Below are 288,358 nucleotides of genomic sequence, written 5' to 3'. Positions count from 1 at the left end.
TTCCGGAACCTTGGCACCTCTATTCATATATGATGTATAGGCTGCTTCCCTGCACAGCTTTGTTGTTGTTGTTGTTGTTGTTGTGATTTAGACATTTTGTCTGTAATGAAAGGCCATCTGATGCCCAGTCACTTGTTCCATTAGCACGGAGATGGAAGATCGAAGCTTCTGTTTGATGTGATAGGATGTGTTAGTGGGCTATATTTGACAGGGACCGTATACGAGGAGAGGTGGAGTACAGCGTTGAATTTAGTGAATGTAGAGAGTCAAAGAAAAAAAAAAACCTAATATGAAAAATTCAAGGATTAGAGTTGAAAAATGTGGCTACACAATAAATACACATGTCTATCTGATAATGAGCTGCTAATGCAGGTTTTTCTTTTATTATGTGACTGTAAATGTAAGAAAGTTTTTAGGTTGCCTCACTTATGAATTTGACAATCCCAACACATGTTTGAAAATAGATAATATAGAAAATGATATAATGATATAGACAATTTGGAAATAGTGAAAACACAATAAATAATTTTTGCCACCAAATCCTCACTGTCAGGAATCCTGATGATATTATGTGTGTGTTGGACAGTTTTTCAAGAACCAATTATGAATATTTGCAGTTATTAGAAAAATGCCCCGAAAGTAAAAGCTATATATATTTAATGGCTGTATTGCTGGCGGCAGGTAAAAAGGCTTTGGATGATGAATGCAGGACCAACTATAAAGAACTGGATAGATGTGACAACATATTTATAAGATGGATAGAGTTACTTTTTCTGTGAACCTAAATATGGACATCTTCATACAACACTGGGAACACTAGGTGCAATATGTCAAACCCCTAAGATCAGATTTTATTAAGATACTGAATTGAATGAAATGTTTACTGATTTGTCAGTTACTGTATCCCTGCCAATTGTCTGAATACTTAACTGTAACATTTATGATGTACACAGTAATGTTTCTTTGTTCATTCATTGGAATTAAAAGGGCTGTGACTCAAACACCATAAGGATGAGAAACTTTTTTTCTTTTCTATTTTGGAATTAGAAAGGGTATCATATATGTAACATGTATACAAATATATATGCATCATTTTTGTTCTGCTTTTCTTGGTACTACATACACATCTGTATGATTGTACCTGTAGGTGTATTGATATCTGTGACTAAAAAGAACATTTGAAAAAATGTAAAAAAATAAAAATAAAAATGCCATCGATGCCTCAATAAGCAAGTTAATGCTGTATTATAATTCTTCATGAACACATTTACATTCTGCTAATCCCTCACTTGCTCATACACCACATAGAACACAATATTGAATCAACCTGCAGTTCATGAAAATGTGTCCAACTTTTCATTTGCAACACTCAGTTCACATTCAATGGTCATATTTAGTCCAATCTCTCTCATTAAACCTATACCAGCTTTAAATCTGTGGTAAACTGTTTGTCTCCTTTGAATCTGAAATTAAAAAATCATTACTTAGTATTTGTGTCTGTTTCTCTGGTTGTTTTTAGAATATGTCCTGCTCAGTTTTGACAAAATGCTTTAAAATAAGTAGAAATACTCCAAAAAAATGGTCTGTCCTTAAGCAGCACAGCCTTTAATCATCTAACTATTAAAGCGAGTCTGAATGAGACACAGCTTTAGGACAGCTAACTAAATGAAGACAAAAAGCGGCGTGACAGTGTGTGGATCATATCGCTTTAGAAAGCAGGTGCACAGGAGTGAGACCATGTGCAGGAGGATTTCAGACATGCCTGAGCTTAGTGACTTTACAATGCAGGCACGCTGGGCCACACACTTTTTGTAATTACTCTCGTCACATTACCTCTCCGAATGCTGCGTGAGCTCCTTACCCACCGATGATGCCACATAAATGTAGACTTTCCATAACAAAATTAATCTCTCAAAAGCTGGATGGATTCAAGAAAACATGGATTTGCTCTTCTGTCACAGAAGGCATATTGTCCACTTTGATGGTGCATGGGAGGATATCAAATGCCCTCCTGGCTGCCACACTCCAGATGGAAGAAAATAGGCTGTGGTCTATAAAAATGAAGTTAGATGTAAGTACAGCACTCAAATCTCTGGGAGAAAAAATGCTTTTTCTGGGCATTTTGTTGTTGTCAATTGGTCTGAGCAACTTGCTGTAATGCAGGTAATGGAGCTACTCTTCTCCTTTCATCTTCGGGGTTTGTGCATGTGTGTGTGTGTGCGTTTGTGTGTGTGTCAAAGCAAAGGGAGGCCTGGCTGGATATGGGAAAGAGGCACAACAGGAGGAAATACAGACAGATGATGGTCAGAATGAAGGAAACATCAAGTCAGAGCACAGTGAAGGGATCTGGACTAGTGAGCTGCTTCTACAAATATCTGACAACCATTCTGAAAGTTGATTTTCAGGAGAATGTTGTCGTATACGCAGCATTGCAACAACTAAATGAAAATGAATGGTCTATGTTCCTGAGTTATCACTGACAAAGGATCAGTGCCATTCTTTACACCTGACACCTGACAGACATCTGGATTCTATCTACTTAGTATGGTGGCCTTAAGGGTCAAAATACAACATTTTACAAAACACAATGATATTTCAGCAGAATGACAGAATGAATACACAAACACAGACACAAAAATATGTGATTTGTCAGTGTTGTGCTGTTGTGTTTTGACCCTCAGGGCCACCGTAACGTAGATTAACTTCATTATTACCCCAGAGAGAAAGTGGTTTGCAGTGTGTGCATAACATTTAACACGCTCAATAAAAGCACACTAAGAGAGAAAGAGAAACCATCAGCAGCACATGGCATATGTCCTATAGGTAAAAGTACACAAAACTACACCACTGCAGTGCTTATGAATATTCAATGTGAGCAAAAAAAGATAGCTTTAATAGCTTATGATGTTTACAGTTGACTACACTTAAAATATAGTATCATTTCTCTTGTCCTCACCAAAACAACAAACTGTCACAAACACCCCTTCATATTTAGAATAGCTCTGCTCACTGTCTGCACATATTCAAAATTGTCCTTTTTAAAGCTGCATGAATTCTTTTTTGGCCACTGTGTAACTGGTGAGCATGCCAGACTTTTGTTTGTTATTAACCAGACAATTCACTTGACCAACTAAGAGCAGTCATGCACCACAACCCACAAAATCAAGAAAGAGCTATAAATCAGTCAACCCTTCCTGTATCCAGGCCTGGTGAGGTTTCCTGTGTCGATTCAGATGAAACCACATGCTCCTCTGACACCAGACTGCAGCCACTAATTGACTGCAAATGACTTATCACCAAACATTGAACCTGATTATCACAGTTTATATTAACTTAAGTCAGTGTCTTACTACTTGTTTCAAACAGTACAAACTCTCACTTACTACACAGACTGCTAAATACACAGTATTTTGTAGTACTCATAAATGCAGAAGAAATATCAAAGGTAAGTGATAGTTTACTAAACGCAATTCAGATATAACTATACATGGTCTCATTTGGCCTGCAGCTCAGAAAACATGGCAGCAGATTTACAGACAGGTGTTATTTAGATCAAGTGATTATTATATTACTATTGAGAACCTACACGGTTACTTTCTCACCATAAAAATGAATAAAGCTTAATAAAGCAACATACTAACAGTCCTAGAGCAAAAATGATAACAGTGTGGATCAAAATGTTCACCTGATGTCATTGCTCTCAGATATCTTCATATCAAACCGCGAGGCATACTGGGTAATGTAGGCCTAACAAAGGCCCTCCTCTCTACACCAAAACAAGTTGAAATTGAAAAACCGAAAGTTGAAACTGAAAACTAGTGACACTGAAATAAAAAAACTGAAAATAAGACATGAAGAACAAATTTGAATATGCTGATACTGATTAAAAACATCATATTGTAAACATATTTAAATAACATGAGATAATAACATTGTAAACTTGTAATGTTTTAATGCCTGTTTTATTCTTCAGTGGAACTTGTTTCATTGCCAAAACAACTTTTTACAATACAAGTGTTTCAATCAAAATGTTTCCTTTTACAGTTCTGCTTTTGTTTTCTATGCCAAATTTGATTTTCTATGTCAAATTTGTTTGAAAATGTGTTTTGTCAAACTGTTCTAGTTTGATAAGTTTATAGCTGTCACAACAGTCAGTGTATCTAAATATTTATTCACACAGTGTATGTGGTAATATTACTTTACTGCAAATGTAATTAAAATTCACTGGTACAATTTGTGAAAAGTGATATATTTTCAAACTAAATAAGTACATAATACTTTTTCAACAGTGTAACAATGTTTGCTTTTGAAATGAGACAGAAATCAGAAGCGGTGCAGCTAAAGACTCTGATTTAATGCCTGGCTTGCCCTCCACTAAAGCCAGTTCAGCCCTCTACTTTCAATCAAAACCATGCAGTCATCACTATTGCTTCAGCTTGCCAAGCTTTCGCCATTTCTGTTTTTTCAGCAGATTCCCAAACCACAAAACTGGTGGGTTCTGATTGGCCGGCAGTCGGCCTGGCCTATTGTCTCAGTGCCGTGTTTGTTGTAGCCCCAGTTTCCCCCTATTCACCCCGTCAAACGCTAGTGCTATTAGCCTGCTGGAAATCTGCCTGTCTTGGCATTATAGGATCTTGTTGTATTTTGTCAGGCAAGCCTGTCTTCATAAACGCCTTCAAAAAAGGGATTGATTAAGGTAAGATAATATTGAATTTTGCGCAATAACTGTTGGTGTACGTTTAGTTATTTGGGTTTTTATTTGTTTTTTTACTTCTTTGTGCTTTTTTATTCCCCCATGTGGAGTCAGAGCTCTGCAGGGAATGTTGCAAATATTAGCTCTCAACTCATCAGAAAATGTACAGACAAGCTTTTATCTCCGTTTATCGTCTTTTAGAACATTTTCACACAGCAGTCTGATTCATTTCAAGAGGCACAAACATTTTCACTCTGCAGCCAATTAGGTACAAATGCACATATATAAATATGTGTCAATGTCAGTGTAGTGCAGTGAATAAATAGAGATAAAACTCCTCTCCTCTAGAGGTTTCCTCCCTCTGTCTAACAAAGAAAGACAGATAGAGATGGAGGAATGTAAGCCTGATTCTAAACTGATCACCACACATGTGTTGTAGTGCAAAGGGAAAGGATTTGTATCATTGATGAAATGATTGACAGTAAATATACACAGTATTTCTTTGAGAGTTGAAGAATTTCTGGGGGGAAAAAAAGGTTGAGTGATGTGACTGAGAGGAAACAGTCAGGGAACAGAGGCTCACAAGGTCAGTGCAGCCTCCACCAAGGCCTGAGAGCATGAAAAGAAAATGAACTGCTTGTTTCACAAGTTTCTATCCTGGCTTGGAAGAAAATGACTACATAGAAGAATATTAAATCCATCAGAAATCAGATTAGTACAGTTTTCTATATGGCACATAACAATAACATTCTGAGATAGTTGATTTGTTTTACATGCTGGGGGTCAAATGGATTTTTTTTTTTTAAAGGTGCTTTGGTTTGGATTGAGACAGCTGCTGGAACTTGCCAGAGAGGATGCTCAGGCAGAAATGCGATTTAGCGGAAATACAGAGCTCTTCAATGAATACACAGAGCTCTTCAACGAGCATCCCATTCAGGCTTCAGACATAATAAAATATATCTATCTAGTATCTAGTATCTAATAAAAAAAAATCCCTGAAAACTCTCCATGAGAAGGAGAGGGTGGCTGCAGGATATTGCATCCAGGTGGAACAATGAGCAATAGATGTATCAAGTATCAAAGCATCGCTCCACTCGGCAGAGGCTGGGTGCATGTGTGTGCATTGGGGGTGGAGGGATAGGGGTGAGGGGAGGGGGTGTATGTAAAGCCCATCTTCAGGGACTGATCTCCTAGAGAACAAAGTGGAGCATACACACACAGGCAACCCCACAGCTCAATCTAGTGGAAATAATATGTTCATTACAACGCAATTACTGACACTTAGACCCTCTCTGCCTGAAGAGTGTGTGTGTGTGTGCGCATGTGTGCGTGCGTGTGTGTGTGAAGTGGAGAGGAAGGGTCCCCCGCTACTGACCACTGATGCTAAATGACCTTATGTTCCTCTGTGTGTGTGTGTTTGTGTCTCTGCAGGTGCAGGATGTACAGCTTTATGGGTGGAGGGTTGTTCTGTGCAGGCGTGGGGAACATCCTCCTGATCGTTTCCACAGCAACCGATTACTGGATGCAGTATCGGCAGTCCGGCAACTACATGCACCAGGGCCTGTGGCGCTACTGTATGCCGGGGAAATGCTTCCCACACAACATCAGCATTGGTGAGTGAAGCCAGCCAATGAGAGTTTTTATGTTTTTTGTTAGTTGCATAAACAGGAGGAGCTGGCCCAGGTGTATTCTGACTCAACAAGCACTATAAACTCATAATAAAATCTGGATTGCAAATAATGAAGCCTGTATGAATGTTTGTATGACTGGTCTGAACATGGAGGGGAAGCTGGACTATCCATACAGTTTAGAAGTGATAGCAGTGGAAGCAGTATGAGAAGTATTACAAATCACAGCATTATATAGGCTTGATCATGTGAGGTTATTTCACTGGATTTTAGTATAATGTTACTTTTACTGACACGTTGTCACAGAAATCTGTCATATCTACACATTTTTATATAACATTCTACAAAAATGGGACTTTTATTTCACAGAGAATGTGAATTTAAATCTGAAATAAAATGTTGCCATACCTGATTTTTCAGTTTGAATGAATTTCAGGTTGATTAAATGGTTCTGGTGGTATTTTGGTCATGTTTACTCTTCATTTATTGTTCATATAGTCTGTTCCTTTTTATCCACAATAGAATAAAAAATTATTATTTTTGCATCAACTTATGTCTAGAAGATAAAGCTGTACTGAGGACTCCTCTCATCGAGTTTTAACTCAACCTTTGGGATTGATTGAAATGAGTAATTGAGTCTTTTTCCCCCCTTTTTCTCTAAAGATACTTTCTATTTACTCTTCTTCATCATACTGGCTTGTTATTATGGCCTGATGTGAACAGGGTCACGTCTCAGATCATTAACCTCTGCTGACTTGCAGTGACCCCACCAGTGACTTCCATTGACCTTTGATCTTGTCCACAGCCCACTTAGACGCCACCCGCGCCCTCATGATCCTCTCTCTTTTGGCCTGTTTCATTGGCATCATCATTGGAATTATGGCCTTCATCCATTACTCCTCCTTCGACAGGTTTGACAAAACCTTTGCTGCAGGCATATTGTTTTTCATCTCATGTAAGTCCAACTTTATTTTTTTTATACTTTGTGGGTTTGCATTTGTTATGACCTTAATTGATTGTAACCAACTAAACATTTAGACTCAAAGCAGGTTTTTAACATATAATAGTAATAATAATAACAATAACAATAATAATAATGTGCTCATCATGAACTAATGGCTTTTTAATTATTCCATTATCAGCGCACTTTCACAACAAAGCACAGCCGCTTGTTACTTTTATGAAAAGCCTCGTTCATGACAGAGAGGGCTCATTATGCTCCTGTTTTAAATGCTTTGTTTTGCATAATTTGTAGTGGCCTCTATTCAGTGAAGTGAGGTAATTAGGTGTTATTCTATAACAAAAGGTGAATCCATGGTCACAAATGAAATGCCTAAAAAAAGCATCATTTCAGTTGTTTAACTGACAGTAGTAATGTTGGCCTTGTACAGTCTTTCAGATACACTTTCTTTATATGTTCCTTTTTCTCCTGTCCAGGCTTTTTAGTGTTTCTAGCAATGGCAGTGTACACTGGTGTGACGATTAACTACTACGGAAAACGCTATGGAAACTGGAGGTTCTCCTGGTCCTATATCATTGGCTGGGTTTCAGTGGTGCTCACCTTCTTTTCAGGTAAACATGCAGCCAAACAAACTAAACTGTAATAGCTGTAATTAACTTGAAAAGTTTGAAATTCTGTGATATTTATATTTATCATTTTCTGCTAAATATGAAGCTTTAACATTGAATGAATACATGAATAAGCCACATTATGATGCACTCAGTGAAGTGTTCTTTCGTCAAATGTTGCTTGGAGATGTCATGGCTAACAACAGGCTCAAACTACTTTATATATATATATATATATATATATATATATATATATATGTGATTAAATGAACAATATATCATGTAGGACCTTTTGAAAATGTAGTATAGCAAGTAAAATTGTATTCAGCTCTACATATTGTTATACATGCCTAGCTAATGGTGTTTATATTGCATGCGTGTTATGTGTAATAAAAAAATAAAAAAAGTGCAGAGCATGTGTGATATTACACATTGCAATGACTCACTTCCTCAGCGTCAAACCGTACATGGGTCAACTCATAGCCAAGCCTCAGAATCAATGATGTGACATTATCAGTAAGTGATGCTTTTAGTAAGTGCTCATCTCTGAATCCTCCACCATGCTGTGCAGTACCTGCTGATCAGCAGGCTTTTCACTATACTGAATATGAAAATGGTTTCATGGGAAAAAGCATCCATATGCTGAAAATACCATGAAGTTAAACTGTTCTACAGAGACTGTAGATAGCGGCAAAATTACAAAGTAGAGACATGAATATGACACACATTCAATTATTATTATTATGGGAAGTCAGTACTGTATGGATATGTATAAAAAAAACCATTATTTTACATGTTAGAAGACCTCACATATGTGTCCTATTCAGTCAGTGTGGTTACTGTGATGTGAAAAAGCTTCACTGGACTGAAACAAACAGAAACTAAATGTTCCATCATCTCACATGCTAAGAATAAAAAGAGAAAGACAATTTTTTATGTCTCAAATATGTTCTGTATGATGAATAAAAAACGGATATGGGAGGGGATCAAAAAGACTCCAATTAGGAATTTATCATCACTCTTTTCTATTTAATGCTATTAATTAAAATGACACAAATTACACTAAGGGTGAAAATTGTGTCAAGTTACATTATAAATAATAAATGTAAAATGTTATGTATTGTAAGTTTAAACATAAGCATACACGTTTTCACAAATGTACTAAACTACACACAAGGCTTTTAGTTTTATTTAATGTGTTAATAATCCATCTGATGATGTAGGCTGCATATAAGTGCAGTCATAATGAATATGATAATAATCATAACGTCTCTGTCTTTTCAGGTATATTCTATCTGTGTGCCTATCGGATGCATGAATGCCCCAGAAGCGCTAACTCTCATTAGAAGACTTTAACCATCATCCAGAAATAAGCCATGGATTCTGATCCTGAGAGCTGCATCAAGGCTGTGTGTAGATTTTCACCACCAACATGGACCTAGAGTTTACCTCTGGAACATGAATGATCAAAGTTGAAATGATTTCAATAAAAAGATTGAGGAAAATGTGACTCTTTGTTTTCATTCACAAACACATATTTTGTTCCATTGTCTGTTTCTTTAAAGTTGTTTAATTAAATAAACTGCTGTTTATTGTGCTCAATTACAGTTATGTAATAATGCTTGTGGAACTATCCAGGTTATTTTGTTTCTATAGATGAGTGAGCCACACAGTGCATCAGCCGCTCCTTAGCTTTATGACAATGCATTGGAAAGCATAGTGTCTACACAGCGGTATAGTTATCAATATATCTTTAAAATTAAACTCAAATCTGCCTGCATAGAAAAGTTCAGATTACAAAATAATAACTCTGAATGCTTGTAAGTACAGAGTGTGTGGAAAAATACAAACAAATGCACACAAAAAAGGCATGCAATATACTTTTTGGAAACTATAATCATCTATTGCATTGTAAAATAAAATAAAATGTACCAACATTCTGGAGATTCTATAGAAAAAAATATGTTTAAAGTTGATGGATGCATTTTATCATTATTATTATTAGTAGTAGTAGTATTATTATTATGTTACCATACTGTAAATAAAATAAAATAAAAAGGACCATAAGGATTATTTCTATGATATAATGGAAATGTTGTAAAATAAATAAATAAATAAATAATTACAAAAGATCTATAATGTGGTAGGTAGGCCTATATATGTATAAAGTTTTACATCATTATATATGTAAGACCAAAAAATGTTGATATACTATTTCTTCATATACATTTAGGTACATCCCTTTATTCATTTGCTCTATCGATCGGCAGCCCGGCTGCTCTGACTATAAGCCCAGTATTACCCGCTGCACTGCTGCAAACCTCTTATCCAAACGTGCCACTTAACGGAGTGACGCACTGCCTGCTCAAAATTTTTACTTAATGAAATGGCCACAGAAAGCTGCTTAACTGAGCCTTAAGAACGGGCCCTAAAGGCGATTTCATCACCATTTGTTTCATTTACTTTCTAATTTTCCCCTAAAAGCAACTTGTTATCCCGGAGCGCTCCATAAAAGGGATTGACGCACAGCCAGGTGCAGCAGGGTTACGTCCATCTGCTCTCGCCATGTCTTTAAAGGATCTTTTCTTTTCTGCTGCTGCTCTTTAACTTCACCTTACTCTTGTTTTCTTTACAAAAAAAAAAAAACGTCTAAGAATTTTCTAATGTAGTGTTGACTCGTGGAATCTTGTTTTTCTTAAAAATTTGCCAGAAAAAAAAAAGATTTTATTTGGTTCCATAATTACTTTTCAGATGGAAAGCGACAGTGACACAATATGAATGTAATGACTTTTTAGGAGCACTTTTTTGCAGCAGTTTAGATCATAGATAGGAGTTCTATCTGAATCGAATTATTATGACTTATTATATGTATTAACCATCCAACAGTGATCATTTACATTTACAACGCACGTGTCCGTTTAACACAAACCTATGTAAACTAATGTAAGCAGAACGGCGCTTTTCCAGCCTAACTGATTGCCAGCGATTCATTTGTTCTCCCTCCATGTCATCAAATGGAAATCCTGTCCTCCAGCCCAAGGATTACAACTTCCGCTCTAACATCTCCCTTAATTGCCTAATAGCATTGCAGCGTGAATTCTGCCTACATTAAGACACTTTCACATTAAGCGGCCTGATTGGAAATGTGATGACAACACCATATCAACAAATTACAGCGCACCGCTTTCTTTCACAAATGGGCACAGGAGCGGCACTTGTACTCTCCCAGATTTTAATACCAACAATTACAGCCAATTTGGGCGGAATTACTTGACAGACCTGTAGCAGCTTAATCCTCTAGTGACACAGGCTACATCACTTGATTCTAAACCTACTAACATGGAAGGAAGTGCAGAAGTTATTCAAAAGAATTTCCCGAACAATTAAAAGCGCTGAATGTGGTCGCATGTTCAAGTTCCATGCCAACCAATCTAAAGTTTAGTGTCAAAGTCTCTTTATCTGCACGGATGACTTAAAGGAAGTCATTAAAGAAACATACTAATTATCAAAGAGTTACATACAATTAATGAATTCCATGCATCAAGTCATTATAGAAATATCACAGCCATGCCAAAAGAAATAATTTTCACAAATACATATGCAGGAGATGTGTGACATACACTCTCTATGTGTTGTATGTGTTTTACCAGCAGCTCACACACATATAAAAAGAGAACTATATTTTTTCTATAGGACAAAGTCAATATTATTCCACTACTGCATGTAACCAATGCAGTGTTTGACTTCTGTCAGCACAACCGTAATAGGTAAAGAGTTGAGTTATGAAGCGCATTTCTAGGTAAAGATGATCTATAAACTGGTGTAGAAATATCCAAATATGTCACGCAGGGATGCTAGAAATCCTCAATCGCAATGTCCAAACATTGTGTTTACATCTTGCATGTGCCATACAATTATGTAAACAGAAAAAGTATCACAGAGACTGAACGGGAATATTTCAGCACCATGGCGAGCGCCCCGCTGCAGCACCTGATGCTGATGAGCACTAACTGTGATCCATAGAGTCCATCCTTTGTCATCCTAATTCATTACATTTAACATTTGGTTTAAAACTTTATTTTTACAAAGTCCCATTTAGACTTAATAATAAAAAACAGTTCTTCACGAGGCCATGCAGGCTACTGCTCGAGAATCCGGCTAAAACGGCGTGGTTGCTAGGCGACCACATAAGCACCGTTAAGAGTGGTGATGCTCGGTTGGGTTTTCAGTTGCTATTCAAATGAACGGTGATGCGGTCACAGGTGCGCTGCTTATCTGGAATCTCTTTGCTTTTTTCAGCAGCTTCGAACGCGTCTCAGCCAATCAGAATAAAGAACCGGCCCCTCACGTCTCCAACTCCCTCCGCCCATCCCGCGATCTAATTGGCTGATGCGCAAATCAATTTCCCCCAATCCGCTACTCCGTCCGAATAAATAGTTGTTGGGAATCTGCCCTCCTACTGACATGAATGTGATGCTGGGCGTTGTGCCATTCACAGAACACACACAGGGGCTGCATTTAAGCCTGGGAGACTTGTAGAAAAGGAGCAGATGCTGGTGCAGGTTTAAGACAGGAGAATAACACCCAAACTAACTAAAAACATCAATATGAACAACTACGCGTCTGCGGCTCCCACGCAGAGGTCCACGTCGTTTTTTATTGAGGACATCTTATTGCACAAACCTAAGCCGCTGAGAGAGGTCATCCCCTCGCCGTTCTGCACCTCGCTGGCCTCCCGGATGCCCATCCTGGAGTATGGATACCCACTGATGCCAACGCCAATACTGGCACCACATCCGCACCATCCTCTCCACAAGCCAGAGCATCACCAGTACTTCTTCACATCTGGTAAGCACAACTGTGAGGCCTTCAATGATAAGGCAACTTGTAGCAGAGCTGATAAAAGACTGGAAATACTGGATCTGAGCCTTCAGACACTCAGGCAGTAACTCAGAAGCTGTAAACACTTTATTATAAAAATAAATGCTTCATCTGTTTAAACTATAGGACCATTGTCAATATTACTTTATATGAAGTTTAATACTCACGAGTTTGGAAATATATATAAAATATTTTACAGTGGTTGAAATTAATATTACATACAAAATGCGTAAATGAACATTTGTTGAGCATCTCATAACTATATTCAGCCGGGCCTATTTTTTATTTATTTTTAAAACTTTATGTATTTATCTTTCACTTCATTACAATGTTTATTATTTATCACGGTATTTATTGTCCACCTTTAAAAATATATAGACCTTTTTTAAAATTTTACTATCTTGTAAAAATGAGTCATTTTTTATAAGCATCATGTTATCAAAACAAAAATCATGAGTTGAACTGATATGTGGAGAAAGCTGACAGTTTCCTCTCACCTGTAGGGATGCAGATGCCGGCCTTGTTCCAGCACCACGCAGAGTTACCAGGGAAGCACTGCAGACGCAGGAAGGCCAGGACGGTTTTCTCTGATTCTCAGCTATCAGGCCTGGAGAAGAGGTTTGAAATCCAGCGGTACCTTTCCACACCGGAGAGAGTGGAGCTGGCCACGGCGCTCAGCCTGTCCGAGACACAGGTACACACACACACACACACACACACACACACACACGCACACACGCACTACAGTTGGAGCATGACATTTAGGAATGCCAGGCAGTGTGCTGAGGGGAGTGTGTGTTTCTGGAAGTTGTGTATTTACTGATCATTTACAGTAAAGAAACCAGTGAGTAAACAAACAGTCGGAACATAAATCCATAAACAAAAAGATGAAGAATGAACGCGCAGTATAAGAGCACAGTCTATGTGTAATGTAACTAATTCACAACTGAAGAATGTATGTGCTCAATTCAAAAAAGTTTGATCCTCTTCTTTAATTTAAAAAAAACAAAAAAAACATGCAAGGAATATTTCGAATATCAACCTATACAAATTCTTCTAGAGTACAAAATGTAATATATATATAAGCTGTCTTACTGCATCAAAAATGATATTTAAATGGCCACAATTAAATTACAGGCCTCCTTGTAATCCACATGTTTCTTACCTCGCCCGTGCACCACCTTGCAGGTAAAAACGTGGTTTCAGAACCGGCGGATGAAACACAAGAAGCAGCTGAGGAAAGCGCAGGATGACAGGAAGACACCCGGAGAGACGGAGAGGTCCGCGGATAACTCCAGCGAGAGTGAACTAAACGACAAGAGCGCAGAGGAGCTGAAACACGGACTGCAGCCAGACTCATACCTGCTGGAGGAAAACGATGACGACGTGGACATCGAGGATGATATTTGCTCTCCGGATCATCTACTATAGTAGGCTGCAGAGCTGTTTTACAAGCACTGTAAATGTACTGTAGATAACAATTTTTCTCCTTCCATTACAAATATATAAGTTACTGTTTTAAATAATACAATACGATGCTGATATTTATTCGAACATGCAAAGTGGGCCTGTTGGTTTTTTATAATTGCCCCATATCATTTATGAACATTTCCATGTCTGACGAAACGCTATCATCATCATTATTTTTATTGTTATTATTATCATTATTATCTCAATATTACTATTATTATTCTTATTGTTTTAAATAGTCAAGACATTATTTTTTTTAAATGTTCCACTTGTGTTGTTTCCTTTGTGTACAGTACAGATGATGATAAATATGTAACATAGACGCATGCTACCCCATCCTTTTGCACTTTTATCCCAATGAAAACATTTTCCAAGCTACTCTTTTTTTAAATTTCAATTTGCCTACTTTTGATATTTTATCTGCAGTTTGTTCATGTTGTTGGACGTTTTATAAATCATTTTTTGGTCTATTTCACTGTTTTTCAGTGACTGGCATTTGTTTTTTTCTGTGAATATATATATACATATATATAGTATATAAATAATGAATCGGAACTCGGCTCCGTTTGTTTTGTTTCACCTTTTTCTATTTTTATTCTTACCGGAAAGTCGGTTTGATTTTGTTCGTTTACGTTTCCAGCTGGGCGGCAATGATTTACAGAATAAAATAAGAACGTTAATTGACATTAATGGAGGATTATGATTTAAGCTGCACATGCGCATGGGGTCAGGTGTTGAAGTGAGTTCAAACGGCTCTCTCCTGTGCTGTTGTGAGCGCTTGCATTAGGAGCCTGTCTCCTCAGCATGGAGCTCAGTAGTGAATGGGGGGGCAGCGTGTTCTTTACTGGGTTTCCTGCGTGGTGGCCTGCAGCCTGCTGAGCTTTAAGCCAACAAACACTAACGCAAGAGACTGAGAAGAAGACTGGCAAGAAACGACTGATAGTCAGCAGCTCCTCACCCTGAAAACGCTTATTCATGTCGGAATGTTTTGTGTTTTCTACACAGGCTTAGTATTAAACATCCTCCAAAAGTTTTCAGTGTTCTATGTTCATTTCTAAAATGACATGATCCGTTAGAAAAAAGAAAATATCTGCGGATATTAAATCTATGCTGAGCAAGAAGAGAGAAAAAGGGTGAATATATTCTTCTTGTGGCGCAATGAATCCTATTTACGGCTCATGCAGGCACTAATGGAGCATCTTCACAGTGGTAAAGGCTTGATGGGTTTACTGCTCATGACAGCAGTCAGATGGAAATATCTACAGTTTGTTCTGACCATAAAAAGAAATGTGGAATGTTACACAATCAAACGGCTATAAACAAATGAATGGTAGTAATTTGTTTCTGACCGTTAATTGTCTGCAGATAATTACATTTTTACAGCATCTTCTCTGAATTTTCACTCAAAGTTTGTCAACTATTTTGGTACTGCAGGCACCTGCTGACATAACTGATTCTATTTTTGTCATTTGTTTTGAGTCAGTGAATGAAGTCTATTCGACCTATAAATATTATTTTCATAAAAAAAGCATGAGAATCTAATATGCCAAGAAATGAAATAAAATGTATTTTAGCCTCCTCTGTGCCAACAAAAAAAGGATCTGTGGATCTGTGCTCAGGGCAGAATATCACCATGGAAATATTTTAAACAAAATCAGCAGTAGTCCAAATATGATGTTGCAGGAATAAACACATATTTATTATTACACATTGATTTTGCTACTGTTAAGAGACAGCTTTTTGAGCAGTGTTTGTGGGAAAGCAAACAGGGGAAAAAAATCAATTTCAGATAAAAATTTCACATCATTTTTACAGTATATTTTTGGCATTTTATCCTAAATGAACACTTTAATGAATTTAAGCCAATCATCTTCTCCTGTGTGTTTGTGTCATTTGGGAAGTTTATCATTAGGAAGTGGAATTTACTGCAGCAGTGATACTTGTGTCGATATGGTGTGGAAAGCATACAGGATCTCATTCAAATAATCTTTCCAAATGTCCAGATGCTGACGGACATAAAATCCACTGTGTCCAATGGTCTGCAGACAAAGCAAAGACTGTGGATTCATAAGACTGTGGAAGTTATGTATGTTCTAAAACAGAAATAACATAGGGAGATAGGTTCATTAATCATTTGTTGTCTAATTATCAGTTGGATAACACTTTTTTTTTGGTGTATTTGCAAAATAACAAGCATCCTCTCTTGTCCTTCGCACTGGGTTCGCTGTGCCTTTTAAACAGCAATTCATGTCATCTTCAAAATGTGATTCTGATTAACAGGCAGGAGGGGAAAAAACTATGTGGAGAATAGGCCATGCAGAAGGTGATCAATTAAAAGATTAAGCGTTTTGCAACACATGGACGCATCTGCATTTGGGCTTAATAGCAGGGCCATCAGCTCATTTGCAGGAAGCCTGCCGCCTACTGAAAGCGTGCTTCTCACATCAAAGCATCCACGTCTGCCTTAGCTTCCCAATGGGCAGAAAGGGATGCTAATTTGGCCCCCTTCATGTATAGCGGTGAAAGACTCCTTCAATTAACTGGATTTCAATGGCAAAAAACGAGTAGGTGGGACCAAAAAAAGATGCAAAGAGACTCAGTCTGGATAGGCAGCGTTTCTCATTAAATTAAAAAGGCCTCCGTCATTTGTTTCCAACCGCGCATCTGAGGACTTAACACTAAAAACACAGAGCTTCAAAGAGTCCATGATGGGTTAAATAGAGACTATAATCTAATTAAAATATTGCACAGAGGTAAATAGTGCTTTGATAATGATCTGAGGGTTCAATTAGTAAAATGAGCTGCTTGAGAGTGTTTCGTGTTAGGGAGGAGTAACTATTTAGAACATGGCTATCAAAAAGTAGGATTGGGATCAGATCAGGTGAGCTTCAAAGTGTCATCCTGTGTGTGAGGAGGATTTTCTTCACTAAACCAAAAAATAAAAATACATTTAAAAAAATAAAGGAAGGAAAAAAAAAAAGCTGCACTTCCTTGAACAGCCAATAAATGATGCCTCCGAAAATCTGATGTAGCAGACCTTGTCTTTTTAGGCTCAGTTCCACTCAGGCATCGCACAAACAGATGTTTTCTCAAACCTAAGCTTCAAAAAGACCAATGTAAACCTACAGGTGACATCACAGAGGGTACACATGGATTAGAAAAAAAACAAAAAACAAAACTGGCCCATTCCAGGAAACCAGATGCAATTTGATGTTTGTAATGTTGCCAGCATCTGTCTTTGGATGTTCTGAATGCGGCTTTATTCTGAATGTAGAATTTTCTGATTGAGACTTGTGGGATATGACGTTAACATTCAGGTTTTGTGAGCATTCTTTGGACATGTAAACAGTACATTTGGAATATGTTTGTGACACACGGCCTCTTGCCTGTTTACCCCTACGCAGGCAAAATGACAACAAGAAAGCAAACAGAGGAGAGGAATGAGAGGAGAGTGAAGAACTGTTCAGGGTTGGCTGGGAAAACAGAGCGCTCTTTCTCTACGATGGGGACACAAGGGATTGGTTATTATGCTGGCATGCAGACAACAGTGTAGTAAACACCATGGGACTACCTTGGTACTGGATGTGCCTGTAACTATACATTTATATTATCAGTCATATCCATATCACTCACTAATGTTTTTCACCTCGCTGGTATACTTCACTGCCTGTGGAGACCTTGTGATTCCTGTTTCCACTGGAGCAGAGGGTAACCCTGAAAACGCTCTGCATGTAAATGTGAATATTAATGGAATACTCTATTTCATTAGCCATGTAAATAGCTTAGTAGGAATATTGTCTTTTTCAGGATATGGGCAAAAAACAGAATATTTTGTGATAATCAATTTCCAATGGCTAATCCGAGTTTTGTTAAAGTGCGACATCAGATATGGCCTGCTACCTGCTATAATCATGCTTAGGCACTGAAAATACAGTAAGCAGCACACAAAAGGAAATCAAACTGTTTTCTTTGATTTGAGGTGCTCACAAGCTAATATCTCTACAAAGGCATGACACAATAACAACACTGGTACAAAAACCCAGTGACAAAAAAAGAAATAATAATAATTACATTTATATCTTGTAATAAGTGGCATTGATCCATAGTGATTAGTAGTTGCTATCTCAACTCAGCTGTTACTGCTGAGCTACTGCTGGTGTTCTTTAAAGCTAAAACTACATTTCCTTTAAACAATGTTATAACTTCCTGTTGTAGAATACACCTTTTGTTTTTTGTTTTTGTCTCTTTCCACCATCTGCCATGAACAGGAAGTTTGCAGGTTCTTAAGTTCAGCAGTGAGCATCAGTGTACCAATCAAATTCATCTCTTGTGAAATCATATCTGATGACACACGAAAAGCAAAGCAGACACTGTTTGAAGATGCCAATCTTCTCATATGCCAGAAGGAGTTTTTGATGTGACCCTAAGCATGGCAAATTTAATGAGGCAGCATGTTGTGTCTCACATTTTGGAGAGTTGATACCTGGGATATCATGGGGTCCATGGATTTCTTATGTGAAGTGCACCTTGCCTCATACAGCATGCACTTTTCTGAAGAGCGCAACAGCCTGCTTTTCTTCTTCGTGCCTTTTTCTAAGGAGCTCCAGCGTGGCAAGCTGGGACACGTCCAGGCCCTCCATGTGAGGAGTGTGCTCAGTGAAGCCCTCAGACTGGTGTTTCTGTCTCAGCTTGGGTTGAGACTGTACAGGGGGTCTGGATATGGTCTTAGCATACTCCAAGGCCTATAGAAGGAGAAAGAGAGAGATCGATGTATGTTGATGTACTCACTAATTACTGTATACAATCTGCATTCAAAAAATATTCAAATACATTTCTGACAGCATAACTTTCATTTTGTGATACATTTAAAAACATTGGTTCTGTTTCATAAAGTGAGATTAGTAGACTAGCGAGTGAACAGGATTCATAGATTTTGTATTAAGGTGGGTCACCATGGTAACCTACAGCGCCTGGCTAAACCTGCACTAAAGCTGCTGAAGTTAAGTCCATTGAATCAAAATGAGCAAACAGTCGACCTCCTAACCAATCAACTGTCTGGAAAGATGACATCACTTCCACATGACCCTGACATGAATATAAAATAGGACTTCTAACAAGTAACAGGTGGAAGGTTAGTTGACCACAGCTGACCAAGATGATGTGGGTATTGATGATGAGCATTATGTTTTATATTAATGGTGGTGAAATGATTACACTGTATTCCTGACAGTGACTGTTAAGTGCATTGCTATTCAATTCAATCAAATTATGAGGCAATCTTATGAATAAACAGTGACTGTATGAATACAAATTCACACTTGATGACATATTTTTAACTGTTGTAATGCTTCATGTTGCTCAAATTCATTCATAATGCTAGTTTATTATAAAATACACATACAGTTAGAGCATAAATGGCACTAATATTTTTGTTTTTGTCATTATTGCACATTTTTTACCCCAATTTTCTATCATGGTTTTCTTAACAGCAGTGTGAGAGCAGTTACTCAGGATCAACTGTGTTCTGCTCTGGTAAAGGCAGTGTGTGTGTCACAGGTACCAGGCTGGAACCATGCAGTGACTTTCTCCTTAATCTCATACTCATTCTTTGTCAGTATTTGCTCACAACTTGTGTCTGTCAAACAACCACAATCACACATGGCTGTTCTGAAAGAGACATGTGTTTGGGTTCACACTTGTGTACACACACACACACACACACACACCTTCATCCTGGGAACTTTCTTGCCATTGCCTTCCGGGTCCTTGGCCAGTAGAAAGGGAATCCTACTTATCTTTTTGTTCTGCTCGCGGATCACATTTGAATACAGCTTCTGTTGTTTCATTTTCTCAGCATGATGATGGTGAAAGAGTGAGAGAGAGGGAGAGAAAGAGAGGGAGAAAGGGAGAAGAGAAGTAGAGGGAGAGAGAAACAGAAGCAGATTATGAAAGGGGCTTTAATTAACTGAGCCATTTCTCCCTTAAGGCTCTTGTCTTTGTGTGTCCCCTCGGCAGAGCCTCTCCACGCAGCCCCAACAAAACCAAAAACACTGAGCCATTCACTGGGCCTATCAACATTTACACATATCATTCACTAATAGGCTTGGCCCTAGAGATGCACAGGGCTCAATCTAGGCTAAATTGGCCAAACATGCTCACTTTTTACAACGAAGGGATTAACAAAAGATATATCAAAGTACAAAGAGCACTTAACTTCTTAGAGGTACTCTCATTTGCTTTGTAAATGTAATATTATCTGTGGAACAGCATGGGAGCCTTTGAACTGGGACAATTACAAGAGGGTCACACCATGACACTAGTGGACATCAGGATTTAGGCACAGGAGACCGACTGAAAGACAGCTAATAATGTTGCCAAAACCCATAATAATGGCTTTTTTTTCTCATATGAGTTGTTCCTTACAACTGATATTACCCATCAACAGATTAATACAACATCCTGGTATGTAGGGCAGCTTTTATACTGTGTTCCTAATCATCTTTTCTCTTTTGGCTGGAAAAATAATATTAAAGGCCAGAGAGGCTCTCAGATATTGAGAGCAGAAGAATCTGGATGTTACATACTGTAATTAACAGATTGATTTCTACCTCATATTGGTGAAAAGCTCTGTCATTCTTTATAAGATAAATGCATGTAGAATGGAAGCTGCAGGCTCAGATGTGAGTCTCATTAGCTTCTCTCTGCTCAGAGGGAACAGAGAGTGACTCCACTTTGTTCCATTTCTCTCGTTCTCTCTCTGGCTCTCTCTTTCTCTCTCTCTCTTTATCAATACGTCAGATTGTTTTAGCTTTCTATTTCGTTCTAATTTAATGTTTGTCGAGAGAAACATTTTCTAAAGGGGAAATTTGATCTACACCTTTCTACACATGATAGGAATAAGAAGAGAGTCACTTAATGTTTATGGGAAACCCCTGAATTGCTTAGGATCTTAGTGCGAGTTGAACGACGAGAATGCAATTTCAGGGAAAACATGTCTGAGTTATCAGTAATTATACTAAAGAAAACGGTATCATGCTCCATGAGCAGTATAACCAAGTTGTATTCACCAATACAATTCATTTGTTAATCTATTGTGGAACTACGGTACAGAGGCCAAAACAAAGACGGGGAAAATAAGGTATTAAATACACGGTCGCCCATAAAGTTGGAATAAAAAGGACTGGCCTGCAGGTGCATTATTCAACAACAACTGAATTCATCTGTATATAGTCTGTGGATAAATAAATTGGTGTAGATATGCAGTTGAGGGTTGACACTTACTGTTTTTTCAGTGGCTGTGTAGTCAGGACCCAGGCCTTGCAAAGTCACTACTGGCTTCAACTGCTTGTAGTCTTTCAGACTATATGCCTGAGAGAGAGAGAGAGAGAGAGAGAGAGAGAGAGAGAGAGAGAGAGAGAGAGAGAGAGAGAGAGAGAGAGAGAGAGAGAGAGAGAGAGAGAGAGAGAGAGAGAGAGAGATTGATGTTTTGAAAGTTGACAATAGCTGGACCCTATCTGTGCAATCAAACATCAAGTGACATTTTTGATTAGTTAATTTGAAATGCACTTCTGTTGAACTGAACTCAATTTGTTGTGATGGATGTTGATAGCACCATGGCAAAACAATAAATTGGAAACTGCAATTTTGATCCATTTTGTCTCTCATTAAATTGCCTAAACACAGACAAATGCCTGACAGAAGACACAGCGAGACGGAGCCTGACACTGTCTGCACCGTCTTTACCATACAAAAACTCCCATAAATCTAACATTTTGTGGACTCTGCAGAGAGAGTAGCACAAACGCCTCAACACTTTTAACTTTAACACAGATTTACTGATATGTTATACATGACATCCAACAAAAAAAAGTCTCAGGTGGCATTCCTTGGGACAAAATAAGCAGATCACATTGGGCACAGTGACCTCATGTGAATCTATTTGGGGCGTTCTTGACATGATAAAACCTGATTCTTCTTCATGCTCAGTGACACACAAAGACACAACCTGTGACTGTTTTCATGTTTTTTGCCATGCTGGCAATGTAGCAGTGTTGGTCGGTCCACCGTTTTGGTCCAAACGGACATATCTCAACTATTGGCTATATCGCCATGACTTTGACATGTCCCTAGATGATGAAGTCTACTGACTCTGATGATGCCCTGACATCATGAGGGTGACATTTTTAGTGAAACGTCTCATCACCTATTTGATGGATTTCCAATTCAATTTGATGCAGACATTCATGGTTCCCAGAGGATGAATCCTAATGATTTCGCTGATCCCCTCACATATTCAACAGCTATCAGATGGATTGCCGTGAAGTTTGCTGCAGGCACTCATGTTCCCTTCAGGATGAACTGTAATAACTTTGTGATCACTTACCTTCCTATTTAAGGTCACACTTTGGGTATTGACCACTTTATTAAACGATCAGCTGTTCTTTGTATTTGGTGCTAATTAGTTAATCTTATTGTTAATAGGCTAACCCTTACACACTGTTAAGGGTCAAATTTGACCCATTCTAACATTTGAGAGCTGTAAAAAAAAAAAAAAAAAGTTACACATTTCTTGTAGGTGGACTTTTACTGATGTGACCTTGAATGTACAAAAATGGAAATAAAATTCATTATTTTATTTTTGTGCATATTTGTGATATATATTTTTGTAAATGCAAGACCTGTGTTTATTAAAAGAAATCAAAAATCACCATTCAAACATGTTCATATTGTATAAAATGTCCTCCTGGATCATAAAATAGTGATGGTGAATGTCTTTTTTTCCATAAATAGAATACAATCTGCTTGCTCTCTTACAGCTTCATTAAGGATTAATCAAACATCTGTGAATGACCGATGGTGAATTTATGAATGTGAATTGGTGTAGAGACTAATTATGAGTTAGAATATGAACAGTATGTAAGTGCTAAACTAGGACGGTGAATGCGGTAAACCTGCTAAATAGCCTGCTAGTATTTTCACTGTGAGTATGTTAGTTTTTTTTCTCAAAGCTCCACAGTGCCCAGAGAGACTAAACATGACTGAAGTGATAATACACATCATCCTCGTTTTTGTTGATGTGTGTCTGTCAAACATTATGTATATATTCTAGTCAATCTGTGTCTCTATGTGATGCTCTTGTTGTCTGCTAAGCCATAGTGACTGTCAATCATCCAACCAGCATACTAACTACCCAATGTATTCCGAATGAACCAGAAGCTTAATACTACTTTATGTTGGTTTGTGAGCACTTATGGATTTTTCCCGTATGATTCAGGAACACGACAGTAACTGTAGAAACAGTATGTAAGCTGACACCATACAGTGTGTAACATAAATAGTGCTCTTCTCAGGGATGTTGATAGTGAGCTAAAGTTGAGACACGAGTGATATGGGCAAACACAGAAAGAGATTGTACCTGTTCCTTTGCAGGTACTGGTGATGACAATGATGATGATTGTGTGTGATTGTGTGTGTGTGTGTGTGTGTGTGTGTGTGTGTGTGTGTGTGTGTGTGTGTGTGTGTGTGTGTACATGGGTGCATGCAATCCACAGACAAGATGCCTTAGACAAAAGGGAGCTAATCATTCCAGATTGTACTGGCTGCTTTTTGGAAGGAGGATTTTAGTTTGCTTTAGCCATCACGCATGAACACAACAGGGTACTTTTCTTCTCAAGCCCTCTCTCCCCTACCCCGAAGACACACTCATCTGCTTTTATGCCCAGGCACTGCAGCCAGACTGCTTTACAAATTGAGCCTGTAATCTCGTCAGACATGATGGCTAACATGGTGGGAGAGACATGAGGTCAAAGGGTGACGAGTGGTGGGCACCACAGGAGGACTATGTGAAGGCTCCAGTAAGAATATAACTCTAAGCACTTAATCATACTTTCTAGCCTTTTTGGGTCCTCGTCACTTAATTGTTAGTTGTTAGCTGATATTAAAAGTGTACTGTATTTTGTACAGTTACCAATTAAATCAATGTTTTTAATTTTCACATGAATGTAACAATAGATATGATCTCAAGAGTCTCAGTACACAGAGGTTACACCATTTTCCTGTATTATGGCACATATATCCAGGCCATATGTTACATGTTGCATACTATACTTACTAAAATATGAGCAGGTATAACTACGGTAAGTACTCATTTCAGAATAAATGAATTAGACAGAGCTGTGTTAAAAACATCTCGATTTTTAAGTTTGTTTGTACTCTGTTTTAACTTGTTGGCTGAGTCACTTTCTACTCAGGACCCACCTGCACAGCTCAGCCTGACAAACCAAAGCAGAGAGGGGAGAAGAAAAAAAAACAACAGCAGCCAAATCATTAAATGCAAATGCATCTTTAGTGGCCCTGCGCTTCACAGACTCTCTCCCATCTAATCACCTTATCCTCTAACACATCTTCAAATGGCTTTTCAGAGCCTGCAGCTCTGTGGTTTATATAGTCATCATCTTATAGCAATTAAGTGTATCTTAGCAGAGCTACACAATTAACCTGATGTTTTGTGCCCTTAGTCACCAGAACACTCCTGCTGGATTAAGCAGCCCTGCATGGAGACAGCTGAGGGGATTATTTAGGACTTCAAAGGGGCATTTATTTGTGTAACCTCTTGTGTATGTGGGGATTAAAGGGGAATGCCACTCAATTTAAGAATTCATGTGTCACTTTTGTTAGGTGAAACTGCATAATGTGATCTTATTTTTCTAACTTGAACATGATCCCTTAGTATGTGTTGAGTGAATTGTGTGACCCTTGAACCCCGTTTAAACTTGTATGCATACATAGTTAGCATCTAGACGCAATGCTCAATTATTGAGCACTGTGATATGACATCAAAATATCTGTCACTATTTAGGACTACAACTACCAGGAGGGGATGCATAATGACAATACTTGTTCATGGTGGGAGTACTGTGTTTCATCAAATAGTGGCTGGGGCCTTCATTTACCTGAACTACAAAGGTACCAGGCCTTTATTGGAAGCAGGCCAGAACATTTTGACAGTGTACCACTCAGCTGTAGCATGCAGGCAGCATGCTCATGAAAGTATGCTCACCAGTTTAGCCAAGTTACTCGGGTTACCCTGGTTACCAATGCTCCTGCAGTGTTGTTGCTGTCATTATTATTAAAATATGAGCTATTAACCCGTGTATTTAAACAGTACTGTGTCTCCTCTGTCCCAATCCCCTCTCTGTGACAGTCAGTTAGGACTGGAATTACATACAGGTGACTACTATTAATGCTCAACAGGCACATGGAGTTTATCCACCTTTGTTTTTTCCCTGGCCTGTTTTTGGGGCCAGCCTTTATTTGTTCATATGACCACACCCCCGGCCATTATCAGAGAGCTCAGCAACTATTAGAGTAAATACAGTTTTTTTAAACACCATGTTTTAATGGTGATTTGGGACCACGTCTTTTCATTAAGATCAATGCCAGCCACTCTGTAGACAATGTATCACATGTACACTAATTGTAAGCTCATCTAATGCATCAATAACACCAGGTGTGATCACAGTGTCTATCATTCCAAACAAGTACCAAGTGGAGGTTGTTTTTTTATCTATGTATCCCAGATTAGATGACTATTTTATTTAATTTCTATTTTTTTATCACTTAAGAATACTGTTGTGTCAATTTTGAATTTCCCCCTAGGGGGATCAATGAAGTTTCCTACTTACCTACCTATAGACTATTTCAGAAATACAATACTACACTGATGAAAGCTCGCCAACCTTGTATGTGACTCTCTCCCTCAGCTGCTTCTGTTTCTCCATCTGCACCAGGTAGCCACCAGAGCTGTGTGTATAGATAGGATAGGTTGTGTTCACACTCTGAGGAGGGCACAGCTCAGGCTCTTTAACCATCACTTGCTTTCCTATAGGGGGCAGCACTGTGTAAGAGCCTGAGCCCTGTGACCAGGTGCTGGTGGGAGTCCTGGAGAGGTTTTGTCGAAATGGCTTATCTGGGCTCCACTTCTGGTCCTCCTCTTCACAGTATAATGGCCACTTTAATGCAGTTGTGCTGAAACACATAATTATTGGTGGATTAATAGTGAGAGGGATCATGATAATAGATTACAAAAGAAAGAAAAAAAAAAAATATATATATATATAGATATTATTTTACACATTACTTTAGACTATATGTTCATTTATTTTTTAGATTGTGTATCATTTTTCAGCATATTTGACTGCTATCATGGTACACTGACCACAAACATGCAGGCATATTATTTCACTGCTGTGTTCGATTGCTGTGGTGTGTCCATTATTTTGTTGTTCATTTTTCTAGCTCTATTTGCTTTTTTTGCTATTAGCTGATACAGTGATTACATGTTTGTAATGAGATCCTTCATATGTAATATATTTCTTCTCTTTGGTCATTAAAAAAACTGGATGAATGGTTCACCTTTGCCATTGTTCAGGTCTATTCTCCTGGTGTCTGTGGTGAAATTCTGTATGTAGTCCTTCTGGGCACATGTAGGTGGATTTTCCAGGCTTTCTTTGTTGATATAAAGGGGACATGGCATACTGAAATTGAGATTCATGAAGAGATGCTAAATTCATGATGGCATCATCACTGTTCTGCTGGAGGAAGGGAACAGTGTTCAGGTTGATGTTGAACTGAATGGTTGGAGGCAAAGGCTGTGATGAGGTCGTCTTCTGAGGTTTTGGCTGTGTTACAGCGGCTGGACTTGCTAATGGGGAGCTCAGACAGTCTCCCCACTCAGCTTCGACCCCCGGGGCAGGGGGTTGCTGCTGCCGTGAGGGGCTGGAGGTTTCCTTCCGCTGGGCTTTCTTCCCTTTGCTGATCTTGGTGACCTGGGGTGACAGTCGGATTAACAGTTTGAGGATAACGTTTTGTCATTGATGAAGAATGTCAGAGCAATAAAACAGCACTGATGGATTGATTCATAGGAAATATATATCAGTGTTAATTCATATGAGAATATAAAATCTTTTTCCACAAAACATTCATACATAAAAAGACACCAGGCCCAATCATACATCTCATCATACTGAAATACAGTGTTTTAATGCCAGCAAACAACCTTTAAATGTGGGTCTATTTTTTTTCCAGTGGTGGAAAGTAATTAAGTACATTAACTCAAGTACTCAACTTAAATATCATTTTCAGATACTTGTACTTTACTTGGATATTTTCATCCTCACTGGAAAACTACAAATCAAAACTCTTCTTGTGTAATAATATGACCATGGGCCTTAAATTCTTTCAATTGTTTACATATGGCCTACTGTTATAACAAGCATTGTTGCTGTTTGCTGTGTTTGCACCTTTTTAAATTGCATATTGCACTTTATTGCCTTTATATATTATCAATGTTTTTTATGGCTTAAATTAATTTTAATTGCCTTTAATGTTCTTGTGGTTCAGTGAGTGCTATCTAAATTTCATTATATAGTCTAACCCTCAATATAATGACAATAAAGTTACTACTACCTATATACTTCCACTCCACCACATTTCAGAGGGAAATAATGTACTTTAACAAACCACTACTTTTACTACATCACTCATAATACGTATGAGTACTTTTACTGTAATACTTTAACTACATCAAGATGATAATACTAATTTTATCTACAGTAAGTAGGAATTTTCATGTTTGTCATTTTTCATTCACTTGTAATTGAGTATTTTTACATTGATGTATTCATACCTTTACTTAAGTTTAAGATCTGAATACTTCTTCAACAACTATTTTTTCATTGGTATATATGTTTACGTCCTCTGCATTTCTGTGAGATAAGCTAACCTATATCTGATGGCAAATGATCACCTCTAAATCTACCCATTTGTTCTAAAAAAACATCGACAGACAAACATGAGCTCTGAGTAAAAGGCACAATTCTTTCCCAAGTGTAAGAAGGACTGGTGCTCATCTTTGTATGATTTGAATGAATTATTAAGCAGGGGGTCTATGAGTGTGTGTGTTATGCATCTAATGTTGCTGGTTTAGAAAACCCCAGCTTTGCTCATTCCAGTGGGAAAACATTCATACTCCTCTGCTTGGCAGCGTTAAGGTGGTCGCTCAAGTGCTCAAAATAATAATGCTTGTCCAATCCTGTCCTTTTTCACTCCAACACTCGCTCTCTGGCAAAGTGCTGCTGCAACAACGCCATCAGCGCTTGTGTCTACATTCCCAACAGACTATTAAAAGTCAGGGTGACCGTGTCCCTACTGTGCAGTGAGCTTCCACACATATAGTACTGCAAAACAAACTAAATTTTAATAGATTTTCACCATCTATTGTTTGTGCTGTCAGTGTCAACCAAGTGAAAAGAACACCCCTGTGTTCCTACCCTCAACTGCCGTGTTTTCTTGAGCCACCTCTGCTCTGGGTCTGAACTGTCCTCTTGACTCTCTGCAGTGGTCGCCTCCTTACGAGTTTCATGCACCTTTAGACAGTACAAGACAAAGAGACATGCTTATACAGAGGAATGTTGAAACATTTAAAGTTTTCCTGTCTTTACATCTTTACTAAAGCTCACTGAAACCCACACACACCTACACCTACTCTGGTGTATCAATACTGCATCCATTACTATCAATGTCTGTCTTCTTCAACCATGTCGTATTACATCAATTTACTGTTTCACTTGTTCCTAATGCACCCGTTGGTGGCATGGAACTATGTTCTGTTAATGCTGTAATGAAAATCATTTGGTTAACTTCAGGACTCCCCGCAGCATCAGAGGACCATCTGAGTGGATCGATGATATTGACGGGCTGAAGACTTGTTCACTGAATGCCACTAATTCTGCGGGCTTGAATAGGTGAAGGTCACAAGGAATGAGTGGATCCAGATGTAACATATCCATCAATAAGTGTGTTTGTGATTGCATCTAATAGGCTGAGACGCTGTTGTTATGGCTGAGAGAACATTGTCACAGACCTAATGCTCTTTCTTTGTTAAGTTCAAGCCATTTTGATCTTGATAATTAACTGAACCAGCTCCTACATAAACTCACAAACCCATTATGGGAATCTTTTTTTAAGCGACAGAGACTTTTAGACATTTAGGTGCTGTTACCGATGAGCAACGAGCACAGCGCTGCCGGAGCAGTTGTTTGAAGATCAGGAGCAGGTGTGTATGACTACTGTATTGCTGGCAGTGTACAGACTCACACACACACACACACACACACCTCACCTTTACCCATTCCCCCTGCCGTAGCCTTTTGTCACCCATTATAAAAATCCCAATCAGTTGGAGCAAATGATCAAGCCTGTATTGCATTTTGAGCATGGTAAGCTGTGTAATATCTTTTCTACTAAATTGGGAGGTACCGTAATTGCTTCTCTGCAAGACGATGTCACAACAAAGTCTAGCAATTGCAGCTTGCTGTATTACCTCCTGTACCCGGGAAACATCTGCTTTTCGCAATGAAGACTTCAAAGGAGGCTGTGGATCTTGAATTGCATTTAGCTGCTATTGTGGCTGGCCCAGGTAATCTTGATTAGGTGTTTAGACTGAGGCAGGGTATACAGTGGCAGAGAGCTCCCCAGAGCTTTGGTCTAAAGCTATTAAAAGATTGTACATTATGTTCCCCTGGCTTTGAAGTGAGGGCCTGCAAGAGGAGAAGGGACTCTGAGGGCTGAGTGCAATAGCAGAAGATTGATCTGCTACTTCTGTCTTTATCAAAGGAGGCCCGAGCCCCGATGAAGCCAATCATTGCTACCGCCACTCTGCCACTTGGCCGGGCTAAACATTTGCTGCATTAGGATATTGTGTACATTTAATAACACGTCTAATTATAACAAGTTGCCCTTAGATGGCCGCTCTCTTCAAAAGACCAAATGGGGTCTTTTAAAACGAGCCCTGTAACAACTGGTCTTTCTGGATTCATATTGATTGGTGAAACTGATGCGATTTGTACATGGAGTGTTGCTATCTTCTGCAAGGAGTGAGGATCAGGAAGGGTAAGAAGCAGCAGAGCGAGCTGATTGATAAAAGATGCGCGATCATTCTAATTATGAAAACTTGCTTTAGGCTTTTAAAGATGTCTTTCTCTGTAACCTTCAATATTACATTTCGTAAAATCTAAAATGAAGATAGAAGATTAAACAAAAATCTCATGTTATTTCTTTGATGTTCAATATTTCATTAAGTTTTTGTGAAAATAGCCAACTCTGTTCCAAAACAATAGACCAAAGAACAAAAGTCCAATCTGAGCAGGAGACATAAGCAGTTAATATGACTCTGTACACACAGTACAATGTTGGTGCATTTAATTAATTAATAATTACTTAAGTCACTTAACTCGATAAGTTAAGTCACTTAACTTGATAATTATTCAATGATGCAAGTCAAACATTAGATCCTGTACAGATTTCTTCTAAACAGTTCTGGATCTTTAGTTTCTGAGAAAGCTGCTCATGTTCACATGTCAATAAATCAGGAATGAACTCTTCAGGTTCATACAAAATTCATATGTTAATCTAGTGTGTAAGCATGTTGATCACAACTGACCTGCTCTATATGAAAAGAGCCTTGAAATAACTTTTGTTGTGATTTGGCGCAATATAAATAAAGATTAAATTGAACTGCTGCAATGAACTGCAGTTAACAATTCACTGAGCCTATTTCTAAAATATGGTTTACGCTTGTCTCTGAATGGCTTTGTTGATATGTTATAATGTTTCCATTAATCCTATGATGAGACAGGAAATCGACTGCATGCAAATTGTCCCTCCTTCTTTTATGCCCTATGTCCCCCATTAAGTAAGACACGTCTTTGGGGAGACGGGCCAATGGAAAACTAATAAGCGAATTCAGAGGGAAAATGACAAAACACAAGGGTCAGGAGAGGGAAAGGCTCTGGCTCTGTTTACCATTGCACAAAGCTAACGGCTCTTGACTATGTAAATGGTGATGATATGAGACATTGTAGAGGGCTGGGGCTCAGATGGGTGAACAAGGTTGGGGGTATTATAGCCAGCGAACAGTCTTGTGGCCCGACAAATGGAGAATGCGGGCCATCCCGACCAATTATGCCACTGTGCCAGGTGCAGGGATATCTAAGAGCCTATTGGTAACCATGCGTCTCTGATGTTCTTGTTGTACACATCAAGTCATAATAAGCACTGCATAGCCAGACATGGCTCTTTTCATATGTTGGAGGAGAAGGCAGATGAAAACAGCCATGCTCCTCTTGCCAAATTAATTTCCCAGACTGGGTCAGAGCAAGCATCATAGGATATTCTCTTGGTTTTTGAGCAAGATGACAATAAAAAGCATATAGATACAAATAATACCAGTAAATGAGCATAAGCTTGGCTGATGCTGGTGGAGAAAAAAGGCAAATAATCTTGGCCTCATGAGAAAAGCTGCATTCAAGCTACTGCACATTAATAGAGTCTCCAAGATTAGACTGAGCCTTCAAAAGTAAATATACTGACACTTGGCTACTTTTCCTGTCAACTGGGTGCACAACAAATACAGATATCTAAAATATAAACAAACATGAGTATCACATGTTGTGCATGTGCACTAAAAAGCCCTAGAACTGACACCCTAACACTGTTAGTGAATATATAAATCTCCAAGGTTTACTTGAGTCATTGCAAAACATACCACAGCACTGCTATCACTATTGTCACATACTAATACTACAAAAGCTAGATTTAGATAAATACGTAACACCACAAAGGTGTCAGTTGCTGTTTGGGCATAGAGTAAAACCTCTCAGTTATACCTACAACCAGAATCTACAGTACTTTGTTCATTTAAAAGAAAAATTGCTTTAACTATAAAATAAGAGAAGATCATTCATAGAGGTCAGTGGAAATAGTAATAGTCAGTAATAAATCTGTCCATCACCAAACAATGTAAGTAAGGTCACAGGGTGTTACCAAACAATCCATAATAAACAGTGACACAGTTTAGATTGGAATTCTAAAAAAATCTACATAACCTAATCTGACATTTTAGTGGATCTTGCCATGTAAATCCAAGAAAGTGTGTAACAATAGCTGGGAGGCCCATGAGTCATTATCAGTGCTAGTGCAGCTCCTGGTGTCAGTTTTTGTAACTGCAGCCTGTTTTTGTTTAAAGAGAGAACAGACAGTTACAGTTTCAAATTTCAAACTCATTCAGTGATATTCATCATAAGCAGATGCTACATGCTGCTGTACATACCTTATTCAAATTCTGAGGCATCTCCTGCTTAACTGCGTGCACCCTCGCATAGGAGCCATATTTGGATGCGTGGCGCCCCAGGGTGATTTTGTTGCGTTCCACTATGTCTTCGTTCAGTCTTTCTTGTTTTTTATTTGATAAAACCTTTGAACTCTTCAGTGTGGATGAGCTCGTTTGCTGTGTTTGAATGGATTCTCCTTGTGTGCGTCTCAGTTCATGGTGGTAGTCGCTTTGAAATTCTTGGATGTACACAGCATTTATATCCTCTGAGTTCTCTGTCAGCTCAGGAGATCTGCTAATATCTACTCCAGCTTTGTCACAACTGTTCTGATGCTTCCCTTCAAATCCCCCTCTGTCATTTTTTGTAGAAATGTTGGTCGGCCTTGAAAGGTCAACTTCTGGTGATCTCAGCTGTACAGCGTGCTTGTGACGGTGGGGAGATTGTATGAAGCTATTCTGACCATCTTGTGGGTGTAGGCGGTACGGCTGGTCACACTCATTACCAGTCATATGAGGGGTCGCCACAACAGCTGGACTCGTGTTGCAGATGTATCTGTATCCTCTTTTTATGACCACTTCCTGTCTGTCTCCACCTAACCGGCTTGATTTCTCTTTAGGGATTTGGTAATACTCATCAAAGGAGCTCTGCGGACTGTCGTTGAAGCAGTCAGCTCCTATCAGGTTGGTCCTCCAGTTGGGGTCGTAGCGCAGGTCTGAATAGCCATCATCAGAAAGCAGCTGGCTGTGTGGTTAAAGACAGACAACAGCAACAATAAATTATAGCTTTATTGTTCAAATAAGAAACATAGTACATTTTAATTATACTATTATTCAAATTAGATTTAATTGTTGGTAGGCAAGGTTATCTATGATATTTCCATATCCAACGTTTGACAGACGCCTGAATCCCACACAGGCCTGTACTGAGAGGTCAAAGGAACAAGAGGCATTACACCATTATTAGAATGATGATGTCCTCAAACAAAGACAGCAAGGCCTTATCAGAGACTCCTGAAATTGAAATAGATGAGGGGGATTATGAGCCTGTATTTACAGATAATTTTCATATTTTCACCTCCAGGCTCACTAATGAGAGTGTATTTGAGAGCTACTAGCGGGGGAATGGTTCACAAACGGCAATTTTCAGCTTATGAAATGGCTTGAAAATTGCAGGCTAAAATGCTCTTTCTGATGGTGATGAAAAGATCTCATTAAAATAAATAGCAGAGAGCCTCTTTGTTGTGCTTACTGGGAGGACGAGGGGAGCCTAATTCTCTTGCCGTGATGTTGTGCGTCGAGGGGGGGTGGGAGTAAAGGGGGGGGGGGGGGTTGCCTAGGTGTAGGGCCCTTCACTTCAATGAGGCCAAAAGGGTAAGGGATGTCTCTCTAATGACTCAGACTCAAACAAGTTAGAGAATGCATTATAGACAACATGCAGCTGGGCGTGATGCCTCCAACACTGGCAAAGCACCACAGCCTATTATTTTCCTGCCAGGATTACAGACACCAAAATACAAAAGCCAGTGAAATACTGTGACAAACACTAACTGGGAAAATAAAGAAAACAAACAAACAAAAAACAGACATACGGAATCTACTCAAATATCCTTTGGCAATATTTGGAGCGAGATGGGTGCAAAAAATAGTGCCGAGGGATGAATGGAGTTGCTTAAATAGGAATCTTTTGCTTGAATGAGGAATGCCCATTGGGTTTGTAAACTATGCAAAGGCATTGTGTGAAAAGGCTTTACCCACTTTGAGGAGGCAGTGGAGAGGACTATGAGAACATGATGGGAATGGGACTGTGTCCACTGCCTCGCCTCTATGAAATGGAGCCTTTTGTGAGAATATGTCATGGTCATTTTCCTCTGAAACAATGTACTTTGGAAGCGGACCCACACTTGGCAGGCATCAATCTCCGCAGGTTAATGACAGGAAAATGAACAATGCCCCTTTTCTATTTTGGAGGGAAATTACTATCCGGCAGTGTGTGAAGGAAAACAACAGTACGAGTCTACAAGAGTGCAGACACAGATGTGGCGTGTTGTCCTCACCGTAGACGCCTACCTCCGCTCGCTCAAAGGAGAGAAAGAGAGATCTCCTTTACAGCAACAATGATCCTTGTTAATGGACCACGAGTGACCACTTATTGTGATCCACCCTAACAAAACAAAAATCTCCTTTCCCTCAAATGAAAGCTGTTATTCTGGAAGCACCTGAATTAGGCTGTTCTCACTACAATGTACCATCGATTCATGCATCTCATTACATGACTGACACTGTTTCATTGTTGAGTGATGAATGAAGGCTATTTATCTTTTATCATCAATGTGCTGTTTAAAAGTAAAAGGTTTAATTGTTGCTGCCGTTCTCCCTGTTGTATTCCATCTAAGCAGTACCATTATCTGCTTAATTTTCATTAATTTGTCACAGACTGTTAAAGTGACAGTTCAGTTCAATAGGTAAATTGAACAAGGTCAGGTACACATCTCAGTAGTTTATATAGTGGCACATTCATAGAATTATTGTGATACACAAGGCTACATAACCAACTGAGTAGTCAGATTTTTTCACAACAATGTTTATACCATTATAAACCTAAATAAACACCTAATATCAAATATTATTTTATATAAAAATGTAACAAATAGTTGTTTTTAATACTATTTACACCATAATATAAAGTCTACAGGTTATGTTTTAACAGTCATTAACAATCATCAATGACTGCCATCTCCTGGCCAGACTGAATAACTACATAAGAATAGTCCTAAGCAGACATTTTATACTGTCACTAGAGGAAAAGCACAGATGTTACTAATAAGAAGCCTTGATAGTGTGACAGTGAGCTAGCATATATAATACTATGTCTTCAATCAGAAAGGTCTGTCAGTCAAATTAACTGTAGAGTAATTTAAGGTATAATTGTAGCAATACTCTTTTCTACTTTTCTCATAAACAACAAATATAAATCCTGTAAACAGCCAAACAGTAACCAAAACCAGATGATCCTATACCAAGTACCTGATATAGCTTTTTACAAAACATTATTGAACCACACTATTGTACTGGATCACATGTTCCTTCATGACAGTGAACATGCATAGGAACTGTAGTTTATTTTGAGTCAGTCCCACATAAACCATCCTGCTGCCTTAAATACCTGCTGGGGCAACAATTCTGCTGCTGAGACCACAGTGTCCAGCTGTTTTAGTGAAAAAAAGAAACTTCTTCTAAACTTTTCAAAACTAAAAGAATATATCTGTGAGCTGATTTTAAAGATTTAAGAAACGACTCAAACTGAAACGCTGTCTATTAGAATGCCAACTGTGGCTTTGAGCTGTGTAGTAGAAGTAGAAGTAGAAGTGTATGGAGGTAACTTCATTCCTATTGGCACTATTTTAACTGTCTTGCAACTTTACAATGTGCATTTAACTGCACCCCTTCAATAATGAAGTTTTAACATTGCAACATTATATACAAGCGTAATCAGTGTGTGTTCATTACTGCCTGAAATCACGATTAGGTGTAGTTTAGTGTGCAACAGAAGAAATCTCTGACCACAACTAAGTGAAGCTGTGTGTGTACAGTATATGCAATCATTTACACTATACAGTTTTACAGCATTATTCCATTTTAACCATAAAATGCTATAAAATTTAAATAGTGTGACTTACCTTATCTCCTCTCTTTCATCTCTTTGTGTATCCAGGTATTCAGTCTGTAAAAAAGTGGGATTCTTCTTGATACGGGAATGTGCTGCTACTTCCAGGCTATCATAAACCAAACGATCCTTACTTTCATCATCACTTACATCGTCATCCTCCCCATCTCCCTGCTGTAACATGTTAGTATTTTCCTTTTGTGGGAGTATGTATTTGTTTGGATCATGGTGGCCAATACGCATTTGTAGCTGCTGTTGGTAGGCTCTCTCCTGGGCCAAGCTCTCTGTGTCCAACTCCACAGAATCCCACCGGGGGTTCGGAGCTGCTCGTCTCTGATTCTCAGGAGGCTTCTCTTTCTCAATCTTCAGCATTCGATACATTGTTGTATGTTTGAGTCTTTTATCCATGCTTCACAAAGACCTGACCATCTATGCAGGTGTTGAATGTTAGGAGGAGAGGGTTGCAGCAGGGTGGTAACTTACAAACAGAAAGGTTTATGTTACAAGAGACAGCAGGATGTAATAGCAAATAAAATGTAAGATTTATGTATTTTGTATGCTTTGAACCACATATATTTGTCTGGGTGATGAGTAGAAAAAGACACAGAGCATCAAATCTGCTACTATACATGCTTTGATATCCGGTAGGTCCTAGACCCTCAAAAGGTGCTTCTGATAAGTTTTTGGGTTTTTTAAAGTCAAAAAGCAGTGGGTTGTACACTATACTTTGTATGATGTTCAGATTGCTTGTTTAACCAGCTTCATTTCTGCAGCTGTTCCAGAGTAATTGGTTCTATAGTCACCGCTTACCCTGCTCTCTAGTCAGCATTCTAACAAATGAGTCTAATCAGAGGCTGGAAAACCACAGAGAAAATGTTTGGATGATCTAAATGCTTGTGTGACCGATTAAAAGTTAACAAAGATTAAAACGGTGAATGAGTGGGGGCATGAAGAGACCCTTTATCACAGCTGACATGTGGACTTGTGCACAATGATGACTCAGGTTCATGTAGGTGAAGTGTCTCGGTCAGACCAGTGAGGCAGCATGTAGCCCAGGATCTGACTGACACACCTCAATGGACTGCAGCCATCATTCATGTTATATATTACACCTGCTTTCACAAGCTCTAACAGCTAAAAGACGTTTAAAGGAAACTGATTTCCCCTCGTCTAGTATATTTTCTATAGCTTAACTACCAGTAATGTTACTTTAAAAGCTGGCAGCTAGCTTTGCAGCTATATTTTAGCCAAACGACGCCTGCCAAGAAGTAAACGTACAAAATAAACCCAACCACATACAATATCTACTGTATGTCTTGTATTTAAGGTAACAATAGAAAATAGGGCTCAGCCATGTAAATTCGTCGTTCATACTTATAGTAAGGCTGAGAGAAGTCGGTGAGACACTCACCTGTTTTTCCTCTGTCTGTGAGCTCCTGCTCTGTAACCATAGAAACGGCGACGCACACATGCTGCCTTCATGGGTCCTCATATAAGCTCCGACTTTCAACTACTGAGATCGCAGCAGACATTTTGTTTCAACGTGCAGAAAAACAATCAGTGAAAGGTTTGGACACGCTTGAGAAAGTGTAAAAACTATCGACTGGTCCTGTAGGCGAATCTAAAATATAATGGCTCAGCGGGATTGTTCTAGCAATCACACACTACCAGAAACAAGGACCTGGAAATTAAACACCCAAATGCGACAGGGCCATCATATGACTTCCCTTATTAAATGTATTCCTGTTGATGTAACACCTATTGTGCGCAAACATCCCAGTCAATCGGAGACCACCTACACTACTCCATACAATAGAGAGCAGTTCAGGAAGTCCTTTGATCTCTAGTCATCGGACTTCACAATATCACAAGATAGTGACGGGGCACTACAACAATATGAACTATTTTTCGTCATCACAATTCTTACTTATTTAAGGTTTATTATATTTGTTCTTATATGTATACATTAATTTCCCCAATGGTAATGAATGGTGTGCATATATATATATATATATATATAATCTCTAAATACTAGTCTACTAGACACACCTGACAGTTCATTTCCCCCAATTGTAGTACTGTCTTTGAGTTACATTGTCATTAACTCCTATCATTTAGTTTAAACTCTTTTCTATAATACAGGCTTATACATTGTTTCTCCTTCCTGGAGATTCCTCCAGGAGAAGCATTCAAAACAGTTTCATGAACAAGTTAAAATTTTACTAAAGCCAATAAGCTAGAGCATGACATCCACAACATAAAACTTGATCTGATTTCACAGCTACTGGGGTGACCATTTTCAGATTGAGGTGGAGTTCCACAGAGCAAAAAATAAGACTTGTCAGAGGGTCACAAGATTTTTTATTGTCAAGTAAGTGACATCTCAGTATACAAAATACTTTAACATAAGTCACAGCTCAGTTGTGCCAACTACCGAGGTTGTTCCCAGTTGTGTCGCAAACAATGCAATATAAGTGATCCCTGAACCCAGTTTTTATTTTAAATTACGCTCTTTAGCTTGTTGTCACTTGTGCTATAAGAGGGTTTCTTTCTTGGAAAACATCTCTTGGAAGTAGCGGCTGAGAAGATGGAATGTTTAGTCGACCTCCTCGATGGTAGGGCCGGAGGATCCACCGCCACCGGGAGCTGCACCGCCAGCGCCGGGGAAGCCGCCGGGCATGCCCTCAGGCATACCTCCAGGCATGCCACCAGCACTCTGGTACAGCTTTGTGATGATGGGGTTGCACACCTTCTCAAGCTCCTTCTGTTGATGCTCATATTCATCCCTCTCAGCAGTCTGCAAAACATAGATTATAGTGTTCAGAAAAGCTTGTGAATGTGACCTACAAAGGTTGTAGAATGCTTTGAAGAATATGCTAATCATGCTTATCTCAATCGATAAACTGCCTTCATAGAATCAATTCTTACCTGGTTCTTGTCGAGCCAGCTGATAACCTCGTTGCACTTGTCCAAAATCTTCTGCTTGTCGTCGTCACTGATTTTGCCAGCGAGCTTCTCGTCCTCCACTGTGGACTTCATGTTGAAAGCATAAGACTCCAGGCCGTTCTTAGTAGACACTTTGTCACGCTGGACGTCATCCTCTGCCTTGTACTTCTCGGCTTCCTGAACCATGCGTTCAATATCCTCCTTGCTGAGACGACCTATCATAAAAACGACGAAACTAGTATTTAGTCATCTGTTTCAATAAAACTGTTGCTGTGTTTGAGTTGGGCAGCATTTTTTATTCATTTTCATACCCTTGTCATTGGTGATGGTGATCTTGTTCTCCTTGCCAGTGCTCTTGTCAACAGCAGAGACATTCATGATACCGTTGGCATCGATATCAAATGTGACCTCAATCTGGGGAACGCCACGAGGAGCAGGAGGGATGCCTGTCAGCTCGAACTTTCCCAGCAGGTTGTTGTCCTTTGTCATGGCACGCTCACCTTCATAAACCTGTTGGAAGAAAGTAGTGTTAGAACATTTTTGCACTGTGCATCTACAGGTCTGCTAACTTGATATCGCTCAGACATCCAAGGAAGGTCAGGGCCATCTTTGGTCTTGCGACCTCTGGTGGAAACTACGAATGGCTGGAATAAACTTCATCACTGCGAAACAATAGGAGGTGGGTATAAATGATGTTGCACGTACCTGGATAAGCACACCAGGCTGGTTGTCAGAGTAGGTGGTGAAGGTCTGGGTCTGCTTGGTAGGAATGGTGGTGTTACGCTTGATCAGGACAGTCATGACACCTCCAGCTGTCTCGATACCCAGGGACAGAGGGGTGACATCCAGAAGCAGCAAGTCCTGGACATTCTCAGACTTGTCACCAGAGAGGATGGCAGCCTGCACAGCTGTAAATACAAGCAACTGGTTAGACCGACTGTTTTCATTATTAAGAAATTAATTGATGTGTGCATCTTTTTAAGACACCTACCAGCTCCGTAGGCGACAGCCTCATCGGGGTTGATGCTCTTGTTGAGCTCCTTGCCGTTGAAGAAGTCCTGCAGCAGCTTCTGGATCTTTGGGATACGGGTGGAGCCACCGACCAAGACGATGTCATGGATCTGCCCTTTGTCCATCTTGGCATCACGGAGTGACTTCTCTACTGGGTCGAGGGTGCCACGGAAGAGGTCAGCGTTGAGCTCCTCAAAGCGAGCCCTGGTGATGGAGGTGTAGAAGTCAACTCCCTCATACAGAGAGTCGATTTCGATGCTGGCCTGGGTGCTGGAAGACAGCGTGCGCTTTGCCCTCTCACAGGCGGTGCGCAGACGACGGACAGCTCTCTTGTTGTCGCTGATGTCCTTCTTGTACTTGCGCTTGAACTCTGCGATGAAGTGGTTGACCATGCGGTTGTCGAAATCTTCTCCACCAAGATGAGTATCACCAGCAGTGGACTTGACCTCAAAGATACCATCCTCAATGGTCAAAATGGACACATCGAAGGTGCCACCACCCAGATCAAAGATCAGCACGTTCCTCTCAGCTCCAACCTGTTATGTTACAGACATTTTTGTTAGACATTTAAAACGGCATATAATTTACTATGAGTTTAATCATACTTTGGACTTTATTCAAGTATAATTGGAATTGTTTTACGTACCTTCTTGTCCAACCCATAGGCAATGGCAGCAGCAGTTGGCTCATTGATGATACGCAGGACATTGAGGCCAGAGATGGTTCCAGCATCCTTAGTGGCCTGGCGCTGAGAGTCGTTGAAGTAGGCGGGTACAGTAATTACAGCGTTGTTGACAGTCTGTAAGAAAGAACAAGTCAAACATTAGCATCCATTCACCTCAAAAGCTCACTTCATGTTTAGAGTGTTGTCATGAAAGACCTTACTTTTCCGAGGTAGGCTTCAGCAATCTCCTTCATCTTGGTCAGCACCATGGACGAGACTTCCTCTGGGTAGAAGGATTTGGACTCGCCCTTGTACTCAACTTGAAGCTTGGGGCGGGTGTTGTCGTTGATGACGTTGAATGGCCAGTGCTTCATGTCGGACTGCACAACTGCGTCGTCAAACCTGCGGCCAATCAATCGCTTGGCATCTGCAAGAGACATGGTTTTATTTTTTAATCAATTGTAACCGGCTCCATTTTGGGTTTTCATTAAGAAAAAAAATCACTCAGACATCCAAGGAAGGTTTGAGCCATCTTTGGTCTTTCGACCTCTGGTGGAAACTACGAATGGCAGGAAAATCGTCATCACAGTGATGTGTGCAGGGTCTCTTGGGACCATTTAATTATGGTTGCTTGTCTTTCATTCTAGCCACAAGTTCAAAAGGACTGCTAGACCTTAATGTTTGACAACGGTGCCAGACAATTTATAAAAAGCCTGTCTGGCTGCACTTTGAGGTGCTTGATTGTGATAAACTCAGTAAAAACATCTTCAATTTCCCAGTTAGTGTGACAAGAATGATAAGACCACAGCATAACCATTGCTCTAAGCTGAAAACCTACCGAAAACTGTGTTGCAGGGGTTCATGGCGACCTGGTTCTTGGCTGCGTCTCCGATCAGCCTCTCAGAATCTGTGAAGGCCACATAGCTGGGTGTGGTCCTGTTGCCCTGGTCGTTGGCAATAATTTCAACTTTGCCATGCTGGAACACACCAACACAGGAGTAGGTGGTCCCGAGATCAATACCAACTGCTGGTCCCTTTGACATGTTTCCTGGAGAGAGAAAAAACAAGGGGGGGGGGTGTTAGTTACTTTTGTTTAAAGCTTGTGCCAGTCAGATACTTAAATTATATTTTAGTCCAAGAACCACGGTTCAGCAATATAAACTCATTCACTAAACTCAATTACAATTATTATGCTGTTTCATTATTTTAAGCCATTTCACCTCAGAATTGTCACCTAATAAAAAGGCAGCAGCAGCAGTACTGAGGAGCATTATCACTAACCGTCTCCAGATCTTATCAAGCTTTATTGTATTTAAGAAATATTCACATCCATTATTTAAGTAAAAGCTCCCATACAGCAATACTCCATAACAAGAAACGCCCTGCACTTGAGTAAAAGTAAATTTCCATGAAAAGGAAAGTGAAAGTTTAGCTCCTACTGATATGGGATGTCTAATTGCACCCACATGATCTCTGGACAGAGATCACATTTACACACTTGTTTTTCAATTTTTCAAATTTGCCCTGGTTGTGACCATTATCAGGAGGAATCCCTAACCATATGAAAATGTTAATACATTTGTAGTTTATGTAGTTTTCTTGTTTTGCCCAGTAAATGTGTACATTTAGAAAAGTATTGTTTTTTATGTCTGCATCTGCCAATGTGCAATAAGGATATGGCATCATTAATATATTATTCATATTTTAATTCCACTACAGGACAGGCTGGATGTCTGCAGTTAAGAGGGAAAAGGTGCAGCATATACCAGAATCGGCAATCAGCCAAAATGAGGATATCTCAGCATAGTGGCAGAGGTCCAGTATCCTGCATTGCTACTAATTAATCTATGGAACCACCATGTAGCATTTTTCATATGTTACAAATCCATTTTATTTTGTTATCCAATTCAAAGCTGTATTTCTTTAACATATATATTTGTCTCAGAGGAGTGATTCTCCCCTTTTATCCTTGTTTTTCCTCCATTAAAAGGGTTTTTTTGAGAATAGATTTTACTCATTTGAATCCAGGGTGTAAGGACACAGGACGTTCAGTTACAGTACAAACTGCCCCCTCAGGCTAATTTGTGACATTGGGTTCAACAAATATTGACTTCAATCTTGGGCAGTTGAAGGTATGGGCTGACCATGTGACCATGAGGCGGCAACTTTACCACAATACTGCAGTTAGTCATTAAATCGACTACGGTAACTTCTTTTTTTTACCATACAAGCGCTAAAACCTTTCAAACTAGCCTAAAACTGCTCAATCATACAGCAGTTGAGCACAAGGCAGGCAGCTGAGCAGCAGTGACTAATACAGCAGCATACCGCATGGCGACAAGACAGCTCTTGTTCTGAAGACCGGAAGTCCGTTTCACAATAAAAGCAGAACATTCTGGAACATTCCCCTCCCCCACCCACACCACTCTGCTAGCTTAGTGGCTAACGTTAGCTAATGCGGCCACTCGGTTGGTGATTACAGCCCAGTTACAAACCAACAGATATTCACATTCAGCACCATCAATGTAAAATCAATTATATGTTTTGACGTCGTTTGCGAATCAAGACAATAAGCGAGTAAAAATACTGCCGGCTTTTATCGCTATTGAAACAAACCAGGAGGATGTGGAGAATTTTATATTTTCAAATAAATCTCTTTGTTTGTGATCCGATGAAGAATAACTTACCGAATTGATGATTGAACCGAGGATGACTTGAGGTGTCGGCAGAGATGACCTTGCCGGTGTGAGAAGGGAAAGGAAGACGGACCGTTGACGGAACTTTATATATAACCGGCAAAACAGCCAATCAGACCTCGAGTCTTTGACGTAACCTCAGCCGTCTGCCAATGACGGTTAGTATCTCTGATGACGCTTACAGCCGTCAACCCTACTTCCTTTTCCGTTATCTGTATTTCATAATGTCTTTGAATGGCCGCATGGCTTAGACGTTAGCTTTGTCTGGCGATAGAAGCTGTACTCCTTAGCTCTATTCAATATCACGCGTATAGTTTGACAGTTGAATGAGTTTATGTTTGTATTACACTGACCTTACGAAAGGAAGCTATATCATTGTTCCAGTATGGATATAAAGTATATAACAGAGCTATGCTATTGAATTACTGAACACATGTAGTGGTTACAAAGACTGAAGCACAATTCCCTCGTTCCTCTTGTTCTATACTGTAGTTCCTCTTGTTCTATACTGTAGTTCCCCTTGTTTTATACTGTAGTTCATGTTGTTCTATACTGTATTTCCTCTTGTTCTATACTGTAGTACTAGTTCCCCTTGTTTTATACTGTAGTTCCTCTTGTTCTATACTGTAGTTCACGGTGTTCTATACTGTAGTTCTTCTTGTTTTATACTGTAGTTCCCCTGGTTTTATACTGTAGTTCCTCTTGTTCTATACTGTAGTTCATGTTGTTCTGTACTGTAGTTCCACTTGTTCTATACTGTAGTTCCTCTTGTAGTTCCCCTTGTTCTATACTGTGGTTCCTCTTGTTCTATACTGTAGTTCATGTTGTTCTATACTGTAGTTCCCCTTGTCTATACTGTAGTTCATGTTGTTCTATACTGTAGTTCATGTTGTTCTATACTGTAGTTCCCCTTGTCTATACTGTAGTTCCTCTTGTAGTTCCCCTTGTTCTATACTGTAGTTCATGTTGTTCTATACTGTAGTTCCCCTTGTTCTATACTGTAGTTCATGTTGTTCTATACTGTAGTTCCCCTTGTTCTATACTGTAGTTCATGTTGTTCTATACTGTAGTTCCTCTTGTTTTATACTGTAGTTCATGTTGTTCTATATGGTAGTTCCTCTTGTTTTATACTGTAGTTCATGTTGTTCTATGCTGTAGTTCCTCTTGTTTTATACTGTAGTTCCTCTTGTTTTATACTGTAGTTCATGTTGTTCTACATGGTAGTTCCTCTTGTTTTATACTGTAGTTCCTCTTGTTTTATACTGTAGTTCCTCTTGTTTTATACTGTAGTTCATGTTGTTCTACATGGTAGTTCCTCTTGTTTTATACTGTAGTTCATCTTGTTCTATACTGTAGTCCATGTTGTTCTATAGACTACTGTAGTTCCTGTTGTTCTATACTGTAGTTCATGTTCTATACTGTAATTCATGTTGTTCTATACTGTAGTTCCTCTTGTTCTATACTGTAGTTCATGTTGTTCCACACTGTAGTTCCTCTTGTTCTATACTGTAGTTCATGTTGTTCTATACTGTAGTTCCTCTTTTTATATACTGTAGTTTTCAACACCTTTGCTCCCAATCTGGGTCAAGTAATTTAAATTGGTGACTGTCTATCTAAAGTGACAGTATTTGTAACCAAAAGGCTATAGCCTAATGGTGCAGCTTGAGACTATATTATAGTTCATCACCATGTATATTTATTCAGTCCATGTTCTCCATTAGCTAATTGTGTAAACCATTAACCCACTAGCATTCTTTAGCTCACCATTTTGACCTAGCTAGCTTGCTATCAAGGGTTCATGCACCTTCAATGCATTTCAAGTGTTAGAGGTTTGTACTCATGGATTTATTATTAGTGTAGATTAGGGTAATGGTGGACACTTTTTGCAATTCTGACTTGTTTGCCATATTTAAATATGAATCCAACACCTTATATCATTATGAAATCCTTGACATGTTTCCTTGTTTAATCAGAAGACAGATTTTAGATATTGTACTGAAAAGGAAAATGGCCCATATATGTTCCTTGTGTCAAAGCGTTTCAGAATTTGTATAATTTGTAATCTGGGACACTATTTTTTAGGCATAGAAATACTTTGATTTATGGGTCAATGACGTATAAGGATTTGCAACAACTCAATTTTAGAATAATAAAAACAAGCATATCTAATGCAGTAGTTCAAACATTCAGAATGTTGTGTACCTGAAGATCCATATTATAAATTTGAAATTAAGTGATTTTAGTGGGGGGTTTTCAAGATTAATTGGCACTGGCCTTTAAAAAAGTAATGTGGTGCGACCATGATTCACCTTATACAAAGAAGCCTTATCTGCCAACATTTTCTGATTTTGAACTTTCTGTGGTATGTTGTTGTTTTTTTGCTTTCTCATCAGAAAAGGTTAAAAAACTAGTAGCCTGTATGTTCACATGTGTAATGTTACACAATATAACTTACACAGTTTGAATATACTAGTTAGCTTTAAAATAACTGAATAGAAAAAGTGATAAATGCACTGGAGTCTAGTTGTCCCACATTACCTTAATCCACCCTATAAGATCCTATATAGTAGTACATGTGTGTACTATACAGTCAGCCCATTGTAGCCGGTAGCTTACTGGTTATTGCAACAATACATTCACTAACCATCTGCATCATATCTATTCTAATACTAATATACTAATACTATATGTTGTTTTTCTCTTCAAAGGATGGGCTCACTGTTTTTTTAAGTTTGTCCAATATAAATAGTGAAAGAGGTTTTCCTCTCTGTAATCATTCCTCCTGTTCATACTGACAATTAAAAGATCTCCTTCAAATGTGCTTTCAATGGAAGTGATGGAGGAAAAAAATCCACATTGTGTCCACACAGTCATTTCAAAGTAAATGTTAAGCTTCTATTCAGCTTCATCAGTGTGAGTTAGTCATATCAAGTGATATCTGACACATTTACAGTCTTTTTTAGCATCAAATTCCCTCTTACTGTTTCCCTGTTGAGCTGTGGTGGAAGTATAGTAACAAAAAGACTTTGCTACTAAAAAAAACTGTAACGTTGAAACATAGAAGATGAAGATTTGACTCATTTGGACGCTGAAGCTTCATATTAGCTTCAGATCAACTTTTAAATACATTTTTACACAGAAGGACTCTGGATTTAGTCCTCCATCACTTCCATTATAAATGCAAGGGATCTTGTAGTGGTCAGTATGAACAGGAGGAATAGCAAGAAAATTATATTTCAGTGTCTATGTAGGCATGTGGTCGCTGTGTTAAGACAAACTTCAAACATTTTGAACCTAACCTTTTTTAAATCAATTAATAATTTATATCTTTTCAAATTAGTTGAGCTAACTCCACAATCCTTTCACATACCTCCTGCATAAGTTCCCCTTGGAGTACTAGTGTCTTGGTTTGGAATTACTGTTGTAGGCATGATACTTGACATTTGACATTACGTATGATGATTACACAGTGGCACAGGGCACAAAAGATACAGATAATATTCACAAACATAACTAATACTTTCCTTAAATCATTATTCATCCACATTCAAACAAAGAATGCTGTTATTTTCTTGAAAAACATAATTTATTGCTACTTGCATACACACATTTTTTACAGTATTCACAGTATTTATACAATACAGTACTACAGTTACAGTTAAGCAATATGCTAACACATTTTTTTCCATGTAAATGTACATTCTATGTCATAAGTGCAATAAAACAACCTAATCAGCATATTCTGAGAGCAAGATAATGTTGCAAATGGTGTTGCTGACATTAGAGAATCTGTATGGGACTTCTACAGTTCTGTCTCCTTGATGTTACTTATGGTTGGAGTTTGTGCCTGGGTTTGAGGCTGAAAAGTTTGCCCTATATTTGTCCTCTCTGCTGCCGTCATCGCTCCTGTATTTATCACTGAAGTTATCCCTTTTGGCTCTTCAGAGACGTACTGTGTGAATGCCCTGTTGGAGAGTCCTGTGTGAGAGAGAACATTTCACAGTCAGTCATTACATTATTAGTCATTAGTTCTGTTTCTGTGGAATAAGAAGTGTGTCACAAGAGTCTGTGCTTGAACTGCATACAATTCTGTCATACTGATGTTGCAGTGAAATCAAAGAGGACATTTTTTAAGAAATTGATTTAGTAGGCTTCGAATGAACTTTTTAATATAGTTCAAAGTTTGAATCTATAAAATACTATTGAGACAATTCAATTACTGACAAGTGTTGAATTAAACTAAAAATTAAAAAGAATTTCTGATCATTTTTTCCTTGTTTGACAAATGGAAGGCAGCCACCTCTTCCCAATAATGCTATCAATCAATACTATCCACATAGGTGTTACTGAGCTTTCTTCCCTTCCTAAAGCTAGTTAAGCCTAAAGCCTAAAGTTAAATTCAATAATAATTGCATTCAATTTTAGACCATGACTCAACATTTTTCAATGTGTTCCTGAAAACTACACCCATGTCAATTTGTAAATGATCTATGTTTTAATTAACAAAGCGTGTCATGAGAGAAAGAGGAAATCAAATCTCTGCTGCTGCTCATATTTTTCAGTGCACTTCCTCATTTCTTTTGGTTAGAAGCCATGAAAGAAGTGCTGAATCATCTACATACCTCTCCACCTCTGTCCTTGGGAGTTCTTCTCTTCGTGGCTTGATTTTGATTTGTTGCTGTCCTCTGAAGGAACAGAGTCTTCATTCTCTGTAACAATAAACACTGTCATATGTTTTGTTTAAAACTTACATATCAAAAAGTAAGTACTTGACTTTTTGTGTTGTAACTACAGCCCACAATTAGATAGGCATGCTATACAGCAGACATAAGTAGGACGATATTTCTGGACACACATCAAGCAGAAGCCTGAATGAAACCAGCACAAAGGAGTTGCTTCATACATTTATGGCCACTGACTGAAGTTCAAAATAACAACAGCTGCAGCCTTGATGCTATTAGATGCTCTGAAGTACTAATGTTCTTACCTCTCTTCCAGGTGATGTGTGCTCTTCTTAACTTGATGCCAAAAAAAATGACCACAATCAGCAGAGCGAAGATCAGGCATGTCACCAGGAAGACCAGTAATGAGGAGTTTCCTTTATTAGCTGTCTGCTTCTCTCGGTCGTTAGAGCCCACTGGAAAGAGACAGAATGGTGGCGGTTAATTCAACTTTCAGAGACAAAACAGTTACCTCACTATCATTTTCAAACCAGAGTCTCATATGCAGACACTGATGTGTTAACTGTGTATTTACCTGTTTTATTTCCCTCTGTATCATTATAGAATGGGGTCTCCTCTGTTGTCTCATATGTCCAACCTTTAAGGAATTATGGAGAAGAAAGATACATTAATTAAAAGAATCAAGTAAGCTGCTGCGACTCCAGTCAACCTTGTTTTCTGAATGAAATACTCAGTTGTAGTTACTCAGAATCGCCACTAGATGGCAACATACAGACAACAATTATTTTGCACATGAGGATAAGATATAGTGCAGTGTACTGTACCTGTTGTGCTTGTTGCATTACTGCTACTTTCATTTCCAGTCTTTGTTGTGTTAGAAAATACAGAAGTTCTTGAGACCTCTACAATAAATAAAGACATTGTGATTAATACAATAATAGAAAACAGTGTGATTTTTTATGTCAAAACTGATTTATCCATATTGATTTTGTTTAAGAAATTCTTGTTTAGTGTTTAAAGTTAAGAACCTTTGGATTCAAATATTTAAGAAAGTCTTTATTTAAGCTAGAGTGTCAGATCTTTGAAGATGCTCTTTATGTCAGAACTGCACTTCCCCCACATGGAGTATCAATGTGCCATCTTGAGAATTTATGAATACATTTAACCTAGCTGAGTTTCATACTGCGCTGTGAGATTTCCGTCACAGGAAACAGATCTAGCGCTACTACAACTACAGTGGTTTGAGCGAGTGATATAAATGTGAAAGGTGAGATATCTGTTGTTTCCATCCCACATACAGTACTGACAGTTTATGTGATATAGTACACAATTAAGTCTCCTTTTGTTGAATTCATTGTAAACATTGTTATATGCAATATGTGGTCTAAATGTTGAGTCTTTTAGGCTTGTCATAATTTACTATTTGAACTTATATGACATTTGTACTGTCATGTGACATTAAAAGAACATTTTTATGCTGTTTCATGGTGACATCTTTGCATCTGATGTGGAATGTTTGGTCATTCAGAACCTGTGCACCATAAATATCTTATAAAGGAAAAACACTCACCACCAGTACTGGTGACATGTGTGGGTTCTGTAACTGTCTCATTGGAAGGAATAGTTGATAACGTTGCAGAACTCTCTGATGAAGGCCCATGCTCATCTCTGGTTGTGAGATATGCTGTTGTTCCCCCATGTGAGATCCAGCGGGTCGTTGTAATTGACCCTTGAGAGTGAGGTGTGGGTGGACTTGTCATGGTCGTGGGCTTTTTTGCTGTGACAGAGAGGGTTTTTTTTACATTATTTTCACATTAACAACCCTAAATTCACAGAAAAACAAAGTGAAAATTCATGCTGACATTTGAACAATTTGCAAATCTCACATCTGTTTTTTTATAACTAGACTAAATGAAACCAGACTATTTACGACACACAAAAAGAGGAAATTGCATAGAGCTGTTTGGTTGGTCAAGTTTCACAGTGTGATGCTTTGGACAGTGTCATGGAGAAATTCATGAGAAAAAACCCAGTGCTTTCCCTGTTCTGTGACGACACAGCTACGCTTTCACTGTTCCTCAAACATCACGCTTTATGCAGAAGTACTTTAAAGTAAACATTTTCTGTTTAATACAAATATATTTTTACCTATTTTTTCTGTTGCTGAATATGTGGTAGGCAGTGTTGATACTATACATACTAAAATATGAGCAGGTATAGCTATGGTAAGTACTCATTTCATAATAAATGAATTATACTCACGTCCAATTTTGACATAGTTCTTCAGAGGTGAGGACAGAGCTGGATGCCGAACAATGCATTTCACGGTGGCTCTGTTCTTCGAAGACACGACATGTAACATATCTATGGTGACATACTTTTTACCTTCATGTACAGTTTGGGGATGATGAGCTGTGGAAAGAGACAGATATCATTAGTTTCCATTTATTACTAGGTGTACCAGCTACCAACTACTAATCTATGAATCTAATCTAAAATTAATAGTTTGACATGTTTGTATAAATGAGCACTGTCTTTAACAGACAGTTGAAAAGGAAATTTAAAGGTTACAGCTGTCAGCAAACCCACCAAATATGGGTTCAATTTACGGTAACTGTGCCAGACAGTGACATCAGGAGAAGATGAGCCCACTCAGTGGTCTCTGATTAAATTTGTCAAACCCACACAAGAGCAGCTGGAATAACCAGTTCAAAGTACTGGGTATTAGAAGAAAAGCCTACCTGCTATTCTGTTCATACATGAGCACAAAACTATTGGGTGAAATGAAATATAAATTGCAGGTTTTGTTTCATATCTCTCATAATGCTGTGCCATGATAAACAGATCACATCAAATAGAGAACAGAGTGTATTCCAGCTCCTGTCATTTGGAAGATTTTTGGCTTAGAGGTTCAGAATAGCAGTGGAAGCAGCTAAAGAAGGCAGGTGATGTGCCTTTGTGTCTTAAATTCATGTTGTGGCTCGCTTTGCTCCACTTCTTAATACAAATGTAGTTTACTATTTATTGTAGGTAGTTACTTTGTTTTGTTTGCTTGTTTGTCTGAGTTCATAACTAATTAACCAACTTACCATGAATTTCAGGCCCGTTATCTATTTGCCAGTAGATCTGGGGAAATTTGCAGCTCTCTTCAGCAGTGCATTTTATGATAACTTTCCCATCATGATTTGATTTTGACATTTTGGGGGACCCTTTAAAAGAATCAACAGCAGAGCAAATGTTATAGCATTATGACATAATCATCCAAACAGCTAAAGTTGTTTTCATGGTGAGTCTTGTTGCTGAATTGCTTTGAAGTCAATTTTATAATCTCACTGTTTGAATGCAGTGCAAATATAGTTAGTTTAATTATACTCACCAAACACTGTCACCTCTACTTTCTTCTCTATTGTTTGGTGGTCGTACTCAAAGCATGTGTAGTTGCCTCCATCTCTGAAGGTGACATCGGAAACACTGATGCTGAATTCAGTCTGGGAAAGTTTGTCGATGCTGTACCGCTTGTCCCTCAAAGCTGGAGATGAGTGAGGGCAAATAAAACAATGAGGTTAAATCTCCCTGATTTAAAAGTCTGAGACTGTGCTGCTGTTATATATTTGATTGTGTGATTAAAACATTAAGATATGACATTCACCTTCACCTTCAATCAGGTTGAAAAACATTATCTCTCCTTCAGGGTTCTTCCATTCCACAGTGTTCTTGTGAGCGTTTCTAATGGGGCAGTTTAAGTGGAGTGTCTGACCTTTTATCACAGTCATACGCTGCCACACCGCAAGTGAACCTGCAATCACATTAAATAGGAACAATGTTTTTGTTGAAAATTCACACTGAGGGCAAAAAGTCATTTCCACACATTTTGATAAATACATGTATTTTTCATATATTGACACCAATTGCAGGAAGCTACCTCACTACTCTTCACAAACACATAAAAAAGTCAAGAGCAATGACAGTATGTCTCCCTCCCTCACACACAGAGCTGTCCAAAGTTAAAACCCTGTTTGACACAATTTGACTCAGCTATTCCTGTTGGTACCCCCGACTCGGGACTGTGTGTGTGCGCGCGTGTGTGTGCGTGTGTGTGTGTGCATGGAGGTGGTGTGTGTGAAAGGGAAAAAAACACACTCTCTTCATTGTACTGCACCTACAAAATAAGCAGCCCCCTCCCCCTCGGTGCACATCTAATGCATTTCTGTTCTGGCAGGATGTAATGTGGTCAGTCCTGTCTTGGTGAAAGAGAAAGTATGGGCGGATGTAAAGGCAAATTATGAATTTGTGGTGGGTTGCTTATGGGGGCTTCAGGTGCTTTTTTTTCCTATGGGGTGAGAATGACGAACTGTTTGGAAATTACATTTGTGGGGGCATATTGCTGCCAGTAGTGAGGACAGTGGGCTTAAAGGAACATAGGTCAACAAGTGGTTTTCACACGAGTGGGTCATTTGCGCAATATGACATTAACATACACATTAACTACAGAACAATATAACCACAGAATTTTTTTTTTTACTAAGCGTCGGCATGATTTTGATCTGTTTTCTGTCTGTCTTCTGTTTTCTCTAGACATTAGTCATACAGTATGACACCCTTTTCATTTTTTAAATGATGACTTATAAAGTACATGTCAGCCCACAGGATATTCTACATGCAATTTATACAGTTTATCATATGCTTCAAATAAAAGCAAAGTCAGTCAAAAGCATACATACTACTGTACAGACACATGATGCATATGTTTGTACATAATGTGCAGTATACAGTATGTTATTTCTACTTGTAATCAAAAAACGACAAAGAAAACAAATGTGATCAAATTCACAGCATGAAGGGAACATACTGTATCTGTGTGTATTAAATATTAGCATTGAAGCACTGTTAATGGGATAATGTGGCAGAATAAAAATGCAAAAGTGTTGAATTTAATATAATAAGATTAAATAAAATATATGAATCCAAATGGGGACACAGTTCATCAAAACCTTAACACACACACACACACACAAAAAATCAAACACACACACAGCTGGTCTCAGCAATGTAATACACAACCTAATGCCTAAAAAACAAACTCAGGAAATCATCTGATTTGTCAGAAGCTTCTAAATTTCCCCAACGAAGCATTCGATTTCAAAACATCACATGCTGCCACAGAAAGACCAATATTATAACGTATGTTAAGAATTCATAATCAAAGCCTGTGTGTTTCTTAATCATATCCAGTGTATCATCTCATTTCAGCATCATCTTCTTGTCATAACAGTGAACCAGTCAACAAGTACAGAAGGGATAGGTACTCACCCTGTATGAATAACACGAAGACGACGAGCTGCAGCTTCAGTTCCATGTTTGTCACTCACTCACAGTCACACAATACTTCAACTCTGCAGCGTTTCCTCATCATGAGCTTTATTTGTACAGTAGAGAGGGACCTTCCGTGACATCACAGCCCTGTGGTTTCCACAGTGTTTTTTGATTCATGGGATTGTCATGTGATTGATACTTAACTCAAAAGTAAGAGAATAGTTATGGACTCCTATAGATTGGTACAGAAGCGTATTGCATTCACTTGAATTTTTTGTTTTATTTTTTAAGCTGTGAGTATATTGTGAAAGTCATAGTTGGTCTCAAGCAGAGGCCTCCCCCGTCATGTAGCCTACTCCTACACTTTCATGTACCACGGAGTCATTGAAATGATCTGCAGCTGGTTTGTAGAGGATTATTTTACTTCAGCTGTTAGAAGTGAGGCTTCATGTTTGTGTTGAGACATGACGAGATTCTGCTGTTATTGATAACAGTGGATGATACTGTGATAAGTATGTTTACACTGAGGAGGATTTAAAATGCATGGGGCTGTATACGGAGGACTCATTCATGGCACCTACAGAAAGATGAATGAGTCTGACCCTCTTAAGGTATGTTCATTCATTGATCTGACGTAGAAGGAGCCACCACAGTCACAAGCACTAACACACATGTTAAGGAGCACACAGGTTGTGATGTGACTTCTTTAAGGGTGCACAAAGACAGATCTCTCCTCATAGCCTTCATGGTAGGATGAAATGACCGCAGCATGTTTTAGCCACAGATAGGGCCTCACTTCTACCAGCTGAAGGTGAATAATGACATCAGATAGAGGGCATGATGTGTGCCCGTCTCCACACACCAGCAGCAAACCATTTCATGACGCTTTGGTGTAAGTGTAGGAGTTCATCACAGAGTCCACCTCTGAGAGCAACTGTGACTGTGACTAAGTTTCATGTTATAATGTCATTACTTTCACGTTGTAACGTGATAAGATGTGTATGTCCTATGCTTTTTTTCTTTTTCTGGCATGACAGTAGGTTAACGTTACTTGCAGGTGGGAGCTTCTCGCAGGATTTTGAAGTATATCGTTAATTCAGTAAAAAATGACTCCGTAAAACAGAAGAAAGAATTACTCAGAAAAACAAGGAAAAGCGTTACTCAGAAAAACAGAAAAAGAAAGATAATTACTTAGAAAAACAGAAAAAGAACAATATTTTTTTTCAAGTGAATGCAGATGCTTCGGTAAATGTCCTATAAACTGTTTCTGAAATTAAAGTATTTTGTGCCAGTATTTATCACCCAACCATCCTTCATAATGATTTAATAAAAACAATTTTATATTAAATTTAAATTGAATTTAATATTAACAAGCTTAATATTCCATATTTTTATTTAGCAATTTTGAAGAAAAAAATCCCCGGAAATACATAAGTGGTATTCCACTCAGAATTGTACTTTTTAGGAGCAAAGCTGTTGTCATTCCAGCTATGCTCTTTCTATCTATCATAGATTAAAAATGTTCTTTATGAGAAAGGTCTGATAAGTGAAAATAAGATAGTAAAATAGGATAATGCTTCAGTACAGATCAGAGAGACTAAAGGTCTCAAATCAGCTCTTTGGTGGGTTTATGGTACAGGTCAACTGAGGTCAACCAATTCTTAATTTTTATAAGAACTATAAGTTTGTCATAGTGGAATTTCAATTCATCAACTTCAGGTTGGGGGGCTGTAATTCTAACCACCAAGCCACCATGTCACAGGTCTCTGGTTTCCTGTGGAGCGATCTGCTCATCAAAACATTACGTGCGTGAGCGGCATTGTGTCAAAGCAGAGAGGTGTGAAGGCAGATATGTAAAGGAACAAACTTCATTCAGACAGTAATGGCTCAAAATTAAAGTGGCGCTCTTAGATTTTTCTCAATGTGAGCTGTAGGATGAATATTCAACATCCATCCATCCGTCAGTTATAGATACTCATCAGAGTCCCGGAGACTATCTCAGCTGATACTGGGCAAAAAAAGGCACGGGTACCTAACACACTAGACATGGAACATTAACACACAAGCACACACACACACACACACGCAAAGTAGAGAACATAAAACAGCGTAAAACAATGAAAATATAGAATAATGATGACCCTGAATAGCATAACAATACTGTACCTCTACTCATTAAAATAAAATAAAAATAACAATCAATTAATTAATTAAAAAAACATGTCCGCACGTTACCCCACCACAATGAATTTATTAGAAGAAATATCTGAAAACTTGGTAGTACGTGGTACAAGTATTCTTGCTGTACTCCTGAAAGGAGACCCAGACATTAATAAATGCTTTCTATGTTGAGATTTGATCTTGTCTTATAAACCACAGCCCACAGTCTACTGATATATTCTAATCTTGCCTTCCCATTAAACATACACTGAACCAAAGAAACCAACATTAAACCAACTTTAATATTTGAAGTATTCACCATGTTTGAAAAAGTGAACATTTGTGGCACTAATTAAAGGAGATTAACGCACAAGGACGCTGAACTGTTCACCTGAAGCTGACTGAAATTACAGTTTCCTCAAACATATCAAAGTGCATCAGATACAGACAAAGACACAGACGCGTCACTGTTGACTCTGTAACGTAAAGTCAATGGAAAATGCTTTTTGACTCATTTGGGTTTTTATCTCTACACACTTGAACACAGACAGATATTCAGACAGGTATCAAAAACATTAATTAGTAACGTACATATTTAACACGTGTGGCCCTACATTTTTCCCAGTCTGTACTTCTTTGAGCTTTTCAAGTTGGACTGGGGGATCAGGCTCTATCATTAACTTCCAGTAATATTTTCTTTGAGGGTTAGTTTCAAGTTGTATTTTGGTTTGGCTATGTAACGTAGAAGACAACCTAGAAAACTACATTTATTATCTGAACTTTGGTATCATCATATTGTATAGTAAGGTTAACACGTGTCTCTCTGTCAGTTAAAATTCAGAGTTTTGTCATCAGATCAAATCATATGTACATGCGTATATTGAAAAAGACTACATATGCAATGCTGTGAATGTAGCAGCACTGTGCAGCAGTAGTTTCATATGTGAAGGTGGGGTCATGTTCACACGTTATGTGACTCACACTTATTATAAGGCCCTACATAATGGATTAACCTGACTAACAGTGGCTAACAAGCTCTTGTTGTATTAAAAGAACGCCAAATGTGACTTACTTACCAGAATTATCAAACGATCAAATTTTATGGAATTCCCCAGATTTAGAGTTCCAGCTCTTTATTTGTGAAGTAAACCTTCACTATTTCTATGCTAATCTTATCATTACATCACATGATGTCGACAATAAAAGCACATGGTCAATAATGATTTTGTGACTATATGATGATGATGTTTGTTTATATTGGTCAAACTGTGCCTAATGATCAGTGCTGGAGAAACATGTTAGAACTTAACACTGTAACATGTTCATTTGACAGTTCAAATAATCTGTTATTAAGTTACATTTTTAAATAAGCAATCTGTTACTGTTAAGGTATTGAAGCAAGCTTGGGGTTTGCTGTGGTAGGAACTTAAGCAGAAAGACGATGTCAGAAGCAGGCAGAGACGTTTCACTGCAGATATTTAGAAAAGAAGGTGAATTTGACTTATTACGTTTTATTGCTTTAAATAATACATTTAAGTAAAATGGATTAAGGAAAGTTGTAAAGCCTCAAATTCTATTTGGTATTTCATTCCAAGTAATATCTTTAGAAAACTGGTTAGTCTTTTTTTCTACTTACTTGTAAGTTTAACACTACCATCTTGCCTATACAATTATTTAAATGTTATCAACAGGACCTCCAAGCTTAGAAATGATGTTACATAAATAACTTTTTCCCACACAAAACGATTAAATAGAATAACAGAGACATTGGGTTGATAAAGGTATTATGTATGCCAGTGGTTTATTGTTTAGTTATGATAAGAAGATCATTTAGATTATGTAATCAAAGCTCCTTCCTAATGGCCTTATTACATCTAATGAAAAGTCCTCCTCACTTTCAAGCAGTACTGAGGATAGATGGTAAATAATAAGGATAGATGATAAATGATAAGGACAGACGATAAATGATGAGGATAGATGATAAATGATGAGGATAGATGATAAATAATGAGGATAGATGATAAATGAAAAGGACAGATGATAAATGATAAGGATAGATGATAAATAATAAGGATAGATGATACATGATAAGGATAGATGATAAATGATGAAGACAGATGATAAATGATGAGAATAGATGATACATGATAAGGATAGATGATAAATGATGAGGATAGATGATAAATGATGAGGATAGATGATAAATGATAAGGACAGATGATAAGTGATGAAGAAAGATTATAAATGATGAGGATAGATGATAAATGATAAGGATAGATGATAAATGATAAGGACAGATTATACATGATAAGGATAGATGATAAATGATGAGGATAGGCGACAAATGATGAGGATAGATGACAAATGATGAGGATAGATGATAAATGATGAGGATAGATGACAAATGATGAGGATAGATGATAAATGATGAGGATAGATGATAAATGATAAGGATAGATGATAAATGATGAAGACAGATGATAAATGATGAGGATAGATGATAAATGATAAGGATAGATGATAAATGATGAAGACAGATGATAAATGATGAGGATAGATGATAAATGATAAGGATAGATGACATATGATGAGGATAGATGACAAATGATGAGGATAGATGACATATGATGAGTATAGATGATAAATGATGAGGACAGATGGTAAATGATGAGGATAGATGATAAGTGATGAAGAAAGATGATACATGATAAGGACAGATGATAAATGATAAGGATAGATGATAAATGATGAGGATAGATGATAAATGATGAGGATAGATGATAAGTGATGAAGAAAGATTATAAATGATGAGGATAGATGATAAATGATAAGGATAGATGATAAATGATAAGGACAGATTATACATGATAAGGCTAGATGATAAATGATGAGGATAGGCGACAAATGATGAGGATAGATGACAAATGATGAGGATAGATGATAAATGATGAGGATAGATGACAAATGATGAGGATAGATGATAAATGATGAGGATAGATGATAAATGATAAGGATAGATGATAAATGATGAAGACAGATGATAAATGATGAGGATAGATGATAAATGATAAGGATAGATGATAAATGATGAAGACAGATGATAAATGATGAGGATAGATGATAAATGATAAGGATAGATGACATATGATGAGGATAGATGACAAATGATGAGGATAGATGACATATGATGAGTATAGATGATAAATGATGAGGACAGATGGTAAATGATGAGGATAGATGATAAGTGATGAAGAAAGATGATACATGATAAGGACAGATGATAAATGATAAGGATAGATGATAAATGATGAGGATAGATGATAAATGATGAGGATAGATGATAAGTGATGAAGAAAGATTATAAATGATGAGGATAGATGATAAATGATAAGGATAGATGATAAATGATAAGGACAGATTATACATGATAAGGATAGATGATAAATGATGAGGATAGGCGACAAATGATGAGGATAGATGACAAATGATGAGGATAGATGATAAATGATGAGGATAGATGACAAATGATGAGGATAGATGATAAATGATGAGGATAGATGATAAATGATAAGGATAGATGATAAATGATGAAGACAGATGATAAATGATGAGGATAGATGATAAATGATAAGGATAGATGATAAATGATGAAGACAGATGATAAATGATGAGGATAAATGATAAATGATAAGGATAGATGACATATGATGAGGATAGATGACAAATGATGAGGATAGATGACATATGATGAGTATAGATGATAAATGATGAGGACAGATGGTAAATGATGAGGATAGATGATAAGTGATGAAGAAAGATGATACATGATAAGGACAGATGATAAATGATAAGGATAGATGATAAATGATGAGGATAGATGATAAATGATGAGGATAGATGATAAGTGATGAAGAAAGATTATAAATGATGAGGATAGATTATCAATGATAAGGATAGATGATAAATGATGAGGATAGATGATAAATGATGAGGATAGATGATAAGTGATGAAGAAAGATTATAAATGATGAGGATAGATTATAAATGATAAGGATAGATGATAAATGATAAGGACAGATTATACATGATAAGGATAGATGATAAATGATGAGGATAGATGACAAATGATGGGGATAGATGACAAATGATGAGGATAGATGATAAATGATGAAGACAGATGATAAATGATGAGGATAGATGATAAATGATGAGGATAGATGATAAATGATGAAGACAGATGATAAATGATGAGGATAGATGATAAATGATGAGGATAGATGACATATGATGAGGATAGATGACAAATGATGAGGATAGATGACATATGATGAGGATAGATGACATATGATGAGGATAGATGATAAATGATGAGGACAGATGGTAAATGATGAGGATAGATGACAAATGATGAGGATAGATGACATATGATGAGGATAGATGATAAATGATGAGGACAGATGGTAAATGATGAGGATAGATGATAAGTGATGAAGAAAGATGATAAATGATAAGGATATATGATAAATGATAAGGATAGATGATAAATGATGAGGATAGATGATAAATGGTAAGGACACATGATAAATGATGAAGATAGATGATAAGTGATGAAGAAAGATGATAAATGATAAGGATAAGGATTTATTCCTTATTGTTTTAATTGGCTTAATCAGTGGTACAGTGGTGCAGCGGTTAGTACTGTTGCCTCACAGCAAGAGGGTTCTGGACTCGACCTATCAGCCAGCTAAGGCCTTTCTGTGTGGAGTTTGGGTTCTCTCTGGGTACTACTTCCTCCCACAGACCAAAGCATGCAGGTTAGGTTAACTGGTGACTCTTAATTGTCTGTAGGTGTGAATGGTTGCCTGTCTCTATATATGTTTACCATATGATTGACTGGCAATCTGTCCAGGGTGTACCCCGCCTCTCACCCAATGTCAGTAAAGATTGGCTCTACCTTTCCACATGACCCTCTAGTTTAGAGGATAAACTGTAAAGAAATGGATGGATGGATTGATGGATGTTTTGTTGGATGTCCAGTTCTCTATATGTATGGTCAATTTTACATATAAAATGCAAAGTTAAATGTTTCCCCCAATGTCACTGGATTTGTATGTGAATTTCAAGAATGTGTTAAGACTCTCAAACAAGTCATTAAACTGTCAAACTGTATGAGAATACCCTGTTATTTAAAAAAAAATTGATTTATCCCAAGATCATTTCTTTTTTAACTGTTCTTTCTAATTATGTATGCACTTATAAATAATTTTTTTTACATTCCTTACCATATTTGGAATACATATCTGTCAGTGTTTATTGGTCACAATGACAGAAATGAAAAGGTGGAAGTAGTCAACACATCTTCAACACTGCAGCGCCCTCTAGTAACCACACTGGCCTGACTGCACTGAACTTGACTGATGGTACTAAACTTAATACATTCTTTCACAACAGCAAACTGTGAACTGTTGAAACAACGAGGAGGCCAGTTACATTATTAATGTGTATTAATTAACATGTGTGATGATTTAAAACACAATGTAACCTAAATTTATGGATTAAAAACACAAAGCCTCACAGCACAGAAACATCCACCCACCTGTCCTCAGACAGCCTTACTGTATTTTCTGTTGTAACCCTGCTCTATGGCGGGTATACTGTACTGTAGCCTCCTATTGGAAGCGTTTTCATTCTGCAGTTGTGTCAGTGCGCGTATGTAGGTCAGCTAGTGAGATGGTAGAAAGGACAGCCTTTATACGGACAAATGTTGGTGTTATTTCGGCATGGAAACACAAAAGGCGTTTTTCATTTTTGGTGACACTAAAGTAACCTAATGAGTTACTATTCTCAGTATTTAATGCTGTAACATAACAAGTTACTTTTTAAAAATATTTATTTTGGGCTTTTTTTTGCCTTTATTTTTACAGTAACCGACAGAGATACCGACAGGAAACAGGGAGAGAGAGAGAGAGAGAGAGAGAGAGAGAGAGAGAGAGAGAGAGAGAGAGAGAGAGAGAGGGGGGGGGGGGAATGACCTGCAGCATAGGTCCCTGGCTGGATTCAAACCAGGGACTTTTTAATGTCAGTAATGTTGTAATGTAACAAGTTACTTTAAAAAATAACGTTACCTAACACTAGTAATGATAATGTTCACATTGAGTTTACCAGTCCTGGTACTCTGCATCACTGTTTAATATACAGTCAATTTGATAAGAAGCAAACCTGTTTTTATCTCTAATTAATGAGTCAAGCAAAAATCAACCTCCACTTCTTATCTAAACTCCACCTGTACACCGACAAAAGCCCTCGAAGTTTCTTTGGCTATTTCCGACTCTTATCTCTTTTATTCTGAGAGTTGTTGTTGTTACAACACTTATCAAGTTTTGACCAATCAGAGGAGCCCCGGTCCAGAATGTGCTGGAAACTCACTGCTGTTCTGCCAGCTGATTGGCTCATATGTCAGTGAGAGGCTTAAACGGAAGCAGTGCAGCCAGCATCATCCGCCTGTATTTCTATGTTAGAGGAGAGAGTCATCCTGCAGCAGCCCCGTAGGCCACAGCATCATCTCCAGGTAAGATGAGGATATTTATCAAATGTCTTATAGCCTACATTGTTGCCAGTTAAGTCTTCCATGTGCAGCCATATTGCAAAACACTGGACACATTTTATGTCTGTCTGTGGTACCAAATAGTACGTTTATGGTGATGGTAGTGATGTTTTTACTTCCATAGTATTACTACAGTATTTCCTATGGTCTGTATTTATTAGTCTTTCTTATGTAGTGTTTATGTTCATGTCCTTATCACAGTATTGAATTTAAAAGTAGATCTTTGCTATGTAAGATTTTCATACCTGCAATGGCATTACTTTTGAGAGTACTAGGCTCAGGGTGTCAGTCTTACCAAAGTATGTACCTGCTCATAGATGCGGGAGCAGCTGGATACTGTCAGACTGTCAGTAACAGGCAGTGTTGGGGTGGGGCCTGTCTCACCCAGATGGTCCAGAGATCAGCAGCTTGACTAGCACTTTTCAGCCTGATGCTGCAAAACGTGGTGTGGTGCCAGATCCTGCAGGGTGCGCCATCCTGCAGCTGTACAACAAATACAGTGTATTAAAAGTATTCAGCAAACAAATGCAGAATATGTGATGCATGTAGAATGAATTATCTATGTAACTTTTTAAAACAGTTGCCCAGACTCATTCCCTACATTTTTTTCAGTTCAGACTATATTTTGTTTGTGTATCTTAACATGACTGCTGCCCACTGACACATGATCTGTGGAAGACATTTGTTTATCCTGTGAAAATCTACACCTGAAAGCTGGCACAGGCCATCACAGTTAGAGAGGAAGAAAATGCAGGCTCTCTAAAATTATAAATTATAAAGTATTTAACAATGACACTCCTACTATAATAATGTTCATACTGATATTGATATTTGACACATTGTAAGATTAAGATATGATTAAACCTAAAACTATCTGATTAACATATGCAGACAGTACAGGCCTGTTTATGTTGGTGATTATTGCCCCCTGCTGGAATAATATTAATTTAGAATTGTTTTACTTTCTCAGAGAAATCATGTCAAAGGGACCAGCAGTTGGTATTGATCTCGGGACCACCTACTCCTGTGTTGGTGTGTTCCAGCATGGCAAAGTTGAAATTATTGCCAACGACCAGGGCAACAGGACCACACCCAGCTATGTGGCCTTCACAGATTCTGAGAGGCTGATCGGAGACGCAGCCAAGAACCAGGTTGCCATGAACCCCTGCAACACAGTATTTGGTAAGGTTACAACAACATGTCATGTGATATTTGTCATGAATATTCATTTATCCACATGGTCTTATGCTGTCTCTGGCAGTCATCTGACAGAAAAAATGAATTTGTGTCACATGTTATTATGATGGGAAAATGAACTTGGACCTGAACAAACAGCAGTTACAAATATTTATTTTGTCCTTTCCTGGTGATTGCAGATGCTAAACGTTTGATTGGCAGACGATTTGAGGACACAGTAGTTCAGTCTGACATGAAGCACTGGCCATTCAATGTAATCAGTGATAGTGGGCGCCCCAAAGTGGAAGTTGAATACAAAGGCGAAACCAAAACCTTTTACCCAGAGGAGATCTCCTCCATGGTGTTGACAAAGATGAAGGAGATTGCTGAAGCTTACCTCGGGAAGGTAAGTTCACTTAACAACATTTTGACTAACTACAGAATTATACAGTACAATGTACTTAAAACTCCTCTTTTCATGTTTTTTAGTCTGTGTCCAACGCTGTTATCACTGTACCAGCATACTTCAATGACTCACAACGTCAAGCAACCAAGGATTCTGGAACTATCTCTGGTCTAAATGTGTTGAGAATAATTAATGAGCCCACTGCAGCAGCTATTGCTTATGGCCTGGACAAGAAGGTGAGATGCAAGTCAGTCGTGGTTGTATCATATTTTAAACCCACCAGTACAACTGTGCTCAAACCTTTCTTGTTTCCAGGTTGGAGCTGAGAGGAACGTGCTGATCTTTGATCTGGGTGGTGGCACCTTCGACGTGTCCATTTTGACCATTGAGGATGGTATCTTTGAGGTCAAGTCCACTGCTGGTGATACTCATCTTGGTGGAGAAGATTTCGACAACCGCATGGTCAACCACTTCATCGCAGAGTTCAAGCGCAAGTACAAGAAGGACATCAGCGACAACAAGAGAGCTGTCCGTCGTCTGCGCACCGCCTGTGAGAGGGCAAAGCGCACCCTGTCTTCCAGCACCCAGGCCAGCATCGAAATCGACTCTCTGTATGAGGGAGTTGACTTCTACACCTCCATCACCAGGGCTCGCTTTGAGGAGCTCAACGCTGACCTCTTCCGTGGCACCCTCGACCCAGTAGAGAAGTCACTCCGTGATGCCAAGATGGACAAGGGGCAGATCCATGACATCGTCTTGGTCGGTGGCTCCACCCGTATCCCAAAGATCCAGAAGCTGCTTCAGGACTTCTTCAACGGCAAGGAGCTCAACAAGAGCATCAACCCCGATGAGGCTGTCGCCTACGGAGCTGGTAGGTGTTTAGTTTCTCAACCAAGCATATCTCCCTGCTAGATATAATTTTTTACTGAGAATGCTTTTTTGTTAAATGGCTAAAATTACAAATGTCCACTGTCTGTCCCATTCAAAGTCTAGCCCTTTGAATGAGAAAGTGTGTCCAAACTTTTGACTGCTACTGTATTTACAGCTGTGCAGGCTGCCATCCTGTGTGGTGACAAGTCTGAGAATGTCCAGGACTTGCTGCTTCTGGACGTCACCCCTCTGTCCCTGGGTATCGAGACAGCTGGAGGTGTCATGACTGTCCTGATCAAGCGTAACACCACCATTCCTACCAAGCAGACCCAGACCTTCACCACCTACTCTGACAACCAGCCTGGTGTGCTTATCCAGGTACGGGCAACATCATTTATACCCACCTCCTAATGTATCACAGTGATGAAGTTTATTCCAGCCATTCGTAGTTTCCACCAGAGGTCGCAAGACCGAAGATGGCCCTGACCTTCCTTGGATGTCTGAGCGATATCAAGTTAGCAGACCTGTAGATGCACAGTGCAAAAATGTTCTAACACTACTTTCTTCCAACAGGTTTATGAAGGTGAGCGTGCCATGACAAAGGACAACAACCTGCTGGGAAAGTTCGAGCTGACAGGCATCCCTCCTGCTCCTCGTGGCGTTCCCCAGATCGAGGTGACATTTGATATCGATGCCAACGGTATCATGAATGTCTCTGCTGTTGACAAGAGCACTGGCAAGGAGAACAAGATCACCATCACCAATGACAAGGGTATGAAAATGAATAAAAAATGCTGCTCAACTCAAACACAGCAACAGTTTTATTGAAACAGATGACTAAATACTAATTTCGTCGTTTTTATGATAGGTCGTCTCAGCAAGGAGGATATTGAACGCATGGTTCAGGAAGCCGAGAATTACAAGGCAGAGGATGACGTCCAGCGCGACAAGGTGTCTGCTAAGAACGGCCTGGAGTCTTATGCTTTCAACATGAAGTCCACAGTGGAGGACGAGAAGCTCGCTGGCAAAATCAGTGACGACGACAAGCAGAAGATTTTGGACAAGTGCAACGAGGTTATCAGCTGGCTCGACAAGAACCAGGTAAGAATTAATGTTCTATGAAAGCAGTTTATTTATAGAGAAAAGTATGATTAGCATGTTTCCCTTCCACTTTCCTGTTATTAAACATATGTATTGGTGGTCCGTGCATAAATACGTTTCTGTGAAAGAGGATTTTGTTGATTTGTTGCCAGTATTTGCTTTAAAATGCAGTCATTAACTTAATTTCTTCAATCACTGAACTGGTTTACTGTTGTTAAGTGTAAGTATATAATTAAGCAAGACATAAGCACACATAAGCACTACAGATTGTATTTACATCTGACTGTCTGTGACAGAGATCTGATTATAGTAAAAGTAAGACATCCATAGATGATCCAGCAGATGTGATCACATTCAGACTGCAGTATGAGGGTGTGTTATCACACTCCTTTACATTACATACAGTCTGATTTGTATTTCCAAATATTAGTAGGTTTGGGGTATTGTAGGATTACACATCAGCTAAACAATAGGGATATTTCATTCATGTCATCAGAGAATGATGATTTAATTTGTAAACATTATGGTTTCATCTGGCTGTATTATCCTCACCTGTGTTGCAACACTAACAGATGAAAATGAATTTATATAACATTTAAACTGTCAAATAATTCCTACAGAATATGAAAATACATGATTTAATTTCTTTGTACTAGACTGCAGAGAAGGATGAATATGAGCATCAGCAACATGAGCTGGAGAAGGTGTGCAACCCCATCATCACCAAACTGTACCAGAGTACTGGTGGCATGCCTGGTGGGATGCCAGGTGGGATGCCTGGTGGGATGCCAGGTGGGATGCCAGGCGGCTTCCCTGGAGCTGGCGGAGCTCCTGGCGGCGGAGGATCCTCCGGACCAACCATCGAGGAAGTGGATTAATCACTTTGTTTGTGGCCCCTTCATATCCCTGAATAATAACCCAGCATGAACATTTCCAGAGACTTAACATTTAATATAAACACTGTACGTGTGTTCTATGTCAAGTCTGAACCCAGAATAATAAATCATATCTGAACCATGAATCGTGGCAAAGTCTCCTGCTTTCTTGAGCTCATGTTGTGAACACACATAGATGTCAGATGGATTTTAGTTCACTGTGAACATCTTTGGATCAGGAAAAAACATTTTGAGGTGATACGTGTTCAGAATTTGAATCTAGAAATGTGAATATTTTACTGTAGTATCTATGAGTTTAAATCTTGCTGCAGTATCACATGACTGAGGTTCTTGGCAACAACATATTCATAAATAAACTAAAGAAACATACAGCATACTCTATCAGTATCATACTGTTTCACAACAAATGATCTATTTTTGCATCTCATATTTACATACAGAATTACCATTAACACATATCACCACAATGTATCTACTAGTAAGTGAATAACTTTTAACTACAGAATGTATGAGTGATTCACTTATTTTCTATAATAACATTTTAAATTGAGGTTAATAACTTGATGAATTAGTGGATATGTGAATGAGCTTTCTTTACTGCAGAGGTCAGCAAAGAGAGACTGCTGCAACAAATCCAAAGGGATGAAAAGTGTCTTCTGGTATTGCATTTCCCATCAGCACTGAGGGCTGTGCTCTCTTAACTATGAAGCATGAATATGTATCGTGTCTACCTTTCATTGTCAAAATATTGTGTTTATACAGTACCCACTTTAAAGCTCTGAGCCTCATTAAAGTTTTAGTATTTTCATCTACAGGTTTTGGTTTGTCTCAAATTTGAGAAAGGCAAAACAAAGTTAAAATGTGCATGAATATGTAGAGAATTAACAGTGTTGACACTATCACACCCTAGAGGAGCTAGTGAAGAACTATACCAGCACAATACAATGTTTTATGTCATTGGAGAGCAATAAAACATGCAGACACAGGAATTCATTATTTGTTTAGACTGAGGTGACCAAACCACAGTTTAGTTTTAAAATCACGATCCGAATTTCAGACAGTCCTTGTGGAGAAAGGTAAACAAAACAAAAACTCCATCAACTAGCCTGTATAAATCACCATTTAGCCCATATGAAGTGCAGTTAGGGTTATTTTAAAACGAGCTCTACCAGTTTCCAAAGGGCTCCTGACATCTGCTGTAGCTGTCAAACAGAATTGGAATCACAATTAAGGTCAAAAATTATACGACACAAATCTCTAACATCAGTGAAACATTGCACATTGTAAATGAAAGCGCATTCCTCCTCATACAGATTAACTGAATCTGCAAGTGTAAAAATAAGATTAGCTGTTAGTTAAATACTAAACAGCACCACTCCAAATCCCAGACAGGCCGATCATGTGCCTCTGTGCAGTCTATGATCTCACAAAAACCCACTGCCAAACCCCCGGATGTCAACAACACAAATACAGACTGGATGTATTCGCGCTGTGCCAGGAGGCAGCTGCGCATTTATTGAAACAACATAACATAAATACACAAATTTTTGCACGTTAGCAGCGAAAAATAAAATAACCCCCTCCCTCTAGAATTGGTCCGTATTGAGAAGTGATCTTATTTTATCCACGGCCTTCATCATCTCCAGCCTTCAGATAGCGCCTCCATTTTCCAGAGCCAAGAATACAACAGTGGCGACGGAGCAGTCTATGAATAGTCCCGATGAGAAGCGAATGTTTTCATTGTAGAAACAGCAACACCAAACACGGTCCCCTAATTGTTTATCCAAAAAAATGAACACTGGTATGAAAAAGTGGCTGGCTTTGAGGTGAGCCTTTTGTCCCGGATGTTTGAAGGCCTGCAGTCTTTTTACTTGCTCTTGGCCGGTTTCTCCGTCTTCTTGGGCAGCAGCACAGCCTGGATGTTGGGCAGCACTCCTCCCTGCGCGATGGTCACTCCTCCAAGCAGCTTGTTCAGCTCCTCGTCGTTGCGCACAGCCAGCTGCAGGTGCCGGGGGATGATCCTGGTCTTCTTGTTGTCTCTGGCTGCGTTTCCTGCCAGCTCCAGGATCTCAGCGGTCAGATACTCCAGCACGGCCGCCAGATACACCGGGGCCCCGGCCCCGACGCGCTCTGCATAGTTACCTTTGCGCAGTAGCCTGTGGACTCGACCCACCGGGAACTGGAGTCCGGCCCTGGAGGAACGGGACTTGGCCTTAGCTCTGGCTTTGCCTCCGGTTTTCCCTCTGCCAGACATGATCGTTAAATATGAGTTTGAGATAAAGGCAACAGTGCACGAACTGTGTACGAACACGCTTGGAGCTTTACGTAATGTACGTGAGCGTAAAGGAATATAAAGCGCACGGTCTTCTCCGATTGGTCGGATGAAACTGAAACGCACGAACCAATGGCGCACCGCGTCTTCCAGTAATGACTGTCCTCTGGTGGACGGTGCTCCAATCACAGAGAAGGAATGGCACACACTCATTTGCACAGCCACGTTATAAATACGGGACCAATGATGGGTCGGTATGCTGAGCAGTGTGTCTTCTTGCTCTCTCACTGACGTTTGCACGAAAGCAAAAGAATGCCTGATCCTGCGAAATCAGCCCCTGCGCCTAAGAAGGGCTCCAAAAAGGCCGTGACCAAAACCCAGAAGAAAGGAGACAAAAAGCGTCGCAAGACCAGAAAAGAAAGCTACGCCATTTACGTGTACAAGGTGTTGAAGCAGGTGCACCCAGACACTGGGATCTCCTCCAAGGCCATGGGCATCATGAACTCGTTTGTCAACGACATCTTCGAGCGCATCGCAGGAGAAGCGTCTCGCCTGGCGCACTACAACAAACGCTCCACCATCACCTCCAGGGAGATTCAGACCGCTGTCCGCCTGCTACTGCCCGGTGAGCTGGCCAAACACGCCGTGTCCGAGGGCACCAAGGCCGTCACCAAGTACACCAGCTCCAAATAGAGGCGGACAGAGGTTTGGCACAGGGGAGCAACAGTCACTAAATCACCACCAAGACGATTCTTAAACCCCCCCTCCACTGTGTCGGCTGTTAGTGTTTTTGCACCATTGCCTGGTTTTTGGAGGAGATTGAATGCCAATGTAACCCAGGACTTATGTTGAATGTCTCCAGATTCATTGGAACTGTAGCCTGCCATTTTGTTTTAACAGTGTTTGGTTATTTTTCAGCTGTGACATTTTTAACTAATAATTTAATAAATTCAGAAGGAATATAAGTCGGTGTTCTTAAACTGTGGAAGTCTGCTTTGCACAATTTTTAATACAGATTTGTATACATGCACCTTAACATATCCACTAAAGACCCCCAATTGTATGTGATGGCACAACGGAAGCCAATATTGTGAGATTAAAGCTGTGACTTATTATCAGTGAGTATTTACTGTTTACCTGTGGTCGATGATGGATCATGTTTTTCATTAATTAGTGACAGTAGGTGGAAAACGTGCTTGGAAGAGCTGGGATAGGGCGACACCACATGGCAGCTGGAGAGATCAGTTAATATCTCACTTTCACTCAGTTATTGCAGAGCTGGTACTCTGAGCTGTTTGCCAATTAAACTCAAATCCCAGCAGTGAATCTGGACTCAAATAACCTCAGCAGCTCCTGTTGACTGGGAGCTGAAGGTTCTATTTTCTGTAAACATCTTTCAAACTTAATGGGAATAAAAATGACAATTAACTAAATGAGTTGTGGAATTGAATACGTATTCTAACATACTGACCTTTACTGGGTTAAACATTTCAATCTGAACATTAGTGTTCAATGCATTTTATTTTATAACTTAATCATGTTTTGTTCTTACATTGACATCTGCAGAGGAAAAAGTGATATGCATGAAATAATATGGTAGCCTAACACTTTATATTAAGGTACACACAATTGTATGTTACTAAGCAACAAGTGAGGATTGAATCAGGAACTACCTGCTAGTTGGTAAATCATTAAGTTTTTTCCTCCTAATGGAGCACTAAATATGAGTTATTTATTGATATGAGCTACTTATCCATTTATCAATTACCAGGTAGCTCCGGATTCATTCCTCACTTGTTCCTTAGTAACTACACAGCAACCACGTCCCATCTAGTCACTCAACACTCAGTCTTTTGAGAGTATCACTGAACTCATGACACAACACCAACAAGTTCTAAGTCATCAAGCATGAAAAAAGTCCAAGGTCCACATACACAGGACGCTCCATAAATACAACATATCACGAAAACTGCACATAAATCAATACAGACACCAGCCATGTAAAGAGTGAAGTTACTCCATTAAATGACAGGGGCAAAGTAGCACTGTCTTGCAAAGACTTCAGTTTGACTTTAAAAACAATCATTGGATAAGAAGTAGCAAGTGTTCCAGCTGATTGTTCAGCTCCTTCAGATCAGCTGATGATGTCACAACCTATAAACTGTCAGCAGCAACAGGTTGCAACAAGACAGAAACCAAACAATATGCCAATATGACATAGCCATCAGTGTACTGAATGTGTCACTATGTAAAATATGTGGACACAAAAACAGGTACACCTTAACAATGATGCAATTCAATGAAGTAGCCAATACATCCAAAATCACAAGAATATTCTCATTAGTTTTTTACATTGTATCATCACTAAGCTCATATATCTTCTGTATGTTTATGGGAATCTGTGGGTTTTAACATCTTGGTTCACATTCTACAGTTAAGAACATTTTTAGGCTATGTTTAAATTCAGCACCTGTTAAACCAACACAATAAATGAACAACAGATAATGTATTTCTCATTCAAAATGTAATTCCTGTGTTGACAAAGGCTTTGAAATAGTAATTAGTTTATTAAACTAGTAAAAAAGAATAGGTAATGATTTATTTACAGGTCCAACAAAGTTCTGAGACTAATTCAAGTTTATTTAGTTATAAGCATTATTTGCATTCAACAGACACGAGCTATATGATTGAGGACGTGGGTGGCATTAATTGAAGGCTAATCAACATAAGGAGAGTGGCATCTTTGCGATATCATGCAGATCTTGTTACTGCAGTGTAAGAAATGAGCAGCTTCAATCAGGAATTCACTGGATATTAAGGGATGTTTTGTTTTTGGATGGGGGGAAAAAAAACCTTAACTTCTTCCGTCCATACAGTCAATGAATAACACATACTTAGGCAGGTTCAGTATGCAGAAAAAACTCTTTTCTACATCACAATAATGTCGCTTTTCAAAAATGGATCAAATGTTGCAACAGAAAAGTTTGGATTGTTTTACAGCTACAAACATTGAGAGCGATATGAGGTATGAATGTAGCAGCTGCTCCCGTTTTGAGTGAGCCAAACATGATTCACGAGAAAGGAATTTCACATGACATATAAACATCCACCTTAACATGATTTCACCCCATAAGCTTCAGCAGCCAGGACTAAGAAAAAGCAGGTCTAGGAGGTTACAGGTGGCTAATAACCCACTCAGATACACATATGGTGGCTGAATGGGGAAAAGGGCATACGGAACACCTACTGAATGCTAAGCTTCATGTAAGCTCATCTCCAGTCTATTGTTCAGATGTGGTCTGAGGGTTCCTGGAGGGGATATGGGGGGATTCGTGGTTCAGGTGACAGTTGTAGGTTTTGTTTGGCAGGGTGTGCCTCACTCTCCAAATCACACATAGTGTGCAGGAGACCTAATTTCTTGACAAAGGTTGCTCGCCCCCGGCAAAAGTGAGGGGATGTGAAAAAAACCCCATCAATGTAGTGGAGCAGAATTCATAACGTGGGCTTTGACATAAAACAATTAAGTTATGTAACATAAAACAGTTTAGTTATGTAACATCATCAGGAGAAGTTAGTTTTTGCTGACATATGTTTTTGATTTGTTTTTATCAGTTTCCTATGGATGATGTTCTGTATTGTATGTGTATACAGGTGATGATATTGATCAAAATTCTATTTTATCGTGTCTTTGAGCAATTTAGTTCAGAAATATATAAATAATGCTCATCTCCCTCTTTATTGATAGATAATAGTTATTCCAAAAGAAGAAATAAAAGGAGAGCAATTTAAAATATCAAGATTTTGTGTTAACCCAACTGTTTTTCTTAATATTGAATCCATCTGTAGAGATGTGACTGAGACCATATCAGGACACTTAGTTTAAAAATAGAAAAAAACTAATAGCAGTTGACGTCACTGCTAAAATGACAAGTTAAATTTATAGCTACTTGACATAATGTTTCCATTACAGTAAAGATGCTCCATATAGGTTCACCTATTGTTCCATGTTTGTCAGATGATCCGGTTGCATGCGGCCTTACCTTTCCCTTTCTTCTCAGTGGCTTCCTGTGAAAGCTGGAAAGGAGGCCAGTATAAATGGCTGAGAAGTCATGAAGGTACAAGCAAAGACAGAAAAGACAGACTGAGGGAAAGAGGTGTGGCTATCCACACAAGGTAACAACTTTTCTAAACTTTCTAAGTGATATTTCACAATGTGCAAGATTGTTTTTTTTTATTGTTTACAAGATAAGATGATTGTGTTTTGTTTGCCAGCTCTAACAGTAATTGGAATTTGATGGATTACACTGTGATGCCTTTAAAGTCTGCACTGCTGTTGACTACTATCACTATATTTTAGTTTCCTCATCTTAAAAACAACATTTCTGACCAAACATGAAGAATACTGTTTTCACTGAAGGCACACCAGGCTCCTCTGGTGTGCCTTCAGATGATCACTATTTATAATATACAGATGAATAATTAGACGCTCCAGGTTTTTGAGACATTTGGTTAATCTTTAATCACTTGTAAAAGTCATTCAAGTAACTGCAGCTGCTATATTTACTCATCAGACTGAGTCATCTTATGTTTGAGGACTGGCTTAAGGATATATGCAAACATTGCCAATTTATTGTTAGTGTATACATTTCCTATACATTATATCAGTTTGACTTGCTCATGTTTTTAAATCAAGCACTTCTACAATTCTGGCATAATCAATAACAGAGTTTGACGTCAAATTTGTACATGTCTTTGCCCTGTTGTGCTCTTTAACATGATACTTTGTGCTGTAGTGAACAGATCATATGCATTACTGCATTTCTTTGTCTCACCAGCAGTTTGAGGACAATGTGGCTGACTCTTCTTATTCATCAACTTGCCTTGATCCTTCTGGCCCAAGCTCAGAATGCCTGCAATGGACACTCCACATTCAGAAGTCCAGGTCAGTGACACCAGCTGTGCTCCCAACTTTTCACCCCCCCCCCCCCTCTGCTCTGACTCTTAATATGAGGATTCAGCAGTTTCTTAATCCTTTATCAGGCACTGATTGAAATAATTGGAAATTCAAAAATTCAACCCTAGAGAGTAACTGGGGGATACTACATGACTCTTTTGATTTTGTGACTTAAAAAAAAAAAAAAAAAATGTTTATGTTGCAAATCAAGGTCAATGGAGTTACCATATATGGTTCCTCACCGGTCTAGGGTAAAATATTTACCCTAGGATTTTTTAGTCTACAAAAATCCACATGGTTCTAAAACCTCACAGAGAGGCATGGAGAGGCTATTTTGGATGTTTACGGAAGTTGTCAAATGTAGTTATCCGCCACATAAAGATTTAAAAATCAAGGGAATGTCCTCCAAAATGTTCTTTTTAGTATGAAATTATGTATTTTTGTTACCATTTCTCTTCTGCATTTCTCTCCTATCACTTACATAAGGGACACATTAGGAAGGAATCTTTAAATAGCCAGTATGAACAACAAGCTGTCTAGTTCACTGGTTTCTCTTTCTGAATTTCATTTTTGTAAAACAGTGTAACACTGGTATAATTGGTTTCTGCATTTTTAACATTAATATTATAAGTATTAGAAAAACTGTTTAAATGTTCATATGGGCAATTCACTATTGTTTTAAGACTTCTTTGTGAACATCCCCTTTAACAATGTTTTCATATCATGACATAATCAACTGAGAACAAATATAATCGCCTTATATTCAAGCACTTATGCAAATGTAAAGTATGAAACGGCTTTTACAAATAAAAATACAAATGTCATTAAAGGGGAACTCGACTCCATTCAGTGTTGCATGTCTGTAAAGTTGGAGAACTCCACGTCACACAGTTAATAAAACGGAATGGTCCAGTGGAACCAGCAGAAAGCAGATATCCTGATTTATAGTCACGAAAAGTCAAGCTGCAAAAATGGTGGATCCAACATTTTCTCACAATTTCTTCAGACTCTTCCTGCCCACTTTTTTCAAACCCCACCCCTTTTTTATTAAGTCTAGAGGCCAATATGAGAATGTGTCAACTCCCTAATCTCACCACAAACTGAATATGTTTAAAATCTGAACAGTCTGCTCCTCAGAAACAAATGAAGTCATGCTCAGTGTCCTAACTCTGGTCTCACAGCAAACTCAGACATCGAAGTCCTCTGTGGCTCTCAGAGGATGGAAATGCAGATCCTCTTGTGTCCCATCTACTTCAATGGATACAACGAGTCGCTGCTGTCTCTCAACTCACAACACTCCAAACATGAATGTAAAGGAACTCCTGATTGGTCAGCAAACCCGCCTGTTGTCAAATTCAACTTCTCCATCACAGAGGAAGCCATCAATGCCTGTTCCAGCACGATGAAAGTAAGTTATTGAAGCCTGATGCAGCTACAATAGATGTTGTCACATGAGGGGTTCATCTGAAATCAGAGTCAAATTTCTCTAAAATAAATCTATTGATATTTACTCAACTTAATCTCTTGATTTGAAGATAGAACTGATCCCTTTTCCTCAAAGGTCACTCAAGAGGTGGGAACCGGAGTGTTTGCTGACTTCTCCAGCGTCCAGCACATCAACATCTCAGGCATGGTCTGCTCAAAGGACCCCAGTGATGGAGCCATCACCTATCACCAGGAGGTGATGTACAAGTTTTCCTGCCGCTACCCACTGCAGTACCTGGTCAACAATACTGAGATGAGCGTGTAAGTGGCCCTCACAGTGAAAAAGTGCCAGAATGACTGTTATCAGTGAGCCTCTGAGGATTCTTGCTCTCAGACAGGAGATTTTGCTGCTTCTAGAGAAAGACGATATCTAATATGCTGAACATTTGGTTTGATCAAGAGGGTTCAATTTAACTTCCATAATTGTGCTACAGCTTTGAGCAATACATTTCAGACTTGGGCATTTTATTCCTTTCCTTGTTTGGTCAGACAACACTTTAACAGTTTATTATGTGAACCACCTGACAGGCACCAGATCCAGTCAGTCCCTGTGGGAGGCTCAGATGCTCCATTAGTGGGCCCCACCTCACCTTGCATGTCTCAGGGCAATGCATTTGCCAGGTGTACAAAACAAGACCCCAACCCAATAGTGGTTCAGATGATGTGGGAGAAGTATAGCAGAGCGGACGTCAACCTGTTTGCTTTGGAAAACTCAACACACTGTCCACTGTGGTTGTCATGGAACCAACCAGTCCATTGGAGCAGGATTCTCTGGCAACCCTAACCCTGGCCAGACTGCCTCCTTTATGCCTTTTGATTATAATACCCATGCTGATACTACACAGAATTAACATGTGCAACTGTACAGTGCTGCTCATGGCTCCATACAGGCCAGGTAGGATATGGTTTTGTGTGATCTGTCGGCTTCTCCATGAACTGTCTTGGCCTTTCCCAATGAGACAGGACCTTCTGTCACAGTTGGGGAGGCACATTTGGCATTCTCACTTAGATTGCCTTCAGCTACATGTTTGGCCCCTGAAGGTCCAGCCTTGCTACTGAGTTCTTGCGAACAGGTTGTGATCCTGACCATAATCAGTGCTCATGCATCCTTGACTATCTAAGCAGAGGCTCTCAAATTGGGTTGTTGATAACATATTTTAAACATACATGCTCAAGAGCCTCCAGGTCCGCCCCAGTGGGATGTCATTCAAACCAGCAGTGTATCCACTTCTTGGGCCACCTTGACATGTGTTCCATTGAGTGACATCTGTGTGGCAGCACGTTTGCCTACTTCTATAGACTTAACGGAGTTCACTGTCACTTGGACTCTTGATGAGAGGACTCTACAGGAGATGACTGCTGGGTGCCAGGCCCATTTAATCAGTCTGCTTGCATTACTCAGGTCAAATGTGTGACTTTGTTTTTATTATGTCTCAACCTCCTGTACATGGGTCAATGACGTATAAGGATTTTCAACAACTCAATTTTAAATAATAAAAACAAGCATATCTAATGCAGTAGTTCAAACATTCAGAATGTTGTGTACCTGACAATTCATATTACAATTTGAAAGTGATTTTAGTGGGTTTTTCAAGATTAATTGGCACTGGCCTGAAAAAAAAGTCATTTGGTGCGACCATGATTCATCTTGAAATATCTTATCTAAATAAAAGACCATCATTTACAAAGATTTAAAAAAAAATTCAAATACTTTGTTTCCAAACACTTTATATTACTGAAAACGTGTGAAGCATCTTAAGTAAATTAATTTATTTCAAGATGAATCGTGGTCGCACCACATCTCTTTTTAAGGCCAGTGCCAATTAATCTTGAAAAACCCACTAAAATCACTTAATTTCAAATGTATAATATGGATCTTCAGGTACACAACATTCTGAATGTTTGAACTACTGCATTAGATATGTTTGTTTTTTTATTATTCTACAATTGAGTTGTTCTAAATCCTTATACGTCATTGACCCACATGCATGTGATAGATATCCAGGTATCTGACTGGCAGACTGGCAGTTATTCAGAATTCATGAAACTGTAGTTATATCCATAACTGGTTTTCCATATAAAACTGATGGGTCATTATGGAGATATTATTTTAACCATTTTAAGAATGATGATGCCTTAGATGTACTGTGGGTTTTATGGTGTGCTGTCACTTGATTATGTGAGTTTTTAATGGTAGGTTTTAGCACATTTAATATTTTAAATATAAGTTATGTATTATATTACGTTTATTATGTGTTCTGTGTTTCACCTGGCTGCAAGGAATGTTTTAGAAATCCTTTTACACTGGACCATCTGTTTGCAAATCCCTGATGATAGCTTGAATTCTACATTTCAAAAGTGAATTCAACTAATCACAATATGATGACTATAATTTAATGATCATATTAAAACCTGCTTGTGTAAAGCATTTTGAGCAGTTAACTGTGAATGAATGACCCTCAGCTTGACTATATGTAAGAAAGGAAGTATCATATTTGGTTATGCTTCATGGTGTCTCGTTTCAACAGGGTAAGAATCTCACCTTGGTGTGTTGTTCCCTCGTGTATCAAATGAATGATGACCTGGTTCTTGTCAACTTGGGTTTTTCCCATAACGATTTCCAGCTGCTGACGTTTTCCCCCCCCCCCCCCCAACAGGTCTGGGGTCAGTCTGGCAGTCAAAGACAATAACGGCAGTTTTGTCAGCACACTGAGCCTGCGCCTTTTCTCGGTAAGAAGGGAGATGTCAGCAAAAGATCAACAGTGTTTAGGACCAAAGTGGCACCATCTCATCTCTCAGATGTTTTTACACATTTCTTTGAAATCACTCCAGAGCTTTGTTGTTACAGATTTCAGTTAATCCACAATCACCCAAAATCTTCATTGGTACAAAAAACTATTAAGTAACGAACTATAGCAAACATTGTCATCTGGACTGCATGGCACAAAGACACAAACTGTAAGACTCGGTATCAGGTGTCTATTTCTGTCAAAATGGCATTTTGTTTAGAATATATTTTACAGTTTGAATTAATTATCACTGTTTCGGTTCATCTTTAAGCCAAGTTATTTTGTTCTAAATAAACCTAAATCTTTTCTTTGTATCTCAACTACATTTAGTGTTTTGGCCTCCGGTACATTGCCCGACTTCAGAATGTCTGAAAACGAGTCCTCTTCAAATAACCATGGTTATTATTTTCAGGCATGAAATGATATTTCTCTCACACACATAAACAATTCTGATGACTAAACAGAAAGAAAAAATAACCTTAAAAACCAAGAAATGGCTATTTCAAAAAGAATTGATTAGATGACAGTAGCTCAGTTGGCTGAGACTCTTGATATCAATGTTGGCTTGCAGGATTTAAAACTTGAATCTTTACTACAGTGCATGTCATATTCAATCTTTAAACTGGTTAATGATGAACATGACATACAGTAATGCTTGGCTCTGTCTGATGCACAGTAAACATACAGGTGCAGCATGTCATCTTTAAGCATCATCTTCTCTTCTCTTCTGTTATTCTATCTCAAGGATCATGGATACTCCTCCATTCTGCGGATTCCTCAAGGAGGCCTGGAGCTAAAGACAAGGGTCTTTGTAGAAGTGAAGGCATCTAATCTCACCAACAGGTATTTCACACTTTTAACAACTGAGGTTGAGTTATGCTGCTCGTATATCTTTATTGATTTTACATGTTAAATGTTTTTTTTATCCCTGCTTGAATATTACAGTAGGTGTTTGGTACATTTTCTACCTTCAGTCCCAACACATCAAATCTCACCTGAACATTGGAAATAGGATTATCTCTCTCTCTGACACCAAAACTTTGTGTTGCAGATTCAATGTTGTCCTGGACCGATGTTACGCAACAACCTCACCTCTCCACGTCAGCACCGCATCTTATGATCTCTTTGTTGGGTGAGTTATCAGCCTCCAGATATGAAAAGTGAAACAACATGACTAAGTTAATTTACAGACTTTTGACACAGAGTTAATGTTTGGAAATGAAGTTACCCAAACCTTTAAAAGTCACATTGTTAATCTGTGAACCGGGGGCTAAAGTGAATGAAATGGTATCCTGACTGTTGATCAGAATCTTTGAATTTGTGACTGGTCAAAAAAATAGCATCTGTTCTCTTCAAGTTGTAACCAGGATGACCAGACAATAATGGGAGTCAACGGAGAGCAGCAGGAAGCTCGCTTCTCCTTCGAAACTTTCCGCTTCATTGAACACACAGATGATGGTCACTCCACCTACTACGTTCACTGTGCCACCAGGCTCTGTGTGACATCCTTCTGCCCCAGCCTCATTCAGGTCAGACTCCGCCTCAAGGTGCAACACCACACATCACAAATGTGGCCCTATCGCCAGACCAGGACTTTTTTTTTTATGTTCAATGACGACGTTTTAAACTCACTCACTAACTACAACATTTGGGCATGGCAGCTACAGTGTGGTCAAAGTTAGGGAGAGGTTTTGGTCATGGTAAATAAACTATAGTGAAGGTGTGGTTGAGGTTAGGCAACATAACCACTTGGTTGGGCTCCCTATATATTTCCAAGGAAAGTGGTGAAGGCAATTAGGAATGTTCTTTATCTCTATAACCACCTTTCAAATTCTCCATTACACCGAAACAGCTTAGGTTACTTCTGCTTGAAAACTGCTCTAACCAAAATCACAATCATTTAATTGACCTGCAGAACTGCACCACCAACACCAACTCAAGGAGGCGCCGCAGTGTCAGTGACAGCCAGGACACCACAGTGAGTGACATGGCCACTGTCAGTTCAGGCCCCATCACTATCCGGCTAGACAAAGGTGAGAAAGGTCAGAAATCTGAGATACTCAAGCATTCAGTATTACATCAGTTTATTCTAATGCGCAGCATGAAGATAATGAAGCCACAGTAACACATGTTTTGAATCATACCTGTCACATGTCAATAGTGCATGACATTTCTGGAGGTTTCTATTAGTCAAAATTGAACTAAAGGTGTCTATTGCTCTCTCACAGGGCATCTGACAGTACCTGGAGGTAAGCACACACTAATTACAACACAAGTTCATTTCTTGTATTTTTGATCAAGCAAAACAGATGGCAAGAACATTGGGCAACAATGCCAACTGGTTTCTCTGATCAGACACTGTAGACACAAGTGGAACAAGTAGAAAGATGAGTTACTAAAAGGTTTCTAGGGAATACATGTAGTAAAGTGAAATGTGTCCAAAGTGAAGGGCCAGATGAACAGTGCTCACCTGCTAAAAAGAAACAGGGGCCCCTTTTTGCAGCAGGCCCTTGGAAGGGAAGTAGCAGGTGAGCCAGAGAACAGAGGAGATCATCATTCTCTGTGGGCTTGGTGAGGTTAAGCTCTGTCAGCTTTTCTACTTGCGATTTACGAGATTGGATTTCCTGGTGTACGGTTTGTTGTCCAGGACTGCATCACTGCTTTCTGCCACTGTCGTGTTCCTGCTGATTTTTTTCTGGTTGTCTCATGTTCTTGTCCAAAAGAGAGGGTACACTAGAGCCCAAAGTCAAAAGATGGATTGGTATACGGGGTCGCACAAATACAGGTGTTGTATCAGACTTTTGTGGTAAGCAGGACCTTAAGCCCAAAGTGAATCCTTCTGTCATTTTTAGCACAACAAAGGAAAAATTGTTAATACCAGTTCTGAATGGCCACACTCAAACCCGTTTGTTAAGGAAATGCATGACTGGGACATGCCAGTTTTAATAGCTGTCCATTCTGAGCAGCTATAAAGATTTTTGCCTTAGGCCGTTGTGTTGATTCAGGGCTTTTAAACCAAACGAATCACAAGTGTAATCTGACACAAGTATAAGGCTCAAACACAACATAACCTTATGACTTATGGGGAGGGGTTGATGAAATAGGGGTTTAAAGAACTGAAATCTCTGCTGGACCTGGGTTTACTCAGGTAAACAGAAAGGAGAGGAGTGAGGGGGCAGCCACAAATCTGCTCCCTCCTGTTTTCTCAGCACTACAGTGCCCTCAAAACTAACAGTCACTTACCATTTATAACCCAGAACACACTTCCCAGCCTTCTCCCTGTCTGCTCAGTATTGGTCCTTTTTAAGGGAGACTCTCATCCTTGGCAGGCTAATTAGTAACCATCCTCAGGTGTTCTCCTTCCAAGACCTCAGGAGCTGACAGTGGTAAAACTGCTGCATGACCACTATTACCAGCTGGCATCAATGATTAGAGGAGGTTGACCAATGCTTGATAATGAGCTAATACTTAGAATCAGGTGTATTAGAGTGGGGAGATACCTAAACATGCAGGGCAGTAGCTCTGCAGGAGCAGGGTTGGAGACCACTGATATAGGGATTGCTGCTCAACACTCACTCACTTGTCATATTTACTTTTGAGGCGGAGATGTTCACTTTGAACACTGGCACTGACAATGATTTGCTGTTTGGTTTCATCCCTGAAACAGTTGAAGTCAGGCGGTTGCATGAGAGAACAAAGGGAATCATATTTAGCAGCTGATTTTAAGTTTTTTTTTTTATTTTTTTTTTTACCACTGACACTTGTGAAAAAGTAGTAAAAACTGTTGTTTAAACCCACTTTCAGATTTGCAAAACCTTAATTTTGCTTATGTTAACAGAAAAAGGCAGTTGCAATCATGTCAGTTTTTCATAAGTGTAAGTGGTAAAAACAAATATGGAGAAGCAGCTGTCAAATATAATTATTTATGTTTCAATTTATTCTCTCAGGAAGCTGCCTGTATTTGACTGTGTCACTGTCAAACCCAACAGCCAATCACAGGTCATGGTTATTATTCATACCATAGTAGTTACCAGAAATGAATGGACAAGTTGATTATGTTGTCTGTGTACTCCAGTGTGTATGATCAGTGATCCAGTTGTCTTGGCAGTTCAAAACATATATGTTGTATATAAATATTTCCATTCTAGTTATCAGTATAAACTCTAATGCTTTTACATGATCTAATACTTAATGTCATTTTTCTTCCCAGGTGCTCAGAAGACTAATGCGGACAGTACCGTGCTGGCTGTTTCAGTCGTGGCAGCCATTGTTGGAGCTCTCTGCTTTTCTCTGGTGGCTTTCATTGTTTACCACTTTCACTACTCCAACAACAGTTTCAACAACAAAAGTCTCTTCACACAAGAGTGACAGAAGGTCAAGACAGCTTGCAAAGGCTCTGTCCTGTGTCATTTACTCATTCAGTTTGTTTATGATACCATGGAAGCATTGTGATGAAGCATTTTTGCAGATGTTATATATAATGCAGGTTCATTGAAACAAGTGTTTCCAATAAAACGTTCATGTAACCTGGAAGAAGAACAGAGGTAACATATATATATTTATAGTGTTATGTGCATGCTTCAGTGGTTCAGTTAACAGCACTAAACATGCACATGCACTGTACAGTTTAACCCTTGCACACTGCTGCAGGTGTATGTATTCCTTTTATAATGTAATATTTGGTATGGGAATTAAGGGCTGTGATTATTTGTGTTATCAAAGCAAATAGGCAGGTATCTCACATTCAGGGATTTTTTTATATACTTTTGTAATTAATAAAGCTTCAGGAGTTTAAAAAAAAAATTAAATTGTATCTCTAATAAAATAACTGGTAAGGATTATGGTGATTTTTCTGGGTGTTTTTTAATAATCCTTTTACAAAAAGGATAAGGCTGCAGTCCTGTGCTTTTATATCGCTATTTTTAATAAAAGTGGATTTATTATTTTATACCAGCATTATTGGATCTCGCTCTTGCAGCTGCATTTGACATTATAATGATCTGAGAGTTTTTTTTAGTCCTTCAGTGCAGAGAACCTGCTGTACAGAATGCTGAGGATCTCTATAAAGCACACATGAAGTCAAAATCTGGAAGTAGACTTATTTACAAATCCATGATCCACAGATTGTAAAACTGACCACCAAGCCCCTTATTTAAAATGTTTTTAAAAAAGTGTCACAAACCCTCCTGTCATGTGTTTGCCTCTACTGGAAAACTGAGAGCAGTGTAACTACATTTATTCAGCTTTTGTGAAGATTTGCTCTTGATAGTTTCAGGTCAGACTTCTCAGCTTCTGTTTTTAGTAGCAGTTCATCCTTCATTTACTGGTAGTCAATCAGTGACTCATTCTTACATACTGGAGGATCCATGAACACAAACTGGGACAATATAGGTATTAACGGAATAGAGATTTCTATTGAATAATCAAATCCAAACAGATTTTTAACATTGAGAACACAGACTGTATACACTGTATAATACAGTCTGACACTTTCCACAGAAACTTTTCCTTTTCTCTGAATTTTCACTTAGTTGGATGAATCAGTGAATTGAAAAGAGATGACCTAAACCTAGAAACTTTTACACACAGTACAGACCCATATTTTAGCTTTAAGGGTGCAGATACTGTATGAAAAGGTAAAACTCTACAAAACCTAGCACCAAGTTAGCCCCCCACTGAAATGTCCCATGCAAGACTTTGTGTTGACAGGGTGGCATAAACCTCCTGATAACATATCTTACTAAGGTTATTGGAAACTGAGGATAAAGTATGAAAATTATCAAAATCGCACACAAATTAACTATTATATTAGGACAGCAATGGAGGAATATATTGATGTGTGTGAAATACATCTCTAATATATCTAATGACTGCAAATGTATCTGCTAATTATTTCTGGAGCAAAGTGAACCACTGAGAACCCACAGATGATGAACTATTCATATAAAGGGGTCGGGTACCTCTAAGGAACAGCTGCACTTCAATGGGACGGTTTGTCGGTAAAAACTTGATCGTGGGTTTTGTGTCTGCTTCCCTCCACCAACACCAAAGTAAAGTCAGATTATCATGTTAATACATCAAATTAAAAACAAAAAAAGGTTTTTTTTATTAACAGTTTAGAAACACAACATTGTTTGCATCTCCCATTCCTGACTTTTTGTTTTCATCCCCCCCCCCAAAATGATCCAGAGTGCTGCACACACCGAAGCACACAGCTGACACAAAGTCCTGATCCAAATCCCCCCACCCCTCCTCCTGCCCCGGTGGGAAAATAATAGCCCCGAACATCTTAGCGAGAATCTGCACCACAGGGTAAGTGGAGGTAAAGAGCAGTGACCAACACTAACACGCCACCTCTTCTACAACGTTTAGCAGCTTATGAGTCTTTGAAAACATGGAGTATGGAACACATTCAAGCACTTTTCAAAGGATTGAATTGGCATCAGTAGAAAAAAAAAACTAACTCATGAATTACAACTAGTTCATTCAGCCGGGTCAGAGGAGTGGTGAACGATGAAATGTGAAAACTTGGTTTTTAAATGTTTAAACACCACGATTTGGCAGCTGGGTTTTTATAATTCATTCTCAGCGTGCATCTCCAACACTACCTGCCAGATGTTGCACCTGAGCATTTGCTGCTTCTTTGCACTGTAGGGAACAGTAACAATGTTTCCATTAAGTCATTAGAAAGAAACTGTAAATGCTGGTGGTGTGGTATTTACACTTCAGCAGGTTTATAAAGTTTGGGGGATCATCAGTTCCATCAAGTAAACATACCAGAAAAAGAAGTGAAAGTGGTTCCACTTTCCAAACTTTTACATAAGATGTAAGATATCAGTTATTAGTAGAGTTTAGTCTTTCTAATCTGACAGTCACTGTTGAGTTACTGCTACTCTGTAACTGCAGTATGACATAGCAAATTGTACCATGCCACAGCATCAATAGTTACAATGTAGACAGATTTATAGTTGCTTTGATTCACCAGATTAAAGAAGCTTTTCATTCAAATCAACTGTACTTCTGTTTAAGTTTTCAATATTCAGAATGTATGTGTACACTTATTGTCCAATGGCCAAATTCATTTTCAAATGGAGCAACAAAAAAAAAAAATCTTCCAAAGGGCCCTAAATCAGCTCCAAAGCCACCAAACCCCCAACAGGTTGTGCACTTACTCAGCAGCTATGAATTCAGTAAAGAATGCAGGCAACCTGAAAACAACACACTGTTGTCAAAGATTCAGATACATGAATTGTTCATGAATGAGTATAAGAGCACTCCTCTTTTTATCAAGTGTTCCTTTAGCTATTTCAGTGCAGCCGAACACTGCTCACACCTCTCTGTATCAGCACTGACGTCGTCATATGTTGTAGGAGGGAAGTGATTTTGTCTTGACCCAGCATCTATCATGGCATAGACACAGTCTCTGCTTTCTATTTGATAAACTGCTTCTTCTCAGTGTATAACAGTCCATTAAAGACAGAAGGGGAGATGGACAGCACAGGAAGTGAAGGAGGAGAGGTGTGTGTATGTGTGTTAAGGGGGGGGGGGGCAAGATGAGTGGTCTCCAATCCTTATCCAATCAGCTTCCAGCAGTTCAACAAACAGGGGCATAAAGACAAAAAAAAAAAAAAAGGGGAAAAAAACAACAGATAAAAGAGTGAGGGGGAACTTGAACATTTATACACTGTCAATAAATATAGTGATTTTTTTCTCAGTTCCAGCTGTTATAATTCATCCACTTTGTGGTTCTCAGGTTGGGCCTTCTCCGTTGGTCCTGGAAGAGAGGACAGGAAAGGAGAAAATCAATACGGTGTGTGTGTGATGTAAGATTACATCAATGTAAGATTACACCAATTGCATTCATATTTACAGAAAAGCACAAGTTCTGCTGAGTAACTCAATCCTATGTTTACTGATTTAACACAGCCAATCCAGAATCTGTTGCTATGGTGAAGCCTTTTAGCTGAGCCTGAACCAGTGTGACATGTGAAAAGGCTTTGCCCTCTCTGCTGATGTTACACTCATCTCATTGTGACTGTGACAAATACTTTCAAATGCATTAGTATCAGGTTTAGAATTTAATCTATGAAATGAATTGCAACTTTTTATTGTGAAGCCACAGCTGTCATAACAGTGAGAGAAAAATGAGCTTCAGCTTTGTGTTCATCACTTTCTGCACCAAAGTATCGCATGTTTCGTCAGTTCCTGTTTTTATTTCTTGTTTTTTACTATGTAAAGCACTTTGTGTTACTATGATAAGTGCTTTGATGTTATGATGTATTATTTATTACTTTTGAACAGGTTTAACAACAGAAACACAATCTATCGTTTTAATGTTCTGACACTTTGGTTTTTCTTTTTATTCATTATCCACAAGTGATCACATTTCATTTCTCGGATTATAAACTCTAAATTGTGTATTATAATTTCATACCCCTTATTTAAGAAAATCAACAACTTTCATGTGCGGATAGTTACTGCAGTTACTGTGCAGATCAATGTATTCCTATATAACCTATAAATCTCTGGTTCACTCAGCACGTGGTCAGAAACACATGAAAGGCTTTGAAATCTTAGATAAGATTGAAGTCCTGATCATTGTTTCAGATAGCATCTCTTCCAAGGCTCGGTGCTCGGTGTATTGAGTCCCTTTCTTCAGCTGTACAGTCTAATCTTACAAATCTGTTATATTTGATCAGACAATGCACCTCAATGCAACATATCATAAGCCCGTTCATCACATTACTGCAATAACCGTGGCCAGATCCAGCAGCATGACTCATATCACACCCATCTGATCTTTCTTACATTGGCTTCCTATCAGGTTTATAATTCATGTTAAGGTTCTTGTTTTCACATGTAGTTCGGTGCATGGTCAGGCAACTGTGTGCATCTCTGACCTGCTCCCTCCTTACATCATCAGTAGGTCACTGATGATGATGATGATCTTGTGAGCAGGGCTTCCTGATTGCCCCTCACTCTCTAAACCTGATTGTGATTTTAAAGCTGTGGCTCCAACACTGTGGAACTCTTCCTTTAGACATTATCTATGATCTCTGCTGACATCTTTAAAAGATGCAGACTCATTTATTCAACAATTCAATCTTATTGTGCTATTTTTATGGTCCTATTTCTTTGACAGTTTACTCTTGTGAAGCACTTTGTGAGATGCTCTGTGAAAGCTGTTGTATTACATTAACTTCACTTATTGCAGCAGCTGTAGTTTATTATTATTATTATCATGTTAACAAACAAGCATATTCTTTATGAGTTGGCACCCTGAAGGATTAATACAATCACTGACTGGATCTTATTATTATTACTGGATTAAGAAACACATGAGTTCTGAGCCTCTAGTTTAGTATTGTTTTGCATGGCGTTGCGTTTAATGTGTTTCAATTATTTTGTCCATACCCTAAAGTTCTCCAGCATCATCACCTGCTGGTTTGGCAGACCGACCTGTAGTTGTTGTTCCTTCTGTGGGCTGTGATTGGCTATCTGAATCTGTCTGTTTGGGGCTCTCCTCAGTGGGCGGGGCTTCACCTGGCGGCACCTCTGCAGTTTCTGTATTTGAATAAAGAAATATATTAGAAGGGATGTTATGCTTTATTACACTTTATAATAGAACAATAAAGTTCTATGGCACACATGATGACCCACCTTTGTTTTTGTCTGTCTCCTCTGTGGGAGGGATGACTTTCTCCTCAGCTGTGCTGTTGGTCTTGCTGCTTTTCTCAGAGCTCGTGCTGTTCTTGGCTTTGGCTTTAGCCTTTGGCTTGGCAAACTTGGCCTTGTTGAGCAGGTAGTTGACCTCTCGATCCAGCAGGGTCAGCTTGGACTCGAGGTCTTTGGACAGCAGGATGGGACGCTCCTTCGGGGATCGTTTTTCCTGTTCGGCCAAGGTCTCATTCTTCCATGTCTGGAGCAGACAGAGTGTGTGAGGGAGAGTGTGGGTTCATTTGTAGGTTTAAAGGGGCACTCCACCAATTTTATAGATCTGTTACAGGAATACTACTCAGCTCAATAAGTTGTTAGATCTCTTCTACGGTTCAATAGGAGCTTTCTAAGCTAAGAAAATAACCCAGATGGTCCTATAGTGATGTCATCTGGGTTATTTTCTTAGTTATCTCAACTTGAGCATGCAGGCTTCAAATATACAACAGACAACCTGCAGTATGACCTGGAGGTTTGAGACACTATTGAACTGCATTATGGGAAATGTAGAATCCAGTGTTTTTGGAGTTTGACCCATCTTATAGACTGAAAGGTGGGATCTCTCTGCTTCTGCTGCTTCAATTTGAACCATTGTTTTTAATATCTGTCTCACATGACTGAGTTATACTTTATGTTATAGAGAAACAAAAATTGCAAAGTGTGAAAACTTCACCACCTACCGTTGTCTCATTGATCACTTTTTCTAACATATTGAGCTCAACTTCTGTGAAGATTTGGTCGTCTTCTGGAATCATTTTGGCGCTCCTTTGAAAGAAAATAAATACATAAATCAGTCCACAGAAAAAAAAACAACAACCACCACATTACATCCGCCCTCCTCACACATGCTGCTCACCTCAGGAAGAAGCTGGAAGTGTTGAGCATGCTTTCCAGGGCGGCCAGGCGGTCGGGCCACTTGCGCCTCTCCTCCACCCTGAAGAACATGTCCTTGCACAGGCTCCTCAGCTGAGACAGCCTCTCTCTCAGCTGCTTGGTGGTGGCCGTGTAGCCGTCCTCGTCCATCCACTCCGACGCCTCGCGCAGCTTGGTGTAGATCTGCTCCTTGTCCTCCTCCGACACCACCAGCAGGTACTCATCCTGGTACATCTTGTCCTGGAGGAAGAATAAGTGTGGAGGCTTTTGGTGAGGTGCTTGTTCTCTCTTGCTGCCTACGTTCTGATTTTACTGGCTGTATTGTTTTTAACATCTAAGCTTAACCGCAACTTCCTAACTTACAGAAAAATATTCAAAAACAAACAGAAACAGCTTTTGTTGCTCACCTGAGTCTCAAAGATAAAAGCTTCCAGACTGTTGAGCGTCTTTTCTCTTTCATGTTTGGCCAAGTCTCGGTCTGTCAGATCCTGCAGCCTGACAACATACAAAGACTTGTTTACAGCTGATAAGACAGGAAAGAGGCCAGATAAGAGCTGAAAATGGAAAAAAAAGCTGCTTTACTTCTTTTTGGAGGAAGAGAGATCATCAGCGGTGGGGTTGAGGATGTCGTTGATGATGAGTTCCACTGCGATGTCTTCAGAGATCTTGCTCTTCTTCTGAGGTTTTGCCTTCTTCTCTTCGGCTTCCTTCTCTGCCTCAGCATTTGCAGGTTTCTCTCCATCCTTTTCCTCCTTTATCAAAACAGATAAATGCTTACTTTCAATACCTAGTGTCTCTCAAACAAAGGTATAATCAAGTGTACAGCACAGATGATGGGACAGGATCGTACCTTGTCGTCAGTGTTGCTGCCTGCGTCCTCCTTCTTCTCCTCGCTTTTCTCCTCTGGTTCACTTTTCTCTGTTTGTTCCTGCTTCTCTTTGGGAGCCTCGTCCTTCTGGTCCTTGTCCTTGCTGTCCTCGTCCTTGCCTTCACTTCCAGACTCCGGAGGCACTTCCTCTTCATCCTGGAATCGATCAGGGAGCATGTGTTCATTTAGTTGTATTGATAAGTTGGGAAATGGTGACGTAAAAGCTACTGCATGGAAGTACAGCAGTGATAAATATAGTATGGTATGTTTTTTTATAATCTTAGTAAACTTCTCTATGATAAACTGTCGTATCATTTACAGCTCAGCAGTTACCTGGACAGGTTCAGTTCCATTGGAGGCGGGTTCTGAGGATCCTCCTCCAAATAAGGTGGAGATTGTGTTTCCCAGTTCTGAAAGACAACACAGTGTTGGCTCAGTCACACACAGTAATACAGGATGTTGTGTTACAAAGTGTTAGTCCTGCATCTTATCACTGCTGATCATCCAACTTCATCTAGATAAATCAGGTAACAGAAGAATACTGGTTAATCATAGTGGATTAACAGCTGTTCTCTAAGTAATATTGTAATATACTGACAGCTCTCAGCTGCATTCAGTTGATAGTTCAGCTGAAGGCAGATGCTATAATATTTGAACTAAATAACAGAATGATAGTTTGGTGAAGCTGTTTATATAATCACATGAATCTAACAATGTTTATGTTGTAATATTATTGCATTTACCATTATATTACATACTGGGGTTTTTTTTTTTTTTTTTTTTTACATTTTAGAACTGTAAAAAAATACTTTTGTGCAGCTGATACACAGCAGGCTGCAGAATCAGAAACATCAGTCCTGCTGCCTTCACATGCTGCAGAGATTTAATGAACTGATACTGTAAGAATCAATCATGTTCATTTATAGATAACACACACTGCTTTAACCTTATTTATCATTCATTTTCGGTTACACAGCACACATACGGAAAAACAAGCTTCAAAGTCAGGAAATTAGAGAGTTGTCCCACCATGAAAATAAGTCCTGAAATGTCACTGATTCTACATTCTGCACAGCTGATGTTACAGATGTTACATTACAAAACCTACTGGTTAATGTAGACTCCTCTTCCTTCTCCTCCACAATGGTTTCAAAGACAGACTCCACCTGTGGACGAAAATCACAACCATGAAAATATTACTTGACTGATTAATACAACTAAAAATATTAGATTCTGTGAATTAACTCCATACAAAAATAATAATGTTTTATTTCTCCTTTATGTTCCAGCCCAGAGAAGTTGTTGCTGAGAGCATCTGTATAAAGCCTGGCTTCATAGTGCATGACATGTACATGTGCTGTGCCTGTGTTTATTCACTTGTTGATTTATGTGATTATGTACGCATAAATCTTCTGATGTTTGTTTTTTTTTTCTTTATTAATCTACTTTTGAGTTAATCTCATTTCTTGAAGTCAAGTGTTTTTGGCTTTAATTTTAATAAGCCTCACAAACGCCATGGCAACCAGGAGAGACACAGTCCAAGTCTAAACCAATATGTCTGACATGAGAGCTGTTACAGACAAAAGGGAGTTCTGCCCATTATCCATGTACAATGTTGTTCTTTCATACCTGCAGCATGTGATACTTGTTTGACAGATTATGTGCTGTTGTTTAACCACAGAATGCTCAATGTTTTTTTCCCCAGTGGAGCATGTTGTAACTGTTTCTCTCTGACTGTTCAAATGCCAGTTTGCTTGTGTGAATGTTCAACGAGTTGAATGGATCAAAACGTGTCACTGACCCGGTCCAGCAAGAGGACACCACTTTCATCCATGTTGAAATGAGCTTTGATGCCTTTAGACTCAGCGTCTGTGTGCTTCTGAAAGCTGCTTCCCACTCCAGACAGCCTGACTGTGGTCAGGTTCAGAGAGCCGAATACACTGCAACACATGACAGCAACAAGGATTATAATCAAATATACCTAAATCTAATCTTTTTTTATTTTTTTATTATTCTTTTTTTAATTTCCATTTCTAGCCAAAACTGTCCTAAACACAGTTGAAATGATGTAATCTCTGTGCATCTGTCATTCAGGAAGCAAAAAGTGCTGAACAAGCAGCTGTCCAACCTGAGGTCTTCCTGTGAGAGGAAGCTGAGATCGCCGTAATTGATGTCAAAAGCAAAGTCATCGTTGTAGCGGTTGAATGTGATGACCTTGCGCTGAGGGTAGGGCGCCATCCTCTGGAAGAGGATACGCTTGTTGTGTTTCACGGTTTTGGTCCCTTCTTCCTCTGACTCACGGTTAAACTCCACCTGCATTCAGGACATACTTTTACATTCAATTTTGCAACAGTGAACAATGAATAGGATCTGCTTAAAATATGACTAATGGTCACAGTGAGATGAATCCATTTTTGGAAGCTGATGTAATTCACATTGATCATGAAGCAGTGATGACCTGCACTGACCTGAATGGGGAACACGGCTGCTTCTCGGACCAGGAAAGGTTTGACCTTGAAGGCCTTGCTGAGGGCGGCAGCCTGGTACACTGCGCCCATGGCTGCTGCCTCATCTGCATTGATGTTCTTCCCCAGCTCCTCTCTGCACACACACACACACACACACAGCAGTTACAACTACAGCCACGAGGAGGACTGGAGATCTTTATTTACATGGTTTAAAATGTAGTTATTCATATTAGAGCAACGTCTCTGTGGTTAACACTCACTTCCCCACAGCTTTGAGCAGCACTTCCTGAACCTTGGGGACACGGGTGGAGCCGCCTACTAAAATCACCTGCTCGATTTCATCCTGTTGGCAGAAAGAGGAGCTCAGGTTACCTTATATACACATACATTATATACATTTCATCAGTCAACATTTTTAGATGGCAAATAGCCATCATTTGTTTTTTGTGCTACTTATCACTTTGTCACAGTGAGGTTAGATATATTCAGCTGATGGATGGATTTATATTTAAAGACATTCATTAGCATGATTTTAATCACAAATTTCCATTTTCTAGTCATCTAATTTGTTTTCCAATTACTAAAAATATTGCCTAAATATGTTTTTCATGACCAGTTTTTAAATTAAGCAATTGTTGTTGTTGTTTAAAAAAAATAATAATACTGCAAATGAAGAAGCAGGCAGTACATTACATCTCCACCAAACAGGAAACACCTGTAAGTGGCTTTACTGTATATACACATGTGTAGATTACATTGTATATCAACCTCTGAGGATTATAAAAATCATCAGGGGCAATGATGGAAATAGGACCAGTACTTTATCAATCTATCCTGATAAGGTTAGAATGATATATTGTACTGTATAATGTATTAGTTATATATTAATACATCTAAATGAATAGGGAAAAAGCTGTTCCCTCCCAAATACCATCCAACAACATAAAAAAGTTAGCTCTAACATCTGGTAGAAGACCTCATTCTTACAGTGATTCAGGAGTTTAACACTCTTAAAGCCCCCCTCTCATTATGTGTTTTTCTTATATTAAATTTGTTTTCACATTCATCTGCTGAAGGAGCAAAGTTTCTCTGTGCTCACCCTAAATCTGACTTGTGATCTATGACATCACAGCTAGTTTGGAGCGTGTTGTGGTCCCTCATGCAACTAACACAAGTCTGATGTGGAAACTTTAACAGTTTTTTTGTGGTATGAACTATTATTACTGATTATGTCTTAAAACATGTCTGGAGGTGCTTGAACCTAATTTTGTTAGGAAATGGAATGAGGGGGCTTCCACTGGCTGACATATAATAATGAAAAGTTATGACATCCCCCCCATAAACACCATATGTAGAGTATACAGGGTTTATATGTTGATATGACTTTTCTTATTCCATCTACTTCTACTGTGTCTTGTATCTGTCCTCCCTGCAGGGATGATTCAAGTTTCATCTTCTCCTCAGTGTGAGACGACCTGTTACAGACGGACTGTGGTGCATGCAGTGAGAATACTGACCAGCTTCATCTCTGCAGACGTGAGGGCGTCCTGCACCGGTCCAGGCACTCTTTCAAACAGATCTGCACACAGCTTTTCAAACTCCGCTCTGGTCACCTTAGCTTTGAAGTCGATGTCATCCATCAAACCTTCCACCTGAAAACACATTGATTCTTTCACTACAATGATCATCACATCATTTTAAAATCATCAACATGCATCATAGCTCCTCAAACTTGACTTTAAGATCATTTTCCAGGGCTACAAACAACCTGACAGTGAGCAGATGCCTTCACATCACTCGTCTCACCTGAGCCATGAAGTCAACATTTGCACTGAGCACCGTCTTGAGCCTCTGAGCCTCTTTGAGGAGCTTGGCCATGGCTCGGTGGTTCTCTCTCACATCCTTCTTACTCTTCTTCTGCTCGTTGAACAGCTTGGCCAAGTGGTCCCGGAGTCGCAGGTCCATCTCAAAGCCCCCCAACCCACGGTCGAATCTAGAGCCAGAACAAGAGAAATGCTTAAATAGGCGTGGATACTTGTGAAGTTAATTCTGAGAAACTGAATTTCCTCTTTGAAATGTAATTTTGGGAGGTTTGCCTTTACAATCTTTATGTTTAAAGAAGATCCATCTCTAATAATCCCATATGTATGGCTCAGGCAGGCAGCCAGACGCATATCAAGAAATCTCTAACAAAATCCTGATTGTGTCATTTAAAGCTCAGTGTTCCTTTAGAAGAGATTTCTATTATCGCACTGCTACAGCTGCTGCTAGATGTTAAGTCTACCCAAAATGACTGTAACATTATACATACCCTGGTTTATCTACAGTCAGACTTTGAACTGTGTATACGTTTATCACGTATTATGTGTGAGATTTTAAATATTTCGATTTTGAAATGAAAGTTGATTTTTTTTCTTTATCTATCTTATTTATGTACTTTAATTGATATAGGTAGGAAGGTATTATTATTATTATATTATATTATTATATTATTGATCCCCCCCAGGGAAAAATTCAAAATTGACACCAGCATAATGGTGAAAGTAATTTTAAAAAAAGAAAAAAAAAAAGAAAAAAAGATTATTATATACAATAAATAATCTATGTAAAATGATCTAATTCTATAAATCTACAATATACATACATTCCTGATACTATATACAGTGTGCAATGTTCCTGGGATTAAACAGTAAGATTAAACAGTAAGGACAGCCTCAGTCTTATTAGTGGGAGTGGGAATTCATTGTTATTATGTTGCATCACTGGGTGACACCTTATCACATTATTTATGTAGTCATCACTCTGTAGCTTATATTACAAAGATTTGTAATATTTCATGTCATAATAAGTATTATTGAGTTATTGATTGTACTTAGGAACTCTGTCTATTCCACATTGCACCAGTGTGAGCAGAGTGAAGCAGGTAAGCTACAGATACAAACAGCACACTATCTGTGGTTTCATCACTAAAACACATTTGTACTCCTTCCTTTTCTCTGGAACCACTCAAAGGTCTCTCCACAGACCACATGTTAACATCTGCAGTGGACAGAAACATCCTGACACACTGACACAGTCACACAGCACACACTCAGAGTCAGAGCTGTCTGGAGTACAGATCATACTTTTACTGTTGCTACAAGATATCAAGATAATAATCTACAAGATATTGATCTGCAGCTACACTTCAGCTGGAAGTCGATATCTCTGTATGGTATGTGTGTGTGTGTGTGTGTGTGTGTGTGTGTGTGTGTGTGTGTGTGTGTGTGTGTGTGTGTGTGTGTGTGGACTCTTATCTGGATGTGTCTTCCTGTTTTTAAAGTTTCAGAATGGATGAGGAGGCTGAGATAGACTAAAGAATATCATCCTGTAGAGTTCTTATCTTTCCATGCAGCTACTGACTGCTGACTACTCCTGCATTTTCATTTCTCCACACATGGAGCCACAAAGTATTCAATATAAAATAAAAATCACATGAATAAATAACATTAAATATACAGTATAAGTAAGAACTAATGAATTACAACTAAAATTATAATCAGTAAAACTCAGTTCACTGTTATGAAATGATATTTAATAATCGTATAAATCTATTATAATTAATAATTATGAAACGTTTTTTGACCTTTCATATTTTCATAATAACTGACTTATATTATACTTCCTTTATATTTCATTATAGACATTTTATTTAAGACTCTTTTCATCAATGGAAATTCTCTTAAAAATACAATTTCATAAATCACTTTTCATGACAGTGGCGTCTCTAGTCACCGCCCCCCCCTCACCTCTCAGCCAATCACATGCCCCGTCCTATTTCCAGCTAGCTCCTGTTAACTCCAACAACCACAGAGAAAGTGTGCTTTCACTTTTCAGTGCTGTTTGTCTTGTGTGAACATCTGTACTGTGTTAATGTGAAGCAGCCTCGAGCTGTTTGAATGACTTCTTCATTGTTATTGATGTAACTAACAGCAGCTACTGCAGCCACATCTGGCAGCAGGTGAAGGCTGAGAGGATGTGACGGGAAACCTTTTAGAAACATGTCTATTATGTAGATAATGGGGGTAAAAATAACATTGAAGATATGAATGATGAAAAAGCATTTCACAGGAAAAAGCTCAATTTTTAAGAGGTAACTTATAACATCACAAGATTTGTGAAAGAACATTTATTTATTTAATACTGAACATTTCAGAGTTCCTCTTTCACACCAAACTGTTCTGTCTTAAAAAGATGTAAAATCTTCTAGAAGATGAAGAAAGTAGTCCCTTTACTAGTCTCTTTATCCTTTCTTATTGATGCTCTTTTCTTTTATTTTTTTTACTGTTCACTCTGCTGCTGTAATAACACACATTTCCCCATCGTGGGACTAATAAAGGAATATCTTATCTTATGATTTTAAATAAATGTTTACATCACCATCACTTTTCTATATTTCAACCCCTCTTTAATACAACAGGCCTGATTGTCCCTCTGTACATTAGGAACAATCAACACTGTGCTTGTATTAGTGTGGATCAGTGGACTCACCCGACTCCTCGGATCTGCAGCTGCGGCTGGGTGCCAGACTCTTTGGTTTTAACCGTCTGATATGTGACGATGGTTGCTGTGGTGCTGCCTGAGCCCATATCATAGAACATGATATTCTGAAAAAAACAACCACATCAGACTGTCAGACACTGGTAGTCACTTCTCAGTGCAGCTTGTGTTCACACGCTGTTAAACACGGACACATTCATGCCAACATGACCTGGATATAAAGCTGCTGTCAGCAGACTGACACATTCTCATCAAGTACTCATCCTGTAAATGATAAAGCTGGTGAAACTCTATATTATTATATTTGTGAACAAACCCCCAGCCTCAAAACCACAGCTTCCTACTGAATATGTTCATTTTGTAAAACTGTTCACATAATGTATGAATAAACCTTCTCATCCACTTGAGTGACACAGTGTGTCCAACCTGTGACTGCTACTGTATACACTCACTGAGCACTTTATTAGGAACACTAGTGTAATCTAATACAACAGCTCTGCCATTAATTCTGCTTTTATGAAGCTTATACTTTTTTTCCCCTTTTTGTTGACAGTGTCAGAAAGGTAAAAACATCTACTTTGTTTAGTAATAATAATAATAATAGTGTATTTCATATGTATTGCACTTTTCATTCGCAGTGAACCTCAAAGTGCTACAGTGTTAAAAACAAAAAGCAATGAAAATAACAAGAGTTAAGATGAAAAAATGGTTGCTAGTGGTTACTGAAGCTATAGTGGGTGGTGGTGGTGGTGTACTGGAGTGCATTATATTGAAAGGTGTTTGTAATATTTTGTCCCCCTCATGTATGTCAAACAACAACTGAACATTTAGAAGCTTCATAAAAGCAAAATGAATGACAGAGCTGCTGTTGTATTAGAATGCACAGGTGTTCCTAATAAAGTGCTGAGTGAGTGTATAGTTCATTATTTCTTATATTAGCTGTACATTATAGTACATGTTACTCAAACAGGAAGAGACTATTTTGATTTTCATGTAATGATGGAACATGTAGCCCAGTGCAGCTTGGTGTTCTTAATCGTTTTTGGACAATAGTGCAGATGAATACTAGTCTGCATACGCTCATTCATTCATTTGTTGACATTAGGAAAAAAAGTCCTCTACAGTGCGTATTTGGGAGTAACGCTGACTCTGCACCTTGACCGTGTTGTCGATATCTTTCCTCCTGAAAACCCCGTAGTTCAAAGCCACGGCCGCGTTGTCGTTGATGAGCTGGAGGACCTTCAGACCTGCTATCTGTGCAGCCTGCAGGACGGCCCTGCGCTCTGCCTGGTTGAAGAAGGATGGGACGGTGATCACTGCGTCTTTGATCGGTTGTTCTGCAAGTTTGAATCAGGAGGAGTGACGAAAAAAAGACAAATGAATACACTTCATGTCATTTCGTACGGTGATGCTTGTATCCACGAACAAACTGAACTGACCTGCGAAGTCCTGAGCCAGTCCACGAGAGTAATTGAGCATCATCCCGAGAAGCTCCTCAGGTGTGTACTGCAGCTCACTGACAGGAAAAAAGCAGAAAGATTATATTCCTCTCTATAATCTGCTCCTGATGTTTCCATGACAACTTTATTGTAACCCTGACCAGCATCCCCTGATCGGTCTTGTTATTAGAAACATCTGTGATGGTCAGAGGTGAAAACATTACAAATATGGCCTCTGTAGGATAGCACAGTCTGACACAGTCTGACACTACATTACAAATGATAGATAGAACAGTTCATTATCTTCTTCACACGTTTACTGTATGATGTGAGAGCAGGAGACTTACTCTGAGTTTTTAAAGTAGACGGTGTCTCGGACCGGGTCCTCCTGCAGCTGGTGCTCAGGGAAGCGTTTCTGGTAAAGCTCCACCTGCAGGTTGTTGTGCTTCTTGCCCAGGAGGCTTTGCAGGTGTCTGAAGACAGTTTTGGGGTTCTTCACAGACTGAAATACATGCCACACGCAACAATTAATAACATACAAGAAGAAGATTCATATGATTTTGACATGAGTGATCAGATATTTTTTAGGGGGAAATTTGAGAACATGTCATACCCATCCTAATGCAGAATCTCCAAAAAGTCTTTCATTTTCTTTCAGACATACAGCATTGGGTGTTTTCCTCCTCGACTCCCTGAAGAAAAAAAACACAACAAACATATGGTTCAACCCTGAAATGTGATGCTTCATGCTACCTTCATTTTACTTCCTCTGTACATTCATTTAGCTTGCATGTAAGTGAAATTGAAAACGTACATTTCCTTAACAAGCAAACCCAGCTGTGCACACTCACTGCACAGCTGCACAAAGTCATACTCACTTGTTGAGAACGATCTCCATCGGCACACCGGGTTTCACTATCGCCATCTTCATCCACTCGCTGCCCAGGTCGACTGACATGACAGCTACAGTATCTGCAGACACAAATACATGTGTAAGACATCCTGAAGGACAGCAGCAGAGTGGAAGCAATGATCCGGCTTATCTATTTCCAAACACTGATCAATAAAAAGCTTTGTGTATTCACTGCTGTGCCAACACTGTTAAACTGTGCTGTAGCTGAACAGTCGGCACAGTGTGTGATTAGCAGAGAAATCTACCAACAGTGTTTCATGTATGCTGATGGATCAGATTACCTGTGTGTGAAGGCAACATCGCCAGAACAAGGCAGAAGAGAGCAACCAGTGGCAGCTTCCTCCCCGCCATGATGCGCTGTGAAGATGAACAAATCAAACATTCATGTGAGATCAAGTGAGTGGATTTTAACAGATGCTTATTGGTCCACAATTGGCCTTTGTGCTAAAGCTTCAGCTCAGAAACCTCATCACACACCACCTTTCATCTCCTGCTTCTCTCTCTGTTCATCCACATTCTGTCCAGATCTGTCGCTCCATTCATAATGTGTGAGCAGGTGAGGTGGGGGTCAACAACATGACCTCCAACTTGCTCTCCCTCTTTTTACTTGTACATGCAAGTTTGTAGTAAAAAAAAATGGGCCAGTTTCATCATTCATTATTCTGAGAAGTATCCAATCTCTGTGTGTGTTTCCTCACAGATGCTAATGTGGTTAAGATTAACTTTAAGAGAGATCAGTGTGCCACTGCCAAGTAGTGACATGGCCTTTATCCAAGGATATGCAAATCTTCCAATGAACCTGACCTCACCTACAGAGGTGTAGACACTTGGCAAACACGTGGCATTAATGCCATTGTCAGGCTTTAGTGTTGGTTAACGCTTTCATATCTACAAGGAGCCACAGTGTGTCTGCACTCTGCACTCACAGGACAGTGTGTGCTTCAAGTTCAAGGGTGCAGATACGCACTGTAGCCAGAGCTTAACATTAGGGTTGAGTACATCCAAAAAAAGATAGCCGTTTGTGTTTTGGGGAGAGAACAACAGGCAATCTGCACGGAAACTTCTAGCCACCGGTGAGGCTGTGACGCACGAATGCAAAATGGATGCAGGAGTGAAATCCTCCTGATTAAAAAGCAGTAGGAGCATTGTGCCGGTTTCTAGAAAACCAGTGCATACACAGGCTAACCACAGGACAACTTACTGCTCTGTATTATACTGACAGACACAACGATTAGTGTTTAGCTTTACACCATTAACCGTTAACCTTTCTCATTCAGAGAAACTGTGGAGCATCCGCAGACCTCTGCACGCACACACAAGCAGCTGTGTTCAGCTGGAGGAAATATCGAGAAGAGAAGTTGACAGCTACTGTTAGCTAGCTGCATGTCTGACACCATCAATAAGAAAGCATGATTGACACACTGTGCTGTGGGAGGAACTTACCTTCACTCCGCCGGGACAAATGAAAGTGTGACGGGACTACCGACAGCGTGTACTCCTCCAGGCGGCCCGTGAGACTAGTTTCCGTTTTTTTCAGCGCTGCTTGTGAGCCTCTTTGTTGTCACACTTGGTAGTTTTTAGTTCCTCTTATCACCGGCTCGCTCTCAGCAGTCGGGCCCGGAACGCGGCGTCACCTCATTGGATCCACTGAAGCCGCTGCTGGGACGAAAACTATCGTCGAGTTCAACGCAACACGACATACTATTTCCGGTTAGCATTTCAGAGTAAAATACACTATAACCGAGCAGGTGTTTTCGACTAAGATTTATTTTGAGGAAAAAAAGATTCCAGACTGGAAATGAAGAAAAAATGTGAATTGGGAATGACTTATAAATAACAAAATTATTTTTTTTTTATCAAAATAAACTGTTGTTATCATAGACTCCGTTAGCCTTAATCATAATCATAATCAAAGTATTTCACAAGACTATAACTTGAATAAACAGCCTTACAATAAACATTTTGAGGGAAGGCAGGGCGGTAAATAACTACCCAGTGTCTTACATCTTACATCTTACAAAATAATATCAATTCATAATCACAACACACTTATTTTTGGTAGTTCTTGTTCTAGCTGACAAGTTATATGGTCTTGTTTTGAAAGGAAGACCCCTTGCATCCGGTAGTTAAGCCGTGTTCTTTGACGTCAAATGCAACAACCAGCACTGACCCTCCAATCTAAGGCACGCCCACAATGCTCCACGCACTGCCCCATGATTGGTCCACGTGAGGTGAGTGACGTTGTGAAACGATTTTTGGCTGTACCCAATTGGTCCACGTTCAGATAGTAGGCGTAAACCGAATGACGACATTTCCAGGTAAGTCTGAGGAAACCACATGCAAGTTACATTAGAAGTTCATTGATTGCATGGTTAAATTATCAGCTTATTTTAAATGAACTTAATGTAACTTAAGTACACATACAACTTTAGTAACGAAAATGTAATTAGTAACACACTTTTCATTCATAGTGGAACTAAAAGTGATAAGATAATAATAGAAACACGAGTTAAGATGTAAAAGTCTTTCTGAATAAAAAGGTTTTAAGGCCCATTTTAAAAGAGCCTCAGGTGGTTAAGAAGGCTGTTCCACAAGCTTGGTGCAGCAGAGGTTATCTTATCTCATTTTTCTCCAACACATGTAGAAAACAAAGAACTGCACTGACTGTGTTAAACATGTACATTCATGTAAACTCACAGTTGTAAAAATCCACTTTAAAAAGTAAAACTCAGCTCATTTGCAACAATAAGTGTGGCTTTTCCATAATATGGAAAAGAGGATGAAAGAACAAGTTGTGAATCAGGTTTGACGGAGAGAAGGCTGGTTTCCTGTGATCCAAACGTCCTACACAAGTCAGAACCTGAACAACCAGTTTGATTCAGAACAGAGAGCATTACAGCAGTGTACCCAAGGGACAAATGACAAATATGTAATGTCATGCGAACCGATATATGATAATCATATAATGGATGTAATAAACTGAATGATGTCATCATATGACAATTTAGGTGTATTTTTACATCAGATTGAACAAACTGCAAACCCCAGAAGTCTAACAAAGAGACAAGACTGTATGAAGAAAACACACAGAAGGATGAGACTATTCACAATTTTATTCATCAATTTAGTTTGACAGACATTAAATATTTCATTAGTGACAGATGACTGAATGATTTTTCAGTGTTGTGTGCAAGATGACATACAAGCAAACACACCAAAGCAAAACTCTCCAAGATGTGTTTCAGAAAGGTTTTAAGACAGAATTACACGTTTGAACCTAAAGAAGGTTTTTTACTCGCGTCAATAAATCATGACTCACACTAGGAACGCGTTTATGCAAGTTAGTCCATCACAGGTACTAAAAGCAGGCAGCAGCAACTGCTGCTAAATAAAGTGGCATTTCATGCAGCAGAGCATGTGATCAGTGATGTGTAGCTGGACACAAAATGCCTTCTCAGGTATTCACACCATAATCACAAGCTGGAGTTTCTAGCAGTTTCTCTTGGTGTGGATGAGAAGGTCTCTCTGCAGGTTCACCTCTAGACTCCCAACTGTTTTGCTGCCAGGCGGGTCAGTGACCAGAGTCAGTTTATTAAACACCCCTCGACCAAAATAGTCAGCCACCACTGAGAAACCGTCGTTAGAGCTCCGTAACTGAAAAACATAGGAAAGAAACATGAAGTTGCATTTGTTCAAACATTGCCGTGATGTGACAGTAAGCACACTGCACCACAGTCAACTGCTGAAATATAATTACACTATAAACTCATTTCACCCTTGTGTATGAATTTGGTTCCTGGTTCATGTACTGTTACCTGTCTGTTGAAGTGGTCGTGCAGGTCTCGTTTCTGGTCCTGTGCCCGCAGCATGTCCATGACTTTGCGGTTCTCTGGAGTGCACGTTGGGCACTCTGCCTCGCTCTCTGCGTAGCTTTCGAAGCAGTGTTGGTGGAAGGAGTGGCTGCACAGGAAGTGAACGGAGGGCAGCTCCAGCGGGCTGTTGCACATGTTACACTTGGTCTTCTGGAATATCTTGGCACTGTGTGGAAATATTGAGGTTAAGATTTACAGTCGTATTAGGCAACCCATGACTCTTTTTTGATGACATCAGCACAAGATGTTTGGCAACCGTCACCGGTCACCAATCCCACTTCTCTGAGCTACAGTGACTGTAACTGACAACAGTATAGTCACTGCAGTGAGGGTAATAGAACTATTCAGTACCACAGAAAAAAAAACTTGAATAAATAATAAACATTCATCCTTGCAGTACAAAAGTAAGATTCCTGTAAATTCCCTCCTCTACGTGACCCACCTGGTTTTGAGTTCCTGGATCTCGGAGCGGAGGTGAGAGGTCTCCTCGCGGTACTGTCGGATTTTGCGTTCGTCGTCCTCGATCTGCTGGCTTTCTCTCTGCAGCTTGTTGATGAGGTAGTCCTTGATGACGGACAGAGTGGCCGTCGAGTTGTGGGCCAGTGTCTGCACCACTACAGACACACACAAACACACACAGTCATCTCCCATCAAATACCGTACACACACCTTCTTTCAACTGATTCTACTTTGCAAAGTACAGCTGCAACGATTCACTGATTAATTTCCAACTATTTAATTCATCTCCATTTATTCTGATGATTCATTAAAAGACATTTTTAAGAGGAAAATTATTAAATTCTGCTTCCAGCTTCTTAAATGGGAATATTTTCTGGTTTCTTTAGTCGTCTTTGACAGTAAAGTGAATATTTCTGGGTTGTGGACTGTTGGAGGGGGCAGAACAAGACATTTGAGGATGACGCCTTTTACTTTCGGAAAATGATTGATACTTCTCACCATTTTCTGACATGTTATAGAACAAACAGCTGAACAATTATTCAAGAAAATAATCGATCATTTTAACCTGAATTGAATCTAATGTGACTTTTTTTTTTTTTTTTTAAATATTATTTTTGGGCTTTTTGCCTTTATCGGTGGCAGAGAAATGGGTATGACATGCAACAAAGGTCCCTTGCCGGACGTGAACCAGGGACATTGCGAGTATATGGCATGTGCTGTAACTACTCAACAACGAGGGCGCTCCCTAATGTGACATTTTGATCACTATCCAAACAAATATGCATTTAAGTACGAAATCTAATTCTCATCATCTCACCGAGTAACGGAGGCATCAGGTTGTTTTGGTCGATGTGATGCAGGACCTCGCTGATGTAGGCCTTACAGTCTTCTTCTTTTCTAGCAAAGTATCCCAGCGCCTGCTCCCAGAGGCATCCCTCTTGGTCTCCGTAGCGCTTGCAAGCCTCCACCACTTTCCCATACTCCTCATTCTGCATGTGGTAGTGCATAATCTGCTGGTACCTGCACATGAATGCAAATTATATCCAATGTATCATCAGTAAAGTAACAGGCAGAGAAATGTCTAACAAACACAGCTTTGAGAAAAAATGTAATGTATTACTGGCACACCTCTAGGTTTGTCATTCAGTATTAATTGCCACATAGAAGCAGTGAGTAATGAGAGAAGTTAAGAGATGCTATGATGTGCTTCACTAGCACATTAATGGATTCATACATATTCATTCATACACATCCGTTCATGCATATTCAGGTGTTGCTCTGTCTCCTTCACTTACAGCTTGCCCTTCTCATAAAGGTAGAGGACACCTTCTTTGAAGTTGTGCATCTGGCAGAGGACCAGAGCCTTATCGAACACCGTGTTGTCACTCCTCAGCAGCGACACAGCTTCACCCTGCAGGACCTTTTTTCTCTGCCAAAAAATGAGATCATTAGCAACTGAATTATGTTTAGATCCAGCTGTTAAACACCATTTTACATCTTTGTGGCTACTCTGTGTGTGTTGCACTGACATCAGGGTCTTGTTCGTGTGCCCAGTCTTGCAGTCGTAGCTCAAGCAGTGTGTCATAAACACCCTGTGGAGAGCGGGGGTCCACCTCGATCATGTGCTCCAAGAATGCTTTCAGCTCTCGAGGGTTGTTCGCAAAAATCGGTATGAATTCCTCAGAGTTGGCCTGAAGATAAAAGAAACGGACAACACGGTCTTTGTAGAAAACTCAGAGAAATCTCTCACACACACAGTAACTGTATTTATTGTATATCTATATCTATATATAGATATATGTATAGCAGCTTTCATACAGGTGAATGTAGTTCAATGTGCTTCAGTTGATTGACAAGCTGATAACAAGACAGAACAAGTGTAGACCGAGGACTACATTAAGATAAAACATTTAAATAATAAATGTTGAAGGAACAAAAAAAACTAAGAAAAAAGAGACCAATTTGAAACCAATACACACAAGAGAAAAAAGTAAAATAGATAATAAATGCATACTATTTTTATAAAGTGTATAAAGAGTGTGTATATAATTGGGTGGGTGAGGATAATATTATCAAATTTATGTATTTTAATTTCTAGAAGGAATGACAAATACGTTAAAAGGTTATTTGTATTGTGTCCTTGCTCACTTCAATGAAGAATTTAAAAAAACAAAAATTAATAAATAAAAATAAGAGGGAATAAGACAAAAAGTTTATTAAAAGTTAGAGTGAAAACCAGGTTAGAATAGAATAAAAAGACAAAAGTAAAAATGAAATACAAAAGATAAAGTTTAATAAAAGCTAGATTAAATGAAGGTTAAATAAAAAGATAGAAACTTGTAGAATGATCATAATCATAATAAAGTAACAGGAGTTAAATATTAAACACAAAAGACATCAGCAGTACTGCACACAGACCTTATTGACTCGATTCCTGTCCAGGCTTTCTTTCTCAGCAGTGTCTCCACTCGGTTGGTAGTTGGTACATAAACCCTTCAGCAGCAGCGTGGTGCCTTCAGGAACGTGGTGCATCAGAGTCTTACCGTAACGCTTCATGTTGCTCTCAGCTTGTTCAAAAGGTAAACGTCCAATGTAACGCAGGCCTTCATGGTAGTTCTGAGTTTAGGAGGGAAACAGTAAGATAATAAACATATGTACTGCTCTTTTTTTTACCAGTATCAGTCGGACCATAGTTGTAATGAATTTCAGAGATTAATCTGCCTATCCAGCGAGGTTTCAGTTCACTCTCACATGCTCAATATCTGTATAAGAGTCATCAAATCGTTATTCATCACTGTTGCAAAGCTGCATGTTTTTTTTGTAACAATTCATCTTTCAATACATTTATTCTCATCAAGCTAACAGGTTAGGACACCTCTGGAGCTCTCCTAAATATCAACCAGGATAAGAGTGATTCCTGAGCTGAGAAATGCTTTTACTCTTGTTCTTAAAGTTGGACCAAAATAGACTTTCTTGACAGCTAGGAGTAATGTCGCACTCTGTCATACTTGATAAATACAGCCCTTGAAGTTAAACAGACAGAGTACATTTCTTGTATGATTTCTAAATAGATTCATGGATGACCGGCATAAGAGATTCTGCCCACACTGTAGACAGTGAATACTGTTGATTGTAGCAGTGTCTGTGTGATTTGATTTGACTGATGTATGACTCAGAGAATAAGTGGTGTTCTGGCAGCATATCTGGATGCTGTTTACATCTCAACATCTTTATATCGGAGTGAAATATTCGTAGTGATTCCTTATTTATAGAGTAATGGAGAAACAAGGAAGAGCTTCAGCATCACTGGATCAGCCATAGTAACCATAGTAAAAAAGCTGTCACTAATGTCAGCTGGTCACAGAGTGGACAAGAACATCTAAGCATAGACAGGTGAATCTCCATACATTTCTCTAAGGAAGGTTTGTACATCTACTGTCATGGTTTTTACCTTGAGGTCTTCCAGTTGGATCTTCAGGTACCACTCATGGTGCATGTGCTTCTCAGCCAGGAAGACAGCGTGGCTGTGGTAGCTCGCCTGCCGGAGAACCTTGATGGCAATTTCAACATCAAAGTGGACCTCGCTCTCACTGCTCTGTTGAACATACAGTACATATGAAGATGAAGGTGTTAGAATACTGTACGGAAGCCATGAATGATCTGTTCATTAAGAGTATTGGCTTTAAATAAAGTCCAGCAGTTTTTTTTTTAGGTGTGTTTGTCCTCAGCACTCACCTTAATGAACTCTTCCAGTTTGGAGCTGTCCTTCAGCTTGGTGTAACAGTTGAGCAGCAGTGTGGTGTGGTCTGCGTTGGCCAGAGACTGTCTGTGCAGAGCTTGCAGATACGCTGTCAGGTTGTGGATCCTCTGAGCATCCAGAAACTTCCTGATGACGTAAGATGGCTCCAGTTTACCAATAGTGCTGTTGGAAAACAGTGGGAGACCGGTCAGCAACCAGTGCTACATTCAAAATCTATCTCTGACATACTTTGAACACTTTTACATGGTGTACTAGTAAACAACATGTTCAAAGATGGACATCTAAACCCTCAAATATGTCCAGTCAGTGATGACGTAATTACCGGATGTACTGCTGGATGGCACCGTCATGATCTCCCTTCAGGTAGAGGTGGTCACCATACTGTCTGAAGATCTCTGACAGTCCATCACTGTCCAGGTGCTGGCTCTTAGCAAGGTTTATGGCCATCACAAACAGGTTCTTCTTAAACAGCATCTTCAAAAACAAACAGTCACCAGGTTGATTTAGAAGGGATCCAACTCTTTATTACTGTTCATCAACAAGTTATGCATCATCAAAAGGCTTATGACTTTCATGAAATCTAATCCTGTTTTTGAGTCTACAACGTGAGACAACAGTTATTTTCTGCATTTTTTCATCATCCAATCAGTCTTTGTTTTTATAGGGGAATAATGGAACATTCAGGAGCTGCAGGTGACAGGTTGCACACCTCCAACTCTTCAGCAAGGTGACCGACTCTTCACTGTGTGCTGCTGTTGTATGGGAAATGACTCACGTGTGAAAAGATGGAAAAAGATAACTGACTGACTTCTTTATCAAAAGAAACAGACACAACACACACCAGCTGCTCTTGTGTTGTACTTCTGATATAAAATGCTGCCTTTTCCTGTTTCATGTTTCTTTTCAGCAACATACAGGAAAACATCACAGCATGAAAACAGGTGTTTGTAAAAGTATACTGTACGAGGGGCTGTGTTCATGTGGGTGTGATGTTTAAAATGAGACAGGTGACACAATGAAATAACAGATTATTGCATTTAAACAGCAGTTTGTAGTACTAACAGACTGGATTTGACAACTTTGGAAAATGATGACGCTTAAGCTTGCGGACCCCCACTTGCACTATGTATGGAACCACATGAGCATCTGTGGACTTGTATGTGGACCACAGATGCAGTTCCATACATACTACAACACAGAAGGTATGACTTGTGCTTTACAATATAAGTAATGGAGGATACAATCCACAGTCCTCCTTCTGTGTAAACATGGATTTAAAAGTTGATGTGAAGCTAATATGAAGCTTCAGTCGTCCAAATGAGTCAAATCTTCATCTTCTATGTTTCAACGTTAGTGTTTTTAGTAGCAAAGTCTTTTTGTTACTATACTTCCACCACAGCTCAACAGGGAAACACTAAGAGGGAATTTGATGCTAAAAAGACTGTAAATGTGTCAGATATCACTTGATATGACTAACTCAGACTGATGAAGCTCAATAGAAGCTGATCATCTACTTTTAAATGACTGTGTGGACACACATTTAGTCCTCCATCACTTCCATCGAAAGCACATTAGAAGGAGATCTTTTAATAATCAGTATGAACAGGAGGAATGATTACAGACAGGAAAAACATCTTTCACTGTTGGTTTAACACATACAAAAATTGTGAACCTTTTCCTTTCAGATACAGAGCTGGTAGGTTTTACACTCACCTCCAGTTTGGTCTGTGTGTCTTTCTCCTGAAGAACAAACATTTTCCCGTCTCTGGTGAGGATGTAGAAGGATCCCCACTCCGCCACCACATCGATGACATCATCAAAAGAGGCACTGTAGGCGATGAACTTGTTGTCTAGGTCATAGATGGTCAGAAGCTGTTTGTCTGATGGAGAGCTCTCCCTGCTGCCAAACGCTGTCCTGAACACAACATCAACACTGTCAACATGCATCTGTATGTGAGACTTCAGTAGAGCTGCAACAATTAGACTAATAATAATAATAATCTATCAGAAAATTAATCACCAAACATTTTGATGATCAAATAATTGTTGAGTCATTTTTAAAGAACAAATCCAGCTCTTTCAATGTGAATATATTCTGTTTTTCTTAGTTCTCTATGACAGTTAACTGAATATATTTGGGTTGTTTAATGCTGATAAAGACAAAACAACCTTTGAGGACATTACCTTGGGCTTTAGGAAACAGTGACCAACATTTTTTCACCATTTTTTAACACTTTATAGACCGAGCCACAAGCCATAATACTCTTAAATGCATAATACTGCACTTTTGCACATATACACAACAAGCTACCTTTTAAAATTACTTCTAATTTATTAAGATTTTATTAGGCTCTTTATTTTAGTATAGCAATGGTCTTTTTTAACTGCTGCTGCTTTATTATCTTTAATTGTTCTTATGTGTTCCTTTGCTATGTCATGTTATTTATTCTATGTCATTTGCACTTTTGTCCTGAGACACGCAAGTTTGTTCCACTGTATGTATTAAATAGATATGGTGGAATGACAAATACATAAACTTGGACTTAAACTTGAACAAATAACTGAATCAATTAATGAAGAAAAAGGTAATTAAATAATGATACTGAAATGAATCTTTAATTACAGCTCTAGACTGGGAAAGTTGATTATTAATTATTAGTCCTTCAAACCAAGGAGCACCATAACCCTTCACATCATTCTCAATACTGTCAACAAAAGCATGATCATCACTAATGGAACCATGCTCTGTTTGAAACATAGCTGACATTAAATAACATTTTGAGTATAATAATGTACCTATACGTGAGATTCAGCTCACATTACATTATAATAACTGGACATTTCAGAAAAAGACTCATTTGCTCTACTTGTGTTTTGTAACATTATAACACATGGTAACACATGCCTTTTAAACTATATGTTCAAGATGTGTTTTTGTAAGTGTCACTTTGAGCCTGTGACCATCTACAGAGCACAGCTGAACACAGCCTAAGCCCTGTTATTGATCAACCCTGACGTCATACCCATAACAATTGCTGCACCTTCATCTAACCTACTCGGCGCTGTCCTTACTTGTTGGGTGACTTTGCGTCTTTAATCAGTAAGAACAGATATCCTCGATGCCAGTGAGCCAACAGTTTGGTTCCATCAAAGGCAAAGCAGGGCCCTCGTTCATCGGGCTGGTACAGGTACACGCATTCGTCTCCCGCCACAATGAACTGGGAATCCTGGGAGGGATCTGCGAGGGAGGAGCAGCGCAGCCCACAGCCGTGTGTATCCAGCTCTACTTTGGGATACTCCTTGATGGACAGGGTGTAGCACTGAGAGAGGAGAGAACCAAGGCAGAGGAAGCAAGGTCAGAGAATTACAGCCAATAGAATGGAGTCATAAAAAACCTCAGAACTTCAGTCATATTGGTGTATGATGATATTTGTGTTGAGAAAGCCATTACACTCCCTTTAAGACGAGCTAAGTAAACTGTACACTTGAAAGGTTTCTCCATGCATCCCATGTGTTCTTCCACACTTACATGGACTTTCTCCAGAGTGGCAACAAATAGATGTGTGACCTTTGCCACCTGGCGGAAGGCGAGGCCTGTGACGGGGATGGTCCCCTCGTGCAGAGTAAGAGTTTTACTGTGACGATCTCTGGTGATGTCACCTTTAGTCAGAACCACACTGCCGTCTGTGAAGCCTGTTGAGAAATACAGTGTGTTACTGTGATACCTGGAGAAACACACAGAGAGCAAACCTTTCCCTGAGTCTTACCAATAGCCATGAAGTTGAGATTCTCATGCACGCTGAGGCAAGACACTTCAGTCGGTTTGTTGCCAGGAATTGCAGGAAAAATCCTAGTGCAGAGAGGATTCCCACTGTCTCTCTTGTCCAGGTTCCAAACTTTTACCTGTGGAATGAATACAGACTCAGTATAGTGGTAGTGAAAACAACCGCTCTGTGTTTTAGGAGGACTGGAGGACTTCACACTTACTAGAGGGTTTATTCCATGTTCATCCTGCCCCACTGATACCAGGATGCTGTGCTGCTTCAGCTGGTAGAGATGCGTCACCCGTAACTTGTAGGCCTGAAAAGACGCCAACTGCAGGGAGCGTGTCAAAAGCCAGATCTTGCCTTCCATATGTAACATTATGGGAGTTAAGGGCAGTTATATTCAATCAGAGCAAGAGATACTGTAAGCTGCACACATATGCTATGTGTGGAAATTCAACAGTGAACATTGGTATAGTCGGTTAATAGAACATGTTCCATTATTTAATAGTTTGCCTTATTGACTAAGCTAATTTACATATGCAGTCCCTTGGTAGGTCACAAGTAAAACTTAATATAATTACAGAGAGTAGTACATTATACACACACACACACACACACACACACACACACACACACACATATAAACAGTGTCTGTAGATAAAGTGGAATTTACAGTAAATATACATATCATATAATGCTACTTATATTGCTAATGTATTGCTATTATTATTGTATTAAAGAGGAGTGTACAGTTATTAAACTAACTATTCTTCCGTGTATTACATGTGAGCCGAACTGGTAGCAACTATAACAACACAACAAGTCTAACATTAGCCCGTTTGTTCCATATACCAGAACATAGCCTGTCTCTGTCTGCTCATTTACTGTTCATATAAACATTCTTCATTAATAAACGCATTTCTACAGCTGACTTGTTTGTTTTCAGCTTTAAAACACAGACCCAATAAACACATTTCTACAGCTGACTTGTTTGTTTTCGCCTTTGCTGAGTCTGGTTAGCATCAGCTGTCATTAGCAGAGCTAGCTGCTGACTTAAAGGATATCTCCCAGAACAATGTGACCCCGTCCTGAGTCACACGCAGATATTCCGTTAGGAAGAGCAAAGTTTTTCCCATTATCTCCAGGATCCTTCACCGTGTCTTTGTCAAAGAACACGAATTTTCTCCACTGTAGAAACGCTGCCATTGTATTAGCGTTAGCGAGCAGCTAGATCGCTGTCATGTGACACTATGGTCACATGAGCAAACCGGAAGCCTATATCACATTATATTGTACATAACCCATCCATGATCGTACTGGAGTTGTTAAACCTCACATTTCATTAGTAAACAGTTACTTTTACAAACGTATTACTTCTTTTAACTATGTGTTTGCCTCTTATTACTTCTTAATCTGATTGTGCCCATTAAATGTCAGATCAGAGCCAAATGTAATAATACAGGCTATATAATGAAAATGACTGAATGACACTTGATGATGAATGAAAACACATGATTTGAGTTCTTGTCTGTGATATGTAAATATTAACAGATCATTTGGACTATGCTGAGATGAGCCACTAGGTCTGCTGGTCATACCTATAGTTAATTCTACTGAGGAAATTGAGTTTATCCTATTCAGTTATGTTAACGGGAGTCTATTATATTTTTTGTAATGGAGTTTATATTATGTAAAATTATGTAATTCTTGGAAGCTATGTGATATTTACGTTGTAATGTTTTCAGGGATGTATTTTGTATTATAGGCTCTTGTTGTTGTGTCCTTTGTAAAACGCTGGTTTTAATGGTCACGTGACCCATGTGTATTTAAGCCCTATCACACCTGTGGATGCTCTTGCTGCAAGAAGAAGAAGCTGCAGGTGAAACCATAGAAGTCTATGGTTTTCACCTATATATATATATATATATATATATATATATATATATATATATATATATATATAATACATTCACTTCTGACAGTCACAGTAAAGTCAGTTCAGTTCTTTCAGTCAGAGGTGTCAAACTCTTTATATTTAAGGATCACATACAGCCCAATTTAATCTCAAGTGGGCCGAACCAGTAAAACCATTGCATAATATCCTATGTTATATTATATATAACTTTACTATAGTTAACCATCTATTCATAAAACAGATGACAGACGTCTTAAGAAAAATGAATCCAATTTCAACAATCTCAGCCTTCAATCAATCAATCAATCAATCTTTATTTGTATAGCGCCAAATCACAACAAAGTCATCTCAAGGCACTTTACACATAGAGCAGGTTCTAAACCGAACTCTTCAGGAGACCCAACATTCACAAGTGCATCAATATTAGGTGTCAACGAGGCAAATTTGTCTTTTAAATCTGACTCATATTGCAAGTCAGTTATCTCAAGTCAGATGTTCTTGACTATGAATGGTGAGCGAAAATAAGTGAGAATAGCATTAGAGGTGCATTTTGGAAAAATTTGAATTACTTTAATGTAATTTTCATACTCTGCAAAGTTATCCAGTTGGCCGGATTGGACCCCTTAGCAGGCCAGTTCTTTGACGTTACTGCAACCAACCAGCACCTGATCAATAATACTGGCTGTGCATGGGGAATTCTCTTTACTTTAGTAATATCTATCTATCTATCTATCCATCTGTAGATTGTAGCAAAATGAGATCTTGTTGTATGAGCTGATAGTTTTTGTTATTACAACAGCTGATTCAATATATAATCATGTATTACATATCAATAGTATTAATTAACATATAACTTACTTACATTGTGGGAGCTTGTCAGACCATTTGAGGGACCACCCAGAAACTGAGGAAATAATTAGAGATGCATCGATTCCAGTATTATCTGGATCAGTGCACCCCTCGAAATAATGAGCCATGTAGAGTAGAACTGCAGATGCATACAGATGTTCAATGACAGGAACACTGTTTAGCAAATCAACAACAAATCCTTTGACACAGATGCACAGATGTAATAGATGTTATTTTAATAGGTGTTCAAGAAGTAATAGTTGCGTCAGCAGAAAGTGTAAAAGGAATAATAGTTGCATCAGCAAACAGTGTTATGACATAGGAGTTGTGGGAGGGGGAGGGGGTTGGGGGATGGAGCAGGGGAAGGGGGGGGGGGGGGGGTGGCGGCTGAGGGATCCCTCACTAAGCAGGGGTTCCAGTAAGGCAAGGCTGCATTTAACAACTGGGCTGTAACAATCAAAAAACAGATCTGTCATGACGATTACCATGAACATAAATTAGATTAAGCACATGTTGTACAAACTATCAGAGGAAAGAGACTTTAAAAGATCTGGCGTCAACTCTTCTTCACAAAAAAAAAAAAAAAAAAAAACAACCCAAAAGGAAGCCATGATCTACATTCCAGTAAAGGGTAGATATTCTTATACATGTTCATGTATAAATGGATGCATATTCAGTTGTATATTCAGTTTTCTTTATTTGACTAAACCTATAAAAAGGAACAGCAATAAATAAGTTGAAACTCAAGCATTCAATTGTTCTATCTGATTGCAGGAGCGTCCCTGTTTTATAAACTGTCCTGAACAGACTTTCACTTTTACTGCAAAGGGAGAAAAAAAAGAAGAAGAAGAAAAAAAAAAGAAATAGCAGGTTTAGCTATTGTCCCATCACTCAGAATGCAAGAATCTCTCAAGCTCTCAGTCTAATGGATGCTCTATGGTACAGAAAGCCTCCACACGTGTTTCCATTGAGTTCGCAGCTCAGCAGCTATCTTGTTGTGAGAACTGTTGGTTGTTAACGAACTATGCACCTAAGGAACAGTATACCATCATAGCATACATACAGTACAATCAAGACTGAATTAGAAAAATACAGGTACAAAATGATTACATTCAAGAAGACAGTACTAGCACAAAAGGGTATTATAGTCATTTAGGTAACTAATATAGGAATTTCAACTTTATAGAAGCATTTTCTAGATAGAAAAAGTGAGGGGATGGGGAGATGACAGTATTATGGCTGTTTTATAGATGTGTGGATTTGTTATTGACTGGATTCTCGCATATATAATAGTTTAAAATGCATAATTTCCGTAGAGAGGGTAAAAATTATATATTTTCTTCAAAGACCATGATCATTTTGGTTTGGGTCATAAGGTGCAAATACTGTATATTAAAAGAGGCATTGAGTGGTGCCCTTTTGTTGCACATCATTCCAACTCTGGATTCAAACACCGAGGAAATCCCATTAGATACACAGGATGAATTGTGCTGATATTGTTACCTGAAGATTTTACACACCTTGAAAATGCAGTGCAACTGTTATTCTAAGCTGTCCTTCTTTTTTTTTTTTTTTTTTGAGCAGGATTTTCCATTTGAATATATCTTTCCCTTTTCTTTGGCAAATGTCAATAAACTCACTTGCTATAAGCAAATATATTCTGTCTATTTTGGGGGAAGACAATTTCTTTGTCTTTGCAAAGAACTATACTGATGTCCACCGGTGGAAGAACTATACAGTTTACTGCTCGGATGACATCATCCTTTATGTAACTTTCTCTCTTATCTGAAAAAATATATAAATACCGTATATTATCAGGATTATCGTTAAGCATACAGTGGTTCCCTTCAGATTAACGGGGGAAATGTTTGCAGTTGGTTTGTTGGATTGTAAAGGACAAATTTAGAGGAATCATACATTTGTTGCATGTTCTGTACTATTTGCACACAAAGGGCCTCCATTAGCAAAACACTATTACTATGTAACAATGCCGTGATTTAGGAAAAATACTCTATTTCAAGACGCATGAGTTCTTTAAGACCCATTCATTTCTTTTTTTCTGTCCTGTGTGTCTGAAAGCACTCTAAACACAACTTAGCACATAACTAAGAAACAGTGACACTCCAGAGGAGAAAAGACAAGCTCATTGTGTAGAGACGGTGCGTTTGACGTCAGTGCCTGTTTGCTTAGCAGGTTAAGCATTGATGCGTTCATCGTCTATGAGCTTCATCTCTTTTTTTTTTTTCTTTTTTTTTTTAAACAACAGTCTTAATCCAGAAAACTTGACCTCAGGAAAAAAAGTTTATAATGAGGACCTAGTTAAAAAGAGCATCATAAACACACAGCTTTAAAACAGAGAAACAATCAAATAGAAAACAAAGAGTTATAAAAGTTATAGACGTGACTGAATGGAAAATGTGATTGGTTAAGTATTGGTCTACGCAGAGGCAGAAAAAGGCTGCTGGGTAAGGAGGTGAGGGGGTATTGCTGGGGGAGTCTGGCTCTCGGTGAACCTCTGTTAGCCTGTGGCAACTCTTCCAGGTTTCACCAACTCTCAGGAAGACAACAAACCAGCTTTAACCGCTTCCTTCCTTCTTTTTCCTCACGACTACTACAGCTGATTGACTGTAAACAAAAGTATGGCCCGTACAGAGGCGTTGAAATGGAATGATTCTGACCAAATATTTACAAAACAAAATAAAATTAAAAAAAGCTCTAAATATAAATACTTCTAAAAGATCAAAACATTGATTACATGTGACCTCTGAGTAGACCATTACTTGGCAATAAAATCTCAAAAGGCTGATAGGAATAAAAGGGGAAAACATGATGAAATGCCTCATCTCCACTAGCTCTGAAAAGAACCATAGCATAGCTCAACATGTTGTCTCTGCATGAAATATGATAAAATAGAAAATTAAATTTCTCTCTTTTTTTTTTTTAATTTCTCATTTTATGAGACACGTATAAATCCATTTCATAAAACATATAATCCATTTAGAGTTGACAGACTCCTGATCCTTTATGTTGGAGCTGTTGGCTGACTTTAGCCAGGTCCTGAGGACATTAAAGACACCATGGACACAGACAGGCTATGGTGTAAGAACACTGTGACTGATGGAGACGAGGCATTTTATTACCCTCCTAAGAGCAACTCACACTTTAGCTATGAATTAGTGCAGTGTTTACACAATAAACAAATAAAAAATAAAAAAAACACCTATTCAATAAAATAATTTGCACACAAGGAATTAACCTAACCGCTACGCAAACTGCAATAATATCAAGTATTGACAAAAAACTGCATTTCACTATTCAAAAAAAAACAAACTGACTTTCAGGACTGTGATGGCGTCGAGCAAGAAGCTGGTGGTGGCAGAGAGGGTGTGGGTGGTGGGAGGGTTAAGGCTATATATATATATATATTAATCAAATTTCACACCACCTCCCTGTCACAGGAAGCAGTTTTGAAGCTGACCTACTGTCTCTTAAAGCGGACAGGGACTCTCTGAACCTACTAATGAAGGATGGACAGGACAGACAAACATCCTCAGCTATAGTCAAACTCTAGTTCTGATGCAAAGGGATGCACAGGTCTAACTCTTACACATTCAGTCTAACATGATTATTTGTAGCTACCACATACTGTTTTACAGTAGCATCATCTTAACGTACATATCAAATACTCAACCGTGGTTTCTTCATAGTCTGAGTACACCACATTTCGTGTACCACAGGGAAACACTAAGCAGTAAGTTGGTAATGGAAGTATATCCATCATGATCATTTACCCTGGTTAAAGTCATTTTGGGTTGAAGCTGGAAGGAGTGGAAGGGATAAGAGCTATTCAAATACAGAGGTATTCTACCAGAGGTGGAGGGAACTCTTCAGTAGGTGTGTGTGTGAGGTAAAAAGGTGACAGAAAGCTGAGTTTGTCTAGAAAACCAATGCAGTGTTTGGGGTTCTTCCCTACCTAAAATGCTTTTTTTTTTTAATTGCAAGACTTGACCTTAAAAACGGCCTCTATTTGACAAAACGTTGTACGATAAACCCATGACAATCATCTCTAAAGGAACCCATGCACTGGGGGGGACAGCGTGGTTCTTCCACAGGCCTTAACTGAGCATCTAAGAGGGGGGTTGAGAGGAGTTCAGAAAGGCATCCTCCCTCTAACCAAAGGAAGGCTTCAGGGGGAAACACTGAGATAGCGAGGAGCAGGGAGGAGGAGGAGGAGGAGGAGGAGGAGGAGGAGGGGGAGGAGGAGGAGGAGGAGAGGGTCTCTTTCCCCCCACCGTGAACCCGAGCTCAATCAAATTCACCACACAGGGGGAAAAGGTGGAGTCTGTCCAAAGCTTCCTGATCAAGTCTCCCGTCAGAGTGGGCTCCCCCCCGCTGAGGAAAGTAAAGCTCCACTGCCAGTGTCCGTGTTGTGGCTTCTCCTAACAGCAGCAGAGTCTCACTGATCAGCGCAGGAGATGAGGACTTGAGTCTGGGCGAGCTCTTTCTTCTGACTCTCAGCCAGGCCTCTCTGCCCTCTGAAACAGGACAGTACATCACACTCAGACTGGATTCACCTGCTCTTTACAAACAGCCTGTCTTTTTTGAAATCAGAGCATATGAGAAACCAGCACAAGGCTTTTTTTTTTCTAGTAGTGTGTCTGCTGTGTTTTATGGTGCGTTCCATTTGTACTCAGAAGTTGGAATTTCAACTGGAATGACCCCTGAAGTCAGATTTGTGACTTGGAATGTCATAAGAACCTCACCAGCCCCGACCTCAAAATCCAAGATGACTGCCGTGTGTATCATCAGTGTGAAAGTTGTAGTAATATCCTGTTTATTAGCATTTCTATCAACTGGTATTTCTATCAATGGTTAACCTGGCTAGTACTGGTTTTCATCATTACCCAGCTCCCACTTCCAACTTCCGAGGTAAATGGAACGCAGCATTATGTCAGAGTGAACATGCAGACTGTTTACTTAAAAGGCCTCAACACCCTCACAGGTGGTTTCACTTATTTTGGCTGATTAAACTCCACTCAGGTTTGGCAAAACTTTGCAGTGATGTCAATGAGCTCACTGCATTCCTTCAACTAATCAGAATAATGTCATTTGTCCCTCCCTACAGGTGCAAAACAATTTAATAGGTGACACACCCTGTACACACCCACAATTGTGTATAAATTGTGTAGTTGCAGATAATCTGACAGTTAGGAGTTTGTTGGCCACAGTGTGAGCAGTCAGCTGAAATGACAGTGTCGACATATTTCTGGCTGTTTTTTGGAACAAATTAAAGCAGGCGTGAACACTGTCAAAACCATTTCAATCTCATTTCTATTGTATTTGTGTATCTGTGTGTAATATCAGCTTTCATTTGTTGTTTTCTCACATCTGTTTTGCTGACACATGTGGAAGTGTTTCTATTAAGTGAGAGATATCAGCCATGAAATATTCCACGCATCTATCATACCAACCCTGAACTGACATGGACAACTTTTCCCACTCAGCTGCTCATAATTATGTCTAGTTGAACAGTTGACGTGAAAAGCCATGATCAGCCAAAATAAGTGAGATGACCTGTATGGGATGGCCTTTAAGATGATGCTATATAGGGGAGTGCATGATGGGAACTGACACATTTGTGTATTCTTACTTTTTCTGTCAGGTGATCGAGCAACAAGTTATTACAGTGATGGACAATAGAATGCTTTCTATTACAGCTGTTAGCAGGTATTAACTATGCCCTAATGACTGGATCACAAACTCTAACTACGTCAGTTCACACCTGACATTAGAATGCATCTCTAGTGAACACTTGTGATTGGATCTCAGTTATCCGCTCTATATGCAAATAAACACTTCCATCATTTCTGTTCGCAAAGACCACATGCCTTGTTATTTTTAAACAGCAGGAGGCAGCAATGCACCTCCTCTGTCGACTTTTCCCGAAATTAAAAGAAGAAGATGGCAAAGGCTTTGGCACACGGACAAAATCAAAACTGTCTGGCTTGATTGGATTATTTGCACACACACTGCTCAAAGAATGTGGCCAGACCACCTTCGAATCTGAGCGATCAGATCAGACATGAGACATGCATTTTAATGCCAGGTATGAACTGGACCAATGTGACCAAATGTGTTTGTATGTGTGGTTCTTGCATGAGAGCCAGTGTAGAGTATATGAGATGTAACATCACACAGGCAGCTGATGGTTTCTGAATAACAAGTGTTGGATAGTTTCAGGGACAGGTAAGTATCATCAGTCCACATAATAAGATACAGTCTGTGCTTGGGAGAAAAACTGTAAACCTGTAATATCTTCTACTTTTTGTTTAGAAGTCACCTATCATATTGTTAATTGGCACAAAATAAGCACAAACATACCATTTACTATAACAAAGTTAAATCTATGAAACAGTGTGTGTACCTGTGAGCATTCTCCATGGCTGCCACCTCAGCGAGGGCTGCCAGGCTGAAGAAAGCAGGTAGCTCCTGTGGTACGCTGCTCCTCTCTGCCTCCTCTGCTGTGGGATTACTGTAGCACCCTTTTTCATTGCATAAATTCTGTTGGGGTAATGGCTTCTTCTCCTGTTCCTGGTTGAGGTCCCTCATTTTGTCCTCTGTAAAAATAAATAAATAAATAAATAAAAGAAAAAGTCTCAGCAACATGATTAACCTTCTGATAGCAGAGCATTTCATTTGCATTTATTTTTCAGATCAATGAAATGTAAACTTAAAATTTTAATTTCACTGAAAACAACATTTGAACAAATGAATGTGTGCCATGCTGAAGAGATTATTCTACAAAGACTCTACTTTAGTTCTTTCTGTTACTTCTGACCCACACAGGAAAAAGGCTGACAAGCCAATATCAAACATAGTATTAGTTTCTGCTTGTTTTTAATTTTACAACTACATTAACAACTTTCTAAACTAAATTCTAATGTCTTGTAACATTAACAAAACCTGTGGCTTTTATTTTGAAGAGGTCACTCTGTATGATGGGTCTGAGGTATTTCTTCTCAATTCCAGTTCATAAAATACAGCCAAGCTCATAAAGGAAGAGTGAATGCTGAAATGGAGGCAACAATATTTTCTCCTGCGTTTCTCACGTGAGACAAGAAGCTGATCCTTGTAAAGATGTCGAGTTTAGAAGAAGTTTAGGAGAACGGGAAGCTGCACTCACCTTCGGCTGGAGACACGCTGCCATCAGCTGTGCGCACCAAGTGTGTGATCTTGGTCTTCCTAGCCTTCCTCTTCTGGCTACCAACTAGCATCTCCATACTAGTGGTGCCCTGTACATCTGGGCACATTATGGCAATGGGGGCACATGATTTGGCTTTTGAAGCTGAGTCCGGCATGGTGGAATCACTCTGTCCCACTGCTGTGGAGGAAAAGGTTCATCAGAGGAGATTTCAAACAAGGAACGCTACTGTTGAGTCAAATATAGAAAGTAGATCTGAGCCTTGCACAAAAGGCAGAAATGAAAACTAATGGCACAACTATGTTTCAGTCCTCTCAACAAGAAGCTAAGTTACACACACAAAAGTGTATTATATGCACATGGGCCTAAACAGCTCATTCTTAATGAATATTTCTTATGCATACATCATTTCATTTGGATGTGTATATGTGAGTGTAGTCCATATATTAGACTGTCACAATGTCTGTGGCTAAGCTTTGTTTACTCTTAATAATGACATTAAAAAGTTTTATGTTAACGGTAAATGTTGTCATTAAAAATGAGTGAATGTGAGCATTTTCATCTCTTTTGTTCCAGATTTATAACTGCAACATGTTGGTTATGAGAGCACTGGATGTAATCAGGAATGTGTTTAATAGTTGGATTAACAGTTATATAAAAATGTTCACGTCCCTGCTACATAATGCACAAACATCAACATTCTAGTTCACCTTTTTCCACTGCACCTGGTTTCTCCTTTTTGTGTTTGTGCTTCCTAACAATCTTGTGGAATGAAGTCTTTTTCTGAGATGGAGATGGCCCTGATATAGCAAAAAAAGAACAAAGAAAAAAAAGAGCATGGAAATGCTATGTTATGGAGTCCAAAATGTTTTTGGTTTTAACAAGAGAGAACCGATTCTGAACAACACAAGGGCCAACATGCTTCTACAAACAGGTGCAGCGTGGTACCATGGATGAGATGAGAGGATATTAAACAACAGTCATTGTGTTTATTCACTGGAAAAAAAAAAAAAAAGCTCATCGTGTTTTTATTCTCACCTTTGCAGGTTTTGGAGGCGTCCTCTTGAACAGAGGGGCTGTCCGTCTTCTTCTTCTTTGAGACAGCAGTCCCCTTCTTATCAAATGTCATTGGGCTATACTGTGGTAGGCTGTTAAACTTCTTTTCAAACTCTTCCTCCAGTTTCCCTAGGCTGATGAGTGAAGTTCACAGTTTATATAACTGAGCATGAAATCATTTCATCACAAAACAAATCAGATGTGAAAGCAGTTTCAACAGTAGCTCAACAGTAAGACCTGCCTGAGTGTTCATGGCAAGTAAGATGCCATGTGGTGCTAGGAAATCTAACAACAAAAATGATAAAACAAGTGTTTCAATCATATTTCTTCGATCATTGTTGAGCCTCCTCCCCTTGCACACGCTGTTGAATATCGGCACAAGCAGGAAGCCAGTCGAGACTTGAGTAGGCTAGTAGTGTGATGCGTGAAACAAACATCCCTCATTATGATTATGTGTGCTCTGTCAAACAGAGGATTCAGTGGAGGATTGAAGGTTTCACTGCCATAAATACTCTCAGGAACAAGAAACATTAAAGAGAGAACTTGGGAAGCTTGGAGTGGAAGAAATGAGTCTAAAAATGTATTTACCATTAGATCAGGGAGTCTACTCCACTATCAAAAGAATTCAGTGATCAGTGATTGGTCAGGGATCAGTCATACCATGTCTGATATGTAAGAGTATCTGTGTACTTTTTTTCTGTTTCATTTATTTAAATAAAGATTAAACATGATGCTTAACTTTGTTGTAATTTGATAACTTCTAATAAAATAAACTATCTGTAAAGGGCCAAGTGAAAAAAACCTCATTACATTGAACCCTGAACATGGACATTTCCCTACATCCATCAGTAATGCAGCCTGGCCCAGTCCCTCCTCTTCCTCCTCCTCCTCACTCAACACAAACATTATTATTATTATTATTATTATTATTACTGAATGTGTGCAGCATAGTCTGCATTTGTCATTTGACCTGATTTAATCAACAGTAATGATTAAACATTATGATGTCAGCAGCTTCAGGTGTCACTCAAGACAGGACAGATGTTACAGATGCTGCTCAGTAATTAAATCCATCCTTCCAGACAGCATGTTGGCCACTCGTACACTACATGAGCTGAGTCTGTATTCAGGGATATTCTATCAACAGCTGGCTTCTAAAATGATTTCATATAATTATTTATTATTAAAATAACAGGTATAGTATTTGGTATTAGCCCTTTCTGAATACCTGCCATGCCATGTAAGACGTGGACAGGTTTCTGCAGGGTGACACTGTTACTGTAAATAGTCAATCAATCTATTGTATCAAAATAATTGTTGTACTTCCTCATTTGAGCTGAGTGAGCTCAGGACAGGAAACACAGCTCTGTATGCATGAAGACTCATAGTTACACTTCTAAAATACGTGTTTCTCCATACAGGTCTTAAAATGCAGGAGGACCAGTGTGCTGACAACAACTAAGTTATTGTGGTGTAATTATATTTGAATGTGTATAAACATGTGATTTGATTAAAATCCCTGACTAGAACATGAATTAATTAAAGGAAATTCAGTTGTTTTTCAGTCTGGGTCTATCTGTTAGAACTGTGGCCATTCTGACTGTTAGCTGTAGCAACAACAAACAAACTACAGGGTGAAATCCTGCTATATATGAAACATTAGTTATTGTATAAGGTGAACAGGCAGGGTTATGCAGTTTGGTTATCCAGCTGTTTTTCCAAAAGTATATATCTCTGTGAAGTCAGTTCCAGTATGTCATCCTGTGTGTTTACCTTTGTTTTCTGTAATACTCAAGTGTATTTACAAAGCTGTAGTAGGCTGCTTGCCCCAATATAGAGTACTGTGCAAAGGTTTTAGGCCCTTTAGATGTTTAGATTCTTCTCCATTAAGCAACACCATTAGGGAAGCATCTGATTGGTCCCACATTTATTCTGCAGCATGACAACAAGCCCAAACATCCAGCCAGAGTCATTAAGAACTATCAGTCTGATGTCAACATCATGGAGTCAGTCTGAGATCACATGAAGAGACAGAAGCAGCTGAGACGTCTAAATCCACAGAAGAAGAACTGTGGAAACTTCTCCAAGATGCAGGAATAACCGACCTGCTGAGTACCAGAAACACTGTGTGCAGGTGTACTGAGGAGAGGCAAAGCAGCTCACTGATTATACTCATTTCATTTAGCTTTCTGCTGTTTACTCAACTTTGGAACAAGTTGACTGATCAATATAAAAACTGCTCATGGCATTCTGTTTTAAAGACATCTCACTTTACTCTTAGTGGCTAAAATAACACAGTATGGTATGTTGTTTTGCCAAAGTTACATTTCTCAAATCTCTATAATGCAGGTGGTGAGTACAAAGTTACTATGACTAGAGCCCGACAGATATATCAGTCAGTCCATATTTAAAGTTATATAGTCAGTATTTTATGTATATTTGACACTTTTTCTTAATTCAGGTGGCCTCCGTTATATTATCCTTGTCACAAGTGTTGGATAACCGCATTTAAGCGAACAAAACAACATTGATTATGTATCGATATCAGAATTTTTTACCCCAATATTTTTATCAGCATCGGCCCCTAACATTCAGCATCGATCAGGCCCTTATTATGACCCATACTTTAAAAAGCCACAAGTGATTGAAGAACTGGACATGGAGCTTTATAAATCTAAGGAATGTCTGCTAAAAATAACCCATTCTATCATTCCACTGGAAAATGACTTTACTCTATGCTACACAATAATAAGAGGAGATATGACTCACCCCTGTGAAGATTCATCTTTGGACTTGGACTTTTTCAGCTTCTTGGGGTTATTAGGTCCCATCTGAGCCACCGTCCAGCTGTCATCACTCCAGTTTGCATCGTGATCAGAGGCACGGAGAGCACCTCTTTTACCTTCACACACAGCAACAATATCATTCAGATACATTCATTAACTACATAACATGAACTGGATGTGTATTGGTCAGTCTTTGATAGAGGATGATACCTCTGTCAATATTGGCTCTCAGTGATGTCAGCATCCCTTCAGAAACCAGGGTCTTGTACAAGGCGCCTTTGCAGCTCCTCTCTGACTTCCTGGAGCCACGGCTCTCTGTGCTGCACTCCGCTTCGCTCGACCGGTCCTTCCCCTTGTCCTCCTCTCTGAGCTTAGTGGGTGAAGGGCTGCCGGGGGGGGAGTTTTGGGGTTCTGCCATGCTGCCCTGAAGTTCTGTGCTTTCTATACTTGTTTCTTCTATTTCTGTCTTGGGGCTAACGTCAGTCATCTCTTCCTTCATCTCCACCTCAGAGGAGCTGTGCTGCCCACACTGCTCGCTGCTCTCATCCATCGCCTCCTCTTTTTCTTTGACACAGGTCTTGACTTTGGGTTTGCTCTTCTTTTTGGGCAAACCAGAGTTTCCACAGGCAACAGCAGGACTGCTCTGGATCTTCTTCTTGGGCTTCTCCTCCGTGTCCTTCCAGACACCCTTTGCCACAGCCTCAATCGTACTGAAGACACTGTCCATGTTTGATTCGGCGGGGTCACACTTCTTGATGATCTTCTTTGCTGAACAAGGGGTTTCTTCGTTGTCATTTGACTTGCTCGCCTCTTTTTTCTTGCTCTTCTTTTTGACACGTGCATTTTGGCTGCTGAGTTGTGGGGGAATGGCATCAGTGGAGGTAGAAGTGACAGAGGAGAGCGAAGGTAAGAGGGCTGCAGTGTGAGAGGAGGGAGGACAGTCGTCCGTTTCTGTTTTCTCTTTCTCCTCCTTGATCTCAGGCTTGACTGTAGTTTGCTGGAGAGAGGCTGAAGAAGAGCTGTCCTCTGGCTGAGACACCACTGTGTCCATCTTTCCAGCTTCAGATGCTAAACACATCTGAACAAACAACAGAAAAACTGCGGGTGAGTTTATTGTCATATACATATTAAAAAACACAGACGTTCAGACAATGCAATAAAATTCTTACTTTGCTGCTCTCCCTTACACATGACAATATCACATACACACAACAAACACATGACAAAAAGATGCACAAGACATATAGAATTAAAAAAAGACTAATAAGAATAAAATTTAATATAAAAGGTAAATAGGCAAGAGAAGTGGTGAATAGTTAGTCACACTATTACTATGTTTCATTCTGTAAAGATAACTGATGCTACTGTCCAGTCAGGTACAATACATGTTTCCCAGCAGTTATTAGCTGAATGTGAGTTACATAAACATCAGGTTCAGTCTGTGCAGACTCACCTCAGCCAGCTGGAAGAGAGCGGACTGTCTGCATGGTTTTCCTTCAGGTGCCGCAGATACAGACGACTGTCAACATACAACAACATGCTTTATCAACTTCTGCTAACATCATCATATTTACTTTCTACAACAAACATCGCCATGTTTCTTGTTACTCTTTGTAGTGATGCATTGATGCATTTCGCTGTGGTTGGTATTGGCATTGATACCTTATTAAGTGGATTGGGTATCTGCCAATCACATCAAATTCTTTGTCATTTTACGAATTCAGTTTGTTGGCATTCTCATTTTTTAGTGCTACACAAATCTCTAGTCTAATGCAAGTGGATAGTTCCAGGTCTGAAAAGTGAAGCCAATGCCTTCCTGCCTTAAGCCTGCATCCTTTGAACCAACTGTTCATTGAGAGGACGAGGAAGAAAGCGAGGAGCATCGTCGCTGACAGCTCTCATCCTCTCTCTGGCCAATTTGAGCAAACGCACACAGGAACTGAAATGCACTTATATTTGATATATTATTATTAATTAATTAGTGATTTTATGGAGTTTATGGATTCTATGGATCGTATGTAATTTCTGTCTGCTGTATGTCTGTTATTGGTGAACCAAAGACAATGTTCCACCATGGCAAACAATAAAGTTCTATTCTCTTCTATTGGACAACAGGGGGTGACTCCACTGGTATCAAAAACAAGTCTGACTGTAGGGTCCATGAGAAAATGATCCTAATGACTTTATGGTCTCGATCGCTGTTTTTTTATAAGTCTTCTGTGATCGACTACAAAACTCTTTTTCAGCATTTAGTTGTACTAAAAGACCCTCTAAGGAGTCAGATGTGCAGTTTGAATGGTTGTAAGCCTGTTTTCATGAGCAAAAATTAGCATTAGTATTGGCATTTTCACAGCTGCTGACTGCAAATGCACCGTGCAAACCAAACTAGCAGCTAGCGTTAGGGGTCAGCTTCACCTTGTCGTCCAAATATGGTCACTTCTGGCTCCAAAAATTAAAGATGGCGTGGGTCATATCTAGTATAGCAATGGTCAAATCGCCAGATTCCAGACTTCAAAACGGCAGTCCACAAACCAATGGTTGTTGTCACGGTTACTACTTCCAGATGTTTTTGTCTATGGTCTAATATTACCTTGCAAAAAACTGTTCCACTCAGTCAGGTTTTTACCTTAAATTTGTATAAAGAGAATGCTGGTATTGAGGATGGCATTACTAGTGGATATGCAGAATAACCTGTACCATGATAGTATTTTTATAGATATTGGGTAACATATGATAATGGTTTGAAAACAGTTTGAGCCCTGAATATATTGTTGTAGGTTTGATATAATCTTGAAATGTAAACAACTCACTGGTATATCATTCATAAGCATATTATAATAATAATTGAGTCATACCTCTGCCAGTGGGGAAAGGGCAGATGTGACCCTGCTTTCAGTGATGTCAGGCACTCTGTTCAGTGTTGTCCCAGACAAAATCTGTAGATTGAAGAAAAAGGTGAACAAAAACTACTCACTTCTGCAGTCAGGTATTACATAACAAATCAGTGCAAATAGTCAGCCTATCAACATTCAAACCACCAATCCTGGGGAAACTGATGAAAGCACACAAGAATGAAATGGTCATATTTTTATGTTGTTAAGTATCAGGGGAGTTTCATAAAACAAGATTACCAGTTTAACAAGACTTCTTTTCAGGACAATCTGTTTCTTAAAGGAGGTTTAAAAAAGTACTTAAGTGACCATAGCAACCTATCCCTCCAGACTGGCCTGGTCCTGGTTAGGCTAGTTCTCAGCATTAGCTTCAACTCAGGTTTAAACAGTGTTACAATGAATCTGTTGGACTAAAACACAGGGCTTTCTAAAAAAGTTCCTAGTTGAAGGTTCCTCTGTACTGCTGCATTTGTGAACATGACTCAAGTTTGCAGTACAAAAATGTGTCACATTTTATGGAAGTATTCCAGTCAACATATGTTCTTTTAAACACACTGCAATTAAAAATGAGTTTATCTACATATTTCTTATGGCTATAGCCTCATAATAAAACGCCTTTTCATCATTTGTTTTCTTTACATGCCACTTAAATAAACACACTGAAGTAATTTAAACAGGGCTTTGATGTTACTTGTAACATTATCAAACTGATAAAGAATAAGACATGACTTTAAAAAATGCTTCTTATTTTCTTTACTTGCTATAACATAAACTGAGTGAACAAAGTGACCAGTACACATCAACTTGTATCAGAGTCTGAGCTCACAGTTGTTCTACAACATGCTACTAAAAGTTCTCTTATCATTTATTGCAGAGTTTTATTTTAGCTTTGATATGTCGCTCTTGAACCTCACAGTTAAGCCTTTGAATGTCAGTTTTCTTCTGTGCTTGATGTCTGTGTTAAAGTCTAGATATAAAGCAGACATGACTTAGTCTGCTCTACGAAACAGATTCATCCTGGTTCCAGTTTCTCAGGTTAGTAAAGGCAGGCTTTCACAACAAGCTCTGTTTTCTGTGCCTTATTCATCAAACACCCCTCTGGTGTAAAGTATATACAGAACATACCTCTACTTTATCATCTGGAAAGGAGTTCCCTTCACTGGCTGTGTCTGGTAAACTAGGTTTAGTGCTGGAAGGGATCTAGAGAGGTAATAAATACAGGGTTAGTTGAACTGTTTCATCTGAAAAAAAGAAGGAAAATCACCCTAAAAATCACAAGTATTATGTGCTACAGATGAAACTAATATCAGCAAGTAGTCTTCGAGGACACCTGCTGGAGAGCTAGTGCATTACAAGGATGGACCCATGGGTGGCATCCAACCGTGACCTACCTCTCTGTTTGTGAGGGCGTGTTCCCCGGCTAACAGCAGCATGCTAAGGCCTCCCATCTTTGTAGGATCTGACAATGAATGACAGCAGTTACAAAAACAATCCTGCATGCTGCAGAGAACTAACAGTCTGTAACTGTTTCATACACACCTGCCATGGCAAAGTTTAACTGAGGCATGCTGTCACTTTTGGGCACTTTTTTGGCAGTGGTCGAGTCCTTGGATGAGTTGGAAGAGAAGGACCATACTTTTTTGCGGGGGTTGCCGACTGGCTGACATGAAGGGCTCTTCACTGGTTTGCTGGTGGTGGGACACCACTTGTAGCCTGGATTAGCCTTCATAAAGGCATCCTTGTACTGAAAGAACAACCACAATTGATTTGGTCACAAACAAAGCATTAACATGGTCTCATATCTACATTAAATATTACTTGACTAAGCAACAAGGTATCCTTAGGTATTATCTATGAATGCTTCATCTGGACTGTGTGGGTGGGGTTTAAACAGATTTGAATGGCAGTGGCCTGGAAAAAGAAGCAAACAACAACTGTCATCATATTTTGGCCTGTGTGTGAAATCACTCACTTACTCAGTCATTCACTCCCTCTATAACATCTATAACAGACACTTCATAATGTACTCTACAGTGAGCAGTGAATAGAGATTTATGGCTCTTACTAATTATCATCATTTAAAACTGTAGTGTTGCACTCAGAATTTGGGCAGTCAATTAAAATGGCAGTCAGAATATATCCACAGCCTTTGATTGAGACTGAGATCCTGATTGGTGCATGGAGGTTTGTGATGTCACATTTTTTTCCAAACTGAGCCCCACCCACTTCAATCCATTGAGAAAATGTGATATAACCAAATTTGCATGCAGAACCTCCTCACTCACAGTAAGAGGCTGATGAGAAAATAGCTCTCCGAGGCCTTTCAAACTGTTTAAGGATGTTTGATGCAATATTGCTTCTATCCTCATGGTACCTCTTGAACTGTTAAAAGCTTTGTCTTTATAATAAATACAAGCAGCTGAGTACCAAAGAAAATAGGAGTAAGACATTTATCTGTATAGTTAAGATGTCTGCTTGCTGCGAGACCTCATTTACACATGTCATTGAATACCAGTCAGAATGGACCTTTCTTCGGTTTATGGACACATTAAAAAGTGAGCTGCTTTGACATTATAATGACACTGTCTATCTCCTGTACATCATCAGCTGCTTACTAAACAACTGAATATCGCAGTAGGTCCATCAAATCTAATTTCCTCTTGTATGGAAACAAGTAAACAGATTTAGTCTCTAAAAGGCTACATTTCCCTTTTGTTTTGCCTTTTTATTGCTATTAATATGATATCAAGCTGGAATAGTTCTTAAGCTACATTTTACTCTGAACACTAGTAAACTTTTTACAGGTCCCTCCAGACATGTTTTAGTCATATAAAAATACTTTGAATAATCATTTGAGTCTCATATGTTTTTTCCATTTAAAAAAGTACAATTACCTCATTAAAATGTATTTAAATGACATCTAGCCATTCTCTAGGCTTCAAGTTTCCACATCACACTTTTACAAATTGCATACTGGACCATCAGCTGATGAATGTGAAAAGAAACTCTGCACATACATCATTGTGCACAGTGAAGCTCAAACATCACAGTGAAGGAATATTATCCACCAAAGCTGTACCAGACTTTAAAGTGTAGCAAATGTAATGTAAGAGACAACTGGAAATACTGTTAATAAAGGTGCAAGTGTTAATCAGGGAGGTGGGCTTACCTCTTTAGCCATGTCAGTGTATTTCTGCTTCTCCTTGGGCTCCAGCACTGCCCACCAGTCAGCCAGGATCTTAGTGGCCCCGCGGTTGTCCAGACGAGGGTGCTCCTGCCTCACCAGGGAACGGTGGCGTTTGCAGAAAAGGAGGAAGGCGTTCATCGGCCGTCTAGCCCGCTGTTCGTTCGAGTCCTCCTCCGCTTCCTCTGTTGTGCTTCCACACTGCACCTGTGACCCCTGGTCCTGATCACACAGCACCGGCTGCTAATAACAAATGTATACACCCTCAGTGCAATGCAGGAGCATGTTTTATGATCCATGTCTGTGACAAACTGACATGTTTTTCAGTTCATGGCCAGAGGACACACTCACCTTCTCCAGCTCCTCTTCATCCTCTTCCTCTTCCTCCTCAGAGAAATCCAGAGCCTTTTTGGAGAGGAGTGGGTGCCACTGCAGGCATTTGCGTTTGGGGCGCTTGCCAGTGACCTCCCCTGCAACAGACGGTTCCTTACCCCTTCCTCCACCTTTCATGGTACTACCGCACCTAAAAAAAACAACAGATTAAGCACACCATAAGATACTGATACAAAACAAAGAATGCACAGTGAAAACATGCATTCTAACATGTATCATTAGTTATCTGTTGTCTAATGGAACCAAAGAGACCCGACTCCAAAGCAGTTAGTGTGAGTATACTAATATTTACTGAAAGCATGCATGACCTGATCAGAACATATCATGACTCACAGCAGTGTGGGAAATTAATATAATTATTATTAATCGCAGTTTACCAGCTAATTAACTTTTATGCTGTGTGACCTCATTTTTGAAATCCCAGCTTGGGTTTGGATGGTGTCTCCTGTCCACAGATTACCGACATAGTTGTGATATTTGATGAATATTTTGATTATAAATTTAAATCAACATCTACTGTAAGACAGCTGCTTGCACCAACGGTAATGTGAGCATGGCTACAGGCCATTCCTAACATGGCTTTATTAACATAAATACATACAACACCTCCTACTCCAACAGCTGCACTATTTATGAGACCTGATGAAAGCAAACAAATTCACATTTTAAAAACTCATTTTTTTACATTAAAGGTGTAAACACTACTGCATATTCAGAGAAAAAGTTGCGGTTATGCTTTAATGTCTCCAGAGGGAGCTCTATTAAATCTGTTAAATTGCCTCCAGTGATGTCACTTGAGTCAGTGTTGGTTAAGGCTGAAGATTACAAAAAAATGTTGTTAAATCTTGTTTAAAAAGGTGAGAAGCAGCTCCAGACTACATTAACATACTAGCATCCCACTCTATGATCCAGCTGTCGGTGGCCGAGCTGCATTGTGGGTAATATAGGCTCCAGGTTTTGATAAGTAAGAAGAAAGTAATACTAAAAAAAGATGACATCTGTGGGGTTTTAATAACTGTCCATCATGAGTGTGACAGTGTTTTAGGATCGTGGGAGGATGAGCGGAGTCTGGTGTGGTTGGAGGTTTAGTTCCTTCAGTGATTCTATCCTTTTTATTTGACTTGTAATGTAGAGAAGTGTTTTAAAGCTAAGTCTGTATGGTTCCAGCAGTTGGGACTAAGATAACAACATTTTTATAAGTGTTGATCATACTGGAGTCAAATCAAGAATGTTTTACCAAAGTAAAACATGTAAGCAGCAGGAGCATGGGAATTCATGTCCTGCTTTTCTGCTAGTTAAGATCCCCGAAGCTCAATCATGTATATGCACATTAATACTTGTATTCTACTTCTTCCATACTAGATGATAAGTTTTAAAATGCTTATCACTGGATCTTGAGCTCAGCTGATATAAAAACAAAGATCAGTAGGTGTAAACTTAAGACATTCTGCAGTAAGTCAGATGACACTAAAGTTATTTTTTTTTTTAAATTAAAAACCTAAAACTGCAATGTTTCATGTAAGACATTATCTAACATTAGGCCTGTCACAGTAACGTACAATAACGTAATTATCAGCATCATCGTGTCTATATATGGACTTATCGTCTGATACATGGACATGAGCTTGATCTTTTTTTTTTACCTCAGTATTGCCACACTTCACATTAGCAGCTAAGAGGCTATTCATGTCACATTGGCTAAACAAGTAGTGTCCTCCATTAGTGCTGGGCAATACATCGATATTATATCGGTATCGTGAGATTTGATAGAAGTTGTTTTAGATTTTGGATATGGTTTTATTGTGATATGACATACGTGTTGTCTTTTCTTGCTTTTAAAGGCTTCATTTCAGCAAATAATGACAATCGGAATTTTCAGGAAAAAGCTGGGACCTTTAAATACATCCACAACTGTGTGTCTGGACACTGTCATAAAGCAGAACATTAGACCAATTTCAAGGTGAGTCCACTAAGTATGGACTTTCTTTTGTTTTGAACTGAGCAAGTCCAAATGTAGGAACTTATGTAATTAGCTAGACTTTAACACAACAGTACAGCTATTCTGTGACAAAACACCTCAATGTAAAATTACACTAACAGAAATAAACAAACATTGACTGTGAGATGCAGTCAATCATTATATTCACTCTAATACTGTACATGTTACAGGCAGTCCTGCTGTAAAGCTTCATCTCAGATTATTCAGCTATTTAGCACAAACAAATAAAACGTTATCAAATCTGAGAAGAAATTTAGCTTTCCACCTGGAATTAAATGTCCAATGTTTAAAACATTCTTTGAGTAGTCATTACCTTCAATGAATCAACCACATGTTTGAGGTTTATCCCCTGAAACAAAATATCTGAATTTAGTCACACAATAAGAACTGGAGGATAAAAACTACACCAGTTGGGAGGCTGGTTTAAATTTCCCTCCATCTCCACAACTTGATGTGATTGTGTGATATGTAGTGAATATGTAGTGAAAGAGTGAATGGGGGGGGGGGGGGGGGGGGTGATTCTGTGACACAGCTGTGGACTTTGAGGTGGAACAGTACTCGGGCTGTGACTGATGACGTTTTACAAATCTGAAAGAGCACAGACAGTCCAGACAACAACACAGACTGAGAAAGGCCTTCTGTATCTGGAGCTGGTGGTTTCCATATGACCTCACTGAGTGGCAGAGAGTGAAAGTGACTTTTTGAATGCTTATACTGCAAAATACTTTACTTTTTTTTTTGTCTCATCACTGACAGCTATGGAATCTGTCATTTCCACGTCTATCAAAAAAGGAGGCCACAGTGTGGAGCCTCTAGCAAAAAGTAGTGTACTTCACATACTGTAGACGCAACTTTTCTCTTTTCGTTGTGGGAATTTTTGGGAGCACAATATGTGATATATTATGTATTAATACAGGTATTTCCCACAACTCCCCTTGTGCGTTTATCAGAAAATCATGAGTTCATGACTTTAAAGCAAAGTACGTAACTACCCGTCCACACGGGATCATTAATGGACTGTGTGCTCTCTTATAGCTTTACTTGACCAGCTGTCTTTGTGAGGAAGATAACAAGAACAAAGTCACAACAGACCTGCTGCAGACCATCAATTCAATAGTGAAAGCTTTCCTTCATTCTGTCATGTGACCAGATTTGAGAAGGAAGGGTAACATGAAGTTTTAGGGTGAATTGACATCTTCTTTGTAAATATGTCATTACAACAGCTGGATTTATTGTAGGAGTCGTGTATTTTTGACCTTTGCTCTCTTAAGTTTCTAATGGATTGAACCTTATTCTCACTCATTCTGCAGAATACTTTCACAACACAAATAAGTTGAGAAAAATAATATTTTACCTGTATACTATACCTGACTTCTTCTCACTTTGATACATGACATTTAATTGAAGGTGTCTACCAGAACACAGAGAGTGTCTGTACATATCAGTTACATTACATTGCGTTACTAATGTGAATAATTAGCCATATATATATTTTCCTATTGTGATTTTTTTGAATCTCTCAATGTGTTTTTACACTTGTTATAGTCTAACAAAACATGACACAAATGAGATTAGCAATCAATGAATGAATGATTTAATGGCCGTGTTCCTCTGGACAGCATCCAGACCAGATGCCAGTGTTTGTATTTATGAGTGCGGAGTGTAAAACAGGGATACTTACTGAAGAATAAACTATGGAAATGCTGTATGAGTGATGAAGATGAATCTGCCACAGCCTTTGTCATGCAATGACGATGACCTATAAAATACAAGACACTGCTCTCAGTCATGCGTTACACTGTCATCTCTGCAACAAATTTTACAACAACATGAGCTGCAGGGAGAGAAAAAAGAAATGTTTGCAAAGCAACTTTAACAGAGCATTAGTGAGTGACACTGCATCGCACAAAAAAACCACATCAGCTTCAAACTACGGTGGGACATTTTGTCTGATCTGATTACTGATCACTTCAATCGTCAAGTCGATCCGCCCTTGTGGCCAAAACCAAAACATGTAGGCCAAAACCCTGCGACCACTGGATGCATTTCACACAGCATCATACAGTCTGAATTAAGCAGGTATCGTTCCAGTTGCAGGGAGTATTTTGCTGCGCAGAGGTTTAGCTGTGTGCTCAGGTAAAACTGCTGATGCCCGATCGGACTGTCTGTCTTGTGAGTGAAGTCTTGAGCTACTGCATCGAGCTTTTCTCGCACAATAACAGCACCGAATCCGTCACGTATGCGAATAAACGATGTGTTCGCCTACCTAATGTGCTCCGAGCTTTAAAGCAAACATTTTCATCTCCGTGCGAAATGTCGATCTGGGCTCTGACAAGACAGACAATCCGAATGAGAGTCCATCTTGCTTTGGTTTGGAGGAGAAAACCCAAGTACAGTACAGTAGTGGGGATATTTCACGCCTGTCAAACTCTCCGTCGACAATGTCGTCGAAATGTCTCCCACTCCGAGGAAAAAACATCCGCGATGATTAATTAAACTGGGGATTTTCTGGCCAGGCACATGCATCTGTGGCCAATGTTTTGCTGAGCAGTAGCTCCATTTCCTAGCACTGTTACTAGGAATAAAAGTAGCTAGTTAGCTTGCTAGCTCTACAAGCCTGCTAACTGAACGTGTCACGGTTTTAACATGCAATGCTTTCCTAAAGGACACACGCTTATTGTACACAAGTCACACATTCAACTGGGCTCCAAACAGTAGTTGGAGCCTTTGCTACTGCTCGTTCACATACAACGCAGGTTAGTGTTTGATGCGGATAGGAAGAGAGGGGGGGTAGAGGGGGGGCAAGTCATACCACCTCACTGAGAAACATTTATTTTACACGGAGATTTCTAACAGGAGTGAGGAAATATTTAAGCGACGCAGTCACAGTGAGCAGAACGTATGGTCCACAACACTGCTAACATGAAATGTCGACGGGAAACAAGTGAGAGGAGGAAAGGCAGCAGGCGGACATCATGTCCAAGCCAGCAGCGATAATAACAATTTTTCAGAGTGACTGACTGAGAGGTTGACAAAACAGCGACCGGGTTTGAACGGAAAATCAATGAAACCACAAGTTCTCTGTCATGAACGCCTCATCAATGTGTCCACATACCTCTAATATCCTGCTCAAGTACCGAGGGGGCCCTCTCATCATTGGTGCCGTCCACCTTTTTAACTTATTGACACATCATAACAGTTCAGCACTGGCTCTACTCGACACAAGCTCCGTCAAGTCAGCGCGAACGAGACGAGTACAAACCGGAAACACGGCGATTTGTCACCAAAGTAGATACAGAATAGCGAGCAGCTCACATCCACTCCGACACACAAGAACTCTCACAAGTGTGGTTCATCTTGTCTGCTGAGGGGTTTACATGCATTTTTCACACACATGGTGCATTCCTGAAAAAGTTTCAAAATATTTTTTATTTGTAAATCAATCAATAACCCTTACCCAAGACTGCATTAGTATCCCAAGGGGCCCCTGGGCACTGAAACTCACATCCCCCAAACATATTTTATTTTATTCTGATTCAATAACGCTGCTGTTGGGTGGAAACCTTGTTACTCATATTTAACTCATATTTTGTTTTTGTATGTAATAGGTTTGTGACAATGACCACATTTAGGGCCCCTTTCTTCTCATGGGGCCCTTATGGTAGATCCAGCCATGCCTGTACCTACAGTACCAATGTACCATACATATCCAGGACATTATTCAATTAGCCCAGTTATGGGACAGACATGTGCACTTACTAACTGATTCTTTGCCCAGATACAAAATGCAACTCAAAAATCCTCTGATGACAAAATATTGTAGTACATAATCCAGATTTTGTAAAGTTGTTTTACTTCCAATTTCTGCTGTTTTGCAGTAATATGAATTTGGTTAATTATATTAAGGTTTATTTTGATATTTTACATGGCACTGTTATTGTGTTTTATCTCTTATAAGTAAGGTTTTAAGATACGCCCACAGTGGGTTTCTACCTCACCTGCACATGTTTTATTTTTTATTAGCCTAACTATTTTTCTCTGACTTTTATTTTACACATTAACCTAAACCAAATAAACATATAACCAATATTCTCTCTTTGTATATATTTTTATATATTTATATATATTTTTATATCTACTGTAATCTAGCATCCCAGACAAAGTGTGACATACAATTGTATTTGTAGAGTGATAATAAACATCTTGACTATTGAATCTTACATGATGTGTGTTAAAGTTGAGCTCAGTAAATACCTGAAGGGCCGTCATCTAAAAGGTTTTTAAATGCAGCATCCTAAACAGTAGTGTAACAAAAACAAACATCTGGAGAAGTAATCCAGGTGTTATCATCATTAAGGGTATCTAGAGAGCATTATGATAAAAAATATGACAGTGTAATCATGGCCAAATAAACATAACGATTCTATAATCAGAGACCACAGAGCAGTACCACTATGCTGGAGCAGTAGCTGGCCTGTCTAGATTGATATTGTACTGATGATGAACACATTTGTAACTACTGGTAATTATTGGTGAATTCCAGCTATAGCTATGATGTATTAAAATAGCCTACATTTTAGCAATATATGTGCATCCAGCATCACTTCAAAAAAATGTTCTTCTGAAGTTCCAGTGATTGTGACTGAATCCTTCATTACTGAACGTGCTTCTAATATTACATGACCATCCCTTTCAACACATTGTTTTGTTTTCTACATTTAGAACTTAGCGGCCATTTAAAAAAAACAAAGCTCCAAACACGTTTCGTCAAAACTTTGGCGTTCACAATTTCAAACCGGAAGTGGTGTTTAACATTGCGTGCGCTTGACGAGCAGAGCAACGCAGCACTTCACTACATGATGAATGTTACCGTCGGCGAAGGCGACACATAAAACGACCTCAACCCACAAAAATAACACCAACACGCGTTAATTCTGACACAAATACTAACTTGTTCAGTCATATAATGTAATAGAAATCACTTTCGTTTTCTTCGAGGTGGGAGAAATTTCTCCTCTCAGCTACATCCCTCCCCTCCCCCGGTCTGCAAAGTGCTCTAACCCACACTGGCCTGTCCTTGCTAACACCATCCCTGACTTAACTTTATCTTCTAGCATTGTCCGCTTGTCAAAGGTCAATGAAAAGCTGCGGACTGCATCAGAAAAGCCCGATAACCACTCACTAAACGCCGCTTATCTCAGTTGAGTGACTACTTGTTAGAAGCTTCCTGGGTGTTCGTGTGTGCGTGATAACTAACGTTAGGAAAATGTTAGTGAAATGTTACCGGCGGCTCAACAGTACATACCTGTCTGTAGCAACGAAGTCAAACAAGTAACCTAAGCTAACTTTGTTGTAGAAAGCTGCTTTAAAGCTTTAGCCGTGAAATTATCAACAGTTTTGCAGCATACTGTACACATTGAGAATATCCACCCCGTCATGTAATGCTGCATGTGAGTGGACGCTCGTCTTGACGGACAGTGAGTTTTCGCCAATGAGAAGCGGCGTTCTATTACAGTGTTTTGAGATTAGTGTAACGTCCTCAAATTTACTGTTCAGGACACGTGTGGTATATTTAGCCTACACAATACAACACAACGCTGATAGAAAACATAGTGTGTGTCTGTGGTATCCGGCAGTGGATTACATACATTATATAGCCTGTACATATCAAGGATGCTGACTGTATGTCCAATCCAGTCCTATGAACACTGCTAAGAGAAAGTAAATGGGACATGTTCACTGCAGCTGTGCTTCTACATGTGGTAGCTAACATCTTGTTAAAGTGTCTTTTTGTTTGTTGATTGATGGAATCAGTTGATCTCTAGAGGAAGAGACCAGCAGCACACTACCTTACAGTGAAGAGGACCAGATGCTCACTATCAGATGATGTGTATTCACTATTCACCTGGACTATAGTTTTAGAACTTAGTAGGCATGTAGCTACTCTGTTTGACAGTGCCCTAAATGCAGAAAACGTCATATATGACTACAAAGACTGCCAGACAAATTCACCCAGTTAAGTAGTTCATGTGAGACAATACAGATGAGTGACACAATAAAGGTAAAAGTGGCACAGGTCTGAATGCTTGACCCCTACACTGAGGGAATCTGGTGGTACTGTTATGAGGTGGGTGGCATTTTGCTTGCAGGGTTTGGGTCCACTTGTGTCCTTAGAGGGAAGAGTCACTAAATCAATACAAAGTCGTTGTGAGTAATCACCTTTCTCCTATGATGAAACATTTCTATCCTGATGGGAGTGGTCTCTTCCAGGATGACAATGCCCCCATCCATAGGGCATGAAGGGTCACTGAATTGTTTGATGAGTATAAAAATGATGTGAATCATATAACGATAATAATAATAAAATGTATTTATATAGCACGTTTCACAGACAAACGTCACAAAGTGCTTTACAAGAAAACAAAGGTATTACAACAGTCCACACAAAACAGATACAAATGATACTGTATACATTAGACACACATTCATATATATAAAACAAACAATAATAATGAATCATTTAAAAATTAAAGTTAAAATGAAGATGAAATGCTAAGAGCCTGATGTCAAAGGTTACCCAAACACCTGTCTAAACAGATGTGTTTTGAGTTGTCTGTATCAAATGAATTAACAGACAGTAGGAAGAGCATTCCAAAGTTTAGATGATACAGCCTCAAAAGCTCGATCACCATGGGTCCTTAGGCGGGTGAGTGGAACAGAGAGAGGATTTCCCATGTTTGACCTAAGGGAGCGAGCTGATGAGTAGGGGTGTAAGAGGTCTGCCTATGAAGGAGCCTGGCCATGTAGGGCTTTGAATGTGAGAGTGAGGATTTTAAACTGTATTCTAAATGCTACTGTGCTGGAAGCCAATGAAGAGATTTTAGAACAGGAGTAAAATGAGCCCATGTGACCTGGTAAAAAAAGTCTTGCTGCAGTATTTTGGATTGAAGACGATATGTTGTGGCCTTCACAGTCACCACATTTCAACCCAGCTGAACACCTATGGAAGATATTGGACTTACATGTCAGACAGTGTTCATCCCTCCAGTATCAATAACAAGAAACATTGAAGCTGTTCTGGTGGCACATAGTGGACCAACACTTTACTAACACACTTTATGTTGGAGTTAACTTTAATGTGTCATCCATCTGTTGTATGCCAGCATCATTTTTAAATACATTACTGTCATCTTCAGCTGCATGGCAAAACAAAGACAAAAACATGAGCATCTGATGTACAACTCTTTGGATGATTTGACCTCAGACACTAATCTGACACTGTTACTGTGAGGTTTGTCTGGATTCATGTAATACAAATATGTAATATAATTTAGAGAAAGGCAGTTACTGTGCCATTCTCCTTGCAATAGTAATGTATGCATCCTCAGGAGACTATTACATTAAGTTTTCATGACTACAATGAATGGTGTTTTGGTTGTAGAACAATGATACAAACACATTTAATGGTTTTTCCAATTTTTCTTTTTAGTTAAATGTATTTGATGTGTTTTTGGACAGATGTAAACCACCCTTATCACATTTCCACTTCATTGACAGAATGTAGTTACATTTATGCCAGCATATCTATTTACGACATACAAAAAGCACAGGTGTAAATTATAAAATCTAATTGAATGATGGCTGAATTTCCATTTAACTACTTCAGTTTCAAATTGGACCTTTTTTTTCCACAGCAGAAATTTTAACTTGTCATGACAGGAAAAGCACAGGTGGAGGCAACACTCCATTAACACGTGGCATTAAAATGCAATCTGTATCTGAATAGGAGAAACACATTAACACATGTGTAAATGCACTCAGAATGCATTGTAATCAGATCTCAGCCAGGCAAAAAAAAAAAAAAAAAAAAAAAAAAAAAAATAGTACCCAGTAAGTTGAAAGGTCACCTAGCTCCACCTCTATCTTTAAAAGCTAGAGATAGAGGTGGAGCAAGTAGCAAGTTAAGTCATTTAGAAATTAAAGACATCCATTCATGGCTGCAGTGTCCTTCACATGGGATGGATGCAACATGTTTGTTAACAAGTCCACCAGCTCTGCCTACCTAATTTTCATATTGAGATCAGATCACAACTAAGAAAACAGAAACATATTTTATATTAGGTGCAAATGCAGAAACACGTGGATGTCACATGTTACTATCAGGTGTAAATGGAGCCCAAGTGTCCCAGTAAGCCATTCCAGTAGACCAGGATTTACAACTGCAAGGCCCTGGAGCTGCCTTATCTAAATGGAATGCAGCTGTCATTCATGTTATTGATTACACCTGTGTGTTTTCCTACTGCGACATGTCAAAATGTCTGCTGTGAAAAAGCTCTATTTGTTTTCACCTTGATGACCCACATTTTAAGCACTCATTGGGGTTTGCACGCATCACAGCCTACCACTATAGCTACAGCACGGTGCTCTGATAACATTGCACAAATTCACCAACAGATGGCAAACAATGCACATGAAGGTGATGTGAACATTTGAGGGGAAGACAGTAACTGTTAGGCAACTGGTTTTTTGGAAAAGAGGAAATGGCGTTAGAGTATAAACACACATAATTAAGTCTACAGGCGCTCATATTTTCCAGAAGCAATGGTTGTTTCCTCCTGTTGGTTAAAAGCAGAAACAGAATATAGCTTTTAGTGTGTGACTGAAGACATGGCTTATCATCAGTAATGCAAACTCTCTTAATAAAGGAGTAAAACAGACATAAACCAACACGTTTAAACTGTATTACAAACAGCATGGTGGTATCACAGTTCAATAATGTCCTTACCATGGTTACTGCCTAACCTGAGAGGAGCACAGGGTGATTTAACTTGGTTTGGTGATTACCTGACTGAGTGCAGGTGTGTTGACAGGTGGCATACCTGGAGCTTCTTGCTTGCCATAGTGGTTACTGATTTATTTGTGCATGAGGGACTATAAATGAGATTTTTTCTTTAAACATTTTAATGTACAGATCAAGTTATTCGTGATACTTTTTTCTAAACCAGTGTATTTAAAAATACATATTGCATTAGGCATATCAGGACAATTTCTTCCTTACAACCTCATCACGAATCATCTCACAATCCTTTAGTTTTATCTTGTCGCCACTGGTTGGGATCCACTTGGCTAAACTAACAAACTGAAAAACAGTAAAGAGTTCTCCGTCTCCATCAGCTACAGTACATCAGTAACATACTGCTTTGTGGTGGCTGTGCCTCAGGAAGTAGAGCGGGTAGTCCACTAACCCCGGCTCCTCCAGACTACATGTTGTCCTTAGTGTCCACATTTTGTCGGAAACCTTTTACTTGTGAGTATTTTTCCTTTGTTATATTAGTGCTTTTACTTAAATAAAGGATGTGAGTACTTCTTCCACAACAGGGGTTGAATAAAACATGCAGCATTTTAAAGAGACAAACATACTATCATTACTGTCCCTCTCCAGCTTATACATAATGCTGATACATAATGCATGTCTAAATGAAACTATATCACATACAATGCAGTCAACTGATGATGTGCACATTAGACATTGTGCCTGTGTTGACTGGTGATGATAGGAGATAGTCATTTGCATATAGCACTATTAGGAATGAGAGGCCTCCACTGTGCCCACGGGCCTCTGCGTGATTACACCACCCATAAACAGTGCTAACAGTGAGGAGTATTATATGTCTCCAACATGCTGTATGCTGAACAAATAGTTTAGTTTCTACAATTTTAAAACAACGGCACATTCCCGATTACATATTCTCTCCACTTCTAAAGGTTTTTATGAAAAGGAGGAAATGCCTGAACACTCTGTCCTTGCTTCTTGGTGTTCAATGGGAGGCCAGGCTAGATGTTTTACTCCAGTGTTGTATTCCTGAAGTCATACCATACCTTATGACTCATGTTGTAATGCTTTTGCTGACATCTCAGGGCCGTGAAATGGAAATCTCACAATATCACACTGCTGCGATATCAAATAATAAAAAGTGTGCATTGTAATTATTGTGGTAAAATGCTGATGCAGTGTGGATTGTTCTTTCTTGCTGTAGTATCTTTGTAGGTGGTGATCATACTGGAGAGCAGTAGACAGAACGCTGCTATGGCTCTGCAATAGAGATTAGATGTTATTGGTTCAACATTTGGCTGAAACCGGTGTGTTACATTATGACATTGTTTTTTTTTTAATTTAACCCTTCTCTTTGGTTACATTGGTAAATGGAGAATGTTTTGCATGGCATCAACATGTGTTTGATTGATATCCATTACGTAGAGCTGAAAAAGAATCACATTAGGACTCAGTGAAAGGACATTCTTTCTATGGACAAAGAGGATCACATAAAAAAGGAGAAAGGCCAGAGAAAGAGAACAGTAGGTACACACACAACAAAACACATTATACATTATTCCTTTTATATAATAATAGAATTGAACTTGCTTTAAAAAGAATTGTGTCAGATACATGTAAAAAAAATAATTAGATGGGTCAACACACATAAAAATAGACCAATAACCAGTAAGTGCCAACAATAAAATTAACATCTGATAAATAGCCTATATTCAAATTGCTGCTAAAAGGCAAGGCTTCCAAATGCCAGAAAAAGGCCACTATATATACAAACATACTCTAAAGTAATTCATCCTAAATTAATCCCAGATTCAGATGACAGTCGCAGTCCAAATAACAATATAGAGTGTGAGGTAAGTATAATAACTGTAATGAAAAGTTAAACACTTGTGATGAGCTACAAAGATACTTTTTATTGACAATAAATTATTTGTTTTAAATTGATTTTTTTTTATCAAAAAAAGATATGTTGTAGATATGACCTGAAACATTATACATATAAATATTGAAAAGGCTAGTAGACCTTGTCAGAAAATGTCATGACATTAGATTTAATGGTAATCAAACCTGCAGTTTTTACCACCTATGAGTAAAGGAACTAGCTGTAAACACAACAGACATGTTTTTTTATTTAAGTTGATATATATATATTTTAGACATCATGCAGTCACAAAGCAACATTAGCATTAATTTGGAGTCATTTTCATGTTACCCTGTGTTTATCAGGGCACTGCAGCCAAAAACTGTTATCAGAGTGGTGAAAGTTCACCAAAAAAGTAAAGTTGCATACTGTAGAAAGGTAAGATAAGGTATCTTTATTGATCCTCTAGGGAGAAATTCAAAAGTGACAACAGAAGCCATGTAAGGGTGAAAGTGATTAGAAATAAAATACTATATACAGTAAACAATCTCTGTAAATAATCTGCAATATATAAATGTGCAATATGCATAAATTCTTGATATTATATACATGTATCCAATGTTCCTGAGATCTACATAGTAAAATGGTCTGTAGCGCTGAGACGGGGTTCATCACTTTGAGGGACACCCTTCACATGCATGTAGTCACTGATCCATTATAAACATAAAAATATGGATTATGACCATTTTGCTTAATTGAAACTATTTAGAAACTCTATCCATCCACGCTTTGCAGAGTCACAAGGGGACAGAGTCCATCCTAGCTGACCCTGGGTGAAATTTGAGGTACACCCTGGACATGTTACCAGTCTGTAACAGGACTGACACATACTGACAACCCCATTCACAATCAAATTTACACCTGCGGGCAGTTTGGACTCACCTGCATGTCTGTAGGAAACCAGGATATGAGAAATATATATCAGAGCTGGTAAAACAACAAAATGCAGGGTGGAGGGCACACATGAGGTGAAGAAAAAGAGGAAGGAAAGCTAAAAGTAGCTGTGACAGAAATGAATCACCAAGACCTAAACAAGGAGGTTAAATAGGTGCATTGGACCTAGGTGCAATCGCACTCAAAGAGAGCAGAGCCCAGCAACAGGATACAACACATGAATGTAGAACCGGACACTTTGCAGCCATATGTTCTTCTAAAAGTGTACAGGTAGTGTCAGAAACCACAGAGGAACATCAAGTAATCCTATTCAGTAACAGAAGATAAATGCTGTGATAACTGATGATGGTAGTGAACTACCATTCAGAGAGAGAGAGAGTCAGTATCAACTACTGATATGGAAGCCGTCATACTACGTCACATAGTCAGACCAATCTCCATAGTGCAGTGCCAGAGCTAGAGCTAGATAGAACAAAAATAAAACACAGTTAAACCTGGAGTGCAGGACTTATAAAGGGACATTTGTTAAAATCAAGCTCCCACCAATGAGATCACACAATGCTGATTAAGCCACCACCAGATAAATCTCTCTGTATTTCAGTATACACTATTGTTATGACCTGGCTCAATTGCCCACAATAAAAGGCTAATGTTTAACAAAAATAAGCCAAAATAAAAGTTGTGCCAAATTAAAGGAACTAAAGTATGAGTGTAGTAAAGATTCACAATTTTCTCTATTTTATTTCACTTCCTTTTGCTCAGTTCACTTCCTGTCTTCTCCTTTCCTTCTCACTCATTGGTTGGTTGGTTCAAACCTTATCTTGATTGGATTCACCTGTGAAAACGACATAACTACATCTGAAGCTGCATACTGGAAACCACACCAAGGATGATGCCTGTGGGGAGACAGTCAGCAGGGAGGTGTGAGCTCACACCACAGCCTCCACAAGAATGAGACAGGAGGTACAAATAAGCTACAGGACATTGGGCCCAGGTGCTCTGAGTTGCTGCAATCAGCTTCAGCTCTTTCAACTGCAAGGGAGAGAGGAATAAACCACACCCATCACATGACCTCACAGGGGCATCACAGTATACAGTAAACAGTTGGTGTCCTGTGCTGAAAGTGATGTGTTTTACATCATCCAGCAATGATTTATTTCCCCATCCCTACGGAGTCAGCCTGTATATAGAGTGGCTTGTGTATGAAGTTATTTTCAAGGAGATAATACAACTTTGAAATAAAATAAAAAGTAAATGAAATACAATAATGATATACAAAAGCATATATCTCTCATAGTAATAAGAACAGTGTGCTTCCACCTCATCCTTACACTAATGCTTTTATAAAAGAAATATACATACCCCACTTGAGGAGATATTTTCTGTCCTCCATTCTTCATGACATGCTTTTATATGCAGCTACCTTTCTTCACTAAGTCATCCAGTCCTGAAAAGGAGGCTCTCCAGGAGTCTTCCAGTTCCTGAGAATGATTTGCGGACCAATCATGATAGCTGTCTGGGTCCAACACTTTAGTGATTGTGGAAAATCAGTAAAAAAAACACCATGCCAGAATACAAACCGTATTTCCATCCAGAATTGATGGATTTGAGGCATGTCTGATAACACATGTACCAGTTTACCTTCATCACCACAACTTTAACCCTTACTGTTTAATCCCAGGAACATTGCACACTTGTATATAGTATCAGGAATGTATGTGTATTGTAGATTTTTTTTATTGTATATAACAGTATTATATTTTTAATCACTTTTCACCATTACAAGGCTACATGGGCTGCAACAGTTCTGCAGCGTTCTATAATATTTAGCATCATTATTGTTAGTAGCCTGTACAAATCCAAATGATATGTCTTGATCATGAGTATAATCTATGATTGCATGCATAACACAGCAAAAACTCCAGTATCATCCATCCCTACCTCACATTGCAGCTACTCCAAGATGCATTCCAGTTCCACTGCAGGAACTGGGATTCCTGCAAGGTTAAGGATGAGTGTAGAAAAAATTATTATCATAGGAGAATCATAGAAATATTAAATGAGCCAACTGAATGAGTTGTGCCAGTGGTTCCCATCCTCAAACCATCAGGGAGAAACAAACCACGTGTAGACTCAAAAGTGCCTGAATAAAAATCATCAAGGGGAAAATGTTAATCTTGCCAAAATGTAGATATACATTTCCTCCCCAAAAGCTGAAACAAAAGGTTTTTAAAGGCAGCCCATCAGCATAACATCTGCATACATTTTACAGGTAGATAGATAGATAGATAGAAAGATAGATAGATAGATAGATAGATAGATAGATAGATAGATAGATAGATAGATAGATAGATAGATAGATAGATAGATAGATAGATAGATAGATAGATAGATAGATAGATAGATAGATAGATAGATAGATAGATACTAGTTCAGGTGTCCAGTAGCTTATACAGCCACATACATAAATAAATAAGAGCATATAAAGAGCTTGAAGTTAAAAATGAAGGTAAGAGCAGATTACAAAGCAACCTAAAAACTTTTTGGAAAAATGACGGTGTGAAACAGTTACTGCAGTGCCCTGTGACTATCTAGTCAATGAAAGAACAGACCAAAAAGCATAATGGACTCATTCAGATAGTCCAGACTAGGGCTGAACAAAGACAACTGCTTCAAACTAAACTAGTTTTTGAATTTTTCTGACGTGTTAAACAAAAAAGGTTCAGCTCCACAGTTGGGCTCCAAGTCTAAATAGAGTTGCAGCCATCACCAATATTGCACCACCAACCAGAATGACTGTGTTGAAATGCCTGCTTGCAATGATCAAATATCAACTATTTGATTCCTACCAAACCCCTCAAACATCTGGCACAGTTAAAAATGAGCTATTATCAGATAGAGCACGGGTCTAGTGATCTAAACAGACCACGATCTCTTCTGATCCTGTGCTGGGATATTTGGATCCAAAAGCAGCCAACAGTCGTCAGTGCAGATATCAGCAGCAGACACATGCATTAATAAACCTCAAAGGGGGATTGAGCACCTGCCATTTGGCCTCCTTTACAGAAAAGTGCCTTTTTCTGGGTTGTGTGTTTTTTTGAAAAAAATAAATAAATAAATCTCCATATGCACACAGCCTGCCTTGCTGAACATAAATATCAACTGAATAAAAATATCAGTTTGGGAGACTGGTGCTCTCGGGCGATGCCTGTATCCTCCCTCCCCCCCTCCAAGCACTGTGTGGAAACTGAGTACTGAGCCTTTTATTCTTTCTATGGTGCAAGAACACATGCAGGGGAAATTGCATACCTGCGCTTAAGCACTTGATAGTCAGTGTGAGTCATGTGATGAGTTACTTTGAGGCAGACATCAGGTATGTACCCAAAAACAAAGTGTAAACATACTGTTCATTTTTGTTTTAGATTGTGCTTTAGAAATGGCTTGACACCAGTAAGGTCTATCTATGCTTGAACTAGTTAGCAGTTGGAAATGTGGAGCAGAGAGAGGCAGCCATGCAGCCAGTATTAAGCCGAACTTCTTCAATCAGAGGGCTACAGCAGGTAAGACTTGATATGTTTTCCATCTTAGCATACACTCTCTCTATTTTGGACACTTTGATGATTCTATGAATGCACACATCCTAGACTGCTCAAGCAGAGAGGCTGTGTGGGAAGAAATAAATCAGTCCAACATGTTCTGGGGTTATTCTACTTAACACAGACCTGACAGTCAAGTATTACCTCTCTGCTGAACTTCTGCATTTTCTTCACCCACGTGTTCCCACTCACTATATTCCTATTGCTCTACCTTTTAGCCAACACCCAACTCCCTGCTGCCTGACCAGAACAGACTACTTAGATGAATATCAGCTAAACATTATACACTAAAGATGTGCAAACAACATGATAGATAATACATTGCAAGAGAAATTATTCTACACTAGGTAGGAAATAATCCTGTACTTATATTGAATTGACATCAAATGATCAACATTTGCAATTCCATATTGATTATGAAAGGTTATGAAACAAGATGATGATAAACAGCGCTTCACTTCTGTTTAATAAAAGCACATAACATAAAAGATGCACTGTTTGAATAAGCTTACATGCAAATACTTTCAGAATATATCAAAAACTGTAATTAAAAGCATCTCCTTACCTCTGTTCCATAAACAGCCCAAAATTCTTTTACATAACACCAGGCTGAAAAGCAGTGTTTTTACCCAGCAACAGTGATGTCACAGGGTCATAGAGAACACCTGAACACCAACTGCAGGAAGGTGAGAAGATATACCATATTTTCATACTGTCTTGATATCAGATGTCTATGTTAAACATTGTCTAAGTTCTATATCTAGAGGTTAATGTATGTAAAATTGCTCCCTGCAAGACAAAAGGCTCCTCATGATGCCATCAGATTGTTCACACATCCGTTCCATAGCCGTTATTGCTAACATTGTTGCTAAGGTTGTTCCAGGGGGTTGCTGGTGTTGACCACTCACATATATTTGGATCAGATTCAGGCTCAGATGTTAAGTTTCCCTTTTGTGTAAAGAATGAAAAAAAGAAGTGGAATGCTACTGTATGTTTATGTCATGGTTGTATAATAACAGCTTATAATACATCCATGGTTTACATAGATAAGTCTGCAGAGGGGAAGCTTCCAGAAGCTGGCCTATCAGAACAGAGTAGGCTTTACTGGGCCTTAAAGAGACCCTGACCCTAACCCTAACCCGCCTCTGTAGCTGTATGGTTATTGCACATACCACAACATCTTTGGTTTGAATTTGGCAGCAGACTTTTTCTTGCATGTCATACCCATCCCTCTCCCTCCCCCAGTTTCCTATCAGCATCTTCAACAATAGCTGTCTAATAAAGGCAAGAAAGTGCCAAAAAGATGTACAAAAAGGATAAATAAGGATTTTTTTTTTAGCTGTAATATGTACGTGCATTCTTTCCAAGTGTGTCAGACAAAGCAAGGCAAGGCAAGTTTATATCACATTTCAACAACGTTGAACATTGAGCTTTACATAAAACGTAAAACACATCAAGACAGAATGTAAAAGCACACAACATATATTTAAATAGAATTAAAAAGTGTTAAATTGAAAATAAAAAAGACAGAGAACAGGAGAATACAAGTTAGAGTCAAGTGTAAGATATTAAAAACCTAAGATAGACCTTTAATTTTTATCAAATAAAAGGCATGGGAAAATAGAAAAGGAGTATGGCGAGGAAACTTCAGTTGCCTTTGTTCAGTCCAAGACAGCATGTGAGCTGCTAACCCATTCTCTAGAAACCAACTCAATAAATGAGTCATGCTTCTCTGTTTCATATGATCTGATACAGCCACTCAGTGTTTCATGTACATCTTTTAAGGTGTGCACACAAGATACAAGGTTTTATCTAGTGAAGATGATGATGGTGCAAGCTTGCAATACATTTGACCTTTTTAAGCATCTAGTGTTCAGTAATGGTATAATTGTGCCACAGATATTTTAAGTGGACCCAAATGCAGAGATTGAATGCAGTGCTGAAAGAAACGATCTTTATTCTTAGGTAAAACTAAACAGTATGACCAGAGCAAAACAGAATACATAAAAACATGGAGCAGAACTGGAACAAACTTCACAAAACTATACAAACTGGAAAAACCACTGATCAGATGTGATGGGAACTTGCCAAAAGGATCCAACAAAGACTGAACAGAAAACCAAGACTTAAATACTAACAGGACTGATGAGGGAATAGGGAACAGGTGATTAGACACAAGTGCAGGCTGGGATGACACTGGAGACAGGGCTGGACTGACGAGACTGACACATGACAGGTGTGAAGGCTGGGGGAAAATACTGAGGGCAACGCAGGGTAGATGAACCTGATGCAGGGATGTGTGCAAGAAGAATAAAGATCAAACTAAAAAAAAACAGAAAACACACCACAAGCCAACCGAGAATTCCAGAAAGTCTTTCGAAGAAACGAAAAAAATGAAATGACTCAAAGGACTAAGCAACAAAAGTGTACCATAATAAAACAACAAAACACAAAGAATCCAATAACCATGAGTTCATGACTCCCACATTGATACAAACATACATATGAACAAATTCAGTAAAAGAATTCTCATAGCTTGACTTTTCCTGCCTCACCAGCTGCGTCCTTTACTGGTACTCTACGTGCTGAGTTCACCACAATGTGTGACTCAAAAGGTCAATCAGGGTAAACTTTGCAGAGGCGCCAAACTGGAGTTACCACATCAATGTGAAAGACACAAAAGGCTGATAATGAGGTATTCTCTCCTAAACAAACCTCATGTAGGTTTAATGTTCAGAACTTTGAAAGCAACAACTAAGTTTGACAGCAGACAGGTATCATATATATTGCTATAGGTAAGACACGACAAGGCAGCTTTATTTACTGTATATAGTGCATTTCATACACATACATAAAAACACAATATCACGGGATGATTAAACAGTACAAATTGGAAACATTAAAACATACAATTAAAAAAAAGAAAACCCAAATATAATTAAAGCTGTAAGCAGTGATGAACTCGATGAAATTCGCCACAATGCATCTACAAGGTACAATTAAACAATACAAATTAAAATGGCCTACTTCCTGTTGGAGTTAGGGTATAGGTCCAAGAGACTTTTTTGTGTGTCCTTACATGTTACATATGTATACCAAATTTCGTTGTCTACGTCAATCTAGAGGGAGGGGCTCAGTTTTCTAATGAGTGCAGTAGTGCCATTTGGCCAGCACTTCCTGTTTTATGGCGAAGCATCAAAATGATAGTGTACAAATTACCGTTAGTTTTTCGGGCACGTTTAGTCTGTCAAACGTGTTCGTTTTGGAAGAAGAAAAACGAGAAGAATAATCCCTACAGATTCAATAGGGCCTTCGCACTGTTTGGTGCTCGGGCCCTAATGAAATGAAAACAAAGTACTGAAAAATAGAAAGAGAGAAAGAAAACAAAAAGCTAGACTGAAATAGAGCCTCAAATATGAGAGTGCAGCATAAAATAATGATTTGCTTTAAAATGATCAAAAGAACAAATGCTGATTTTTGAATTGTTTTAATAAACACAGGTCAAATTTGCATACACTCACATATAGAAACATGTGCATCAGCTGCACAAAAATATAAAAAATGATGCATTTTATTTCTATATTTGTATACTGTGAATCACATTAAGAAAACTCCAGCTAAAAGAAATGTGTATATGGTGTTTTTACAGCTCTTAAATGTAAAGATGGGTCAAATTTGACCCTGATCAGTATGTAAGGATTAACCTGGATTTAAAAATATTCACAGTTGGGGCTGATTTCAGTTCTGCTGGTAGTTTGTTCCAGTTGTGTAAAAGCTGCTTCACCATGTTTAGTCTGAACCCTGGGCTCCACCATATGACCTGAGTCAGTAGATCTCAGAGCTCTACTGGGTTTATATTCTACTAACATGTCATTCATGTATTCTGGACCTAAACCATTCAGTGATTTGTAGACCAGTAGCAGAACTTTAAAATCTATTCTATAGCTGACTGGGAGCCAGTGTAAAGACTTTAGAACTGGAGTAATGTGCTCTGATCTCTGATCTCAAATCAAAGGCTATTTCAATTCATGAATACAAATGATGATGGATCATCTGTTTATTATATTGAAACAACTCACACTTTGACCTTTAGAATGTTACTGTTAACATAGCAAACAAGCAGACTTTACCTGGAAGAACTGTACAGCTGCTGACCATAAGACCCCAAACACAGTGAGAGCAGCACAGAAGATCACAGAAGTCTCTCTTCCCTCCATAGAGAACATCTACACATCTATATAGACCTGTGTGTCAGAAAGGCCTCCAACATAATGTCTGACCCCTCCCATCCCTCCCATCCCTCCCACCACCTCTTAGCACTCTTGTAATCGAGAAGGAGGCTCCAGAAAATAATAATGAGAAAAAAGGACTCGTTCAATGGATAGCCTATAACAGACATTTTATCCCTGGAATTCTTGATCAGATGTTCAAATAATGGATCCCAGCAGTGTTATGCACAGTGGTATTAAATGTAAATGTTAAGAGTTTCCAGGAGCTGAAACAAATCCAAACATTAATAATCAGGACTTCTTCAAGATATCTACAATGAAGGGACCTTTATGACAGAAACAAAGCACAGTTTGATTAAGATGAGATAATTAGTATCATCATTTGAGTTTACAATTCAAAGAAACACAACACTATATGTAAAGAAAATGATTAGTTTCATATTTAGAGAACACAACAGTCTACATTGTGCCACGTACATGAAGAGAACATTGTTGTAAGAATGTAATCAGAGTCTTTATTACATCCAAAATTGAGGGCAAATATTTGTCTACAGCACAACCATGTTGGAGACGATGTATGAAATGTTACCTCATAGAATAAGAGCCCAAGAGGAGCGAAGTTGAGAGAAATGGGAGAAATGAACAATGTTTACATGTCAGCAACAAGAGAGAGAGAGAGAGAGAGAGAGAATGAATTATTGATCATGTCACAGGAATAAGTAGGTTTTGTGGAGACAGGGCAATCCAGATTCCCCCTCTTTTTGTTTTTTTCTTGTGTGCATGTGATCTCTCTTTAATGGAAACGCAATAAAAAATAAAGTATAATAAAAGAAACCATGACATGATGTATTTGAAAGGATCATTTTTGTTTAAAGATATAAGATAGAATTTTAAATAAAAGGATACATGAGATACATGAGACATGTTTAGTTCTCTCAATAAAGAAGACTACACTTTTCTCCACTGGTACATTTATGCCCTCTTGTGGATTGATGAAGACACTGTCATTGAGACTGTGTGGTGTGATTCTCATTATCAAATGCTCATAATGTGAGATAAAATGCTCACATTTCCAGAGGCAAAACTTTCACCCAAATTTAAATACTGTGAGATTATATCTGAGTTCTGTGACATACTAAACTTTATTTTAACGTAATATGTCTTCCTAACTCTTTACTTCACTTTGGAATCTTATTTTTTATTTTTCCTAATTATTTTCTTTAACCCTCAAATAATTGTTGACATTTAACCAGAGAAAAGAAAATGATGTCTTTCATGTGTTTTTTATGTCACAATATGAACTAAATCCCTCTTATTTGAAATTCAGAAACTGGCTTCAGGTCATGAACCATCACTCCATCCATTTAACAGCATCACAAACATATCACCCAATCCAGGTTCATCCAAATGCTTCACCTACAAATCAAAGGTAATCTTAACATCATACAAATATAAAGTATCATATAGTTAAAACAGTTCAATTTTGAGAAGTCATTTTCCTTTTACAGGTATAAACTAATCTGCCTTCTTTGCTTCCATTAAAACAGATTTGAAGTCAGGAGGGTCAAATCCACTAAGGTGACATTCTAAAGTGTTGCCATCTTTGACTTGGAGTCATTTTCCTGTAGGTTTGACTTGCAGACAAGAAAACACTGGTCAAGTTCTGTGAAACACTCATCCATTTATTACAGTCTCATCAGTCTACAGAGCTGGAGATCTATGATTGGAAAACATACCAGAACAACACAGCTTACAACATTAGCTTCATTTATAGATTAAGTGAAGTAAGCTGTGAAACATGTTGTATCTCACATCATTAAAACTGCTGGGTCAGTCAAACAAGCCAAATAGTTAACTGACTTCTGTGACTCTTGACTTGTATTTACTGTAGCCAGAAAGAACAAACAGAAGTTAAGAGACTAAACCAGAAATGGAACAAATAAAAGTGGGTGGGCCACATCAGGTTGTGTGTATTACATTACTGCTCTGCTGGTATTACAGTAGCCCATTCAAACCAACACAGTGGCAGACCGTAACCTGTTTGGAAGTTTATGAGACTAAGTTTAGGGAAGTAGCTGCTATCAGAGGTGAGGAAGTTGATGTACAATAGTAACTCATTTACCAAACCAACAACTAACACGCATCCTTGTAGCCTCTTCTCCTCTTAGAAAACCAAAATTAACAACTCTCTGAAAACATCTGATAAGACATAAATGTCACACTTGTTAGACTAATTGTTCTCACAAATGTTAACGTCACCACCAGCACGAGAGCAGCACTAAACCACTTCCCTAAGCTCCCTTAATCAAACTAAGATGCCCAGCAAAGCAAAGAGGAAGTTGTGGTGACAGTAGCACAGAGCTACATGTCAGAGGGAAGTAACACTACAGCCAACACAAGTTTTTGATATATTAAAATCGCAGTAGAAATCACATGACCATCCTTAACCAGGCCTTGTTAGGTTGTGAGAGGAGTATATGCCATGTTAGTGAAGCAGTGACTCAACTATCTTACAGGCATCACTTCAATTTTAATAAGTAATAACTACAGTTAGGCTACAGAGGCCTGAAAGGTCATGGTGGCATTTTCTATCCTAACTACTTTTGTGTTACTTTGCGATACGTTTTGTGAGATAACTAATGCAAAACTATGACTGACTTGCTTTCACTCATTTAAAACATACAAAAGAAAGTCAGTGAAGAAATATCAGTAGTTAGTAGTAGGCAAGGCAAGGCAAGGCAGTTTTATTTATATAGCGCATTTCATACACAATGGCAACTCAATGTGTATGAAATAAAATACTATAATAGAGCATTACATATAAGGTTGCAGCATAAAATAAAGATTTGCTTTAAAATCATTTAACCTTTGTGTCGTCCTCCCGGGTCAAATTGACCCCGTCTGTTTTGACTGTTCCTTCGTTCCTCCCTTCCTTCCATCCTTCTGTCCTTCCTCCCTCCCTCCTTCTCTCTTTCTTTCCTTCCTCTCTCTTTCTTCCCTTCCTTCTTCCCTTCCTCCATCCCCCTTTCTTTCCTCCCTCCCTCCTTTTCTCTTTCTTTTCTCCCCCTACCTTCCTCCCTTCCTTCGTTCCTCTGTCAGTCTTTCCTCCCTTCCTCTTTTCCTTTCTCCTCTCTCCTTCCCTCCCTCCCTCCTACCTTCCTTGCTTCTTTCCTCTGTCCTTCCTTCCTTCCTCCCTCCCTTCTTTCCTTTCCTTCCTTCCTTCCTCCCTCCTTTCCTTCCTTTCTTCCTTCCTCCCTCCTTTTCTTCCTTTTTCCTTCCTTCCTTCCTTCCTTCCTTCCTTCCTTCCTTCCTTCCTTCCTTCCTTCCTTCCTTCCTTCCTTCCTTCCTTCCTTCCTTCCTTCCTTCCTTCCTTCCTCCTCCCTACCTCCTTTCCTTCCTTCTTCCTCCCTTTCTTCCTTGACTCGAGGACAACAGGAGGGTTAAAGGACATAAAGTGCAAATGAAAGATTAAAATTTAAAGTGCTTTGAAAGAGCTCAATCATAAGCACAGGAGAAGAGAAGTGTTTTTAACCTGGATTTAAAAATATTCACAGTTGGGGCTGATTTCAGTTCTGCTGGTAGTTTGTTCCAGTTGTGTAAAAGCTGCTTCACCATGTTTAGTCTGAACTCTGGGCTCCACTATCTGACCTGAGTCCGTAGATCTCAGAGCCCTACTGGGTATATCACTAAACCATTCAGTGATCTGTAGACCAGTAGCAGAACTTTAAAATCTCTTCTATAGCTGACTGGGAGCCAGTGTAAAGACTTTAGAACTGGAGTAATGTGCTCTGATCTCTTTGTTCTGGTTAAAACTCGAGCTGCAGCGTTCTGAATGAGCTGCAGTTGTTTAATGCTTTTTTGTGGGAGTCCAGTCAGAAGACCGTTACAGTACTCGAGTCTACTGGAGATGAAAGCATGAATCAACTTCTCCTGGTCTGTTTGAGACATTAAACCCTTCACTCTGGATATGTTCTTAAGCTGATAGAAGGCTGTTTTGGTGATAATTTGATGTGACTGCTGAAGGTCAGATCTGAGTCTATCAGCACGCCAAGGTTTCGGACTTGGTCGCTGTTGGTTCATCCAATGTGTTACTTGCTCTAAACAGTGACACAATGACTGTATTGGACTGTAGTCATCCGGGGACAGTGCTAGGTATATCTGCGTGTCATCTGCATAACTGTGATAGTCTACATTAGAGTTCTGCAGAATTTGACCCAAAGGCAGCATATATAGACTGAACAGAAGGGGTCCAAGAACTGACCCCTGAGGAACTCCACATGTCATAGCCACTCGATCGGATTCATAACTTCCAATGGTCACAAAATAACTCTGCTCCTCCAAGTAGGACCTGAACCATTCTAGGACTGTTCCGCTGAGTCCTGCCCAAGTTTCCAACCTGTGATCCACAGTGTCAAACGCAGCACTGAGATCCAACAGGACCAGAACTGTACAGAAGCTTCAGTCTGAAAATGCTGTTTAAGTTGGAAACTGTTACATTTGATAACTAGTGGATGACTTTTAATGTAAGGAGTAGGGTTAGGGTTAGGGTCAGCACACAGCCTCCTCCTGTGTGCTGATGTTACCTTTGACACACAAGCAAGTCACTGTGTCAGATGATGTCACCCTGTCTGGTCTGCCGGGTAACTTCCTACATCAACATGGCTCCGGTGATAATGTGTAGTGTCTTTACATATCAAACAAGTTACACACACAACCGATTCTGAATCACAAGAAACACATCCAGGGTCTTTTATTTTAAAAGTATCATCGTTTTTTAATTTCATTTTGAAAAGATGGTTGCTATTGTGATGATTTGTATATATGTGTATATATCTAAAACATTACAACAGCAACCATGTATATACAGCAATACTCTTTAAGTAATTCATTGAAGCAACCAGATGAGCATACAGTAACATAATGCAAACAAACCATCCATGTTCTCCATGTTCAAAAGCTTAAATAAATGCAAAATGTCTGAAAAATAATCTAAATATTAAAAAAAAAGAAAAACACTGTTGACAAGTAAAGTTTTCTGCTAGAAGTACAGGAAGTGTATCCTGCATGTCGTCCCTCCAGTGAACAAAAAAACACCTACAATCAAAAGTGTAAATAAGATATGGCAAATGTGCCACATGTTAAGTGCATGGTTTCTTGATATTGAACAGACATGAAGGTTTACGCACAACGCTGAACAAAAGCACACAACCCAAAATAACAAGATTGACATATATGTAGAGCAGCTCAGCTTGAAGGAAGAATGAAAACTGAAGACATGAAAACTGTTATTGATCATTTGTAAACATTTCATTTGTAAATCTTTTATTTTCGGGGGGAAATAATAAAGCAAATGTACTTTAAAGTAAATATTTCAATAAGTGCTTGTTACATATTTTGAAGTGCAAACTCCATTTTCATCCACACCATCACCAACATGACTTCATGTCTTCACAAAGTGCTCCTATAGAGACATAGAATTAAAACATTAACTGTGTCTAAATTGAAGAATTTCTTTCTTTAAAGTCTTTTTTCTAAAACAAACACATCATGTCAGGACAACAAGGCCTGTCCCATTTCTTCTCTGAACATGGCTGAGAAATGCAGCTTTGTATCTCTACATCTGGATGATCTCAGCTAAATGTCACTGTGTGATGCAGGCCAGCTGTTTAGTGGAATGTTAAAGGTGATCCTCCTCAACTCATACAGCAGAAAACATCATGTGACATCATACAGTATTTACCAGCCATTTACCATTAGGTGGTCATCAGTCATTGGTAAATGCATGACTTGAATCGGACCAATGAAAAACCACTGAAGTGGTGAAAATAATGGAATCTAACCCAGCATCAAGTGCACTGTGTTGAAATGAAATATGTCAGGTCATACTGTAAACCAGGCTGTTTACCACTGAGTTTTCTACTCAGGCAACAGTTTGATGACAACTTCCTGCTGGTGAACTTATATATTATATTTCAGACTTTATGAGTTGTTGAGGAACATCTTAGTGTATCAGTAAAGTTACAGGTTCATCATACATAGTCTGCATCCTTCCAAAGAAGCAGCCCCTCAGTATGGATGCATATTAAGTTAAGTAGAGAACAGCAACCTACTATAAATGTTTTGATACTTTTGGTTAAATGTACATTTTTCATGGGGATGAAAATCATAATTGTGAATTCTACATTGTCACTCATGGTTTACTACTGTAAAGGAAATACACTAAACATGCTAACCAAAACATATTGCGTAGACACTCCCTCTTATAAGTGTTTTTATTTCGCTTTAAAATAGACACAAGTCTGATTGAATGAATCAAATTAGCAGTTTGATCATGTCTCAAAATACAGCAAGTACCTCAACGCTTCAGTTGTGTTGAATATTGCACATCCACAGGAAACAGAAGACTGTTGCAACATGCATAGGTCAGACATCCTTTACATTTCCACACACAAATCCCCACCGGCCTGTAAAATATCATGTTACACTGTTCACAATGACTTTGGAAGTACTATATCAGGTTTAGCATTATTATCAAGCCAGTATATGAAGATATATTTTTCTGACATGTTATATTGCTGGCCAATAACACTTTTTTTTTGAAAAACAAGAATCAAAATATTAAGGTGTCTCATCATCCACCATTCACATTTTAAAATGTTTTTTTTTTCTTGTTGCCACAGAAATGCTCGTCTTCAAGATAAAATTACAAAATATAAAATATCTCTTCAGCCTTTAACTTTATCAGCACGAGGCTCCAATAGCCTCATCGAGATGACGTCTAAATAACTGATTCAGCCTTCTTTCACTAGAGTATAGATGTGAAGGAGGATTAAATAAAATATTCTATTCTCAAAGGAAAAGTACAATTAGAAGCTTTCATCTCTGATATACCGTAAACCTACTCTGTTAAGGCAAGTGGTGACCGACAAGTTATGGAAAATTTGCAAAAGAATGATGACAGATTTCCTGAAACATACTGCGAAAATTAAAAAAGGAAGTGTTGATTTACACATATCGATGCTGAAAGTATCTGTGATTCATGTTTTACTATCAGACACGAATCTCAACCGATTCGTAACGAGGGACGAGAGAACAAAACGATCCTATCTGTACATAAAAACTTCATCTTCATCTTCAAACTCACACTCACTCGTTTTTAGAAATGGCGGCGTGTTTCAAGTGCTTCTTATCGGTCTACTACAGGTACAGTATGTGGTCCATACAAGCAGGTCACAATTCAGTATTCTCAGGTTCCATTGTGCCATCTCACACAAATAATCAATTTAATTTATATTTACTTTAAAAGTTGTAATAATTACCGTTATCATAGTGTCAATTTACTTTACCAAAAATAATGAATAAGTGCACTTTTGAAATGTCCCATTGATTAAAAACACACCTGCTGTTAATGGAACTACTATATTTACTTGATAACACGTTGGGTGGAACATGCTGTCTAAACCAAAGAGCAGGAATACTATAGAATATATATGTCACTCACAAATTGTCGCCATGGGAATGAACGGCCAGTGGCGTCGCAGTTGAACTGAACAGGAAGGTTATCACACTGGTAGATGCGTTAGTCATTCCAAGTGCTTTAAGTACATAGTAGACTTGTAGTTTTAGTTTCAACAAAGCGAGGTACTATATTGAATGCCCTTCTCATACAAGGCAAGCACTGTAGAGTAAACTATATAGTGTGGATATATGGTATCGTGCTGGGTCAGTTAAGTGTCCCTGTGGATTCAGAATAGTTGTTGCTGTCCTGTCAGGTGTTCTACTGGAAATTTAAAAAAAAAAGGTGGTTTTCAAACCAGATCTGACATGGGGGGGTGAGTTAAAAGGCTTCTTTAAGTCATGTTTCTCCAGCTCAGAAACCTCTCATAAGTACAGTTGTCTTATGAGAGAAGGTCGACCTAGTAGTTTTCTGTTTGAGGAGATGTAAACACTAAAGACCACTGATAAAACATCTGAGGGTTAACCATTTAGGCTGAGGTCATCAGTATCTAATACTTTATGACCCATAATTAGTATATTTTAAATGTATTTACATTTTCATACCAAACAATCTAATCTAGTGTGTCTAGTATGTCAGGGTGGAAAAGTGAGAATAAATAAATATACATGATCAAGTTTCACTGGACATCTTCCAGATGATTTTTGGAGGAGCCTCCATCATATCAGCATTTTTGTATCTGCTCTCTTTTTTTTTTTTTTTTTTTAATAATAGATTTTTTAGCTCTGACTGGTTTTAATGCCTCATCTTATTTTGAAAGGTGGAGAGCAGCGTCAGGTCGCTGGTCACATTGTGTTGGGATAGAAATCTCATTAGATATGTGGAACACTGCCAAAAGAGAACAAGCCATCTGAATGTGAATCCTCTTCAGAGCTGAGAAACTCACCTTCTTTTATTCTTTCAAGTGTGTAATGACTCCATAATGTCACTGCAGAATATTATTTGATGCTTAACTGCATTTGGTCCAATTTACGCTCTTCACTTTCACCTTCTGCCTTCTCTGTTTTTTTTCCTATCCTTTATTTTAATTCCTGTACTTCACTGTCCTTTTACTTTAAAAGACAAAAGAAAAAAAAGTGTTACATTAAATCTACTTTGAGCATCCTCTCTGCTGCAAATCTACAAAACACTGTGAACATCCAAAGTATTATGTTCCCATCCATCCTAACACAATCACAACATACTACATCACTCAAATCAAATATGCTCTGTAAATGACCTTTTAATCAAAGTTATATTTGCAGTAATAAATAATTCTGTGCTTTTGTGCCCTCTTGAAATTTAAGTAGCAAAATATAGTGTTACATCTCCGTTGCCTATAGCAGCTTGCTCCCTTTACTTTACTTATCATTGTCAATGCAACAGCTGGATGAGTAATGTCTGCTTTTAAGTAAAAAAAAAAAAACAAACAAAAAAAACCCAACAAAACAAAACATGAAAATTATACAGTGAATAAAACATTTTCCACACACATCCTGGACGTCATGTCAGAGAAATAAATACAGTGATTCAAAGAAGAAATGATGATGTAAACGAACAAGAAAGAAAGCAAAGCTGTGTTCAGGGGATGCACAGATGCAAAATCCAGACAAAATGTTTAACTTCATATGATTATTTGCTAGTTGCTGCAGTGTGTGTGTGTGTGTGTGTGTGTGTGTGTGTGTGTGGGGGGGGGGTGTCTGAGTTGGAGTACCTACTTTTCCTCCTATGTTGGCAAAGCAAAGACATCTGCACTTGTATATATGCCACCTCCGACTTCCTGTTTGACATTTCCACACAGTGCTGATGTGGACACCACCCCCCCCCCCCCCCACATTTATTAGAGTTTTTCATTACACGTCTTCTCCTTTTTTGTCCAAATAAAAAAAAATCAACAAATATACAAACGGTTCATGTTTCAAGACCTAACATCTTCTAACACTTTGTGGTATACATTCAGGAACATTCATGTTGAGTGAAAAATGAAGCAATAACCAAACATAAGAGAAAATAAAATCAAAAAATAAAAACATATTCACAAGAAGTATTTATGAAGACTATTCATCGCCATACAGTTATCATATGTTACAACTTATTACTAGTTTCTAGCAGTCCAGACTCCCTTCCAGGGTGATGAGTTATTATAGTTTCTCCTTTGAGGGGATCCAGATATAGGGTCCTGAATGTTCCTCTATGACCTGTTTGCAGTGGTTATAAATGTCCTCTAAGGTGTCTCCTTGAACCAGGGCTGCAAAGCAAAGATAACTTTATATATATATATATATGCTGGAAAGGTACATCAATTATGTTACACATTCAGGCTTTCACTTATGAAGCTACCAAATGTTTTAAGAGTGTGTAGGATGTTAAAATAGAAAGTTGTCTGCAGGTAGAGTGGAGCAGCTGCATGCCTTCACATACATGTGAAAATAGTAAATATAACATAAAACTCTGACACACACTTTAAGTTGAGCTTATCCACTGAAGTAAAATTGTTCTAGATGACAAAAAGGGAATACACATAATATTATGAGTATAAGTTTAATTATTAATAAATGTAATAAAAGTTAAAGTGGAAAAATGCAGTATTACACCACTACTGCAACACACTCATAATCAACATTTGTATGCATGCTGGACTCTTAACAAAATGTCTGATTAGAATTATTTCAAATTAAAAATCCTCTCAAAGTGACTGATCACACTAACACTTCATTACTGCAGAAGTCATCTTAAACATCAACAGACACATCCAGTCTGATTCAATTCAGAGAAAATCTCTAATAATCCTGAAACTTACAGTGTCTGCATGCGTCTCACACTCCTTCTGCTCTGTTAACCCTTACATACTGTTCATATCCTACACCCTCATAAAAAGTGTCTGTACCAAATGTTGAAGCACAGATGTGTTTAGAAAGCATCAATAGTGGATCTGACTGATCAATAAATGTGATTAAACCTTGATTCATGTTTCAGAGAGCAGAGAGAGTGTATCTTTTAGCTTTTACACCACTAAACATCTCCTATCACACAATATCATGTCCTATTTTACCTAAGACATGAAAATATAACATAGCAATAATGATGGAAATGTATTTTATGTAAAGTGAAAATGAAGTGTGGGGTTTATTGTATAACCATTAGAGCCATCAGTCTTCACTGCTACATCATAATAACTACTATCTTATTAAAACTATGAACTATTCATTTCACTAAAACACATGTCAATAGATACAGAGATAATTTGACTCAGAACAGCATCAATGGACAAACATTAGTAGCATCTGGGTCAATGACGTATAAGGATTTTCAACAACTCAATTGTAGAATAATAAAAACAAGCATATCTAATGCAGTAGTTCAAACATTCAGAATGTTGTGTAACTGAAGATCCATATTATAAATTTGAAGTTAAGTGATTTTAGTGGGTTTTTCAAGATTAATTGGCACTGGCCTTAAAAAAAGTCATGTGGTGCGACCATGATTCATCTTGAAATAAATGAATATACTTAACACGCTTCACATCTTTTTTTTACAAGTTTTCAGTAATGTAAAGTGTTTGGAAACAAAGTATTTGCATTTTATTTATTTTTTTGTAAATGATGATCTTTTATTTATATAAGATATTTCAAGATGAATCATGGTCGCACCACATGACTTTTTTTTCAGGCCAGTGCCAATTAATGTTGAAAAACCCACTAAAATCACTTTCAAATGTATAATATGAATTGTCAGGTACACAACATTCTGAATGTTTGAACTACTGCATTAGATATGCTTGTTTTTATTATTCTAAAACTGAGTTGTTGAAAATCCTTATACGTCATTGACCCATCTATACAAAAGTAGAAATTTAGGAAAATTCATCAAATTTCAGAGTAAAATACATTTGGGATATTTTCACGGCTGTCACATGTCAAAATGGATTAAATTGGACCTGAACAGTATGTAAGGGTTAAAGGTGGGAGAGAGCCTTTAAATCAGCTGTGTGTTCTCACACTGTGTCTGAGCAGTATTTAACAGTGAGAGACAAACCGGATATAGATTTTGTATTAATATCATACCTGTGAAGAATTCACCAAACTCCTGCTCCAGCTTCATCGCCCTGTCAAACGTCTTCCTGGCTTGTTCCTCTGTCAGTCTCTTATTCATGTCCCTGCACACAAAACATCATTCTGTCTCTGATGTTTTATTTGAAACATATTTCATTTACTCTAAATGACAACTGAACACAATTCCAGTAAATCCTTCAGTAATATAGAAACAAAAATGTAGAAATAGGTAGAAGTGGTTTATAATAAAAGATTCAAATGAATACTCACATTAACGAATCAATAGACCTAGGTTTTATGAAGATGGCGATGGGATAGAGTTGTGCTACTTGTAGTCGTTTGATGGCGTTTCCAGACACATCTAGAATGCAGTGTTTACCCTGAGACAGAGGCACGGAGGCATTTAGAGGACATGTAGCACAATAAACCACACAACTCTCTAATCTCTCATATTAAAAGCTGCACAATGCAAGATATTTAATCTAAAAATAAACTCACAGAGTGGAGCCTGACATCTAAACTATGTTCTAAATCACAGAGAGATTCCAGAGCAGCTGGGCTGATAAACAGGAGCTGTGCATTCTACTGAGCTCACACTACAATCATTAAAACAGCAAACAGTCTCACCCTTTCAGCCACATATTTCACAGACTGGACGCTGGTTCCATACAGATTATCGTTGTACTGTCCCGCTTCTATGAACTTGTGCTCTTGGATGTCTTTCTCCATCTGCTCTCTGGACATCACAAAGTGGTAGTCTCGTCCGTCCACCTCGTAGTCCCTCTTCGGCCGAGTGGTATCTTTGGTGCAAAGAGGAGAATATTCAATTCCAGGAGACACTTTGGTACATTTACTTTTAGATGTTAGAAGAACTCACTCAAGACGATAAAATACACAGCAATGCTACACACCAATATTAATTCAAATATGAATAATCTCTGTCATTGCTGTTGAACTGTGTCTACTACATACGTACCCTGAAGATTGACACATAAATGCAATGGAACGGAAACTAATAAATGTTTGTCTTTAGAGTTCTATGAGATGTGGACGCCCATTCTGCAATTTATAACTAACTTGACCGTAAATTCATGAGTTAACAAGACAACCAGACCTGCCACTAATACATCCTCTTCACATAAGATGATGTACTCTTCTTCCTGATTCGGTCATTACAGCTAAAGCAATGTCTTTAATTGGGATTAGAGAATAAAAAGACCCACTTTAAAAATAAAGAAAAAATTGAATTGATCATTATTATTTTATTAGTACAATAATAATGATTATTGTTTTATTTTTGCCTTGTTTTTTTTAAATTTTTTTTATACTTGTTTTTGGTTTAGTTTTTTAATGCTGAACTGAATGTATGTGCATATGAATTTATGTAAGTGTAGGTATGGCTGATATGTGTATTTATTGTATAAATATTAGTACTTCTATGGTTAATTAGGAGTATTTTGGGATAATACCTATTTCTAAAATATGTGGATACACTCATAATTTTTTTTTTTGTGTTTTTTTAATTTATTTTTTTCCTTATTTCTGAGACTTTTATAAGATAATGTATAATGTTGTTTTTGTTTTCAATTTAAGAAATCAATTAAAAAGTAAGTTGGTTGGTTTATTGTTGTGATTAACACCAACAGATGACTGGAAGTCTTTCTCAAACCACTGATGTCATTTTCCCTGAAAACAACTCCAGATACTCCAATGAAACCTGCTGTTGGATCATAAATAGAACACCAACACATGTATTTATTTAGCATGTATATAAATATATAAAGTATATAAAGTTTAACTACAGTATGTTGTTACAATATGCTTGAGCAAATTTCATTGGATATCTTTAATGAAAAGCAATTGACTGATAATGAATGTTTCTTTGGTAACAAGTGAACTGAGAGACTTTAATAATCCAAACTGATTCTACACAAACTATTAGTTATAAAAAATAAAAGGGGAAAACATATGGTGACAAACTACTACGAGACACATTTTCTAACAAAAGGGATGAAAGAATGAACTCAGCTGATCAGCTCACTCACCTTGAAGCCCTGAACTGTTAGCAGCTATTTTATGGTTTAAAGGTAAATTGAAATAAAAGAGAGGGGTGAATAAAAACATGCAAAAAACAAAAAAAAAACAGCTTTGGCTGATGAAGGACATAAGGCACATTGGGCTCACAGTATGTACTGGGCTCATGCATACACAAAGACACACACACACACACAAACCAGAAAACAACATACAGACTAACAACAACTTAAGTTAATAGTGTTCTTTCCATTTCTATCACTATGGAAGAACTGACAGCTTTCTCTTATCAAATATTTTTTAAATCATTCACAGTGAACCATAACAGAAGTGCTTGCTCATTCACTTTGATGATATTAAGTGAATGGGGATGAAATACAAACATTCATAATATCTAACAGAAACTCTTCACTACACTGTTGTACTATCTCATTTCATAAAGTGGCTTATTGAGTCTATGTGCATAAAAATCATGGATTATATCATTTGTATATGACATGAAGGCAGCAGCACATGCAGCAGCAATCACTAACATTATATAAGATAATCCTTTATTAGTCATTTACAGTGTCACCACAACATATATCTGGCAGGATTTACTACTTTACAGCAGTTGTTGTCATTTCTATTGTTACTTCCATATTTTAAATGATCCTATGTATACCTCATGACTTTATCCACATGTATTTAGTGGCTCTTGCCAACCTATACGTAATATATAATGACAATAAAGCTTTCTATTCTATTCTATTCCATTCTATTCTATTCTATTCTATTCCATTCTATTCTATTCCATTCTATTCTATTCCATTCTATTCTATTCCATTCTATTCTATTGCATTCTATTCTATTCTATTCTATTCCATTCTATTCTATTCCATTCTATTCTATTCCATTCTATTCTATTCCATTCTATTCTATTCCATTCCATTCTATTCTATTCCATTATATTCTATTCTATTCTATTCCATTTCATTCTATTCTATTCTATTCCATTCTATTCTATTCCATTCTATTCTTTTCTATTCCATTCCATTCTATTCTATTCCATTCTATTCTATTCTATTCCATTCTATTCCATTCTATTCTATTCCATTCTATTCTATTCCATTCCATTCTATTCTATTCCATTCTATTCTATTGTATTCCATTCTATTCCATTCTATTCTATTCCATTCTATTCTATTCCATTCCATTCTATTCTATTCTATTCTATTCCATTCTATTCTATTCCATTCTATTCTATTCCATTCCATTCTATTCTATTCTATTCTATTCTATTCTATTCTATTCCATTCCATTCTATTCTATTCTATCCCATTTCATTCTATTCTATTCTATTCTAACACTGAGGGGGAAATGACTGGGGTTCTAGCTCACTTATCTAATAATTCATTCCTATAATATCCATGTCAGGACAGACTGGAACATATCTGACAAGATTTGAACTTGACAAACTATATTTGTGTGTAATTTCTAACATCAATATCATTTATCATCTAACTTTTTTTTTTTAGATTTTAGTAACTCAACAGTGAGCTTATGATATTTTTCTCACATGATATCAGCAGAATATTACAGTGACTGTCAGTCTGTGTTTTCTCTCAGATCTGACTGCCAGGTGTTTGTCACAGGTGCTACTGCTGAAGTCAAACCTCTACACAATGAATGGAATATGAATTATTCATATACAGCATTATCATCTGTTACTGCCGGTTTAACACTGTGAAACTAACACTTTTGTAGTTTACATGTGCTTTACTCTCCAAATGAATAGTAGGTGCAACAATAGCAAATAAGCCATCACTGTTATAAACTGAAAAAGCACAATTATGAAGCAGTGCTGGGCTGAAGGATTGATGCAGTAAATATGATTATGGTCATCACTGATCAATTAACAGTTAGTGATTTCACTCCTTGTCAATATGACATCATGTCATGCTAGAACCTACATTGCATGAACACTACCTGTAATTTCACATCATTTTCATTTCACTGTCGGATAAATAAAAGGAAAGCTCTGCTCCATTTCCATGAAATACTTACGTGGAACACAAGAACCAAACTTGTCTGGAAACTCTGATATCAGATCATCATTGATTCTGTCTTTCATCGGTCCGAGGATTATGATTGGTCTGGCATAATTAACTGGAAGGAAGAAAAGATTATAAGACATGAGCATGAAAAGTGAGAGATGTTTGAGTTCCTACAATGAAACAATGATGTGACACAACTAGTAACATCACTGTGCTCACAGTGTGCTGCGATTCTCCCATCCTGCCATGAAGATTCCTGTCCTCAAGTTTTTATATTAAGTTTTAGGTTTCAATAAACAAATAAGCTGGAACTTGAACACTACATTTGTCTAACAAAGTGACAGACACAGCTACTCTTAATTAACAAGCATAACCTCTATAACAGAGGTTGGCAAATAGTGTCCCGTGGGCCAAATTCAGCCCTGCAACAAAAATATTATTAAAATTCTGACGTTCATAGTTTACATCAAAACTTTAACATCATTTTTCACAAATCTACAAATAACAAAATAACCACAATGCTCCTTTAAATCCCAGTTATTATCATATATACATATATATCCATGTTACATCTAATCCTGCCCTCATGGTTCGGCGTAATTTCGGCCTAGTGTCATATGCACCATGAGGTCTATCTAATAACTGCCTCAGCCCTTTTTTTTCATTTGGTCGCAAACTGCTGGAGTTATAGCCATCAGCCGAATGGCTTAGTACGGACCCACCAGTGTACCTCGTAAATGACCCCACTAATAATGCCTGGGTTGTTATTAAACTTCTACAGTAGTACAAATAGGGTCTTTACTCATAAATCGATGCATTGGAAAGTTTGTAAGTACACCAGGAGTTCACAGATCTCTAGATGTGCTGTGCGGGATCTCATGTGACCACCATAACAACCCAGGCATTATTAGTGGAGTCATTTACGAGATACACTGATGGGTCCGTTAGCGCCTGTACTAAGCCATTCGGCTGATGGCTGTAACTCCACCAGTTTGCGTCCAAATGAAAAAAAAGGGCTTAGGCAGTGATTAGATAGACCTCATGGTGCATATGACGCTAGGTCGAAATTACACCGAACCATCGCTTTAAGTCCAACAAACCTTCCAGAAATTAAAGTTTAATACGAGAAATGTAACAACTTTTGGCAGTGGAAGAGAAAATCTCTGTTGATGCCATTTCCCCTTTAAGATACAATCTTTAACTGTGTTGTGAATCTGTTTCATTCTTAAAATAAACATATGAACCTGCGTTTTCACTGCATCAATACCCCCCCCCCCCCCCCCCATTGAAAACTCCTGAAATAACTGGCCCAGCCTAACTGCTGACCCCTGCTCTATAATAAGACTTCATTATTGATCTAAAATGATTGATTCTTATTTAATATGAAATATAAATAAAATAAAATATGGCATAAATACTACATGTTTAGTATATACTGTATTACCAACAGTGGAATGCTTGAAGTGTGGACTTACTTTCCTGTCTCATCACAGGTTCATATGAGAGAATGACTTCCTCTTGACTCCCTGGTGGGATACATGGTGAAAAATGTTACTGTGATATTGGGACAAATACACATGACTGAGACATAAACAACATGCCATATTTGACTAAAGGCCACATGCATTATAAATACTCTAGCAGCTGTTTGTGCTCATGTTCTACATATGTGGCAAATGTCACATGTCATGTTGAACCAAAGAATGAACCAAACCAAACATTCATATTTTGACCTTTAGTACAGTATCTTCTACTTCTCCAGAGAGAATCAATTCTGTACATCAGGTAACTTATGTCGGTAAACTTGATGTGATATAAAGGTACATGGCAGAAAAGGCTAAACTGTGATTTTAAATGTGATGTTTCTATAACATCAGTGTACAGAAATGTAGCAAATAATTAAAATTTAGTTGGACATGCTTTGATGTTCCATCTCAGCTCATGATGTCATTAAAAGGATCGTTGCATTTTTGAAATGGGGTTTATATGAGGTACTTATCTAATGCAGCAGATGGCAGTCAGCACCCACCAGTTTGGAGAAGCAGGCAGAAGTACGTGGATGGAAGCTAAGCAATGTACTGCTGTGGATGTGCACTGTATAATGCTGCAGCAGCACTTTCTGACCAGAACAGCTGTTCTGCAGTGTAATACATTGCACGGAATGAGTAAGAATGTGGAAGTTATACAGCTGAAAAACTTTAGAGCGAAAGGAAAGGGCTGTCTGGTGGCAAGGTTAAGTGGTGAAAATATTCTAAATATAGCGTATACTTAAACTGACATTGATTTTTTTAGGTGGGCCATTTTTTAGGTGGCTAAAAGACATTTTGCTGCTGGCTCTGTCCACAGCAGTATATTTTTTGGCGTCTATAGTGGTACTTCTGTCTGCTTCTCCAAACTGGGAGGTGACCTTAAATGTACTGCAGGTAATACACTGGATATGTATAACTGCCTCATACAACCTCAGTTCAAATAATGTGAACTATCCCTTTAAGTGCATGTGGTACTACAAGTTTTTTCAGTGATAAATCTTGAATTTAAATTTAGATTTTTTATTTTTTTAACAAAATAATAAAAAAGGAATCCATAAAGTATTTATCATTAGTAAATAGGGACGCTTGTTTTCATATCAATTTGTCACTTAAACAAACATGTAGGTATATGTCTGTATCCCAGAGACTCCAACAGTAAACCACACATTACAAACAAACACATTCTACTTTAAACTTACATGCTCACAAGCAAAGACAAAACACTGTAGGTTTTTTAATGCCAGCATCATGCAAACATGCATTACACATAATCAACATCTGGAGGCAGATGTCAGTAAGGGGTGGAATTAAAAAAAAAAGTGTAAAAACACTGTCAGTAGGAGTTTGTTGCTATAACTCTGCTTAACAAGAAAACCCTGCTGGCAGCTTGTGTCATCTTTACAGGCCTGAGTGTCACTAGCAGCAATAATATTAATCAAATTTAATTCAAAAACCTTCAACAGACATCAAATAACAAAAATAACCAAAAAATGACAGTTTGCTTTCAACTTAATGGAGCTAACTTGAATCAGCCTCTTCTAAGCTAAAAGAAAACGCAAAAACACCATCTCATTGTCTCCATAGCTACGACTGCTTATTAATTAGTATTAAATAAAAAAATATATTCATAATATTTAATGTCCGCCTTTGTAATTCATAACAAGCAAAAACGACTTTTTAACCATAAAACAGACCAAACAGAGAACCCCAAAAATAACTGCGATCTTAACCATGATTTGAGTGACCCTGTTTCACCCCTTGTGACAGAGGTTGACAAACACTAAACTGAGAAGCGAGACACGTCGAACACACACAGCATGCAACCGTGCAGGCGAGAGAAATACAATCGGAAAGGAAACAGAGCGAGGGCGTTGTTGTGGTTGTTGTTGTTGTGGGAACACAGAAATGTGGAATCATTCCGGGACTTACTGAATGTCTTTGTCCCATACCCATCATCACCTATCCCCAGGATGTCCTATTGGCCGTCCAAAGAGAGGCGGAATAGGAGAAAGAGAAGAAGGAGGAAAGCCGCAACGTAAGCAGAAGGTGAGAGGCACTGCGAGGATGGAGCTGTGGATCTGTGGGCCCGCAGCTGTCTCTGTCTGCTATGACACCGAGCAGCCAGCAGGGGGAGTGATTGTACTACATGTTGACAAATCTGGGCTAGTTGGGATTGAACCTGAATGATCTCTGCAGGAAAAAATGGGTCACACAATATCACCATATGGGGACACATCACACGCAAATGAAGAGCACTGACTTGGCTCCTCTCCTGACTGATCAGCATGTGAGCCAGCATGTCTCTGACTGTCATCCAAAAGAAAGAAAGGAAACAAAGACGATCAAGAGAGGGAGCGGGCACGGCCTCCACAAAGCCCCTACCCTTTATATAAACCTGTGGACCCTCCACCAGACCCCTACGTGACCTACACTGACTCTGCATGTGAGGACAATGTGTGTCTGTGAGCTTACTTACGGTCTGAATCACTGCCATCCTGCTCACCCTCTTTGTTCTTGTAGAATGGGAACTTTCGTGTGAAGATGAAATTCTTTCTACGTTTGTCATTGAATGACTGTGAAGGGAGAGAGAGCATGGGGCAAACAGGTATATCTGTCACGATCATGCAGACAAAACAACTGCTTGCAGAAAGTGGGACGTCAACAAGTTTTTTAACAGTGGAAATAAATATCCAAACATCCACCCACAGCTGGATCCTGATTAGAGCATTTCATTTAATTCCACTCTTTTCATGTTGACTTTTATTTGCTAAAATATTGAATCTGCTAAAATGATTAACATCTGTGTCTCTTGTACTTCTTGTTACATTCTTATCTTTGCTGCCCTTCACTGGTTTCCAGTGAGTTTTACAATTGATTTTAAGATTTCACTGCTTGTTTTTAAAGCATTAAAAGCTCAGGCTCCTGCCTGTATTTATGAACTGGTTACTTCTTATGAACCTGACCCTTAACTGAGATCCTGCAGCAGGGTCCTACTGATGGTTCCTATATCTCAACATGTCACTATAGAGGGGACCGGGGCCTTTGCTGTTCGGGCCCCTCAGCTGTGGAACTCTCTGTCTGGAGATCTCAGGCAGGAACACTCAGTGTCATCTTTTAAATCTCTTCTTAAGACTCACTTCTGTCATATGGCTTTTTCTTAACTGTTGGTATTTGTTGTGTTGTTTAACCATTGTATATTGTCTATATTTTTGTGGATGAACTCAAGTATTATTTTTTTATTGTATTATTTGTAACAGGTTTTAACTTATTACAATGGTTGCTGCTGTTTTCCTGACCCTTTGCAAAATGTTCAGTTGTTGTATGACTTTTTATGTTGTGTAGTGTTGGTGTATGTTTTTAATGTCTTCATGATATGGTGTGGATTGTTTGTATTTTTAATGTATTGGAGGAAGCGGAAAACAAATATCCACTATGTGGACAATTACGTCAATTCAAGTCAATTCAATTCAATTTAATTCAATTCAATCTCTCTCGTTCTGTCCATCTGGGGTGGGGGGTGGGGGTAAAACTGTAGGTCCATTACTTGTTGACGTGCCACAGTTGCATCAGAGGCATTTACAGTAAAAGCAAGGTGAGAAAGAGTTAGAGAGATCATGCTATGAGAGAAGTAACACACCCAGGGTTTAGTCATAGAAGAGACACACAGAACACATGCAGTGATAGAAAGAACTTAAAGAGGATGAGACTTCAAATGATGAACAGTGTGTATCCATATCATGATTTGAAGACAAAGGGATGCTACTGATGTGTGATGTGTGCACAGGGCTCCAAGTGGAGAATCACGCTAGAGTGTATTATCAGACAAAATGTAAGATGGACATTTCCTCCAAACGTTCATGTTTATCTTACTGATCTGCTGGAAGGTGTACACTTTACACCTGAGCTCTATTATGGGTTTAGTTGGTAAAATAGAATTGCATTCGATAAGCTGCGTAAATGAATCACCTGTATGCAAAGTAAGAAGTGTAGTTAAAAAATGTTTCACCACTGGATTCAAATCAATGAAAGAACTGTCACACAAATCAGTTTAAATGACCACTAAGAAAGAAGAAGAGGATGCTGGCTATCTTCTTATCACATTATATGGGGTTGGGCTCACAGTCGTGATGTCTTTGATGTAAGTGAACACACACACACACACACACACACACACACACACACACACACACACACACACACACACACACACACACACACACACACACACACAATGAAACTGGCTAATGTTTTCTACTGAATCAATGAATTCTAAGACAGTTTTCAGACTATGGGCCTGATTTACTAAGATCCCAAATAGTGGGTACTAAATTGCGTGCACAGTGCAATGGACAGCGCGCCTCGTTTGTGTGCGTTTTGCAGGTGATCTACTAAGAATAACTGTGTAAATGAAAACAGGTGCAACAGGTGCAGACAGCAGTATTTAAATGAGGGTTTTGTGTCTTTATGGAGAGTTTGGAATGAAATGTGATCAGGTTCTAGTGGAAGAGGTTAACTAATATATTGAGTTATAACAAAAACTAATATTACCAGAAAAACCCACATATGGGAGAGTATTAGTGACGAAGTCAATGCTGTTAGTAAAACCAAAAATATTCCACTCCAACATATTAACACAGGTGTAAAAACTGTGTCCTGTGTGTATTCTGTCATTGTGCCTCCGTCTCCTCCTCTCTACAGTAACAGAAGTCATCTGAGCACAGTGCAGCAGGTTAATACCTGTCCTTTAAAGGTATTATTTATAGACACAGTTAGCTTCAGAAATAATACCTTCAGGTTTGGTAAATCACAATGTGTGTGCTAAATAACATATTTACATTTTCTCCTCCCTGTATTTTTCACACTGGGGTTAAAACACCTCATATTACATATTCATTATGGTACACTTATTAAATAGACAGAGTGTATTATCTTACACTGTTGTAAGATGCAAACCTCAGTGTGCTGCGTTAGTAGATCAGCTTGCACATTTTTTGCGTGTGATGTCAAGTTTGCACACGTTTCTACACACGCAGACCTTTAGTAAATCAGGCCCTATGTTGTTAATGGAAGTTGAACTGCAGAACTACAACACAAACATTTAACAATGTAAATGATGAAGCATTGAAATGTGGCTACACAGGAAGCCATACAGTCAATGTAAAGATTGACAGATTTCACACTATGACTCATCTACTTAATGTGCTCATATAAATGGTCACTTAGCAGATCTCGTAAAGGCACTTACCCCTTTTGAATCGAATGACCCCGGCTTGGCATTGAATTTCACAGTCTTCAGACGCGCCCGCTCTTTCCTCTCCACCCTGCCGAGCATGTCAGTCATTAATCACACAGACCAAAGGAAATTACTCAGGCTGACACTACACTCAGCTACAGAAAGTTTTGGGAACTTTGGAGGTGAGGACAAGTCACAAACATTAAACGTTAAGTTTCTTAAAGTGTAAAGTGTCTATTTTCCTCAGTAATTACTGCAAACTAAAGAGATCTTATATATATATTAAAGGCTCATTTTACAACATCCAATGAGCTCCTGGCCTTACATTCTCTATGCTATACCATACCATGGATAACAGCATATTCTGTCATTTTTTAAAATTATTTATTTTCCTTTCCGAGAGCACCAGATGGTACAGAGGACAGCAGAAACACACCTGTTTTCATTCATGATGGACAAAACTGAACAATATAGTAAGCTGCTCCTTGCTAAATTGCTCCTTTTTTTAGAAAGGGACAATCTTTGAGTGGTTTCTAGATTTTTCTCAACCAGAAACAGATTTGTATGCACCGCTCACCGTCTCTTGCTGGGGATGACACCCATTTCCTCACTGTCCCCATGCGGGGTCACGCGTCGGGCCTGCCACCACTCATCATCCGAGGCGTTGATGACGTGGAGGATGTCACCGTACCTGAAGCTGAGCCCCTGGCTGGGGAGGCCGCTGTCCTTTGACTTCTCATAGTCAAACAGTGCCCTGTTCAGCAGAACATATCAGGCGTACAAAGATTATTACTACAAATGCTTTGAATTCCTAGTTTTCCACTGCCGCTCTTCCATGTGAGGTCTTTCCTAATTTGATAGAGAAACTTGAGACACAGCTTTACCAGGTCAGAGAGAATAGTGACTGTTGGTCCACTGGGGTTACTATAATAAGAAATGTTCTTCTGTCACCATGTTCCAGTCACAGATTTCAAACCTGTTTTTTGAATGTGCATGTGTGAGTGCAATCTTAACATGAATTGAGTTGACTGAATGTTACATAATGAAACATCATGAGTTGTCATTTGCATGAGAAGGAAACAACACAAGCCCTTTTAACCCTCACATACTGTTCATATTCGGACTCAAGTAGTCTATACAACAATTCACATACATACATTCCCCATCAGTCATATACATAAAATAGACATTCACAATCACTATTTTATGGACCAGGAGAACATTTTATAGAATATGATGAATGTTTAAATGCTGATTTTTGAATTTTTTTAAATAAACAAATACGTTTGCATATATAGAAATGTGTATCAGCTGCACAAAAATTGAAAAGAAGATGAACTGTGGGTCACATCAGGAAAAGTCTAGCTAAAAGAAATGTGTGTAAGGCGTTTTTATAGCTGTCAAATATAAAAATGGACAGTATGTAAGGGTTAACGACTGTATCACATGGAGGACATTTGGGGCACAGAATGTACAGCTGTTTATTTTTGTGAATTTTAGCTTAAACATATAAAACTATGGTAAAAATCCAAAACAGACCAACCTCACATAGAGCGATCTCTTTTGATTGGTTCGCAGGGATCCTGACCCAGAGCTCATGCTGTGGTTCATCATCTGTTCCCGCAGGTCATGGATTTTGGCCTCAAAACGCCCGTACTCTGCAAGACAAGATTAGAATGGATCAAGACCGACAGCCTGTCAGGTCTGTATTCAGACTCCAGTACTGTACATCCTGGGGAGGAGGAAGCCAACGTAATGATGCTGCTACAATCTATCTATCTGAATCCTTCTCACATTATTCTCACTAAGGTCAAATTAAAGGAGGTGACGACAAAGTCAGGGTGTGTGACTCAAGGGAAATGTGCACTTGAAATATGCTACTGTAGATTATTTTCATTGTGAGCTTAACACAGTGCACTGGATGTACATTAATAGTACATGGACACATTTACACCTTCTAAAATACAGTGATCTTAGTGGGTGAAATGATTGATAACCAATTTGTCACTAATACTGTACTATAATAACGATACTGTACTTAGATTACATTAACTCCAGCCAACATCTCCTATATTTCTGTTACATGAGGTCAGTTTAAGCCATGTAACAGACTGCAAGCTGATGCTCTTCTAGCAGACATTAGTGACATAATTGGTCCATTAAGATTTAAACTGAAATTCTATAATTAACTTAAAAATACATCATTTAAATTCTGTAGCGGAAAGAGAGATGAGATCATTTGAGCTATTTAAATCCCTCTTTGTGTTGCTGGCACAGCTACACATCATTGATCTCTTTTGTTTATAACAAATATACATGGCACTAAACATGACAACACTAGGGTTTCCAGTCAGTGATGTCTGAAGTCATGGACTGAACGGCTCTTGGTGAAGCAAAAAGAGGATGTCAGGATGTGAGAACCCGTCACGCTGTTGACATGTGTGCTTTTCCAGACAGTGCGGTTACTATGAGGACCAAAAAACTGATAACTTGAGGCACGGCTGACTTATCTGTCACTCGCACAAGATCAAGCAGTTAAGGGGACGTGACGTGTCCTGCCATGACATAACCGACCACTAACTGCACTGTGCAAAATGAAAGAGAAAGAACAAGAACAATGAGAGAAATATACAGTAGATAAACCTGAGAAGACTGAATGGATTGTAATATTAAGTTAAGCTTCTGTTTTTTTAGCTATCATTTCCAACAAGCTTCCAAACAGGCGTCCAACTCCTCCATGCTTTCTCTGACAGATGTTCTTCTTCATCACCCTGTGAGATAAGCTATTAAAGAAACAATTCAACTGAGCTTTTATGAGCACAAGAAACTAAACAACACAATACAAAATCACACAAACATTTACTCCTTCACTTATCTTCCTCTTCTTTTTTCCTGCCCAGTTTTAGCTCTCACATACCTGTCTGCATGCTCACTCTGATGCTGTATCTTCTGCTGCTGCTGCTGTCTCTTTTTCTGACACTGTGTTCTCCTAGTGCTCCTTCTCTGTGTTCTCTACACACAGTCCAATCCTGAGACTCTGCTCAGAGCAGCACAAAGTAGAGAAAGGGAAACACCTCTCTCTCTCCCTCTCTCTCTCTCTCTCCTGTGGCTGCTCATAAGCAGCACAGGGGCGGAGACAACAAGACAACTCCTCTCCCTGTCACATACACTATGTTTGATTATACACTACTGCATTATAAATCTGGAGCTGTGAGACACTTCAGAGAGGAAACTCGTAGCTTTCTAGTAAACGGAGGAATATTAGATGATGTTGGTTTTTACAGGTGTTCTTTGATTTGTTTGTTTGGCATTATATATTTCAGCCTGAACTTCACTCATAGAAACAAACCAGACTATCCTCCTGTTTGGACTGTAATGCTCACTATGTACACCATCCCACACACAGTTCACCCGTCTACTCAAAGAAAAAAAGGACGATGAACCCTTTTTTCGTGATTCACTATTGACTTCTATTGTTATGCAAAGTGACAAACAAGCATTTGTGGATGTGAGTCTGCAAACTTCATGGAGCAGTATGTATGTGACATCAGCATCACAGCACCACAGAAGCCTCTGCCTGATCCTTCTCTTAAAAGCTTACTTAAACACACAATAGGTCATTTTCTGCAGGAGTTGTCTTCACTGTTAAAGAGTCAGTTTCTCCTGGTTAGATTTCCTTCACTGTTCATTGTTCAGGATTTTTTTTAAAGGGGACAAAGTGTCTCCTACTCTCCAAAACAAATGAACCCAGTCATCAAAACTGATAAAAAAAAACATGTTGAAATTAGTGTTTTTCTGACACTTGTGATGTAAGAAAGAGGAGGGTGTGAGTCAAGCTGCCACTAATGTGTGCTCAGCTTGTTTCTCTAATAACTTTAGATCCAGACGTCTGATGACTAAAATCCCTCATGCTTAAAATATATCATTAAAAATAACCATGATCTAATGCATGCTCACAGGGGGTATGACGCTTCTGACTGCTGACCAAATAAAATGGACCATTACCATTAAATGTATACAAAAAATGACCATTAGCTTCATTAAAATGATATATTTCTCTATTTCATATATATATATATATATATATATGATATGTCAAGTAGTGTTTTGACCTTTTAATGCAGAAAAGTGACATATTGGGCCTTTAAGTAACCTACTTATTAAAACTCACTAACATTTGGTAGCCTGCTGACATTTACATGTGATGCTAGGCTTCAGAAAGGCACACATACTGCAGATACAACACACACACACACACACACATTTAGAGTTTTGGAGATATTCACTGCTGACACCTTTGTCACCACAGCAGCACAATGCAGGTGCACTAGATTTCATCTGTTGTCGAATTTCACCTCAAAAAATCAACAGCAATGATTCTTTAAGCAGTAACATCCTGCTGAGTCTGCATAATTCAAAGACACTTTAGTATGATCTACTTTTGCTGGAACAGCTTGTGATGAAATGTGCTGACAGCTGAACACAATATTACATCATGTTCAAAACTGAAACTAAATAAAAGCTTTAAGCCATTAGACTGAGCTGCACTACAATAGTGACCGATGCCTAACTATGGGATGAAAAGCACACCATATATAAAAAAAAGAAAGAAGAAGCATCATTTCAAATACATTTTCAAAGGGGATGGAGAGAGAACAGTGCATGAAGGGTCACGACCTGGGAGCACAGGAACAAAAAGGCAAAGTCAGGAGGGTTGAAACAGTGCATGTGCAGGTCAGGACAGAGAGTCAAACAGGCTGGGAGAGGTAAGGATCAGGTGTGCTTCAGTGGGTCAAATGCTTGGTGAAGAGGAGTGAACACACTGTCTGTGATGACATTCACTCAGTGACTACTCTAAGTGAATGATGCTAATGCTCAGAGCAGCCACAGGTGCCATTGGCACAAACCTGGTGCTGGAGAAGGAGCCCGTCGCGGTGAGCATAGAGCAAGTTCTGATGGGTAAGAAAAGAAAGCAGTTGTTAGTGTCAGAGGGGTTTAGAGCCCAGTCAGACTGCTGTAAGATGCCACCTCAGACTGGAACAAGGAGACAAAGTGATGAATTAAAAGACTTGTTTGATTAAAGAATGTTTTAGATTGAACTTGATGCAGAGTCTAATTGTTGCTATGCTGCACTACTGAAGACTTTCCTGTGAGACAGAGCACAGTCAGCTGAAACCTCTCCACTGTCAACTTCAAAACATCAGCTCTCAAGATCTCTTAAATCAGCTCATGTTTGAGAAGCAGGAGTAATCTAACACCAGTTTTCAACCGACTGTTTCTTGAATCACTTGCTGCCAACTATTCAGCATAAATCAAGATATGTATGAAAGAAAGAGAAAGCCTTTGCCTTCTTGAATGCTCGGCTGAGGATCTGAGAGAAAAGAAAAGAACTGTGATGTAGAACTGTGTGGTATAAAGGGGGCTGGACAGTTTGGCACCTCTGAGACACTGAGAGGTCTCTGGCCATGAGTAGATACGGCTGCTGATGACCTTAATGAGAGGAGGCATGTTACCGGTCACAGCTGTCTAATGTATTACACATTAATGACAGAAGCTTGTCAGGCAGTCTTTGGCAGAAGTGAGGCTGTTACAGTGTGCAGGCTGATGCTTGAAGATAAAGAAAGCACTCATTTACAAACAGAATGCTGTTTGTTTTATCAGATAATACTGACTACTATGTATCACACACATTTAAACTTCCACTTATTCAACATTTTTCTTTGGAAAATTCCAGAAAATGTACAAAGTTAGAATCAATGTGTAGTTAAACAGTTAAACACATTAGCATCCATTAAGCAACAGGGAGCCTGCAGAGAGGCTGAAGTGCACCAAATCAATTGATGCAGATAACTAATGAGGTAGATGATTAATGATGGTAGTTTGTGCTTTGTGTGTATAACTGTGTGAAAATTAAAAACAGCTGCAATTATAAATTCAGTTAAAGTGTCACCTTGAGCCTAAAGGTGTTAATCTCCAACATGTATGGAGTGTATCCTTTAGGTCTAGATGGTGTTGAATACATTTAACCCTTACACACTGTTCAGGGTCAACTTTGACCCCCTCTTTTTTTTTTTTTTTTTTTTTTTTTTTTTTACATTTTAAAGTTTTAAAAAACACCCTACACACATTTCTTTTAGCCTGACTTTTCCTAATGTAAATCACAGTATACAAAAGTAAAATGCATAATTGTTGTATTTTTATATATGTAAATGTACAGATTAGACCTGTGTTTATTAACAAAAAAGTTTTTAAAAAATCAGCATTTAAATAATAATAAAATGTTCTCCTAGATCTTTTTCTTCTCATAAGATGAATCAAACATGTATTATTGACTGATGGGGAATTTATGAATGTGAACTGGTGTAGACTAAACTATTCCATAAACCTTCATGTGGCTGCAGGTTTTCATTCCAACCAATCAGGAGCACACCAGGCTTGACTCATTTAATCAACTGATCTCAGTCTTCAGACAGTTGATTGGTGGAATTGTGTGCTCTTGATTGGCTGGAACAAAAACCTGCAGGCACATGGCCCTTCATGGAATAGTTTGGACATGTCTGGTATAGACACTAATTATGAGTCAGAATATGAACAGTGTTTATATCCCTGTTTACTAGTTAGTCTTCCTCCTCTCTGCCTTTGGTGCAGTGCTGTGGTGCATTACCTGAAGATGAATGGAACAGTGGGAAACTATTGTAAGGCGTGAGTGTTGCATCACCTGCATCACATTTCTCTATAGCTCTACTCCAGAAAGGTCATTTTAACTTGAATCTCATCAATTAGAATCATATAACAGTCCATTCAGTGCTACGGTCCTCTGAGGCTAAACTGTTGCAGTCAAATGGGATGAAGAGACAAAAACAAGCCTCAGGATTTAAAAAATGTCAAAGCAAACATGAAATGAGAAGTGACCTTGCATGATCTTCCTGTCTCAGCTATGAGTCGGCACAATTGTCCAGCTAGCATCTCATTTAAGAACCAGTGAGGACTTTCTTGCTCTTTTCTCAGTCTACATATAACCCCCCCCCCCCCAGCAGACTGCTGAAGCTGTCACAACATGGTGGCAGGGCTCCCTGAATGACCAATAAAGTCTCTATAACACTGCTTATTATCTATGTGTTCAACATGTCCAACTATGGAAGCATTACATCTATCTATCTATTAGAACAGGATGTTTACACTGTGACCTTCCTGTGATTGTACAGTAGCTGGTCTGTGCTGACTCACCTTCTGGTCTATACTGAGCGAAGATGGTGACCACCTGTCCTGCTCCTTTCAGTGCTGCTGCTGCTTGTTCATGCGTGGCTCCTCGTAGGTCGATGCCATTCACCTGTGTTAACAACAAGGAGATTCAAAGCTTTATTCTAATAGTTCTGTTGTACTGAACAAAGTACAGTGAGGTGGAGAACTATGGAAATAAAGAATTTTCACTGAGGCCTCAAGTTAGAATGATTGATTTTGGATTCATTGAAAAAAAAACATCACTAACTCACATCAAGTTCAATTCAAATCTCTCACTGTGTCTGTTATATTCTTACTGAGACAAGTTGGCAGTCACAAAAATGACATATATATTTCCAGAAATAAACGAGAATGTTTTTCACATCTTCAAATATCACAAATGTAGTACTCAAACAGGACATTTACACCATGAGCAACAACTTTACTCATTAATTCAATCCTCATGTTTATGGACATTGAAATATTATATTTGTCTCTACATATTCAGCTGTAGTAGTACCTTTATTCTCATTATATTGAGGGTAGGACAACAATATAATGACATTTAGATAGCACTCCCTGAGGCATAAGAACATTTAAGACAATTAAAAACAATTTAAGACATAAATAAAACATTGATCATCTATAAGGGCAATAAAGATCTTCTACATAATGTGAGAAGGATTAACTCACATTGGAATATTTATCTCAAAGAGTGAAATCTAGCCTGTTTCTTCACTAAAGAAACTGTGGCTCAGGATGTAGAGCGGTCGTCCACCAATTGGAAGATTGGCGGTTCCATTCCCGGCTCCTCCAGTCCACATGTTGATGTGTCCTTGGTCAAGATACTTAACCCCAGATTGCTCCCGTTGCTGTTGCCAACGGTGTATGAATGTATGTGATTGGTTAGTTTCCTCCTGATGAGCAGGTTGACCATCAGTGTATGAATGTGTGTGAATGGGTGAATGTGACATGTAATGTAAAAGCACTTTGAGTGGTCATAACTACTAGAAAAGTGCTATATAAGTACAGTCCATTTACCATTGAAAGAGGAGAAACACAGTTTTCCAGTTTCGTTCTGACACACTTCTTCCTTTACATTGAGTGTGCTGTTTATCAGTGTCAGCACCACAGCTCCCAGTCCCTCCCACTCCCACTAATGTATTGTATATTTATAGTATATAGTATTTGGAGATTGTTTTTATATTTTATTTTATTTTTTTTAATCACTTTTAAAGAATAGTGATCAATAAAGTTACCCTACCTACACTACCATAACCTGAATAATAGCAGCAGCACAAACAGCTCAGGATTTAAGTGTAAAATGATCCATGCTGGATATGAACAGACATGCTCAGACACAGGAAGTTATTGTTAGATTTCAAATCAGGCCGCTGTTTGAATATTAACTGTCTGCTCTCATCAAAGTAGACTGATGTGCTGATTGGACGCAAACGACAGTGCCATGTTGATTTATTGCAACAACCTGCAGGCTATACAATACCATCACACTACAATGAAATGAGACAGTGTAATCTGCTGCACAGTGCGCCATTCGTGTGGGAGGCAAACTATTACAATTAGTTATAATGAGGCAGAACACTTGATTTCCTTCCAACTACTGCCCACTGTGTAATCTGTTCGTTACCTCAGTCAGTCATCATACATCATACATTGATTTTTATTGTTTGTTAAACTGTGCCCAAACAATGCAGGCTGTGGTTTTTAAACCTCTGATTGTAAAAATGCTCTTTTAACAATAGCATTGTAGAATGAATGGATTATTATTCACAATCCATTTATCACTTCAACTGAGAGAGAAAGTCAAACAATGCCCAAAGTGAGAACACATCCCCTGTTTGTTTGTTAATGCTGCTGAGTTCATGAATTTTCTCATGATGGGATATGTCTTCAAAGAGGCTAAACTTATGCAAAGTTTATTCACAGCTAGGTATTATCTTCCACTTTACACTTAAGAAGCTTAAATGTGTCATGAAAGCCCAAACTGCGTAAATCAGAAAGAAAAACCTTTGTAAATATGAATAGAACAAACAAAATGAACATATATGTATATGTAATATGTACTTAATATGGATTTATCTTAATGATGCAGTGATTCTTGGAATAGAAAGCCAAGTGAACCCTTTCAATAATTCTCAATCACATTTTACATGATGAGAAACTACACACACTATGAGGGTGCTTCATAAAAAGTTAAAAAACGGTGTTTGATTGGTTAACATAGCCCATGAATCTAAAATGGTGCAGCGTACAACACACAGAGGTCATTTTGACACCTCTGTATCTGATCAAGAGACAATTTGGGCTTGAAAAGTCACCATCTGACCATGGTGACATCACACCCATACTCTGGCCATCAGTCAGACTTTATAGAAGAGACATGTTATAACCTTCTTTTCCTTTAATATATTCATGTAGTCTGAGAGGTTGTATTTGTGTTTATCATGATTATTTATTAGAATTAATTCATTACCAATTTCCTGTCACAAGTAGGCATGGTTTTGACTTGAATCCAGCAAAGACACCTGAGTATGGCAGCTGGGGTCAGTCTAGCAGTCAGTCAGGTGACCCCACTTTTCTCCCCTCAACATTTATCTTATATTACTTTAGTTATTATTTTCATTTTTGTTTTGAGTTTAGTAGAAATTATGGAATCAACTTAATTCATGTTTGGAAACTAAATCTATCAAAGTTTGAAGAAACCTGCTTTTGGAGTGTAACACTAATCTTGGCATCATCACTATCTTCAGATGCAGGACATGTGACCTTATGATACACATATCACATGTATGTACAGGTGTAAAGAAACTAAACCCTCTACAGTATATCTGCAGTGTAATTTAATTACATTGATTTAAAAGCTAATGGAATACAATGAGAAACTATATCATTCAACAAGCCCTGTGTAAAGTTAACTGACAACTAACTAACTACCACAAATAGATTATATAAAAAAGAAGAGACCCGCCAGATTGTATCTATTTGGCCCTGAACATGAATCTAGGCCAGTAGGACCATTACACACTCTATTAATATGCTGGGAACACACAGTTTAACACGAGTCAACCATTTTGAAAGCAGATTTGTACCTGCAGGGATGGAGCCTTCCTGAATCACACTGCTGAGCCCTCATTCAGTTCCATTCCTTCTTTTTATTTTCAAATCACTCTTGATATAAAGATTTGCAGTATGTCACAGGTATAAATAAGCAGCAGTATTTTGAGTAATTCTGGACTATTTATACACATTCAATCAATAACACACGAGGAACAAACTCACAAATGGTCTCAACTCTTTTACATCTTTTCTAATATGGGTGTGTGCCTCGCACCTTCCTCCTGTGCACTCACCGATAAGATCTGGTCGCCTCGCCGCAGCTCTCCACTCAGGTCTGCAGGTCCTCCAGCCAGGATGAAGGAGACAAAGATGCCCTCGCCATCTTCACCGCCCACGATGTTGAAGCCCAGGCCTGTGGAGCCTTTGTGGAGCACGACCTTCCTGGGTTCCCTGTACAGACAGTTGAGATAGTACATAAGTTCGGGGGAGTCGTCGGGTCTCAGCATGCTCAGATCAGGGTTGGTGGAGGACAGAGAAGTGGACAACGATCGCAGCGCGGCGTTTCGACAATAAGCCTCAGTGATGCTTTGCTCGGGCAACAGAGCTCGAAGACTGCTGGAGCTCCACAGGGGGATGGTGCTCTACTTAGGATCACTTGTCCCAATTCAGATCTGACGGAAAAGGAATATCGTCACATGCTTTTACGCACACACACACACACACACACACACACACACACACACACACACACACACACACACACACACACACACACACACACACACACACACACACAGAGTGGTTTGATCTCTCTCTCTCTCTCTCTCGGACACACACACACACACTGATACATGCATATGTGCACAAACATAAACAAAAGGACACCAGCTCCCTACAGGGTTGTATTATATTTTAAGGTTCAAACTGAAATGGAGACGTACTATTGACACATTTTTGTTGTGTGGTAGTGAATTTTACAACTTCCTACAGAGAGGCAATAGTATGGGTGAACCTGTACGATGACAGTAGTCACTCTTCGTTTACTGTCCAACAGCTGGAATATCTACTTCATTAAACACTGCATTTTAACTATTTTGCGGTTTTTGCACAATATTTGCTCTTAAGTGACATATCTAAGAGTACCAACATTATCCTTCCTGCAGATAACCAAGAACAAAATGTCATCATGAATGTTAGCAGCATGCCGCCATCTGCTGGTGAATATATGCATTACAAGTGCATAAGACCATAAAGCCACATCATTAGACACCAAAGGTCTTTTTAATTGAGGCTTTTTAGAGCAAAGCTGCTAGTGTTTTTTCATTTTCTTCTCAGATGATTACAGATGACGTGTTCTCTGCAGACCAGTTATCATCTGTTTTAAAGTAAAACACTTGAAGATTAAAAATGTTCAAACTACAGATGTGTTAGCCCAGTGTGAACAGAGCTAGTGTCCTGTTCACTGTCCATTAAAGACACATCATGGACTTTGACTTAATTGTATTCTAAACAGACTAAATAAGCTGGTGTTATGTACAAACACGTGATGTTTTATTCTAAACTGTAATATATTTTGTAGTCAGTGACTTAACCTTAAAGTTAAGCAGCCTTCAACAACAGGCTGAATGCTGATTTGCATACATTCAGGCATTTGTAGCAGAGCAGAGATAAACTGATTTCCATCTTCCCTCTGTCATTTACAACCATCATTGCAACCCTGCATGTTTTCTGACAAGGAACATCTGATCACGCAGCAATGCTGTTTGGATGCCCCGCAGAATGAATTGACATTCTGTCAAAGTTATAAATAGATAAGAGTTTGTAGAAAGCTGCTGTGGGGCGAAGAAGAGACTTAATGTGGAGAGAAGGACTTCTTGTTGGTATTCATGTCTAACACATTGTCTGTGATCTGATTCATCAGTAAACCTGTATTCTGAGACTGTATCCGTGTGACGCACAATCAGCCCCCTGCTGTAAAAGCATGATTAATCAGTGAATATTAAAAATATAACTAACTGAAAATTATTCAACTTCATTATGTTACAGATGCCACAGTCTGAAAAAAACTGTATTGTATTTGCAGGCAGGCTTAATGTGTAAGATACAGAGTAACTGTAGCATCAGCTTCACCCACATGATGATTCTGTGTGCAGGTGAAGATCCTGTTTTGGATTAAAAAGGTTTGTTTTGCTGAAAAAAAAAAAGAAAAACTGATCCAGTTTATTTGTAAGAAACAGTCCTCTGAGCAGGGGTACTCCCAGGACTTTTGGGCCCCATGAAAATATAGCACATTAGGCCCCATAAACGTTGGGGAATTTCTGTAACCACAATTCTACCTGTGAAGACTTGCAACTCCAATACTAACTGTACAATATCTACCGACATTGAGCTGTGAACATATAACACTGTGTAGACATGCATTCAACATTCTGCATACAAATAAAGTGTTAGTTTAATTGTGAATGAAATATTCTATTAATGTCTATTAATGATGAAATGTTACAAAAAAATTGACTGATGTTTTTGACTTTTTAGGGCCCGTCAGTCACAGGCCCTTAGAATCCTCCTAACTTTTCATCCCTGCTCCTGAGGAGAATCAGTATTATTGATCCCTTCGGGGGAAATTAGGTGCCAAGTGGTTTTATGATAGAAATTCAATTAATAGAGACATTGTGTCTATGATGAAACCACGGTCCTGTCTGATGATCTTCCCATAATTAACCTCTCAGATGACTATGATATAGATATGATACTCTGCAGCTTGTTGAAGCAAAGTCATCTGGGAAGTACTCTTATAGATTAATATTTAAAACTACTCACTGTTTTGTGTTTATATCTACACTTCATCCCCAGAAAAGCACACTACAGTCCGGCTGCTTTACATGGAGGTGAAATGTATGGATGCAGCCAGGATGTGAGACTCTGAAACAATTCTGCTAAAAACATTTTATCCTCTAAATCACAGTAAGAGATCCCCGGCAAAGCCTTTAAGAACAAAGTGACATGATAATAATGATTACTCTAATAACTGCTGGAACCTCTCCTGCTCATACAAGCAGTGCAGATATGAATAATGATCTATAAGCTATGTGCTGCTGGGAGGTCAGGTCGGTTTTATTTATAGAGTCTAAAATCACAAATAAAATTCCCTTTTACAATCTGTGCAACATACAACACTTTCTGACCTTAAATCGAGGGGCTCGTATGTAGTCACAACATTCTCTTCTGTCATTTCAAAAATCTATTCATTACACCAACATTTACATTGCTATTAAACTGACATTTCAACTCATGTAACTATTCATTCACACCAGAAGAGAATACAATAATATTCCATATAATAAAAAAATAAAAAAATTACTATTCATAACATGCACACTACCATTATTTCTACTACTCCTGAATGACTTACTGCACCATGTACATGCACCTCCCAACAGACTATTTCTAACAGGAAGCCTGCATAGCAAAACACTTATAAAAGAAGATGTTTACAATCCAGTTGCTCATCTAATTTAACAGCACAGTTCATGGAAACTGAGTTCAGCTGCTGGATGACTCAATTTTAATGCTGCCAATACAGCCTCCTTATTTCATGACCATTAAGTGGACCTTTGGCTGCCTGCAGTCCCACAGGTATGATTCACTGTATATTGGATCAATCACTGGGAATATGCACTTATAACTCATTCTTACTGCTGTTCACTTGAGACTTAAATGAGCCTGTGAATGAATTGTGCTACCATGGTAACAGCATTCAAATCAGGAACCTTATCAGCTGAGTGGAGGAACAGACAACAGAGCAGAGAAGAATAAAACTGTTTTTTGCTTCTTTTAACACAAGCAGAGCGATTAAAAAAACCCTGTTTGTATATGACACAGCACAAGCACCCGCACACATATTCACTGACTCATATTTTACATGATATTTAATACATAGGAGCAGTTTTTTTTAAAGTGTATTTAAATAGACAGACAGGTTGTTAGGGTCAAGCACTGGTTAAAGGTTAGATTATGGGGTTAGTAAAAGTTATCGTGGCAGCATGCAGCAGCCTCAGAGTCACACTTCAGACCAAACTAATCCCTTATTTTGGGTGCCTTCCATTTGACTAACTTCCTGCTTCCCTCACTGGCTTCTCTCCCTCATGTTAAGCTCCACCAATGAGGGACATCCTCGCTCACCCCAGCATCATTTTAAGGAGATGGCAATCACTCATGATGCTTCTCATCTGTCCTACAATGTATAGAAATGATGAAATATAATCTCTCTCTCTCTCTCTCTGCTTCCTGTACCTTTGACTGTTCTATCAAATAAAACATGACTTCTGCACTGATAATAGATCTATTGCAGCTATACAAAAACTATAAATGCAAAATCTCTTCAAGGTGTGTATGAAAGGCTGTAAGTCCAGGAAGTCTGAATATCTGCCAATATTTGTTTTTTTTTAAAGTTATATAGGCAGCATTTTATATATATTTGATTATTTTCTTTAATTCAACTTTGATATATACATACATATTTTTTGCTGTTTTTTTATATATAGTTATAGATAATTATGAAATTACCAGTGAAGTTTACTCTGTGTACTGGAGTCACTTAATACAATAAGGTTTATTCCTAAACTGTAAAATATGTCTTCATTACATATCTTTGTCACGAGTGATAACCACATTTGATGGGTCATGTATATATTCTATAAGTATATATTAGCTGATGTATTGATATTGAAATTGTTTTACTCCATAATATCGGTATCGGCCCCAAAAATCCAGTATCGGTCGGGCTCTACTTAAAACGGAACATAATAAATGATGATTAGATGATAAATACTTTATGAATAAGCATGAATAATTACAGTCAGTATGGCAGGCAAGCCATAATACTAACATTACAGAAAAGCTTCTGTTTCCACAGCAACCTAGCCATTCTTTTATTGTTCCATTAGATCAGCTGACCAGTCACTGAACTCTCTGATAGGAGGGGTGTTGCCTTCTGAAATAAACACCTGTGGTTCCTCACTCACTATGCTCCTCTGGAGGACTCCTCTCTCCTTTGATACAGTAAGTGATTGGTACATCCTTGATGATCAGCCATCATTAAGGATTTCCTGTGACATGCTGGCAGTCGGAGAAGCAAATTCAGGAGGAAGCATAATTAGCTGAATGGAAAGCACCTAAAGACTGTCCTCCCTGCAAGGAAGCATATTATCCATATATCAAGTACTGTGGATTACCTCCTGTAGATATAATGAGGTCACGATTATCAACCTAATTTAGACACACAGCCGGATATAGCACAATGGCTAAAAATGTATAGTGCTGAATATGTTTCAGTTTGTTTCTAATTCTTACACGCTCTACCTTATTCCAACACATTTATCTTTGGTGAGTTCCTCTGTGGTGTGACCCAGTGTGTCAGTGTGTTGGAGGGAGATAAGGCAAGGATGCTCTTGCTAAATCAGAGCCCTGAAGAAAGTAAAGGAAGAGGGAAGAAAGGCATGCTGGTTCCAGAAATCAAGACCATGAAGTGGTTGCCGGGAGCAAGCGACTGAATGCATGAGAGAAAACCAGGTGGTTAATAAAGACGAGGTGAAAACATCGCAAGCCACTTAAATGGTGGGATGAGGCACAGTGGCGGAGTGCAGAGGAGTAGTGATGATGGTGCGGTGGTGGTGGAAAGTACCTGGTGATGTCCAAGTCAGGGAACAGGCCTAAGTGATAGTTTGGGAGGGGGGTGGAGTGGAGGAGGCTTTTGTCACACTCCACTGGGGAATAGTGTCGGGGGGAGGGTGCTTTGTCACATAGTTTGTTCACAGTGCTGTAAACTGGCTCAGGAGGCCTACAGTGGAGTGAGAGACAAGAGCAGAGAGGTTAGTGTCCAGAGAGGGTGGGGAGAGGGTGTGTGTGTGTGTGTGTGTGGAGGGGGGTGGGGGGGTAAAAAGATGATGGATGCACACAGATGAAAGAAGGAAAGAACTATATGTAGAGAGCAGTATGAGACATGGAAGAGAGTTGGCATGCTTTAGATCTTGAAAATAAAATAAACTGAAGTGGTTTTCATTATTAATATGATACACTAAATAAATCAGTTATATTCATATTACCTCTATTACTAACTAATTCATCCAGTGATGAATTTGTTTTTTTTTTGTCAGAACACCAGTTTAAAACCTGACGATTCATTGACTATGATACAAGCAGCATATTCACATCTGAAACCTATCTTCTAAGTCATAATTAGTCTCTCCACCAATTCACATTCATAAATTCACCATCAGTCATTAATACATGTTTGATTCATCCTTCTGTTTGATATAAAGACATTCACAATCACTATTTTATGGTCCAGGAGAACATTTGAACACATTTGAAAACTGTTTAAAAAAATAAATAAACACAGGTCAAACGTGTACATTTGCATATATAAAAATGTGCATCAGCTGCACAAAAATAAAAAAAAGCTATGCATTTTATTTCAAGTTTTATATACTATGGGTCACATTAGGAAAAGTCCAGCTAAAATAAATATGTACAGGTGGACTTACAGCTCTCATTGGTAAAAATGGGTCAAATTTGACCCTGAACAGTATGTAAGGATTAAGGGAATATTGTACCACTGATTCATAGAAATGTAGGGGAGAACGGGGTTGGTTGTCACATTCATCAGATCTCTGTCTGTAGAGGGCGCTGTAAAATAATTTTGGTACTGAAAGTTTCAGAATTTAGGTGAGATGTTACTTCAGAGATCATTTCTGGAGTAAAAAGGTGAGAGGACGTTTAGTGTTTTTCATGTGAAAATGTAAATATCAAACTCTACAGTGTTTCTCTTCTGGGCTTTTACACAATGAGTTAATAATAAAACAATCACTACCATTAAAAAGTATGAAGAGAGAGCAATGGGTTTTTTTCTTAGCTACACCAAAACATGTGGTTGGTAGCTTTGCTGGTAGCAACAAATCCCAGTTGGGGATGTTTGTCTCATTCTCTTTACATATATGGTGTCATATATCTAGTTCTTTCTTTCTTTTTAGAGAGCAAAATGACCAGGAACTTTGTCAGGAAGACAAAAAAGGGTCAGACTCCTCCAGATGTAAAGCTCAGAGCAGTCAGAGAGGTGAAAATGAACAATATTGTCATATAAGGACAAAAAAGGCACTTAACGGAAGGATTTTTCCTGTTTATGTTCTCTTGGTGTATGAGATGTGTTAGGTTGTTGTATTTAAATGAAACTAAACATTTTAAATATTTTTTTAATTATTTTTTTTTTTTTTTTTTCCCCCCATTCAAATAACACAGAGACAACCATCCCCATAGTGTGGTTGGTTGTCACAAGTGCATAAGACATATATGACGGTTCATATCTTTTGAACAGAATCAGCTGAAGGAGAGTAAGATCACTCTATTCATACCTGACACTTTAGGCTTTCATTACAAATTAAAAGTTAATTTATTCAGTTTATTGTTTATGAGGAATTCAAAGGAAAGTAAAAAGTGTGACTACCAACCCCGTTCTCCCCTACGTATAAGAGAGTGTTAGTATTAATACAACACTTAGGTTAGAAAATGAATTATCTTCATAGTATAGATATTTTATAGAGTCTGTAATTATTACATTAATTAAGTTTGCTCAGTGGATTGAGCTATTTATTGGAGACACTCATTTAAGATAAACTTTAAAAACTGGTGGCCAATTTATGAGAACAGGGAACCATCTGTATTGAACATTACAATCATGGAGAAAAAGTTATTATCTGCGGAGAAGGTTTACAAGGCAACAGGCAGAAACATTCAACAGGAATCTTTATAACTTTCAGTCAGACGTCCAGAACAAAATAAAGAGACTCATGCACTAAGTGTCATGGATTCATGTCTTTTTCAAGTGATTTCATTGTGACACAAACTATGGGATATGGGGTGACGGACATGCAAAAGCATGCAGTTCTGTAGGTGACTGAGCACACTACATCTCTCACCTCAACTGGAAGTGCTGCAAGTCAAACCTGTGACCCTCCCCGTCATCTAGTGAGGGATTTCTAATAGGATGGAAAAAGTAAACCTTTGATAACCAACTACTGACAACCATCACTGTATCATCAAATACTTAAATAGTCATGTCATTTTGCTATTTAAATTCACATTTTCAACAGGAACACACTGATCACAGAAACACACGGAGGCATGCTACAGAGAACAACTGAAAACACAAGTAGCCACGTCCTTGAAAGTACTGAAGTGAATCGCCTATGTCAGGGATTCATGGAGTCATCAGCATCATCATCATCACTACACATCAACATGTTAGCTCACACACACACACACACACACACACAGTCAGCCTGCATGGAGAGGAAGCGCTCATCTGCTGCAAATTCATATCATTGGTTAAATATTCATTGAACTCTGAATGTGTGCACATGAACTGAACTCAATTCAAGTGTGTTAACTGGAACAGTACTGCAGTACAGTATGTGAGTGTGGAGAGGAGCCGTTGATGTATAAGTGTGTGTTTGTATGCGCGTGTGCGTTAGTGTGTGTGTGGATGACAGGCTAGTAGTCATACTTTTGCAGACATGATTAGAGTAGATGGATACACTGTGCCTTGCCTACACAGTAGCTCATTCATAGTCATGCACACAAACAGTGATGCTTGGACTAGACTCATGATGTCACTGTTTGTCCTTCTTTTAGCATCCTGCAGCACAAAGTCTCTCTTCTCCTTCCTCCTCCTCCTCCTCCTCCTGCTGCTTTTTATCTCTCTGACCAACTCTTCACCAAGCAGCTCTGTCCCTGCCAGCTGACTGTGGCTCAGGATGGAAATACAGACCCAAAAGCTATCCGCTATCATTATCATAACAGCCACACAGTTATCCATCTGCAGAAATAAACAGCAGTCATAAAGCCTGAAATAAGGAGCTAAACCGAGTTTAGGCGAGTTTACCCTCCACTGCATCTGCTGATATGAGATGCCCTTCAGGCAAGGATGTTTCAACTAATCATATTTCCACATGAGTGATCAACATGGCAGTGCTATCAAAGAAAGTATGAGTGTGAATGTCTTAGGACACCAAACAAAATGAGGTCACTTCATCTGCTTGCACAGTGTTTTCTTCACGCAGCATGAAAGCAGTGACAAGAGACTGAGGGCGCTGCAGGGTTGAAGCTTAAGGCACGTTAAAGGTCAGAGATGAGAAATGTAAATGATGTCATATTTTACTGGAGCATGTGGTTAAAAACACACCATTGTGGGTTTTTTTTTTTTTTGTACCAGCTGTTATTCCACCTTGGATTCTGGACTGTGTGCTTGTACTCTCAATAACGGCCCACTGGTGAGATGCAGAAGGCGGAGAGGTCTGGACAGTTGGCTTTGTTTCTCTTGCTGAATCATTCATACTGCAATGAGCTGAGCTGAGGCAGCCAGTCAGTCCGGATCAGACGTAAATCCAGTGACCTTGTAAGGACCTGTAGGTGCTATTTGGAGTCTGGAAGAGGACTGCACAGCTGGCCTGAGGGAGGGGGGGGGGGCATGGTTCATCTCTCCGTTTCTTTTATTTATCAGCCTTTAACTCAGGTTTTATGACTTCACATGAGTTTGAAACGACAGTAGCTTTCATGCACCATTCAAACAGCTATAAACACTTGTGATTTGAGACGACATGTCATACAAAGCAATTGTTTTCTGGTATAACTCAACCCTTAGTGTTAAAGAATACAGCAGCTATTTCAAACACTAATTGTGGATTGGATGAACTGAGCTCCACTGAATTATCCCAAATAGCTTTTTTTTATTAGAGAGGAAGTTTCAAATGCCAGGCAGTAAGGTGAAAATAACTGAAGACATTACAATGAGCTTCATAAGCAACACAGTGCCAGTAAATAAGTCATATTTGTGGTGATGTCATAACATGAAAAAGTTGTGCATTAACTTTCTACCAGCCATATTGATATTATGACCGTTATGGGCCTGATTTTTTGTTATTATACTCTGGGGTTCTATCTAGATGTCTATGGATATATGGAGCTTTTGTACATATGTTTATATCATTATACATTTTTTGTTTATCATATATAATGTTTTCTTTTGTTTTAAGGTATACCCCTCCCTCCCCCACTACCACCACAATAATTGCATCACCACGGACTGATTTACAATAACTGCATATGAACTTTAGCCTTTATCCTTTTGACAGCACTTTATTATCATATTTGACCTTATTTAACAGTTATTATCTGCATTGGGAGATACAATGTAGACTTAGACTGGTATGCCATAAGAACATTTTAATTGTCAGCATTACTCAAAAATCTGCAAACCACACACATTATAACTCTTTACTTCCTACCTAGTGTATCTTGTCTTCCTTGTATTAGAGGACCTCATTCACTACATGACACACTCGGCTTCAAATGACTGTGAGGAGCAGCAGCAGCAGTAAACACAACAAGAGTGAGAACCACTTTTCACATCTACAGTGATCAAATGAATGAAGCTCAACCCACAAATGACACATTATCCTTAATACATATGAAGCTTACCAGAGATGCATTATCTGTTAATACAGAAAGCTGAGATCCACTCGCCTTGTTAGTATCCTCACTGTCTGTTCTGTTCTGCCTGCATGTGTAGGACACTATGAACAAGAGTGCTAAACTTACAGTTGTGGTCGTCGTCATGGTAATCTCAAAGGCTATTAGGGATGCACCTTGGCCAAGAGCAAATAGTAAACCTCTTAACTCCAAAGAGAATGGAGGACTAATCCTTAGCCCAACAAAGCTTAACATAGGGGTCCATCAGTGATCCTCTGAAATGAGCTTTTGTTATCACTGCTGCAATATTCCTCCAAAAGCAAATGCAGTAACAAAAAATAATTCTTCCAACAGCACGCAACGATGACCTCAATCTAACACAGAAGAGTTATGGAATGTATTCATTCAGTTCTTCAGTGTGATATCCCCCACTTCTCTTTAGTCATTCTTCATGTGACATATAACCAATAAATATATCTGCTGTAGTTGAGACTGCCACTCAGACCTAACCTGTTGATGAGGCTCACCATTTCATGAGCAGGACGATAAAAGCTTTACAGATTTGACTAAACAGGAAATTTGGCCTGTTTGGTCTCGTGCTGTCTGGCAGCTTGCTCTGGGATTAGGTGTTAGAGCAGCTGAGGTGGTAGCTGCTAATGTTTGGTTGTGACTCACTCCAGTAAGACATCTTAAGCTTTCTGTTGTTTGGAATGGGAGCTGCTAACAGTGAGATGTGACTGAAAATTAAACAGGTGATGAAGATGAGGAAAGGGAGGAGGACAATTGATTAGAATAACATGGACCGTTCAGAGCCTGTGTAAGCTCTGAAACTGGGTTTGTTTCTGATTCCGCTGTTCTTTAATGACACAAAATGAGGAGATTGAGGAGGAATGAGAGGAAATGAGTCACTTTAAAGTTCTAGAAATGAAAAAGTAGAATAACTTTATCTTGAAAAAAGCACTGTGGGCACTTCAAGCACAGTTATCACAACAGCTGTGAAATCTTCTGGCATTGTTTAATTGATGCCTTTGGTTAATAGCAGTCTCTGCCCACACACATCAACCTCCAGCACTTCCCAGCACTGCTTTGCAATGGTTGTAAAGTTACATAGAGTATCTGACAAAGGATTTGTCCGGTATAATATAAACTCATGGACTTGAGGGAATGTGTCATACGTCAGCTACAATCTGCTTTTTATTTTTGGTTGGTTTGGTTGGTTTCTAACAACCCAAAACACTTTGGACACGTTGCCACTGACGTCACATCTACACCACAGACACTGCAGAGACAGATTATAAACTCTTTCTCTGAACGTCACAACTCAGACTCATCATTCTGCAAATGTATTTAACTGCGATGCTAGTGCTGCTGGTGCCAAAGTAACCTTTACTATAACGTCATCATTTCCAATGATAGGCAACATTACCAAAAACCTTTCTATACAACAGCTTGTTCCAACAGCAATGCCAAAACACACACCAATGGAGGTACTATAGCTCTGCTGTGTTTGATAATGATACAATTACTTGATGCTTCAATGGTTTGCGAGCATGCATTATGATCACAGTAGACACGCTGTCCAGAAACAAATCATAAAAAAAGACATTCAGCAACACACAACACGACACAACACGACAAGATACAATACAACACGACACAACAACAGAGATACAGGACAACAGTAGAGCCGTGGTTTTATAATGGCTGTTTTCTAGGGAGCCTCTATTTTAATATGTGTTTTTGTATATATGGTCAGAAATGAAGAGACCCTTACAAAGTCCCAGAGCTCCATTTTTGAGGCCATATTTGAAAAACCACTGCAGGGAAAACTGGAAGCTGACTTTGGAATTTGTGTGATTATACAAAAAAAAAAAACACCTGAACAAAGAAAAAAAAAGAAGCCATATGATCCACGCACAGAGAAACAAGTGGTCTTTTCAAATAGCATCATAACTCCCCGTGGAGTTTTGATTGCTTTTTGGATTGCCACACAAACAGTCCAGACGAGGGGGGGGGGACACAGGAGGAGCGGGGTGGACACATCTTCTACCTGTAGTTTTAGTAGTCTGGTAAGAAGAGAGGTAATTACCGTAAGAAGGAAAAACCATCCAACCTGTTTATATCCTCTTCCCCCACTAAGTGCTTAGGGAGGGGGGAATAATTCCCAGGGGAGATGGGGGTGAGACCAGACTTGTACTCCAGAGTGCCACTGTTGATGGGGGAGGAGATATGATTTTCCATGGCTGGAGAAAAAGCTGTGAAGAAAGTATGAAAGTTAAGAGTAAAAACAGAATGGCAGTCGATAAACACACAAGCTGACTAATGTCCATGTTGCCAAAGAACTTATTATTATATATACTGAACCCTTTTAGGCTCTTTTAGCTCATTGTTTTGATTTAACAATACATTCATTGTATTGATCAGTCTTTTGGCAACAGCAGGCAGATGCTTGATGTGATAAACTATATGCCTGCTTCAAGTCAGAAACATTACTTTAAGTTTAAGTGAATACTAATGTTGCTTAATGTCTGCTAGATGCATAATGTAAGTAGGCTGTTATCTGCTAATATGTGAGGAGAACAACTTGATAAGGTGACAGCATGTCAGGGCTGTGAGTCTGACAACTTGTTTTGAAGTGTTTTGGTCCTCAAGGCTCCAAAAATCAATGAATGTAAAAGGTTCATGTATTTAACTATATTCATACTCATCACTCATATATAGCTTCAGGGCACAAATTCACAAAATCCATGTGTAAGAACCTGTAGATGAATGTTTTTTTTAATGTACTGTACAATGCTTTCTGCAGACTGCTTCTAAAGAAAGATGAGTAGATGATTTCAAACACAAGAGGTGAGGACTTACAGTGTGTGATATCAGGAGGCCCATAGGGATCTGATAGGTAGACATTGGTGGGCTTTCCCACCTTTAGGTAAACCACGTCCGACGTGTTCTTCAGAATGGCCACAGCTTCCTCATGAGACACTTCCTCCAGACTGTAGTTGTTCACCTGTCCAGACAAACACACCGTCCTTGTTTGTCAAATAAGGACTTTTAAAAGCTGCTGCGTGTTCTTCCTGCTCAGTTCAGATGAGTCCAGCATGCTCGCTGCCTCCAGGAGACTGGATTATGACAGATGGTCATCGGGTGAGAACACGACAGTGGGGAGGTAATTAAATTAAGTGTTGGTTAAGCAAGAGGGATACCCTCTTTAGTAGAAAGCTGCTGTTACACCACTGAGCCAGTAGGCTGCTGTATTCCAGAGACTCATTTCATTATCATTTCAATTGAAGATGCAGGAAGAATGTCGTCATCTGCAAGAACATTGCCTGGTTAATGTACTCTGTACAGTCTAATCTGATTTATGGAGTCACCATTAGTCTCCTGGATATCTGTCTGTATAACAACAGCAATTGTATGAACATGATGAAGATGCTATTGGATTAGTGTGATGTCATGGGGCTAAAAGAGTCAATTTAATTTAGTGTTCCATTGTGATCATTAGTAAGCACATCAAAAGCTAAATGTTATGTGAGAACATGATATTTAAAGCAATGTAGTCATGTTTTTGCAAATAGTTGCTAAAAGTACCATTCCATCTACTGTCATCTTAACACTGAGGATACAGTTAGAGTGATAATGAACCTGCCATACCACCCCCTTTTAAACAAAATACATTTCATTTTGTATATTTTTTCAGCCACATTAAAGGACCAGTAGAAATAGAAACACCTGCATGACTAAGCTGTTTGTGTGGTGACTCATTTCTGTGCTTCAGCATATTTGGAGGCTTTATCTTATGTTGCTGTTGTCGTTCTAGGCTACATTTAATCAAAAGCTGTTTCTGATGTTCTGTCCAGCTATTTTAGAATATACACATGTTCATATAGAGGAGGTAAATATCAGATATACCACAAACATTGCATTACAATGGAGAGAGCTTTATTTTTCTAGTCACTCAATGTCTTTAATGAAACTCAGTGTTACCACGAGGTTCATTAAAGCCCCCAAACACCCCCACAGCTCTCACAGCGGTGTTTTCACATGTGTTGCCTGACTCGACCTTTTCTAAGAAGTGTGTGGGTGAACCCAGCCTGTGAGTGACATCTCTCTCCTGTTGGCTTAGCTGCACTTTTTAGAACAGGACAACGAACACTGTTATCATTATTCTAGTACATAAAGTTTGTTGACATAACATTATTCCCCCTAATCCATCCAAATTTCAAATATAAGCCAGCATGATAGAAATCATCTGTGTGGGAACTCATTTGTGATCTTGTTGGGATCCAGTAATACTCACCATTAACAACCTGTCTCCAACTTGTAGTCGTCCATCCTTCTGTGCTGCCCCGCCGTCTATTATTTTAGTGACGTATATGCTGTTGTCACCGGGGATGTGCTGGTTTCCAACTCCACCTGCAATACTGAAGCCAAGCCCTGTGTGTGTGTGTGTGTGTGTGTGTGTGTGTGTGTGTGTGTGTGTGTACAAGAAGCTGGTTAATTTGGTTTTGGGTAGTGTGTATGACAGATTAATATTAGACACCACAAGACACAATGACACGATGTGTATCATGATATACAGTGAATACAGTATAAGTCCATTAGCCAGTATAAGTCAGTTTTTAAGATTAAATGAGAAAGTTTAACACGCACTGAAGCTGTTTCATGGTACTTTTTAAAAATAAAGAGCTGTAAATGGTGAGTCTGGTCACAAAGAAAGATCACTTACGATTTAACTTACTCATCTAAATCTACATTTGGACTTTTCTGGATCAGTTTTACAGTAAACTGGAGTGCTAGTTTACTGTTTCAGAGCACTGATGTCATACAATAAAGTTTATTGTCAAACTGTAAAATGTCATGCCTTCATAACATATCTTTGTCACGTGTTTGATGACTATATTTAAGGGATCATTGCAAAAAACGTGTGTTTATGTATTCTTTATATATAAAAAGTATCAGCTGACATAATGATATCAGAAGTTCTTTACTTCTTAATATTGGTATCACCATCGGCCCCAAACATCCAGTATTGGTTGGGCCCTGGTCCAAACTATTGAATCTAATTTGATTATATCTTTCCAGACACAAAGCACTTCAGTTACTGTGACCAGTATGTTCCTTCCAGATACACTAATCTGATTACCTGTAACTACATGAGTATCAACAGCAGGACAGATGTGAATATAATTAACTGTTAGTCACAATCAGTTTGTATGTGACTCTGCAGGACTATGTGTGTGTGTGTGTGTGTGCGTGTGTGTGTACCTTTTGGTCCTTTGATGAGTTTAATCTCAATGATGGTCTCTAGCATTGGCCTGCGGCGCCGCACATACAGCCTGACAATAGAACCTGCGACTTTCAAAGCCTCGACCGCCTTGCTGTGGGAAACCTCAGACACGTCTGCATCGTTCACTCGCAGGATGCAGTCGTTTACTCTGGAAGAGGAAGAGTGCCGATTAGTGTTGATGGAGGGTGATGATAATGACGGGTAATAAGAGCGAGGCTGCACGCATGCTGTTCAATTCTTCACAAGCTGCCAGCAGATTTTTAGTCTGTGGGGAGCGTTTGCAAGACAGATGCACAGCTGACACCTTTATTAAAAAAAAGAGTCAAGATCGAACTGAAATTCAGAAAACTTTGAATCAGGAATCACATGATATTTTGCTATTTTCACTGAGAGCTGTTCAATTATAATTAAGATGAGACTTTGACAAGCTGTTTGAAAAAAAAAAAAAACAATAGAAACTTGCTCCTTTAAAATACACATCGATTTAATGAAATGGGATAAGTAGTGACTGTTGTGAACAGACACACTATGTTTACAGTATAGTCTAAGAGTCTTTTTCTTTGTTTTTTAGGCCTCTTGTTGTAGACACAGACACAGACTGTGTGGTTGCTGGCAGTACAGCACATTACAGGTAGCTGATATTTGTGGTGACACGTGTTTGTACATGAGGTTTAGATTACAGGCAAGTCTGTGCATATTCTGCACTTACTCATGTATATGTATCAACGTGATGTGTGACAGTGTGGGTTAGACTAAGCGTGTGTGTATAGATGTGGGGGCGAGCACACGAGTGTGTAAAAATTAGAGTCAGCGAGCAGCTCAATTTGAATTCCCCCGAGGTGTCGACCAAAACATCCATGCCCTGGCACTCAAGGACACTACTCTCCTTAGGGTGCTCATAGAGACCAGCTGGGACCCAGCACACACACGCACACACACACACACACACACACACACACATACACACACACACACACACACACACACACACACACACACACACACACACACACACACACACTTCTAACAGGAGGAAGCAGAGCGAATAAATCTGAATACTTACACATCATGTCTTCTAACATCAACAGAAACATTATTAAGTCTTAACCCTCTAACTTCTTTTTTTTCTCTGTGTGAAAAGCACCAGTCATGCAGATAAATTAGAGTTCTAATTATTCAGACAGTACCAATACATTCAATTAGTATAATATACCTCTGCAGTTGTAGTTAATGTTGTTTAAGTAGGTAAACTCACATATTTTGTTGATTATCACTATTAGAAAAACAACCGATTATAAGTCAAATTTCTGAAACATACTGAGATGAAATACATCTATAAATGATGAATGTGTATCATACATGTTTATAGAAGTCTTGCAGAATTATAATGTTGGGGTTATGGTGGGTTCAGTCCTGACTGCATCAACGCTTCCACCGCTCCATGAGAAACAATTAAAATACTCCAAGCAGTCCCTTAAGCCGAGTCAGTGCATTAAGTATGCTTAGTGCTCTGCTACAGTGTCCCAGAGCAGCAACAGGAAGTGTGTCTGGCTTCTATAATGTCATAGAAAACCAAATCCCCATCAGGCCTTCTTCCTCGCTGAGATTAGACTTCCCCTCCATCCATAATGCATTAGTCTCGCTGCCCACCTTGGAGTGGGGGTGACCATCAATTAGGCTAAGTGTGATTTATGCCCGCTCTGCTTCTTCTTGCGATCTGCTGGAGATTGACGCTGTGCATGCATTACACTCGCCTCTAGCATCTGTGATCTGACAGTAATGCTCCAGAGCTGAGGCTTGGAAAGAAAACAGGGGCTGGCCTGCAACCAAAACCAGCATTATCCATCACTGCTACTTTAAACGGCAGAGGGGGTGGAGGGTGGTGGTGGGGGGGCGGGGGCACCGTAATACAAGGTACGGACAATATTAGAAAGAGAGCGATTGGAGAACACGACTATTTTGTTGCAATTCATTCTTTTCTCTCATTTTGCAACAAATGCAAGAACATATCCAGTGTTAACCATTACTGAGCTTAGTAGAGAATTACAGCATCAAACCATTCAAACATAAGCACACGTTACATAGACTTCAATGTACAGAGTCTGATGAAGAGCATCCATCCATGACAGGTAACAGGAAAACTATACACACATACACAAATAACAGTTATTAATATAAGCTCTGTGTGTAGTGAGGTTGTTCTTTTGTTTCTTTTTCAAATTGTTTCTAAATGTCAAAATTCAGACAGAGGCAGATATCCAATGAACAGCATATATCTCAATATACAAACTACTAACAAATTCAAGGATTTAGAGATATATTCTGAAGTATGCACAAGAAAAACACCAACAACCAGTTTCTGTGACTCATTTCTCACAGTTGCATTAATAGAGGCACATTTTGACCTCTTGGACAACAACTGGAAGACCTGTTAACACATATTTATTCAGTACTGCATCACAACCCAAAAAAGTTCAGACAAATGTTCTAATCAGCATGTTCATGTTTTATAACTAAACCAGCAGAGATCCCAGTGGTGGAGTACAGTGTGGGCGGTGTGTTCAGGTTGTAGCCACTGTATCCACACTCCCTCTGTTCATTTAATAAGGCTGTTACAGCAGGCGGGTCTCCCTTAGGCAACATAGACAGCTACTCTCCAGTGTGAGCTATTAGAGCTCAATAAGTGCTGATGCTGCAGAGTAATGAAGGTTCACTCGTGATTTTAATTGAAAGAGAAAAGACTGTACTGTGAGTACAACTGCAGAAATGTCACATGGTTTGTTAATCTTGAGATTAAATGAACAGTTTTATTTGTATAGTATCTGATTATAATGAATATATGTAATATTTGACAAACTTGTTGAAAAAGAATGACGTCCTGTTAATATAGATAAAATGCAGGATTCTTAGAAATATGAGGCATCAGCAAGATGAATTGACATGATGAGTTTCTGCACAGCTCCCCTGAGAGCCATTCTAACAGTGCTGGAGAGGCCACATGATTGAGTCCTTAATATACTTCAAAATGCATGAGACACCAAGAGAAAAATGAAACTGTTGTGTAATCTCTCAAATATGTTTTCTATGAAAGATTTCTGCATGCAGATTACCCAGAGCAGGAGAGGACTGAGCAGTGATATGTGCAGCCTCCAGTGAGTGGTGACACAGATTATCTGAGAGTCATCCTCTTAAAGTTCTTCTCTGTAGCTTTTACAATCATGCAAGTCAAGTTTCTCAAAAGTAAATTTTTTCTGTCAGATCTAAAAAACTTTTTCTAGTCAGCTCTTATAAAAAAAAAAAAAAAAAAACAGTGTGGGGAAGTGACTGACCTCAGACGTCCATCCTCTGCTGCAGCACCTCCAGGGATGATCTTGGTGATGAAGATGCCAGGGTCGTCACCGATGTGTGGGTTATCTGTCCCTCCGGCAATGCTAAAACCCAATCCTGAGTTACCCTGTGGCCATGGAAAGTAGTCAGTGAGTGTGACATGGACTCAGTGAACCAAAATGCCAATACAATACAATACAATGCTGTTTACTGTTTACTGTGTATTTGTACTGTAGGGAGGTGTGTTTGACACCATGTCTCTCATTCTGACAGCTGGCACAACAATGATGGTTGTGTTATTGTTACCAGTGAGAGATGACTTTTATAATATCATCTGTATAATATGTATTGAACGTGTCAGAGGAGAGTTAATAAGAATAGTTCATATTTATGATTCTTTTTCACTAGTAGATGGCACACTATATAATATATATATATATGTTTGTGCTACTTTAGTGAGCCTGTTTTTTATCTTTATACTTTAACATAATCAGGGTTATGCTCATTATCTCCATGATGTTTTTTTTCTGTTTTCTTTCTTATTCATACAATTTTCTTATCACAATGCCACTTTGATAATTTCTTCCATATTTTCTATTGACAAATTGTATACTGAGACAATTTACATCTGTTGATATACTTTTTTGTGTCCCTTGTATGTACAGCAGTTATGTTATGAATTCTACGTTCATTAAGTTTCTGTTGACACTGACCAAAAGGTGATAGTTCAACTTTCTGTATATTATTAAGGTCATAGTGGGTGGTGGTGTACTGGACTGCATTATATTGAAAAGTGTTGCTAATATTTTGCCCTACATAGGTAAGTTAGTGTGGTGGAAATATATATATATATACACATTTATATGATGTGATTTGATTTAGTCTTTAAGCTCTGAAGAATGCACGCTTGTGCCAAAACATCAGCTTATGAACTAAAGTCTAATAACCATCAAAGTGCTCTACACTGCCTCTTTAGAAGTTCTTATGCTTGCTCTCTGCTTACTGTGTACTATTAAGTTTACCTTTAAAGTATGCATTCAGTGTACACCCCTCTTTTATCCCTAAATAAACCTAAAACTCTAATTCTGTTGAAAAGCATAAGGGACAATTTCTTTAAAAGACAATCACGATATTGATGCATAATCTAACAGCATGGCTTTTCAGTGTCACTGGGCTTAAAATGATTATAAAGTGGTCAGAGGTTTTCAATTTGCCATAACAAAATGGATCTGGCATCATGATGTAATACCAGGTCACAGCGTCTCTGCTAAGTTAACCATGGCTCTATATTATTATCAGTACTTCACTATGAAATATTGTTTTTATAAGGCAGTGGCCATGTCTATCACAGCAGGGGCTACACTCTGCTGCCTCTGTAAATAAAATCCCCTGCATGCCCACTCACAAAATGAAAGTCAAGCTTTGATTAAGTTGTTAGCTGATGGGAATAGCTGCTTCTCTTGATTACGAAAACCCTGTGAGCATCCCTGTGGGGTCTCGCTGCCTGGAACGGTGAATAAAAAAACATTGTTCGGCTCTCCGGGCAACGACTCGAGGAGCAGATGCGGGCCTGTCTGTGGCCAGAGAGTACATAAGATGGTCTGGCAGTGATGATAACATTTGGAGGTTCCGGAGTATGGATGGAGGCTGACTACCGTCTCTATTAAATCTTATCTCTCCGAGGCCCCAGTGCAGGCTCTCTTATCCAGAATCACTTCTGTCCTCAGTGGAGTTCATCTTTGCTGTTGGTCTCGCTTTCTCTCTGCTCCTGATCCTATTGGAGATGTCAGAACTGCTCCCACTCTGCCACTGTTAGTATCCACTTGAAAGATATTTCAATCTCAGTGTCTTGAGGATTCATTTACCAGCCGACGCCAACTGTGCCACATCTGCTTTGGCACACAAATCATTCTATAAGGTTGTAAAGGATAAGCTTCATGCCGCCTGACTTCATATCAAAAAATATGACAAATCATGCCTCATAAATAATCGGGTAGGCAGATCAACAGTAGTATATATGGGAACTATTTATAAGCCATGCTAAATCAAGGTGTTGTGATGATGGAGATGCAGCTAGTTCAGGTTATTTTTTGTACTACATGTATGCTTATGCTTTGATATGGTGCGAAAATAGCTACATTCTAGTTTGGGCACAGACAATCCATTTTAGATGTTTGCTCATGATATGTAAATAAATTGCTGACCCCTACACTAAATATTTTAAACACAGATGTGAGATGTGAGATACTTACCCGCTCTAGAGTGATTTCCTCAAACTCATACTCAATTTCTGTGCCATTGACCTGAAAACACAAAAAAACAGAGTGACCCAAAACATGTTTTTTTTAGTTTTTCCCACGTACTGCTGCTGCTGCTGAATAGTTCTATCTAAAGCCAGAGGATGCTGCTGAATGTTGGCTCTGCACCAACTCCACATACTTCAAAATCGGAGGTGACAGGTGTTTTCCAGGGCCGCTCGTGCCTTGTGTGCTAAATGGGCCCCACCTCAAGGGAAACAATTTAGGATGATGGTTAATCAACATTAGCTGTATCTGAAACATGGAGGTTGTTGGCTACAGAGGAGTCAGTCTCATCCTGTATTGCGCTGAGATGATTAATTACCGGCGAGCACTTCCGTCATTATGCATTCATACAGGAATAGGACAGGAGTGTATGAGATGTTTCATATCATATTCCCAGTGGAGCATGAGGTATTATTAACGGAACTTTATGTGATTGTAAAAAGACCTGAAGACTAAATTGGCAATGCATTTGGACTTTTCAGCTTATGGATAATCTCAATAATATAAGTGTCTGAATGTTTGGCAGGAAAAAAAGACCAAAACAAGTATTCACTGGCAGCAGCAGATGTTCTCCTGGCCTCATTTCTTTAGAAATCTAAAAATGTTTTTGTAACTGTTAATATAACTGCCAAGTGTGACAGTTCCATCATGAAAAAAAAACCCAGTCTCTGTTTAGCTTTTGTTATTTATTCAGCTTCCGCTCTGCACCACAGCTTCATTTATTTGTTTTGATGTAAAATACTGTGAAAAGCACACGAGATGAAGGTCTTTAGAACGTCTTGTGCTGGTCTTTTATTCATGACAAACATCAATAATTCAGCAGTGTGACCTCATTTGTTTTACTAAGATAAGTTACGGCATCAAACTGTACTAATACAGCCGCACATGCTATCTCACCTCACGCTCAGTAGCGGGGCAGAGAGGAAAAGACACCTATTCTTTCTTTTAATATGCTTTTACTCTAGTGTGCTTTAATCTGCTGCAAGTATTGATCTTCTACTGAAAAAGACTAATTAGGTGCATTAAAAAAAAAAAAAAGACAAAAATTCAAACTCACATAAGGAACTGAATCCAAAGTGTCTGTGTTGACGATTATCGGGGCAGGGCTGGCCTATAAGAGAGACAAAGAGAGAGGGGGAGAAAAGGGTGAGACTTGAGTAATAGAGAGATACCAGGGCCCACCACTGTCCTACTTTCCAGATATGCATCCAGGGGAAAGGCTTGTGGATCTCTGTAACATCAACAATTTAACAGACTTCCATTTGCTGGATGGCACTATACACACGCTCCTCTCGTACACAGCGCTCTGATACAGCTATTATAGCTGAATGAGTTTAACGAGAGAGAGAGGGATGAGAACATAGCTGTGGATGTGGTACGTTTTTATCATGCGGATATGCATTTCTAACACCTTACTGATGCCAAACACACTTGAATGCTGTGATTCATACAAGACACCAGCTAATGTTAGAATGCACCATCAATGCCTGGATGTTAGTACGTTTTACAGACAACAATGATGAGACTGTTAAAACTTATGAAACCAACAGCGTTCAGGTTCCAGATGTCTTTCCTCTGCACTTCTTATAGCTCTGCTGCACAGCTCTTTAATGTGTATCCTATATTGGAATTTTGACCTCCAGTTGGGTAATAATATTGCAGTCATAAATTGCGCAGAATGAAATGAATCCAGTGTCACACAGTGCACACAAAAGTGCTTTCTCCTGAAGGGTTATGGGAATCGAGCAGATGTTTAAAGGCAGGATTCCCGAGAGACGAACTCGGTGCTTTGGGAACGACAGGAGAGAGGTGAGAGCTCATCAGTTTACAGTACGTAAAGAATGAGCCTGATGTATAACACGCACTTCAAAACATGATGCTCAGGGATACATTTGGAGATTCCTTTGAAATTGGGCCTTTGATTGTGTTCCCACAAGATGAATACAACTCACACAAACAAGGGCAATAACAAAGGAAAGGGCTAATCATTCTCCCGTGAATAATTAGAATAAACAAGAAATGAATGCATATCAATTAGTATATCAAATTTTGTGCAAAAGATGAGAGCACCACTATAATTGGAGAACTGTGCCTAATTATATATACAGTATATATATATATATATATATATATATATATATATATATATATATATATATATATATATATATATATATATATATATATATATATATATATATATATATACATTACACACACACACACACACACACACACACACACACACACACACACACACACACACACACACACACACACACAGATCTATGCAGCTGTTATCATGTAGTGTGAGGGTACCTTACAGTCGGTGTACCTGCTGTGAACCTGACTGACATGATGCTGTGAAACACTGGACGGTTTGCTCGGTCATCAGTCCAGTGACAGCACATGTAACCAGCTGTCCACTCATGTCTCCATCACAGCTTTCATAAAGCTGAGACAACTGGTTCCATGACCAGGCAGTGTGGGTCACATCCACTGCAGGACTGGCCTCTCCTCTATACTACTGGTGGATTAACACTATGCTAATACAACCTCTTATGCCAACAAAGCCTCAGTGGTACACACACTCAAGTCCTAAATTACAGACACACAAACCAACTCTGTCACCAAGTAAGTATAACAGATAGATTTAGAGGTGTTATTTATACATGTACGAACTAATCTTCACAGTGAACTTGCTGTACTGAATCACCATTGTCCCTGACAAAATCAGAAGCTTTGAGCAGTGCAGCTCCTCACTGTGACTGAGCCCTGTTGTTAGCTCAGCTGTGATTCACAGTATGTTACCTACTTGTTAAAGCTTATTAAAAAAGCCACAAAAGCTACTGTACAGAAGCAACCATAATCTCATAACTGTGTAAATAATAGGCTGTTGAGTTATTACATGTATGTGCAGTGTCTGTGCAGGATGACAGCTTGGACTTGTAACAGATTGAACTGAAGACAGTGAGAATCAGAGCTGAACATCAGACCATATGAACTGTGATGCGTTGGTGTGGTACACACTGAAGTACATTTGAATGATGATTCACTTACTAACATACATAGTGTAACATAGTTTGGGTGAGTACTCATCAGACAAAGCTTGAGCCGATCTACCATCTGCAAAAACGTGCACTACTAATAATAAGTTGTGTCCATTGAAGACACTCCTCTCAGCCCATGTTTTCTTCAGTTGGGTGTCCTCAGTGTGTCCTCCCACCTCCTGATTGGTTTGTCCATAGTTCTTTAAAAAGGATCCTTCCCTTTATTTTTATTTAATGATCAGTTTCATACTCATACTCTTCTGAGACCTCATTTCTGCATATACATATATACACATATACATATACAGAGGGTCCCCTCCCATTGTGTGAACTTGAAATCACTTCTTTTAACTAACCAGTACTGTCCTGTTCCAATCAATCTTTTTTCATATAATATCTACATTTCTATTGTTTGTGTTGAACTTTATTTTAGTAAACTATGTTCTCAGTGTAGCAGTGATGATGTACTGTATACTTGTATTCATTGTTTGAAACATGTAACTATGTGTTTGTAATTTTGCTGCCTGGAGAATGTCACTCTGCAAGCCCCTGGAGGGTTTATCATATTCCTCTGTACTTACTATTACTGTGTATTTTTTAATATTTCTACATGTGTAAATAAACAAACAAACAAACAAACAAGTACATTTAAATGGTGATGTGACAGCTAAGTTTAAGAAAAAAGTGAACAAACTACAAAGTAAATGATAATAAATCTGTGAACTGAGTTGAAGGGAACAAAGTGATTGGAATCAGTGATTTCAACCTTTGGAAAGATTGTCAATATTGTTCATGAGGACATTTTTATTTGGTACACGATGCTTCTATTTGTGTATCAGTGAACGCCTGTGGCTGCACCTCACCCGACTCTACAGACCACATCAGTCATGATCCAACCTCATTTGCTCCCATTACTAACTGTATGATAACAACTGTGTGACAACAGTGGAATCATTGTGGAACAGAACATGAAATACAATAACACCAGTAACACTGCAGGGACTTTAAAATGAGACTTTACCCCACACCTGACCCCCCCCCCCCCCCCCCCCCCCCCCCGATGCTTCATTATCTTAACTTCATTTGGGATCTATTTTTTCAGTATCTGTCTCCTTTGCTACCCATATTCTTGTTCCTACACTCACACTTACAACTATGCTGCATGCTTTGATAAATGAGGGCCTTATTTGGAATAATTAGAAGAAGAAATGGTTAGTTCATCAATATCATCAAGCAAATCCAGCAAAAAAAACACTGTTTACAGGATGTGAAATGTGAGAAGTACAGTCCAGATACAACTCAGTAATGGACATTTACCTCATTAGGTGTACACTGAACCCCCCGAACCGAAAGAACAAACAAAACACATAAGAAACCTACAGACCACTATGTCAAATCATGCCAAACTCAATACGCAAAATGTTATGATGATTACTTTACCAGTGTCTTTACGAGCAAGAATTACCCGCACACTCAGAAGGTTAATTAGCACAAAATATCACTTTCAAGTTGAATGAATAATGCAGTGTGCCGATCACTAAAATGATCCTATCAACATATTTTCATGCTTAGTCTCATTCTGATGTCCAAGTGAGCCGAAAATCAATTAATCAACATTTTTTGCAGATTAGTGTAGATTTAAACCAGATATTTTACATTCAAATTCACAGACATAAGAGAGTCGACTCATCTGTCCTCACATTTCCTTTCTGCTGTAGTCCTGTAACTTTCTGCTCTATCTTCTATTCCTAGAAAACAGTGAAAATCCCATTACAGCATCGGAGCTGGCTTATCCTAAATTGAATAATGATGCTGTTATATCTCTCCATCACAGCAATTGAAAATTATTTTACCTTCTTGGAAAAGGAATTTTTTTCCCTTTCTATCAAGCACCATCATGTATGTAATGCAGTAACCGTACAGGACTTATAGATACTACATTGTTTCACAGTTTATGCTTTCAGGTCATTTGTATGCCACATCTGCCAGCTACACCCTGAAGCATTTACATTTATGGGTATGATTACATTCATGTGGCTCCCTCAAATATGGGAGTATGAATTGTGTGAGTCTGAGCATCACACAGACTGACTGACTCAGTGAATTTAACAAAAAAGAGAAAGATTACAGTACACAGTGCACCGGATTGTGAAGCCATCACTGATTGAAGGAAAAGGGAGTTTGTGAGAGGAATGATGAGAAGGATTAAGATGCTTCTGCTTGCTGTGCACGGACACTAATCATATGAATGAATTCACAGCCACTCTTACAGAGAGAAAGAGAGAGAGAGAGGACATCAACAATGGACTCAACTCTGACTTAAAACAACACAACATAGCAGCATGTGCAGTCCACAACAGTCTTTAAATGCCAGTGTCAATGTCAATGTCAAATATTCATTCATTTATGTACTGCACGTCTGTTCAAACACAAGCAGATCACATTCTGTACAGATACAGATAAAGTACAGGACACATATACACTCCTCTGCAATGCAGGTGGTGTCCTTTCACTCGTCTCTGGAGCTATTACAGGAGGACTGAAACATGGAAAGAACCACATCGGCTCTCGTACAGCAAATCTATTTCCTATGTTGCCAGAGAGCAGGAATCTCAAATAATCCAATTGTAGCTCAAAAGGACCTGTCATCAATCTAACTCCTGTCACTGGATGCTTTCTGCTGACCTCTGCCTCTGTCAGTTTGCCAGCAGTGAATGCATGGCAGCACAGTGACCTGAACTGCAGTGAAGAAGGATGGTTTTCAATATTCTACAGCAGGGGTGTCAAACTCATTTTCATTCAAGGGCCACATACAGTCCAATTTGTTCTCATGTGGGCCGGACCAATAAAAAGATGGAAGTAAGGAGGGAAGAAGGGAAGGAAAAGAAGACAGGGAGGAAGGAAGGAAGGAAGGAAGGAAGGGAGGAAGGAAGGAAGGAAGGAAGGAAAAGAAGACATGAAGGAAAGATGGAAGGAACGAAGAAAGGAAAGAAGGAAAAAAGAAAGAAAGAAAGGGAGGACGGACAGAAGGAAGGAAGGGAGGACAGATGGAAGGAAGGGAAAACAGATGGAAGGAAGGAAGGAAGGAAAAAAAGACAGGAAGGAAAGTGGGCCGATTTGGACCCCTCGACGGGCCGGTTCTGGCCCACGGGCCGCATGTGTGACACCCCTGTTCTACAGTATAGCTTTAGAAAGGAAATAACATTAAGATGAAAAAATAGCAAAAAAAGGGAAGTCAAGAGAGCACAGAAGGCCAGAATGTGAGAGCTTACACATAACATGGATACGACTGCCACTATGAATGCACATGTATGAACACACAGACCCCTGAGAGGTAATGGCCACTCAACTGAGCACATAAATGACATGCTTAACTGCACTTAAGCTCATTTCTCTTCTTCTTCATGCTTCCTGACATCACCACGTGCCTTCAACTGCCTTCAACAGCACATTAAGCCAGTGGTCCAGCATGGCAACGCTGTGCATGATATGTTATGAGGCTTTCACTTAACTGAAGTGATAATATTATGTATATAGTGTATATATAATATAGTATAATAATATTGAATTGTTAAGCTGAATTCTGCCAGGGAGTGCAGCTCTCTGATGGGTTCAGGCACTTCTTTGCACTATTACCTACTTTCTCATGTATATCACTCAACTGAAACATGTGGATTCTGTTCTTCTGGAGTTGACTGAGTGTAAGTTACCACAACGTTTTGTTTTGTGTCTTCTCTTCTAAGCTTCTAAACACTTTCACTCCGATATGGTGCTAGAGAGAACAGAAATGACCCGCTGAAACAGAACAAAGGCTCTAACTGGATGATGAGGAAGGTGTAAAGCCCTGTGGCCTAGAGTGTCTTACAGTGGAAATAGTCATTGAAATGCAGAAAGCAACGCTGCAGCATTAGATGCTTCAAATGTTACAGAGCCACTTGCTTTTACTTCTTCAGTTGAGGCTCTTGAGTTCTTGTTGAGTTTTGCTCAATAATTCAGGGGCAACACTATGTATAGTGGCTGGTGAAAACAGGGGAGTGTATCAATAATTTACTGACATGTCATGTAAAAATAGTCAACAAAACAATGTGAGATGTGGGTGCTTTAGAGAAATGGTTCTAGGGAGGGGGAGGAAGATGATGGAGCGCCATAGAAATGGACAGATCAGCTAAACTACAGGACAACAGAGGGATGAAAGAGAGTTCAACTGTGTTCAAATTAGGGGTTTCAGTAGTCCACTATCAAAACCACTGGTCAACATTGTTCATCATTTCAGACTAAAAATGAATCTGTGGTTCTAGTAAGGTGAAGTAATAAAGCAGTGGCAACACATCTACACCTATATGCACCTATACATGCATTTATACATGTATATAGGCCTATCGATATATGTACCTATCTATAATTTATACATATATATTTTTTCATGTATGCTGATGGGATGGGAATGTTAAACAAAGACAAAGTATCTATCTATCTATCTATCTATCTATCTATCTATCTATCTATCTATCTATCTATCTATCTATCTATCTATCTATCTATCTATCTATCTATCTATCTATCTATCTATCTATCTATCTATCTATCTATCTATCTATATCCATCCATCCATCCATCCATCCATCCATCTATATCTATCCATCTATCTATCTATCTATCTATCTATCTATCTATCTATCTATCTATCTATCTATCTATCTATCTATCTATCTATCTATCTATCTATCTATATCCATCCATCCATCCATCCATCCATCCATCTATATCTATCCATCTATCTATCTATCTATCTATCTATCTATCTATCTATCTATCTATCTATCTATCTATCTATCTATCTATCTATCTATCTATCTATCTATCTATCTATCTATCCATCCATCCATCCATCCATCCATCCATCCATCCATCCATCCATCCATCCATCCATCCATCCATCCATCCATCCATCCATCCATCCATCCAATTGATCAATGTTAAATTAAAAAATAACAGAAAATTAAAAAAATATAGAAAATAATATAGATAGTTGTTTTGACTGCCCTAGTTCAAATAGGAAGGTCATCTGTCCATACTCCTGGCCAGCACATAATAGTGATGGATTCCTCAGGGTCAAATTGGATGCATGTAATTTACCTTCATAATAATGACACATCATTTATCTTATTAGATTAGATTATGACAATGAAACTTTCAAATTTGACATTTTCATTGAACCACCTTTATAGTCTCTCACTACTACAGCCTGTTGGAAATATGTCTGCTTTTACAGGCAACGCAGTATGAATGTATTTGTGTAATAGACCTCTGTGTTCCACCTGATGCTATTGTCTAGTTCACCATATTTCAAAGGCAGTGCAATAGCTATAGAACAGGTACTGCTGACACCCCCTCCGTTCCTTCTCCCTCAGCTCCATGATGGATGGCTTCTCATTACCTCTCACTGGCCTTGGCTGAGGTAATTTCACTCGTGCTATGGTTACACAAACACCACACATCCCAGCAATTAAATCCACAATCACAACCCTATATGATTTGCTTTTGCAGTACATCACTTTTTTTGTACATGTGTAATTCTAAAGGACAGCAGTGGCTGACCACTCATTAAGCCCTTGTTAACTTTCAAATTTCATCCCCTCTGAAAATAAGGCTTCATTTTGCTCTGCTAATAAAAAGCAGCCTTAATAGGAACAGATGTTTCACTGCTTTGAGACAGTTTTACACATTTACAGCTACCTCACATTAAAAGTTATTAAAAGATAATAAAGAGTAAAATAGTGTCCTTAATACAACAACATAAAACATATAATGTCACTAATGAGGTAAGTCGTCCAGACTGCTTGTGGAGCCTTGCACAGAGAATATTTAGTACCATATGTCCACACAGTTTATTATAGAGAGGAACACTGCATTATCAATGTTGCCGTTAGAGCTGAATGTTTCTATGCATGCAAAAGTATCAATACCTCAGAGTGGTCAATACCTCACATGTGCATCGAGGGTAACTCAGAGTTGATGTCTCCATGTCAATCAATCATTTAATCAAGTGTATTTGTCACACGTTATCAAAAGGTAAAGGTATAATCACAGTGAGATTTAATCCCACCAGTTCCTTTAATTTTCATTTAGTATCCTAGTGGCTATGGTACTGCAGAGGTCCATTTGCAAAGGTCAGATCTAGAGGCAGAGTGTAGGGTAGAACCTCTTCTTGAGCCTCTCAGTGCTGGCCTGGTGTATCTAGTACCTTATTCCTAAGTGCAGCAGGGAGAAAAGGCTATTTTCCAGGTGGTTGGGATCCTTATTGATTCTCCTAGCCTTAATCTTGCATTGCCTGGTGTAAATAAGCTTTAGGCAAGGTGGAGCACTGCCTATTGTATATTCAGCCAAGTGAACATACCAGGCAGTGATATTCCCCATCAGGACGCTCTCGATGGTGAGGAGTGGAAATTCCTCAATATTTGAGGGGATACCCTGAATTTCCTCAAGAGTCTGAGGTGAAACTGTCTCTGCCTTGTCATTCTCACCACTGAATCAATATACAGGTCAGGCCCTCAGTACTTAGAGCTGTCCATCCTCTACAGCAAGGAAGGCTGTAGTTCCTTCCTGCTTCTTCGCAAAGTCCACTATCAGCTCCTTAGTCTTGCTGACATTCGGGAGTACATTGTTGTCCTGACACCAGCAGTCAGATCTTCTAGGACGCCTATCGGCCTTTTCATTGTTATCTGTGATCAGGCCCACAACAACTGTGGTGTCAGCAAATTTGATGATGATGTTGGAATCTAAGGTGTGTAATCCCAGGTACTTGAGCTTTGTGACAAGCCTCGAGGGAACTATGTTGTTGAATGCGAAACTGAAGTCAATGCAGAACAATCTCACATAGCTCCCTCTCTTGTACAGGTGAAATAGGGTGGTGAGGAGGATATGCGCTATGGAGTCAACCATTAATCGCTTGGGACGGTAGGCACGCTCGTGTGGGTCCAGTGTGCTGGGTAGTGAGGAGCAAATGTAATCTTTTACCAGCCATTTCACTACAGAAGTGAGTGCCAGTTGGTGGTGATCATTCAGGTGGCTGGTCTTGTTTTTAGGGGCACAGAAATGATGATGGGCTACTTTAAGTATCTGTGTATGACAGACTGAGCCAGTGACAGGTTGAATATCATTGGGAACACTGGCACTAGTTGGTCAGCACATAATGTAATTTGAGGACCCACCCACTGATACGGTCCTGCTGCTTTCTTGGTGTTCACAGCCTTGAAAGCCCTCCTGACATCATGCTCAGAAAGGGTGATAGATGTGAAAGGTGCACCCACTCATCCATTAACTTTGGTTTCAGCTGTTTTTGCTTGCTGGCTGCTGATGGCCTCAAAGTATGCATACAAAGTGTAGCTCACTTGCTACAGACGCATCAGCAGTTGACAGGGGGAGCTTGTGATCTGTCATAGGTCTCAGACCTTGCCACTTTTGGCCAGCTTTTTGTTGCTCTTCTTACATTGAAGGCAGCTGCTTTAACTTGACCATGTTTACACACTGCAGCCCTACATTATGGCATTCCAGAAGGTTCTGTTAATACATGGTTCCTTGTTGTGGAATGATTAAACTGTACAGTTGCTTATGTTGTTTCACAAGGTAAATTTGACACAAAATCAGTGAATCCATTCATGTCATTGGTGATATTGCCGGTGGTGCTTTAGACTGCGTCAAGTAGTTCACTGTAGGGTGGCCTCTGATTGGTTTGACCATTTCCTGACCTCTTGCATCACCAGGGGCATGTGTCAATGGCTGCATGGTCATTCATTCCCAAATGCAGGTAGCTATTCCACTCTGTAGCCATTTTTGAATGGTATGTAGCATTGTGATCTAGAGTGGCTATTCTCCTTGTGGTGCAGTCAATATGTTGATGGAAGTCATGCATAACTTTCTTATGATTAACCTGATTGAAGTCTCCAGCAACAATGAGTGCAACATCAGGATTGCCAGTCTGTGAGCACTTTAAATTTTCGCAAAGATCTGACAGGGCAGCCTGTGGTGGAATGTAGACCACTGTTTTAGTGACTTATGTAAATTGCCTTGATACTAAGTGCGGTCTGCATTTGATTGACAATAACTCCAAATCAGGAGAGCAGGAATGGGATAGCACTCTAATATTCACCTTGTCACACCATGCCAGAGTCAGATCACTATACAGAAAAAGAGACACCTGGCTGAACTTGGACGCAGAGATGATTGGATAGGTCCACACCTTGTAGAATTAATCAATGATGATGTTGATTTTTTAGTGCATGTCCGAGAGAAAATTGCTAGTTCTCTTTTATTTTAATTGCTTTGCTGCTTTTCCTAACTGCCAAATTCTACTTTAAATTATTCCAAGTAATCTAGAACAGGCCACGTCCTTTGTGGCAAGATGCTTTTTAAAGTGAAAACAGTGGCCACAGATTCCTCAAACTGTGCCTGGAAAAGATTTCATGAAGCTTTCACAGCAAATTCAGTCACTGTTATCATCAAAAGAGCACAGCAATACAGACATGCATTTCTCAACTTGTGATTTTCTAAGCTTGTTCTTTAAATAATAGCTTTCAAGACGAAAACCAGGCCAATGATAGCCCACTGAGCAAATCATTAAATGGCAGATCATGAATTTCTTGCCACACCCACAGTCTAATGTCTCGGTCTTCTCAAGAAATAATTCTGCTCTGGCAATCAGATGCAGATTACCGGCTTGGTTCAATGCTCTCATTTATGATTAGATGAACTCATGGCAGACTGGTTGATTTAGTCACCCTTGAAATCAATTTCATCAGAGCCATCGACCTTCCTTTCTATTTTTCCCCCCCGTATTTAGAAACTAGTGGTTGTGAGCAAAATAAACAAAAACGACTAAAATAGGAGAGTAACGTACTGGGAACGTGCTTGTGCTTTGATTTTCCTCCCAAGCATTACATTCTTTACACGCTACACAGTGTGTAGTTCGGTTGCCAAGACTGTTCACGTTGCCAACTTTAATATTGCAGGTTTTGGGACTGAGGCACTCATGATTCATTCACTGACCTCTTAAAGCTAACATATGTTGCTCACCATATTTGACACAGCTGGTTGCGTTGGATATACGACCTGGCTACGTGCTTCATTGTGGTGACAAAAATGTCAGTTTATGATCAAAGTGCACAATCTGAGGCATTTTTCACAAAAGCCTCAAACCTCAGTTCAGTCACAGATAAAATGAGGCAATTTTGACTTCAGTCACAAATACTGATACAATCCTTTAAGCCACAGTACTGAGGGACAACACAAACAGTGCCTTCTAGTTGCCACGCACAAAGCTCTCACAATTGATTTCTTGATATGATGACATAGAAGCCAAGCTTGGATGCAAAGGTGAAAAAGATGAGACCATCAGCAGGGTTATCAAATCAGTAAAACAGGGCTACAGCGTCTTAACAACCCTGAAAAGGAAGGTCTGACATCTTCCACATTCTTCCTGACACAACACCAAACTATACTGCCTGCATCTCTCCTCTAGGGTTTCACAAAGGTTTCAAGGCTTAAACTGCAATGTTGTACAAATATATTGAATGTTGATGAAATAACGTCAGAAACTGCAGATTGACAATCTCCACTGAAACTGAAACTAATGAAATGTGTTCAGGTTGGATAGCAGCTTCTTACATGAAGATTACAGCTTGCTGAGTAAGGAGAAAAATAAAATCAATGATAGAAGTTAATACCGCAACTGACAAAGTGATGTACCAGCCAAACATTTATTTTCTTTATCAAAAAGCACAACAACAAAATCTCCTCAATTATATTGTATCTTGATTCTACAGTAACCACAGAAGAAGAGAATCCAAATCTGTCCAACAGCTTGCTGCTACTCATGAAACAGCAGTTACTGTTCTCTGACAGCAGCAGGGTTTACCTGATAGGAATCCTGCCAGCTCTGGATGCAGCCACAGTCAGCGGGCCACAGGTCACAGCTCCCCCCCTTGGCTCTCACTGCTGCCAAGCGGCTGGGGCTCCTAGTGGATGTGCTGTCCAAATGCCAGGCTGCCGTCCTCGCCCCCCTTCGGGGGAGGGTGGCACCGCCAGGGACAGATCCGTAATGGTAGCGCTGGGATGGGTGATGGTGGTGGTGACTGTTGGGGTGCTGATGATGCCAGCTGAAGGAGCATGGCAACTCTCCACAGTCCCCCCTTCCATCCAGGTCTGCAAAGCAACTCTGCTGTTTGCTCAGGTAAGCAGTCATGCTGCTGCCACACTACACTAACCTCTGCTTACTTACACACTTTGTCTTTTGCTTCTTTGTGTTCCTCCTCTGTAGGCTCAGTCATCAAACACGAGACACCGTCCTGCCTGTTCTATGAGTTGCTCGTTCTGGCAAAATGAATGATGAATGAACCGGCTGGCTGGCTGCGCTAACTGCACAGGCTAGAGAGGTTGCGCGTGTGTATGTGTGACTGTGTGTGTGTGTCAGAGCTTCTGGAGTGGGAGAACGATAAATGAGAGAGAGAGAGAGAGAGAGAGAGAGAGAGAGAGAGAGAGAGAGAGAGAGAGAGAGAGAGAGAGAGAGAGAGAGAGAGAGAGAGAGAGAGAGAGAGAGAGAGAATGGGTGGGAGAGAGAGGGGGTGGGAGAAAGAGGGGAGAGAGATAGAGAGGGATAAGGTGAAATACTGGATGCGAGAGAAACTGAGTGGGAGGGGGGAGAGCCAAGTGAGAGGGGAATGGGGGTGATGGGGGGAGGGGGGGTGAGAAAAAGAGAGATAAATAAGAGAGAATGATGGGATGGAGAGAGGCAGATAAGAACAGCAGGAGATAGAGAGAGAGTTGTCTGTGCGTTGGCTGTCAGCCCTCTGTCAATAAATGAGTCAACTGGCAGTGCTGCTTGACAGCATCCGCACCTCCAGGCAGAAACAATTGATGGTCGTGCTGCCAGGAATGGGAGGCAATGGAAGTTGGAACTACAAATCCCTGGACTGCTGTTGTGGGAGTGGCTGCATAGTCCTGTACCTACTGCTGCACTGATCATGATGTTTTATATTAACAATGGATCACAAAGACCTGCTTCTATGTAATAAGAAGGTAGTCACGCAGCTTTTTAGCTCATGATTTTCAATTTGCAAACTCCACTTTCATCAGCTCTGATAAACCATCTGTACACTACCTGCCCAATAGTCACACACAGTTAGAGACTAGCTGGTGAACATAGTGGAGCATTTAGCAGCTAAAGAGCCAACTATGTTTATGAGGAGTTGGTGAAGACTAAAGCAGAGCTAAACAATGTCTGTACATAATATTATTTAGGTAAATTATATTTATGTTTATTTTTTATATTCTACTTTACATTGTTATTGTGTTTTATCTCTTATAAGCCCATAGTGAGTTCCTACCTCACTTGCACATGTTTTATTTTTAATTTACTCATACTTTTATTTTGCAAATATGCAAATAAACCAATAAACCAATCAACCAGAGAGAATATGAGACTTACATTCATCATGCAGCCTGAAAGGTGACTCCAAATGAATGATACTGTTGGTCTGTTTAATAGGAACTAGTTGCTAATGCATTTGACCTGACCACTTTGCAGGACAATAATATGAGATATTGTTTTATACAGGTCGGTGTGGAATTCGTATGCCCCCAAGTGGCCAAAAAAAGAGCAAATGCATCTATAAAATAGATATTTATTATAGTACATCTGACAAGAGGTGCATCAAAAATAAATTGATTCAAAGTGTATCTGGGATTGTTTTATATATATACAAAAGAAAAAGCAGTGTGTGAGTAGTGAGTAATAATGACAGCAAACAAAGAAAAATAAGAATCTACTAAGTGGGTCGGGCTCACACATTAATAACTGGCTTCTATTAAAGGGAGCACCACAGGTACTTTATTTTGAATAATTGTGTTTTTTTTAACTTATTATATTACATTTTGAAAAATAAACCTATGGACTAACAGCACACACCAAGCAGACTCTTGAATATGATATGAAATCGAGGTTGGTTTTTGTTTTCTCTCTTTTTTCTTTTGTTTGTTTATTCATTTATCTCTTTATTTTTTGTGAATTTTCTATGAATTTAAATGTCCACAATGTGTCGTGGTAACTTAAATTGGTACTGTGAATACTGTTGCTGCATTAGTTATTCTATGTATTATGTTGTATTACTGGGTGACACACTTAACCACATTACAAAAAGGATTGTTATCACTGAGTGGCAGGATGTATGAGCACAGAATGCATGAAATGAAGTGATGACAATAAATAAAATATATAAAAAATGTTTTAAAGGTTCCCTAAAGAACCAAAATAACACACAAGGTTGATAGATGAAAATATTTTGAATGTCAGCCGCCTACAATAAATGCTTTTACACTTTAAATACATGACTGCTGAGACTTTACGCCACGATGGATACACTATTTCCTTTCTTTCTTTCTTTCTTTCTTTCTTTCTTTCTTTCTTTCTGTTTCTCCAAGGGTTCAGAAAACCAAAGAAGAAGAAGACAAAAATGCAATCAATCCCACAAACCACTGATCCTCACATTGATCCGAGCTTTCGAAACCTAATCTCACAGCTGAAGAGCACGGTGAACAGGAAGCCTGTGTTGTTAGGCCTTAACGTTACTGGAAGCAAACTAATTCAATGTGATCAGAAAAACCGCATTTCTGAACTCCCACCTCCCTCACTTCTTCAGTCACATGGAATCAAGGTCACAGGGCTTTTAGTTGCAAGCAAATGATGCTAAAACATCCGGCTGCTTTAGCATCAACATCATCTGTGATGTGAGAGAAGAAAACAAGTCATACGCCTCAAGGTGTCTGAAACACAACAAATGTACACATAGAGTAGAGATTCTGAATTCTCATGTGGAGATGATGTCACCACGACAGCATTCCACGCTGTGATATTAAAAAAAAAAGGTGGAGCAATGGCAATGTAGAGTTTTTTCTACCCCACACAGTACTGCAATCACACAGTGTTATGTGATTCTTTAGTATGTGTGTGGGTGTTATCATTACCCATTCCATCTACCAGAGGGGACAGCCACAAAACAGTCAGTGATGGAGAATAATACCTCATCACAGCTGACTGAGGCAGCAAACAGCATGCCCCCGTAGGAGAGAGAGCATCAGTGGGTAGGCTGAGTGTGTTTGTGTGTATGTGATGAGGAGTGTGTGGGCAGCGGGGGGGGGGGGGCATGGTTGGATGGATGGTTGGTCAGTTAGAAACAAATGTGTAAGCTCAGTTGCCATCTCTGACACCCTTGCTTCATTCTTTCATGGGTGTTTTCAGGTTTGCCCATGTGCTTCATTTCATTATGATGGTTATACTGTTGCTTTCCTGCATTGCTGTGCTCTTGATCACATTTAAAGATGGAGGATGGTCATTATTAGTTCTACGCAACTGTCAAGATACAACATGACCTTTAGGTTTTATGTATACAACACTGTTAGACATTAAAGAAACATAAGGTGTTTGGGGTTTTGAGGCACTCTGGGATGCATGACCTTTATCAGGAACATGTACATCCTAAAAGAACGGTTATACCTGAAGATACATCGACATGCTTCACACCCCCTTTTGTCAGCTTGATTCGGTAGAGTTTTGAAATGCCGATGGAAGAAGCAGCTGGAAATCAAAGCTTTCTAAAACAAGAAATATGTATAATAAATATATATTTATATATCTCAGAAACTGGTCAAAATATTATTTGAGTCATTGCTGTGGATCCAAAGTACTTAATGGTAATTTTGTGATGTAGGATTATTATATTAGTATAATAATAATAATAATAATAATAATAATAATAATAATAATAATAATAATAATAATAATAATAATAATAATAGTTTTTTTGTTTTTTTTAATGCTGAATTTATATACATTTTAATGTATGTGTATGTGTGTATGTATATGTGTATAAATGTGTGTATGTAAGTGTAGGTATGGGTGTATATATGTGTATTTATTGTATATACTGTATATTAGTACTTATATGGTTAATTAGGAGTATTTTGGGAATACTTATTAACAAATATTTGATTCAACAATAAATGTAAACTAGGTGGAATAATCATATAATGTAGTTTCTACTACCTGCCATCATCATATACAGTAACAAACTGGAGATTCAGGTTCAAATATAAAGCCCATGACATTATACTGACAATTCCTAAGAAACATATCATTAGTGGGTTAATGTGTGGGTGAATGCTTTTGTTTGTCCCTACATGTTGTGGACAGTTTCTATTTATAGTCTGTAAAAAAAAAAAAAAAAAAATCAGATGTATATCATATTCTTCCATTTAAATCCACAATGTACACACATGTCAGTGTAGATTAAGGTGTGTTTTCAGTGACTCGTGCAGAAATCTGTGGCACTGCTACACCAAGTGGTTACAATGATGTTGTCATATTTGAATCCATGCCTCTCAAACTGACACTAAAACTGTTATTCTCACCTAATATTCATGTTGATGTTCCATCCCTTTACTTAAGTCGTCCTGCTCTCATTGACTCAGCAGCTTTTGTTCAGTAAATGAAGTTGTCTTTTCAGGGGTCATCTTGTAAATCGGGTTTGTGTGTGAGCAGGTCATATGTAGGACATTTGGAGCCTTTTCTTTAATTTTGTGGATAAAACAACTTTTCTTTAATCTCATATTGAAGAGGCAAATGGATTTCAGAGACATGTAAGGTCGCCTCAGCCCTGGAACCCCAAACTGACCTCTTTGTCAAGTGGGGTCTGTCAAAGTTAAAGACTGTGACACAATGGAGATTGAACATAGCTCCTGAGAGACCATTTCTGACCAATAACTCAATTATGGCCTGAACTAAAAGCATGAATGACCCTTGGGGTCACTTGAACCAGAAAAAAAAGGACAGACAACTCAGTAAATATGAGTGAAATAAATATCTAATCATTATGTAAATCATGTAATGTTATTTGTCATGTAAATACATGAAGAATGTTATAACGTTGATAGTTATGTGATAATCTATTGAGGAGATATTCATTTTTTATTTTATCACATTTCTCCTACATGTGACAATACTGTCCTCTAGTGGTACGATTTAGAATTTTCTTATATTAAGAGTTAAACTTGCAATGGTTGGTTGGTTTAAACTACAACCAACTAGTTAGTTGTGTTATTTAAACTACTACTACGTACATGTTACATTCACTCATTCACACACTGATGGCAGCAGGGTGCCAAACTGCTCATCAGGGGGAAGCTAATGTTCACACACATTCATACCACACCATTGGCACAGCCATCAGGAGGAATCTGGGGTTAAGCATCTAGCCAGCGGACACATCAACATGTGGACTGGAGGAGCCGGGAAACAGAACGCTGATCTTCCGATTAGTGGATGACCTGCTCTACCTCCTGAGCCTCAGCTGCCCCAGAAAAGAAAAGTTATTTATCATCTCAAGTCAAAGTCAACCACACCTTAAAGGTCCAGAACAAAGAAAATGAATATTTATCAACAATTTAGCATTAAGTCTCATGTTTCGATGTACAATATTTCATTTTTTAAACTGCGACTAGATAAGGTTTCGGAAAGTATATTCAGCACTCAACTAAGATTACAAGAAGCCAACAGTAAAACATAATATGATCAAAAACATCATTAAAAGATGATTTCTTCAGATAAGTTGAGTTAGCTGTCCTTAGGCACTCCCTGTTGCAATGTGTTAGTCTCCAGTCACACACTATGAGTCACTATATTTTATTTTATTATCACTTACAGGCCTTATTATTCTCTTCATGTATTATCTTGTGCTTTATTGTGTATCCTCACAATGTTTAGCTATTAATAAATGTGTTCCTTTACCTTGTTGTTTTCTTTGAGTACAGTAAGCAGACGTCATTGCTTGGAAAATAATTCACAGTTTTGAGACAGATTAATCATAGAGAATTAAAGTCAAGCTTTAATGTTTCCTCCGGACATTAAAGGTTATTTATAGAAGGCGGTGCCAGGATGAGGGTTTATATCAATAAAAGTATTAATATTACAACAACTACCAGCTTAGAATCCTCTATCACCTATGACACTTATTACATTTCAGCTTGATATTATTAGTACTAAAACATTCACCAGCACCACTCTGACACAGCTCAGTGAGAAGCCACTCCTCTGTTTAAGTGTTTTGGTTGGTTGGGAGAGTTTTGGTTAGGTCAGGGATTATTGTTGATTAATAATCAGTGCTGCAGATTGTACATATGCATTTCATAGATGTTACATTTCAAACACAGTGGCCTTAATAAATCAGGTACCATTTACTTGTATCTTCATTCCCTCCTTCCACATTTTTTTTTGCCTCTAAACAGAAAAACCTTAAAACACACGCCTTTAGTAAATAAGGACAGAAGCAATTTGACAGTTTAGCACCTACAAATGGGCTGTAAATCCTTAGTAAATACTCCCTTTGAGTTGAAGTGAAGGTAATCCTATGCATACAGGCCTGAGGCCATCACTGAGAGCTGACTTCTCCTCAGGTTCTCCTGACTACCTCACAATGTATTACTATGTTCAGTCAGCACAACACTGGCAAAAACATGTGACAACAGTAAACAGTGATGTAACTTGTGATGTCAAAACTGTAGAACACAAACAAACCAAGCAACCAAACAGCCAAGCTAGATTAATACAACAACACTCAAGTCATTCTGTAGCCACGTGTGCAGTTAATGTCAGAATGTTTAATGTAAGATCAGACACACTGGAGTAATTATATTTACTGTCATACAACGATGATGACGTCATAAATGTAGTGTCATCACTCATACCTGAGCTTTTTTTTTTAACATAATATTACTTGAGCTCTGTGATCTACCATGTAATACTTTCTCCTGTGTATGCATGTCTGCTCACATGCAGTCTCAAGCAAATGCGTGTATTGTTGTGTGCATTTGTGTTTCATTGTCACTCCGCTCAGATAGCGTTTGACCCTTGACACGGACTCGGGATGAGCCAATCAAAATCTGACAGGTTATTTAGTGCGTTGGTGCCACTTGATTGAACAGCTCTCAGCCACTCAGGCCTCTGTCGCTATGGAACACAATCTCCTCTGCAGAGAGGAGGAGAACTGGTGGTAAGAAAGTTGAGTTGCTTTAATGGGCCATTTCCCTTCCTTGCTATCACTATGTGACCTGTTTTTATTCACAGAGTAACATTACGAAGCACAATAAAGCACTTAGGTCCCCGATACTGCTACATTATTTTTTACAGGACATTTTCTATCTATCTAAATGTGCAAGGTTATGCTTTATTATATAACTCAACACTGCAAGTGAATGGTAGAACATAATACATATACCCCCTTTTTATATCTATGTGTATAATAATTCACAAATAATATACCAGAACATTCAGTGTAAAATCCAGGTGTAATTGCACTGATTGAAAGACAATCATTTAAACAATGTTTCTGGTTAGAGAGTCAAATAATAATAACAACATGTAAACACAATGAATAATTGTAACCTCAATTACATCTTGAATCTGAAGCTGTGAACTGAAGGTGAATAAAACCTTGTCAATGTAATTATCATGCAGTGCAATTTATGTAATGCATCAAAATTGCCACATGGGGGCACTTCAGCTCAAGCCGTTCAGCTTCAAGACAGGCTTGACTAACTAGCAGGATTTAACTAGTATTATAGAGGAATATCTGCTGCTATTCAGAAACAATTCACACACTCATGTATTCTCACAGAGGCGGCAGGGAAATACATAGTTTTAGAAATACAGAAGTGTCTCTTACTGGTTTCCTACAGGCCCAATCCAAACTTTAAATACATATCAATATTGTTTGGGTGATCTGTGTTTGTTCTCAGGGCATGAATGGTCCACTCAGTCACTGCCCTTTAACTGCTGTGTATGTGCAGCTTCAGCAAAGGTTCAAATAAATACAAATTGTAATTCTGAAGAACAAAACATTTCAGCAAAGTCAAATCTAACGAAGAAGAAGAATGGATGGGACATCTGGAGTACTGAGAGTTGTCCCAGTGGACCTGTCTGTCAGGAAGAGAAACACTGATACAAAAAGGCAGAAGATCGCTATGTTCTGTGATCCTACATCAGACTGGCCAGCTGACTCCAAGCAAGTATGTGTGTGTGTGTGTGTGTGTGAGAGAGAGTTATACATGTATCTATCTGCCGTCCAGCTTTCCTTTGGTAGATTCTGCCTTTGATTTGGTGAGGTGACAATGACTGTGTGGGGCATTAACTGTACGTGAGTCAACTTAAAATGAAATGATGCTGCATTCAGCATAGATCAGGGTGGATATGACACCAAGCTATAATCTTTCTTCTATGATCTCTATGATCTGATCTGCCCCCTCCCCTATATAAAAATAATGTATACATACTATATAAATATAATATAATAATATAAATAGTAACACGTGTTGAACAATTAAGCGCTGGGCTGCATCATCTGATTCACACATCCAAATAAGATTTGATGAAGAATGACGGATGATGGTTTATACCAGCATGTGAAGCTTGAACTGTCACAACAGTGTCTCACAAGTCAACATTTGGGACGGGGGGGATCCGGAAGGCAAAGATAGAAAGCCTTTGATCTGTTAGCTCAAAAATGCCACAAAACTGTCACATTTTGACATTTAACCCTTTCAACTCAGTTTATCAATGATACACTGCTGAATAAGAAGGTCAACAGTGCAGAACCGGTGATGATTGTGATACACACAGTTACTTCTGGGATGTTCTGGGAATTGAGTGTGAAATCATCCAGCTCTGTAGAAGTGTCACTAATAGAAACATGTATCTTGAATTAGAATGATCAGCAGTACTGCTCCTGAACAACACATGTATTGACATGTGTTGTATTTATTTAATAAATGACTGACATACATGTAACAACATCTTTGTATACATAATGCAAACTGAACAACTCCTCCAGCTGCTTAATGATAAAAGCCTTTCAATCACTGATGATACAGTAGCATGAAATAAGTTAGGTTTTAATCAAGATTTCACCTTTGAAGAAACAAGATAGAATAATCTTCCATAAGAATATAATCCTGAACATTGGTACACTTTGACAAACTAACCCATCCTACTTGAAGGGTTAGAAAATAACTTTTGTACAATACTGAATGCTACGTATAGTCCTGTTTCTATTTAGGACGTTCCGGGTAAAATTTAGGAGGTGGGAACCTTACAGCAACGTCCTCTCAGCTGTTGTGTCTCCATAGCAGAGTAGGACTTTGATAGGACCCACCGGACTCTGGAGGTGACCTAATCATTCTGCTACAGTTTATAGGTGCTTATTTTGGCGCTTTGAGTATACCCAATCAGCACAGAGTTAACCTTATTAACCTATTTCTCTGTACATTCCCCCGAGGCAGGGACTCATTTTGCCCCCATAAAAGTTCTGGGAGTTTGTCCTTCAGGGACGGTTCCTGCTATGGAGACACACACCAATGGTCACAGCCCTGTAAAATGACCCCCAAGTTCCTACAGTGCAAACGGCCCTCATGTAAAAGAGTTGAGAGCTAATAGCAACTATTTGGACTCCAGCTTAGAGTTGTTTCAAGCATGTGAAGCTGACATATATGATTGCTTAAAGTCATGATTTAACAGGTATACAACTCTATACATCTAAACTGAGCTGGTAACAACCACACACAAATAACAAACAACACATGAAAACCTGGTATGAAACGCTAGAAGGCTTATAATTTTAAATGATGGTTACAGGAAGTGATGAGGCGACTGATGAAGTTACACCATTGGTCGGCCTTCATCACTCAGTCAGTCAGTCACTGGCTTTCGTGTTTACAGGGCTGGCCCCTCTGGTCTAGCTAAAAATAAAACCAAGGTAACTTCACACCTCACCCAGATGATATGAGTTTTAGAGGCAGTACAGACACTGCCATGAATAAAGGAAACAGCGGTGGTCAGTACTTTATCTACCATCCATTCAGTGGTTTTGGCTTTGTGCTCCGATACATTGGATCTGAAAAGAAACAATGACTCAGGCTCAAGGTTAAAGAGCTGACGTCCATCATTAAGGCTGTTTGAGGGTGTCCATATTGGCTGATCTGCACAAGAATGATCACCCTTTGTATAAGGTCACCCTGATTTTACTGTGCCCACAATATGGATGCAGACACCTTCTAATTAAAACTGAAAGTCAGCACCTCAGCCCCATTAGACAATGTTTCATTTCACACTCAGTGCTTTGAAGCCATATCGAGACAATGTGTCACTGTTAATGCTTGCAAACGGTACTTTATATTGAGAGAGCATCCAACTGCGCCTCAGACTGTTTTCACCACAGAGAACACACAGATGGAGGGTTCATACACAACATATTAGTATGAAATACATATTTTTTCATGGTAAATATGTAAAATTCTAAAAAGAGTATCATTGCTCCAACAGATGGTAATATCATCTTCTGAGATCCTTTATAAAGTACATCCAGATCTCTGCCACTCACATGCTCCTCATATGACCACATCACTGCTGTTCTAGAACACCTCTGATGGCTCCTGTCCAACATTAGTTTCACTTCAAACTTCTCCTCCTCACTCTCAAAGCCCTCCATAACCAGACCCTCAAACCTCGCTCACCGTCTCCACCACCACACTCCCCATCCAAACCATCTGGGACCTAGTCCATAAGTACCCCCTAGATCTCCTTCTCGAAACACATCCAAAGACTGCTCCGATCCTGCATGTTCAAGAACTTAATTGGAGGTAAGCTTTTAAAACTGATTTGAATGTTTTCATATCCTGTGCTACTGAGCACTTGCGATGTGTTTTAGTTTACATTCTTTAATTTGTCAGTATATATATGAGTATCGTGATTGTATAAATATAACATATTATTATCATCATTAACCTTTTTGAAACATGTCACACTGAATATAGGCGATTCATAAGCCGTCATCTGACTTCTCGATGTAATTAATCATTTATCAAAGACCTTCCAGGGAACAGGTACACCTGAGTCATGTGGAGATGTGACCTATATGTTTTTTGATTGACATGCATATTTGGAGACTATTAACTTGGAACTAAGGTAGCCTGAATGGAAAGCTCACTTTACTTAAAGGTTATGGGCTATACAAATCTTAAGTGTGGGCATAGTTGTGACTGAGGCTATACATCATTAACATCATGGAATTAAAATAACCCTACATACTACAACTGCTGCAGCAAATAATCTCTTATTTATATTTCCATGATGAATATAAGCTTTCAGGAGTGCTGCCATAAAAAACAATCACCATGAAGCATTACAAACAGAGATTAAAGGACCACTGGGTAGAATTTAGTGGCATCTAGCTCCTGCTCCCACACAACAATTATTATTTTCAGGTGATTAAACACTAATTAAAACATACTTATGAGTATTATATCCCATTTGTGCCATGTCTGTTCCACTAGATGCCAGTACATTCTACACATTGAAGACCAAGAGTCTAATTGCCCCATTAACAGTGGTGGTTTCAAGCAACTGAACATCTTCTATAATGAACTGAGTCAATTAAAAACTGAAAAAAATGTATTTGAAACATTTCCTTTTTCTCCTTCTGCAGTCCTCTGTGCAACTAGATGAATACAACTTTAAACCCAAAGGTCTACTATAAAGTGGGAGATGCTGAACACATTCAATTTTACGCATTTTTATAATGCTATTAATGACACAACCTAGAGAGCAGTGGAAATAAACTCAGTGGAAATCTAAAAAAAAAAGCCTAATGGTTGTTGATGTGACAGATCACCAGCCAGCTACTCCATTAACTGATACAAGGAAAGTCTAATAGGAAATATCTTCTCTTTAATGAATTCAATAAATTAAAGGAGCCTGTTGGGTGGAAAGCTACATTTCTAATTACAATGAATAGAAGAACTGGAACAGGCTGGAACATCAGAGCAGCAGTGGATGGTTTTATTATTGTAGCATACTGTATGAAGCTGCTCCCTCAGTGGGGGTTATCTACTGAGCCTGTTGTAAATAACCATCACGACTGCAACGTTCTGCATCTGCACAAATCTTCAGTTTGGCTGAGTGTTTACTAAGACTGCAGATGTACACTGCTGCAGTTAATCAGATTTACACAAAGTGCCGCCACATAAGCACATTGCATATGTCTGGAGTGTTTACTGCTGCTCAACTTGAAATATTTGACATAGAGAATACACTTTTGAAACTGCATGGATTTACCCTGCAAGAGGAAATAAACATCCAGATGTCAGCTCAACTTAAAGATCAACGATTGAACAAACTTTGGTCGAACTTTAAAACTCCTTTGGTTGGATCGTTTCTGTAAATGGTTTAAAAAAAAAAAAAAAAAAGCTCAATGGCTTAATAGCAATTACAGTCTGCTTCAGTCATATGGCACTGAGCTGGAGCTGCTGTGACTCAAAACAAGTCAAGACAAATAATCAGGAGACCACTGCATGAAACAGCAAAATAACACTGATTGAAAAATACTTCATATGGTGTTGCATTGCTGCTCATTTGTGTCATGTTGCGAGTTACTACTATAAAATAAATGTATAATTCTCTCTTACTCAGTTTCTACCTGCCTGCAGTCTCTCTCTCTCTCTCTCTCTCTCTCTCTCTCTCTCTCTCTCCATGTATGTCTGATGAAGCAGAGCTGCAGATTATACACCTGCTTTCTCTCAAAAGCTCAATGCACTGACAAAACACAGACCAAACAAGCAATTTTCATGCTGCTGCTCTTCTTACATTTTAACAGCATTAAACCTCAGAACAGCCCTTTAGTAAAATAAAACAAAACCAACACAATTTGACTGTGAGCAGCTAAAAAAGGGCAGAAATCCTTCATAAATGTCTTTGGTGTGTTAAAAGTTACCATGAAGGCTCTTGAGGTAGACTTATTAAGGAGCTATCTTTGTGTAGTCAAGATTCAAATATGGTTGTTGTGTGAGCTGAGCTGGTTTCATACTGCACTGCTGCCTTTTGCTCTTTTTCTGTGACTTTATTCTGTACTCGTTTGTCTGAATTTTTTGTTTATCTCGATGCTGCTTTCTTGGCCAGGTTGCCTTTGAAGAGTCTTAATCTCAGAGGGATTCAAACAATTAAATTAAAATTCAGGAAGTACAACTTGTGTGCTGATATCCGCCGCATTGCACTGCTGTATACAGGGCATGGACAATCTGTCATATAGATTGGCTGAATTGCTTAAAAGAAAGGTAATGAAAGCCTGGGCCATGCTAAAAATATATAATTACGACCTTCCAACACAGAGGTGTCAGTCAGTCTCCTGGCGTGTGCACACTCTCTAACCTGTGATTCATCTTCAGTGTCACACTGTCTCTTCTTCAGCTTCTCCGACAGGGTCTGTTTCCACCTGCACACAGTAACAAGTGAGGGCCACGTCACTGGGCTCAAATTAAGATTGAGCCCCATACTCAGGCTTCCCAGGTCCGGGGCCCAGCCCCGCAGGACCTCCATGGACAGTCTCTTCTTGAGGGTGCCAAGGCCCTCACAGCGAGGCGGAGACAGGAGGTTTGGAACACTTCCTCCTTGGAGAGTGTAGCCCAGGGACGAGTTGTTCGTCATGCAGTCCCACTGCCGCGTCCCCCTGAAGCTCATCTTGAACTTGGTTTTATACATCCAGATGTGCTCTGACTGGCAGAGATCACCAAAAAGGTCAGACAATTTCTACACACAACCAAGCATCCTCTTTATTTTAGTAAAATATATCCCAGTGAAGAAAAAACGCTCAGTAATTTCCCACAACATCTTCACAAGTAAAATAATCCATGGATCAGTGGTACCTCTAGATACCAGCTTATACTGCTTTTAAAACCAACTTCACATCCATGAGCAGAAGTTTGGGTGGATTAGAGGCTCTGCACCGCACACGTCTGTCCTCTTTACAGCTGTGTTTTGGTGTGACACAGAGTATTCTTTGCACAGGAGGACTTTAGAAACAATGGATGCAGTGGAGCTGCGGAGGACAGATGGGTGATATCGCTCTAGGGGGGGTGTAAGCCAGGGGAAACACTTGCGACACATACTCAATATATCTGATTGGGTGAGAGCTGCAGCGGCTGGGCCACAGATGTGGATCCGATTGGATTAGGCAGGGAAGAGTGCTGGGTGCTGGAGCCCACTGATATAAATCACATGGAGGCATAATTAATGCCTGAGGGAAGTCAGCTCTGTCAGGAAGCCAAAACTAGATTAGAGACAGATCAATGGAGCACGTCAGGAAAAGAGGTGGAGCAACAGCGGCCCGTGCCACAGACAGATATATACCCATCCAAAGACAAACACACCATAATGAGCAAAAAAACTAATGAAAACAACAACATAGTCACTGCACTGGTTAGGTAAATCAAATACAATGCTGAATGCTGGCTTGAGGCTAATTGAAAATTCTCAGAATAGAGCTGCTTTAACCTTTTGTATCACTCTTTTGTGATTAGAGCAAAGAGGTTCAGCCAGAAAGGAGATAGATGAGCGGCTTCATCTACTTGTCCGTGTCTTCCTATTCTTTTCTCTCACTTTGTGTTCTTTGTCTCTTTCATTTGCTCGTTTGTCAATGACCTCTTCTTTCTCTAGCAGCCCACGACCATCTCCTTCCCACACACTGGAGTTCTCATGTGTCCTCCTCATTTTCTCCCCGCCTGTCTTCCGGTGGATCAGGCTGCAGGAGGATGTGAGGATGTTGGAACAACTCAGGCCTCGGGGCCCGGACTGCCTGGAAGCTGCGCTGCTCTCTGCTTCAAGCATTGGATGACTGCAGGATTAGACTCGCCAGGCGTGACACTGATAACAACTTGCAGGTACACATAGAACAAGGTAGAGGGAAAGCACAATGTGAAAACTGTACTCCTATGTTCACTTGGCTTAAAAAATATAAGAAGAAAAAAAATCTGAGAGAAAACCCCATCACACTGCCATGTTTCTGTGTCACTTGCTTCTCCAGATGCTTGACATTGGCCCTCTCAAAAACCCACTCGCCTATCATGCTGCTGGAGTGCACATCCATTATCGAAAGAAGCTGGTTCCCACGCAGCAAATGGCTGCTTTGCCACTGGGACATCATGAGAGTAACCACAGGGGAATAAAAAACAAGCAGAGAGACAGATTTGGAATAGAGTAGGTTAATCCATGAGAATGGAAGTGGAGGGGGAAAAAAAAGAGACATGGATAATAATAGACATAATTTACTAAATGTCTAAAATGACAAGTTACCAGTGCACAAATATTTATCTGAAACAGAGGAAAAGAAATAGATAAAAAGCATCTGTGAGGCAGCAATGTTTAATATTTGAAATTATACATAATAAAAAGGTTAAATGAAATGATTTAATTATGATTATTAATATTATTATTATCTTTATTTTATTATTATTAATTATAATTTAATTGGTAGTCGAGTGGTAATGGTATGACACATAATGGCACTGTCCCTGGTTCGATTCCAGCAAGGGACCTTTGCTGCAGGTCACTCCTTCCTCTCTCTCTCTCTCTCTCTCTCTCTCCCTGTTTCCTGTCAGCCTCTTAACCATCTACTGTCAAATAATAGCTAAAAATGCAGAAAAAAATACATCTTTAAAAAAAAAAGATTTTATTTAAAATAGATGTTTGTCAATCGATTTATTATTTCAGTACTCAGCTGTCCATCACCTATTTGACCTATTTCTCTTATAGAAACATGTGATTGGTAGATATTTAACATGTGATCAGTATAGATATTCATGCACAAGAAAAAAGAAAATCAGTGCTTTCTGGTTTCTGTGAATCCAGTTTGAAATCAGTGTTCAGCAGCTGGACGCTGGCAGAGAGCAGAGAGGGTGAGGATGGTTCACGGTGATGAGTGGGTGAGAGCGTGTTTGAAGAGGCTCGAGCAAACACATGTCATTCAGGTGATTGTGGCAGTTAAGGCTGTGCAAACACATGACCCATACACATTTACTGTGAAACGTAGAGCACCACAACAGTTAAAGCCAGCCTACCAGCATTCAATTCATGTTCACAGATTACATTGTGCCACTGCACAGGTAATCTCAGCAGTTTGTTTACACAGAGGCTTTTTGAGCAGATTACAGATCCACTCAAAGAATAAGCATACTGTATGAGTGGATACAACAGCTCTCTCCACTCAGCTCATGATGATGATGCTGATTGTTTTTATTTTTATAAGTCTTCAATTTTGACTTATGAGACATTTATGTAAAAACATTTTTAAGAAATTCATATGAAATATTTTGCAAGTGTTACATCCCTGCAACTTCAGTATTATCCAAACCTCCCCTATCATATTTGTGTGCTACTTCGTTGGCTTATTTGTGTGGGCTCAATTTGTAATTACGATATCTCTGAACCCAGACAGCGATTCAACAGCTGTGGGGGTTGCTGTGATCCGGGCTAAGTCCTTTGAAATAAAGCAGAGTTTGCCGTGGACAGCTGTAGAGACAGATTAATTTGAGGTGTTTGGAGAGCAAGCTACCGTTTGAAGTGGAGAGCCAGGTAGCCCTCGATGACTCTCACTTGCCTTGTGATAAAATGACAGAGAGAAAGGGAGAGACTGTTGTGCTCATACATCATGAACACATGCAGTATAAAGATACATACAGCTCTGCCAGGAATAGGTGTGATACAACAATTCAGCAAGTCAGCTGTTAAAATCTTTGGCTTTTCTTTGTTTGTTGTATTTTTCTTCAGGAGAGCAGCAAACATCCCAAGCTGGAATCAGACAGGCAACATTACAGTCACACTGGATGCATCTTAACCACCAGACCACAATAGATTAAAGATTCTTGATAGAGAAATACATCCTCCACTGACTCTGGAATACAGAGCTCAAAAGACAGAACACTATCCGTATGAAGAGGTTGGGTTATTGGTTATTATTACTATCATAAAAAAAAGTATTAAATGATGATTTCAGATGAGTGATAATGTTATAATGTAATAGTTAAATGCTGGACACAATAAAAATAAAGAGACACCTTCCCTACTGTATGTAAAACCATCTAACAACAAGAAAGCACCATAATATTATGAACAGTACAGAAAATATCTGTTCTACATCTGTCATAATGACTCATTATTCATTACGTCATTACCGATATCAAATGACTACATTGTTTGGCTATTCTTTGGTTATTTTATCCATCCCTCACCTCCTCTCCAATTTTGATCCTGAAACAGCAACACAGACAGTATCTATAATATGATTTTAAACAGGATACAGAAACAGCCTACATCACATAAAATGATCTAAATTATTCCATGTCAGGTAAAAACAATTCTTTCGTGTCAGTTGGTGACTCAACCCCACTTACACTTGCTTATCTCATCTTTTCTTTATCTATCTTTTTTTGCTATTGTCCCAGCCAGCATGTTCATGTGGGCCCCACATGGGTTAAATGTTGGCTACATGGGTACTGAGTGGGCATGGACTAGAACTGGGCAAATTTTGCAGGTCCCACATGGTTTCAGTAACATGTGAAGCCCATGTGGGCTGACTGTATGAGCCCCATAAGGGATGTAAGTGAGCTAAGCTGGCATGGGTATACACAGGGCAAATTGTAAGGGCCTCATATTGTTTCAGACATATGGGCCCCACATGTGAAGCCCATGTGGGCTAGTTAAATGGGCCCCAATTTAAGGTCCATTCTCATCCCACTTATGGGCAAACATATGGGGCCTAATTGGGTTTCACGCATATTTGCAGTCCACATTTAACCCTTATCGATCCCGCATGGACATGCTGGCTGGGGTGTTGCCCTTCTGTGACCAAAATACTTAATAGTACTATATAATTTATATGCAGTGAATTAATGAGAAACAGTAGATTATATTACAGTATATTATAAGCAAAGAAAATCACATAAAATCTATAGAACTGCTCTACTAATGACCCTGTCTTAAGCTTTTCTATAATAACATTTGTGCTCACATTATTTGAAAGAACATTTCTGAAAGACACATTACGTAACATTATGTGAGTGCTTTATTAAAGCTAAAGCAACACAAAAGTAATGGCCTACAATATAAATAAGGATGTTTAAATCATTTATAGAAGGAGGACATTTTCTGTGAGGACCTGACACATGGTTAAATTTAGATGCAGGGTGGATAGCGCAGATCCAATAACAGAAAATAGTTCTTTTCCAATTTGATTTCAAAGCACCGCTGCACGGACTTGTTCTGCTACAGGTGAGGTCTGTTTTAATCGAAACAGAATAATAAGCAGTGTGGGGAAAATCACTCATCCCGAGGAAGCAAAGAAAGAGACGGGAACATTACTGACATACAACATCCAGCACTACTGATACTGAACATGAGTTTTATCTTCTGTTCAGTTGTTTGACCTGAGATTTAATAACAAGACTTAAAATCAATGTTTTCCTTCACTGAAGTGTCAAAAAAATAACATTTCTGTCTTTTTGAAAGCGAGGAACATTTTACCAGGCAGTTTTTCATAAGCCATCGCTAAGACCACCATACTAATTGAATTCTTCAAAACTGTGAAACTTGAACATGTTCTATGCATAGTCAATTCAACATATCCGATGTGAAATCCTGCAGCTCGCCAATATATATATATATATATATATATATATATATATATATATATATATATATATATATATATATATATATATATATATATATATATAAAAAAGAAACATGTTGGTTTAAAATATCACAAGCGACACAGAGCTCCAATTAGTTGCTTCCCAGCTGTGTGGGGGGAAAGTCAACTCTCATGTGCCTCTGTCGGTGCTTTACGCATGGTTAAACATACACACATACAGTGCGTGGATTGTATATACACACTCACATGCACACATACCCCCACAGCTCCATCACCTTGTGCCACCACAATCCAACCAGCAGGTCAGACTGTGAGAGCGGAGATGGAAATACATATTCTGAACCTCTGCTAAAAAAAAACCCTCACACTTCCAAACACTCAAATGAATAGAAACTCACATTAAAGAGTATGTTTTTGCTCATAAATAGAATATTGTTGTGCTGAGAACATCGTAAAAGGATGGACAATTTCTCAACACTCTATAAGAGTTACCTCACAAGCTAACAGAATAGGCTACTCTGGCTCTTTTATGCAGTCATCTTTCTACCAGGCTCACCATTACATAAACAGCAGTCTATATTATTTTGGTGCTATAGGCATATTCTTACCCTCTGTTTGCAAATGCATAATCTCAATGTATTATATCCATTACCGGCCCCTTCTACCTCTCACCGTTGGCCTTTAGGTAAAATACAAACACTCTACTTCAGCGCTCTAGTAGCCTCCACCACATTCCCCCCACCACCCCCTACCCACACACACACACACACACACACACACACACACACACACACACACACACACACACACACACACACACACACACACACACACACACACACACACACACACACACACACACACACACACACAAATACAAACACCCGTTGCTAAGCAGCCCACTGCTTTTTGTTCATGTGGATGTGGCCTTGGCGCACACACTGCAGGGGTCACAGATTACGTATGTAGCTACAGTATAGTCAGTACGACTGATGCTGCAATTATTGGTGAGCCAGTTGATGGTGGAAGTTGTATCCCAAGTGTGACATCAAAAGGGGGGGTGAGTGCGTCAAAAGTGTGACAAAAGACAAAAGGAAGGAACCTGAGGCCCACAGATGGTGTAAAGGTCAAAAATTGGGATTGTGGCCAGAAGTGTTTCTCATTGAGCTGAAACACAAATGCTGGAAGAAGTAGCTTTTAGATTGTGAATGAGAACTTTCACTGAAAACTGTTTCCTTTCAGCAAGGATAGACACACTATATAACAGTTAAAGTTGTGCTGTTCAGCTACTGGCTAACAATAGAAGAAAGCAAACAATCCAGGAGTCTCGGGGGACCAAAAGTAGACGACTGCACTTGCTATTTAAACAGCTCTCATATGTAAATGACTTCATACTGTGTTTTTTAATCTGGCGTCTCCGTCCTCTGATATCTTATGCCATGCATGAGATTTTCTTATACAAGGACGACTAAATTCACTTCTCCATTCTTCTCTAAAATAAACTGGGTGCCATCATAGCATCCATCTTTTGTTAATCCCTGAAGGCCATAGAACGCATGTTGTGGAGGTCAGAATATTTGGAGGTCAAAGTTCAATATGGTTGCACTTTGGCATCAAAACCTGGCAGAAAATCTGATTAAAGTGCAGCTGCTCTCTGTATTTAAAATAGTTTGAAAACCCACGAGCAACCTCTAGAGACCCTACAGCTCCAAATGACCCACAATGCAAAAAGTGTTGGACCCAAAAAACTACATACTGACATCTTAGAGCCAGACCAGAAGCTTAGTCCAATTTACAAAGTTTGTTCTGAGGGCGGTGCTAGAGGAAAGGGCATGGATACAGTGACATTTACACACTCAGGAGCACGTGCATAGAAAATGTTATGGCAATTTCCCTTTTATATTATGGGATGCTACTGTGCAAAGCTGACACACTTTGTAGCCCTGTGGAAAGCATGGGGTGTCCAAAATGAGAAGGCTTTATCCTTTGGGGAGCCTGAATGTTCTTAGTACATTTCAAGACAGTCTATCCATTAGATTTGAATGTTCCTTGTGGACTGGTGGACATTTTGGCCTGATGGTGGCACATAAGGAACAAGCAGTGGGTCACCAGACACATTGGGATTATACCCAATGAATATCCAAAGCAGAGTTCAGAAGTTTGTTGTTTTGATCAGATGGTGGTGCTAAATGGAAGGTCAAGGAGTCGTCTAAATATCTGTGTTCAATTTCGAGAAAATTTGTCGAGGGCCATCAGCGGCAGCCTGAGGCCCTGCCACCAGCAGGGCAAAGGTCTGATTAAGTGCACTCAATTTTTATTCCAATTTTCAGCCACATCTGTATCCCTCAGGCAATACACATCTCACTGCTTGAAGATGAGTCTAAACAGCAACACTGTGATGAAAAAAATGAGTATCCATAGGCGATAGAGGAAAGCTCTCTGTCCTGTCAGTATAGTAAATTTGCAGTCAGTCTCATCTATCAGATGACTCCAGCGGGAGAATCTGCTTGTGAGAGCAGTGTCTGCAGTGTCAAAACTTGGCTGCGCTGACGGCAGAGGACTTAAAAAAGAGAAGAAAAACCGGTGCTCTGGGACCCAATGACTGAGATTGGCAAGTCTGCTGTTGCTTAATGAGTTGAGATAGAGTGAGCTTCTGAGTTTCCCCCCGTGCGTGGGCAGGGTCAAAATGCGAGATTTGGCTTTCCAGGCAGCAGGGTCTGTGTTCCTCGCTGCTCATTCTACCTTCCAAATGAAGCGGAAAGAATGAAATCCAGCTAAATCAACTTATTTACCCCAAAGTCAGATCACTAAGACATGTCAACAACACTATTAATCAACAGGTGAATTGAGGTACCACTTCTTGCTGCAGCACGTTCATCATGACCATAAAGAGCAACACCTTCCATGAAAAAAAACCCAACAATGTCTAAGGATGTGTTTGATTTCAGCAGTAGTGTCTTTCACACAGACCTGTCATCAAACTCTATTCTCTTACTGTTTTGTCATCCCAAAGTAAATCAGTAAAGCACGCACAGCAGCGAACCTACCTTGTCTTTCAGCATTTTAGCTTTCCGGCTGTTCTGTACAAGTCGTCTCCCTAGCTTCTTGGCATACCAAATAGAGGCAAACATAGCGACAGGTGAAATAATAATCTGTGGTCTGCAGTGACAGCCCAAACGGCTCTAGCTGCTGCCCATCTGGACTGAGTGCTGCTTTTCAGCGGACTGTAGTGCACAGGCGAGAGCGAAAAGAGAGGGAGGGAGAAAAGACAGGATGATGCTGAGGGAGGGAGAGCGTCTGCACAGCAAAGTCAGGTCTCCGTCAGCCACAAAAGCAAAGGGGAGGGAGGGAGGGAGGGAGGGAGGGAGGGAGAGAGAGAGCGACGGAAGGAGAGAGAGAGAGGCTAAGGGAGAGAAAGGGAGGAGGGACCAGTGCGTTCCACGTGGAAACAGCATCTTCAGCACCAATTGAAACATGCTGAGAGGTTGTCAGCAGCTACCAGTTTCCAGAGGTGGAGGGGGGTGAGGGGGTGGGGTGGTGGTGATGCTCTGCTCTCTCACAATACCTACACCACACATCATTCTAAAGCCATCAACAGCAAATCAGAAACAGTAGATGCAACGTCACATGTCACTTCACATGTGTTCCACTGATCAAAATATCTTTCTTCAAAATCCAACTGATATCATATTACTCATCCTTTCTACAGTCAATATGTCATCCAAACTGATATTAGTGGTGCCCTTTTCCCTGGTGAATGTGTTCTTTGGTGGCTTGTTCAGTTAGTTAAAGACAAGACATGTGCACATGTTTATACGAGCTAAAAGAAGAGTTTGGCAGGTAAGCTGATGTGGGTGGTTGGTCAGTCGGTGAATCGTGTTTGTGTAGCAGGAGGCTATCAGGCTCAGTGTGACCATCTGATCTGCCAATGATAGAAGCTAATTTTCCTGCTTAATGCAAACATTTGATTGGCTGTATTGAAACATCTATATTGTAGTATTCTGTGAAATCAATACAAAGCTGGGTCCCAGCCAGCCATGTGGGCCCCACATGGGTTAAATGTGGGTTATATGGGTACTGAGTGGGCATGGGCTTGAACCGGGCAAATTTTGCAGGTCCCGCATAGTTTCAGTAACATGGGCCCCACATGTGAAACCCATGTGGGCTGACTGTATGAGCCCCATAATGGATATAAGTGGGCCAAGCGGGCATGGGCATAAACAGGGCAAAATGTATGTCCCCATATTGTTACGGAAACATGGACCCCACATGCGAAGCCCATGTGGGCTGGCTAAATGGGCCCCATTTAAGGTCCATTCTGATCCACTTAGACCCCATATGGGGCCTATATGGGTCTCACACAGTTGGGCCCCACCTGAAACCTAGTCAGAACCCACTAGAAGCCCATATGGGCAAACACAGGTGGGGCCACCATAGAAACTGTGGACAAACCCAATTTGGACCCATATTTGCAGCCAAAATTAAACCTTGGTTGGGCCCACATGGACATGCTGGCTGGGGTGGCATCATTTTGACACCAAAAAATATAAATTTCTACTGTTTGGTTTCAGACTCTTTTTCTCAAAGGAGACCACTGGACAAGTGATTTACAGAGAGATGTGTATGCTATAGTTGATAAAGTGAACGCAGTTCAATTTCTGTTGGTAACCCACAAATTGCTGCAGTCTTACAGTGGTACAGTACAACAACTAAAGAGGGGATCTGAGCATTTTCAGTTGAGTTAAAGATGTGTTTCATTCATTTGCCAGGTATTGACATCACACCTCATAAACGAGCCATATTAACACTGCTGTCCCATGCATCACCTTCCTCTTCCTCTCTTCCATATATCAACTCTGAACCCACACATTCTGCATTTTATTTCTGGGCTGCAGTTCAAACCCTCTCTAATCAATTGGTCGACTTGCTTCACATTCAAATAAATTCTGCAACAGCAAACTGGAGGAAGACCAGAAAGTGGCCCGTTCCTCCCACATCACGACATGTGTGTTGACAGCGTATTCCGGATCAACCTCCCATAATAATACAGTTGCCCTTCTATCACTAAAGAGTAGGAGCGCTGCAGGCTAATTGCCAGGAAAGATGACACCACACAGCTGAACAATGATAAACTACAGGGTGGGGAGGATGACGTGGCTGTGTTTTCTCTGTTCCAAGAGCCTCAGCCTGGCTCATCATGTCCTGCTTTGTCCTATAACAGAGATTACTCTTTGCAATTACTGTGGATGGGTGTGATCGATAACATTTTACAGCACACACGTCTTTTGCATACCCCCTCCGTCTGAGTTCCCTTTTTGCTCTGTATACACTTTTGTATTTAATTGAAAATTTAAATAAAATGGGTTGAAAGAAAGTGCTCAATCATCACTTGTCTCAGCGTTTTCTGCCCGCAACAGGATATACATACAAAAACAAGCTATTGTTTCTCCCAACAAATAAGGGTGGGGTTCACCAGAGAGCTCCCAGGACAGAAATATTACATAGCTAAAGCCTAGATTCAATTATACTGCAATTCTCATTTTTTCTTTGATATATTACACTGATAGTTGCTGTGAGAAAATCCAAACCTTTTGTAATTGAAAGGACATTATCAGATCAATAATTATGCCTCCTGTGTTAATACTGTCCCTCTCTGGATATCACAGCAGATAAGTGTCCCTCAGTACTCTTGATATCACTAACAGCAAAATCCTCAAAGTTGCCATGGGGACAGCCGTTAATTACTTTTACGGTCTCCGCTATCTTCCAGACTGGTTGATGAGAATCATCATGTTCCCTGAACAAATGGCATTCAGTCAACACCTGGTGGTAAAAGAAATAAATATTGCAAATGATCTTTTGATGAATGGTAATTTCAGACTTCAGCATATATGTTGCCTGATTTAAAGGCAGCGTTCCAATCAGTAGATTGTGCTAATTATTAAAATCTAAAATGGGACTGATAGCTTCAGAACCTGCTGAGGAAAGCTTGTTAAATTTGACATTTACTCAGCAAAGCAGAACATTTTAGGTGGCATTAGTGATTAGATTCCCTCTACTTCATTTATTATTAATGACCTCGGTTTTCTTATCAGACACACTCAGAACCACTGCATGTTTTTTCATAGCTTCACAGATGACACTCAGTTATACATGATATTGGTTGAGTCAACCAACCATGGAAAGCTGTTCTAGGATGGCAGAAATGTTTTGCAGATGTATGCCAAACCTACATTTCTTACCATAGGTTCAGAATGTATGCCCACTTATATTCTGTCTTGGTCTTCTTAAGTACAATATTAAAAAAAAGGTTGACAATTTATTACATTTTTCTTATTGTCTACTACAAAGTCAATAGGATGTAATATATGTAGCTAGTAAAGCTCTCTGGACGGAGCTGTGTTCCTGCTCAGTGACGTCTGCCTTACACAGAACTACTCTACAGAGACTGAAGACGTGTGCTGTTATTAGTCTTTAGCGTCATTTCTAAACAAAGTCATGTGACCAGACTGGAGATGTGTTTTTATAACAATGGAAGTCTATGGCACAAAATAATAAGATATATAAGACTTTGGTCACACACAAAATACTTGTAAGTAGATCAGCACTTCATTGTTGGTTTGGTTCTGTATATGAGATTTGATGACAATGACAAAATATGAAACAAATCTAAAATTGCCAGCCATATACTTAATAATGTTTTTATTTTATTTTATCATTTTCACTTTTCATCATCTAAATTCAATCTTTAAACTGCAAAAGCTGAATTTGTGTCCACTTGGGGGCAGTAGAAACAAGTTGTGAACACATCATTGACATACAGTGAAATCAGAGAGCCTTTTCTCTAAAACAGCTGCTTGTTGCAGAAAAATATGATACTAAGAGAGTGCTGAGAATGAACCAACAGTTGCAACTAAACAGCTAAACAATGAGCTGAAACTTGTTATAAAGTTCCGTAAAGCTGATATTAACGCTGACAATTGTCTGTAGGTTCATCACATTGCACACTGTCATTACATACATCGTTACCATTAAAACAATGATTTTTAGTTGATTTAAATCAAATATATTTGTGAGTCTATGAATATATACTGAGAGTACCAGTGTTTTATGCGCTACAGGGAACACATGCAATGATATGATGGAATCATAGAAAGAACTTCTGTATTCCTTTATATTCGTCTGGTGTAGTGTTGTATTTTTATGCGTCGCTACTGAGAGCTTGGCATGTCAAGGTTGGTTAGTCCAGGGTGGCTGGATCCACACTAAGTGCAGCTGATTGTGATAGGCTGTCAGGCAGGGCTGGAGGAGGCCTTGGCCATCTGGAGCGAAGGATCCTGGTGTCCCCAGGGTCGCACTCAAGTTATGTGCATGAGCAGGAGGATACACAACTTTCTGTCTGGTGTGTATGTGTGTATGAGAGAAAGGTCTGCATGGAGGGGAGGGGAACTCAGTAGGGATGAGGCACATCTCGTCAAGCCACCCTTGGCCTTGTAAAGGAGGTCAGCCGCCTGCATTTGCATTATCTTATTCTCTAAAAACACTTGCAAGAGGTTAGACTTCCAGGGACTAATGAGGAATATTATAACAGGAGATTGGTTATGTATGTTAGTGATATTTTATACTTGAGCCAGAACGATATATCAGTTAACTGATATTATGGGCCAACATCGGCCTATCACATATATATCGCTATTGGCATATATGCTGTCTGATATATTTATTATAGTTATATAGGCAGCATTTTATGTATATGTATCCTTTTTCTTAATTCAAGTGTAATGCATACACACACACACATATATGTGTTTTATTATTTATAATCATTTATAATTTTAAATATAGTTAAAATGTAATGCCTCCATTTCATATGTTTGTCACGAGTGATTGATAACCACATTGCAAAACATTTGCTTTTTATGTGCATATTCTGTATATGAAAGATTATCAGCCGATATATCAATATCACAATTATTTTAACTCCCTAATATTGGTATCGGTAGCGGCTCCAAAAATCCAGTATTGGTCGGGCCCTATTTTATACACAGCATTATCTGGATTTTAGATATCATGGATGTATGCAAAAGAGCAGCAACAGGTAGAAAAATAAATCAATGCTGATAGAAAGTTGTGTACAGAAAAAGTATCTGCATCTGTGCATAATGTATATAATACATTTAAAACATCTTAACACATTCTTCAGAAAAGGACATGGTCCAGTATAGGCATGTCTTTATAATTATAGCACAGATCAGATCGACTGCTGCCATAATCAGATCTTAAAAAGACTTGCACTACTCCTCTGATGTAACTTCTGGAAATGTTACAACTGAACAATACTGAATATTCAAAGTGACAAATAAGTCTATTATTCAAAACAGGTGTGAGAGGGTACATTTACATTCATAAGAGTTGCTTACTCTTACTTTTCTCACAGTACTGCAGTGTCATTCATTCTCCCTGATAGCTAGAATAATAGAAGACTCTTCCTGTGAATCAGATTAAGGTAAAAAGGATTTTTTTATTAAGCGTTTGTCACTGATACTGATAAAGTGTAAGCAAGTAACAGAGTGTCGCTCTTCAAACTCATACAGAGAGGAGGACTGCATGATTAATTCTAGCAAAACAGCAAATTTGTTTCACACCTCTGCAATCTCATTTTTACATGACAGCAGTTCTGCTTTATATTTGCATTAGCAGGGAGAACTGCTGCATCAAACCAAAGGCTCACACTTTATCCCTGAGTTGCATCAACATTGTCAAGACAGCCTAACCCCACATGAGGAGCAGTGAAGAGGGGGAGAGGACAAAACACAAACCCCTAGATTTTGGTTCATGTACACCAAAAACATAAAGCTTACTTAAACACACAATATTCAACGTTCAGAGCTGCAGGCTGGATGACTGTGACATATTGAACCAGGCCATTGACCTTGAGTTGCTGGATAATGCCATAGGCCAGCGCACATTACAACAGACAGACAAGCGAACACACACACATCAATAACTACCAAATACATATTCTGCCACTACGTAGTTATCACAAAGTTTCACAACAATCGTTTCCGAAAAGCAATTAAAGAGAAACCTGTGGAAATGTTCAAAAGAGTGGCGGCTAAACGTCAAAAATAGCAGCACACGTGATGATTTCTTAGTCATTATAGTATGTTTAAAATAAAAAAAATAAAAACATTTCTTACTTAAATTACGCAATTTCAGCCAAGATTGTGTACTTTTGTACTTTTTCTATTTTCATATCAGCACATTCCTTGCTTGCATATTGTCCCAGATGCTTGTAACATAGAACATGTTCATTAAAGACAAACTATTTGGCTCATTTCTCTTTAAGGCGTTCCTCCCAATGAGCCCACTCTGTTCTGATTGGCCAGTTTTACTATCAGGAGTTGTTTAACTTTACCACCGATGCAAACCAAACATTTCAAACTTTACTACTTAAAATTAAAAACGTTTAATATAACTAACAGGACACTTTTATTGCAAAGAATTAACAGGAAGGAAAACGTGTTTGTATGGAGATATTCGGAGCTGTTTGTTAGGGGGGCCACTTAGGACAAGCAGAAACAGCCACAGTGATGATGATGCTTGATGAAGAACTGCACCTCCAACAGGTAAACTACTTATGTTACTTTGCTGTGTTGCGTAATGGAGTCATGTCTGGGTCAGACTACCCCCCTGAGCAGAGCGGTGAACTCACATGTGAATGTAGCAGATGTCCATATAAAGAAATCTATCATGAGCTGACCTCATCTCAGGCCGAAAGTAGAAAAAAACATTAGAAACTTAGGTTGCTTTTTGTGCATAGGGATTATTCTACATACATTTACCATGTTATTTAACATGAACATCTCACATTGTGACATTATATATATCCTCTCAGCCGAAGTGTCCCTTGTTGAATCTGTTGTTTATGAATATCCCTTATTCTGTTAAAAAAAACCTCTGCACTAACCTACTCTCAGTACCATCAGAGCCTGGAGATCCATTTGCTCTATAGAAGGCCGGGCTCAGGTATCATCTCCTCTCACTCCCATTCTTGATAACCTGGACTTCCTGCCAGGCTGTGAGGACCAGGGCTTTAAAGTATGGGGCAACCAAGGGCTAAAGAAATTAGGTGATCTATTTAAAGGCCAGATTTTACTATCCTTTCAGCAGTTGCAACAGCAATTAGGCTTATTTAATCAAGGTGACTTCTACAGATATTTACAAATTAGAAATGTCATAGTTAAAGACACCACCCTAATGACTAATAACACCTCTTTGTGTGTGGAGAAAGCCCTGTCTCTACAGATTGGTAAGAAATGCATTACTGTTTTTTATAGAGCCCTGAACTCCAAGTGTCCTCTTACCTCTCAAACCACCAAGCAAGCTTGATCAAGAACAAAAAGGATGCTAATATTTCCCCGCTTTGCTGGAAATGTAATTCTGAGACTGGTAATTATGTTCACTGCCTCTGGTCATGTATGAAGTTACAAAGGTATTGGTATGGTATTGTGAATGAACTGTCTGCTATCTTTGGTGTCTCAATACGGATGGACCCTACGCGCCTTATACTTGGTCTCCCGGATGGTCAGATCACTGACAGTAATCACAGGAGACTTTTCAATATACTGACTTTTGCTGCTAGAAAGAACATTCTGCTCTTCTGGATCAAGGATGCTGCCCCAACAAAAAAATCATGGCACAGCATTATTATGGACTGCATTCCTAGTGAATACATCACATGCATGCTTCACTCCCTTACTTGCAGCATATTGGGCCCACAGTGTCATGTTCCTAGCTACGTGGATTCCCCAGATCAGCTTAGCCTGTCTTTGTGACTTTGTTCTGCTCACTATCTAACAAGCACGTTGTCGCCTTGCTATGTTTGTATGCTCTGTATTGGTTGTCATCTGGATACTGCCTTGTTCTGATGCGGCAGGATGGTAATTATGCCCACTGTTATTTATCTTTTATTATATATTTACTGTACCTACATGCCCATATTCTGCTGTTTTTTTCTTCTTTTTTGTTGTGTCTGAGCAGTTCTGTATGTTCTGCTTTTTGTGAAAATGTAAATAAAAATATTTTTCAAAAAAAAAAAAAAAAAAAAAAAAAAAAAAAAGATCAGCCCTGCACTCTTGTTAGATAAATCATACACAAAGCAGCTGAACTCATTGCATTGGTGATATTACAGATATGATACATGTGCTATATCATGAATTTTATTTGGATTCATCTGCATATATATATGAATATATATGAATACTATCCTGAATCTTTAGTGTGTATCTGTGAGGTGATGTTGAGTGGGTCGGATGGGGGTTGTTTGATGATGTATAGGGTCAAAGGGTTTTCAGAGGGGTAATTATGAAGCAGATCATAAGCTTCTTAATAGTCACCTCTTTTATCTGCAGCACCCTCAGCATTAATGTAAAGCAAAGCACGAGCAATGCAACAATGCCTTCCCTGTCACAGTCTTTAATCCAAACATGTCTTTGTTCTATCCCTATTCTTATCTATCTACAACATGATATATATTTATATACTTTCATTAATCATGAAAATGACTTGGTTATTATATAGATAAGAGTGATGTAACCCATTTCACAGGCATCTCATAATGTTGGGCTACTTGTGAGACACATTGTAGCACAGGCTGAGATATCCTGACCATCAGTCCCTGTTTCTAGCATTGGATGAAATTCCAATAACCCATTATGCCACTCATCAGTGTCTTTCAGGAGCATGTCCCTGCCTGGTAAACACCCACAGTTTGTAACACAGCTCTCCACGCCCCAGCTATCATCTCTGAAGTGATGTCACGTGACTGACTGAGCCAAAGAGGACATTATGAAACTATCTTCACAGGGCTGTGTAGTAAATGGACCTGGACATTAAATTGATGGGGTAGCCTATTTCACATGTGTCACAATAAGTGCTTCATAGTAAGCAGGGTGGCACATTTGTCCAGCCTCTCCGCACATGTTTCAACACAGTCACATGTGATCTGTGATGACTTTATACTCTCATTTGCTTGAATAAGGGTGATAATTAGTTAAAGATAATTGAATTATTAATAAACTGAAATGTATTTTCTTACAATAATTTGGGATGAGCAGGGTACTGTTCCTTTCCAGATGTTAAACATCTCAGCAGATAAAATGAGGTCTGTTTGCTTTGAAATTAGCATTACTTATGATTTATTCAACATGTTGGATGTACAAGCTAACCATTTACCATTAAGTGCTTTTATTTCCAATGATCTGAATTCTAAATCTGCCAATGTGGAATTCAGCTGAAACAAGTACTCGTCAAATCTAATGATCAGCCCTGTAACCATTTCACAAAACTGCATTCCTGAAAGTTGTTTAACCAGTGAAAAACACAGTCTGTATTCTGACAGTTCAACATTAAAATGAGAGCGACATTTGTTAAATGCAACTTTAAACCTCCTGCAACCCTGCATCCTCATATGGGGACATTACATTTTGACTTTGTTGGACCTTATACTTCATTCGGCTGAACTCTAACCTGTTGTCCACTTTCGTACAAACTTTTTTGTGCCACCTAGTGGCAGCAAAAGCACAATACAGTGTAAAAACAGATGACAGGCATCTTGGCCAAGTCAATCAACAGCTGATCCCTAGACAAAAGTGCACCAGGTACAAAACCTTATCAAATGTTAAGGTTGAAACGTGTTTATTTATGCTTAATAATGTTTGTAGTTTGGTATACCATAAACATGGGACTAATTTTAGAAATAGCAACACGCTAAGACACTACTAATCAGGATGAAAGTACTCTTTTGAGGACGTTGGGACTTTATTATCGTGCAAATGGAAGGTGTAAATGTAAGGAAATATATAGTTTTATAAACTGATTAATTAAATGTTATACAATAAAATAAACCCATATGAGGACTTTTTTTTTTTCAAAAACTACTTCCTGTTCAAAGACGATGCTTAGTTTTTGTACTTATCAGGTCCTACTAATCCCAAATATCTATAGGAGCAATTAAACATACCAAACTAAAGATAATTAAATATTCATGGAGGTCATTGGTGATTTTTTGGATGTCATACCTGAATGTCAGATTGGTACAAATGCAGCTGCTTTGACTAAAAATTGTCTTCAAAAGTCTAAATGAATAAATAGCATTTGCACACATCCATCATGTCCCACATGGTGCTTAGAAGCAGCCTTCAGCTTCAGTCAGCCTCCATCTCATGATTTGAGAAGCTATGGCAGCACTTTGTAAATACTAATGGCTGTTTCTGTTTAAAGCTTTTCCATTTCCCCTTCTCTCTGTTTAAGAGCTGACCTCTTTTAAATGCTGCCCTATTTTTTTCGCCCAAGATGTTCTCTGATGACAATATTAAATGAGCTCCTCAATAAATCTCACTTCTTATTCTTCAATTGTTGTCGCCACCTTTAATTCCTGTTCACAGATGGTTTTTCCATCAGCGAAGGAGAAAAAACAATTTTAAGAGAAAATGGCTAAAGTGCACAAAATTGACCTCTTACAGAAAGCCACTAAGAGCAAATCAATTTTGGAGGATCCCGCCGGTGTCTGAGTGTAGACAACGAGCACCAAGTCTTTCACAGAGATGGCAGGATGGGTTTCGGGGTTATTTGCAGTGCGCCATTATGTTCTATCTGGGTCTGATGGTGAACAAGACCATCGGTAGAAGAGGTCAGTGACACTTCGCATGACATTTTGACTCCTTGTGTTTCCACACTTCTTTCTTGTCTTACTTATGAAATGATCTCCACTCTGAAAGCAGACAGAGAGAAGAGAAAGGCATTCTGAACACCCGCAGAGGGTCATGAAGAGCACACACACCATTACAAAGGCCATCTGTGAATGCGCACGCAAGGAGGCGCTCCATCAAGAGTGCACCATCCAAAAGAAAGAAAGCATTATCACTACTGCACACAACTATACTATAATACTGTTCCAATCGTGTATGTTCAACATTGTTTCTTGCTCCAAAAACCTTTAATTTGTCATCCCCTGTCACCACTGAGAGAGACATTTGGGGTTAGAGACAAGACTATGAAACAATTCTGAGGGTATTTGTTAGTCATGTTATAAAATGAGTCAAGTTTCAACATTTCTCCCTTCTGTCCAATAAAAAGTAGAGAGACAGATTTTCAAGAACTGTCCAAATGTGGCCGAGGCAGATGGACACTTTGATAAGAGTATATCTGTAGAAGAAGAAGACATTTTAAGGAATCTCTTTGATGACTGGAAGTCTAGACAGTTCCTCTGACCCAATTAAAGAGACAGAGAAGTGCTGTTATATCAACTGAGTAATGAATATTCATGCATTTGCTACGATGAATGGAATTTTTCCGTGTAACCTTTAGATGATAATTTAGATAATTTTAGGAGTGAAGCTCCTTCACCCAAATCTTGCCCATCTCAGCCATGGTGGGGTCTGTCTGTAAAACTCTGAGCAAGTTTTCCATTGCCTTAATGGAAAGTACCCTCGCCCCTTAATATTACTGCACTATGAATGGTATAAACTATATAAACTGCTGCATTTACAGGACGAACAGCACATTTTATTATTAGACATTAAAATAATATGATCTCAGTTCAGCTAATGCAAAACAATCTGAAAAACTGACATTTGAAAGTAAGGGACTTGATGCTCTGTCAGTTTAAAATAAGTTGCACTGTATAACTGTACTGTACTGTATAACTGTACTGTACTGTATAACTGTACTGTACTGTATAACTGTACTGTACTGTATAACTGTACTGTACTGTATAACTGCTAGCTCTATCGCGTCTTGCTTTTTCACCAGAGTCAGTTCTGCAGAATGTTGACGACTGACAGGAGACAGGTTGAGAATAATGTTACCATTCCTACTTGAAAAAAACATCCTGATGTTTGCATCTCAGTCCTCAGTTCAGCATACAGTCATTATTTGTGTTGAGCAGCCAGGCACTAATTAGACAATGACGTTGTTGGTGTTGTTGAGCTGGGCTGCAGTTATGTATTAGTCATGGGGAAATAATGACATTACATACTTGTGTAAACTTTGTTTTGGCTTCAAGGTTGTTGAAGATATCAATCAATATCAATACCAATTGTTATGTAAGTGTTTCTGTATGTTTATCTCTTAAAAAATGCAATAAACAAAGTTTTTTTTTATATGCAGTAAATCTACTCACAAACTAGTAAAATATCTTTTTAGATTCCTGAATCACAAGGTGAAGGTGAATAATGAACAGATGCCTGAGCTGAAAGCTTGAATGTTCTTTTGTTTTTTCACAGAGCTCTTCTATTGCACTCTGTGCTACACTGGATGTGGAATTCAGAGTAGCAGAGAGCTCAGGGCAAATATGTGAATGAACATCTGCCTGTGCCGTGCAGTACCATCCTTTATACAGGTGCAGATACCAAACCTGAATTTGGGGAAGAAGAAAAAAAAAAGACAAAAACAAAACAAACAACAGCCACAAAAAAAACTCAATAACAAAGGCATCTCTCAAAAAGCCAACCTGCAGTGCAGCCTCTCCTATTGACTTAGTGCCAGGAACACTGGTTCAGTGTCAACAAACAAGAAATAAATCCATAAAGAAGCAGGAAGATAAAACACTATCTACCTCCTCATATAGAACATGTTCTCTATGTATTCCTAGAGCTGGAATCCTATGAAAGTTTTCTGAAAGTAGATTCACAGTGATGGTGATGGTTGCTTGATTGTCACATCATTCCGTCCTCATAATAATCAAATAGTTTCAAGGGCATTAGTCACTTACACATTTGTTTTGCCTCATGCAGCCTAGCAACTACATTCATCACCATCTTTTTCACTCTGACATGATTTTCATCCATCCATTCTTTCTCCAGCACTTATCCAGGACCGGGTCACGGTGGCATCAGACTGAGTAAGGAAACTCCTTCTTCTCAGCAATGCCCTCCAGCTCCTCCTGTGGGATCCCAAGCCGTTCCCAGGCCAGGAGAGATATTCAATCCCTCCAGTGTGTTCTGGGTCTGTTCCTGAGTCTCTTACTAGTTGGACATGTCCGGAACACCTCCACAGGGAGGCATCCAGGAGACATCCTAACAAGGTGTCTAAAACACCTTAGCTGGCTTCTTTTAATGCAAAGGAGCAGCACCTCAACTCCATGATCTCCCCCCAGATATGATGTGAGTATGATACATTATATGATATGATTTTCAGCTGGGAGGTAACACATGTCTGAAAAAATAAAGTGCCTCGCCATCAAAATCCACTGAACTTCTATATGCATAAAAAACATTGTCAAGATGCATTAGTGAAGTACACTTTTAGATTTAACATTTGTTTACTGCACTTAAGCAGACTGATAAATGCACATATATCATGTTTCAGTGTAGACTTCTTTAAAATCATAATGTGTTCCTAAGCTGTTTGATTCATTTCAAACAAACTCTGGTGTGTTTGAGTGTTCAGTGCCGTTGCTTTAGTCTGCTGTCAAAGTTGTCAATCAAACTCCAGTAAGGACTAAAAAACCACAGTCTGACTGAACTGGTGTGGTTCATTTGTGGAAGTGAAAGTGTGAAAGTACACAGACCCCACCATGATAGTAGATATGTGATTTTAGCATCAATGAAAGACTATTAAATCCATCTGATGGTCCTGATGCATGCAAATCATTTGGTAACCATGGGAACATGTACATAACACGAGGTTGTTCCTAATCTATCAGAAAGTTCATCCACTCCCAAGTTAGCTAATAGTAAAATAAGATCTAGTTATAGTTGTGACACCAGAAAACATAAATAAACACATCAGATTCACAATGAACTACTAACCTTTACTCCAGTATATGATGAAACACTTATCTATTGTTGCTCTAACACTGTGGTATTCTCCTTCTCTCCTCATTTGTTTCTCTCTCACCATTGAAACCTTCAAGAAAAACCTCAACAGTGACTTTTACTTCCTAGCTTTTAACTGTGTCTAAATGTCACTATGTGCTTTATGACCATCTATTTTTATTACTGATGTTGGTGTCATTTTTTATCATCATTTTGATTTCTTTTTTTTTCTTTGTGCTTTTTATTTTTTCCTCTGTTTGAAGCACTTCGGATCAAGTATGTTGTGTTTAAAGTGCTATATAAATAAAGTTGAAGTTGAAGTAGAAATTTAACCTAAGACATAAACTTGCTTTGAGTACATAAAAAAGAGTCTTTCTGTTAACCAGCTCCACACGCTACCATCATGAAGTGCATGTGTGCAGGTTTTGACTGAACATGATTCTCCTACCCTCATCATCACGCTGCTGGTGGCCCTGTTGTTTTCCACAGCCCCACTAACACTCAGTGGCTTGAAAAGTCATTCTCAGCTAATCTGAGCGCTTTCACGAGGCAATCAGGGCCTCCCATTGAGTAGATGAGGAGAGAGGGGGAAGGAATTATGAGAACAGGCACTGGATTACAGGAAGTCATCTTTTCCCCATGGGATAACATTTTTCACTCTGACAGTATTGTTAATCCAAACCGAGCACAAACTGCTGCTTCTGCTTTCATTAAACTGTTTATTACTCCTAAACTTCACCCTGCCTGAGAGAAGCAATTGCTGCCAAAAAAAATGCATGTGTTTTTACAAGCTGTTATTACCATGAAAACAGACTGGCGATCGATAAGCCACGCACCAGTTAGAATCAATAATGTCTTTTCGGAGTCACTTTCCAATCTGTGGTGCTTGATTTGGCCAGCGAGGTAGGGGAGGGGGTTACACTTCCTCTGCTCATAGACAAACCATAATTCTTACCTCCCTGCTGCCTTTACAATTACACAGGCTGTATTAAAGCAATTTTTCATTCAAAAGTCCCAAAGGCTGAGAGGAAACAAATAGGCTGAGCACAGAATTCACAGTCCTGTTCATGACTCCTGCACACGCACACACGCACGCACGCACTCACACACTTGTCCCCCCTCGCTCTGTCTCTCCCACACTCACATTAAGGGTTGAGTCAGGTCTTCCTCTACAACCACGAGGGAAACAACTCACCTGCAAATTACACCCAGAGACAGCCAGCAGTTATCTAAGCAGATGTAAAGGTGTGAGTATGTTGAAATGATATACTTTACAATTATTTTCTATAACTGATTTATCGATTTATTATTCAACTTATTTGTTAAAATGATTACAATGTATGAAACTGAAACAAGCGTTTATGTGCAGGAAGGCACAGACCGTGGGTGAAATATAAACTAAACCTGGGCAGACGGCACTTTTATGGATCATGTAGCTCTACAAGTTTTACAGTTTTACACAACTGTTTAAACACTGAAATTGGAACTCGAAAAATAGTCACTGAAAGTGGAAACTCATGTTCCAAATCCCTGAACCAAGTCTGCAAAAGTGCACGCACAGTTTCTGCTTTACACTCAGTTTTCATCTCTCAATCACACCGTTTTGTTAAACACTTCACATTCTTCTCTACATTAGTCACAATGTTCTAAAAGAAAATCTCTTGTGTTTCTTTGGAAAGCCAAGCCAATCAAAATGCCACGCTTTATTTACCAATCAGCAACAGCCACTCTTCACACTAGCTGCTTCATTATTCACTTGGATATAAGAGCTTAGGTACTGTAAAAAGGCCACAGATGTCTTCTCCTGTTTTGGAGGAAAATGGGGGTGAATGGTGAGGCAAGAGCTGGAGGATGAGGAGTGAGTCAGATGAGGAAGGACTCAGATGAGATCAGGGCCACATTGGTTGACCATGTGCTCCACTATGCATTTAGTATGAGTGAGACTGGACAGAGAGTTCAGCCCATCGCTGGTGATGCAGATGTGGTCAGACTTAAGTAGGAGGCAGGAAGCAGCCTAGTTCTTTCCTTTCTAAATTTTACATTTGTGTTTGTCGCTTTGTGTTTAGAGGGTTTTCAAAACTCTACTTAAAAAAAAAAAAAAAAAAAAAAAGTAACATACTGTTTGGGTCAAATTTGACCCATTTTGACATTTTAAAAGCAATACAAACACCCTAAATAACTTCTTTAAGCCTGACATTTCATAACTTCTCCTAAAGGGGCTAACAATCTACAAAAATGAAAATATTTCCAAATGATTTATTTTTATTGCAGCTACCATTCAAATGTTGCATCCTTCATTTTCAATAAATGAACAAATAAGACAAAATGTGATTGTGAATGTATTTTTACACCATAAACGAATAGTGTCAAACCAAAAGAAAATATGAACGCAAAATACATTTATATACATAATTATACCTAAGCCAGGTCAGAATATGAACAGTATGTAAGGGTTAATTAATTTACCTGTCACAAATGTAGTATGTAGGGTTCCAAAATACAACACTGATTGTTTTTTTACTGCATTGCTTGTGTGTATGCAGATTTATAGAGTAGATATATATTATTGTAACAATCTTTCAAATCCAGCTATAGTGTAACACTGACCTACTAATAAGATATTTGTAGTACTTTGTGTGTATCAGTGTGTTTTTTGCTGGTACAAAACACAACAATTTTTATGAGCCAAAGATTTAGAAAATGTGTTAACAATTGTGAAAGACTGTTATCTTCCTTTCAGCACAGCCAGAACCTGCAATTTTATTCTCACACTGTACGAATCAGCTGATCAGCCACAACATAAGCTCACACTGAACGTAAGCAGTGGACCTCTGTCCGTTAGTCCACTGACAAATCCAGTCAAGTTTACCCAGACAAGACGACTCCATCCTCAACAACGCAGACAGAGGAGAGAGCTGACAGCATCTCTACTGTGAACACACAGAGAAATCTGGAGTCACAGATGGCTGGAAGATGCGGAAAATGTAATCTGTCTGTTCTGCTGTGAAGTTCAGTTTTACATGACAGCAGGTCTTTAAACACAACATGTCAGATATACCCGGTAATATTAAACCAAGCTCACTACAGTTTAAGATGAATCTTTTGACAGCAGCCAAGTGGGAAATAGGACCGCTTGAACTACAGACACCTGAACAACATTTCTGACTTGCGAGAAGAAGAACCGTCTGGCAGCTGGACTGATGATCGATATGGTGATTGATCAGGCGTCATGAGCATAGATGACAACTGATTGTGCAGAAATTCACCAAGATTCTGAAAGTAGTTATTTCAGGTTTCAAATCAGATGAATCTATTGAGTGTGTGCTGGGTTTTAAACAGATCCTTTTAAATCCAAATGACTTACTTATGAAAACTAAAACCTGCAGTCCACCTGTCTGGCTCACAGATTTGTCCTCTAAAGCTTCCTCTCCAAAGGTTTTCCTGTAAAGTAAAACTGAGCAATAAATCTCACAGCGTCTCATCAACTGTGCTTAAATAAATCAGAGTTATGGAGCTTTTAATTAAGTTTGTATGTCCTGGGGAAGAGATAAACCTGAACAAAATCATCTCCTATTCATCAAATACAACCACATTGCACAGTGAGGATGTTTCTGATGGACATTTTATCTCGGCTGATGCAACACATCACAGGAGTCAGAAACACACTCTCAAATATCATCATTATTGCAGTTACTTTAACAAAAGTAGGAAGAGACAATCAGTCGGTGCATCTTCTATCTGCTGCAACTTTTTGACCATTTCCTCCACTTACTATTACAGCGATGACTCGTGTCCTTTATGCAACACACTCTGCTTTTGGAACTTTTTAAATCCAATTATTAATGGGCCTCACTTCTCTTCTTCTCAGTCACTGACCTTGAGATTCCTTGACCAAACGGAGGCACCACATTCATTATGTAGAACCTGCTCTCCTTTCAAAATTGACATTTTGCACCTGCACTATATTCAGTTAAACATTTTTATGATTCTTTATTAATAATCAGTTGAATTAGGGGTGTCACGATTCTCCAAATCCTCGATTCGGTTTTATTTCGATTTTAAGGTCACGATTTGATTCGATTCTCAATCCCCTTTTTTTGGGTCCTTTTAGCACAGATGCCATTTTTAGACTAATCATGAGTGATATAATCTCCATTAGTTGTTTGCAATGTACCACACTAAGGCCTTACTGTCAAAATGAAATAATTTATTAGCAATATAATGTAACAATAACTTGTTTCAGCAGTCACTTAGAAACTTACTGTAAACAAAAGAATCATGTAGTGACCCTTTAGTAACTGCAGTGTTCACTCTTCATATTAGATGATATTCAAGTTCACAATAAAACAAAAACTAAATTAAAACAGCTTAATGTCCATAAACATCCCTGAATGTGTTAACTGTCCTAACAGTGTCCTAACTGTATCCTAACAGTAGCATCTATGGTGCTACCAATACTCCTACAGCGCTAGTTATTGCTTATATACAATCTCCTGGAATCTGCTGCTTATTAGACCAATCTCCCCCCACCCCCCCCATTGGACCGACAACCAGTTGGAGTTTGGTTGATGTGTGTCCTCTATCAGCGGTTGCCATGGTGTATTTTAACCGGCTGCAGGTTCAGGTTAGAGGAGGTAATGTTGACTCGCTGCTGGACGTGACTTTGGGGGCGTGGCTACATCCTTGATTCCTCCGTTGATTTCGAAGGTCGAGATTGTGAGGTCATTTCGATCGATACCGAGATCGTGACACCCCTAGTTAAAACACACCAGTACCCAGCAGAGCATGTTGCTGGTAACAGGAACCTTTCCATCTAAATATGACCCTGTATGTGTTGATGTATTATTCAGGTGTAGGTTATAATCACATAACAATAGATACATGATTATTAACAGAGACAGATTAACACCAAATCACAGTAACACCACAAGCACATCAGATTTGCTAGCAAGCAAATGGATCGCAAACACACATGGGGGGGGGTTATAACAAAGTGCAGGTATGACAAATAAAGGGCAGCGACCCACAAGAAAAAGAAAGACTGCTTCTTCAGACAATAGATTGAAGACAACACCAAAACAAAGTCCATGCAACATCAAGGGGGGCATCAATCTTCTGGGTACAAGGACCCAGAAATGAGGGGAGAGTTTCAAATCATACCAAAAAGTAGAGGGGATGAAGATCGCCCCCCAGACGTGAAATCAAAATCAAATAAAATAAAACTTGCCATGTAGTTTGCTGTGGTCACACCCGGGTATGCAAGATCAAAACGGGTAACCAGTGCAGGCTGCAGGTAAGAAATGAAAGACAAGATCACTAGCCAGTATACTTGGGTAATAGAGAGAGAGAGAGAGAGAGAGAGAGAGAGAGAGAGAGAGAGAGAGAGAGAGAGAGAGAGAGAGAGAGAGAGAGAGAGAGAGAGAGAGAGGAGAGAGAGAGAGAGAGAGAGAGAGAGAGAGAGAGGAGAGAGAGAGAGAGGAGGAGGAAGGGAGCCTAATGCATCAGGATAAAAAAGCATTAGTAATGGTTTACCCAGTCATGTGTTGAGTGGAAAGAGGAGGGAAAAATGTTCAAAGGAGTAAAAATTGGATGAGGATGAGGGGGAGTGGATCACTCTGGCTTCCTGCATTAATTCTTTCAATGAGGAAGAGCCTCTCACCCAGTGGGAGATATTCCCATCACAGACCAGCTGAACCATTTACCAATCACACTCAAACTGATTCCTACAGCAAGAAGAAGAAGAAGAAGAAGAAGAAGAAGAAGAAGAAGAAGAAGAAGAAGAAGAAGAAGAAGAAGAAGAAGAAGAAGAAGAAGAAGAAGAAGAAGAAGAAGAAGAAGAAGAAGAAGAAGAAGAAGAAGAAGAAGAAGAAGAAGAAGAAGAAGAAGAAGAATATAAGATTTGAAACAACCAATAAACTGACAGCTACATTTACTGAATCACTCTCATCTGTCAACACTTCAGGAATTTTGCAAACTGTACTGTAACATTTCCCTGCAGATAATCAACACCCATACAGGTGCAGAGACAGCACATCTGTTCCCACCTGCTCATTGGCATTTTTTCTCACCGGCACCTAAAGATGAAAATCTACAGCGCAACATAATTGACCCAAAGGTTGTTTGAAGGTAGTTTGAGCCCTAACTCAGCTGTGTGTTACATTTCCATAAATAATAAGCACATTAACTTTGAGATGTTAAAATGAAGATCATACATAAAGGAGGGCATCAGTGAGATATTTGGCATGCCTCTGCTGCTTATTACCTCTATTTTATAATGTTGAACAGTGGGTCAGTGTCATGGATGCTGCACTGCTTTATGACACTGAACAGAAAGAACTAGTGTACACAGCTCCTGACTATTGGGATTGTGCCAAATGTCTTCACTACATCATGAGCCACAATGTCCAATCAATGAGGTTCTCACCAATCACATTTCATTTGTAGCATTCAGAGCCGATTCTCAGTGCTCATGGATTATAGCCAATAAAAGTTCTCTCTGAAGCTCTTCAAGAAGGTACTGAGATAAGTCTAAGTCCTCTTATTTAACATTTAAAGCAGCATATTAGCACTTATAATAGTCTATACTGTAGTTAGAAGCAGATTTATAGACATCCCTTAGTGTTTATTCATGTACTTGTTAACACTTATAACTTATCTTATGAGGACAACTGTGTATTATTGTCATGTATTAGCTGCTGATATTACCAGTATTTATTTATGGTTGCCCACAGGAGGAGTTATAGTTGCACATATATCTGCTTATAGCTGTAGTGTGTTATGAACTAGTCAATAACTGCTAATATATTGTTTATACATTCAATAATTTGTGCAATAATGGGACAACTTGTGCAACACTCTGTTCAAGCTATTTTTACATAATTGTTTAAAAAATATATATATATATATAATATAAAAAACAATATGTACAAGTGTGTTTGTGTATTTATTAGTCTATTTTCTTTCTTTTTTAAATACTCAGGCACAGCACAGCAGATTTCATTGTACTTCTTGTGCGATGACAGTAAAGTCTATTCTATTGTAAATGTTAGATAAGAGGACTTGAAGTAAAGTGTTAGAGATCATTTCTCTATTTTCTATATTTAAGGAGAAAGAGTCACTTTTGACCACAATAGTTACATTCAAATGTTCCATTAGGAAGACTTCTGATGCATATCACATCCTCTGTTCAACTGACAACAATGATACCTTATGATATTTTCATTCCAGAATAACAGGTGCATGTCTATAACGGGTCATCACTAAATTTGATAACATTAGTGCAAAAAATGTCAAACTGAAAAGGCAAAGATTGTTGTATTAGTAACTTTGAATCACAATCTTACTACTACTTAAATCATCCTTTAAATTCTCTGTTCAGTTAAAGAGAGAGTAGTTTGCTGAGGATCTTAAACACTGCCTGAGCTGAATTGCTGTCACACTACAGCTTCTCTTCATTTCCAACACTGCCCTCTGCTGGCTAACACCTCAACACAAACAACCACCAAACAACAAACTTCATCTGCCAGCTGAAACACCATCTGATCATTCACACAAAAATAGATTTTGATTCTGGTTATTTAACAATGTGAAAATTAATTCAAAGAAGCCTGTTCTATGTACCCGACACCTCTCATCACAGCTACAATGTCTTCATCTCAAACTTTATATTCTACATGTAGGCATGCTGTTTTGTGGGCAGACAGAGGCACTGGGATGTTAGAGGCTGGAGTCCAGGTCAGGACACACACTGGCACTGCATGAATCAGGACAATGCAGGGGGGGGGGGGGGGGGGGGGGGGGGGGGGGGGGGGGGAATGAGTGAGAGAGGGGTGTGAAAAGGGTATTTAATCATTTTCTCCTCTAATTATACACAAGTAAATTAGAACAAACTGACAGCCAGATTATTGCCACCAATTTGTGTTTGTGTGGATCAGCACATTAAAGTAAAGCACATCAGGGAAAATAAAGGGGAGAATTAGAAAAGAAGGAAACTGCTTTGTATAATTCATATCTCACAGCAGCAGAATGCACATGTTGTATGAATCTACTGCCTACTCACCTTCTTGTGTTACATACACAAAGCCAGTGAACAGAAAAAGTAGTATGATTTTATATAAAATGTACACTACTGAATAGTAGTGACTGCGATCAGATTTGAACTACAAAGACAAACAAAGCAGGGGAATAGACTGAGAGGAGGCCATGAAGGTAAGTCTTTTATGGAGCTGAATCAGGGATGAAAATCATGGTTCCTATGCTGGGTGTAAAAACCCACAGAGGGGATGACAGAGAGAGGTCGCGGTGCTGACCTTCAGAGGAGAGATGTGGGAATGGGACACGTAGCCGTGCACATTCTCGATCTCAGACAGGTTCTTCTCGGATACGTGCACAAGCTCAGGGGCGCGCACCTCGTTGGTGAGCCGCGGGAATCCCTGGTCAAGAGGTGGTGAGTCATCCTCTTGGTAATGGTACTGCTGAGAGATGAGAAGGAAACAGAGAAAGAGGAAAAAGAGGAGATTGACAGAAGAGATGAGATTAAAATACAGACTGTGTTAGTGTTGTCAGAGAACTGTATATAAACTGCTACATTATATAGACAAAGTCATATCCATCAGTTTGAAGGTGACATAATTGTAACATATACTGATTATTGAAAAATGATGTTTTTAATTACATTTGTATTTTTATTTGACAAACAATGAATGACATTGATAATGTAGAAACAACATGGCAGAACTATAAGACACCTCGAGGAAACTAGATTTACACTACAAAGCTAAAAGTTCCACTAGCTTATTTTTAATTGGTTGGTTTTAATTGGTTTATTGTTTTGTATTTTGCATGTTGCGTCAAATATAAGCTGTGGCCTGAAAGATTTTGGAGTTAAATAAACACTGTCAGTGTCAATAAAGTTTTAAATAATACACTTTTGAAGTTTAAATCAGATTGTAACATGTCTCTGATGTTGTGTCTACCCCTGTACACTGAGTTGGTACATTTACATTTAATATAATGTACACAAGCATTACAGCACATATGAAAACATATTCCACACTATAATTACCTATTATATACCTATTAATAATTTACATTTAAAATGAATATGAAGAGAAATTTCCCTTCATAAAAGTTAAATGAAATGACACATCTGTCTCAGTTTGGGTGTGAGGGACACTTTTAGTTCATAATTCCTGCCAATACACAACTTCACAGTTAGGCAACAACACCAGATTATATAAGCATGTAAATCCACTGTTGATATGTCTAAATGGTACAGTACTGTTTAATGATAATGGCCTTCAGAGGACAATGTAAGTACAGTGGTAGAGATGGTCAGTAATGGTTCTAAATACTGGTGTGACCTGCTGAAACAGGATGGAGTCAAAACTGAATGAATCACAAGTCAAATTCTCCTTTTATCTTCTGATTGCATGAGTGGTGAAAACTGAGAAATGAATCACGACTCCTAATATCCTGTCATTAATACTGCGATGACACAAATACAATGAGATTCTAGAATGTGTCGTCATGTGGTTGATCGACGGGATGACTCTGTATGAAACTGGAATGGGGTGGGGGAAAAAAAACAAAAAAAAAACGAGCCCCTTCCTCCCCTCTCTCACCCAGGGAGCGCTCATCAAGGCAGGGGTCATGCAGGGTGTGGGCTGGCCATTGTGGGTTGACCCCTGTACTGCTGGTGGCCTGTTCTGGAGAGAACAACAGGACCGTATGTAACCACCAAGAGCAAACACAGCAGGTGTAACTAACACATGAAAGTCCATAAACAATCAATCCTGTCCAAGATCACAAACACACAACCAGCACATCCATACAGAGCTACACCACAGCAGGAGGAAACTCATTCATATGTGTGTGTGTGTGTGTGTGTGTGTGTGTGTGTGTGTGTGTGTGTGTGTGTGTGTGTGTGTGTGTGTGTGTGTGTGTGTGTGTGTGTGTGTGTGTGTAATTCTGTATTAACACAGATATCAGTACATGCAGGACAGATGTGATTCTTGTCATTACAAAGTGAAACACACACAAACACAGCAGCAGTGACAGATGGACAGAGACGAGGACAGAAAGAGAGAGAGCATCATCATGTGATCTCATGGCATGGTTAAACACCCAGGTCAGACTCAACTGTTTAACTGAAGCATTACATCATTCTTAGAAAAAAAGCAATGAATATACCTTTTCTCTATAGGAGGACAACAGAGAAATAGTCATATCTGCATGTATAGGTTGAGCAGATAAAAGGAATATTACACCTTAAATTGATGTGAATTTGGAGATGGACCCTGGTGTCAAGCAACATTTGACTAAATCATCAACCAAAAGAGGTAGACCAACCCCCCCCCACCCCCTCTCAAAATCAATCTCTCCACACTGAAAATGACTGAACAGTAATGAGTAGATACAACAGACTCAGAGAACAAGGGTTACACAAACAGTGAGCGAGCTGCGTAGCATCACTGATTTGCAAGCCAATTGCAACGCTTCAGTGACCAGAGTTATTTTAGATGATGCCTTAAGGCAGGGATGTAAAGAGATGCATTCTAATGTTGGGAGGACACAGCTCTGAGCCAGTGATACATCACCTATCAGGACCTCTAGAAATAGATGTGCATTCTGTCATTTTTGCCCGAGCTCCATTCTCATGCATGACTTTCCTGATGTATAATGCAGCAGATATCATGGAAATGAGCACTAGATTCTTAAGAGAAAGTCACCATTATTTGGATCATTATACTACAGTTTTATTTCAACAAACACAAGTAAATACTCCAAATGACATAAGCCCCTGCTCAGAACAAGCAGGTACACATGAAAGATTCAAAACAGTCATATATAAGCTTCATGAAGCTGTGTGGTGGACGCCTGTGATGCGTTTAAGTGCTGATGGATTGCTCTGTCAATCCAAGACTTCACAATCAGTTGTGGGATTCATGAGCTACACTATGCTGTCAGAAGACTAACAGTAAACAGGTTTCCCTTTTACAAATAATCAAGGTGGATAGTGCAAATGTACACACAGTGTAACTTATACATGGACATTTAGCGACAGACTTTTTAGAGGCTACTTTATATGTTGCGCTTTTTGTCACCTCACACTTCATCTCATACATTCTCTCAATTTCTGTTTTTTAAAACTTTGTTTATTGACTTTTCGTACAAACAAAGTAACAAGAATGTACAAAGCCTACACACCATCAAAGACACACATACAAACATTTAGCTACAAAACATAATAAGTAATAATGTTTAGTAATAGAGTACATTGAAGGAGAGAAAAATAAATAAATACACCAGTGTCCTTTCCTGACCTCAAGTTTTGTTAGTAGTGTCAATTATTTTAATATTATATACATTCTGACTTTTACATCTATTACACAAAGCACATTACCACACTGATTTGTAATTGTGTGCTACAATCTCCATCTTACAATGTTAGAGATCAGTCAGTGCATATTATAACATCTTTCCACAAAGAATGAGGGAGTAAAACTAAAATACATCAAATAAAAAAGAGAGAGAAAGAGAGAAAGGAGGGGGGTGATGGACACCCTGGACATTCTGCTCTCTATTTCCACATTATGTTTTTTTTCCCCTTTTTAAAGATAAATACATACAATTAAATTTTAAAAAAATTGAAAATATGACTTACTAAGTCTAAGGGACCATCTTAACTCTGATTTGCCACAATTAAAAGAGTCATTAAAGGTTGCCATATTTTGTAACATTTCTCTTCTTTCTAATTTTCTTTAATTCCAAGTGCTTCATTACATCTGACATCAGCTAGTGGACATCTTTCATCCCTAACAAGCCAACATGATACATGAAACTCCCAGAAGACCTGGCAGCTAGTAGCAGTAATAATGTTAATCCAGAGTACACAATGTTAAACAGGCTGTGAGAAATGTGTCAACAGGCAGCACACAAGTCATGTTAGCATTCACTGTATGCTGCTTACCATCCAAATATACCAAACACTACATCAGTGCCAGTGGTTTTATGGTTGTACAGAAACACAGAGCAGATACCTGCAGTGTAGAGAGGTCAAACTGCATCAATATATATCAGCAATAGATCAGCTTTAAACACATATCAAACTGATCCTTTAAACATCCACACACAGTAACAGAGGCAGCAGGTGTTTCTACCTCATCAGTTTCTATGGTGAACATCCAGGAACATTATTCTTACAGCTCTCAGCTTGTAATTTATGCTGTTTATGGCCCAAAAATAACACCTTGAGATGCTCTCCTCATTACATCTCATTCACTCTGATTTGTTTTCGAAAACCTGCGTGCACACACATGGTGTGTGGAGGCCAGCTGACATGTCAAAGCATGGTACCTAACATACAGACAAACCTCAAAATCAAATGTATTAAACTGACTAATGTCTAAAAACATGAGAGTGCTCAGTGGCATGTTGTAAAATATGCAGAAGTAAAGAAAAGAAAGAGCGAACACTTTGTTTCTAGTGTTCACAAAGAATGAATGCAGGAAATTGAAACATGTGTTGTGTGTATGTGGTGCACATGCACTCAAAGTCTTTGTGCTGCCGCTATTTTGGGGCTCTAATAAGCCACAGGTAGGAGTTTCATTCAAGCTGAAGTTGTTCAATACACTCTGTAATTACTGCCCTCCAAAAGCTTTCATCAGTAGAAGGCAGGAGATGAAGTGTTTGCAAGCTGTTTCACACTGACAATGCACTGGTGTATGACATGCAGCAGGAAAGATAAGCTCCCTTTTCTTTTATCAATACATCCATCGCCACCCTCCATCATCTAGAAAAATTATTAGGTCTGCAACTTCTTTTGAGTTGATTATTTACTTGATGAATCATTAAGTTCATAAAATGTTTTAAAATGGTGAGAAATATTCATCCATAAAACATCCATTCAACATGCACGTAAACTACAGCCCATCATCTGTTCCAACCAAGAGCCCACAAGCTAAATATACACTCTATGACAGAATGCTAAAGAAACCAGAAAATATTCATATTTCATAAGCTAGAATCAAAGAATTTGGATTTTTTTTTTCTTAAAGTATACTCAAAATGATGAATCAATCATCAAGATTCATTTTCTGTCTATTGATTAACTGTTGCAGCTCTAAAGCTCACCACTTTTTATACAAACATGCATACATAAATTGTACAATTCTGTTGGAGGACTTTCTATTCCATGAGAATAGTTCATTCATCGCTACATTACTGTTCAGATTTAGGCTAAACTTAATCCTGATTCCAACTTTTATCTGCAACATCTCATAATGTGAGAAGCAACAAACTAAGAAAGAATGTCTCAAAACAAGAAAGATGAACATGTACGAGTCAAACATCCTCAGACAGCACACTGTGCACTAACTTATTCCAAGCTGTCCACTCAGCAGACGAGCACATGATGAGACCAGCAGCAATAATCTGTCTGCTTTAGGGCTGTATAGGCTGTTCCCAAACACAGATGCTGTTTCCACTGGGGGGGTTGCTACAGGGGGAAGGAGGCAGGTGTCCACAGCTACTACTGCTGTTTGGCTTACCATAGCTAAATTAATGTGAGAGACTAGAAGATTTAAATATAGAAAGTACAAGCACACCACAGCTGAAATGATCTGAAATGATCTTCTTACATAGTCATTGCTCTGATCTCTGTTGAAACATCAGGGAATTTGGAGCCTCATTCCACCATATTGTATATGTTCCTATATCCTGTATACTAGTTAGCTGAATTAGTTTAGTCCATGCATTGTGAACGGCAGTCAACGTTGGCATCTAATGAGCAGGGTAATCCCCTGACACTGCACTGTGGTCAGATTAATAAGAGGCTCCCTCTGACTCTTTACCTTTTATACCTGTAACCTAGCAACGGCTGCCAGAGAGGATACACACATCGGCACATACAGTACAGTTACCAGTTCTCGACTCCTGGCTATGAAGATCTATTAAGAGTCAACCATGGAAACTATACGAGCAGCAAAAGATGAATTTAAGATTTGATTTGCTGCTTTGTTGGAATATGCTTTTTTTCTTCTTGAATACACTTTTTTAATGTTTTATGTGTCAAAGTTGCCTCAAAATATTATCATACACATCAGAAATATCCAACACTTCCTCCATCAAATACCACCATGCTTTCTACAGTCAGTCTAAATACTATTTATGTACATTTAGTTTGACTAAAATCAGTTTTGACTGAAATGTCCTCTATAAATGTAAACTTTTTACAGTGTTTCTTTTACATGAAGCTGTCAATCATTCAACCTAAAGTCTCTGGTAATGAGTAGATATGTTCATGTCTTCATGTGCATCAAAATAAATAAAGTTGGTCGTTAATGTTTTCTAAAACTACACTTATCTTGTGTTGTGCTATTTTTTAACTCTCGGTATCAGAACTTGATACATTTGATCAGGTATCGACCCAAGTAGTATGGAAAAATCTCTCGTCAAACGATACCTGCAATCTATCCTTTTTGCTTCCAGAGCTAGACAATATGACTATTTGTATGGACTTGCTCACAGCCAATCAACACAAGTGTTTTACGATTAATACATATTAATTATTTGAAGACTTTCAAAATGCATTTGTGTAAAAATCTACTCATTTAGATGTGGAGGAGTGGTGGCATTTTATGTGTATCAAATAAAGTATTCTATTGGTATCAGTTTCACTTTAAGAGTACTTGGATTGTTACTTGTATCACCATTTTAAAAACAATACCCAGCCCTAGTTCACATACACTCCAAGTTCTTCAACAGTACTTACATGAACATGGACCAAAGTTGAGGATCATGTTGGTTTTTTTTCTGTATTTACTGTCACTAGCTGATATGAGGCCATAATAAACCAGGAGGTAGCCTGCAGTGGCACTGCTATAATGAGGTGAAAGGTTATTTGTGCTAAGCAGGTAGATAGAGAGAGGCTTCAAGCTAAAGAGCGTATCTACTGTACCAGTCCAAGGCCATTTGACCTGAAGCCTGAGAGAAGCCCAGTGACCTACAATATATGAGAAGCACAACTGTGCTGTGTGCTGGATAAAATCACTCATGCTGTGGTTACACAACCATATTAGAGCAGTGTGGAGCACTATTGGAGCATTGTTTGGTGTGTATGAAGCCTGGAATACAAAGAATGGACTTTCTTCACCAGCAGTTACTGTGTTCCTTAAATGACATTCTTTGCTGACATTTACTGAGTAGAGGAGACATCAGTGGGGTACACTATATGACAGGAGGAGTCATGGAATCTATAGAGAAAGCATAATAACTGGAGCATAAAGCAATCCCAGTACATAACTGGTTTCACTGGTAGCATTGTCACACATGCAGCTTAAAATTGAGGCAGTAAGCAGAATTACTGGGTTACCTCATGTCCATGAGCTCTTCTGTATAATTAGTGCTTAAAGTGAAGATAAGTCAAGAGAAAAGCATCTGGAAATTCTAAATCAATTGTTTAACCCTTATACTGTTCAGGGTCAAATTTGACCCATTGTTACATTTGAGAGCTGTATCCTACACACTTTTCCTAATGTGACCCACAGTGTTCAAAAATAGAAATACAATACAGCTTGTTTTCATTTTTGTGTAGCTGATACACATGTTGTATACATGCACATGTCTTCAGTATATACTCATCTAATTGTGTTTTGATAGATCCTGTGCTGTACTAAACACCTTATCCGCTCTGGATTTAAGTTTGGATGCCACCGAGGCCCCAGAACCACCATGATCACCACAGTGAGAAAACTGACAGCATATGTCAAATGCACATTTTAGGGTTTTTATACTATTTCTAAAGCTGGAATGAAATAACTGTATAAACAAATGAAACTGACAGCGCAAAACAAGAGTACATTATACTGCCTCCTCCCCGCCCCCCAAGCTACTTTCACAGTTTGTTGTATACATCAGTAAAACTAAGTCATGGCACTGAGGCATGATGAATCCCATGTGAATGTAGTGGAGCACAGCTTCCAGAACTGATGTATACTTTAACAATGAGTGACTAATGCTACAGGGAGAGATGGAGGAGAAGGGCATCTGACCACTGGATGAAGTCTGAGAAAAAGTGCATGTGAAACTAAGCAAAAGCAGGGCGGGTGCAACAATGAGACTTATCAGAGTAACACAGGATACTTTTTAAACTCTGAAAGGTTCAATTCCACAGCTGTCACTGTGATTAATTTGATCATCTTTTGTTCACAGAGGCAACAAAGCTGCCTGTTATAGCTCGGAAACAGGAAAAGCATACGAGGCTAGGTCAGTCAAACTATTTCATACAGCAGAAGAAATCAATCCTTGTGTCAAACTACACACACAAACACTCAGTCGTCATGTCGTCTGTTGCATGAATTTACATCATCAGCTACAAACTCAAAAACTGTGCACTGTAACACTCTGATGGAGTGTACAGTAGTTATATATACGCATCATACATATGCATGCATGCATGACAAGAGTAGCATCTGCACCCATTTCACTCCCAGTTGGATCTTCATCAGGTCAAAATGTAAATACTCATAAACTAACATCATATAATATTAATAACTGAAAAAGTAAACAACGAAAAAAAAAAAAAACTTCTTAAGGATAGCAGTGGATAGCTGTATGATACTACATGTATGTTATTATATATTAATGGGGACAGCTGTGGCTCAGGAGGTAGAGCAGGCCGTCCACCAATCTGAAGATCGGTGGTTCGATTCCCAGCTCATTCAGTCCACATGTCGATCGTTCTTGGGGAAGATACTTAACCCCAAATTGCTCCTGATGGCTGCGCTAATGGTGTATGAATGTGTGTGAATGGGTGAATGTGACATGTAGTGTAAAAGCGCTTTGAGTGGTCAAAAGATTATAAAAGTGCTATATAAGTACAGTCCATTTACCTTTTAATGGAAAACATATTACATGGAGAATTTCTTCTCTTTTTTCATGTAGTTTGCACTATTTTGCTATATTTATGGTATAATTATTTATTATATATTTATATGTATTACTGTCTCTCTACTACTGCTCTTTGTGACTGTGTTTTTGGGTACTTGTTGATGGTTTTGGGGTGTGTATCATGCTGGGCTGGGTGGATGGGTTAACCACAGCTGTCATCATAGTGTTTATCAGACGTTCCTCTTTTCATTGACTGCATCCCTGAGGCCGCATGTGTGTGTTTATTCAATTGCAGCCACGTGCTGTTGTACTCCAGCAGCATGTAGCTCCATCAATACAGAAACTATTATTCATATTTCACACAGTTTGATCAAACCAGGCTGTTCTGTTCTGTCTGAACTGAACACCTGAAAATACAGCTTGAATAAATCTAACATTAGTGACTCTATGCAAAGTTTGCTTTTGTTCTATTAGGTAAAAAAAAAAGAAAGTTCATTTACATTCAAGTAATATTCATCATGTTTTTCTGCATGGAGTTGCAATGATTAGCGTTCAATGAAACAGTGCTATTTTTGTACTTTGCTGCGCGTCGTGCTCCTGCAGCAGAGCGCCTCTCAACGTGAAGCTTCATAATATGCTGTGGCTGTTGGCTGTGGATGAGCTGTGTGCAAAGCGTAACCGCTCACGTGGTGGTGTTGTCATGCTCCGCTGAGAGGATCCCTCCTCTCTGACGTTCACTACAGCCCCATCCAGCAGAATCAACATGAGATGGAGATGTGGGGTGGCATGGCCGAGGGCAGATTCAGAGACTCTGTGCAGATTTAGTGTGGAATCTCCTAGCAGTTGTGTGCACTGACCTCTTTCTGAGGCTTTATATACCTACAGTTACACTCTCTTCCCCCATTATCTGCAACAGCCCTAATTCCTGCAGACAGTAGGAGGGAGAGCTGAGCTATGGGAAAAAAGAAAGAGCACCTGCCCTCTGCTTTTCCTGCTTTTACAGTCAAACATACACTTTTCTGCTGTCGTCCAGTTTTTCGGGGGTTATTTTTAAGTTCAGTGTGTCGTGCTTCTTTCAGGTGAGTGCAAGATTTAGCACACATAATGTCTGTGTTTACCCTCCAGTCACTGTTGAATATAGTTCAGTCTTATTTATGGGATTACATTCAATAATCCTATAGTATCAACAATCTAAGTGAATGAATTATCTCTGGTTTCTTACTCACACACAGAGACTGATGAGAATTGGATGTAAGAGAAGCAACTATTACAATTATGTATTGCACATCAGTCATTCTGTTGAGAAAGCAACATAAAAGCTTCCACTGGCTGCATTTAATGTGCACCAAATTAAAATCAGTTTTTATTGGTGACTGTCCAAAACACAATTTGTGTATATAAACATTCAGTAAGAGGTTAGAGAAATAAATGAACAGAGACGTGACCCAAAAACTCATCTCAGCACAGATCCAAAAACAGAAGCAATAACATAAAAACACTACCAATCACTTCCCTCAAACTGAGCAGAAAAAACACTCATTCATTCATTTTAGAAGCAGAGGAAGGAAGCGGAGGGCAAGAAGCACTTTTGCTAATGATACATAAATCCTCTTGTATTTTATTGTGAGGCTGCAGAGTCACAGACAGAGAAGATGAGGGATGAGAACACAGTTTAGGTCTGAGTGACCTCAGTGGACAGTTTGACTGTTTAAGCTGTATTACTGTCAGAGGAACAAACACACGTTCCATGTGATGCAAAGCTAACATGCAGGTGATCATCAACTACAGGAAGCTCTGATGAGAAACAATAGTTTACTGTTGCATAGCACCTGTTGTTGCTCTGAAACACCTGAAAGCCATTAATAACTCACTGAAGCTGAATATCTGTTTTAAATACATGATCATGCCACAATCACTGCACAAAAACTGTGTGGAGTTGATTATTTCTTGTATAACTACACATCAGTTATATTCTGCATGTGGCCACATTTATACACTGACATCATCTTTAGGACCTGACAGCTCAAAGAAAAGCTTCACCCACCAAACCACTTCAACTGTGCATGTCTGGGTGTTTGGCTCTGCTAAATCACTCACTTCTCTAGTGGTCATTTTTAATAAAGTCCATGATAATAACATCAGTCCATTTTTTCTTTTTTAAAGTTTCATTAATAGTCATGAAATATATATGTTTCCATGCAGTGTTTCAATGCACTTTTTACAGAATGAGTCACATTTTTTTTTTTTACATTTTTGGTGACATCAGCAGACCACAAAAAGTCACTGATGCCTCCAGTTTCAGAATAAAGGTCTAGCACTGCGTTCACATGCAGGAAGTGGTCTAACATCAGCAGGAGCTTTATGCATCAATGATCACTGACCACAGCAAATCAACTGAACAGAGAATTCAGGTAGATTTGCATTTGCCTCTTTAACCTGTGAACTGTCTGGACACTTTCTGAATCTAAACCAGTTCAGAGAAGATGTTTGATAAATAATTAAAAAAAATGTTCCAAGATCCTGTTTCTGATGAATCAAAATAATTTTATAACAGAAACACTTCATCACTGACACTGGAACAGATACTTCTCTGTGTAAAAAAAAAAAGACATGCGATTCAAGTCCAGTAAAAGGTCAAATCCAGAAAATTGGAGGCAAAAATGCCACAAAACAAAAGACTGTTTAACTTGTATTACAGCACTTTGAATGCAGAGGAGTAATTCTGACCTGACACTACGATAAATAAAGGGTGACAGTACAGGGATGCAGGAATATTAAACTAGCTGTAAATATGCCCTCATTAAGCACCACTAAGCATTAATACTGCTTCAAGGACTGCAGATGGAAAAACTAAAGTGCTGCACTGCATGTCAGGAAATAAAATAGATCCGTTTTCTCACTTGTCAGCATATAGAAGAGCTTAAGTAACACATAGACCTTTACTAGACTACAGGAGTCTCACACAACAATACAGGACAACCACCGTTCCTGTCAACATGTCCTCGTACCTCTGAAGCAGAGACAGCGCTCAGTAACCTACCTTACATCCAAACATCAACGACAAAGTGTTGTTGGTGCAGGCAACTTTGCAGTGGCACAGCATGGGGGTGCACTCTGGGCTTTTGACTATGGGAGACATTCCTAGAAGAAAAAGCGGCTGGGACGCACTCTGCTGTAGCACCGAGCTTCAAGGCAGAAAGACGAGAGGAGATAAGCTACAGTAGGACCAAACTAGAAAGCTAGAAAGAGGGTTCACGCTTCATGAGAGCGAGGTTTTGCATACGGGCTCTTGCTCACACGCACACACGCACACACACACACACACACACACACACACACACACAGTCTTCACTATTTATTCCCCTCTCTCTCTCTCTCTCTCTCTCTCTCTCTCTCTCTCTCTCTCTCTCTCTCTCTCTCTGCCACCAATGCCCACTGCCTCTATCTCTCTTCTCTCTTCCTCTCTTTCCACTCTACCTTCCACCCTCTCCATCCTCCTCCTCCTGTTAGCCTCATTACTGTAGAAGGATTAAATCATTAGTAAAATAATCTGCTTTATTATTTGCCCTTAACTAGTGCAAAATTGAGCTTGGAAAGACAAACCCCCCCCACTATTGTCAGAGATTAAGTTTCATACAGTATATAATAAGCATGTACTATACTGCTGCGTACATATAGCAGCTTCTTTAAGTCATGATGTTGTATGGTGCCCTCAGCTGGCCAAAGAGTCATCTGGCAGCTGGTCAGATTCGTATCACCACACAAACACATCTTGCTTGACTGTAGCATTTCATATTGTCATTTCAAAAGTCTGTGTTATAGTTGTGTAAAGAGTCAATTTACACATGTGTGATTGTATAAACAATCAGGATTTATTTTGTCTTTCTTTGAATTAAATGTTTAGTGACATTTTATATTTTTCATATAGTGGACACATCTCATGTACAGACCTGAATCAACAATGAACTGGTCTAACAAGTATTGTCTAAAAACTACATCACTGAGCCTGACATCACTGACATTACCCTGAACACACACACTGTTGTTTTTTTTTCACGCAATCTCACGCAATCTCACACACACACACACACACACACACACACACACACACACACACACACACACACACACACACACACACACACACACACACACACACATACACACCGCTCTGCTGACAACTCACTCAAGAACCAAATTAGTATTAATCCACTGCAGAATATAGTCCCCAACAAATACACTATTTCATCCTTTTTGAGCAACGTTTGCTAAAAACTACAGTGAGCAGCTGTTTTAGGAACAAACTGTTATAGATTGACATGTTCAGTAGGAAGCAGTGGACCTGCTGCTGAACACCACAGACTGGGATGGACTCACTCATTGTTGGTGTTGGTCTTTGGGACATGTTGACAATAAGAAAGTTAAATGAAACACCATAAATGAACCTATCAAGTATTTATGATGGTACATCACTCTTACCAACCATACCATACCATACCAATACATGTAATGTTAATGAGCCATTCACACATATACACACATCTATTTATAATTGATCTATAATACACATAATGTCCAAATGTTAGACTAATAACATAATAATAGAAGTGCAGTGGCTGCAGGCTTCATGTACTGTATGAAGGCTATAGTCATATAGTTCTTGGTGCTCAGCTGACAGAATGAATACTTTGGTATTAATAAGTAATAAGTACTATTCATGTACTGGACTCAGCTTTGATAGTTATATGATAGAGAAGCAACAGTTTCTGTGTCACAGTACAAACAGAGCAAACACTGGTCTATACTGACAGATAACAGCCTGAGTGTTACAAGGACTTTGGACTGCTATAACCTGAGGTTATTTTTAGCAGGCATTTACTCCCAGGTAAAATATGCTGATATGTTAACCACGGTGGGGGTACGCAGCCCATTAAATTACTGACATGACCGATTTGGAAGGGATTATATATTTCAATCATGCAATCTCCTCCTGGAAGTCATATTCTGTTCAAATATAGCTTAAGGATATCATTTGAGAATGAGTCATTCCACTATTTCAGTTTATTTCTGTAACACTGCTCTTATGAAATGAACTTTTTCATTATTGGATAATCTCTATATGCTGGATATTCATGTTATAGTATAAAATATTTAAAAAATAAAAAATAAAACAAAAATTCCTTCCACACAGTTACTATTAAACATTTGAATGATAACTAATATGAATGATTATCATATGCACCTCCTCACAGAGTTAAAACTAGTGTGGGAGCCTCTCTGATGGACCCAGAACAGTGTGCGGAAGGGAACACTGCACATGTCTTCTGCTGGCACTGTGCCCAGGTAGAGATGAGAGGCCTGGAGGAAGTGCTGATGTGTGCATACCAGGTGAAAATGACAAAACCACAGTAGGTTAATATGTTCAAAAGTCACACGGTGCAGGGATTAACCTCATCTCTCTGTCAAAATATAACACTGTATGATTAGAACTGATACTGATACTTCTATTTTTGCTTGTGTGTGATTCAAGCATCCGGCATACTTAGAAACTAAAAGTTGTTATTTTTTTAATTATCTGGTGAAGATTATTTAGAAGATACTTACTTATATTCACTACAAATACACAGAAAACAATCTATGTGCTTCTTGAAAGAGACTGACATGATTATCTGTGTCATATCCACACCTGTAGTCTGTGTTTTTCCCCTCCCTCCCTTGTGTCATTCTCTCTCTCAGGGGCGGGTCCCAGGCGCAGGCAGCGGCTGCAGGACACACACCTGGAGCTCATCATCTCATCACCACTCTGTTTAAATGTACAGTTCTCCATGCGGTAACTCACGTCAGGCCGACCTTTAGTTTGTGTGGTTCTAGTGTGTTTTTTTCTCGCGCTCACTTTGTATCCTTGTGTCTCAGGAATCCTCCGGCTCCTGCTCAGCTCCAAGTGCCTCACCGCCTGGATCGCCTCCTCGCTTCCCGCTCCTCGCCCCAAGCCTCCTCCTTCTCTTCCAACCTACCTTTTCCCCATCAAATAAACCTGTTCGTCGCCCAGCTCTGAGTCTGTGTACTGGTCCTCTACTGTACCTCTAATATTCCAGACACAATGCAAACTGATGAAATGATCTGCAGTCAAGGTACAGTACAGTGCTTTAAAGACATGCTGTGTCTCATACTGGCTCAATACAAACTAACATGTTACCTTGCTACAGCAGTTTCTACCTCATGACTATTCATTAGTCCTCAGCCTGCAGGGTGGTGCAGAGGATGAACTCATTAAAAGTTTGCTGAGTTACTGAGAAGTTGTGCAGTAGAAGAGGACTGTATGACATGGCTGCAGTAGTTGTATCCAGTCCTTTACAAACACCTCAGCAGGCTCTGTGTGAGTGTAGCATCCTGACTGTCCACAATAACTCTAAAGTGTGCAGTGTTATTAGAAGTGAACCACTAGATGGAACTGTAACACTGAGGATAATACAATGCTCCACTGCTACAGTATCAGTTCAAGTCTGGAACAGAAAGCCAACATTAACTAAAAACGTCATTTCAGCCCACTCTAATAAACAGTGACTGAGGTCAATCAGAATGAATTAACCAGAGAACCTCTGGGAAACCTTTCTACTCATTTCATCAGAAATCTGTGAGCAGTCATCCGTATGTGGAACTGGGGCAGCCATGTTGGCAGCATGACTGTAGGCAATGAGATTTCACCCCTCTCCTTGGTAAGGTAACAAGCAACAGGACATTTCTTGAGAGAGCGTCTCCTCTTACAGGGACAAAAGCAGAGCAAATTTCATTCTCCACCCTCAAGCCTGTCAACTCCAATTCAGGTCTGTGTGTGTGTGTGTGTGTGTGTGTGTGTGTGTGTGTGTGTGTGTGTGTGTGTGTGTGTGTGTGTGTGTGTGTGTGTGTGTGTGTGTGTGTGTGTGTGTGTGTGTGTGCGTGCACTTTCCTCCACACGGTGTGACAGATGACTCCGTGGCTTTTTGCCGAAGGTAAGCATTTTAATCTGAAACTCTTCTTCACGTGTTTGCCGCTGAGCTGGTTTGCAGGTTAATATCTTGGCTGCATCTCAAGCAATGTGAAAGTAAGACTCTGAAGATCTGATTACCCGGGACACAAAGAGATTTGTATCGCTAAGTTGGCCACAATACACCTTATAATGCACCTGTGTGTCCTAACAACTGAGAGGTTTAATGCTTTAGCCATCAGTTACACAATCTCTTCTACTACACTGATGTTTCTGCAGGAACATTACACATGAGCCGAGGAGACCCACAGCCACCGTGATGTGTCTACATTGCAAATATATGTGCATAATATTTAGTCATCCCTATTTGAATATTGAGCTCTCCATCACATTTTACATTTTCATATCTAAATGAATCTCAGATGCACATTTCCAGATGAAACCAGCACAGAGCTCGTGACTCAGTGACAAACAGCATGTGGAATCAAACAGTAGAGTGAAGCCACACTGAAGCTGATGGATCATGTTTACACACAGCTATTCTCCCACACCAACTTTGTTTACACCAATTACAAATATGTTCATTCAAGAAGAATATCAACACTGTGGTTATGTTGCAACACAAGTAAGCCATGTTCTGTCACACTGTGTTTCACACTGATGAAATACATCTTGTCCTCTGGGCTTGTACATGCTGTACAAAGGGAATTAAGGTGCCACACCATGCTATGGCATTACAAAGGCAGTTAAGCTATTAGTCAGTTGGTATCTAAGCTGATTTACTCTCTACACTCGATGGTTGTGATGCAGAATATTTTCACTTTTACAGTTTAAAACATGATGAGTGAATGCTGCATGAATCAGGAGAGGAGGGCTGTTTCTGAAGGTTTACGTAGAGGTGGAAGTGCACAGAAATGTTCCATATTACAGTTGAAAGTATGAAAAAGGAACAGTCTGTACACTTGAACACGCTCTGAAATGACAGCAGTCACATTCAGGAGGACTGACTGTAATGAACTCAGGTTGGGATGGATGGATGGGACAGAATCCCATGATTCCAACTGGCGAACCTTCATGTCACCTGACAACTCAAAAGGCTGCAAGATAAGTGAGCTGGTTGTGCAAAGGTTTAATAAACTATGTATTGACATTGTAGAAGCTAAGCCAATGCTTTAAGCTACTGAGGCATTTCAACAGGAAACTTCTTGACACGCTTTGATTTTGCATAACGGATGAATGAGAGTCCAGTTGCTTTTTCGTATAGATGCAAACAATTCCATTTATTTGACATCTTATGCTTTAAGTCATACATTATCTCTGGTGTACATATCCGCATGAAGCATACCGTGCGCAGCGCAGCACAGCGCAGAGAAGCGCAGAGAAGCGCAGAGAAGCGGTCAAAAACTGTTTTCCCTCTTCCGGTTGGAAAACACCTGACGAGCCCCCAAAAGGTTACACATTATATAGGCTGACCCGCCAATCATAATCAGACCATGACACACAAGACAATTAACATCAAATCTGCTCTTACATTCCGGCCCCTAATTGTCATGGCCGGCAGACATGGCAATTCAATACAGACAATAATAATAAGAGCACGATATGAGTATATGAAAATGCAAATTTACACTTCTTGTACCAGGCAAAGTTTGGTCACAGGTCTCTCAATAACACTGTTTTCAGTCTGTAGCTTCACAGAACGCACCATGCCCTTTGCATCAGGAAAAATCTCCAACACTTTCCCAAGAAGCCAGGAACCACGAGGGGCTGAGGGATCCATAATGGCAACAACATCTCCAACAGCCAGACTCTGTTTCCTCTGATTCCACTTCTGTCTTTCTTGCAATAGGGGCAGATATTCCCGGATCCAACGCTTCCAAAACAAATCTGAAATGTACTGAGCTTGTCTCCAGCGCCGCTTCACATACATGTCAGACGATTTGAAAAGTCCTGGTGGTAAGGCTGGTTTTCCCTTCAGAAGAAGAAGATGGTTTGGAGTGAGCGGTTCCAAGTCATTTGGGTCGTCAGACAGCTGTGTGATAGGACGATCATTCAGAATAGCTTCAACCTCACACAGGACTGTGTGAAGCCCATCATCATCAAGGGTCTGCTGGTGTAAAACTGAGTTGAGAACACGCCTGACTATGCGTATCATACGTTCCCAAACTCCGCCATGATGAGACCCGGCTGGAGGATTGAAGCTCCATTTAACTCCTGCTGACATTAAAGCGTCGTATTGCATTAATGCAAGCGTCTGTTTCCAACGAGTTTGCCACTTCTAGATGAACTGCTCGGCTGGCCATACAGGTGAATAACACTCCATACCTCTTGCAAGTTGCTCTCCCTCTTTTTATCCCCACAGGTCCAAAATAATCAACTCCGACGTTTGTGAACGGAGGCAGATCTGGAACAATTCTCTCCTTAGGAAGATCCGCCATCTTCTGTTCCATGGCCCTGCCATTAAGGCGTCTGCAATAACTGCACTGGGATATGATCTTCCTCACAGCCGCATTGGCATTAGTTATCCAGTATTTCCTCCTGAGTGTAGATAGTGTATGGTTCCGCCCACTGTGTCCCAGTAGTTGGTGCACGTTCCTGAGAAGAAGCTTGGAGATATGCTGCTCCTTAGAAAGGATGAGGGGATGTTTTTCCTCTGACGGCATCGCTCCTTTGCTTAATCTCCCTCCCACTCTTAAGAGTCCATTTTCCAAAATGGGGTCCAGCTTGTAAATGGAACTTTGTTTGCTTACTGTGTGCTTCTCAGACAACAGTGAGGAAATTTCAAGTGCAAACCTTTGCTGCTGACAGTAGCAAATGACAGCTAGCTCAGCCTCGTCCAAATCCTTTGGTGTAAGGACACTGCTCTGCTGTTTAACAGTAGCTCTTTTTCCTCCCACTTGACCAGTCTGCGGTCCAGAGGCCTTTCGCTGACGACTGAGCTCCAACAGATGACCTTTCAACCTTAGGAACCAAGCCACTGCCACTTTAAGTCTTCTCCAACATGAAAAGTAACTTATGAGATGATCAGTAGCATTCAGTGCATCATGAACAGTGACATTCATATAGGCCTCCTTCCTGACCTCTGGATCATCAGAATCCATCCTGACATCATGATTACTTACTGGCCAATCTGCCTCAGACTTCCAAAGAAAACTGGGTCCCTGCAGCCAGCTATGATTTTTTAGAAACTCTGACACTTTCATCCCCCGTGATGCAACATCGGCCGGATTGTCTTTGGTGCCAATATGTCTCCATTGATCAGGGCTTGAGATTTCTCGTATGGCTGAGATCCTATTTGCCACAAACGTGTGAAATCGCCGATCTTCATTATTGATGTATTTCAACACTGACGTGCTGTCCGTCCAAAACACAGACTCATCCAGCTGGATTTGAAGCTCGGCCTTTAGCATGGTATCCACTCTGGCAGCTAGGACGGCAGCAGTCAATTCCAATCTTGGGATTGTTACAGCCTTTAAAGGTGTGACTCTGGCTTTGCCCAGAAGGAACGTAACATGATCCTCACCTCTGGAGTTCTTCAGCCTGATGTAACTTACAGTGCCATAGCCATCTTTGCTGGCGTCTGCAAAGTGATGCAGTTGGCTACATATGGGGTCACCAAAGTTTTCCGGCTTTAAACAGCGTTCAGCTTTGAATGATGACAACAGCGTGACCTCCTGTAACCACGTTTCCCATTGCTGCAAGATGTCTGGTGGTATTGCATCATCCCATCCACAGTTTCTTCTACAGAGCTCCTGTTGTAGCATCTTAGCAGACAGAGTGACTGGCGACAGAAATCCCAGAGGATCATATACAGAGCTGGTTGTAGACAACATCCCCCGTCGGGTTAGAGACTGCTGTTTGAATTCCATCTTGAACTTAAATGAGTCTGACTCTACGCACCAGAGCAGACCCAGAGCTCTCTCAATGGGAAGTTTGTCTCTATCCAGATCAAGCTCTTTTAGATCCTTTGCCCTCTGATCTTCAGCAATGGTCTGCAGCACTGAACGACTGTTACTCACCCACTTCTCCAAGACAAATCCACCTCTCTTACACAGAGCGCTAAGCTCTTTGACTCGTTGTTTTGCTGCCTTCTCAGAGCTCAAACTCAGCAAACAGTCATCCACATAAAAGTTTTGCTTAACAGCTTGAACAGTTTCTGCAGAAAAGTCCGAGCTATTATCATCAGCAGTTTTCCTTAGCGCATAGCTAGCGCAACTGGGTGAGGACACGGCCCCAAACATGTGCACTGTCATCCTGTAGACTGCTAGTTCTTTGCTGAGGTCTCCCTCCGGCCACCAGAGAAAGCGCAGAAAGTCTCTGTCTTCTTCTGCCACCTTCACCTGATAAAACATTGCCTGAATGTCACCCATACATGCCACAGGTTCCTGTCTGAAACGAGTGAGGACTCCAAGCAGTGAACTGGTAAGATTTGGCCCTTGCAACAGTTCGCTGTTCAATGACGTGCCTTGATATGTGGCTCCACCATCCAACACCACTCGAAGAGAACCCTTTTTGGGATGATAGACACCGTGGTGGGGTATGTACCACACCTTTCCTGGTCTGCCTTGCGTCTGTTCCAGAGGCACCTTTTCTGCATAGCCCTTTTCAATGACATCATTTAGACAACTTGAATATTCTTTGTGAAATTCTGGGTTGCTCATAAACCTGTTCCTGAGTCCAAGTATCCTTTGCTTTGCTACTTTAAAGCTGTTTGGCAGGTGAGCATCCAGTCTCTTGAAGGGCATCCTAAGGCAGTATCTCTCTTCCTGTAGAGTTGCAGAGGATTCCATAATTTCCATAAACTTTATGTCTTCTCTAGACATCTCTTTGTCCTCTGAAGGCCGTTCATTAAAATCATGCTTATACTGATTGTTCAGCATGATTTCCAAATTAGACACTGAAATACGATTCACCACAACAGAGGAAGGCTTCATTTCATTACTGCATTTTCCATTTAAAGGCCCATTTATAACCCAGCCCAACACTGTTCTTATAGCGTATGGACCGTGTCCACAACTGTTCACCACTTCCCATGGTTCCAATAACCTGGGAGCATTGGTTCCTATCAGTAGGTCCACATTGGCCTTTATGGAAAAGATGTGAACCTTGGACAAATAAGGCCACCTTTCCAAATCAGCAGCAGTCACCATGTTGTCTGGAGTGACTGGCATCTCCTTCTGTGTGAGAACTTCAGGCAAAGGGAAAAAACTTTTTCCTGCAAGATCTGCAACCTCCATTCCAGACACAGCAAAAGTGGGAACAACCTTTTCCTGTCCCATCGTTTTCAAAAGAAAATTTGTTCTTTTTCCTGTGATGTTCAATCGCTGCATAAGATGCTCAGTGCAAAATGTGGCTGTACTCCCAGGGTCTAAGAATGCGTATGTGTGAATGATTTCATTTCCTTTTGTAGATTTGACCTGCACTGGGACAATGGAGAGTATGCAACGGTCATTACCGGCCCCTGTGCGTCCACATACCTGGGAAAAAGTTGATGGATTTTCCTCAGGTGGCTCCGATGTACGTTGCGACTCAACATTGGTCTTTGGAATATGAAGTGCAGTGGGATGTTGTTGTTCACAAACCTCACAGACCAAGCGTTTCTTACAGTCACGGCTTATGTGTCCAACCTTTAAACAACCAAAGCATATTCCTTTTTCCTTTATGAACCGGATCTTTTCTCTATGCTTTTTACGTTGGAACTGTTGGCATTTCTCCAAGAGGTGAGCACGTGTACAGCAAGAACAATACAATATGTCCTGTCTCTTTGCATTGCTTGTGTGAGCATTTTCTTCAGATGAGTTGACAGGCATTACTGTAGTGGCAAAACTACTTCCTTTCCCTCTGAATGAATTTGTTTGCATTTTGAATTTGTTGCAGGGTTTTGAAGCAGTTACATTCTGTGGTACAAGTGGTTCAAGATTTCCAAAAATTGGATCAGAAAGGATCCTCACTTGTTTCTCCAAAAATGCAACAACATCAACAAAATGTGCCCTTTGATTGTATTTTTCCATTATATCGTGAGCAACAGCTCTCCACCTTTCACGATATTTATATGGCAATTTACAGACCACTGTTTTCATATTGCTTGGCATGTCCATTTCCTGCATATGAGGAAGCTCTTCCATCACATTACAGCATCCACGTAGAAACAAACCATAGGCTTGCAATGATTTAACATCCTCTGATTTTATTGCTGGCCAGGTTAAAGCTTTTTCAATATATGCATTAGCAATCTTATACTCATTACCAAAATGTTCCTGAAGCAGAGCTTTAGCCACAATGAATCCACGTTCAGGATCCATGTGTTGACAACTTTGTACTAGTTCCCTAGGTTGCCCTCTGGTGAACTGTTCCAGGTAATACAAGCAGTCAGCCTTACTTGCTTTGTCCTCCACACCTTGTTCAAATGATTTTATGAAGGCTTTGTATTGAAATGGATCTCCCTCAAAGACAGGTATGTCACGTGGTGGCAGAGAGAGCAGGCGTTGTTGGTTCACCAAAGAGGCTGTGATTTCATTTTGTTTGCACATAATACTCACAATATCACCAAGTGGAGTCTGATCATTTTGTCCATGATTCAAATGTTGTCCGTTTTGTGTCACCCAAGCAGCTGTTTGATCATGCAGCAACCTTTGTGATGTTTCCACAGATGACATTTTTTTATTGTGTTTTGTTTGCATATCTATTGAGTGCCTTTGATTTTGTTGCATTGACCAATCCACTTGCTTTTGTGTTTCACAGGCTGCAGGCTCATACTCCTTGGCCAATGGGTTGAGTGTTTGTGGTGCCAGTTTCCTTTTTTCCCTTTCAAAATAAGAGTTCATACCATCTGTTGCCTGAGAGCGCCTTTGTCCATCCATAGCTTGTAAAGCTGCCAACATAGCATCAGATGCAGCAAGTTCTGTCTCCAATTCGAGCTGTTCCTTTTTCCTTTTTATTTTTTGCTCTTGTTCATCCAGTGCATGTCGTTCCTTTATGGCTGCCATTCGAGCCATGATTGCAGCCTTTTGTGCTGTTGCTTTTATTTTTACAGAGGAAGCAGTGCATGACCTGTGGCTTGTGAAACTTTTGTCTGAATTTTTACCCACATTAGAAACACTGTCATTTGGATTTATACCATCATGTTCAACACCTTTATCACCATTATTCTCAATTTCAGACACTTGATTTTCATTTGATTTCACCCACATTTCAACTTCATCAATAAATTCATCATTGAACATCATTTTAGCCTTGAACCATGTTTCATGCCTTTCCTGTTCCTCCTGTGGCAACAAAATCATCACAGAATCATGCATACATCTTATTTCATCACACAGTTCAATAAACCCATGTAGAGAACCTTTTACCTCAGACATTTTAATTCTTTGCATAGACTCTTGTATTAATTTCCTTAAAGCACTTGCTTTGTTTAGTTTAACCTTTCGAACAGTTTGTAGTCGGTCGATCTTGTCTGCGAGTCCTTTAACGGAAAGTTTGACCACTCGTTGGGTTTTCCGTGTGTCGCTACCGCCGGCGGCCACAGAGTCCGGTTTGCCGGCAGCAATTGGCGCATGGACACCCGACGATGTGTCCACATTAGTCCCCAAGTCCTCCATTTAAAGTCCGACAGTCCACAACATGTCAATCAAACCCAGTCACATGTTTTTTCACTTCAGCAACCAATGCATTGGGATTACGCCCATACGTGTGCACACTTTTGGATTAGATGGCCATCTCTTATCAATGGTAGCGCTACCTTACCTATGGCTGAAGACTGTGGCCGTGAGAAGTTCTTCGGCGTTATCACCGGCGTCTCCTCGCCCGATCCTCCTCGAGTTGGGTCTCCTCACCGGCGTGTCCATTCGGCAGGTGAGCAGCTGACGCACGTCCTCCTCGCCCGATCCTCCTCGAGTTGGGTCTCCTCACCGACGTGTCCTGTCGGCAGGTGAGCAGCTGACGCGTGTCCTCGACCGGCGTCTCCTCACTCGCTCCTCCTAGTGATCCTCCGTCCTCACCGGCGTTTCCAGTCGGCAGGTGAGCAGCTGACGCTCAGCTGATGCGCCGATCGTCCTTCAAGGCCTGTACCATGGCTCTCTGTTCCTCGTGTCCACCACCAAACGCAACAAAGGACCAATTTCCAACCTTTTCTTCGCGTTTAACACCAACACGGGAACAAAAGTCCAACTTGACGCTCCAGCAACTGTTGTCGATCTTTCAGACAGTTTTTGACTTTAATTGTAGAAGCTAAGCCAATGCTTTAAGCTACTGAGGCATTTCAACAGGAAACTTCTTGACACGCTTTGATTTTGCATAACGGATGAATGAGAGTCCAGTTGCTTTTTCGTATAGATGCAAACAATTCCATTTATTTGACATCTTATGCTTTAAGTCATACATTATCTCTGGTGTACATATCCGCATGAAGCATACCGTGCGCAGCGCAGCACAGCGCAGAGAAGCGCAGAGAAGCGCAGAGAAGCGGTCAAAAACTGTTTTCCCTCTTCCGGTTGGAAAACACCTGACGAGCCCCCAAAAGGTTACACATTATATAGGCTGACCCGCCAATCATAATCAGACCATGACACACAAGACAATTAACATCAAATCTGCTCTTACAGACATTATATCCATTAAATATGGGATTAACTCTCACTTGTGGAGTCCTTACATAGACTTTATGGAAAGTCATGATTTTGAATTGTGATTCATTTGAAATGTTCTGTAATTTATGAACTGCTGTGATCTTATTTATTTATATATTTTATTTTAGAATGTTTTTAATGTATTTTTTTTTTATTATTATTTATTTATTTAAATCATTTATTTATTTATTCTTTTATTTAATATATATATATTTTTTTTTATTAATTTGTTCAATTATCTATTTTTTAAAAATCATTTATGTATTTATTCATTGTTCTATTTACTTTTTTTGCCAGATAGGGGGATAATGTATTCATTTCATTTATTAAAATGTTCATGTTTGAAGTCAATGTAAAAAGCTCAATAACTAGACGTACACTGAACAGTGAACTTTAGCTGATGTGAGGCTTCCCTGTTAGTTATGTTATCAGCTACTTGTGTATTATTTAGTGCCAGGTCGGATATATCTGAGCTTTCATAAAAATACACGAGGCGACGCTCACTGCTTTGTTTTTGTTAAAAATCAGAACACATCAGGAATGTGCCCAGCTTCTGTTGTCCACCATCCACTTAGAGGAGTTAGTAAAAAGTGAATACATTTCCAGTACGTGGGGCCTGCTGCCTGTGTGATGTGAAAGCACACACTGCTTAATAGTTCAACTGTTCATTTCAACAGCAGATTTTAAGAAGAGGGAGAATGCAGAAGTTTCTGGGAACTCTCCAAATCAACCCTGCATATTAACTGGCAGTCTATTGTGTCATACTTTAAACCATGACCCTGTGGTATTAGTACTGACG

The 288,358-nt window shown here is 39.1% G+C and overlaps 13 protein-coding genes and 2 non-coding genes across 28 annotated transcripts; 5 read left to right on the top strand and 10 right to left on the bottom strand.

Annotated features, from left to right (window-relative positions):
• The first annotated feature begins 6,131 nt into the window (after positions 1-6,131).
• Positions 6,132-9,236, top strand: lim2.1 (lens intrinsic membrane protein 2.1). The gene is made up of 4 exons (XM_062433531.1): positions 6,132-6,306; positions 7,127-7,276; positions 7,759-7,893; positions 9,175-9,236. The coding sequence occupies exons 1-4, from the start codon at positions 6,132-6,134 to the stop codon at positions 9,234-9,236; spliced, it is 522 nt and encodes a 173-aa protein (XP_062289515.1).
• Positions 9,237-12,497: 3,261 nt separating this feature from the next.
• On the top strand, positions 12,498-14,202 carry bsx (brain-specific homeobox). The gene is made up of 3 exons (XM_062433773.1): positions 12,498-12,738; positions 13,275-13,465; positions 13,960-14,202. Exons 1-3 carry the CDS (start codon positions 12,498-12,500, stop codon positions 14,200-14,202), a joined length of 675 nt encoding a protein of 224 aa, XP_062289757.1.
• Positions 14,203-18,773: 4,571 nt separating this feature from the next.
• jhy (junctional cadherin complex regulator) lies at positions 18,774-36,455 on the bottom strand. The gene is made up of 8 exons (XM_062433570.1): positions 36,088-36,455; positions 32,411-33,152; positions 28,572-28,667; positions 26,779-27,068; positions 25,980-26,268; positions 21,517-21,609; positions 19,968-20,090; positions 18,774-18,983 (listed from the first exon to the last, which is right to left on the bottom strand). Exons 1-8 carry the CDS (start codon positions 36,453-36,455, stop codon positions 18,774-18,776), a joined length of 2,211 nt encoding a protein of 736 aa, XP_062289554.1.
• A 1,963-nt stretch (positions 36,456-38,418) lies between these two features.
• Positions 38,419-43,466, bottom strand: LOC133993892 (heat shock cognate 70 kDa protein). The gene is made up of 9 exons (XM_062433017.1): positions 43,383-43,466; positions 41,534-41,743; positions 40,917-41,122; positions 40,678-40,830; positions 40,012-40,567; positions 39,726-39,928; positions 39,332-39,530; positions 39,003-39,235; positions 38,419-38,871 (listed from the first exon to the last, which is right to left on the bottom strand). The coding sequence occupies exons 2-9, from the start codon at positions 41,736-41,738 to the stop codon at positions 38,671-38,673; spliced, it is 1,956 nt and encodes a 651-aa protein (XP_062289001.1). The 5' UTR covers positions 41,739-41,743; positions 43,383-43,466; the 3' UTR covers positions 38,419-38,670.
• LOC133994630 (small nucleolar RNA SNORD14) lies at positions 39,596-39,688 on the bottom strand. The gene has a single exon (XR_009927126.1). It is a non-coding gene; the product is annotated as a small nucleolar RNA SNORD14 (small nucleolar RNA).
• Positions 41,196-41,287, bottom strand: LOC133994629 (small nucleolar RNA SNORD14). The gene has a single exon (XR_009927125.1). It is a non-coding gene; the product is annotated as a small nucleolar RNA SNORD14 (small nucleolar RNA).
• Positions 43,467-46,992: 3,526 nt separating the features above from the next.
• On the bottom strand, positions 46,993-53,446 carry LOC133993893 (cytotoxic and regulatory T-cell molecule). 4 transcript variants are annotated; one of them, XM_062433018.1, is made up of 11 exons: positions 53,384-53,446; positions 51,723-51,869; positions 51,450-51,602; positions 51,163-51,282; positions 50,336-50,485; positions 49,644-49,850; positions 48,898-48,975; positions 48,648-48,710; positions 48,379-48,528; positions 48,014-48,115; positions 46,993-47,369 (listed from the first exon to the last, which is right to left on the bottom strand). In XM_062433018.1, exons 1-11 carry the CDS (start codon positions 53,427-53,429, stop codon positions 47,194-47,196), a joined length of 1,392 nt encoding a protein of 463 aa, XP_062289002.1. In that variant the 5' UTR covers positions 53,430-53,446; the 3' UTR covers positions 46,993-47,193. The 4 variants fall into 4 exon arrangements, with proteins under 4 accessions (XP_062289002.1, XP_062289004.1, XP_062289003.1 ...); XM_062433020.1 differs by having other exon boundaries at positions 48,014-48,100; XM_062433019.1 differs by having other exon boundaries at positions 51,729-51,869.
• A 9,681-nt stretch (positions 53,447-63,127) lies between these two features.
• Positions 63,128-66,581, top strand: LOC133994064 (heat shock cognate 71 kDa protein-like). Of its 5 annotated transcripts, none has more exons than XM_062433244.1 (9): positions 63,128-63,332; positions 63,527-63,732; positions 63,816-63,968; positions 64,048-64,603; positions 64,778-64,980; positions 65,176-65,374; positions 65,471-65,703; positions 66,360-66,441; positions 66,496-66,581. In XM_062433244.1, exons 1-9 carry the CDS (start codon positions 63,128-63,130, stop codon positions 66,579-66,581), a joined length of 1,923 nt encoding a protein of 640 aa, XP_062289228.1. The 5 variants fall into 5 exon arrangements, with proteins under 5 accessions (XP_062289228.1, XP_062289229.1, XP_062289227.1 ...); XM_062433245.1 differs by having other exon boundaries at positions 66,360-66,459; positions 66,523-66,581; XM_062433243.1 differs by having other exon boundaries at positions 66,360-66,459.
• Positions 66,582-68,078: 1,497 nt separating this feature from the next.
• On the bottom strand, positions 68,079-68,910 carry LOC133993874 (histone H2A). The gene has a single exon (XM_062432984.1). The coding sequence runs from the start codon at positions 68,851-68,853 to the stop codon at positions 68,467-68,469; it is 387 nt and encodes a 128-aa protein (XP_062288968.1). The 5' UTR covers positions 68,854-68,910; the 3' UTR covers positions 68,079-68,466.
• A 239-nt stretch (positions 68,911-69,149) lies between these two features.
• LOC133993719 (histone H2B 3) lies at positions 69,150-70,304 on the top strand. The gene has a single exon (XM_062432750.1). The coding sequence runs from the start codon at positions 69,184-69,186 to the stop codon at positions 69,562-69,564; it is 381 nt and encodes a 126-aa protein (XP_062288734.1). The 5' UTR covers positions 69,150-69,183; the 3' UTR covers positions 69,565-70,304.
• A 3,415-nt stretch (positions 70,305-73,719) lies between these two features.
• Positions 73,720-82,467, top strand: si:ch73-261i21.5 (zona pellucida-like domain-containing protein 1). The gene is made up of 10 exons (XM_062433569.1): positions 73,720-73,813; positions 75,007-75,233; positions 75,387-75,571; positions 77,968-78,040; positions 78,845-78,942; positions 79,151-79,231; positions 79,457-79,628; positions 80,015-80,132; positions 80,328-80,348; positions 82,310-82,467. Exons 1-10 carry the CDS (start codon positions 73,720-73,722, stop codon positions 82,465-82,467), a joined length of 1,227 nt encoding a protein of 408 aa, XP_062289553.1.
• Positions 82,468-85,757: 3,290 nt separating this feature from the next.
• On the bottom strand, positions 85,758-100,552 carry hyou1 (hypoxia up-regulated 1). 4 transcript variants are annotated; one of them, XR_009927102.1, is made up of 24 exons: positions 100,357-100,552; positions 99,195-99,270; positions 98,879-98,972; positions 98,614-98,692; positions 98,348-98,502; positions 98,001-98,077; positions 97,717-97,898; positions 96,553-96,668; positions 93,829-94,015; positions 93,540-93,674; positions 92,283-92,365; positions 92,023-92,155; positions 91,683-91,867; positions 91,356-91,494; positions 90,663-90,720; positions 89,888-89,964; positions 89,537-89,710; positions 89,269-89,438; positions 89,094-89,181; positions 88,670-88,926; positions 88,494-88,578; positions 87,748-88,018; positions 87,559-87,654; positions 85,758-85,873 (listed from the first exon to the last, which is right to left on the bottom strand). XR_009927102.1 is itself a non-coding variant. In XM_062433655.1 (24 exons), exons 2-23 carry the CDS (start codon positions 99,262-99,264, stop codon positions 87,515-87,517), a joined length of 2,952 nt encoding a protein of 983 aa, XP_062289639.1. In that variant the 5' UTR covers positions 99,265-99,270; positions 100,357-100,552; the 3' UTR covers positions 85,758-85,873; position 87,514. The 4 variants fall into 4 exon arrangements, 3 of the variants coding, with proteins under 3 accessions (XP_062289639.1, XP_062289637.1, XP_062289638.1); XM_062433655.1 differs by having other exon boundaries at positions 87,514-87,663; positions 87,760-88,018; XM_062433653.1 differs by having other exon boundaries at positions 87,538-87,663; positions 87,760-88,018.
• A 1,459-nt stretch (positions 100,553-102,011) lies between these two features.
• vps11 (VPS11 core subunit of CORVET and HOPS complexes) lies at positions 102,012-112,005 on the bottom strand. Its single transcript, XM_062433656.1, has 16 exons — positions 111,836-112,005; positions 110,992-111,140; positions 110,772-110,907; positions 110,534-110,697; positions 110,077-110,324; positions 108,718-108,919; positions 107,327-107,478; positions 106,980-107,166; positions 106,696-106,839; positions 105,663-105,860; positions 104,774-104,935; positions 104,540-104,673; positions 104,062-104,264; positions 103,228-103,399; positions 102,729-102,951; positions 102,012-102,567 (listed from the first exon to the last, which is right to left on the bottom strand). The coding sequence occupies exons 1-16, from the start codon at positions 111,975-111,977 to the stop codon at positions 102,403-102,405; spliced, it is 2,781 nt and encodes a 926-aa protein (XP_062289640.1). The 5' UTR covers positions 111,978-112,005; the 3' UTR covers positions 102,012-102,402.
• Positions 112,006-114,212: 2,207 nt separating this feature from the next.
• On the bottom strand, positions 114,213-138,443 carry LOC133994275 (HMG box transcription factor BBX). 4 transcript variants are annotated; one of them, XM_062433511.1, is made up of 16 exons: positions 138,351-138,443; positions 134,727-134,804; positions 131,005-131,176; positions 130,639-130,896; positions 129,009-129,213; positions 128,861-128,928; positions 128,595-128,669; positions 127,434-127,514; positions 126,032-126,097; positions 124,789-125,656; positions 124,562-124,694; positions 121,775-121,926; positions 121,447-121,536; positions 120,719-120,916; positions 119,960-120,152; positions 114,213-118,070 (listed from the first exon to the last, which is right to left on the bottom strand). In XM_062433511.1, exons 3-16 carry the CDS (start codon positions 131,161-131,163, stop codon positions 117,992-117,994), a joined length of 2,625 nt encoding a protein of 874 aa, XP_062289495.1. In that variant the 5' UTR covers positions 131,164-131,176; positions 134,727-134,804; positions 138,351-138,443; the 3' UTR covers positions 114,213-117,991. The 4 variants fall into 4 exon arrangements, with proteins under 4 accessions (XP_062289495.1, XP_062289494.1, XP_062289496.1 ...); XM_062433510.1 differs by lacking the exon at positions 138,351-138,443 and adding an exon at positions 136,161-136,275; XM_062433512.1 differs by lacking the exon at positions 138,351-138,443 and adding an exon at positions 136,161-136,275 and having other exon boundaries at positions 130,639-130,893.
• Positions 138,444-162,154: 23,711 nt separating this feature from the next.
• On the bottom strand, positions 162,155-275,110 carry dlg2 (discs, large homolog 2 (Drosophila)). The gene is made up of 22 exons (XM_062433568.1): positions 275,012-275,110; positions 263,391-263,552; positions 207,695-207,748; positions 206,587-206,637; positions 204,337-204,461; positions 200,986-201,155; positions 200,018-200,154; positions 198,583-198,727; positions 197,834-197,975; positions 190,880-191,035; positions 185,490-185,811; positions 182,125-182,227; positions 176,441-176,555; positions 175,475-175,651; positions 174,910-174,985; positions 172,141-172,237; positions 169,611-169,661; positions 168,146-168,247; positions 164,693-164,865; positions 164,336-164,445; positions 164,078-164,169; positions 162,155-162,261 (listed from the first exon to the last, which is right to left on the bottom strand). The coding sequence occupies exons 1-22, from the start codon at positions 275,108-275,110 to the stop codon at positions 162,155-162,157; spliced, it is 2,766 nt and encodes a 921-aa protein (XP_062289552.1).
• Positions 275,111-288,358: the final 13,248 nt, after the last annotated feature.

This window comes from Scomber scombrus, chromosome 14 (genome assembly GCF_963691925.1).
Source record: "Scomber scombrus chromosome 14, fScoSco1.1, whole genome shotgun sequence".
Classification (NCBI taxonomy): domain Eukaryota; kingdom Metazoa; phylum Chordata; class Actinopteri; order Scombriformes; family Scombridae; genus Scomber; species Scomber scombrus.
Note: the sequence above shows the minus strand (reverse complement) of the source record. Positions and strands in the feature narration are given on the sequence as shown.

What these genes read in the sequence shown, in the direction of transcription:
- LOC133993874 (XM_062432984.1), bottom strand. Translation starts at nt 68,853, where the DNA reads ATGTCTGGCAGAGGGAAAACCGGAGGCAAAGCCAGAGCTAAGGCCAAG.
- LOC133993719 (XM_062432750.1), top strand. Translation starts at nt 69,184, where the DNA reads ATGCCTGATCCTGCGAAATCAGCCCCTGCGCCTAAGAAGGGCTCCAAA.
- LOC133993893 (XM_062433018.1), bottom strand. Translation starts at nt 53,429, where the DNA reads ATGGAACTGAAGCTGCAGCTCGTCGTCTTCGTGTTATTCATACAGG. An exon ending in CTTCGTGTTATTCATACAGG is followed by an intron (nt 51,870 to 53,383) that starts GTGAGTACCTAT and finishes ATGTGATTGCAG; the next exon opens with GTTCACTTGCGGTGTGGCAG. An exon ending in TAACGGGCCTGAAATTCATG is followed by an intron (nt 50,486 to 51,162) that starts GTAAGTTGGTTA and finishes CTCTTTCCACAG; the next exon opens with CTCATCATCCCCAAACTGTA.
- dlg2 (XM_062433568.1), bottom strand. Translation starts at nt 275,110, where the DNA reads ATGTCTCCCATAGTCAAAAGCCCAGAGTGCACCCCCATGCTGTGCCAC. An exon ending in ACTCATCAAAGGACCAAAAG is followed by an intron (nt 200,155 to 200,985) that starts GTACACACACAC and finishes ACACACACACAG; the next exon opens with GGCTTGGCTTCAGTATTGCA. An exon ending in GCCTCCTGATATCACACACT is followed by an intron (nt 197,976 to 198,582) that starts GTAAGTCCTCAC and finishes CTTTCTTCACAG; the next exon opens with CTTTTTCTCCAGCCATGGAA.
- LOC133993892 (XM_062433017.1), bottom strand. Translation starts at nt 41,738, where the DNA reads ATGTCAAAGGGACCAGCAGTTGGTATTGATCTCGGGACCACCTACTCC. An exon ending in GGCTGTCGCCTACGGAGCTG is followed by an intron (nt 39,929 to 40,011) that starts GTAGGTGTCTTA and finishes TTGTATTTACAG; the next exon opens with CTGTGCAGGCTGCCATCCTC. An exon ending in GCTGGCTCGACAAGAACCAG is followed by an intron (nt 38,872 to 39,002) that starts GTAAGAATTGAT and finishes TATGTTTTGCAG; the next exon opens with ACTGCTGAGAGGGATGAATA.
- vps11 (XM_062433656.1), bottom strand. Translation starts at nt 111,977, where the DNA reads ATGGCAGCGTTTCTACAGTGGAGAAAATTCGTGTTCTTTGACAAAGAC. An exon ending in CCACTCTGGAGAAAGTCCAT is followed by an intron (nt 110,325 to 110,533) that starts GTAAGTGTGGAA and finishes CTCCTCTCTCAG; the next exon opens with TGCTACACCCTGTCCATCAA. An exon ending in GCCATCCAGCAGTACATCCG is followed by an intron (nt 107,167 to 107,326) that starts GTAATTACGTCA and finishes GTTTTCCAACAG; the next exon opens with CACTATTGGTAAACTGGAGC.
- LOC133994064 (XM_062433242.1), top strand. Translation starts at nt 63,128, where the DNA reads ATGTCAAAGGGACCAGCAGTTGGTATTGATCTCGGGACCACCTACTCC. An exon ending in CTTATGGCCTGGACAAGAAG is followed by an intron (nt 63,969 to 64,047) that starts GTGAGATGCAAG and finishes TCTTGTTTCCAG; the next exon opens with GTTGGAGCTGAGAGGAACGT. An exon ending in CACCATCACCAATGACAAGG is followed by an intron (nt 65,375 to 65,470) that starts GTATGAAAATGA and finishes TTTTTATGATAG; the next exon opens with GTCGTCTCAGCAAGGAGGAT.
- hyou1 (XM_062433653.1), bottom strand. Translation starts at nt 99,264, where the DNA reads ATGGCGGGGAGGAAGCTGCCACTGGTTGCTCTCTTCTGCCTTGTTCTG. An exon ending in AGAGGAGTCTACATTAACCA is followed by an intron (nt 89,965 to 90,662) that starts GTAGGTTTTGTA and finishes GTTGTCTTTCAG; the next exon opens with AACTGGGAAACACAATCTCC. An exon ending in ACTTCCAGCTTCTTCCTGAG is followed by an intron (nt 88,579 to 88,669) that starts GTGAGCAGCATG and finishes TTTCTTTCAAAG; the next exon opens with GAGCGCCAAAATGATTCCAG.
- lim2.1 (XM_062433531.1), top strand. Translation starts at nt 6,132, where the DNA reads ATGTACAGCTTTATGGGTGGAGGGTTGTTCTGTGCAGGCGTGGGGAAC. An exon ending in CCCACACAACATCAGCATTG is followed by an intron (nt 6,307 to 7,126) that starts GTGAGTGAAGCC and finishes TCTTGTCCACAG; the next exon opens with CCCACTTAGACGCCACCCGC. An exon ending in CATATTGTTTTTCATCTCAT is followed by an intron (nt 7,277 to 7,758) that starts GTAAGTCCAACT and finishes TCTCCTGTCCAG; the next exon opens with GCTTTTTAGTGTTTCTAGCA.
- LOC133994275 (XM_062433511.1), bottom strand. Translation starts at nt 131,163, where the DNA reads ATGAAAGGTGGAGGAAGGGGTAAGGAACCGTCTGTTGCAGGGGAGGTC. An exon ending in CGCCTCCAAAACCTGCAAAG is followed by an intron (nt 121,537 to 121,774) that starts GTGAGAATAAAA and finishes TTGCTATATCAG; the next exon opens with GGCCATCTCCATCTCAGAAA. An exon ending in ACCAGGTGCAGTGGAAAAAG is followed by an intron (nt 120,917 to 121,446) that starts GTGAACTAGAAT and finishes TTTCCTCCACAG; the next exon opens with CAGTGGGACAGAGTGATTCC.
- jhy (XM_062433570.1), bottom strand. Translation starts at nt 36,455, where the DNA reads ATGTATCGAATGCTGAAGATTGAGAAAGAGAAGCCTCCTGAGAATCAG. An exon ending in AGAAAACACGGCAGTTGAGG is followed by an intron (nt 27,069 to 28,571) that starts GTAGGAACACAG and finishes CTGTCACCCCAG; the next exon opens with GTCACCAAGATCAGCAAAGG. An exon ending in AGAAAGTTCCCAGGATGAAG is followed by an intron (nt 18,984 to 19,967) that starts GTGTGTGTGTGT and finishes CTCCTTCTATAG; the next exon opens with GCCTTGGAGTATGCTAAGAC.
- si:ch73-261i21.5 (XM_062433569.1), top strand. Translation starts at nt 73,720, where the DNA reads ATGTGGCTGACTCTTCTTATTCATCAACTTGCCTTGATCCTTCTGGCC. An exon ending in CCTGTTCCAGCACGATGAAA is followed by an intron (nt 75,234 to 75,386) that starts GTAAGTTATTGA and finishes TTTTCCTCAAAG; the next exon opens with GTCACTCAAGAGGTGGGAAC. An exon ending in AACAATACTGAGATGAGCGT is followed by an intron (nt 75,572 to 77,967) that starts GTAAGTGGCCCT and finishes CCCCCCCAACAG; the next exon opens with GTCTGGGGTCAGTCTGGCAG.
- bsx (XM_062433773.1), top strand. Translation starts at nt 12,498, where the DNA reads ATGAACAACTACGCGTCTGCGGCTCCCACGCAGAGGTCCACGTCGTTT. An exon ending in CCAGTACTTCTTCACATCTG is followed by an intron (nt 12,739 to 13,274) that starts GTAAGCACAACT and finishes TCTCACCTGTAG; the next exon opens with GGATGCAGATGCCGGCCTTG. An exon ending in TCAGCCTGTCCGAGACACAG is followed by an intron (nt 13,466 to 13,959) that starts GTACACACACAC and finishes ACCACCTTGCAG; the next exon opens with GTAAAAACGTGGTTTCAGAA.